We start from the raw sequence: 288,358 nt of genomic DNA on the forward strand, positions 1-288,358 counted from the left end.
TCTTGCCCCCTAGTGGAAAAAAGTTCAGTGAGCTTTAGAGGAAAGATCAAACTGAATCATTACAGCTTAATCTTTTTTTAAAAAAATATAACTTTAACAATGCATGCATGCAGTATAAAACTGACTTAAATCATCACAAGATAGTATAACATTTAACTCACTTGGATAAGAAAGCAAGCATTCTTTTAAAATAAAAATTGTTATCAGCTATGAGGTCACTATAATAATTCAAATATGAGGTAATTAGAAGTGGCGAAAAAAGAAGGAAAAGATAAACAAGAATGAATTGAGATTTGGTAGCAGATAAGATGGTAAGAATAGTACGTTCATTCCAGGTAACATTAATTGAACACTTACTACACAACTAGCTCTGATCTAAGTACTTCGTATCTACCACAACAAATTCACTTACTCTCCAAAGAAACCCTACGAGGAAGGTGCTACTATTTCTTTCCATGTTCACAGATGAAGAAACAGGCACAGAGAGGTTAAAGAACTTGTCCAAGGTCATTAAACTAGTAAGTCTCGGAGCCACGACTTAAAAAAAAAAAAAAAAAAAAAAAAAAAACTTTTAAAATTATTTAGAGAGGCACAGGAGAGAGAGATACAGACAGAGGGAGAGCTCGTTCACCTCCCAGATGCCTACAAGGGCTGGGGCTGTGTCAGGCTGGGACTCAGTCTAGGCCTCGCATATAGGTGGCAGGGACCCAAGCACTTGAGCCATCACCTGTTGCCTCCCAGGGTGCACTTTAGCAAGAAGCTACAATTGGCAATGGAGATGGACTCAAACCCACGCACTCCAACATCGGAGGCAAACATCTCAACCAGCACCTTAGTCACGAGGCCAAAACTTGCCCCTTGAGTTACAAGTTGAATCCTGTTAGTTTATTCCTAACCAATGTTCTTAATCACAATGTTTCTTAACGGGTAAGGAAAATGGAATAATGTTGATTTCCATGATTTTGATACTGACTGTAATAAGTAGATGCCAAAAAAATTAAGTAAAACAAGCAAACAAACAACACCAACAATTCATCATTTTAAAAGAAAAATTTAGATATGGGACTAAATATTTTAAATTTTTTAAAGATGTATTTATTTATTTGAAAGGCAGAGTTATATATAGAGAGAGACATCTTCCATCTGCTGGTTCACTCCCCAGATGGCAGTGATGGCCAGGGCTGGGCCAGACAGAAGCCAGGAGCCAGGAACTTCATCTTGGCTTCCCACATGGGTGGCAGGAGTCTAAACACTTGGGCCATCTTCTACTGTTTTTCCCAGGCCATCAGCAGGGAGTTGTATTGGAAGTGGAGCAGCCAGGATATGAATTGGTGCCCGTTCGGGATGCTGGCACTACAGGTGATGGCTTTACCAGCTATGCCAATACCCGCCCCAATCTTTTTTTCTTAATATTTTATTTATTTCTTTGAAAGACAAAGTTAGAGAGAAAAGGAGAGACAGAGATCTTCCATTTGCTGGTTCATTCCCCAGATAGCCACATGGCCAAGGCTGGGCCAGGTTAAAGCCAGGAGCAAGGAGATTTTTCTGGGTCTCCCACATGGGTGGCAGAGGCCCAAGCACTGGGGCCACCTTTTACTGCTTTCCCAGGCCATCAGCAGGGAGCCAGATTGGAAGTGCAAATGGGCACCCATATAGGATGCCAGCACTGCAGGCGGCAGCTTAATTGGCTACATCACAATGCTGGCCCCCAGGACTAAATCTTAACTGGGAAGTCAAGCGAGAAAACTTACAAAGAAGCAATATCCAAAAGCTGTGAACATAAACAGAGAAGAGAAAATGAGTTTTGGAAAAAGTCTCATGGTAAAAAGTAAAAATAAGGAAGGATAACAAAGTAAGGAGTTGGAAAGGAGCCCCCAAAATGGAGGTCAGAGGATAAGGACTGAGTAAAGGCTTTTGGAGTGACAGGGAAACTAGTAATTTTTCTAAAAGCAATTAAATGGAAAGAAAGAAGCAAAATAGGAGTTAAGGAAAGCAACCAGGATAGTGTTCAAAGCAGAGCACAAAGACAATTTGCCAACTGCATTGCAAGACCAGAGGAAGACGTTTTTAGCATGCACATTTCTGAAATGCAGAGAAAGGAAAAAGGGGTAGAGAGACACCAAGTACAGAGAAGGGTGAATCAAAGAAACAGGCTCATTCTTTTATTGATTTAATAAGAAATTAGTGGGCACTATTATTTGGAGACACTATGTTAGACATGGGGAATGCAATGATAAGTAAAATTAATACAATTTCTGTCCTCAGAGAACTTAACTATCTAGTAGAACAATGGGCAACAAACAAGATGATAAATAATGGACTACAGTACGGGGCTTAGAAAAAGCCTAAAGTTCCTACATACACACACACACACACACACACACACATATATCAATATAGGAGAATCAAATTTAATCCAAGGCATCTTTGAAACAATGTCACTCTTGCCTACAGCAGAAATAAGAGATAACAGCATTTGAAGACCAGAGAGTTCTTCTTGCATGGACAAAGAGTTTGGGAATGAGTGGCCTTAAAGAAAGTAAGCTCTTAAGATAAATTGGAGGAACTAAAGAAACCGGAGCACAGGGAAGAGTCGGGAAGACCGGCATGATAAAGGAATGACTTCTTTTCCCTTAAACTATATTAGGAAACCACAGAAAAATTTTAGGTGGCAGAACTCACATTGTCTAAATTATGTTACAGAATATAAAGCTCACTCTGACGACTGTATGAAGATAGGATAAGGGGGCACAAAAGACACAGGCAAGAGTAGTAGTCTAGCCTTGGATTAAGGTAGTGAGGCAGCAGGTGATGGGTCAAGTAGCTGGGTCCCTGTCATCCATCTGTGAGATCTATACTGAGTTCCAGGCTGCTGGCTTGGCCTGGCCCATCCATGGCTGTTACAGGCACTTGACGAGTGAACCAGTGAGTGGAAGATATTTCTCTGCCTTTCAAATAAATAGTATTTAGGAAAAAATATTTAGAAAAGTCAAAAAATAGTATTTAGTATTTATAAAATAGTATTTTCTTAAAAAAATTTTTGCTTTTTTGGCACATTAGGTTTGAGGTATTTATCAAGCATCCATTTGGAAATATCTGCAGTTAAAAGACCTTAGACTAGACACATCCTTTAGGAAATCATTACCATAAGTCATATGGAAATGCAGAATAGTATCTGAGGAAGAGTAAAAGAGAGCAAAGAAATAATGGAGCAACTGGACGAGAGAGGAAAGTTCAGAAGCCACTAGATATTAGATTGCGTCCATATGTTGATAGAAATGATTTATCAGAGAGGTAATTCTGTTATTCTCATCAAAATATGAGATGAGTCCATCCAAAGTTAGGTAGATGTGAAATACCAGATTACCACATTAAAAAAAATATAAACCATGGATACCAAAGTTTATGATTTGGCAGGAATATTAACTAAGTGGTGAAAGAACAGGAAGCCAAACTGAGCTCAAAGGAAATCCACTCTAAAAGAATATAAACTTAATTAATCTTTGCAAGGTTGAAAAAAGTGCTAGTAAATCACAAACACCTAACTAAAAAAATAAGCTTGATTCATGTACAATCTCATCAGCCCTATTCATCTACTTTAAAATATTGCAAGTCACATGGTCAGTACAATTAAAATGTCTTTAAATTGCCTACCCAGCCACTGTTAGACACTGAAGTTCAGCAGCGATTCTTATAGGATGACTTGTTGGAATTAAGTGTTTCAGAGCAATTTTTTCCTCAGGTCCCACTTGTAACTGTGCTGTGGCCAAATAAACAGAGCTGAAAGTGCCTATAAAAACAATTTATTAGGTTTTTCAGTATTTGGTTTTAAGATGTTAATGAAAAAATGCTAAAATATACCAAAGAAATTGTAATGGTATTAGATTAAAACAGGCGTGTTCATTTTACTGTAAATATCAGTTACATTTTCATTCTTCCCAGGAGGAAAAAAAGAAAATCTATTACCATAATTAGTAATATAATCATGGTCATAATATTTAAAAAGCAGTATATTTTTCAATTTAAAAATAATGAAAATCAAAATTGCTCAAGGAAAAGGGAAAAGAACTTACACAGATAAGAAAGTTTACCCCCAAATTACCTTCTCCAATTTTGTCCTTAATCTTAAACACATTGCCAAGTTGTGGAACAGCTTCATAAAGCTTCTCAATATCCTTTTTAACACCTATCAAGGAAACAAAAATTTATGGTTACAATCAAGGAGAGTTTTTTTATAACTTAAATTAAAAAAACTCAAAGAGATAAACTTTAAGATACGAGTATTACAAATGAAAAGTTTTAATAAATCTCAAAATTATAACTAAAACTCTATAAAGTTGTTATAATTTATACTTTTTTCTTAATTTATTTATTTGAAAAACAGAGTTACATAGAGAAAAGGAGAGACAGAGAGGGCGAGAGCAAGAGAGAGCGAGCGAGCAAGAGAGCGCTTCTATCTGCTGGTTCACTCCCCAGTTGGTTACATTAGCCAGGGCTAGACCAGGCTGACGCCAGAAACAAGGAGCTTCATCTGAGTCTCCCATGTGAGTGGCAGAAGTGTAAGGACTTGGGCCATCTTTCTACTGCTTTCTCAGACTCATTAGCAGGAAGCTATATCAGAAGTGGAGCAACCAGGACATGAACCGGGGCCTATATGGGATACTAGTGTCACAGGTGGAGGCTTAACCTGGTATACCACAATCCCAGCCCATACATATTTCTTGAAGTAACAAAAATGACAGTCCCAGAACTAAATACACCAAATTTCTACTACACTGAATTTATATGAATATACACTGTTATTACATAAAATACAGCACAATGAAGAACGTAAATTAAAATAACTGAACAATCTGTGCTGTGATCACCAGAAGGCATGGCAGGATGCAATACCATGTTCTTGAAAACTCTCCCCCAAGGATAAAAAAAAAATATTACAGGCTTGGAAATGTCTTATGTACTGAATTCAGAGGTCTACTGAAGTTCATGTAAACTGCTACTTTTAAATCAGTATCAGCTCTTTACAAAAATATACATAGTTAAAACAATGGGAGGTAATAATATATCTAAAGGCCCAAGATTTTTATTACCATATTTAGGCCAAGCTATTTTAAGTTATAATATGCCAGGGCCAGCACTGTGTCTCACTTGGTTAATCCTCCACCTGCAGTGCTGGCATCCCATATGGGTGCCGGGTTCTAGTCCCGGTTGCTCCTCTTCCAGTCCAGCTCTCTGCTGTGGCCTGGGAAGGTAGTGGAGGATGGCCCAAGTGCTTGGGCCCCTGCACCCACATGGAGACCAGGAGGAAGCACCTGGCTCCCGGCTTCAGATCGGCACAGTGCGCCAGTTGTAGTGGCCATGTGGGGGGTGAACCTGCGGAAGGAAGACCTTTCTCTCTGTCTCTCTCTAACTCTGCCTGTCAAATTAAAAAAAAAAAAAAAAGTTACAATATGCCACAAAGTATAACAGACAAGACATTTTCAAAGCACTCTTACATGCATTATCTTTTCAGTTGTTCAATTTCTGTGATTTAGCAGAACAGGAATTATTATCCTGATTTTTCAGATTAAGAAACCATTTCTCGGGGAGTTAAATCATTTACCCAATTTCACAGAAGTACTGCTGCTGCCTACAGACTCATTCATTTAATACACTTTTGAAAAACGCTCATCAATGGACATATTTAAAAAAATGAACAAAAGTGGTACGCCACTGTTCTCTAGGAGCTCAGTCTAGTAAAGACAGCCATTATCACCCTTAATGCAATGGTAATGGTAATAGAATGCAATGATAACTGTAATAGAAGAACCTATATTTGACTAAATAGAAGGGTGGGGGCAGAGAACAAACACTTCTGAAAGTACCAGAAGTTTTCAGGTCAGAGTTAAGCTGTGTTCTGCAGTATTCACCAAGTAGCAAAAGTGGAAGACAGTTTAGGAAGGAGCTACGTTATGTATGTAAAGACACAGAAATGGAAAAAGAAATACATGATTAGGGAATGGAGGAGGGCAAGGAGAGAATGAAATACAACACAGCTGGGGAAGGGAAGGGCAGAGAATACAAACAAAAGCCACTGGAAACTTTTAAATAGAGGTTGGGATTAAAGGGGAGGAGAAATTATTTTGAGCTAGAGACTAAATAATAGGCCAAAAAGACATGGTCCAATGTCATTTCTTCTGTATTTACCCATCTATGGAAATGGGAAGAAGTGAAATTACCCCAACCTTTCCATGTCATATTTCACAGGTATACTGGACAAAGACTTTCATGGATTTCAACACAAGAGGCAATGTAACACAGCAATTACGTGCATCAGTTAGGAGTGGGTAGAGTGGGGTTGGGGGGTGTTAGAATTCAGGCTCCAGTATTTATTAGCCAGCATGACCCTCCTTGTGCACACGGCTTCTCTGAACCTTAGTTTCTCCATCTACAAAAAGGAGTAATAATGGTGCCAATGCCACTGCAATACTTTAAGGATTAAATACCATAAGTACAGATGCCTCTTGATGTACACTGAGGTTATGTCCTGATGAGTCCACTGTGAACTGAAAGTATCTTACACTGAAAATGCATTTAATACATCTAACCTACCAAACATCACAGCTTATCAACAAAGTACATTGTAAAGTGAAGGTGGGGAACCTTTTTCTGCCATGGACCACTTGTATATTTACAACATCATTTGGGAGCCATACAAAATCATTAACTTACAAATTAGCCTGCTATAGATTTATAGAATTTCAAGTTCCGCCTGTAGCTGCCTTGGCAGGGCTAGACCAAATGATTTTGCAGGCAGCTTGTGGGCTGCACATTCCCCACACATCCTATACAGTATCAGCTGTTTATTTGTGTGGCCTCCTGGCAACTGGGAGCTGCAGCTTGATGCACTGCATAGCATCACAAGAGAGTATCATATTGCCTATCACTAGCCTGGAAAAAGATCAAAATTCAAACTACAGTTTCTACTGAACACATATCATTTTCACACTAACATAAAGCCAAAAATTATAAAGCTGGAAAATTTTAAGTTGAAGCTTCGTATGCCTGGGACTATCTATGTGTTAAAGCTTTTTACACAACTGGCACACAGTATATATTAAATAAATGACAGTGACAGTTCATACTGTTGGAGCTATGGGCTAGCTCAAGTGTCAGTCTCCTCTGATATCCTATTTAAATTAGCTTTCCTTCCATTCCTTCCATTACCCTGTTCACTGTTATTCCACTGTTATTTGTTTACTGTCTGTCTCCTCCTATTAGAACACAAGCTCCAGCCATACAGATTCCCTTTCTATATAGTTCACCATAGTATTCTCAGCTCCTAGTTGGAACAGTGCCTGACACGTTTGTTGAATAAATGAATCACTGATATCATTATGGGCATTGAGAGCTGTAAAAAGAAAGTTTAGAAATCACTACAGAATGAAGCCAAAGACAGTTATTAGTTACCTTACTTACCAACTACAATAGTACTTTACTCTGGAAGCCAAAACAACTTTCTAACAGTCACAGTTACCATAGTTAATTACAATCTTTCCTAATGAGTATCAATTCCAGTCAGCTTCAAATTCCATAGCGTCAAAGGAAAAGTACCATAAATAGGTATTAAAATAGTATGTTCTATTTGATATCCCATTTCTTTGGTTCTAAGACAATTATACAAGCCCTGGAATTGGGATGCATTTTATAACTGTCAGCATCAAAACTGTGAATAGGTGTCAGTGACTTGAAGAAAATCAGAGCATTCACTTAACCCTTAAGTTTATTTTGGTGCAAAAAAATTCTGAGCGATAAGAAAACATGGTGACATACTCTAACTGGAAGCATTTCTGATGTGAACATAAAATAATGGTGATTTTCGGGGGTTTAAAAATAACAACACTTCAAGAAGTTTTATTTATTCACTTGAAAGGCAGAGAGACAGGAGAGATCATTCATGTGCTGGTTCTATCCCCAAATGCCCCAACAGCTGAGGCTGTGCCACACTGAAGCCAGGAGTCTGGAACCCCATCTGGCTCACCCACATGGGTGGCAGGGGCTCAGGGACCTGAACCATCATCTGCTACCTCCCAGGGGCATGAGCAGGAAACTGGATTGGAAGTGAACAGCCAGGACTCAATCCCGGGTACGCTGATAGGGGATACTAGGGTCCCCAATACCACCATGCCTGCCCCATGAGGAAATGTTGTAGCACTGTTTGTAGTGTTTATTATTAAATGTATCCAAGTGTTTATATGCATATTTATGTGATTAATAATACTGAAAGCTTTCTATTGATAACAGTCTTGCTGTCCAAGAGTTTCATGTTGCTATTTGTTAGTTACAATTAAACAGAATTAAAAATTGTTTTCCTCAGTTGTATTAACTACATGAGACAGTACAGGAATATTTTCATTATCAGGGAAACTTCTATTGGACAGCATTGATATACAGAGGAAACTTGGAATCTAAAGATCTAGATTCAACTCCTGTCATAAACAGCACGAGACTTTGGTTTCTTCATTTATACAACAAAGGTACTGGATCAGATGAACTTTACCTTCCAAGTACAATATAGTCGATGTTCTTCTATGAGTTCAACACTTTGGAACTTCCTTTTGCATAAGCATGAGTTTGCAGTTATTAGTAGAGATATTGGTTAACTGGTAGAAATCATAAGAAGCAAATATACGTAATAAGAAAATTCTATAAACGGGGCTGGTGCACTGGCATAGTGGGGAAAGCCGCTGCCTGCGGTGCTGGCATCCCACATGGGCGCCGGTTTGGGACCTGGCTGCTCCTCTTCCGATCCAGTTCTCTACTATGGCCTGGGAAAGCAGAAGATGGCTCAAGACCTTGGGCCCCTGCACCTGCATGGGAGACCTGGAAGAAGTTCCTGGCTCCTGGCTTTGGATCGGCACAGCTCTGGCCGTTGCGGCCATCTGGGGAGTGAATCATCGGATGGAAGACCTCTCTTTCTCTCTCTCTCTCTGTAACTCTGCCTTTCAAATAAATAAATCTTTAAAAAAAAAAAAAAAGAAAGAAAGAAAAGAAAATGTTATAATGCACAAACCATACAAGTAAACATGTAAACTTAATGTGCTTGCACACTGCTACTCAGATACTATATACTTCTTTACAAACTCAAAAATTTTCATATTAAGGTTACCTGTCACCATGGAAAGCTGTGACATGATTAAACAATAAAATTTCCTGGCAACAAAGACAATGCAATATTCCTCAGATTCTGAAGTGCAAGGTCAGAGTAAAAAGAAAAGGGTTTTCATATCAAAAGGTGGAAAATCTTAAAGACAGAGACAAATGAATACAGACTTTGAGGATTGAGAGAAGACCCTGAAAAGTCTGATGTGCTAAAACAACAACAACAACAACAAAACTATATAAATGCCCATACCATAGTCACAAAAATCTAGGCTTCTGCTCTGAAATTTTAAGTAAATGCTGTTTTCTGCTATGTAATACATCCAAGTTGGGTTTATTATACCAACAACTTCCTTAGCTACACCCCCTGCTTACATTTGCAATAAAGCAGCCACAATTATTCTATTAAAGCTAAGTCACTATATATATAGTCATATATTTTGCTCAAGCCCTCTAATGGTTTCCCATCTGACTCCATATAAAAGTCACTTCACATCACTGACTTTACTCTCATCACTTTCTCTTTCTAGCCACGCATCAGATCTTCCATCTTTTGGTTTACTCCCCAAATGGCCACAACAGCTAGGGCTGGGCCACACCGAAGCCTAGTGCCACAAGTGCCAGCTGAACCCACTGCACCACAACTTTGGTCCCTCCTGCCTCCTGGCTATTCTTGAATGCTGAGCACACTCCTATCTCACAGCCTTTGTACTTTCTGCTTCCTTGTCATGACATCCCATACTCCCTATCAGAGCGCTGGTTGGAGTCCCGCTGCTCCATGTCTGATCCAACTTTAGGCTAAAGAATCTGGGAAAACAGTAGATGATGGCCTAAGCATCTGGGCCCAAATTTGGGCCACCCATAAGGGAGACTTGGATGTAATTCTAGACTCCTGGGTTTGGCCTGGCCCAGTCCAGCCTTTGCAGCCATTTGGGGAGTAAACCAGTGGATCAAAGATGTGTCACTCTACTTTTCAAAAAAAAAAAAAAAAATCTTAAAAAGTTAAATGATTCAATGATTAAAATAATTAAAAAATTCAAAAAATTTGTGTCAAAGTGGAATTAAAAGATAATGTGCATGTCTCATGAACTTTCTGAAGATTTCTCATATAATTTAACCCCAACTGCGATACTCTTGAAAGTGAAAGGGAGTGCTAATAATTACATTATAATAGTAAGTATAAACCAGATTTTTTCCAGAAAATCCAAGATGGTAGCTATAATACATTTTAGAAGCAAAAGTTAAGGGCATCCATACAATATACAGTACAAAGGATACACTCAGTATACAAGTATAAATATATAAATAATATATATGTAATATGCATTACTATTACATATATTTATAAATATACTCATATATAAGTAATATATATGTATATATTGTTTATAAGTAGTTTATGCTTATTTTTTCATTGAAAAGATTTTTCTCAGTATGCTTGGCATATTGCAGATACATATGGGGGGAAAAGCTCGCTGAAACAAGAATAAATATTTGACCTAATACTATGCCAGGTACTTTGTGCACTGCAGCATTTTTCTTAATAGAAAAAAATGCAAACTGATGTAGAGGGCCAACAAGACAAGTCAAATAAATTATAACATACTAGGTAATGGAACTTAAGTTGTAGAGTACTTACAAGAAATGTTTGAAGATATGTTTAGCAAAAAATGGATTAGAAACAAATTGATACCAATTTCAATTTAATTTTTTTATCTCCATATGGATACACAATACAAAACAAAATGTTAACACTGGCAATATTTAAACAGTTGGATAATATTTCCTTATTTTGGCTTGCTATACTTCCTAATTTTCTTCAATAAAAGTATATATAATTTGAAAAATTTGAAAAATGTGACAAGTATCCCAAATCAAAGGGCTAAGCTAATCATCTATTACACTAAGAATTTAACTTTATATCCTTGTATTAAATTAGTCATTCAAATATTTTCAAACATTTACTATATTCGACATTGCTAGCTACCAAGAATGCAAAGATATATATATAGATAGATAGATAGATAAAAATTCCACTATCCAATAAAAAACATGACTTCAGTAAGGAGTAAAGTTAATGAGGTCCAGGCACATCACTGTCTCTTGATCTAATTGAGAAAGCCAGTCAGAGTAGATCATGAGACAGTGATGTGCCTGGACCTCATCAACTTTACTCCTTACTGAAGTTACGCCTTTCATATAACCTTAGCTTTTACTAAGGGTCATTTTTAAAAAGAACCACATGAATGACATTTTGGCATGTTTTATAAATTATCATTGGTACTATTTATAATGTCCAATGTGTTATGTAAAAGCTACAAAACTTGGCCATCGCTCTCTAACGCCAGCGCCGCCTCTCGCTTGCCGAGCTCCAGCCGAAGGAGGAGGGGGGTAAGTAAGGAGGTCTTTATACCATGGCTCATACAAAGCAGACTACCGCAAATCGACTGGTGGTAAAGCACCCAGGAAGCAACTGGCTACAAAAGCCGCTCGCAAGAGTGCGCCCTCTACTGGAGGGGTGAAGAAACCTCATCGTTACAGGCCTGGTACCGTGGCACTTCGTGAAATCAGACGTTATCAGAAGTCCACTGAGCTTCTTATTCGCAAACTCCCCTTCCAGCGTCTGGTGCGAGAAATCGCTCAGGACTTCAAAACAGACCTGCGCTTCCAGAGCGCAGCTATTGGTGCTTTGCAGGAGGCAAGTGAGGCCTATCTGGTTGGCCTTTTTGAAGACACCAACCTGTGTGCTATCCATGCCAAACGTGTAACAATTATGCCAAAAGACATCCAGCTAGCACGCCGCATACGTGGAGAACGTGCTTAAGAATCCACTATGACGGGAAACATTTCATTCTCAAAAAAATTTTTTTTCTCTTCTTCCTGTTATTGGTAGTTCTGAACGTTAGATATTTTTTCCCATGGGGTCAAAAGGTACCTAAGTATATGACTGCGAGTGGAAAATAGGGGACAGAAATCAGGTATTGGCAGTTTTTCCATTTTCATTTGTGTGTGGATTTTTAATATAAGTGCGGGGACGTAAAGCATTAATGCAAGTCAAAATGTTTCAGTGAACAAGTTTCAGCAGTTCAACTTTATAACAATTATAAATAAACCTGTTAAATTTTTCTGGACAAAAAAAAAGCTACAAAACTTTTGATATTTGGAATAAAATTCACTCCATTCTTTATTTCCTAACAGATTTTCAGAATAGCCTGAGTTGGATTCTCCTGAACATAATGCTAAAACAAGTCAGATTTGTCCACACATTCTACTTAATTAAAGGGAACTTAAGAAAACACAGAATGTTAAACAACACATTATTGTATTACTAGATTGGATTTTGTATCCAATGACTGATAAGGAAGGAACAGGGACCACATTCATGAAAGCCATGTATTTTAAGATTATTTCAGTAGGAGTGTACAAGATGAACTGGAGGATGAACAGAAGTCAAAGCCAACAGTTTAAGCAGGGAACTTCATTATACTTTAGGAACAAAGTGTAAAAATGAATTAATGTGCTAGAAATGGGAGTGGTGAGATGCAATGCCATACATATTAAACAGAAGGAAGACAAAGCTGGGTGACTAGATAGGTGAGTAAATACAAGGCATAAAATGAAGACAACACTGAGTTTTAACTGTAGATATGGGGGTAACAGTGACTCTCATGACCAAATACAGGGAGACCTAGAAGGGTACCCATTTTGATACCAAAGAAGAGTTTAGTTTTTAGGCAGAAAGAAAAGTATCCAATATATTTTTCAAGGCTGGGGTTACAATCTATTTTGTAGTGTGTAAACTATGTATGTATCATGAATAAAAGGTAAAAGTTAACATCTTTTGGACAAGCACTAAATTCACTTAAGATCAAGATGGAAAAGGTTTTAGACACCTTTATGAGAAAAAGAATAGAACTAGACACTCCACTATTTAACAAATATTTGTTAAATGCCCACCATGTACCATATACAGTGCTGGAGCAGGAATGAAAGTATAGATTTTAGTGTACAAAACACAGTGCTGTTGGAGCCTCTCCTCAAGGTCTTTGGTATGGTCAAACAACACTTCATGAAGTTCAATGACATGTACTGCTTTGTTACTGTTATATATATATTTATATATTTTTTGTTATATTTATTTTTGCCACTGAATTCTGCTTTGGAATTCTTCCGTGACAATCCCTTCAGTGTTGATTTCCAACCAAGCTTAATGCAATATGACGAGAGACTGGCCAACAGGTGTAGAAGAGAAATTCTCATCCGGGCATCAACAGGCTTCTGACGTCTTACTCAAGTTAGCAGTATTTAGTATTAGTTAGACTGTATAATGGCATGGTTGGACCCCAAACCTGCTCAAATGCAATCTAATTCTAGATATCTTATGAAACTTTTGCTGATTGGTAAAATGCTCCTAAATCAACATACAACTCACTTTAAAGAGTCAATGTGATTTTTTCCAAAAGCAACAGAAAATACAGAATGGCTGCCCGCACATTTTGGGAACTGTATGTCATTGGAATTACACATACCTGGCAGTTTAAAATTCTGCTCACGTTTTTTTAACGAGCCATCAGCCTGAAGCCGGTCACAGGAGGAAGAAAAGGCCATTGGCTCCTCCATCTGAATCTCCAATGTCGCCTCCATCACCAAACAAGTGGGATGCCAAGGTGCCGGCTAGGGGGTCATGGCCGCAGGGAGAGCACTGGAGAGGGTGAAGAAATCACTCACTGAAGCAAGCACTCGAAGGGGCAGGCACTTCAAAACGCGCCCTAAGTCCAAATCCCCAAAAAACCAACCGTGACCATCCCTAGGGTCCCCGTCCAGAAACGCCAGCAGGGGTCGGGAGGCAGCGTTTCCAGTCGGGGGAGCCCGAGCAGCCGCGGGCCCGGGCAGCGGGCAGCGGGGCCGTGGGGGAGGGGGCGTGCGTGAGCCGCGGGACGGTTTGTCCCGAGCAAGACAACGGAGGGAGACATCGTTTGACCCCTGAAAGGGAGCGCCCGGACACTCGTTCAGGGAGCCACGCAAGCTGGTGGAGAACAGAGGAGATAGTAGCCGCGAGCGCCGGACGGAGGAAGGGAAGGGGCAATGAATGGCTTCCTTAGCGGGCGCCGGCGGAGGGCCGCGAGCGCCGGGCGAAGACCCCCCACCCCCACCCGACGCGAGACCGAACGGGATGCTTAGTGCGCAGGCGCGCGACTTTCCCGCCGCAGGTCGGAGGGCTCCGCCGGGGAGCAGCACTGCGACAAAACCGAAGGCACGGCCCGGAATTCGTTTCTAATCCCTCACAATCCCGCGCCATGGAACAAACAGTCGGAAACTCACGGTTTAAGGGAGTTCGACTTCTAGGGCTCCCAGGTGGCTGGGTCACCGCCTCCAAGAGCTCCCAACCTAGCGAGCTGGCCAAACGCGCCTGCGCGACACTTCCCGCCTCGCTGCTTCTGCCGGCGCACGCGCGCTCTACAACTCTCGGCGCCGTGGACCGGCTGCAGCGCGCTTGCGCACGAGTCAAGCGGCCGCCTCTGCATCGCGGCGCCTGAGAAAGCGGTTACGCCAGGATAACCCTTTACTAAACTACAGAGTGAACCGTAGGCCAAGGGCCCAGCGTTATTTTCAGGAAAGAATGTACTTCAGAAAAAGAAAAACCTCAAGATCCGGCATTCTGACATATCCGTGTATACTGTGGCCATTTATGACATTAGGCACTCCAGGGATAAAAAGTACATTCTTTTGACTCCTTTTTTTACTTCATTTTTTTTGAGTACCCTACTTTTCTTAAAAACAAACGGAAAATGTAATTAGATTCTTTACAACTGAATCAGTAGAAATAAGCACAGTGGCACTCAGCAGTTCAGAGTATATTGACTCTTTGGCCTTAAGGTGCGACAGATTTTGAGGGGCTGGAATTACAATGGGACCAAGACAGACCACCATCCCTTTATGAAGCTAAATTCCCATGTGGTGGCGACAACAAACGAAGGAGTAAATGAACACTGTTCTTGCATATTTGATTAGGTCTCCAATGGAAAAATGTGATAGTCGCCAGGAAAGTGGTACCTTGATGTGATGGTCAGGGAAGGTCCCCTCAGAAACAGACCCAGAAGAGGTAGGGCAGATGGAAGAGGAAGTCCAGAGATAGGGATGTGCTTGGTATTGCCTGAGGGGAGACAAAGGGCAGGGCAGAGGAAGAAGCAGAGAGAAAGTAAAGATAATCAAAGATGAAGACAGAGAGTTGTTAGTAAGAAACTAGACTACATGTGGCTTTGAAAAATGCCAAGAAATTTGGCCTTTATTCCCAATACACTGGGAATCCATTAGAAAGTTTTAAAGCAAGGGAGTGATACAAACTGATTTATGCCTATTATGAGGAGAGCAAATTGTAGAGGAGCAAGAGTGGAAGCAGAGAAAATTGGAGGCTACTTCAAGTTTAAATTATTTGTTTTGTTTGAAAGGCAGAGAGAGAGAGAGAGAGACACAGATCTTCATCTCCTGGTTCATCACCCAAATGCTCATGACAGCAGTTAATGGGCCAGGGCAAAGCTAGGAACCCTGAACTCAATTCAGGTCTTCTCTGTGGGAGGTACGTAGTAAATGTGCCAAGTACTTGAGCCATCACCTGCTGCCTCCCAGGGTGAGCATTGGCAGAAAGCTGGAATTAGATTTGTAGCTGGAACTTGAACCCAACTACTCCAATATGGAGTATAAGTGTTCCAAACTGCGTTTTAACCACTGTGCCAAGTGCCTGTCTTCTGCATAGTTAAGAAGACAGTAATGGTGGTTTGTACCAGAAAGATGGTAGAAGAAATAGAGGAAAGAAGACATTAGGATCTGGTGACTGGCTGTGGAGGATAAGGAAAAGAGCAGCATCAACAGAAGTGGATCAACAGTGGGTCTGGGGTTTTGGTGAGCACAGGTATGGATGATGGTGCCATATAGAAGGAAAAGCTGTAAAACAGGTGGGAGGTGGGAGGAGTAAACGGAGAATTCCAGTATGGATGCTGGGAAGTAGGAAAACAGACCTTGACATGTGGGAGATGGCCTGGAATACCAGCTTAGTTTAATATTGCCATGAGCTGGCCTGGCAGTCACAATAGGAATTGGTGTTGTTTAGTCAAACTAACAATTTTGCAGAATGTCAATGTCAGACAAGGCCACTCTGTGACAATGATAGATCAAGACAAAACTAAAATCATTGTAATCATGTATGAATACAGAAAAAAGTATAAACATTGTTCAAGCCACAAAAATGACCAAACATCCCCTTTTCTGAGCTAATACGAGTGACTGCTGCTTTTTTAAATCAGTGACAATCTTAGTTTTAGTCTAGTCTTCCTTTCTTCTAGATAAAACATTAAAATATCCAAGTATAGAATTACCCTTGCTTCCTTACAGTTTCTAATCCACAGCCAAGACCATCCTCTTTGATCCCTCTAAGACAAGCCCAAATCCTATCACAAGTCCTTCCTTTTTTTTTTTTTTTTAGATTTATTTATTTATTTGAGAGGTAGAGTTATAGACAGTGAGAGGAGAGACAGAGAGAGAGGTCTTCCATCCACTGGTTCACTCTCCAATTGGCTGCAATGGCTGGAGATGAGCCGATCTGAAGCCAGGAGCCTGGGGCTTCTTCTGGGTCTCCCATGAGGATGCAGGGACCAAGCGGTTGGGCCATCTTCCACTGCTTTTCCAGGCCACAGCAGAGAGTTGGATCAGAAGTGGAGCTGAGGCCAGCGCTGTGGCATAGCAGGTAAAGCCTCCGCCTGCAGTGCCAGGATCCCATGTGGGTACTGCTTCAAGTCCCGGCTGCTCTACTTCTGATCCAGCTCTCTGCTATAGCCTGGGAAAGCAGTAGGAGATTTCCCAAGCACTTAGGCCCTTGCATCCGCATGGGAGACCCAGAAGAAGTTCCTGGCTCCTGGCTTCAGATCGGCTCATCTCCAGCCGTTGCGGCCAATTGGAGAGTGAATCAGCGGATGGAAGACCTCTCTCTCTCTCTCTGCCTCTCCTTATCTCTCTGTGTAACTCTGACTTTCAAGCAAATAAATAAATCTTAAAAAAAAAAAAAAAAAAAAAAGGAAGTGGAGCTACCAGGACTAGAACCGGCACCCATATGAGATGCCAGCACCACAGGTGGAGGTGGAGGATTAACCTACTGCACTACAGTGCCAGCCCCACAAGTCCTTCCTAACACTTTATGATATATACCATGGTTCCCTATAGTGTGTGCTCTCTCTGAATCAAGTAATAAACCCAACTTGTTGGGGCCGGTGCTGTGGCGCAGTGGGTTAACGCCCTGGCCTGAAGCGCTGGCATCCCATATGGGTGCCGTTTCTAGTACTGGCTACTCCACCTCCTGTCCAGCTCTGCTATGGCCCGGGAAAGCAGTAGAAGATGGCCCAAGTCCTTGGGCCCCTGTACCCATGTGGGAGACCCAGAAGAAGCTCCTGGCTCCTGGCTTCGGATCAGTGCAGCTCCGGCCATTGTGTCCATTTGAGGATTGAACCATCGATGGAAGACCTCTCTCTCTCTCTCTCTCTCTCTCTGCCTCTCCTCTCTCTCTGTAACTGTCTTTCAAATAAATAAATATTTAAAAAAAATAAAAAAATTAAAAAAAAAAACAACTTGTTCAGCTACAAATACATTCCTGGTCATCTTTGGAGAGCATTACCCATTACATACACAAGTGATAATGTCAAATTACCAGATGAATATATTGGTCTGGAATATATTTGGCAATTATAGATGTTTATAGATGGAACTTAAAGTCTTGGCCTGCATTACATTATTTAAGCAAAGATTATATATAGATAGAGTACTGGGCTATGATAACTTCAAGTATCTCCAAATTCAGCAGAGGAGGAAGAAGAGATAGCAAGAGACTGAGAAGAAATAGCTCATGAGGTTAAAAGGTGACATCATAGATGTCAAGCAAAGAAGGTTTTACAGTTGGAAGGTCATGGACAACTATAGCAAAAGCTGCACAGAGAGTAGAGAGAACACAGAATTGACCAGAGGCAGTCATGAGAGCTTTTGCAGGAACAATTTTAGAGTAGTAAGGCAGAATGATTGTATTGAAGAACTCAGTTAAGAACACAGATATGAAGTGGAGACAACTCATGAGGTTTCTTTGTTTGGTTGATTTTTTTTCTTTGGGGTGGGGTGAGGGACAAAGAAACAGGATGGTGGCTAGAGGGCGTAGGTAGAGCAAGGGAAGTTTTTTGTGGTTCGTGTTGTTGTTTTGGCAGATAAATGCTTATATGAGTATGGGAATGATGTGCCTGAGAAATTATTGATATTGGAGACAAAGGAAATACTTCCAGGGATGAAATTATTGAAGAGTTGAAAGAACGGATCCAAAGCATGAGGAGGTGGATGGGCCTTTAAAAAAGAACCCCGATTCCCATCCTTTTAAGAAGTGAGAAAGACAAAAAATAAATTAAGAGGCAAGTGGTTTGTGTATGGGTCGGAAGACAAGGTAGTTTGCCTGATCACATCAATGTTCTTAGTAAAATGTGAGATGAGATCTTTGGCAGAGAGGGAGCCAGAAATCTAACGTAGGTATTCGGATATGGGATGTGGGAATCCCAACCAGCATTTTAATTTACATTAGGTCAAATGCCTGCCCCCAAAAATCTGTTTTGTTATGAAAAGGTCATATTTTCCTGACTCCATAACCTAGTCTCAGGCAGGGGTATACCAGTTATATTACCTAAAATACTTTCTTGTCAGTTGGTAAGGAATATCCCCTCCTTTGGATTCTATGGCTCTTTCTAGCACTTCATGCATGCCTGCATTTCAATACACAGGCATAAGGAAGAAATACAAAACCACCCCAGATCTACTGACTCCAATTCTACAGTACAGTGGGATTCCCAGTTGATTCATGCACACATTAAAATCTCAAAAGCCCTGTTTGAAAGCACAGGTTCTCAATCACTCCTGCACATTAGAATCACCTGAGAAGTTGTTAAACTTGTAATCCCAGGATGCCACTCCAGATCAATTACATCAGAATTTTAGGGTTTGGAACCCAAGCATCAGAATCTTTTAAAGGTCTTCCATCTGATTTTAATGTGTAACCAAGGGTGAGAACCATTGATTTAGAAATAGGTCACATCAATCTATAAGGCCTGTTGTTAGAAACCTTGCCAAAGTTATTTCCAGGGATGGTGTTATGCCACCTTTGATGCCAGCATTCCTTATGGGTGCCACTTCATGTCCTAGCTGCTCTACTCCTGATCCATCTCCCTGCTAGTGACCTGCAAAAAGCAGCAGAGGATGGCCCAAGTGTTTGGACCCTTTTCACCCACATGGGAGGCTCCTGGCTTAAGCCTAGCCCAGTGCTGGCCATTGCCATCATCTGGGGAGTGAACCAGTTAATGGATGATGTCGCTCGCTCTCTCTTTCTCTCTTTGTAACCTTTCAAAACAAATAAATAAATCTTTTTTAAAAAAGTTATTTCCACCTTTTAATCATATAATTTTTATAGTCTTTAACTTCTTTTTGGTATACTTCATATTAAGTGCACAGTTAATACTTCTTTGAATGACTGCATCTTGTGTCTTGAATTGTTTTTAAGCTTTATACTAACGATGTAACCTGGACAAGTCACTGAATATCTTTGATGTTCTCTATATTTCACAAATGTAAAATGGACAAAATGTTTGCTTTTTTTTTTTAATAGGGATTAACGTAGATAAGGTGACATAAAGCTTATAAAGTCCTTAGCTAAATAGGCCTGACACTGTTAGCTCATTTAATTTATAGCAGATATGTTCTCTCTTTCCCCATGATCCTATCACAGTACCTTGGGCACATTGCTGTGCACACAATAGGGACTTAACAAATGGCTATAGAATTAATGAAGAATGAGAATTTAATTTTTTTTTAAAATTTATTTACGTATCTGAAAGAGTGACAGAGAAGGAGACAGAGATTTCCCATATTCTGGTTCTCTCCCCAAATGCCCAAAACAGTCAGAGCTGGGCCAGAGTAAAGCCAGGAGCCTGGAACTCAGTCCAGGTCTCCTACATGGTGGCAGGAACCCAAGCATATGGGTCATTTCCCATGCTTCTCAGGCACATTATCAGGAAGCTAGACAGAAAGCAGAGGAGCCAGGACTCAAACCAGCCCTCCAATGTAGGATGCAGGCAGTCCGAGTGGCAGCTTAACCTGCTATGCCAAAATGCCTGCCCTGAATTTAGGTTTTAAGTGGTTGATTGCAGTTATATCTTCACTAAGATTGGAGGTGATTCACTGCTGAATTAATAATTGTTATTTAAGGATGTTGAAGGGGCCGGCGCTGTGGCGCAGCAGGTTAAAGCCTTATGAGGATTTGGTTCTGTCTATACCAGGGGCCCACCCAGGTAGAGAACAGCTAATCATTCCCCTAATTTTCTCTCCTCTTTAATGGACATGGCATTAAAACTAGAATTAAAAGTCTCTACTCATCTACTGTTGTGCGAACCAACCAGGCAAGTTCAATTTCCAACTCAGTTGTTCAAAAATTACAGTTTATCAATTCATCTGAATCAAATTTAATTCAACTCTGAGCTACCATTCTATTGAGATGTAAGGAAATTCACTCTCTGCAACTGCCTCCAGCATTTTCCAGGATCATGAAAAGGTCCAGGGAGGTGTCTTATGCAGCACTTGTTACTGATGAAATACCCATTCTCCAGCCCTGGTCCCTAATTCTGGAAAAACAGGGATGGGCACCTTCCTAGGCCTAAGGAGTCAGTTTTCCTCTAAGCAACTCCTGGTCATTTGCCACTAAAGTCTTCCAGATCCCCCCTCCAGTGGACAGAGCCTACTGACCTCTGTCCTTATACTGTTTCAAGGATCCCTATGTCCTCTCTCATTTCCTTTTTTCCTTTCCCAATACAACATTTAGAATAATCTAAGATTAAAAGAGCATAGGTGTTTTTTTTACTTGTTATTTCTCTTTTCTTCCACTTTTCCTTTTCTTACTCAATTTCTTTTTCATTCCCTATCTCTTACCTTGGAAGATGGATTCAAAACTATTATTTTACATAGTCATTGTTTTTTCTCTGCTATAGGAGAGTACTTCAAGAATTCATAGAAAATGGATTAAAAGCTAAGTTCAAGGGTAGGCATTTAGCCAAGTGGTTAAGATCCCTGTGCCCCACATCAGAATGTGTGGGTTCAATTCCCAGCTCCAGCTCTTAACTCCAGCTTCCAGCCAATGCAGACTCTAGGAGGCAGCAGATGATGGCTCAAGTAATTGAGTTCCTGATACCCACATGGGATCCCTGGATTGCATTCCTGGCTCCAGAATTTAGCCCAGCACAGTCCTGGCTATTATGGGCACTTGGGGAGGGAACCAGCAGGTGGTAGCACTCTTTCTAGACTAAACACGGACCCTTACCTCTACTATTGAGCTATAATGAATAGCTGAAGCATTTCTTAGAAACTTCCCAAAGATGGGCCACCCAGGGTAAAAATTCAGCAAACATATAGCTTTTGAATATGAACATAAAATTTCCATTCAGGCAATAGGTAACTGAAAAAAAATCCCCAGATTATAATATGAAGCATTAGCCATTCATCATACACATAGGACAGAAAACTTTGGTTCTGGGGCTGGTACTGTGGCTCAGCAGATTAAAATGCTGCCTGCAGTGCAGAAATCCCATAAGGGTGCTGGTTTGAGTCCCAGCTGCTCCACTTCCAATCCAGCTCCCTGCTAATGCACCTGGGAAGGCAGAAGAAGATGGCACAAGTCCTTGGGTCCCTGCCACCCTCATGGGAGGCCTGGCAGAAGCTGCTGGCTCCTATCTTAGGCCTGGCCCAACACCTCACCCTACCACAATTATGGCCATTTGTGGAGTGAACCAGCATATGGAAGATCTTCCTTTTTCTCTCTACCTCACTCCCCTCTCTCTGTAACTTTGCCTTTCAAATAAGTAAATAAATCTTTTTTTAAAAGATCACTTTGATTCTTAAATAATTTCTTAATTTTGAAATAAATTTTAATCATAAAATCCTAGATGCTGGGAGTCAATTTTGAAACTGCAGTGGAATACCAAGGAAATTTGAAATTCACAAAATTTCAATGCTTGATTTATCAATTAGTGATGAGAAAAGGAAAGATAACCGTCTGGCAGTATTGTTACACATAACAAATGATGCTTGAAGCTTCTGACAGAGTTCATAGATATCTACCACTTTTAATTTATATATTCATTCAGTAGATGCCTCTCACACTTGCTGCACCTAGAAATACAATAGGTACCAGTAATATGGAGATGGATAAAAGGCATTCTCCTCTCTCTAGTCACTTGATGTCTATCTGGGCTTTGAAGTGGATTTCATGTTTGTTCCTCCTTCCGAAGTCTGCACTGAACATCTCTGTTGGGCAGCCTCATCATCTGGATAGGCTGACTCCTAGGATGCACACTTCCATAGCAATCTACACTTTGCTTTTATTTGTAAGATGATCTACTTGTTAATGTCAGTCTTTCTCACTGGAAATATGATTGCTATTAGGGTAGGGAAGAGGGCCATCCCCTGTATGCTTTTTAAAATTGGTTGACTGTGGGCAAGTTACCTAACATCTCTGGGATTCACTTGCCTCATTTCAACAGTGGTAATTCGAAAAGTAGCTACCTCATAGAGTTGTTGCTTAGGTCAATTAATTAATAATGTCTACTGTTTAGATTGGAAGAGTGCCTGGCACGTTGTGAACTCTTTGTTAGTATTAACCACAATGACAAGGATGATAATGAAACTCCCTAGAGCAATACTTGATACATATTAACTAGTCAGGAAATATTTATGAAATGTTGAATTTGTTGGATGTATGAATAAAATGGAATAACTGCACAAAAGAGGGAGTGCTGAACTCTTAGAGAATTTTTTCTATGGAAATTGAAGTCCAAGGAGAGTTTTAAAAAATCAATAGTTCAACAGGGAAATAGGGGAAGGAAAAGACACTCTCTTAGGCATTGTGGCAGGAATGGAACAGACAGATGTGTCCAGGAAGCTATGATTTGTTTGGCATTACATCAGCACATATAGGAGAGAAAGATTAGTAGGAGTCAAGCTAGCGAATAAACAGGGGCTGCATCATGAAAGTTCTCGCGTGCTGTTCTCAAAGTGAGCACTATAAAGCTCTAAGCTCTTGAAGCAGGTAAGGAAACCAAATGGTGGGAAAGAAAAAATATAGGCTTGAGTTTTGTTGTGGTCACTTTGGGGAGATTGTAAGAAGCAAACTACTCTGTAAGAGGAAGAGGCGACAAACTGGGTGAGCTAGTTGATAGATAACTGCTTAGTGAGAGAGCAATATCAAGCAAGCCAGTGAGTAAGAAAGGACATGAAGTTATCTGAATTAGTCTGTTTCAGAAGAACTTCAGTTTTTTCGAGTCTTTTCCTCTGTGAGATCTTACACTGCCCACAGGCTGTTTCTATTTTCTGTTTATTTGAGAGATGGTGAAAGGGCAGGAAATAGCCAGTTTGTTGATGTATGACATCAAGGTTTATAAGACAGCAATAGTAGCGATCCTATGCTCATCATTGCTAATTTGATCACAAAGATGTTGTTTCTAGTGATAACCAAATGCCATTGCCTTTTCTAGAGAAAGCAGTTGAAGTAATAATAACCAGATGAGAGATTCTAATGAGTGGATCAAAGGAATAAATTTGTCCTTTCTGTGTTGTAGCTTTTTTTTTTTTTTTTTTAGATTTCTCTATTTATTTGAAAGTCAGAGCTGCAGACAGAGAGGGAGAAAGAGAGGGAGAGAGGGAGAGAGAGGGAGAGAGAGAGAGATCATCCATCCCACTGGTTCACTTCCCAGATGGCTGCAAACGGCAAGGTCTGAGCCAGGCCAAAGCCAGGAGCCACAAGCTTCATCCAGGTCTCCCACATGGGTGGCAGTTACCCAAGCACTTTGGCCAGCTTCCGCTGCTTTTTCCAGGCCATTAGCAGGGAGCTGGATCAGAAGTGGAGCAGCCCGGACACAAACCAGCACTCATATGGGATACTGGCGTTGCAGGCAGCAGCTATACCCACTATGCTACAACACTGGCTCCAACATTACTTTCTTTGTGGCCTACTGCGCCTCTAACAGGCCTGTTAGTTTTTAAGAATCTGGCAAATAGTTGAGAGTGAACTGAGATAAGCTGTTCTGCCTCCAACCCCTTCCTCAGGGTCCAGCTGGACTTGAAGCAGGTAACTAATATCTAAACCTAGTCTTACATTAGAATATTGAGGGAAATGGACACTTACATTTAAAAGAACACAGTACTGGCATTGAGGGACGTAAATTCTAGGGATCATACTGGAGGACTTATCTTTCACTCAGGGGTCCTGAACAAGAGTTAGGAAAGTTCGATGGTGGTGCTGTAAGGGAAGATCTCCACAGTTCCCTCTCCATCTCACTTGAGGTGTATTTGAATTCTTGGTACAATGAGAGGCATTGTCATAGGCACTGTGTTGCAGGCTGTAGTGAGATCTTTATGCATGTTGTCTTGTTAATTCTTTAATTTTTTGGACCTGTTTAATAGATCAGGAAAATGAGTGTAAGAAAAGACCAAGTAAATTGCTGATGACAACAAGCAAGGAAGTGGCATAGCTGGAATTTAAATATAGGGTCCTTTGATGACAATGGTCTTGATTTATTTTAGACCTCAGCTATATTTTTTCTATTTTTAAAAAATGTTTTCTATTTTTATCTACAAAAAAGTAGAGATTGAGGGAGAGAGAAAGAGGGAGAGAGACAGAGCCAGAGAGAGAGAGAGAGAGAGGAAAGAGAGAGAGAGAAAGAGAGAGAGAGAGATCTTCCATTAACAGGGTCACTCTGCAAACGCCCACAACAGACAGGGCTGGGTCAGACTGAAGCCAGGAGCTAGGAACTTGATCCCATGTGAGTGGCAGGGGCCCAAGCACCTGAGGCATCATTTGCTGCCTCCTAGGATGCATTAGCAGGAAGCTGGATCAGAAACGCAGTAGTTGGACTGGAACCAGGCGCCTTGGTATAGGATGTGGATATCCCAAGTGATGGCTTAACCCACTGTGTCGCAATGTCCAACATTATTTTTTTTTTTTATCAGAGAAAGATACACATATTATAAAAATGTCCCATAATAACTATTTTTAATTGCATGCTTCAGTGATAGCTACATTCCTATTTTGGGCACCCATCAACTCCTTCCAGAACTCTTTTCATCTTGTAAAACTGAAACACTGTACCCATTAAACAATAACTCCTCTATCTTCCTTTCCCTCAGTCTGAGGAAATCACCATTATATCTTCTGTTATTATGAATTTGACTACTCTAAATATCTCATATAGGTGGAATCATATAAATTTGTTCTTTTGTGACAAATTTGAGTCTTTAGCTTATTTCACTTAGTATAATGGCCTCCAGTTTCACCCATGTTGTAGCAAATACCAGAATTTCCATCTTTTCAAGCCTGTATAATAACCTATTATATGTATATGTCACACCTTTTTTATCCATTTGTCCATCAGTAGACACTTGGGTTGCTAACATTTTAGCTGTTGTGAATAGTGCTCCTATGAACATGATTGTATAAATATCTCTTCAAATTCTTTTAGGTTTTTTGGTTATATTCTCAGAAGTGAAATTGCTAGACCATGTGACAATTCTATTTTTGATTTGTTGAAGAATCATCATACTGTTTTCCGCAGCAGCTGTACCATTTTACATTCTAGCAACTGCACAAGAATTCCAATTTCTCCACATCCTTGATGCATTTATTATTTCCTGATTTTTAAATTTTATTTACTTAAGATACAGAGAAAGAGAAACACAGACAGACAAAGAAGAGCTCCTGTCTTCTGGCCCATTATCCTGCTGCCCACAATGGCTTGGGCTGTGCAGGAGCTGAAGCTGGGAGCTGGGACCTCCAGCAAGGCCTCCCATGTAGGTGGCAAGAACCCAATACCTTGAGTCATCAGTGCTGTCTCCAAAGATATACGTTGGCAGGAAGCCAGAATCAGGAGCCAGGACCAGGAATTGAACCCAAGTACTTAGATATGGGATGTGGGTGTCTTAACCTCTAGGCTATTTTGTGTTGCTTTTGATAGTAGTCATCCTATGGATGTGGGGTGGTATCTCATTGTGGTTTTGATCTGCATTTCCCTAATGATTAATTATGGTAAGCATCTTTTCAGTGCATATTGGCCATTTAAATATTTTCTTTAGAGAAATGTCTTTTTTTTTTAAGATTTATTTTATTTTATTTGAAAGAGTTACAGAGAGAGGTAGAGACAGAGAGAGTCTTCCATCCGCTGGTTCACTCCCCAACTGGCCACAATGGCTGGAGCTGCGCCGATCTGAAGCCAGGAGCCAGGAGTTTCTTCCGGGTCTCCCATGAGGGTGCAGGGATTCAAGGACTTGGGCCATCTTCTACTGCTATCCCCCATAGCAGAGAGCTGGATCGGAAGAGGAGCAGCCAGGACTAGATCCGGTGTCCATATGGGATGCCGGTGCTTCAGGCCAGGGCGTTAACCTGCTGTGCCACAGCGCTGGTCCCGAGAAATGTCCTTTCTTTTCTTTTTTTTTAAATTTTTTTTGACAGGCAGAGTTAGACAATGAAAGAGAGAGACAGAGAGAGAGTTATAGACAGTGAGAGAGAGAGACAGAGAGAAAGGTCTTCCTTCTGTTGGTTCACTCCCCTAATGGCCGCTACGGCTGGTGCTGTGCCAATCTGAAGCCAGGAGCCAGGTGCTTCTCCTGGTTTCCCATGCAGGTACAGGGGCTCAAGCACTTGGGCCATCCTCCACTGCCGTCCTGGGCCACAGCAGAGAGCTGGACTGGAAGAGGAGCAACAGGGACAGAATCCGGCGCCCCGACCGGGACTAGAACCCAGGGTGCCGGCGCTGCAGGTGGAGGATTAGCCAAGTGAGCCACTGCACCGGCTAAGAAATGTCTTTTCAAGTCTTTTGCAAATTCTTTCCATTGGTTTGTTTAATTTTTTATTACTGATTTTTAGTAATTTTTTATGTATTTGGGATACTAATTTCTTATCTGATACACAGTTTGTTAGTATTTTCTCCCATTGGGCAGAATATCTTTTTATTCTTTTGATAGTATCTTCTGATGTGCAGACAGTTTTAGTTTTGATGGTATCAAATTCAAGAAATTACTGCCAAATCCAACACCAAGAAAATTTTTCTCTTTGTTTTCTTCTAATAGATTTATAATTTTAAGTCTTCTATTTAGGACTTTGATCCATTTTGAGTTAACTTTTGTACATGGTGTTAGGTAAGGGATTAACTTCTTTCTTTTGTGTTTGGAGATCCAGTTTTCCTAGAAAACTTCAACTATACTTTTTTAGAATTTTTTTTAAGATTTATTTATTTATTTATTTGAAAGTCAGAGTTACACACAGAGAGAAGGAGAGGCAGAGAGAGGTCTTCCATCTGCTGGTTCACTCTCCAACTGGCCACAACGGACGGAGCTGTGCTGATCTGAAGCCAGGAGTCAGGAGCTTCCTCCAGGTCTCCCACATATGTGCAGGGGCCCAAGGACCTGGGCCATCTTCTACTGCTTTCCAAGGCCATAGCAGAGAGCTGGATCGGAAGTGGAGCATCCAGGACTTGAACCAGCGTTCATATGGGATGCTGGCACTGCAGCTTATACCGCATACCCACTATACCACAGTGCTGGCCCCAAAAGTTATTTTCAACATAGCTAGCAAATAAACTTGTCAGGTTCAGATAAGTTTGCATGCACAAATAATTGCATGCTCTGTTACTGGAAAATGGATACTGATTTTTGTTGTCATGTTTTCCAGCATTGTTGAAAGACATATAAATGTCTCAAGATTAGGTTAAAATAAAAACTTTTAAAAGGAACCCAAGTTCTTTAGTACAACAAATATCTATCTTTTGCCTTGTTTGTCTGCTAACTATCCTTTTTTATGGTACCTGTGGGTAGTTGTAAGCCAGGTTCAAAAATTAAAAACATGAAGAATGGGAAGTTGTGTAAGGAATTTCTGGGAATCTGCCAAAGGAGAAAAAATATTTATAGGATGAAATAAATATGCTGCACTTGAAAGTGACTGCAGCATACAAAGCAATAAACAACATATTTTTCCTTAAAACATACTGATTTCAAGCACCCTGGAAAAACTCATTATTATTACTAAAGTTTAGGGACACTTGCAGGGCCAAATTCATATTTTAAAAATGTAAAGGCAAGCTTTTGAAATCTGAGATTTCTCTGCATTCACAGGGCTCTAGTGTAAGTAAAGTACTATTAGGACAGGGAGGTTAAGGAGCAACTGCTGTGATATGTCAAGTTTCATCTCCAGGGACTGGAACTTGCTAGCATCTGGTACCACTCTGAAACAAGCTGACAATTTCACTTCACCCACTAATGGGAAATACTCACTGTACTGAAGCCATAGTGGTTTGACTGTCAGTTGTCTACTATCTTTAAAGGAGATGATTAAAGGTTTTGAAAAATCCCTAGAAATTCCAAGATCAAGGCCCTATTACTGGTAAAGAAACATACTCAAGAGAATACTTGAAAAATGATACCTCAGTGGTATATAAAAATTTTCATATCCCTGTGTTTTTAGGCTCCAGAATAAGACTGCAAGTAGTCAGCTTTCGAAAACTTAAAGATGTGGATGTCCATTATTTGAGATAATTTATTAATACCCAGTTTTACATAGCAATGTTAATTGGGGTTTAGTGCTAGTGGTTTTTTAGGTTTTAAATATTTAAATTTTATTCTGAAGAAGAATTTTACAGTTAAATTGCAAATCCTTGCCCCTCCTAAAAAACTAGAATAGAATTTAAAATGGGGAGAAGGCACAATTTACTCTGAAACTTTCAACATAGAGATAAACTTGATGGTGGAGCAACACAGGAGTCTGAGAAGTACAGACCAACAGCCCTGTCCATCCCACCACCTACTTGTGTACACTCTGCAAGCTAAGAATGGATTTTACACTTTTTAAATGTTGGGGAAAAATTGGAAGAATATTTTGTGATTCATGAAAATCAATTTTTGTTATCCATAAAATAACTTTATGGGACATAGCCATGCTCATTTGTTTACAAATTGCTTATTGCTGCTTTCATCCCACAGGAGCAGAATTAAGTAGTTGACATAAAAATGTGTAACTATCAAAATAAAAAATATTAGGACCAGTGTTAAATTGCTACAATGTTGGCATCCCATATGAGTGCTGGTTTGAGTCTCAGCTGTTCCACTTGCAATTTAGTTCCTTGCTAATGCACCTGGAAAGGCAGTGGAAGATGGCCCAAATACTTGGGCCCCTGCCACCTACCTGGGAGCCCCAAATGGAGTTCCAGGCTCCTGGCTTCGTCCTGGCCCAGTCCCGTTACAGCCATTTGGGGAATGAACTAGCAATAGTTCTCTCTCTCTGTCTCCCTCCCTCCCTCTCTCTGTGTCTCTCTCTCTCTCTCTCTGTCTCTCTCTCTCTCTCTCTGTGTGTGTGTGTGTGTGTGTCTTTCTCTAACTCTGCCTTCCAAATAAATAAATAAACCTTAACAAAAATTAATAAATAAAAATTACTGACTATGTAGTTCCTTTTGGAACAGGGTTGTCAGCTCCTGGACTATCAGAGTTGCAGCTTGCAGGTCGCAATTTTTCAGTTGCCTGGACATACAGATTAAAAAAACTGTCACTAAAGAGTGGAGAAGAACATTTAATTATACCTCATATCAATTACTCAATATGGAGAAAGAAGGCACAATATTTACTTTAGTTAGTTACAACAGTTAAAAATTGTGACTGTGCATCCTCATAGTATCTTCATTTTTTTTCTTTCTTTTTTTTTAAAGATTTATTTATTTATTCAAAAGTCAGAGCCACACAAAAAGAGAAGGAGAGGCAGAGAGAGAGAGAGGTCCTCTATCCGCTGGCCCACTCCCCAGCTGGTCGAAACAGCCAGAGCTGCACTGATCCGAAGCCAGGAGCCAGGAGCCTCCCCTGGGTCTCCCACATGGGTGCAGGAGCTCAAGGACCTGGGCCATCTTCCACTGCTTTCCCAGGAAACAGCAGAGAGCTGGATAGGAAGTGGAGCAGCCGGGACTCTAACTGGCGGCCACCCGGGACTCGGCACTGCAGGTGGCAGCCCCACCTGCTATGCCATGGCGCTGGCCCTGGTATCTTCATTTTCTTGACAAGATGACCTCCATTTATCCTCTCCATGTGACAAAATATCCTTTTCTCATGACCTTCAGCAAGGCAGAGAATGAGGAAATATGGTAGAAATCCATACGCTGAAGTCTGTTAGCAGCCTGACTGTGAATAGACAGTGACTTTAGAGTTTATTTTTAGTGCCTCTGTTTGAAATGAAAGTGAAGATCCACCAAATTTTCTTTGCTGCTGCTTGTAGCTGGAATTAGGTGGTGGTAAAACCAATAAAATGGCTTCCATAGCTTTTAATAGCAATGATTCTAATCCTTCTTTCAGTTCAAATCCTATGTTGTTACTCACATAATTGAATGCATTTTTCTCTCCCTAGTCACATTAAACGGATAGAGTAGCACCTCTATCTTAAAATTTGGAGCTCCAAATTATGTTACTTCTTTAGAAAACTGGAAGCTCCTATGAGGATTATAAAATGAGGGTTATGGGACTGGCATTTGGTCTAGCAGTTAAGACAGGCACATTCCATATCAGAGTATCTGGATTCAAGTCTTGGATCCACTCCCAATTCCAGATCCCTGGTAATATGCATCCTGGTAGGCAGTAGGTGATGGCTCAAGTAGTTGGGTCTGTGCAAGCCTTATGGGAGACCCAGACAGTATTCTTGTCTCCCAGATTTGGCCTGGCCCAGCCCTGGCTATGGTAGGTATTTGGGGTATTCCTCTCTGCCTATCAAAACAGAAGCAAAAAATTAAGGTTATATCTTCACAACCTAGAAACACTCCCTTGTGGTTATCCCTCAAAAAGCATAACCATAATCTCGGAGAATGTGTTACAGGGTGTCAAACCACGCTCCGTTGTTGCGGACATTGAGGCATGTGGGGACAGGAACTGAAAGAACACACGCACAGCTGTAGGCAGATGACTCATTCTTTATTCAGGTAGCAGCAGCAACAGCAGCATAGGTGACTGTAACACAGCAGCAGCAGCCCACAAGGGCTGGCTCCTTTTGTACAGGGTTACATGTAGTGGTCATTAGCCAAGAAGTTAGCCAGCAGAAAATCTATCAGCCTTACGGGGCCTGCTGACCAGAAGAAAATGCATCAGTGGGACCTGCCCAGTTGCCATGGAGGCATAGGTAAAAAGGCATAGCAGCATGCAATCTTAATACTAGTACTCAAGCCATTTGCCTCAGTTTTTTTAGAGTTCCAACATTCCACCCATTAAGCAAGTTGATTTCTTTGGGCCCATGTAGCAGCTCGTTGGACCTGCACACCACACAGCATTATAGGGAACAACAACAAACTACCAGTGTGCAGGATATCAAGGTGAGGGCAACCAAAATCGGTCGCCAAGTGGAGGACACGTGGTTCCTCCATCCCTTGAGGGGACATGGGATGAAGCTAGCACAGCTTTTATCTCAGTATCCACTTCTGTGAGGGCCTGTGTGATGTTACATTGATTGTCAGGTGTAAAGGCACTGCATTCTACATGCAGAGTAGCACAAGTCCCCTCTTGGGCTGTGGTTAGGGCCATGTGGTTTTGGAGAACTACCTTCCCCAGCTGTGTTGTCTCATTCATCAACAAGGCTAAAGCCTGGCATGTTTGATTCAAAGACTTGCCGGAAACAGTACCACCACCAGGTAAAACCACCAAGGCAGTACCAACTACGGAATATGGTATTCCAATTGTGGGGCATCTCAGGCAGAGATTTAGAATTGTACCAGAGATATAGGGCTACCCTCAAGGGCATCTACAGTACTGTTAGCTGGGAAGAGGTACAGCCAGTTGTACTGTCCACAAACCCAAAGGTGCCCAGGAGGGAGCATATCCATGGGTTTAGTGTTGGTGTTTCCCCCCATGCCACCAATAATTGGGCTTTGTAACTTTAGTAGTGTTTTCACATATTTCCTGTTAGGAAAAGAGTTGCAAAATAAAGAGGAGGCAGTGTATGAATTTATAGCCAGACCGAATTTATTCAGAGAAAATAAATTTGTAGAGGTGGGTGACCAACTGCCTGCATGTGCATTGATGGAACACGTGGCAGAAGGCCCCGATCCCAGGGGCTGGGCCTTTTTATATTTTAGGAGGGTTAGGGATGAGGGTGAGGTAGGTGGCAGCGGGTGGAGGGGAATTTCAGGAACTGGTCTTTCAAGTGTTCCAGCAACTGGACTTTCAGGTGGCCGTGGGGGATGGAGTATGAAGGCAATAGAGTATGAGACCCAAATGAGATTCAAGGGCAAGGAATACATTCCAATGTTTATCTTTTGGGCAATGAGCAAGAATGGCTGAGGCTTATGTCTTTGTTCCATCGTTTCCTATGGGGTCCATCCTGTGGTATGATTTTCAATGGACCATTGCTGTTTTATACACATGTAAATTCTCTGCCTAAGCTCTGTCTGTTCCCTGAACAACCATCCCCACCCATTTCATATGATATATCCAACGAAGCGGTTGTTGTCTTGATCCCGATGTAGAAGGTGTTTGATCACTTGCTGGGTAGCATCCCATCTTGGCCTCAAGGGGTTCTGGGAAGTCAACCAGGTCCAGTTCCCCTTAGCAGCTGGGTGTATGCACCCTCTGTCGCTCCTCTGGGGTACTTGGTACACACAGAACCGTGGGACACATTATGCACCATGGCATATGTATGAGCCCATGAAACTAGGCTCTTGGCTTGAATCAGTCTGGTCAGAAAGACAAAAGCTATACAGAGACAATTATAGTCAAGTCACACCCTTCAGGCAATATGCAAACAACCATTTCATCTCTTGAGATAATGGTAGCAGAGTAGAGCACGTCCTGGTTGGTGGTACCAGACCAGGACCCCTTTTGTGTTTCCCTTATGGGCAGTCAGGGAATGGGCCATATGGCTAACACATATGTTCCCCTCAATAGGGCTCCTTTATCATGTCTGGGGTCTCCCACTTTTTTGGGGGAAGCCATGAAAGTACCATGGGTGTTACCTGTAATTCATACAGTACCCCTGCTTCCCATAGAGTAAGCGGGACAATCCAGGGAGTAACATTAATCGTCATAAGCCATGGCCAGAATCATCTAGTCTGCTCTCCTTCCACCTAAAGAGAAGGGGCTGGTAATAACACAAGACCAATTGGGCTACTTGTGGCTGCGGAAGCTCATCTTCTGTATTAATCTGGATATGTACACACTGTGGCTGCATGTGCAATGGCTTATCTAGTGGGGACGTTCCTATATACCTCAGTTGTTCATTTAAAAAGCAAACCACTTGGTTCAATTGGCAGACCTACCTCTAGGGGCTAGGTGGGTCAGTTCCCAGCCTTAACATTTCTGTTAGTAGGTCATTTTCATGCTATATCATGCTGGCAGCCTGTGGTCTATAGGGAACATAGAACTGCCAAGATATATCCATATCCATATCCATATCCATATCCATATCCATATCCATATCCATATCCATATCCATATCCATATCTTAGGCCCAAACTTGAACCCTATGGCCCACAAAATGCTAACCCCAGTCACTAGCTGCATTGACCAGGAGGCTGTATACTGTACTCAGGTGTCCCAGTGCCCGTATGACTATATCCTGAGTGGTCACACAACTAGACAGGCAAATAAAAGTCTTGTTGCTGTGTCTATAGCAGTTCATGCATACTTAAATCCTTGTTCTGAAGGTAGAGATCCTCTAAAGTCCACCTGCAAGTGTTGTAGGAGCTCTTCTCCACACAACATGTGATCAGGTGAGATGCAGCTCAAATTTTTTGAGTGTGCTCATGTGCATCTTGGGTATCTCTTGACCATCTGGATTGTTTTGCTGGGACTGCTGTCTATACTACAATGTTGGGCCACATGTAACATGGTCCAGGGACATGTATGCCCCAGTTTCCAGCGCAACCGTACAGCCTTATCCATGCCATGCATCTGGAGCCTATGGGCCTCAGCTAGTGCATCTGCTTCGTTTTCTCCAGGGGCTAGCAGTGGATGATGCCCACTCAAATGATATACCATGACCTCCTTTATGGAATCCATGGCCCATAGGTCCCATCACATTGCTTGTTCCCATACTGGCCAATGACATGCATCCCAGGTTTATTGCTCCCACTGAAGCAGCCATGAAGATTTCCTTGGAACACTGCCCAGCAGTCTGTCCCAAGATCCCAAGACCCTGGTTCACTTATAACAAACATCCATACAGCCTGCAGTTGAGCCCATTGGCTACTTCGTCTAGTACCTGTTTCAAACCAAATGGTGTCAGCTACCACATGTCTCATCATTACCACCACTGTGATCCACGTAGCTGGACTGCCTCAGCTGGATCCATCAGTATACCAAGCTATAGATGGCAAGGGTGATATACCCTCAAGGTAAGGACTGAAACTCCAGGACAGCCAGAGAGCTCTCATTGGGCATAGTTCGGTGTGTTACCAGGCTCAATAGGGCCTGCAATTCTTGGGAAAGGGGGCTAGTCCTAATAGCCTCCCTCTGATTTAGGTATGCCCCTCATTTGGCCAGGGTGGGCATCAGAGGTACTCCTGTCTTTGTTGCTGTCACCCAGGACCTCAACCAGCCAGCTATTGGATACATGGTCCACACCTGGACATTCTCATGGGCAGTTATAGGCTCACAGACCTGTAAAGCAGCATACACGGCTGCCAGCTATTTTTCTTTTCTTTTCTTTTTTTAATTTGACAGGAAGAGTTAGACAATGAGAGAGAGAGAGAGAGAGACAGAGAGAAAGGTCTTCCTTCCATTGGTTCACCCCCAAAATGGCTGGTATGGCCGGAGTGCTGCACGGATCTGAAGCCAGGAGCCAGGTCCTTCCTCCTGGTTTCCCATGTGGGTGCAGGGGCCCAAGCACCTGGGCTATCCTCCACTGCCTTCCCGGGCCACAGCAGAGAGCTGGACTGGAAGAGGAGCAATTGGGACTAGAACCGGCGCCCATATGGGATGTCAGCGCCACAGGCGGAGGATTAACCAAGTGAGCCACAGCGCTGGCCGCTAGCTATTTTTCAATAAAGGAATAGCATAGCTCAGTCCTCGTCCATAATTCCCATAATTGGGAATTAATCTCCTTCCTGTCTGACAAAACCCCCATCCAAAAGCAGTGGTTGTAACAGTAGCATCCATCTGGAAGAGTTTTGTGGAATGTACCACTTGTAACACCTGTGCCTGTGTCACCGCATGCTTGGCAGCTGTAAAAGCCTGTTTAGCCTCAAGAGTCCAACCCCTTGTTGCTCCCTTCCAGAACAACTGATACAGCAGGTGGAGCATCTGTGCTAAATGAGGAATGAACACTCACCAATACTCCAATAATCCCACAAACGCCTGTAACTGTCTCACCTCAGTGGGATGTGGAAAAGCCTGTATCTTATCCATCACAGCCTCAGGTATGACTTTCATTTCACCCAACCAAGCAACTCTCAAGACCTCGACAGACAAGCCAGGTCCTTGTACCTTGCTGACATTGACCGCTCATCCCTAGGAGTCCAAGGTACATCTTAAACCATCAGCTGCAGTTTCTAAATCTGCAAAAGAATCAGAGATTAACATTATGTCATTAATATAATGAAACAACACAGCAGTGGGAGGCTTTTCCCAGGTAGCCAGGTCCTTGGTTACCAATCCATGACAGATGGTCAGGTTGTGCAGACAGACTTGGGGAAGAAAATAGAGGTCCATGGTCCCCCATCTCATGCAAAGGCAGTTGCTCTTGACTCTCAGGAGCTATGCCAATGGAGAAGACAGCATTAGCAAGGTCCACTACATAGTGGTACCATCCCAAAGTCAAAACCAAAGCTCAGAATAGAGGGAACAGCAGCATGCAAAGGCGGTATCACCTTGTTTAACTCTTGATGATCTACAGTCATTCACCAGGTGCCATTTGGCTTTCTTACCAGTCATATCAGTGAATTGTATGGGCTGTGCATAGAACTCACAATGCCAGCTTTCTCCAACTATGGTCTGTCCAATTTCTTTGTGTCCTCCAGGCAATTGATATTGTCACATTCAGAGTCACTGCTGCATAGTGTGAGTGTCCCCTGACCATGGGCATTACAGTTCACACTCACAGCTGGAATTCTCTGTGTGGTAAGCAGTCAATCCTTTGAGCACACCCATCTCCAAAATATTTTCTGGAGGGCTGGTGCTGTGGCATAGCAGGTAAAGCCGCTGCCTGCAACACCAGCATCCCATATGGGCGCTGGTTCAAGACCCGGCTGCTCCACTTTCGATCCAGCTCTCTGCTATGCCTGGGAAAGCAGTAGAAGATGGCCCAAGTGCTTGAGCCCCTGCACCCACTTGGGAGACCCAGAAGAAGCTCCTGGCTCCTGGCTTCAGATCAGTGCAGCTCCAGCCATTACAGCCATCTGGGGAGTGAACCAGTGGATGGAAGACCTCTTTCTCTCTCTGCCTCTCTGTAACTCTGCCTTTCAAATAAATAAATAAATGAATCTTTAGACCTATCAGTGTGATCAATTGTGAACTGAAATTGATCACTTGGACTAGTGAGATGGCATTGGTACATGCCACCTTGATGGGATTGTATTGGAATCCCCTGGCACGTTTCTAACTCCACCATTTGAGGCAAGTCCGATTGAGCATGTCCCAAATTGTACATCTCCTCCCTCTCTTATTCCCATTCTTATATTTAACAGGGATCACTTTTCAGTTAAAATTTAAACACCTAAGAATAATTGTGTGTTAATTACAGAGTTCAATTTCAGTTCACAATTGATCACACTGATAGGTCTAAGAGTCAAAGGGATCACACAAACAAGACTAGTGTCTGCTAATACTAACTGATAGAATCAAAAAGGGAGAGAACGATCCAACATGGGAAGTGGGATACACAGCAGACTTATAGAATGGCAGATGTCCTAAATAGCACTCTGGCCTCAGAATCAGCCCTTAAGGCATTTGGATCTGGCTGAAGAGCCCATGAGAGTATTTTAGGCATGGAAAGCCAAGACACTCTGGGGGAAAAAAAAAAAAAAGAAGAAGACCTAAATGAAAGATCTCTGTGAGTGAGATCCCAGTGGAAAGAACGGGGCCATCAAAGAAGGAGGTGCCTTTCTCTGAAGGGAGGAGAGAACTTCTTTGACTATGACCCTGTCTGAATAAGATCGAAGTCGGCGAACTCAAAAGGCTTCCATAGCCTTGGCAACTCATGACAAGAGCCTAGGGAGATTACTGATGCCATAAACAAGAGTGTCAAATTGTTATGTCAACAACAGGAGTCACTGTGTACTTACATCTCATGTGGGATCTGTCCTTAATGTGTTGTCCAATGTGAAGTAATGCTATAACTAGTATTGAAATGGTATTTTACACTTTGTGTTTCTGTGTGGGTGCAAACTGATGAAATATTTACTTAATATATACTAAATCGATCTTCTGTATATAAAGATAATTGAAAATGAATCTTGATGTGAATGGAATGGGAGAGGGAGCAGGAGATGGGAGGGGTGCAAGTGGGGAGGGAAGTTATGGAGGGGGGAGCCATTGTAATCCATAAACTGTACTTTGGAAATTTATATTTACTAAATAAAAGTTAAAAAAACCAAATAAATAAATAAATGAATCTTTTAAAAAAGGTATTCTGGGACTGAGGATACACAAGTCATGTATGCCCGGGGTAGGAGATGGCCTGTGCCTAAAGTCCCTGTTGCCTATTACATCCGGATGCTGTGGCCTCCATAGCCGTCAATGTATGCCACAGAACCACTGAGGTGATCAGGGTTTCTGTACAAAAAGCTGTAGTCAGTTCCATTGTCAACCAGTGCCAACACACGCTGAACTTTACAGAGGGACCAATAAATTGCTAATTCCCCATGTGGTCGCTGGTCCTCCGGGATTCCCTCCCACCACCCCTGCCTCCCTCAACCAGGTTTCCCAGCCTGAACCCTAATCCAATAGAGAAAATTCTTTTCCCCAAGCTGCATGGAATCTTGGAGACATACCAGATGAACTGAGTTCTTTAATCTCATGGGCACTTTCATGTAGTGCTGTTCCGTAGGCAGCTGTCTCCATAACGTTAACAGCACATCATTGGATTGGTCATCAATTTTTCTCCCTGCTTATCCATGCCACTAGAGAGTAGATCTACATTTGCACCCTGGACATTTTAATGGTCCATTTTTCTTTTTCACCCCCTGAGGCAAGATTTCCGTGGGTTTGCCTTTGCCCTTTCTTCTCAGTTGTCATGCCACCCCTCGATCCTACTGCTTTCTCTCTGTATCCCCCAGACTCGCCATAGCAGTCTCATGAATACAGCAGTCAACACACAGGGTCATTATGCTTGCCAAAGACCCAAAGGTGGGAGGAGGTGCAGAAGTCAATATTAAATCCTTCACTCAGGTGGTGAAATGCCAATTGTCTGGGCCCCTTGTATTCTGGTTAAACACAGTCTTCCGCATTCCCATTTGTCTAAGAACTTGAACCAAGTCTATGGTCCATAGATTCCCACTTTCTGGGAGTTCTCCGGCATCCTGCCAAACAGTCCATGCTGCAGCCAGTGACAACTGTATCAGGACACGGTTGCCTTGATTGGCTCCAGGCCGCCGCTGACTTGCCCATTGCCATAGTAATGGGTGGACTGTAATGGAAGCTCATTTGTCCATCTCTGACGGGGACAACTGGAGGCTATCAGCTCCCTCATCCCACAGGTGCAAAGGCCACGCTGGCATTGTGGCTCTCCCAAGCTCAGTTTGGCTGGGGTGAAAGCAGTATAAGCCACACATCCACTCACTGTGGGGGCACCTACTGCAGCTGCTTTACCACAAGGCGGGCATATAGAGTTGGCAAGCGGCCCACCTCCCCATTGGGCTCCTCGCTGCCCGTTTTTACTTTGTCCCTGGGCACAGCCAGCTCTTGCTCCGAAGCCTATGCTCCTTGCCATGGCATAGCTCCCATATCTGGACATCACTGGCATGGGTGTCTTCACATTGCCACCTTAAATATGGTGAGGAAGTCTCCCTGCTGCCGCCTTAACATGGTGAGGAACATCCACCCTGCCTGGCGAGCTCCGGCCCACTATTCCTCTAGCATTTTGTCTTCCAAGACATACAAAGCCCTTTCCAAGGCTCGGGGACTCTCTCCTTGACCTGCTGAGTGACTGAATGTGGCCACCAAAGAATAAGAGAAGAGGAGACAGAGGCCCGGAGATGAGAATGACCAGAGCCTTCTCACATGTTGAATATAAAGCATAACATTCCAAATAAACATCAGTCTTTCAAAAAAATGAAATAAAAGCCCAAAATATATTCTATTTTTAGACTCCAGAACAGACAATAATTGATTGTTTAAGCATTCATCTTCTGTAGAGCAAAGAATCACCTCTCTCTGATCTATGCCAGGCTCCAGCATCTCAGTACTTCTTGTCAGATGAGGCACATCTGGAACTTGTCAAAGCAAGTTAACTTTACAAGATAGCTCCTTGTAGCAAGACCCCTGGCCAATGCGTTCTTTCCATCACATTTCCACTGCACTTTATCCCTGAATAGTCACCACGAATATAAAAAATGAACGAGAGGTTTCCTTAAACTTTAAATTTTGCTTGAACAAAGTGAGGACTTCATCATAAAACTGGTCTTACAGTCAGCATTCTAATTTTTTTTTCCTTGTAGTCAACCTTGAATAGACAGTTATGGGAACAAATATATTCATGTGATATGCCCATTTCCCTTTTTCATGCCATTTTGTGGTCGTCATTTCATATTTGTTCTTGTTCAAAATGAAGTTGGGAATTTCTATGCAAGGAATTAATCTAGGGACTATAAACTCATCTTAAGGCACCTGAAAAGTGCTGGAATTCACTTAGAATGCAGGATCCCAGACCCTTTGGACTACAAAGCTTAATCTCAGCACTGATATAGCAATAATTCTTTGAACATGATGATAAGGAATGACAGCTTGTGGGAAAATAACAGTTTCTTTTAAAAAAAGGTTTTTTATTTGAAAAGCAGAGTTAGAAAGAGAGAGATGTTCCATCCTCTGATTCACTTCTCAGATAGCCATAACAGACAGAGCTGGCCTAGGCCGAAGCCAGGAGCCAGGAGCCAGGAGATTCTTTTGGGTCTCCCACATGGGTGCAGGGGACAAAGGACTTAGGCCATCTTCTTCTGCTTTCCCAGTCACATTAGCAGGGAGCTGGATTGGAAGTAGGGCAGCTGAGACTTGAACCTGTTCCCATATGGGATGCCAGCATTGTAGGTGGTGGTTTAACCAGCTGTGCCACAATGCCAGCCCCCAAAATAACAGCTTCTAAAGCCAAGATATATAAGACAGTGCCTTTGTCTGGACTCCCCTTAACGCCAGCAACATTTAATAAGCAATGAGACTTGAGAGAGAAGGCATGCTAGACAGGAAGGAGGCAAAGGCAAAATAAGGATGTGGTAAGGAGTTGGCCAGCTCCATAGGTGAGCACAATCCCACAGACTCTTCTGAGGAGGCTTTTTAAGTGTGTTGTAGAACTTTCCATCTGGGTTTAAAAAGGGAAGCAAGAAGTTATCCATTGACCCTTTTTCTCCATTGGACAACTCCCTCTCTGCTTCCAAGTCATACCTGCCAGAGTGTTGAGTGTGTTCCTGGGGGTCCACACCCACGAATGCCAGGGGCTCCCTGGGGCAGACAGCTAGAGGGACACTTCATGGGTGGAAACTAGAATACTACCAAATTGCTTCTGTGCCGCTCTCTATGGGACAAGTGGTAGCGGCTGTGGCTGAAATGATAGGTGTGGAGGGTAGGATTTGTAATGGTGCGCTGTCAAGAACTGTGAAGGTTGCAAACTTTACCCTAATTGCAAGCTAATAAGTTAGCCTGTCACAGCTTCGTGCCTACTGGCAGAACACGAGACTGCTAGTTCCGAGACAAAGGACTTTGTTACTCACAGCATGGCAGGCAACATGACCATCATGTTCAGGTTGGTTTCCCCTTTCCAGGTCCCCCTGGGACAATGTGGAGGTGGGTCCAAGTGGCTTGTGGCACACTCAGTGTGGGTGCCAGCTGAGGAACTCCAAGCTTAACAGTCCTTACTCTTTTGTAGGAGGGTGACAAGCAGGTCTGCGCATCTTTTCCCCAGTGGAGACATGACCCTTTTTTTACTATTATTATTAATCAGCAAACAAAACTGTGTTCCACCTCAGAGAGAAATATTTTCTTTTTCTTCCAAAGCTTTTTATTATACAGACGTCTTTGAAAAGGTAGAATGGGACAAAAGCCATCAATGACTACTCACAAGATGTACAGAAATATGAGTGGTCAATAATTTTTTTTTTTTGACAGGCAGAGTGGACAGTGAGAGAGAGAGAGAGAGAGAGAAAGGTCTTCCTTTGCCGTTGGTTCACCCTCCAATGGCCGCCGCGGCTGGCACGCTGCTGCCGGCACACCGCGCTGATCCGAAAGCAGGAGCCAGGAGCCAGGTGCTTTTCCTGGTCTCCCATGGGGTGCAGGGCCCAAGCACTTGGGCCATCCTCCACTGCCTTCCTGGGCCACAGCAGAGAGCTGGCCTGGAAGAGGGGCAACCGGGACAGAATCCGGTGCCCTGACCGGGACTAGAACCCTGTGTGCTGGCGCCGCAAGACAGAGGATTAGCCTAGTGAGCTGCGGCGCCAGCCTGATAATTATTTTCTAATGTGTCAGAGGGGCTCGATACAAATGGTATTTAACAGGTTTAATTTATAGAAATGTTTTGAGACTTTTAGACTGGTCATTGTGCTGAAGAGACAGCCTCTGAATAGCTTTCTGCTCCTGGATCTGGAATTCATGCAATTTGAGCTCTCCTAAGCTATGAAAACATTTGGAAGTTGTATAGTTCTACATTGACTTTTGTCCATTTTCCACATTATTGCCATGGTTAATAACTTATGTGCTTATGTTACATTGCCAATTTGCTCCATATATACTGCATAAAATTGAGCATATGAGTATTTGTCTTTCACATAAAGGTGGGAAATCGTCAGTGTTTGAGTAGCGGCAAAGAACATGTGAGTTTCAGCAATGTTGTTATTATTGGTGGTTAAAAGTGTTTGAATAACTTATCCTATACAATCTACAGACTATGTAATGTCACCCTAATGGCAACAAGGAAATAGGCTCTCAAAGAAAAAAAAGATTTTATTTGGGAAACAGAAGAATATTGCAATCTGGAATACTCATGCTGTGACAGACCATAGATCTATGGAAGCCAAGGAAGACAAGGATTATTCTAAACAAGACAGGGGCTGGCATTTTGGCATAGTGGGTAAAGCCACTTCCTGGGATGCTGGCATCCCATATGGGCACTGGTTTGTATTCTGGATATCCACTTTTTTTTAAAGATGTATTTATTTATTTGAAAGTCAGAGTTACACAGAGGGAGGAGAGGCACACAGAGAGAGGTCTTCCATCTGCTGGTTCACTTCCCAATTGGCCCCAATAGCTGGAGCTGTGCCGATCCAAAGCCAGGAGCCAGGAGCTTCCTCTGGGTCTTCCCACATGGGTGCAGGGGCTCAAGGACCTGGATTATCTTCTACTGCTTTCCCAGGTCACAGCAGAGAGTTGGCTAGGAAGTGGAGCAGCCGGGACTTGAACTGGCACCCATAGGGGATGCTAGCACTGCAGGCGGTAGCCTTAACTGCTACACCACAGCGCCAGCCCTGCTATCCACTTTTATTACAGTTCACTGTTAATAGTCAGGGAAAAGTAGTGAAGATGACTGTGTAGGCCCTTGTACCCACAGGGAGACCTGGATGAAGCTCCTGGCTCTTAGCTTTAGCTAGCCCATTGCAGCCATTTGGGGTGTGAACCAGGGGATGGAAGATCTTTCTCTGCGTGTGTGTCTCTCCCTCTCTCTCTGTAGCTCTGCCTTTCAAATAAATAAATAATTTTTTAAATAAAAAGGCAGTAAAACAAAGAAGGCTACATAAATTGTTTTGAAACAATTGTCCTTGGCTACAAAGAGCAATAACAAGGGTGGTGTTAGGCCAAGGTTGAACAGGCAGGTGCCAGTAGATGTTCTTGCAGAAGTATTCTTTGAGCAAGGTTACAGCAGACTTTGCAAAAGATAGGTTCTGATAGATTTTCTTGTGATAGTTCTTGATTTCAGGCAAATCATGCACAGGAGCTGTGTCTTCATGACCTCCCAGAATTATTTTGCTAGGGTTAACACAAATGACCCATTTTGATTCTGACAACTTTCACAATAAAGTGATTCACTTTTATATCACTGTCATCTAACTCAATCCCTGACACATAATAGATACATAAAAAGATTTTGTTGAGTAGATTATTAAGTGAATAAATGAAAGGCTAAGGTCACAAAAGAAGAGATAAAAAATTAAAAAGAAACCTAACACACAATAGACATTTGAAAAGACATTTGTTGAATGGGTTATTAATGAATAAATAAAAGACTAATATCACAAAAAGAAAGATTAAAAAACAAAAATAACCTAACAATGTTAAAGTACAGCACTCTTAGACCTATTTGATAGGGATATTGCCATTTTATTTCTACTTAAATTTGACCATGATTTCAAGCAAACAGAAAATATTTATGAAAACTTATATGGTAAGACGATATCATAAGTTTAATGGGTAAAAGAAGATCCCTTGATTTTTTTTCAATGTCATTTTCTCCATAAAGAGCCATGATTTATTTTGCAAGTAGCATGATGTAGCAGGTAGTAGATGAGCTTTATGATGAGATTAACTGGACTTAATCTCAGCTCTAACATCCATTACCATCACTTTGGATAAAGTCCCCATCTAAAAGTAGACACCATAACACTACCTTACCAGGTTCTTTGGAGGGTTAAATGAGACAACATGTTTGTAGTTCCTAGAAGCATGCCAGGATGCAATCAAGGTTAGTTCCTATATTCATTTCCTTTGGCTCCTATAACAAATTATGACAAACTGGATGGCTTACAACAACAGAAATATATTTTCTCACAGTTCTGGAGGTCAGAAACCCCAGCGTGTTGCCAGGGCTGTGTGCCCTCTGAAGACTCTAGTGGGAATCTTTTCTCACCTCTTCTAGGTTCTGGGAGCTCTGGCCACTCCTAGACTGTGCAGCAGAACTCCAGTCCCTGCCTCCGTCTTCACATGGCCTTCCCCCTCTCTCGCCTTAGCTCTCTCCTGCTGTGTCCCTTGAAAGGATACTCACTTGTCATTGGATTCAAGGATCCCCAGGAAGTCCAAAGTGATCTCATCTCAAGATCCAAATAAGGTCACAGTGGTAGGCCCCAGGGGTTAGGATTGGGATGCTCCCTTTTTGAAGCCCCATGCAACCCACTATGTACCATTCTCTTTCCGTTTCTCTCTTCCCCCACCCTCATTAAATGTTCACAACACAAAAATCTAAGTATATTTAAAAAAGTCAACAAATTACATCTTATGAGTGGAAGCTTAAGTAGAATCTCAACAAAAAGAGGAAAAAGGGAAGGATAAAGCAGCTAAGAGGTTCACAACAACGTCTTATGATTGATGGAAAGAGGTTTTAAGTAGACAATGGCATCAGTCTGGTAAGTACGATATGAAAAAGACAACTGTGCCTCTCATGAGCCAGGTACCTTGTTTCACAGATATTTTTAGTATAATATTCCAATATTCCCATTAGACTGATAATAAAGCAGGGGTTTAAAAAGATAATTTACAGAAATTCGATTCAGGGGCCGGCGTTGTGGAGTAATGGGTAAAGCCACTGCCTGCGATGTCGACATCCCAGATGGGCTCCAGTTCAAGTCGCGGCTGCTCCACTTCCGATCCAGCTCTCTGCTATGGCCTGGGAAAGCAGTAGAAGATGGCCCAAGTCCTTGGGCCCCTGCACCCACATGGGAGACCTGGAAGAAGCTCCTGGCTCCTGGCTTCTGATTGGCATAGCTCCGGCCATTGTGGCCAATTGGGGAATGAACCGGCAGATGGAAGACCTCTCTTTCTCTCTGCCTCTGCCTTTCTCTAACTCTTTTTTTTTTTTTTTTTTTTTTTTTTTTTTTTTTTTTTTTTTGACAGGCAGAGTGGACAGTGAGAGAGAGAGAGAGACAGAGAGAAAGGTCTTCCTTTTGCCGTTGGTTCACCCTCCAATGGCCGCCGCGGCCAGCACGCTGCGGCCAGCGCACCGCGCTGATCTGATGGCAGGAGCCAGGAGCCAGGTGCTTTTCCTGGTCTCCCATGGGTGCAGGGCCCAAGCACCTGGGCCATCCTCCACTGCACTCCCTGGCCACAGCAGAGAGCTGGCCTGGAAGAGGGGCAACCGGGACAGAATCCGGCGCCCCGACCGGGACTAGAACCCGGTGTGCTGGCGCCGCTAGGCGGAGGATTAGCCTAGTGAGCCGCGGCGCCGGCCCTCTAACTCTGTCTTTCAAATAAATAAATAAATCTTTTTTAAAAAATTCAATTCAGAGAGGTTATGTATTTGCTTAAGGTTATGGAGCAATTAAGTACAAGTACAGGATTTTAAAAATTTATATCTCAGCCACACTGAACTTAATTATAATCTTTATTTCATGTACATACTGTTATCACTATGCTGTATATGACTTTTATTTGTTTGTTTATTTTTAGTGGTGTAATGATCACCCACAAATCTATTACCTCACTCAAGACCTAGAACCTGAAGAATTTAGATCTGCCTATGTTCTCCTTGCCTATCCCATCCTCCCCACATTCTGGAAATTTACCCTTTTCATTATATCAAGTGTCTGGCACTTTGAAATACATGGGAAAAGCCTTGCCTTGAAATGAGAAAACATGGATTCACCTCAACCACACAGGAGGGATGACTTCATACCAGAGCTTGTCTGTGTCTGTCCCTTTTAACCTGCTTTAAGTATTACAGACAAACCATGCAGTCTTGGCAATAACATGGCACCATGCTAGGAATAGTCTACCTGATTCTAGATCATTCTAGAGGAACTATCGCGATTTAAATAAATTGTTTAATATGTTTTCCTTGTTTTATCTAAAAATAAATAATTATATTATTTTAGTGGTAGAAAGTATAATTTATATTCATATAGCATGTTCTGTGCAAAAGCTTTTGAGTACTAATATATGGGTAAGTTGAGAAATGTTCAATCCAGAGGAAAAAATAGTTGATATTTAAAAAAAATATTTATTTAGGAGTCGGCGCTGTGGCGCAGTGGGTTAAAGCCCTGGCCTGAAGTGTCAGCATCCAATATGGGCACTGGTTCTAGTCCCGGCTGCTCCTCTTCTGATCCAGCTCTCTGCTATGGCTTGGGAAAGCAGTACAAGATGGCCCAAGCCCTTGGGTCCCTGCACCCTCGTGGGAGACCTGGAAAAAGCTCCTGGCTCCTGGCTTCAGATTGGCACAGCTCCAGCCTTTGCGGCCATCTGGGGAGTGAACCAGCAGATGGAAGACCTTTCTCTTTGTCTCTACCTCTCTCTGTAACTCTGTTTTTCAAATAAATAAAATAAATCTTTAAAAAATATTTATTTATTTATTTGAAAGGCAGCAAGAGAGAGAGAGATAGAGAGAGAGATATATCAATTTTCCATCATTCATTCCCCAAATGCCTGCAACAACCAGAGCTGGGCCTCACTGAAGCCACCATCCAATATAGTAACTACTAGTCACATGTGAATACTTGGATACTTGGAATGTGGCTAGTCCAAATTGAAGGTGATCTGTAAGAATAAAACACACAGTGATTTCAAAGACTTAGTACAAGAAAGGTGTAAAAAAAAACCTCATGAATTTAAATATTAAATGCATATTGAGATAATATTGTTTATATATGGGATTAAATACATTATGAAAATCAATTTTACCTTTTTCTATTTATTCTTTTCAGTTTGACTACAGCATTTAAAATTTATGTGGCAGCAGGCATTTAGCCTACTGGTTAAGATGCCTACATCCAATACTGAATGCCTGGGTTTGATTATCTGCAGCAACTCCTGTCTCCAATTTCCTGCCAGTGCAGACCCTGGGAGGCAGCGGTGATGATTCAAGTAAACTGGGTCCTTGCCACCCTTATAGGAGACCTGGATTGAGTTCCCAGGGCTCCAACTGGCTCTCTGATCTGGGATGCTGGCATCGCAGTTAGAAGCTTAACCCACTGCATCATAACACTGGCCCCATTGACTGTTTCTTGTCTGAACTATCCATCAATATTGGTTCCTGGACTCCCGAAACTGGCTACTCACCTGCATGTGTTTCTGGGTATTCTCAGGAAGAAATCTTATTAGTCACTTGTGGTTTCTTTTTCCTCCTGTTCCAACCCCTTCCTGTAGGCATCGTCTTGCCTAGAACCATGGCTGCTGCTTCCACTGGGAACTGATACTTCTGAAATTGCACCTCACTGCAAATAGGGGTGAATGCTGTCTTGTGTTTGTTTTCATATTTTCTTATTAGAGAGAGAAAGCAGGACTATACTGCCTGTACCCAAATATCTGTTAGAAAGTTGTAAGTGAGGAGTCAGTGTTGAGATGTAGCAGTTTAAGTCACCACCTGCAATGCTAGCATCCCAGATGAGCTCCAGTTCAAGTACTGGCTGCTCTACTTTGGATGCAACTCCCTGCTAAGGTGCCTGGGAAAGAAGCAGAGGATGGGCCAGCGCCGCGGCTCACTAGGCTAATCCTCCACCTAGCGGCGCCGGCACACCGGGTTCTAGTCCCGGTCGAGGCGCCGGATTCTGTCCCGGTTGCCCCTCTTCCAGGCCAGCTCTCTGCTATGGCCAGGGAGCGCAGTGGAGGATGGCCCAAGTACTTGGGCCCTGCACCCGCATGGGAGACCAGGATAAGTACCTGGCTCCTGCCATCGGATCAGCGCGGTGTGCCGGCCGCAGCGCGCCAGCCATGGCGGCCATTGGAGGGTGAACCAATGGCAAAGGAAGACCTTTCTCTCTGTCTCTCTCACTGTCCACTCTGCCTGTCAAAAATTAAAAAAAAAAAAAAAAGAAGAAGCAGCAGCAGCAGAGGATGGCCCAAGTCCTTGAACCCCTGCCACCCACATAGGAGATCCAGATGGGGTTCCAAGCTTCTGGCTTCAACCTGGTCCATTTCTGCCATTTGGGAAGTGACAGATGGAAGATCTCTCCCTGTATCTCTGTCACTCTGCCTTTCAAACAAACAAAATCAATATTTAAAAAAGGAAGTTTTAAGTGCAATAGCTCACTGCAATGTTAAAGCTCCCTGTTCTCCATAATATTTGGATGTCAGACTATGGAGGGCTAAACTGAGAATTCTGAGCAAGTTGGGATTAGCTCTCCTTTTAGCTTTCAGGTTTTTCCTACCCGCCTGCCTTTTCCCCTGGGCAGCAGTTGAAATGGGGTAGGGAGGAGTTCAATAGCAGTCAGGTTTCTGTTGGACTAGACGGTGTTCTTCGAGTGCTTGAAGGCGGAGCATGGGTGCTCCAGTTCACTCTATTTCCTGCTAGTTCCCAGCATGATGTATCCTCCTACATCACACATCTGCTACTGCCTCAAACCCTGAATTTGCACCCTTGTTTTGCACCCTTGCTGCTCAAAGTATGCTCTGCGACCAGCGGCATGAGCATCATTTGGGAACTGGTTAAAAATGCAGGTTCTCAGGTCCCAACCCAGGCCTGTTTTTGAATTTGCATTTTTTTCCTATAAACATTTGAAGTTCGAGAAACCCTGCCTTATGGATTTGCTCCCTCCCTGAAGGCTTAGTAACCCTCACTTAATAGCATCTGACCCAAGTGATTTGCAGACATGCCCAGGAAGTATGGTGTGCAGAGGGGGTCACTGCTTTGACTATGTTCCCCACTACTCCAACAGAAAAGCAAGTGTAACTTTCTAACAGATACTGAGCCTTGGAAACCAAAGGCAAGAATCTCTGTCTGTTGTCTAGTGGGGAAGGAATTATTCTCTTTTCCAAGCTGCTTCTCTGTTTTCTTGTGCAACTCACTCTCGGGTGGACTGGCTCATCTTTCCACGCCTTTTCCAACCAGTGGCAGCCTTTGGGTTTGTCCCTTTCCTTGACAAGCCCAAGGGAGTGCTGTCTTATATTTCACATGCATTCAGAACTGTCTTGTGAATCGGGGGAGGGGAGAGAAAGAGACCATCTGGGTTTTCTTTTGCTGTCAGTAGCCCGAGTCTCCAGGAGCCATTCCCGTTTGGGCTGCCTGATGTCTCTCTGATTTGCTAGAAAAGGACACGTAGCATACCTGGAGAACAACCACTTGGGGGCAGGGTTGGACAGAAAACTGTTTGTTAGCAGGGTGCGAAGTCCCTCTGAATCACATCATCTCCCAGAAGTCTTTTAGTAAATAAAAATACAAAATTTTAAAGAAAAGTTTTCTGGAATGCCATTTGGCCTTAAGTCCTGAACTGGCTATTTTGCTCCCTCCGGCCTTTCCTGCTTTTCTCTGTGCCCTGGGAGCTGGATCCCACGGCTCAGACTTCCTTCTCCTGCACATTTCCGGCTAGGTGGGTTAAGTGGCAGAGATGACGTGAGCAGGAGGAGAAAGAGGCTGGGATTTTATTTCTTCAGTTTCCTCCCTACAGGGCCCCAAGCTGACTGGGCTGTGTTCCCTACAGAGGCCCTTAGCTCCCCCAGATGGCTCCTGCGCTCCAGCTTTCACACTTGCCAAACCCCAAGCACGGCTCCTGCATTTACCCTCTGGACTGGAAAGTGAAAGCTTCCTGGCCCTCTGCCCTCTTCTCCCATCCCTCACACTGCTGTCAGTCCCAGCGGTTTCATTGGTCCTAAGGTCCCTGCTCAGCTTGCTTGTTTGTTTTGTTTTCTCTCCCAGGACATTGAGCCTTAACCATTTTGATAATTTTTCTTTTCACAATGATTCTATGACTATGATTCTACTAAGAAGACAATCACAGGCCGGTGCTGCAGCTCAATAGGCTAATCCCCTGCCTGCGGCGCCGGCACACCGGGTTCTAGTCCTGGTCGGGGCGCAGATTCTGTCCCGGTTGCTCCTCTTCCAGGCCAGCTCTCTGCTGTGGCCCGGGAGTGCAGTGGAGGATGGCCCAAGTGCTTGGGCCCTGCACTCGCATGGGAGACTAAGAGAAGCACCTGGCTCCTGGCTTCGGATCAGCGCAGTGCGCCGGCTGCAACAGCCATTGGAAGGTGAACCAACAGAAAAGGAAGACCTTTCTCTCTGTCTCTCTCTCTCACTGTCCACTCTGCCTGTCAAAAAAAAAAAAAAAAAAAAAAAGAGAGAGAGAGAGACAATCACAGCAGGAAGTAGCTCTAAAGACAGATCATCATCTTCCCTCTACCCTTCCTGGACTTTTTGGGCTGATGTAATCCCATACAGCTCTTGCTTTATAAAACACAAAAGGGGGGAATGTTAGTAAAATGGTGCAGTCTTATCTGTGACACCATGTATGCCCCCGACACCATCCTAGGCTCTAGCCACCAATGCTAGAAGCCAGGTGACCAGATGGCCCAACCACCGGTGTCAGCTGCACCTCCACTGTGGGGAGCAACTTGGACTAGACTAAGTTACTGGAATTAAGACTTATTCTCTGCATCTGCTCTCCCACAATATGGCGCTGGGAGAGGAGTAAACAGCTTCTACACAGCTGCCTCTCACCAACTTGACAAGCTGCAGGAGCTGATCTTGCTCCTGATTGGAGGAGAGCAGCGTGCTCAGCGTGTGGGTAGCAGAGTTGGGATTGGTGGAAGAGGACTATAAAGGAGGAGAGAGACAACATGCACCAGGAACATCTGGATAACATCTGAGCAGCTCCCGAGAGAGCCGGCCGGCGGTGTGCCGCTCCCCCACGGAAGTGGGGAAAGTGGCAGGGGGAGCCACCCCTCCATGGAGGTGGAGGGGTCGGCAGCCAACCCGGGAAGGACCAGCAGCAAACCCGGGAAGGGCCGAGCAGACGAAAGAACAGCGCAGGGTTTAGTGTCGTTCCTCCACAAAGAGGGGGAGCGACACTCCATCTTAATGAGATTGGCTTCTCCTACTTCCCTGCAGGCTCTGGGGCAAAGGTTTAACAGGACCTGTTCCAGAACAAGTGCTCTCTCTCTCTCTCTTACCCTCTCTTACTCTCTCACCCTCCCCCACCCTCACCCTCAGCCTTCACCTACCTGACAATAAACCTTTCCTCTAAAAAAAAAAAAAAAAAAAAAAAAAAAAAAAAAAAAAAGACAATCAGAGGTGTGAAGGTTTATGGTCCCACCTTCAGTGGTGGGCGCTCCTCACAGTATGCTATTCCCCTGGCCATTGTAGCCAAGGGGCTGGTGCTGTGGCATAGTAGGCTAAGCCTCTGCCTGCAGAGCTGCCATCCAGTCTGGGCACTGATTCCTGTCCTGGCTGTTCCTCTTCTGATCCAGCTCTCTGCTATTGTGCCTGGGAAAGCAGGGGAGGATGGCCCAATTGCTTGGGCCCCTGCATCCACATGGGACACCTGAAGAAGCTCCTGGCTCCTGGCTTCAGATTAGCCCAGCTGCAGCTATTGTGGCCATTTGGGGACTGAACCAACAGATGGAAAACCTTTCTGTTTCTCTCTTTCTCTGTATCTCTACCTCTCAAATAAACGAAATCTTAAAAAAAAAAAAAAAAGTAGCTGAGTGACTGAGTATAGCCAATCAGGGTAAATTTCAGATTTCCAGTATCCTGCTTAGAAAGCTCTCTGTCTTCCAGATCAGGGGGCAGAGCAGGAAAAAGGAGAGAAAGTGGATCTTTGATGGCAGCTCCTGGCTCCATTGAAGCACACCCTCTCCCCCTCCCCCTTTTACAGCAGCTTTCCTGAGGAGCAGGGCTCCAGGTCGTGTTTAACTGGACACAACTGACCACAGAGCCAGGCAGTTCTTTATGTACTGATGTGGAGGGATTTCCAACATTTTTTTTAAGTAGTAAAAGTAACCAATAGGGGACTGTCTGTCATGGGTTTCATTTGTGTGAAAAATACACATTCATTTTCCTTTATGTAAAATTGTTTCTAGCAGAATGTAGAAGCAATTTGTAACAGGATTACCTTTGGAGAGAGAACTGGGTGGCAGAAAATAGAGTTGAGAGGAAAATATGCCTTTTGTTGTACCCACATTTGGATCTTGTACCAGAAGATCCAATATTTTATGTTTAATACTTTCTATTAAAATAAGTGAAAATCAAACTATTGAATAATGTTTCCCACTATGAAAAGCTCTCCCTGTGTATATACAAGCATATTAAATGCTAAAAGGAAAATCTTACCAGTAATTGTTATTTCTACAAAACGGGATTACAGATAATTAAAAAAAAAATTCTTGCCTTCACTTTCCAAAGTTTACAATGAATGGGAATTACTCTTATATTAAAACCACACAAACATAACTAGTCATTCTTATTTTTAAGTTTTATTTATTTGAAAGGTGATGAGAGAGGGGAGGGAGAAGCTAGCTTCCTTCTGCTGATTCCAGAGCTAGGACAGACTGGAGCCAGGAACTCAATTCAGGTCTCCCATGTGGGTGGTAGGGACACAAGTACTTGAGCCATCACTTGCTGCCTCCCTCCCAGACCGTGCATTACTGGGAGAACTGGAATTGGGAGAGGAGATACTCTGATATAGGATGCAGGCATCGCGAGTGGCATCATAACCAATGTGTTGAATGCTCATCCCATAGTTGTGTTTACAAGAAAACAGTATTAGTTAGATGTGCAAGGCTGTGGAGAGAAGCCAGTGGCTACTTGCAAAGCACAGCGGCCTGTGAGCAGAGCAGGGCTTGTGGGAACCACCCCACAAGGTGAGAGGCAAGCAATGGACCCACTGGTGTTTGGGGACCTGTCTGTTCGGACTCATGTTACTCAAAGTAACCACTTTTCGTATATCGGGAAATCCCTGAGATAAAGGGGTAGGGATTCAGGAAGGAATGCCCCTTTATGTCCCTAATTCTAGTGCCAGTAGTTCCTCAATGTTTGTTAAGGGAGTGAGAAAGCCAGGGAAGAAATATAAAGCGTTAGTCTTGTGGCATCAGAAGATGTGGACTTAATTCCTATCCCATGACTGAATACTTGCTCAGGTTTGCACCTGTGGGTCTTGGTTTCTTCAGACTTTAAATGAGAGGTTTGGACCTGATCATCGGTAAGCAACCCCAGGTTCAGAAATCAAGTGGCTTGTCAATTAGTATCTGCATATTCAGGAGTGTGGACACTCAACCAGGTGGTTAAGGCAAGTCTCACATCAGGATTGCCTAGGTTGGATTCCTGGCTCTCTCTCTCTCTTTTTTTTTTTTTTAATTGTAATCTTTTTAAAGATTTATTTATTTATTTGAAAGTCGGAGTTACGCGGAGAAAGAGAGGCACAGAGAAAGAGAGAGAGAGAGAGAGATCTTCCATATGCTAGTTCACTCCCCAATTGGCCACAATGGCCAGAGCTGAGCTGATGTGAAGCCAGGAGCCAGGAGTTTCTTCTGAGTTTCCCACGTGGGTGCAGGGGCCCAAGGACTTGGGCCATCTTCCACTGCTTTCCCAGGCCATAGTAGAGAGCAGAATGCCAGCACTGCAGGCGGCAGCCTTACCGGCTATGCCACAGCACCAGCCCCCTGGCTCTGACTCTTAACTCCAGCTTCCTGCTAATGCAGGTTCTGGGAGGCAGCAGGTTATGGTTCAATCCATAACCAGAGAATCATAATCCAGAGAATCCACTCTGCCTTTCCCAGCTTCTAGAGGTCAACTGCCTTCCGTGATTCATGATCCCTTGCTCTCTCTGCAGGGCCAGTAGCCCAGTGTCTTCAAATTCCATGCCTACTCTGCTTCCATCATCAGTCACCAAGTCATCTTACTCAGTCTGACTCTTCTTCCTTAGCAGGACTTGTGAGTTGGTTGGGCCTACCTCCTCAATCACGCTGCAGAGTTTCTTTTGCCACTCAAGGTAGGAGATTTCAGGCATTAGGATATGGATGTCTTTGGAAGGCCTTTGTTCTGTCTACCACACCGTCTAGCAGGTTTATTGTGAGGCTTACATAACAGAAGGCATGTATAACATGTGGTTTGATATGATATTATTAGTAAGCCTAGAACTTATCTTTTGAAATTCATTGGCCAAGAGTTATTGTCTGCTGCCCGTTGTGTGATCTCTTCCTTTGAGATGATGCGTGTCTCATGCTCTATCTGCCACCTGACTAGAAAGAAGGATTGTGTGCAATGAGCAAGTGTGGAGTAAACAATATCCGTTAAACTGCATATATACATTAAATTGTTCCTGCTGCATCTATAGGTCTTTTCATTTTTCCTGAATTGCCCATATGTAAGTTCACTACCAGTGAACTAGATATCCTCCCAAGTCCATCCCTACTCTAACATGTTTCTAACAGTAGGATCTTAAAAGTGAGATCTTCTGTTCTGAGTGAGCATGAACGTGTCTGGGACCCCTCCAGACTTTTCTTTCTGCTCTGTTCCTCTTCCTTCTCACCAAAATCCCTGAGGAGCCATGTAAACGCAAGGAGGAGGACTGTGTGCAGGCAGGGTTGGGGCACCCTAGAAGGGGCTGCTCACTGGGGAGAAGCAAAAGTTTATGGCACTCCTTAGCATTAAAGAGCGTAAGCATTTCCAGGTGACAGTGGAGAGAGAGAGAGAGAGAGGCTGGAACATGACACTGAGTCTGAGGGAGTCTTGCTTGGTCCATCTGAGTGGAACCATCTGGTCTTCGATACTCATTGACTATGTTAGTTTGATTGTGGAAGGCTGCAATTCATCAGCTCTAAAAGTGACAAGAAATGGGCAGCATTCAGTTCCTTAAGGCCAGGAAGGAAATTCTTTTATAATGCTGGGAAAAGTGAAAGAATGTGTTCCCCAAAGTGGGGTCAGGAAGTCCCCAGAGGGAAGCTGTGTCTCATTTTGTGAAATGATCTCCAGAAATTAGGAGTGTGGACCTTATGGGAACCAAGGGATTGAACTGAGGATTAGAATGATCACTGAAGAAAGGAAGTAATGGACTTGGGGGAAGAAGATAAGCCGCTTGTTTAAAACTATGAGCAGCTGTGGCTTATCTGGACCACTACTGACATATACTTAGGAGACACTAGTAAGCCCTGGCACTTGTCACTGGTCAAGAATTGTAAGGATCACCAGTTATTGAGTCATTGTTAAGTTCAGGATTCTGTAATTGGAACTTATTTATGATATCTCTAACTCCAAAAAATTTTTGCAAGATAATTTTTATCTTGTTTTATTTTGTATGTACTCTCTCAGTTTTAGTTTTCTTTATCTTTAAAACTGAACTCTTAGTGTATATCTTACAACCTTGCTAGGAGAACTAAATTTAAAGTATATTTCAAAGGACCTGACATTAAGAAGACCCAATTTAATTTGTAAAATTATTGTTAAATCAGGAAAAAAAGATGAAAATGTGGAAGATATTTTAATCAATGAGTTCATTTGGCAATTGTATAGGGTGGCTGCTACATTCCAGGCCCGATACATGCAGAAATAAAATATAGCCTTGACTGTATTATAAATATTCACAGTCTAGTGGGGGAAGATGAACAAAGAAATCACTGGTCAGACAAGAAAGTTATTAATTAGAATTGAATAATATATATTTTACAGTAGACTGCCATAAAAAAAGTACTACTAAAACCAGGATGCACAGTAAGTAGATTCTTAAAAGGAAAGAGTGAGAATTTGGTTAAATGTGTGTGTGTGTGTCCATTTAAAGTAGAGAAGAACTGTCACTAGTTTTATATTGCCAAGGAAATATGCCTATGGGATAGAACTGCCTGGGTAGACAGGAACTGAATCCTACTGACTCTCTAAGAAGTTAAAATTTTATGTTAAAAGAGAGGCAATCCATTGAAAGATTTTATGAAAAGTATGTACTGTTCAGAGTCATGACTTAGCAAGGGAATTTAGGTAACTGTATGAAGGAGCAGAACCCAGTACTGAGGGTGGGGAGAGGCAGGAAACTCAAAGGAGACAGAATAGTGCAGTACTTTAACTCTAGAGATCCAAGCCTAGGTCAGGATTTTCTGGCTTCACTATTTTTTGGTAGTATGGTTATGGACAATTTTTCTTAACCTCTTTGTGCCTGGGTTTTCTTATCTGTAAAATGAGGTTTAAAATAGTACAGTCTGGAGGGCACACATTTGGTGCAGTGGTTGTGTTCCTCTTGGGGCACTCCCATTCCATGTCTGAGTACCTGAGTTTGAGTCCGCCTCTGCTTCTGATTCTATTTTCCTGCTTATGTGCACCCTAGGAGGTGGCAGGTGATGGCTCAAGTACTTGGGTCCTTGCCTCCGATATGGGAGGCCCGGATTGAGTTCCAAACTCCCAGTTTCTTCCTGGCCCTGCTCCAGCTGTTGTAGGTATTTGGGGAGTTAACCAGTGGATGGAAGAGCTCTCTCCACCTATCTCTATTTCTCTAATTCAGTCTCTTTACCTTTCAAATAAAGTTGACAATTCATTGTTAATTTTTTTTAGTGATGACGAAATAAAATAGTACCACCTCATAGGACAGATGTGATAATTAAAAAGTTAATAGGGGGTCGGCGCTGTGGCACAGCGGGTTAATGCCCTGGCCTGAAGTGCCGGCATCCCATATGGGCACCAGTTCTAGTCCTGGCTGCTCCTCTTCAAATCCAGCTCTCTGCTATGGCCTGGGAAAGCAGTAGAAGATGGCCCTTGGGCCCCTGCATCCATGTGATAGACTGGGAAGAAGCTCCTGGCTCCTGGCTTTGGATCGGTGTAGCTCCGGCTGTTGTGGCCAATTGGGGAGTGAACTATCGGATGGAAGACCTCTCTCTCTCTCTGCCTCTCTTCTCTCTGTGTAACTGACTTTCGAATAAATAAATAAAATCTTAAAAAAAGGTTAATAGAATACAACAAACAGTGTTGCCACATAATGAGGCTAAAATAAATATTACCTTGTTGGTGGTGGTAGAGATGTGAATGTTAGTGCAAAAGAGAAATGAGGAGGGCCTGGGCTAAGGCAGTGGCAGTGGGGATTCCAAAAAAGGGGAGGGTTCAAGAAAGCGGATGTGAAATGCCTGCTAACAGAGTGCATTAAGGAGGCTGCACAAGGAGTGGGGTCTCAGGAGAGCTACTGGAATTCCCTAGTGAGTGGGGAGCCTGGATTCAAAACTGCGCCGGTTTGTAGTCTTCCCCATTGTTCTTTGCTCGCAGGTCTCACCTTGTTTCTCTCATCCTGCACATCCTTGTCCGTGTGTACTGCGTACAAACTTCATCCACAAAAACAGAAGCACAAGAAATACATATTTCTCCAGCTCAGTCTAAGCTCTGTTTTGAGCCTTCCCCGGGGATGCCAGAACCATCATTTCAGTTAAACTGGGGTTTAATTTCCCCTCTCCCCCATGTCTCTGTGTGCCTATGTTCTAGGAGTGCCGGGGGCAAATCTGAGGCAGCACATTTGATCTTTGGTGTCACCTGGCCAGGCTGGTACCCTCTGGGGTCCCCATCACCTTCCAGGTCCTCTGGCAAAGCTCATTCCTGAAACCTCTAAGACCAGGCCCATTCACTTGGGTGTGCAGCGACGGTCCTGCTGCGCATTCAAGTGCTCCCAGGACCTGCTGGGTGGTGAAAACTCGTTAGGGTATTAGGGTCTGTTTTAGTCCATTTTCTGATGCTATAAGTGAGTACTTTATGCAGAAAAGAAGTTTATTTCGCTCATAGTTCTGGAGGCTGAAAGCCGTCTTAGCTGCCTCATACCACGGTGGAGAAGAAAGAGAAATGGCTGCGTGCAGAAGAGACGTCTGGAGCACCTGCGCTCGCCTGATTTTTACAACAAGCCACTCTCCCAACCACAGGGTCCCAGCAGAACGAAAGCCAGAGCCACTTTGGTCTCTTCCGAGGGTGAAGCCCGCAATGACCTAATTACTTCCCTCTGGGCTTCACCTCTTAAAGATCCTAGCACCTCTCAGCGTTGCCACGCTGGCGACAAAGCTCCCAGCACACGAACGCCGGGAACCAACCACATCCGAGCTCTAGTTGAGTCATTCCACACCCGGTACCCTCTTTGGCACACTGAAGGCATTTCCTGGTTTCTGCACTGCAATGGGGCATGGGGATGAGTCCATCAAGTGCTGGTCCTTCCCTAGGCCGTTATCTCTACTCTTGGTTCTGCTAAACAGAGCCAGGGTTTCCACAGATTCTCCCATCTCTTCTCGACCTGGGGAAGGGGTGAGAAAGTACAGATGCCCTTTTCTCAGGGACCCAAGCACCTGAGCTCTCATTGCTTCCCTTGTCCTTTTCTCTCTCTTTACCCTCTAGGCCTGAAGACCGGGCTTGTCTTTCCTCCTCCCTCCCTCCCTCCCTCCCTCCCTCCCTGCCTCCCTCCCTCCCTCTCTTCCTCCCTTCCTCCCTTCTTCCTTTCTGCCTCCCTGCCTCCCTCCTTCCTTCCTTTCCTCCTTCCTCCTTCCCTTCCTTCCTTCCTTCCTTCCTTCCTTCCTTCCTTCCTTCCCTCCTTCCCTCCTTCCCTCCTTCCCTCCTTCCCTTCCTTCCTTCCTTCCCTCCTTCCTCCTTTCCTCCCTTCCCTCCTTCCTTCCCTCCTTCCTCCTTTCCTCCCTCCCTCCCTCCCTCCCTCCTTTCCCCCTTCCTTCCACCCTCCCTCCCTCCCTCCTCCCCTCCTTCCCTCCTCCCCTCCTCCTCTTCTTCTCTCCCTCCCTCCTTTCCTTCTTCCCTTTTCTGCCCTGAGTCTGCTCAGTTTCTCTCAGGCCCTAAGTTTTGAAACTCAAAAGCCAGGAAGATGCTCTTTTGAATCAGCTTTCTTGTGTAACTCTCCTTCCCTGAGGCAATGAAAGAGAAGATGTGTTAAAAAAAAAAAAGGGGGGGGGTTTCAAATGAAAAGAATCCATTAATACTTCATAGCCATTATCCCACCACATTATAAACAGAGTCACCTGGCAATGACCCACAATTTTTTTGTCTTTAATATTTGAAAGTCTTTTATCTTTTCCCTCATTGATAGATATGTTTTTTTACGTACTTTTTTTTTTTTAACCTGAAAGAGAGTAAGAGAAATAGACACAGAGAGATCTTGCATCCTTGGGTTCATTCTCCAAATGTGCACAAGGCTGGGGCTGGGCCAGGACAAAACCAAAAGGCCAATCCAAGTATCCCAAGTGGGTTGGCCGGCGCCGCGGCTCACTAGGCTAATCCTCCGCCTAGCGGCGCCAGCACACCGGGTTCTAGTCCCGGTCGGGGCGCCGGATTCTGTCCCGGTTGCCCCTCTTCCAGGCCAGCCCTCTGCTGTGGCCAGGGAGTGCAGTGGAGGATGGCCCAGGTGCTTGGGCCCTGCACCCCATGGGAGACCAGGAAAAGCACCTGGCTCCTGGCTCCTGCCATCGGATCAGCGCGGTGCGCCTGCCGCAGCGCGCTGGCTGCGGCGGCCATTGGAGGGTGAACCAGCGGCAAAGGAAGACCTTTCTCTCTGTCTCTCTCTCTCACTGTCCACTCTGCCTGTCAAAAAACAAACAAACAAACAAACAAACAAACCAAGTGGGTGGCAGGTGCTCAACGATCCGATCCATCATCCCGGGCGTGCATTACCAGGAATCTGGAATCGGAAGTGGAGCTGGGACTTGAACTTAAGCACTCAGACATGGGATGCGAGTGTCCCAAGCTGTGTGTTAGCCACTACACCAGATGAGCACCTGGTGTAAGTAATTTTGGTAGTCATCTGACTTACTGATGCTGGACGTGTGGGCTAGACTGAATGTTACAGATAAAAAAATCTCCTTTTGAAGACAAGATAATGCAAGCCTCCCTGAAGTAGGGGGAGAATTAGGGTAGACAGGAAAGATGGACTTCTCCCTTATTACTACCTTAGCGCCCAGAAGGGAGGAACAGGGCTGAACGTGAGAAATGGCTTTGGAAGTCTGAGGTGAGAGAAAGGATTTGTCTCCAGGCAGACTACAAGGAAAATACACACGGATTTGCCTGGGACAGCTCTGGTTTGTGCCTCTTTGCCTCATGTGCCCTCTTCTTCTCTCAAAACAGTCGTGGCTTGGAAAGTAAACTATGTGGTCATCCTATTTCTAGTTTATATAAGCTGGTTCAAGTGTTCTCATTTATAATTAAGCTGGAGACATCAAACACCTTAATTACCGAGCTTTTTCCTCATGTAATGAGGTCAACAAAATCACCCAGTGTTTAGATCAAGGAGGAGCTTTGTTTTTAAAGTCTAAGGCTATGTAAGTCAACGCTACTTAGACATAAAAATCATAGTTTCAGTATAAATAAATAAAGACTACTAGGGGACTTCAAAAAGTCCATGAAAAATGTGTACTATAAAAAACCTAAGCATGGACTTCATTTTTTTTTTTTGCTTCAAAATAAGCTTATCTTTTAAGAATTTTTTTCTTTCAAGAACTTTTTTAAAAAAGGATTTATTTACTTATTTGAAAGTCAGAGAGAGAGAGAGAGAGAGACTCTTCCATCTGTGGGCTGGGCCAGGCTGAAGCTAGGATCCAGGAGCTTCATCTGGGGGTCCCACATGGATGCCAGGGCCCAGCCACTTGGGCCATTTTCTACTGCTTTTCCCAGGCCATCAGCAGTGAGCTGGACCAGAAGTGGAATAGCTGGGACACAAACAAGTGCCCCTATGCGATGCTAGTGTCACGGTGGTGGTTTTACCTGCTGCACCACAACATTGGCCCATCAAAGAACTTTTTGAAATACCCTTTTATTTAACCAGTTCTTCTTTGTTTCATTATCCACACCTATCACTGTAACTTCATAAGCCTTTTTTGCCCATTCCATGAGGCATAGAGAATCTCAAATTATCTGCTGTTCTGTGTCACATTCCAACATTTTTAGAGTTCTTACTTAACCATGAGTAAACTAAAACACACGTTGCCTAGATAAAATTCTTTTCAGTAATTGATGTGGTCTTTCATTAACATAGTTTCTAGCAAAACAGGCAAATTTGTATGTTATCTGAAGATAGCTAGCATATCTGTCTGTCTGTCTATCTATCTATCTATCTACCTACCTACCTACCTACTTATCGTCTTATGGCCTGTGAGGCTAATTAGATTCTGGAGGCCAAAAGCAAGAGGCCTGGAGCCATAATGATTTTTCATGATTTCCGGTAAACACAAATTCCTTGCTATACCATTACTCTGATCCCTTTTCAGAGTTAGGAGATAAGGGTTGTCAAGAATGGTTAAAATCAGCCAGATAGACTGGGCACCCTAGAACCTGATGAAAAAACTAGAGTCCAGAACAACTCATGACTTCTTGCATCCCTTCCTGGTCCTGGAGTACCATAACCTACTTGCTTTGCTATAACAAAATGCCACAGATTTGGTCATTTATAAAGAACCTAAATTTAATTTCCACACTTTTGGAGGTTAGAAAGTTCAAGATCAAGGTGCCAGTAGGTTTGGTGCCTCTCTGTTTCCAAGATGGCACCTTGTTCTGCATCCTCTGGAGGGGATGGTTTCTGTGTCTTCACATGGCAGGAGGGGGAGAAAGGCTATGTGAAGCCTCTTTTACAAGGGCCTGACTCCCTGTCATGAGGGAAGAGCCCCATGGCCCAACCCCTCCTATGAGCCCTTATTTCTCCTTGCAATTGCATTAGAGACCAGGCTTCAGCATGAACTTTGGAGGGGATATATTCAAACCATAGACTAGAAGATTCCATTGGCTGGCCTCATTGGAAATGCCTAGTTCTGTTTAGGAAATTCTCTTTTTCACCCATAATATAAGAAAATGTACTGTTTGTTGTTGTTACTAATTTATATGATTTTGCGAGTCTGTGTATGTGGCATTAGTTTCTCTTTTAAATGTCTCCCGCTACCTAGATAGTATATTTAAACGTTAATTTTAATGGAAAAACAGATTGAGTTTGTTTCTGTCCAATTTATGCAGCCCTATTACTCAAACAACTTTAAGTGACCCCATAAGTATAAGCAATATGAAATAATTTCTTTTATAATTTATAACATTTCAAAATAGATTTTAATTACTTGCTGTTTTGAGAAATTGTACAACATGGAAAAATTGATAAATATTTTTAAATTGTGAATAATATATACAGGAAAATAGAATAATGTAACTTGTAATCAAAATGTTACCAAGAGAATATAAAAATCATATGAGAACAACTTTTTAAATAAAATAGTGTGTAATTCTGTAACTTGTTATCTTTTGACTACTGAATGAGTAAGTTACCATTAAGGAACATTACAAACATGCAGGAGCTCAATTATGCCTCCAGGATACATGTGGATTAGATAAAATACTTCAGTTCCTAATGAAGAGATAGGAAAACTGAAGATCCTACTGGGCCCTCATTAAATGTCTATTGCTAGTGCTTCAAACATTTTGGGGGAAATTCTCAGGAGATAGCAGATTCTGCCTGGGGGGAAAGGCGTGGGAAATGAGAACAGATGGTATATTTTCTATGGCAAATAAGACAAGAAGATATGTTTTATTGGCTAAGTCATGTGAAATATTTCTATTGGGCCTCTCTGACACTTTGCAATGCTGGAATCAAGTCAGTTCTTTCTCTCCAAAGATGGGGGGGAAATCAAATAACAAGCAGGCAGTGTAAGTAGATAGCCAGGTATGAGAAAGAAGCCTGGGGTGTCAGTTGAGTGTTTAGAATGAGTTAATCATATGCAAAGCAAGCAGACATCAACTTCTGAGATAAGGTCTTTGTGAGGATACTCCACTGACTCTTCTCATAATGAGAACAGCAATCCAAGCCATCTTTTCTTTCTGAGTTTCAGCGAAGTGTCAGGTGCTCTGCTGGGTACTTTTCCATGGAATCTAACTTGACTCTTGCTCTATCTACTAATATGCAATATATCAGATCTCCAACGTTCCCTCCCTCTCCCACAGTATTTCTGGGAGTCCTCAGAGGAGACCTCACGTATGTTCACAAGCAAGTTCAGTCATTGACCGTCTTCACCATGCACACACAGCTGCAGATTGCAGCCATTAGTGTGGCTTTGCGCAGGCTTTGGTGGGTGTTGCCATTGTCCTCACATGCTACTTCTAATAGATATAATCTGTTGGATAGCACTACCAATTCCATTGGCCATTACTGTTGATGGCCTGAGGTTTTTACAGTTCTAAGGCATTCTATGGAGAAGTGGGGGAGAATGCACCTGCCACACAGTGAAAGAGGGATACCAATGTGACCTAATTCTCTTAAATGACCTAATTCTTGAGTTCCTAACTCCAGCTACTCCCTGACACAGTAGGTTCCATTTGACAAATTAGGAAAGAATCCCAAAGAATTTAAGTAACTTGAGCTAAGTAATATATCAGAATCAGGTGGTTAGTAAGTGGTGGAACTGAAGACTTCAGTTTGCTCAAAGCCCAGGCTTTCTCAATACACCATGCTGCCCTTCTATCCTTGGTCCTTTCAGGGTAGTTGATAACTCTAAATATCATTTCATTAGATACATTACAAATCTCCTCCAAATTGGTCATTCTTTGTCTTCTTTCCCAGAACCTCTTCTCTCTCATCATTAACCTATTGTTCAAGCCTTGTCCTCGTTCCATTTTTCTATTACACTCTCCTTAATATTTTCTAGTTTTGCCTATCATGTCTCAATGAAGCTTTTTGCTTAACAAATCCTTATTCATCTCTTATTATATGCCAGAAACTGCACTAGGCAGTGGGAATGCAAATCTATCAAGGATTTTATGGTCTAGTCTAGAAAACATATTAATCATTCATTATAACACAGCATGATAGATACTGTAACAGGGCAAGCACAGAGTGTGATGTGACAATAAAAGTTGGATTATAAAAATTGAAAACTATAGGGAAGGGACTGAAAAATCATCCTGGGGACTAAGGCAGAGTTAGAGAAGGAACCCCTGAACTGAATTTTGATGGGAAAGTTGCTATTAAATAGGCAAAGAATGGATTGGAATAAAGGCAGAATGGTTAAATAAAGAAGCAACATTTGCAAAGCCACAAAGTCTTTAAACTACATTACCAGTGGCAGGAACTGTAAGTAGTTCAGTAAATTAAGGGTGTGTGGGAAGAAGTAATAGGAAATGATATGAGAGGATCTACAGATTACAAGCAAAAAGCACTTAAGAGGCTATGAAGAAGGGCTAATGAGCAAAGCAGGCCAGGTAAATTACAATGTACAGTGTGCAGACCAAGACAGATACCTTCTGAATGGGCAGCTGTCCCTTGCTCTAGCCTGATGTTGCCCCTGTGAATGCAGACCCAAATAATGCCAGATTTTTTTATTTTTCAATAGAAGCCTTAAATGCAGATTTTTATGTGAATTTTTCAATTATTAACATACCATGTGGCCAGACAAAAATAATTCTGCCTGCAACATCTGGGCCAAATCATGATGAGCCTTGTATGTTAAGATAAAGAGATTGAACTTCCTCACATTCAGCAGGATATCATTGGGTGCTTTAAAGTGGGAATTGATATAACTAGAGTTGCATTTCTCAAACATTACAGTTGATACCAACATGGAGGGTGAATGGGAGAAGAGCAAGTTTGGACAGAGAGTGAACTGCTGGATATCTATAGAAGGAACCCAGAGGTAGCAGAGGCAAAGGCGGGGGGTGGGGAGAAGAGGGCAAATACAAGGCAGGTTTGGGATCTGCAGGGCTTGGTGACTAACGGAACAGGAAAGATAAAAAGAGAGGAAAGATATAGGATAATTCTCTTTCCCTGTGCACCAACCTCTTTTTTTTAATTAATTTATTTAAAAGTCAGAGTTGGCCCACGCCGCGACTCACTGGGCTAATCCTCCGCCTGTGGGGCCAGCACTCTGAGTTCTAGTCCCGGTTGGGGCACCAGATTCTGTCCTGGTTGCTCCTCTTCCAGTCCAGCTCTCTGCTGTGGCCTGGGAAGGAAGTGGAGGATGGCCCAAGTGCTTGGGCCCTGCACCTGCATGAGAGACCAGGAGGAAGCACCTGGCTCCTAGCTTAGGATCGGTGCAGCGTGCCGGCCCCAGCACACTGGCCGTGGTGGCCATCTGGGAGGTGAACCAACAGAAAAGGAAGACCTTTCTCTCTGTCTCTCTCTCTCTCTCTCTCTCTCAGTCTAACTCTGCCTGTCAAAAAAAAAAAAAAAGAGAGAGTTACAGAGAGAGGGAGAGACACCGAGAGAGAGGCCTTCCATTCTATGGTTCACTCTCCAGATGGCCACAATGGCCCTGGCCAAAGCCAGAAGCCAGGAGCTTCATCTGTATCCCCTATGTGGGTGCAGGGACCCAAGCACTTGAATCGCCTTCTGATGTTTACCCAGGCCACTAGCAAGGAGCTGGAGCAGAAGTGGAGCAGCCAGGACTTGACTCGGTGTCCATATGCAATGCCGGCACCGCAGATGGTGGCTTTTCTTGCTACACCACAGCACCGGCCCTAAACAGTGGTTTTCTAGAAGCCCAGAAATGACTCTCCTTTTACAAAAAGTTCTTCAGCTCAGATAGGGAAGAGTAAAGTGCGCAGTGGAATGAAGAATTGTGAGATGACATGGAAGCCAATAAAGGGATTTGCAAGTGGGCTTCATGGGCCACACCCAGAGGTTCACTGTGCTGTGCCCCAATGTTTCTGCATGCTTGGGCTCCTTTCCACAACACCACTTCCCTTTGAGAGTGTCACTTTCTTCCAGCCACCTGTTTAGTTCCCATCCTGAGCCCTGCTTATTACAATAGCCACCTTGTTAGTCTTCCGGATTTTCAGTCCCCATGCCCCAACTTGTCCTCAAGATGTCTTCTTCTTCCAAACACATTAAGATGAAGTTCCTCTCCTGACTCTCAAGGCCCTCCACAATCTTGCACAGTCTTACTCTTGAACTCTATCTCTACCTGTGGTCTCACTGGACCTATGCTCTTTGCAGGCTGGTCTTCTGAAAACTCATATTGCCTTTAAGAACTGGCTGTGCCTCCAATGCTTACTATCTGCCCTTGCACTCAGGGTATGCTCCTTCTTCCTTGAAGCCCTCTATTTGGTTTGTTTGTTTGTTTGTTTTTGGCCTCATGGATCTTCTATCTAAATTGCTAAACAAGTTGGTAGCCTCCGTGGGATGGGCCGCAGAAGGATTCTGTGGAACCTTAAAATGCCCACTCTGTATAGGAAGTGGCTGGATCTTACTTGTGTAAACTGCAGTGGCTTCAGCTGGATGCTTCCTGTAAACTCAGCTCAGGGTCTGGCCATGAGACTGGACTGCGTAAGCACTGCACATCAGAGGCCACTGTCCTTGGGCTGAGTCATCTCAGAGATGACTTGTTACAGACCCAACCCCAAAGACACATTTCATATGGTGGTCAGTCCTCTTTTGAACATGATAAAATGTTGTATGGACAAAGTCCTTTGTATTTAGGTTGCTAGCTTGAGCAATTACTACTTTCTTTTTTTTTTTTTTTTTTTTTTTTTTTTTTTTTTTTGACAGGCAGAGTTAGACAGTGAGAGAGAGACAGAGAGAAAACTCTTCCTTCTGTTGGTTCACCCCCTAAATGGCCGCTACGGCAGGTGCGCTGCGCCAATCTGAAGCCAGGAGCCAGGTGCTTCCTCCTGGTCTCCCTTGCGGGTGCAGGGCCCAAGCACTTGGGCCATCCTCCACTGCACTCCCTGGCCACAGCAGAGAGCTGGACTGGAAGAGGGGCAACCAGGACAGAATCCGGTGCCCCGACCGGGACTAGGACCTGGGGTGCCAGCGCCGCAGGCGGAGGATTAGCCTAGTGAGCCACGGTGCTGGCCAACTACATTCTTAATCATCTGTGTAGCCATCATGTTTACCTGTACGGATCCAGGCACCCTGAGTGACTGGTACAGCAGCTCCCTATCCTAGCCCAGATTCCAGCATATTTTTGTTAATTATCCCCATCACTAAATGAAGTCTTTGCATATTTTATACTACATTAAACAGTTTCGTATTTTTTCAAACTGTCGTTTCATGGACTTTGGGCATCTTCCCAAAGAGATCTCAGAGATGTTTCGAATGGAAAGCATATGGGTGACTCCAGGCGAGATCAGTTGGCTGCCTTTCAAGAGGCTCCACAGGATGAATTATCGTGGTTAGTTTACCCCAGCCCATGATCTGGCTCTCAGCCCTGTAGATTTAGAAACTGCACTTTATCAAAACAACATGGATCTATTTGTCATTAGTGGTTCACATTAATCATTAGATGGAAAAAGCCAGAACATCTATATATTAGATCTGTCCCAAGGACTGGAATATTTGCTGACAACATGAAATCTCTTAGGGGTTAGAAAAAGGAGAGGTCCATGTGTCATAATATCCATGGGAGGAAGATGGGTGGAGTTAGTGTTAGTCCTATTAACTACACATAATCTGCAGCTGGAGAAACTGGCAGCAAACCACTGTCACTCATGGCTGTTTACTCAGATGTGATGATCTTTATTCAGTTCCCTGTTTTGGAAATAAATTATCTGTAAGGAAGATAGATCCACTCCAGGGACCAGGTGCTGGTATCCCTGACCAAGGACAGTCAATCCACTGAGTGATGACAATAACAAATCATATCTTAGAAGTGATTGATTGACTGATTGGATGGAGGAATGAGATAAAAGTAGGAGTCAAGGATGACCCAGCTCCTTATTTGCTCTATCACTTGCATAACTGGAGGTACAACGGAGCCATCTTATTGTTATCTATAGATAAGGAACGCAAGATCACAAGTTCAGTTTTGGACATACTGAATGACTTACAGAGGACTTTGAGACATCCAAATTGAAATGTTTTTTAGGCAGTTCCAAATTCAGATCTGTTATTCAGAAGCATGATCTGTGCCAGAGATATAACATTGGGATTTGTCCATGTATAGATAACTGAAGTCACATGAATTGATGATATTTGCTCAGAGTAGAATTCTGATTAGCATCAATATTTAATTATTGGATAGAGGATGAGAAGATCAGGAGTGTGCTAACATGGAAACCAAAGCCAGAGGGTATTTAATGAAAAGTGTGTAGGTGCTTCCTCCTGCATGATGATGTAAGCTCCGATTATAAATAGCTGTAGCACTGCAGTTAAGTGTATCAGAATTCTACTTGGAGCAGACGCTGGCAACAGGATTCCTTGTTAGGGGCGGGGCTTTAAGGGAAAATCCTCTGCATCATGCTGCTGCTTCTCTCTCATGGTGGTGGAGGACACTTCATTTGGGTTGAATTGTGTATCAGTCACAGTATAAATAAGGGGGCAAGGAACTTAATAGGGTTAACAAAGAAAAATCAAAAAGAGGAATTTGAGATTTAGCAATATAAATGTCCTTGGTAACCTTACAGAAACCATTTCAGCATAGCATTGGGGGTAGAATAATGAAGATGGATTAAGGAAGAAAGGTGTATGTGTGTGTGTGTGTGTACAGCAGATATACGCTATTACACATTAGAGGAAGAACCAGGTCACAGTATTGCAAAATATCCTCTTAAAATTATTTTATACTCAGCCTTAGAAATTTCACTTCAGTATGCTGTGGTCTTTCTTCCCAAAAGTTACCCATGATGATCTAAAAAAATTAAGTCTGGACATTCTGGATGATTTCTGGGAGTGTTTAATGCCCACAGCCCATGGAGTATAACTTGGAGCGTTGACACTAGAGAAATGCTGGTGTCACTCTTAAAAGTGAGTAGCTGCATATGGCCTGCCCAGATAAAACTAAGTTCAAAACAGAAATATTAAACACACACTTAGGATAACATCTGACCATCTCAGTCTGCAAGATGCAACCGCTAATAAAATCAAGGGCTCATGTGCTGCACTCAGCCACACACTCAACCCCCACGGTTATCCAGGGGTGTCATTCTTGGCTTAACCCAGAAAACAGGGATATATAAGCAGGCCATTCCTTTGGACTCCCTGAGGGAACAGATTAAACTTGGAAAATTCCTAGAGATGTCTGATTCATGAAGGAACCAGGTAAAGAGGAAAATCCAGATGCTTCCACCAGAGCACCAGAGGCTTCCATGAGCAGTAGAGTAGTAGATTTTTTTCTCCTCTTGGTGAGGAGAGGGTTGAAGAGAGACAAGACTCTCCTTAAACAGTCATCCTCACATCCAGACACTCATCACAATTTAAAATAGCTCTTCAGACTTCATGTCCTCTTTTTTCCCTTTTTTAAAGATTTATTTATTTGAAAGGCAGAGTTATACAGAGTCTGCATGCACACACACGATAGAGAGGGAGGGAGATTGATCTTCCCTCAGCTGGTTTACTTCTCAAATGGCAGCAATGACCAGGGATGGGCCAGGTCAAAGCCAGGAGCCAGAGAGTCATCCGGGTCTCACACGTAGGTGCAGGGGCCCAAGCACTTGGGTCATTCTCTGCTGCTTTCCCAAGTGCATTAGCAGGGAGCTGGATCTGGAGTGAGCAGCCTGGATTGGAAGAGGCACCAGTGGGATGCCGGTGTGCTGGTGGCAGCTTAAACTGCTGTACCACAACATCAGCCCCAGGGTTGAAAATTCTTAAGACAAAAATTTCTAAAATAAAATTTTCATTTTCAGAGAACAGTAAAGGGGAGAAAATAGTATGGAATGAAAAAAATAGAATAAATTTAGTTTACTATTATCTTCACTTACAAAATTAATTGACATATCTACATCCATTTACATTACTTGATCAAAATGCATCCATTTGATGTAGCTATATGACTAGAAATAGATAATTCTTACTTTTCTATTAAAGCTACCCTAAAGCCTATTTTTTTTGTGTGTGTGTGGTGAGCTTAGCTAGTCTTTTTAAAAGTAAAGCATCTTCTTGACAATAGAATATCATCTCCATACACTGGCAAAAAATGTTTACACCTAAATAATTTTTTCAGCATTTGTAATTCATTATGACCTGCCAACAGGAAGCTATCAGAAGGTCAAAGTATTCTGTATCTGTGACACAAAATAATGTGAGAGCAGACTCTAAAGAATTTAACTTGAAGTGGTTGCTCTTATTGCATGCAGGACATGCTTTGTCTCATTTTACTTGGCTAAGGGTGATAAAGAGATTAGCAACAGTATTGTACAGGAGCCAAGAGATCTCCAGGCAAAAGTTACAGATGGCTTCACAACACAGCCCAAGTTACTGGAATTAGTGAAGGAGGAATTTAGGAATACAGTAAACTTTTGTTTATCTTGGAATTCAAACAACATCATATGCAAATAACTAGAACGTTTTGCCTTTCTATTCTGCACTCTATTTTTAGGAAATGAGACAAATATAAAATATATTTTTGCCAAATTTTTACTTAGAAACAAAATCCAGGGTATGTCAAAGGGTCAGTACATACTTAGTGTAATGCCTTACATCTCCCATATGGCTACACAGTGAAAATTGTTCAGCATCACAAGAAGCGAGTTTCACCAGACCAATATTTATTGTGCCCTGAGACATACAAGCAATGAGTATATGTCCTGAGCTCCTGGGTGCCAGGTATACAATAGGCCTGCAATAAAATGTTGAGCAAAGCATTCAAGGAACGTGCACAGAGTACCATTTTCATGTTAGGAAACAGTGAGAGTGAAGATTGAAAAGATAGTTTGGGACTCTGAGATCATGGAAGAATTTTTGAGACAAGGAATGATATTTTCAAAGGAGTATTTTACTATACTCATTTGGAAGTGGTTCACATGCCACTAATCTCCTTCTCCCCATTCCTGGGACCACTGCTGAAATGGAGTGGGGTTGTAAGGGGTTAGTGTCTATAACAGGACCCTTTATCTGAGATGGTTGGTGGGATTTTTCTGGGCCAACAGAAGTAGGCTGGGTCAAACATCATAGAAGAGGACTGAAACCAGTGTGTGAGGTGAGTCAAATAACAACAGATCAAGGGCAGAATAGAAGTTGGGACAGGAAACAGGAATTCAAAATCAAGGAGGCAGCAGTAAATGAAATAAGTCAGAAGAGGAAGAGGGGGAAGGAGAAAGGAGCTGGAAAGCGAAAGGGCATACCCACTTTAATTTTTAAATTCTTTTCTATCTACTTCCTCTTTAATTCTTTTCTATCTACTTGCAGGACAGATCAGCAACACTGCCGCCTAGGAAGATGCCCACCCAAGGCAGAGACTGCAGTCTCACTGTCTGTGAGCACCCCAGTGTTCATACATTATTTTCTTGGTGTTCCATTCATGGCTTGGGGGGTAGGGTATGCCCTGAGAGAATTCCCAAGCCACAGTACAGAAACAGGGTACATAACTTTAAAAATATATTAAACTTAGGGTTTTTTTTTTGTTTGTTCTTTCTCTCCTTTTAAAATATATATATTTTTTTAATTTTGAAAGTCAGAGTTACAGAACGAAAGATACAGAAATCTTCCATCTGCTGCTTCACTCCCAAGGTGGCCTCAACAGCCAGGGTGGGGCCAGGCTGAAACCAGGAGCCAGGAGCTTCTTCCAGGTCTTTCACATGGATTCAGGGATCCAAGTACTTGGGACACCTTCCGCTGCTTTCCAAGGCCATTAGCAGGGAGCTATACCAGAAGAGGAGCAGCCAGGACTTGAACTAGCACCCACATGGGATGCTGGCTTTGCAGGCAGTGACATTACAGGCTGCACCACAATAATGGCTCCTGTTTTTCTCTTCTGATACTTCAGGTATTTGATAATAATGAAAATAATAAAAAAAATTTAATTGAGTCTCACAATGTAAGTTACTGTGCCAACTCTATGTGAATAATCTTATTTCTTCACTAACAACTTTTGAGATGGTTACTATTTCTTCCTCACCTTACAGGTGAGGAACCTGAGGTACAGAGATGTTCAGGGGCCCATGCAGGTGTGTTCAGCTCCAGCACAGGGAATCCAGCACAAGTCTAGGTAATGACGAAGCCCGTGCTTCCAGCCATATCCTATGCTTCTCCCCATAGACCTTCTCCCAATACTAAATGTAATAAAGACTTTGAATGTCCAATTGCAGAATACAGTAGGTTAAAAAAAGATCATAAAACATAATTATTCCAAATCTGTAAGAGTTTATATGTTCATCATGATAACTTAGGCATAAGAATAATGTTATAGGAAGAAGGGGCTGGCGCTGTGGCGTAGCTGGTAAAGCTGCCTCCTCCAGTGCCAGCATCTTTTATGGGTGCCAGTTCAAGTCCTGGCTGCTCCACTTCTGATCCAGCTCTCTGCTTTAGCATGAGAAAGCAGTAGATGATGGCCTAAGTCCTTAGGCCCCTGCACCCACGTGGGAGACCTAGAGGAAGCTCCTGTCTCCTGGCTTCATATTGGCACAGCTCCAGCCGTTGCAGCCAACTGGGGAGTGAACCAGCAGATGGAAGACCTCTCTTTCTCTCTCTCTCTCTACTGTTACAGCCAATTGGAGGGTAGAAGACCTCTCTCTTTCTCTGCCTCTCCTTCTCTCTGTGTGTAACTCTGACTTTCAAAAAAAAAATCTTAAAAAAAAAAGTTATAGGAAGAAGAAAGAACAACCTCCTGATGGTCTGAAAAGAAAGTAATTAGCATGAGTTTGTTAAGCATCTACTGTGTGCAAATCTTGGAAAACAGTATTTCAAGTTGTGATTTTTCCACAATATAAGTCAGTCTACTTAACTTTTCTTAAAAAAAAAAGATTTATTTTATTTATTTGAGAGGCAGAGTTACTGACTGATAGAGGGAGAGACAAAGAGAAAGGTCTTCCATCAGCTCGTTTACTCCCCAAATGGCCACAACTGCTGGAGCTGGGCCAATCCAAAACTAGGAGCCAGGAGCTTCCTCTGGGTCTCCCACTCTGGTACACAGATGCAAGTACTTTAGCCATCTTCCACTGCTTTCCCAGGACATAAGCAGAGAGCTGGATTGGAAGAAGAGCAGCAAGGACTCAAACTGGCACCCAAATGGGATGCCAGCACCATAGACAGAGGCTTAACCCACTATGCCACAGCCTTAACTTCCATCTCTAAGAAGATAAAATCAATGAATTTTTCAGCTACAAAGATTATGGATTTCAAAAGATCTTCTATTATGCAGATTAGGTAAAAAAATAAACCATAACAAGATTTCCACTTGTTTTTCATTCACTTCCAATAACAACAATAAAGTTGAGAATTTATAAGAAAATTATTTTAAATCAGAGATGGAACAAAGGAGCACTCTGAGAGAAAACCTTGCTTTCCCTCTAAATCCAACAGCTTGTCAAAAGTGTATAGAAATCTCAGCAGGCAAATATGAAATGCTTTTGCCATACCCAGCAGGCCATGCACTAAAACCCTGGGATGTAAAGTAACCCATCAAAGCAGGAGTCATCTAGAGAGTGGAAAATAACCAGTGGATCACTTAGGGAGTTGGGCTTAAATATTAAAGATGAGGCAATATTTTAGAAAGGACTCTATGGCTATTGTTAAAACAGAATGGGCTTGGGGACTGTTATTTTGTGTGCCAAGTATTCCCTGAAGCTGTTTTGGTCTACCTCACTGTTCTTCTGTTCTAGGAACCCTGTGATTAAAGGGCTACAGAATTATAGAAAACTTGGACCCTCTTTATTCCTTTTTACCCTTGAAGTTTTATTTCTGGTCAACATCACACTATGGCTAAGCCAAATTCGTTTCAAAAGGAAGAAAATAAACTTTTCCAGTGTTAAAGGTGCCAATTTTTGTGGCTTTTAATTTTGAATTGAATCAAGTAGGCGTAGTATCATGTAACTCTTTTTTTAAAAGATTCACTTATATTTTTATTTATTTGAGAGAGTTATAAGACAGAGAGTAGGAGAGACAGAAAGAAAGGTCTTCCACCTGCTGGTTCACTCCCCAAATGGCTGCAACGGCTGGATCTGCGCTGATCGGAAGCCAGGAGCCAAGAGCTTCTTCTGGATCTCCCATGTGGGTGCAGGGGCCAAGTACTTGGGCCATCTTCTACTGCTTTCCTAGGCCATGAGCACAGAGCTGGATCAGAAGTGGATCAGCCAGGTCTTGAACTGACGCTCATATGGGATGCTGGAGAAGCAGATAGAGACTTAACCTACCATGCCACAGGGCTGACCCCAGTCATAAAATTTTTAATGTTACTAAGTAATGATGGTAATTTTATAATACATTGTTATGAAACATTTTATTGATTTTGACCATCTAACATGGTTTTCTTATTTTGTTACATATCAATAAAATGGCACTTTACACTTTTTTTCCTAACAGTGATAAGATTTCAAATTAATATTGAGTTATAAAATTTATAAGGAGGGGATGCAGGGTTGAGCAATTAGCCTAGTGGTTAAGATGCAGTTAAGATGCCTGCTTTCCATATTGGTGTACCTTGGTTTGATACCTGCCTCTGGCTTCTGACTCCCAAGTTCCTGCTCATGCAGACCCTGGGAGGTAAATGTGATCTTTGAGGTGATTGAGTTCCTGCCATCTTTCAGATGACCTGGATTGAACTTCTGGTTCTTGACTTTGTCCCATCCTATTACCGAACCAATAGACCAGTGGATGAGCTCTCTCTCTCTCTCTCTCTCTCTCTCTGTGTGTGCGCATGTGTATGTGTGTGTGTGTGTGTGTGTGTTTGTGTGTGACTACCTCTCAAGTAAATAGACATTTATTTGGGTGGTAGGGATCCAAGTACTTGGAGCATCATCATCTGCTGCCACTCTGGATGCATTAGCAGGAAGTTAGATCAGAAGCAGAGTTAGCCAAAACTCAAACTAGGCATTCCTGTATGTGTGTGGGTGTCCCAAGGAGTGACTTAACTGCTGCACCAAATGCCACCCTAGGTTGGTTTGTTTTATAAAGCTTAGTATCACTGGAAATTTTTCTAACCATGGGATACCTTGTTATTTTTCTAACTTATTGGCATACCAGCCTGTGTTAGTTAGATTATAGGTTCAGGATCCAGATAAAGACCAAATAACCAACACATTAAACAAGATAGATGTCTATTTCTTCATTTCTCCTGTATAGCAATCTGGTGGTTGGTAGTCCAGGGCTGGAAGGGCAGATCTACTTCATGAGGTTGTCTAGGAATGTAGGTTTCTTCTATCTTATTGGTGTAAGTTATTTTCCGGTACATGTTGCTTCAAATTATTCAAGATCATTTCTTCATTCCAATTAGCATGAAAAGGGATAAGATCAGTGTGGGCAGACATATCCTTTCTCTTCAAGTGTAAAGTGCCTAATTCACTTCTGCTCAAATTCCTTAGGACAGATGTTAGCCATGACTGTACTGAGCCGTAAGGGAGAATGGAAAATACAGATTTGATTATGAGCAGCTAAAATTCAGAGACTTAATTGTTAAAGAAAGAATGGGAGAATGGGCAGTAAACAAAAAACTAGCAGGTTAAACTGCCACTGGAATCTCTATTTCCCATACAGGCGTGCCTAGGATTGAGTCCCACCTCCATTTCCAATCCAGCTTCCTGCTAATGCTCCTGGGAGGCAGCAGATGCTTATTCAAGTGCTTGGATTCCTATCACCCATGTGGGAGACCAGGATGCAGTTCCTGGGTCCTAGCTTAAACCTGGCCCCAACCTGGCTGTTGTAGCAATTGGGAGAGTGAATCAGCAGATGGAAGATAGATGGAAGATTCTCTCTCTCTCCCTATTTCCTTTCCTCCCCCTCTCTCTCTTTCTCTGTTCTTCTGCCTATCAAATAAATCAATAAATCTTTAAGTAAATTTTTTTTTTTGACAGGCAGAGTGGACAGTGAGAGAGAGAGACAGAGAGAGAAAGGTCTTCCTTTGCCGCTGGTTCACCCTCCAATGGCCGCCGCACCGCGCTGATCCTGGCAGGAGCCAGGAGCCAGGTGCTTTTCCTGGTCTCCCATGGGGTGCAGGGCCCAAGCACCTGGGCCATCCTCCACTGCACTCCCTGGCCATAGCAGAGAGCTGGCCTGGAAGAGGGGCAACCGGGACAGAATCCGGCGCCCCAACCGGGACTAGAACCCGGTGTGCCGGCGCTGCAAGGTGGAGGATTAGCCTATTGAGCCACGGCGCCGGCTAAATCTTTAAGTAAATTTTTAAAAACTTGCAGTCTCAACCACACAGCCTTAATTTTATTTCTGGAAATTAGTGCGAAGATATTGTAATTTCATCCTGATGAAGTCACTCTGGATACTTTTCTACAGCAATTTTATAGTTATGGTGAATGTACATCAGATTTGAATCACTTGCTTGTGTTTCAGAAAAACTGGAAAAGGATTTGGCTATTGTCTATGTTTTAATGAGTGCTACATTTCTAAGGGGCATGACATGTGGGCATGATGGTAGCACTAAGAAAATTCAAGTTGGAGCATACTCAGCTATTCAGCTCTCCCCAGCTGCTCAGATCTTGATAAGACTGGGAAAATGTCTTCATAAGAAAAGCTTTGTTTTTAAGGTTCCCTTAAAAATGTTCTCCTTCCCGCCTCCCTCTCTTCCCCTTTCACTTTTTCCTTCTCCTTTTTATACTTTTTGTCATTTTTTTCCTCTTTGTCACTGCTGCCTCCTCTACCTCCTTCCTCCCAAATTAATAATTATCACTAGAGATTTTGCAAATTATCCTGTCCTCAAAAATCTTTAAACAGAAGCTCAAAAGCATTTGATTGAATTTAGGTATGGCTTAAATATGGTTGGTTTAGTCTAAATATGAGCAGGGCCAGTATGGAAAATGAATAAAAGATTTCCCATCTAAGCTCTGGAGATGGTGGTAGCAGGTGTAACCTTACCCAAAGAAGAGTCAATTTACAGCTAACTATTCAATTAATGAGAACAAGATAATCTTCTTTAGAAAGGTAACTCTCACTCATAAATAAAGGTCAAAATTTCTCTTCAAGCATAAAGCATGGTCAAAAATCGGAATTCAACAATGATAGACTATTCAGAGGAGGGCTTTCAATAGAATATAGCCAACCTAATAGCTTATCTATGTTTGATGGTATTAGGGGAAGAAAAAGGAACTCTTAAAAAGGTACTATAATATTACTTGAAAAATATTCATATATATTTATTAATATACAAAATGTAAAGTAGAGTATACTCAACAAAACTAGATATTACCTTCAATTTAAATGTCAAAACTGGTATTATTGTTTCAAGCTAACAAGTAAGCATAAACAAGAATATAATACACAAAATAGAGATAAATAACAAAATTTTAATAGTTTGCCTAAGTTCAGTGATGAACTTGGAGTTTTTGTGGTCTAGAAATAAGCTATTATTTTGTCACTCCTGCTCTAGAGTTAGGACTTCTAGATCCCCCCCCCCCACACACACAATTAGTAGAAGTTAATAAATTGAATTGTCCTAAAAACTTCTAAAAATAACTATATTTGTACAACCCTAGGTACAGGCTTTCCAAGTATTTCCCATTAGACAAGAAAATAATCAAGTAAAACATCTTTTTTTTCTTGAGATAACCTTGAAAGAAACCTATAAAAGTTAAATAAGACATTTTGTTGGAAATTGCCTCTGATTTTTTGGAAATAGGTGTCAATTATTAATAAAAATATGATAAACTTGTGAATATCTGTCTAATATAAAAATACAAGGCAAGTATTTCTATTTTTTAAAAAAGAAAGCACCCTTATAATTGCATTGATTAAATGTATAAAACTTCTTTTCATCAAGTTGTATAAGCTACATAATGATAGTCTAATTTTGTTGAAACGAAACAGGAGTATTGTATAAGAAATTAGAAGACACACATGCATAGATACATACAAACAAATACGTTTACTAATAACCATATAAACTTCCAGGTCTCAACATTTAAAGCTTTAGTTCTTTGAGTTACATGAGTCATTCTTGGTTTTAGAAGTGGGGACTATGGTTCTAACTAGAAAATAAAAGAGGAATATAATTAAAAAATGAAGGCTGAAACTTTAGCAAATTATGTGACTCTACTTCTTGTGTCTCTCAGTAGAGAGCTGTATGAAATGTATTTTAGAATAAAAGAGATTATTTAAATCATAAGTTTTAAAAATATTATGCTCGCAAAATTAGAAGTTACAAGTACACTGAGGATGACAATTATATTTCAGATTTACTAGTGATGGTTTTGATGATGGCTTTTTTACATACAAATTGTAAGTAATATTATTTTTCTGTTCCTGTGAATTATAGTAAAGAGTAGATCAATTAAATATTCATTCACTTTTCTTTGCACCAGAGACAATACCAGGTACAGGAACATGCTTTCAAGGAATAGACACATAAACAAATGATAACAGTACAATAGTATGGATGCAAAGGCTAGCATTGGAATTATTTACAGGAATACCAAGGAGAAAAGTCTCCCAATTCCAGGAGGTAAAGTGGAGGTAGGAATATGGAGACTTTGCCAAGGAAGTTTTCTTATTGGTGGTGAGGAATTTTGAAGAAAACAGACTAGAGAAGAGAAATTATTTGCAAGTCATGTAATAAGGGAGAAAGGAACATTTAGCCACAGAGCTCAATAAATAAAAATATTTAATATGCCTGGAGCATAGAAGATCTATAATGAGAAAGTGATAATTGATTCCACTTTGTACCTCATCCTCCTCGTCTACATTCATCAAATCCCCTTCTATCTCAAACATCTCTCTAGAATATGGTTACTGTCTCTAATTCCATCTCCGCTGCACCAGCTCAGTCCAAGCCATTATCATGTCTAACTGGACTGTTGCTATAGCCTCCTTAACAAGTGTTTTGGCTGCCATTTTTACTTCCACTAAAAATAATATTTAAAATTAGATTTAGTATATTTATTAAGTTTTTCATTTACAGTTTTACTGACTAGACTATGAACTTTATTAAGGAAAAGGCATGCTTGTTTATATATTCATTGTTTAGCACAGAACAGAAATAAACAAATAAGGAAGGAAGGTAACACAGAAAAGAGCTAAAAGATATGATGGCTAAATGAAATATGATATCCTGAATGAGATCCTGGGACAGAAAATAGGCAAAAACGAAGGGAATCCAGGTAAGTATAGGAATTAGTTAATAATAATGTATCAATATTTGTTTGTTAACTGTGGAAAATGTACCATACTAATGCAAAAATATCCATAGTAAGGGAAAACTATGTACAAAGTATATGAGTATCTTCTATGCTGTGTTGGGAATTTTTCTATAAATCTAGAACTATTTTAAAATTACAAATATAAAAACAGAGAGGCAAAGTGTCAACATACAGCTGAGGAAGTGAGGAAGCATAAGTTAAATTCCTCATATGTCAATGTAATGAGTTTGGCTTTTTGCTAAAATAGAGGAATAAAATGATTAGGTTGGAATTTTAGAAAATATAGCTCCAATGAAAATATTGGTGTAGAAATAAGTAAAAACTTTGTTTTAAAGAGATAATCAATATTTTAGAAATGTGTGCTAGTATATTTTATTAGTTTCTTAACCTTGCTGTAAAAGATGACCATAACTTTGTTGACTGAAAAGGATCCAAGTTTATTCTTTCATAGTTCTGGAAATTGAAAGTCTGAAATCAAGGTGTTGGCAGGGCTGCGCTCCTTCCTGAAGCTCTGTCCCTGTGTGTTTCAGGCACCCTTAGCTTTCTTGTCTTGTGGACCCATTATTCAAATATCTGTCTCCATCTTTCCATTGCTTCTGCTCTCTGTGTGTCTTTGTGTGTTTCTTATATAGATACTTGTCCTTGAATTTAGGACTTGTCTGGGTAATCTAGAATGATCTCACCTTAGATCCTTAATTCAGTTACATATGCAAAGATCTTTTTTTCCAAATGAGGTGGCTTTCTGAGGTCCCAGAGGCTTGGAGGTAGATGCATCTTTTGGAGACCCTCATTCAACACAGGCAATGTGGTCTCGGTTGAAACTACTCAGTTCTTCAGTCGTAGCACCAAAGCAGCCAGGGACAATACATAAATGGATTACCGTGGCTGTGTTCCTGTAAAACTTGATGGGTTTGCTTTACTCCATGAGCCACAGTGTGCTGACTCCTGATGACAATTAGGAGGAAAAATTGGAAGGCAGTGACGGAAGGCAGTTAAGCACTTAGGAGGGAATTATAATAGTCACCATTAAGGATGAGAGAGGCTTGAATAAGACAATAGTGATTGAGGGGAGAGGGAGGGTTGAGAGCTAGTGAAGAGCTTCAACAGGATTGGGTGATAGACTACATGGGAGGGGTAATACAGTTTATTAGAGAACTGGGAATTATGTCACATGCTAGGTCAAGACTTCAGGCTTTTCAAAAGAATAACTTGAAACTTTCCTACTTTAATTACTTCTAAATATCACTTTTATCAAGGCAAGTTTGTGTGATCCATGCAGACATTTCAGAAAGAAATAGAAAGATACAAAAAGTGTTGATACTATACTTAAGTGTGCCACCACAGATGCAGTGTTTAGGACGTTTTGAAGTCAGAGAAGACGATACTTAGCCTATTGGTTTATTTCCCAGAAGGAACATGATAGTGACAGGATAAATGTTCTTACACTGTGTATAAACAGTGTGTAAACAGCCCCACCCAATGTGCAAAGATATGGATGATTGAGGTCTTTAATTATAATTAATATTATTTACTCACTGGTCACCTACAAAGTTCTGGCATGATTTATCAAGTCAGTTGATCCTTTCAACATCTCTGAGGGTAGGGGGAGGCCAGATATTACTGTTATATCTGATGTGACAGACGTTAAATGACATTTTTAAAGTCCACACACAGCTAACTGTGTATGGAAGCACATTCTGGTCTCCAGATTTCCAACCTTGGACTGTTTCCTTTTCATTGTCTCTGAAGTTGGATCAAAGAGTTGGGACAATGTGTGGCTCCTGTAGCTGGGGTGGTCAGTGTGACCAAGATAAAGATGAGAGTAATGAGGTCTTTAGGGCCGGCGCCGTGGCTCAATAGGCTAATCCTCCACCTTGCGGCGCCGGCACACCGGGTTCTAGTCCCGGTTGGGGCGCCGGATTCTGTCCCGGTCGCCCCTCTTCCAGGCCAGCTCTCTGCTATGGCCAGGGAGTGCAGTGGAGGATGGCCCAGGTGCTTGGGCCCTGCACCCCATGGGAGACCAGGAAAAGCACCTGGCTCCTGGCTCCTGCCAGGATCAGCGCGGTGCGCCGGCTGCAGCGGCGGCCATTGGAGGGTGAACCAACGGCAAAAGGAAGACCTTTCTCTCTGTCTCTCTCTCTCACTGTCCACTCTGCCTGTCAAAAAAAAAAAAAAAAAAAAAAAAAAAAAAAAAAATGAGGTCTTTAGCTGGGCAGCCAGGGTAGCCTTCCAGCTGTCTTTGGAAGGCAAGTGGCCAAAGAAAAAATGCAGCCTTGACAGCAAAAGCAGAACACTACTTGGGCAGGGCTGCTGAGAGAAACTGGGCACAGAGCAGTGCTACAAGAATTACGGAGTGCAGAGATAAAGCAGCGATGTCATGAATGTAAATCCAAAGGAGTGGGTTCCAAGTTTGCTTGGGCAACACACTTCGAGCTTATCAGCAACCCAGTTTTTCAAAACCTAGTCTCAATGTAGGAACTTAAAGTTAGAACTGAGTCTTCTGATTCAACCAACTACGTTTGGGACCATTAAGGACCTCAGGAAATCTGATAGCAAATGTCCATCAAATAATCTAGAGAATAAAAGCAGCAGAAAACATCCAGAGAGATTTTCGAGGCTAGGGCAGCAAAAAACTAGCAATAAACTGCTATGTGATCCAGCAATCCCACTACTGGATGTACATCCAAAAGACATGACATCATTGAATCAAAGATAGTTGCCCAATTGTGTTTATCACAACACTGTTCACAATAGCCAAAACATGGGATCAACCAAGGTGTCCATCATCAGATGAATGCACAAAGAAAATCTGGTTTGTACATACAATAGAATATTATTCAGCCATAAAAAGGAGTGAAATCCTGTCAACTGTGGCAAAATGGATGGAACCGGAGGGCATACACTGAATGAAATAAGCCAAACACATAAGATAAATACCACATGTTCTCCTTCATATGTGGGAACTAAAATTAAAAACAACAAAACAATTTTCTATTTTTAAGAAATGGCAGAGGGAGTCCAGGCTTCTTTTAGAAATTTGATAGTGTTTATGACACCTGTCCTATATATGGTACCAGGCCAGACACCAAGGGGATAGAGAAGTAGGTAATAAATTTGACCTGGTGCTTAAGATGCTGGTTAGGATGCCTGAAGCCCGTTTCTGAGTGCCAGGGTTTGATTCCCAGCTGTGCTTCTGACTCCAGGTTCCTGTTAACACAGACCCTGGAGGCAGCAGGGAGCTGGACTGGAAGCAGGGAAGCAGGAACTTGAACTGGTGCTTCATGTGGGATGGTGGCATGGCAGGCCAGGGCTTAACCTGCTGAGTCACAACACTGGCTTCCACATTTCTCTTTTTTAGCACTTAAATTCATCTGGAGTTTATATTCCAGTTTAGAAGACCAACAAAATTAAAAATAAATAAATAAGAAATCATATAATCATAACTATAGTGTAAGATTTCTCTTCTCCCCAAATCAATCTATTGAGTCCATGCTATATTAATGAAAATCCAAGCATTATTTATTACAGAATTTGAAAAAACAATTCTAAAATTTGTGTGAAAACACATAGAAAGAAAATCTTACAGAAAAAGAAGAAAGTCAGAAAACTTTCAAATTGCCCAATTATCAATATTTATTCTACAGTGTTAATTTAAACAGTGTGGTATTGGCATAAGGATAGACAAGCAGACCTATGAAATGAGCAGGGTTCAGAAATAAACTCACTTTTGATATATGACAAAGGGGCCACGCAATTCAGTGGGTAAAAGGACTGTCTTTTCAATAAACAGTGCCAGATCAGTTGAATATTGATAAGGATAATCAGTACACCAAAATCAGTTCTGGAGCCCATACTTAGCCTAACAATCAAGGCGCTTACATTGGAGTGCCTGAGATGTTTTTTTTTGTTTTTTGTTTTGTTTTGTTTTGTTTTGTTTTTTTTGGAAAGGCAGAGTGGACAGTGAGAGAGAGAAAGGTCTTCCTTTTCCGTTGCTTCACCCTCCAATGGCCACCGCGGCTGGTGTGCTGTACTGATCCAAAGCCAGGAGCCAGGTGCTTCTCCCATGTGGGTGCAGGGCCCAAGGACTTGGGCCACCCTCCACTGCACTCCCAGCCACAGCCGGAGTGCCTGAGTTTGATTCCTGAGTCTGGCTGTCTCTCGCTGCTGACTCCTGTCAATGCACACCTGGGATCCAGTGTGATGATTCAAGTGATTGGGTTCCTGCCATCCATATGGAAGACACGGACTGTCCTGGCTCCTGCCGCAGCTCAGCCCTGTCATTGTGGGCATTAGAGGAGTGAGCCAGAGATGGGAATTCTCTCCCTGTTTCCTCCCCAACCCCCATAAATAAATTTAAACAATTTAAAAAGACTTGTCTGGAATATGTCAACAGATCAGTAAGAGAAGAAAGGGGATAAAACTGAGATAGGCATTCCATGCATGCCAAGAAAAAGTAACATAAATATCCAAAAATATGAATAGGTGCTGAAACGCCTGTAGAAGGCAGTGGGGCTGGGAAATCTAGTGAGCGCTGTGATGAGGAAGAGTAAACACACCTAGTCTGAAGACATCTTGGGACACATCAGGAATCCAAGACAGACCAGAGGTCTCTACAGGAGTGCTTAACAAGCTGCCACAGAAAGGGAATCCTAACGGAAAGAGACACTGGGAGTCCTACTGCATTCAAAGCCACAAAGAGAAATTGGAAAAGGAAATGTCCTTTCGTGATTTCAGGCAAAGAAGCTTTTGTGAGGGAGATATTAATTAGAAGAAAAATTGCAATGGAGACTCTGTTGTATTGAAGGAAGGAATGTATTAAGGTTAAATATTTGAAATAGAGTATGGGAGGTTAGTGAATTCTTGAGATATTATATAGATCAGTGAGACTTTAAGGAGATATGAACAAAACAAGCAGGCTCATGGAATGCTTTGCATTCTTTTGTCCTCAAGACTAACGTAAACCAAGAACTTATTACATATTTCCAACAAGAGTTGAATTCTCATAGAAAAAGCCGAATTTATAGTCATCCCCCAATGTCCCTGGCAGTGGGACCCAGACTGAATGGCAGTAATATTATAATATAGGGAACTGTGTGTAAGAGAAGATAATTCGACTCTGATGTGAATGGCACCTTCTGGACTGGTTCAGAATGGTGTTCCTGAGCCTCTTAGTTGCACTTTGAGACAAAGAATGAGGCCAGGAGGTGAAGAACGTGAGTTACTTTAAAATGGTTAATTCTAGTCCTCTGGTTTAACAGAGCTCATGGAAATGAAGTGTATCTGTTATTTGTTATGTCAACCTTCATCAAAGTTACTGTAGACAATAACATATATCCACGTTGTCCCGCTTCCTAATCAACTGACATAACTGCCTGGAAGGAATCTTGTACTGGGAATAACAAGTGCTCATCCTCTGGTGTCCCGTGTGAGAGGGCGGGAATTCAGAGCAACTGCAGCATTTCAGACAGTTCTCCCTTCCTTTATCACCTGGATGAGCTGAGCGCAAACCCAGCAAGCTTTAATTAGGGTAAAGCAAACCTGTTGAAGCAAAGACACCTAACATTAACTTTCTTTTCTACAGAAGGTAAATGCTTAATCATCTCTCATGTAATAGTCTGCTGTGAGTGTTTCAAGCTGGCTGACAGCCCTTCTGATGGTGATCATGTAGGGATCTATAGTCTGTACATGTTGCATCCCTGGGACATTGCTTCTATCTGCATGGACAAGACAGATCACTGTGGGTCCTAGCTGGTAGCAAATAGTGTTTCTTAAAGTCTGAGTCTAGAGTGACACACTTCACTATGTCACATTTGATTGGCAGGAACTCAGTCATGTGGATACACTTAATTGCAAGTGGGAGTCACACAAATGCTGTTCCTATTGAGATAAGCTTAGTTATAACTTAGTTTACAAGAAAGATGGTTAGGCCGGCGCCGCGGCTCACTAGGCTAATCCTCCGCCTAGCGGCGCCGGCACACCGGGTTCTAGTCCCGGTCGGGGCGCCGGATTCTGTCCCGGTTGCTCCTCTTCCAGGCCAGCCCTCTGCTGTGGCCAGGGAGTGCAGTGGAGGATGGCCCAAGTGCTTGGGCCCTGCACCCCATGGGAGACCAGGAAAAGCACCTGGCTCCTGGCTCCTGCCATCGGATCAGCGCGGTGCGCCGGCCGCAGCGCGCTGGCCGCGGCGGCCATTGGAGGGTGAACCAACGGCAAAGGAAGACCTTTCTCTCTGTCTCTCTCTCTCTCACTGTCCACTCTGCCTGTCAAAAAAAAAAAAAAAAAAAAAAAAAAGAAAGATGGTAAAAATCAATTTTGGTAGGTAACTGACAGTATCTATCCATGGAAAGTACAGGGAGTAAAACAGAATCATTAGGGAGCCGGTGCTGTGGTGTAGCAGCAGAAGATGGCCCAGGTCCTTGGGCCCCTGCACAAACGTGGGAGACCCGGAAGAAGCTCCAGGCTCCTGGCTTCAGATTAGCCCAGCTCTGGCCATTGTGCCATTTGGGGAGTGGACCAGAGGATGGAAAATCTCTCTTTTTTTCTGCCTCTGCCTCTTTGTAACTCTTTCAAATAAATTTAAAAAACCCAAAAATTATTAGAATTATTTTGCATACATTATTGAAGCAACACATTGGTGAACTTCATTCATGCCAGAATTGCACACAGCTTTTGTTGTAAAACATTCTGAAAATTATAATTTTTGAAATTATCAATGTACACTACAGTTTCAGAGTTTGCAGAGAATGCTTATTCCCAATTCTGACTTATTTAAAGTCATAGTTTATTTAATAATTCTCTTTATTAAAAATACTCAAGATTTCTAAATCCATATCTTAAGATTTTCTATCCCCTCCTTTCCTGTCAAGTTGCTAAAGATAAATAATTAAACACTTTGAATGTTGGAAGAGATGAAGTAGTTGCTATAAAGAAAATGAAGTTCCTTTTTATAGTAAATCTATAAGGCAGTCATTCTAGTTTTTTTTTTTTTTTTTTTTTTTTTTGACAGGCAGAGTGGACAATGAGAGAGAGAGACAGAGAGAAAGGTCTTCCTTTTTGCCGTTGGTTCACCCTCCAATGGCCGGCGCGCCCGGCGCGCCCGGCACACCGCGCTAATCCAAAGGCAGGAGCCAGGTGCTTCTCCTGGTCTCCCATGGGGTGCAGGGCCCAAGCACTTGGACCATCCTCCACTGCACTCCCGGGCCACAGCAGAGAGCTGGACTGGAAGAGGGGCAACCGGGACAGAATCCAGCGCCCCGACCGGCACTAGAACCTGGTGTACCGGCACCGCTAGGCGGAGGATTAGCCTATTGAGCCACGGCGCCAGCCAGTCATTCTGTTTTGAAAGTTCATAATAACACATTGAAAGTATAGTTGTGTTAGTACAGAATGCAAGAGAACTTCAAAAGTATCCTGGAACATAAAATTTAAAAATGTTTATTTGGGGGGGTCTAGAAATTTTCTTTAAAAATGATTTTGTTTATTTATATGAGAGGCAGAGTTACAGATAGAGAAAAAGGGGAGACAGAGAGAAGGATCTTCCATCTGCTGGTTCACTCCCCAAATGGCCACAACTGCAGGAGCTGGGCTGATCCAAAGCCAGGAGCCAGGAGCTTCCTCTGGGTCTCCCACGTAGGTACAGGAGCCCAAGCACTTGAGACATCTTGTGCTGCATTCCAAGGCTGTAAGAAAAGAGCTGGAGTGGAGGATGGCCCAAGTGCTTGGGTCCTGCACCCACATTGGAGACCAGGAGGAGGCACCTGACTCCTGGCTTCGGATCGGCACAGCACGCCGGCTGCAGTGCGCCGGCCGTGGCAGCCATTTGGGTGGTGAACCAACGGCAAAGGAAGACCTTTCTCTCTGTCTCTGTCTCTCTCTCTCTCTCACTGTCCACTCTGCCTGTCAAAAAAAAAAAAAAAAAAAGAAAAGAAAAAGAAAGAAAGAAAAGAAAAGAGCTGGATCAGAAGAGGAGAAGCCAGGACATGAACTGGCACTCATGTGGGATGCCAGCACTCCCCATGGAGACTCAGCGTACTATGCCACAGCACCAGCCCTCAGGACCAGAAATTTTTGAAATCCATACATAGTTTTTAATAAGACACATTTCCCATCAAGTGTTTGAGAATCCTCTCTTATGATATTTGTGTGTAGAGCAACTATTATATTCTTACATGCTGGTTTTAGGTTGCCACTGACTATATATAGTCTGATAAATTTTTAGACAAATCTTGGTACATGCAAGAAAATCACCCATCTGGGCTCAATATCTTAGCAAAATACAAGATTTAAAATGATAAGTCTTGAGGCCTGTGCTGTTGTACAGTAGGTTAATCCTCCATCTGCAGTGCTGGCATCCCATATGGGCACTGGTTCTAGTCCACTATGGCTTGGGAAAGCAGTAGAAGACGGCCCAGGTCTTTGGGCCCTTACACCCTCATGGGAGACCCAGAAGAAGCTCCTGGCTCCTGGCTTTGGATCAGCTCAGCTCCAGCCGTTGTGGTCATTTGGAGAGTGAACCAGTGGAAGGAAACCTTTCTCTGTCTCTGTCTCGCAAACAAATAAAATAAAAAAATGATAAGTCTTGATTTGCTTATGGTACAGAGAAGCAAGTGTTAACAAACCTATCTTCCCACAAACAACAACTATAAAACCCTGAAAAGAATACAGGGAAAAAAAAATTATGAGGGTTCTTTAAGGAGTTCACAACAGATGGAGTTAGAAATAGGCTTATTTTGGTGCAGATAATATTTGAAACCCATGTGTACATGGACTTTTTTCATTTTATGAAAAATACATGTGATAAAAAGATACACATAGATTTCAAAAATTTTTGCACTAAAATAAATTTATTTCATTTCCCCATGAACTTATTGAAGTGTTTTCACACCTGAGCATTCTGGAGACTGACCAGAGGCAGATTTTAGAGGCAAACTTGCAACACGCATCCAGAATCAATTTCCCATTTTGGGGGGAGGTCTTCTCCCCTGGAAGCCTGCTGCAGTAACAGTGGAGGCAAGTGGCATGGAGGCAGCTAAAACTTCTCTGGAAAGCATGCCACATTGCTAGCTAGAGGACTCAGGGAAAGATTCTCAGGCAACCGGGGCTGCAGTAGAATAAGTGGCGTCAGGGCCATGAGAATTCGCCTTTCAGACACTTGCTACATCTTGCACCCCCTACCATACTTCCTGTTAATTTAAGGATATTCTCACTGGATGCAGAATTATTGCTTTATAGTTCTTTTATTCAGTACTTTAAAAATGTTATGCCCCTTATTTCTTCCATTGGTTCACCCCCAAAATGGCCGCTATTGCCGGTGTGCTGCGGCCGGCACGCTGTGCCAATCCAAAGCCAGGAGCCAGGCGCTTCCTCCTGGTCTCCCATGTGGGTGCAGGGCCCAAGCACTTGGGCCATCCTCCACTGCACTCCCGGGCCACAGCAGAGAGCTGGACTGGCAGAGGAGCAACCGGGACAGAACCGGCACCCCAACAGGGACTAGAACCCAGGGGTACCGGCGCCGCAAGGCGGAGGATTAGCCTAGTGAGCCGTGGCGCCGGCCAATTATGTGTTATTTCTTGCTGGCTGCTTTCAAGATTTATTTTTTCTCTATTGTTCTGATTGAATACTTTCTGTTGTAGTATCTTACTGTTGAATGATTCCTTCCTATGTTCTCTTCACCTGCTGTCTAGACCAGCCATTTGGTTTATTTTAGTTATTATATGTTTTAGTCCTAAGATTTCCATTTATACCTTCCATTTCTTTGCTGAGACTTTCCATTTTCTTGCTGACACATTTTTTATGGTTTCTTTAAAATCTTTGTCAGGTAATTCTTTTTTAAAATATTTATTTATTTATTTGAAAGGTGGAGTTACAGAGAGAGAGAGGGACGGAGGGAGGGAGGGAGGGAGAGCGAGAGAGAGAGAGAGAGTCTTCCATCTGCTGGTTCACTCCCCAAATGGCCACAATGGCCAGAGCTGAGCTGATCCAAAGCCAAGATCCAGGAACTCCTTCCTGGTCTCCCATGTGGGTGCAGGGGCCCAAGGACTTTGACTATCTTCTGCGCTTTTCCAGGTGCATTAGCAGGGAGCTGGATCAGAAGTAGAACAGCTGGGACTCAAACAAGCACCCATAAGAGATGCCAACACTGCAGGTGGCAGCTTTACCCACTATGCCACAGCACCAGACCCTGTCAGATAATTCTAAAAACTCTGTCATTTCAGTTATTGGTATTGATTGACTGTAATTTTTCCATTCATGTGACATCTTTCTGGTTCTTGATACAGAGTGATTTTCTATCTAAACCTGGACATTAGGGTATCATGGGATTCTGGATCTTACATTAACCTATTTTAGCCGGCTTTCTCTGACACTGTTCTGCTGGAAGAAGGCAGAAGTCTAGGTTCCCAGTTAGTCTCTGCTGACACCTGAAGTGGGAGCACCTTACTGCTGGATAAAGATGGGAATTCCAGCTGCCTAATGGGCTGCCCTCACACTTTCCTTACTGGGAGGGCTAAGAGAGCCTTGTTACTGCTCCCCGTGTGGCTTCCCTGGTCAACATGGGGAGGAGGGAGTCTCATGATAAGGCGATAGTGGAAGTTCTGGCTGCCTGTAAGGTGTCCTCTATCCTCAAACACCATTACAAGAGGAAGAGGCTGAACACGTCTTTACTGCCAGTTGGGGGTGAATATCCAAGGGGTGAACTTGGTCTTCATTGACACATCAAGGAGGGGGGAATTGGAGGACTGATTACCACCTGGAGAATATGAAAGTCCTGGGCCCCTGCTTGGACATCTCTGAACCACTGTGGGGACAGGGGAGCATTGAGTTATCACCTGGCAAAAGTGAAAATGCAGGCTGCCCACTCAACGTTTCCTGGTATGCATGGCAGTAAGGCCAAAATTATTCCTATGGTATTTGGCTAGGGGGGAGGTGGTTATTGTCTAAACATTTTCTGTCTTGCTAATCTGACCTTTTCCTGGTCTTTGGCTTGAGAAAGCAGGCTTTCATTGGCCTATTTTTCTGGAGGTTATGTGCCTATTGGTGCTTCTGGGTTGCTGGTTTCTTCAGCAATGTGTCTGGGATAGATGAGTGAAAAAGAAACCCAGAAATTCACCACTGGGCTTTTCCCTGGCTCCTAAGGTTCTAAACTGGTCAGCCTTCTCTCCACCTTTCAGAACCCCTTATGCTTATTTTATTCATAGCATCAAATATTTTAGTTGTCCTTAGTGAGAGAAATAATGAACAGTATGAGTATTGCATCTTCCTGGAAGTGGAAATCTGCCCCAAAGTGGAAATTTTATAAATAAAATCTCTGAAACAAATTTTAATTGACCATAAAAAGAATATAGAGATGACAGAGTCTGTAAGATCCATATAAATTATTAAATCTGAAAAGGGAAAACTGAAAAATAATTAACAGAATATCTGGGACCCATGGGACGAAACAGATCTAACTTCCATTAATTGGGGTCCAGAAATAAAGGAGGGAAAAAATGAGGCAGAGAAATATGTTTGAAAAAATAAGGATTGAAAGCTCAAATTGAAGAAACAAACTTACAGATTAAAGAAGCTTGATGAATCCTAAACATAATAAATTTGAAGAAATCTAAGTTGAGCCTGTGTTGTGACATAGTGAGTTAAGTTGCCACTTGAGACACTGGCTGGCATCCCATACCAAAGTGACAATTGGAACCCCGGCTGCTCTGCTTCCAACCCAGCTTCCTGCTAATGGGCCTTGGAAGGCAATGGATGATGGCAAGTGTTTGGGCCCTTACTACCCTTGTTGGAGACCTGGGTGATGGCAGTGGATGATGGCAAGTGTTTGGGCCCTTACCACCCTTGTTGGAGACCCGGATGATGGCAGTGGATGATGGCAAGTGTTTGGGCCCTTACCACCTTTGTGGGAGACCTGGATGAGTTCCTGGTTTCTGGCTTCAGTCTGGTCCAGCCCAGCTGTTGTAGCCATTTCGGGAGTCAAACAGCCAATGGAAGATCTCTTTCTTTCCTCTATCTTTGACACTGTCTTTCAAATAAGTTAACTAATTTTCAAAACCCAAATGTTGAAAACACAAAATAAGAGAAAGTCTTAAGATAGAGAAAAATGACACATTAAATCACAGGCAACAATCATTCAGATGATCACAAATTTCTTACCAGAAACCATAATGGCCATAATACAATGGAATCCCATCTTCCCACTGCTAAAAGAAAAACTTGTCATCCCAGAAATTCTATATCCAATGGAAATTTTATTCAAGAATAGGTTAGACCAAAGTTTTTTTACATAAAGAAACCATAACACAAAAAATCCTAAAGGAAGTGCTTCATACTAGGAGGAAATGATTCCAGAGAGAAATTTGACCTTTTAGGAAGAAATGAGGAGCATAGGAAATGTTAACTATATAGATACATGTGGAAAACCCATTTTTATGTAAATCCCTGTATATACATTGATTTTCAGAAGAAAAAATACAACATTGTCCTGAAGGGTTTAAAACATATCTAAAAGTAGTATATGGAACATCTACACCACAAAGACTGGTAGGAAGGGTGTAAAAGGACCTGGAGAGCTGTACTTATCATACTAACTCCAAGTGGGCTAGGAAATATTTAAGCATGCATATTGTAATACCTAAAGCAACCACTAAAAAATGTGAAGAAGTATAATTACAGGCTGTGAGACAAATAAAACTAAAATCTAAGAAAAGCTTAAATAACCTAAAAGAAGGCAAGAACAGGAGAAAAGAGAAACAAAAAATCAGGCAACAAATAAAAATTTACTAAAATAGACCTGAATCCAACCATTTAATAGTTACATTAAGTGTAAAGAGACAAAACAGTCCAATAAATTAACAAACATTATTAGAATAAGTGAAAAAGACCTAATCCTCTGCTAACTATGAGAGACAAACTTTAAAGACAAACATGCACTTTAAATATAAATATATCGATAAGATAAACATATAGGACCAGCGACGCGGCTCACTAGGCTAATCCTCCACCTGCGGCACTGGTACCCTGGGGTTCTAGTCCTGGGTGGGGCGCCGGATTCTGTCCCAGTTGCTCTTCTTCCAGTCCAGCTCTCTGCTGTGGCCTGGGAGTGCAGTGGAGGATAGCCCAAGTGCTTGGGCCCTGCACCCCATGGGAGACCAGGAGGAAGCACCTGGCTCCTGCCTTCAGATCAGCGTGGTGCTCCGGCCGCAGCGGCCATTGGGGGGTGGGGGGTGAATCAACGGAAAAGGAAGACCTTTCTCTCTGTCTCTCTCTCTCACTGTCCACTCTGCCTGTCAAAAAAAAAAAAAAAAAAAAAAAAAAAAAAGATAAACATATAGATATGAACACTGATGGTTTTCAAGTCCAGAAATTGAAACATAATGTGGGCAACTGATTTTCAACAAAGTTACAAAGTTGTCAAGATAATTCAGTGGGGAAAGGAAATTCAACAAACACTGCTGGAAAAATTGTATATTCATAGGGGAAAAACAAAGAAAAGAATTTAACAGAACTAAAGATAAAAGTTAAAGCTATAAACTTACTAGAAAGTAAAGTTGCATAAAATCTTTGCCAATTTAAGGGAGACAAAGACTTCTTAGGACACAAAACGCATGAATCATAAAAGAAAAAATTTATAAATCAGACTTTATCAATATGAAATATTTTCTCTTTGAAAGGCATTATTAAAAGAATGAAAAGACAAGCCACAGAATGGGAGAAGATATTCTCTATCATATATCTGATGTAGGACTGACTGGTATTCAGAATAGATAAAGATCTCAATTTGGGGCTGGCGCCGTGGCTCACTTGGTTAATCCTCTGCCTGCGGCACCAGCATCCCATATGGGAGCCAGGTTCTAGTCCCAGTTGCTCCTCTTCCAGTCCAGCTCTCTGCTGTGGCCTGGGAGGGCAGTGGAGGATGGCCCAGGTGCTTGGGCCCCTGCACCCGCATGGGAGACTGGGAGGAAGCACCTGGCTCCTGGCTTCAGATCGGCGCAACGCCAAACGTAGCGGCCATTTGGGGAGTGAACCAATGGAAGGAACACCTTTTTCTCTCTCTCTCTCTCAGTGTCTATAACTCTACCTGTCAAATAAAAAAATAAAAAAATACCCTCAACTCAACACTAAAACAACTCAGTAACATCTCATAAAATTAACTTGAGTACATACATGAAAAGACATTCAACTTATTAGTCATCAGGGAAATGCAAATAAAAACCATAACAAGAAATCATTAAAATCACAGAAAGGATAAAATGAAAAGACTGACAATAACAAGTGTTGACAATGGCGGAAGACTAACTGTAACTCTTACACTGCTGGCAGAAATTTAAAATGGTACAACCACTTTGGGAAACAATAATGAACTTTCTTAAGAAGTCAAAAATACACTACCAAAAAATCTATTCAGCCTACTCCTACATATATCCCCAAGAGAAATGAAATATTTGACTATATAAAAGCATTATTTATAGCAGCTTTATTCACAACAATCCCAAAATGGAAATAACCCAAGTGTCCACCAACTAGCAAATGGATAAACAAAAATGTATATCCATAAGAGTTCTCTTCAGCAATAGTACTGAACTCTTTTGCACAATTTTCAGCAAATGGAATAACAGCTGATATACAAACCAATAGGAATGAATCTGAAAATCATTAGTCTGAATGAAAGAAACCAGACTCAAAGAAGACATGATATACGATTCCATTTATGGAAAACGCAAACTGCACTGTGATAAAAAGCAGATTGGCAATTGCCTGGGACCAAGGGCAGACTATAAAGGAAAGGAGAAATCTTGGGTGTCCTGGAAATTTTATGTAATTTTTTTTATCAAGGTGGTGATTTCACAGTTATATACAACTCCCATAACTCATTGAATTGTTTATTTTAAATGGATGCAGTTCATTGGTCATAAATTATTTATCAATAAAGCTTATAAGAAAAAATACGAAGGCCTTTTTCATATATGTTATTGCTTATACCTGAAATCTATTTCTCACACAGTAAGGACCCTGATTTAGTAGTCCTGGTTCTGCTTTCTGAAATCATGCCTACAAAATCATGAACAAAGAATATTTACTCCCCTACAATTGTTTACTAAATATTTGATAAGAGCCAGTTATTTCCTTTTAATCTTTTCTTCATATTATATACTACCCTTCCCCAACCCCCTGATTTTTTTTAAGTCCTAGGCTCTTTAACCTTTGTTTTCCTACCTCTTTGAACACTCTGTCAACATGCCATATAAAGCACATCATCCTAAACGGAATGCAGACCCTAGTTGTTAACTGCTTAGTCTTGTTCATGAGAGGTAGTAGTATGGTTTGCAGAAAGAGCAGGGGACCAGGATAGGGAATGGAGTTTTCTGGTTCTGCAAGTGACTAGTTTTTTGCATCAAGCACATCACATCACTCACTCTAGGTTTCTCAGTAGAAGGTGGAAGTGGGATTTTTTTTCCTAAGATTTTATTCATTTTTAGCATGTAGATATGAAGGTTCAGGTAAGGAACTTCTAAGAGGCTCTCTCAATTAGGAAATATAAATCAATTGAGACTTGTTGTTTATAAGTGACTAAGTGGCTGGCACCATGGCTCAATAGGTTAATCCTCCGCCTGTGGCGCCAGCACACCGGGTTCTAGTCCCAGTCGGGGCACCGGATTCTGTCCCGGTTGCCCCTCTTCCAGTCCAGCTCTCTGCTGTGGCCAGGGAGTGCAGTGGAGGATGGCCCAAGTGCTTGGGCCCTGCACCCCATAGGAGACCAGGAGAAGTACCTGGCTCCTGCCTTCAGATCAGCGCGGTGCGCCGGCCGCAGCGCGCCGGCCGTGGCGGCCATTGGAGGGTGAAGCAACGGTAAAGGAAGACCTTTCTCTCTGTCTCTCTCTCTCACTGTCCACTCTGCCTGTCAAAATAATAATAATAATAAAAAAATAAGTGACCAAGCCTTAATTTTTTTTTCTTGTGACTTGAAAAGAATTGTTTGGCTTTGCATTTGAAAGATTTGCATTTGGAAGGTAGACAGGTAGACATTTTTCCATTTGCATGTGTATCAATAACCCTGAGCTTCTGATGTTAGAGATTTTTCAGTCATGTGCTGTAGACCATGCAGATTTGTGACTTGCTGTGCAATCTCCACGAGTTGGAAAAATTCAAAACATATGGCAGCTCAGATGTTAGGTTGAGGGAAATAAAATATTAAAAAATTTCAGAGCTGTTTAGAAGATGCTTTGCTATATGTATTTTTTATGTGGTTTGTGTATATGAATATGTTGGGAAAGATGCCACTTGGGAGTGAAGTCAAAAGAAAAAACAAACCTTCTCTGTACTTTAAGTCCACGCCAGATAACAGCAGATGTTACAAATAAAATGGGAATTTGTTCAAAGCTAGAGATGTTAAAAACATATTTTTTCTAATTGCAATAGTTAAACAATAAAAATCACCGTCAATCGCTGTTCAGGGGAAATAGTTTGTTGCAGAAAAAGCTGGGGACCAGGTATAGGGAAATTCAGACAAAGTTACTATATCAGCTAGCAAATATTTTCCTCATTTGGGGTTAAAATTCAGCTATATCCTATGACTATTTTTTTTATCAAGTTGAATAGTGTTTAGAGCTCCATTGTTATAACTAGTAGCTACAAAATAACTTATCAAAATTTCCCGACCTACTCAGGATACAGTGTTCTACTGGGAAAAGAAGTTTCCTACTGGCAACTTACTCCTCTCTAGGCATTGCAGGGAATAGGAGCATGAAGCAGGTGGAGGCAGGTATGATGGGACGTCTTTTCAGGGTTAATGCTGTGATATTGTTTTAGGATACCATGTTTTAAGTGTTCTGTTCATTAAGAAACACATACAGTAGGTGAATCAAGTTCCTGAGGTTCAATGACATCTTATGCTTGATAGATCTTTCACTCTACAGGTACTTGGAATTTTTCTAAAATACATATTAAATTATTTCAGCTTTATGGTAATCATTCTCTTAATTGTTGCTTCCTGGGCTTACAGGGTTTCTATTTCCTACCCAGTCTCCATGTATTTTCTTAAATCCCTAGCCTTCACCTTTTAGTGTGTGTTCCTGGCCAGAGTATTTTCACCTGGATTTGCAACAATGCAGGTAACTGTTTCCCCACCAAAGGCAGAGAAACAAATTAATACTCTGAGACCACACCCCGCTAAATTTTGGAAATCTAGTTTCTCTGACACTCCCTACCCAACAAGTGCTCCTGTTTTCCAGCTGACAATGAAGGCAAGAGGCCTGGCTTCCGCAATCAGTCCTATGACCCACCATAAAGAGCATGTGTGCTTCATAAGCAGGACTTACTTTCCTGGCGGATTTCACAGCTTTTACTTCTCGAGCTGCCCCCGCAGCCACCATGACACTTCTACTGCCTGTGTCACAACCTGTGACTCGGCGACGTGTTGTTCGCAACTAGCAGATCTCTGGCACAGCAGGACCCTCGACTGTAGAAGGCTCAGCAGGACCAGACCCAGGGAATAGTCCTGGGCATTGCTTCACTGCCTCTCCTCCAGTAGCCCTGGCGTCTCTGCTGTTGTGTGCTCCCTCCGTCTGCTGCTGCCTGGACCTGAATGCATTTTCCTTGCAGGGCCTAGTACTGTGGCAAAGGGGGCACTGCACTGCACCTCAGCACTGAACTGCTTTTATTCCTCCTGCACTCAGTATGCCCACTCTCCCTCCAGAAAGCTATCTGGTGTTCTCAGAACTGGCAGGGGACCCGAAAGACCAGAATTTCTAGAGCACATCTTCAGATACAGCTCCCTGCTCCTTCCTTTGTCTGATGATTACTGGTGGTGGCAGCTGTTGTGGGAAAACTGATGTATCTGTTTCCCTTTGTGGCTGTTGGACACTCTGAGAAGAAATGGAGACAGCACTCCCAACTGTGTTCCAAGGATGGCCCCAAATGCTAAAATATTCTTGTGTACTGCTGTGTGCACTGTGCTTTTGCAATGCTTTGACATATTTAAACATGAGGTCACCCATGCTTAAATGCACCATAGCTCAACATACAGCACAAATGAATAATCAGTTGCCGGTTGCAACAGCATCTCGCACCATCCTCTCCCTCTTCCGGGAAAGGAGTCTAAGCAAATGCATTATTGCTGCTTCTTCATGATGTTTCTTGTTCCCATTATTCTTTCCCTTTTCCAGTCTGTGCAGTACCTTAGCTGGTTGTTTATAATATTGCAAGGTCTTTTAGTTAACTACAAAATTATATCACTTCTAGAAACTTAAACAACATATATACAATATTAATCAATCTTTGATTATATGACTACAAGATTCTGTCAATTTTTTTCTGTCTTGTCCTGAGATTTTTTTTTTAAATGCCTGTTTTAAAGTCTATTTCAGGGCCAGCGCTGTGGCGCAGTGGGTTAACGCCCTGGCCTGAAGTGCTGGCATCCCATATGGGTGTCGGTTCTAGTCCCAGCTGCTGCACTTCCGATCTAGCTCTCTGCTGTGGCCTGGGAAAGCAGTAGAAGATGGCCCAAGTCCTTGGGCCCCTGCACCCACATGGGAGACCCGGAAGAAGCTCCTGGCTTAGGATCAGTGCAGCTCTGGCTGTTGCGGCCAATTGGGGAGATCAGTGCAGCTCTGGCTGTTGCGGCCAATTGGGGAGTGAACCAGTAGATGGAAGATCTCTCTCTCTCTGCCTCTCCTCTCTCTCTATGTAACTCTGACTTTCAAATAAATAAACAAATCTTAAAAAAATAAAGTCTGTTTCATACTCAGATTCCTGACATTTACTTATCTTTAGCCATGTCTGTGAGTAGCTTTTAGAAGTTCCTCAGATAATCTTTTTTCAGCTATAATGTATTTATGTTTCATTAAGATAATTTTATTTAAGATTATATAAGATTTTGGATGCCAGACTCTTGACTATAATATGTAGGAATGGTCTGTCTCAGTCAGACACTAACCATCTAAAGGAAGTATTAATACCTACTTATCTGTGGAACTTATAATGGCAAAAGAATTTACTAAGAATGACTCAAACTAGTATAATCTGCAGTGAAAAGTGTGTACAGATTATTACATGAACCTAAATACGAGTTACTGTACTGGTTACATTTCCACTTACTCCTCTTGAAGTAAATAGTATTCATTTTTAACAGAAATAATTATATTCCAGTATGGAATATTGCTCGTTGTCCCCAAGTTTCTTTGTGGAGATGTTTACTTCTTCAGGATTTGTGTTACCACATTTTGGACTCTAGTTACATAATTAAATACAAAGAATAGCCATAGAATGCTGGATTTTTATCAACTGATTTCTATGGAATATATGGATTCCTTGTAACACACTTTGGCTGACTTAGCTGTGGGATGCTTTGGTTCTGTGTCTAATTGGAACACAATGTTTGGCAGTCTCATTTGGAGAACAGAGGATAATTCAAGTTCATTTGGTGAGAGGATTAAACTGTTTGAAGAAAAAAATAAAAACCAGATCACCTGAAAATATGGGTACTAGCATATACTGCATCTTGTGCAGCACCATTTAATGTCCTTGTTAGCAACTGGGACTCAAAGGATTCATTTCTAGTCAATTTAAGCCTATTATTTCCCTGACTACATAAATATTTATTAAATTTTTCTCTAAAGAACAATTATTTGATTTGTGTTTAATTCAACTAGCATTTTGCCACTGAATGCTTAGAAAGCACTGGACTCTTCCACAAAGAGCTGTATACAACTTCCTGAATATGTCTTTGTTCTTAAGAATCCCTTCATACCAAACAAGATTTATTTTTTTTTCTCAGACATTAATTCAGGCATCTATAATTCTCAGATTCTTCCCAAATCTAACAATAAATACATGTCTTTGGCTGTCATCAACAGAAAAATAGCCCTGAAATCTCAACATTTCTTGCTTCCTGCCCTTTTAGAGCCATTAACACTGATTTTTCAACATTTTCTCCTGAATAATCAGAGTTTAAAAGGAGTGGAAGGTTCAAGGTAGAGAAAAGTTTAAGTTGAATAGATAAGCTAGAACTTATGGTGTCAAATGTATTGAGAGAACCCTGTGTTGCCCATAGGTTGAACACCCATTATTTGTCTTTTAAGCTCTCCCAAAATTCTTGGAAACTACATCCTCCTCTGTTTTTCATTTCAAATGGGACTTGCCTTTAACCCTATTCTACACTGAATAACTTGTTGGTCCAGGATGAGTTCCAAATAGATGAAAGACCTAAACATAAGAACAAAAACTCTAAAACTCTTAGAAGTAAGCAACAGATTAAATCTTCATGATATTGTATTTGGCAATGACTTCATTTATATCACACACACACACACACACACACGGAATAAAAGAGAAATAGATAAATTGGACTTCATCAAAATTAAGAATTTATGTGCATCAAAATATAATAGCAAGAAAGCAAAAGACAATCTGTTGAAGAGCAGAAAATATTTGCAAATCATATACCTGGTAAGAGATTAATGCCCAAAGATAACAAAGAACTCCTAAAACTCAAAAACAAAAGGATGAATAACTCCCTCAAACTGGCAAAGGAGTTGTAAAGCATTTCTCTGAAGAAGATATTCAAATCACCATTAAACACAGGAAAAGATGCTCAATGTCATTAGTCATTAGGGATATGCAAACTGAAACCACTATGAGATACCATTTCATACCTACTAGGATGACTGTAATGTTAAAAATGGAAAATAAGTATTGGTCAGGATGTGGAGAAATTAGATACTTTGTCAGTAGGAATGAAAATAGTGCAACTGCTATGGAAATCAGTTCAGTGATTTTTCAAAATATTAAACATGGAAATTCTATGTGATCAGCAATACCATTCCTAAATATATTTCCAAAAGAAAACCTCAAAACAGTGTGTCAGATATTTATAGATCAGTGCTCATAATAGCATTATTTAAATTAGCCAAAGAATAGAAATAACCCAATTGCCCATGGATCAGAATAGCAAATGCATAAACAAAATATAGTACATACATACAATGGAAAATTATTCTGCCTTAAAAAGAATGAATTTCTGATAATTGCTACAATATAGCTGATTTGGGGTTCCAGTTCCTGACTCCAGCTTCCTGAAATTCAGACTAAGGGAGGCAGTGGCAATGGTTCAACAACTTGGTTCCTGTCTCCCTTGTGTGAGACCTAGATTGCTTTCCTGCTCCTTTCTTCTACTCCAGCCCAAGGCATTGCAGGCATTTGAGTGAACCAGTGGGTGGGAGCGCTTCTCTCTCTCTCTGTGTTGGTTTCTCTGCTTGTCAAATAAATAAATTTAAGTGTTTATTTTCATGTCCTTGAAAGGCAGAAACACACACACACACACACACACACAGTGAGAGATCTTCATCCCCTGGTTCATTCCCCAAAAGCCTTCAACAGCCAGGGGTAGACCAGGCCCAAACCAGTAGCCAGATCCATCAGCTCTCCCATGAGGTGGAAGGGGCCGGAGCACCTGAGCCATCACCTGCAGCATCCCAGTGCACTAGCAGAAGATGGATCAGAAGCAGGGTATCCAGAACTTAAACTGACACTTCAATATAGGATACAGGCATTCCAAGTTGCATCCCGACCCATTGTGCCACAATATCAGCCTCTAAGTGAAAGTTAAAAAAAAAAAAAAGAAATAATTGGTTTATCATATTATTGGAATAATATAATAATAATAGCGAATGAGAAAGAAATTAATATTAACGAGCATTTTCTGTGTGCTAGGACTATCACAAATATTATTTAATCTTCGTAACAGAATCTGTGAGTTAAGGATTATTAGTTTCACTGAGGATGAAAAATGAAGAATTTTTTTTTTCTTTTTTTAAAAAAGAACAAGGTCATACAGCTAATCAACAATAGAGCTACAAAGGAAAGAACTAATAGGAATTGGGCAGACAACAGGGGGCCCTAGATGTCAGAGGTGGGGAATTCCAAACGACAGGGTAAGTATTTTTTCCAGGAAGGCATCATTCTTTGCTATCTACCATCTACAAAAGTTTTCCTGTGAGAAACATTCCTTGCCAACCTTCTGTAAACAATTTTGTTAAAGACACTTAAAAGCAGACCTTACTTTCATAGTTGTTCACATATACAGGATAAGAACATATTATTTGGGGCCAGTGCTCTGGTGTAGCAGGTAAAAGTTGCAGCTGCTAGTGCTGACAACCCATATGGGCGCCAGTTCGAGACTCGGCTGTTCCCCTTCGATCCAGCTCTCTGCTATGGCTTGGGAAAGCAGTGGAAGATGGCCCAAGTCCTGGCCCCTGCACCCACATGGGAGACCCGGAAGAAGCTCCTGGCTCCCCGTTGTGGCCAACTGGGGAGTGAACCACCGGATGGAAGACCTCTCTCTCTGTGTCTCTCTCTGCCTCTCCTCTGAGTAACTGGCTTTCAAACAAACAAATAAATCTTTAAAAGAAAAAAAGAACATATCACTGTTTTAGTACATGCATGCTTTTGTTAAAAGTATTGAACATTTGTCATTGTGTTTTTTAAACGTTTGTATAGTCATTGTGTTTTTTAAACCATTTTGAAATTTAATGCCCGAAATAAGTTTATAAAGGGAAATATCGAGCTCATGGATGACTGAGGTATTTTAAGATAGGTGAAACACATTTTAGGTAACAAAACGGAAGTCGTAGAACTTGGGCCTGGCTAGGTCGCATTAAAAGGGCAGACTGGGTAGGTAGTTCTGAAGGTTAGAAAGACAGACTAGGACAGGGAAGAAGTAAACTTGGCAGGTCCTTAACACCCAGGATTGAGAGGCTTATTTTACTAGAAAAGAGTACCCTGTGAGAGAGGGTTCAAAGTTCATTACAGATTGGGAGAAGAGGTGAGAGGCACGGCGGGAGGGGTTGGGGGCCCCGGAGATCCATTGCTTGGAGTTCGGCTTAGCCAGGCTGGGTCCTCGGTGGGGCTGCTGAATCGGCGCTCGGCCTCCCAGCGGCCCGCGAGCAGTTGAGGACCGGCGGCCGGCTCGGCCCCCGGGGAAGGTGGGGCCGCGGGCTGGACGCCTGGGGGTAGATAAGGAAGGGGTCCACCGGCCCTGGCAGAGGTCAGCCTCCGGTGCCGCCAGCCACTGTGGGCGAGGAATTTGTGGCCCGAGGGTCCCAGGGCCATGCCGGCCTCGCGGCTCCTCAGCCGGGGTCCAGTCAGAGGCGGCGAGGCCTGAGGCGCGCTCCCGCGTGAGGCGGGCCCATCTCCCGCTCGGGGCGGGCCGACGGGGCGGCCTAGCTGTTCGCTGTGGGGCTGACGGAGCCCTTGGGGTTTGGGTTTGGGTGTAGTACCCCGAGTGAGAGCTGGCGGGGCCGGAGCGCCGGTTTCAGCCGCCTTGTTTTACTGTGGTGGGAAGGGAAGGCCCCGGGGCAGAGTGGCCCGGCGCTGGTGGGAGCGCGGCTCCTCGGGGCCGAGGCTTCTTTCTGCCTTGAGTTGGGAGCCTGGGGTGGGCTGGTTGGGATTTAGGGTGGTCCTCAGGAAACCCACCGGCCCTTGTTTGCTTTCGGCGCTGGCTTGGCTTGGGCCGGAGCTTTCCCGCTCCGTCCGTGCCCGGGGAGGGCGGCGGTCTGGGGCTCCCACCCGAGCTTGGAGGCGGGGTCACGGGGTCCCCCTGTGTGTTCCGTTCCCTTGTCAGATTCCCCGCAGTCGCTTGTGTGGCTTATTCCAGTGAATGTTGGCTTCTTCGCTGACAATATCTAGCAAATCAATTGTTTATATCTGACTTTCTGCACTTAGGAAGGGAGGAATATGTTTCCAAGAGGAAAGATTGTACGTTTTACGCAGTTAAGGAAGGATACAGAAGATAAGAAAATGCTGAGTTCTCACGATAACAGAAAGCTGCAGGTCACCGGCCACAGGCAACCATTTATGTAGTTAGTTTAAATATTTTAACCGTGATTAGTTACGGCAGAGCAGACGTTACAAAATAATATTTGGGATGATACTGCGTTTTGCAGTATAATTTTGTATCACATGCTAAAATGAAAACTTTGTAATAATGTAGCACAAAAATTTAAGAAGATCTGAATCTAAACGTAGAACTTTAATTAAAAATTCAGCATCTGCTTACATGACAAACTCATGAAATGTAACAAGGTCTTTTTTAAGGCTTTTAAGTTTACGTTGTGAAAATACCAAATCCATCACCTTTTCGAACCTTCGTGATAGGATTACATGAATCCTGAGCTAGAAAAAATTCACATCTTGAAAACTGAACATTAAATATTTGGGGGGAAGTTAAATTTTTGAGTTTCAGAGTTAATGGAAAAAAAAGTTTAAATTATTTTTATAAACTGATCATCGCTAATACATTTATTCCATAGTGAGTTTTCACGGTCCATCTTTTAGGTGACAGGCTCTGGGCTGGGTTATTAGAACACGTTAGTGGCCGGCGCCGTGGCTCACTAGGCTAATCCTCCGCCTTGCGGCGCCAGCACACCGGGTTCTAGTCTCGGTCGGGGCACCGGATTCTGTCCCGGTTGCCCCTCTTCCAGGCCAGCTCTCTGCTGTGGCCAGGGAGTGCAGTGGAGGATGGCCCAGGTGCTTGGGCCCCGCACCCCATGGGAGACCAGGAAAAGCACCTGGCTCCTGGCTTCGGATCAGCGCAGCGCGCCGGCCGCAGCGGCCATTGGAGGGTGAACCAATGGCAAAAGGAAGACCTCTCTCTCTCTCTCTCTCTCTCTCTCTCTCTCTCTCACTATCCACTCTGCCTGTCAAAAAAAAAAAAAAAAGAAAAAGAAAAAGAAAAAAAGAATAGAACACGTTAATGAGCTAAACGTCCCTGCTCCTAGGGGGAGAAAGAGAATAAACAACATATACAATGGCAATTAGTGTTGTAAGGACAAGTAATACAGCATAAAGATACGGAAATTTTTGATAAAAGGATTTTTTTATTCCATATGGGTATATCAGAACTAAAATGTCTATGTAAAGTTTTTGTTTTGACCCAAAACACATTATATTCTCTTTTATACCAGAGCTAGAAATCAAAAGTTTTTTTCATAGTATTTGTTGTTTATCTGGGAAATTTTGGAATAATTTATGAAACTTTTTCCAAAACAAGTGTTTCTGATTTATAGTTTTATTGTCTTTATTTTTCAGGTGTTTTTCTTTTTTTTTAGAATAAGCAATTCAAATGTATACAATTTTTTAAAAGATTTATTTATTTATTTGAAAGTCAGAGTTACACAGAAAGAAGGAGAGGCAGATATATATATATATATATAGAGAGAGAGAGAGAGAGAGGTCTTCCATCCGCTGGTTCACTTCCCAATTGGCTTTAACAGCTGGAGTTGCACCGATCTGAAGCCAGGAGCCAGGAGCTTCTTTCAGGTCTCCCATGTGGGTGCAGGGGCCCAAGGACTTGGGCCATCCTCCACTGCTTTCCCAGGCCATAATAGAGAGGCCATTGGAAGTGGGCAGCCAGGTCTCTAACTGACGTCCATTTGGGATGCTGATGCTTCAGACCAGGGCGTTAACCCACTGCGTGCACCACAGTGCCAGCTCCAAGTGTATAGATGTTAACCTTAAGACTTTCTGCTTAGATTTTGAGGTTAACAAAGCATATGACAGTGCCTGGTGAGTTTTAATTTGGAATTTTTTTGTTGTTGTTGCTGTTTAAAAGTAAATAGTTCTTCTGGCCGGCGCCATGGCTCACTAGGCTAATCCTCCGCCTTGCGGCGCCAGCACACTGGGTTCTAGTCCCGGTCGGGGTGCCGGATTCTGTCCCGGTTGCCCCTCTTCCAGGCCAGCTCTCTGCTGTGGCCAGGGCGTGCAGTGGAGGATGGCCCAAGTGCTTGGGCCCTGCACATGCATGGGAGACCAGGGTAAGTACCTGGCCCCTGCCATTGGATCAGCGCGGTGTGCCGGCCGCAGCACGCCGGCCGCGGCGGCCATTGGAAGGTGAGCCAACGGCAAAAGGAAGACCTTTCTCTCTGTCTCTCTCTCACTGTCCACTCTGCCTGTCAAAATAAATAAATAAATAAATAAATAAAAAGTAAATAGTTCTTCTAAAACTAGAAAGGAAACAGTTTGTTACTTTTTGGACAATATAAAACATGATTAGCATTTTCATTTATTTTCAGATTATTGCTTTCTGAATTTTTTTTTACTTAAATGAAAATGTGAAAGATTCTGTTAGCATGTTCCTGAATGACTCCCTTCTGCCTCATGCCTTGTTATTCGTGGTTTCAGACATTTATAGAATCATACTAACTAATTTCATTTTTCTACTATATCTTTTTTTGATGACTGAATGGTTTAAAAATTGGGGAAAATGAAGACAGTAATTAAACAGGTAGGAGGGGAAAAATCCAATTACAAAAATAATGAAAAATCTCTGAATCAGTAAGAATAGTTCTAAAGTATATATATATAACTTTAGCCCAGTTACCAGTATCATTGTGTCAAGGAGTTTAAGTAGAAACACATAGAAACATTTTTTCCTCCCCCACATCTCACTTATAGCTTATGCCTACCTCAGGGAGGACTCAAAAAGTGGAGACAAAATCTGACTTGGTAAAGATGATTTCTCCACAAGATGTCGCTCGTATAGTTCCTTTGATTTTCATTTCTATCCTGAAGACAAATTTGCAGTGTATTACCCATTCACAGTAGTAGAAATGTGATTTATGTTTTATGATTTGTGCATCTGATTTCATGTTTTGTCATGCAGAATGTTCTATCATGTTTCAGGATTTAGAAAAAAAAAATTGAGACGTAGTGTTGATGTGTAGAGAAAAGTAATTGAAATGTGAAGGGAGCAATGTGTACCTGCAGAAATGGTGCCACTATCTCCCTATTACATTTAAATCATTGTTCAGTCCTGGATTTTGTGTATTTCCAGGTGGCCAATGCTGAACATTTGTGTCCTTTATATTTAGAAAATACTTCTTTTTTGGGGCCAGCGCTGTGGCTCAGCGGGTTAACACCCTGGCCTGAAGCACCGGCATCACATATGGGCACTGGTTCTAGTCCTGGCTGCTCCTCTTCCAAGCCAGCTCTCTGCTATGGCCTGGGATAATAGTGGAGGATGGCCCAGGTCCTTGGGCCCCTGCACCTGTGTGGGAAACCTGGAGGAAGCTCCTGGCTCCTGCCTTCGGATCCGTGCCGCTCCGGCCGTTGTGGCCATCTGGGGAGTGAACCATCGGATGGAAGACTTCTCTCTCTGTCTCTACCTCTCTCTGTAACTCTGCCTGTCAAATAAATAAAATAAATCTTTTTTTTTTAAAGAAAATACTTCTTTTTTAAAACAGTGATTTTCTCTAACTTATTTATTACATTTTATTTGAAAGGCAGCTGGGATTGGGGGCGGGTGTCTTCCCTTTGCTGGTTCATTCCCCAAATTTCTGCAACAGCTGGAACTGGGCCATTCTGAAGCCAGGAGCTGGGGACACAATCTGGTTTTCTCATGTGGGTAGCAGGGACCTACGTACTTGAGCCATCAGCTGCTGCTTCCTAGAGTGTGCTTTAGCAGGAAGCTGGAATGAGAAGCAGAATTTGGACTTGAACCCAGGGCTTCTGATACGGGATGTGGGCATCCCAAGCAGTGTCTTAACCACTGCACCAAGCACCTACCCCTAGATAATATATCTGAAGATAAAAAATATTTTTATAAAGGAATGTAGAATTTATATGTATATACTCATGTTACATGTTATTACTCTATATATGTATATTTATTTTGAAAAAGTTCAAACATACAAAAATAAGCAGTTATAATGACTCTCCACATACCTTTTACGTTGCATTAGTAATTATCAACTCATTACCAATGTGGTTTCAACGATAATTCCTCTTACTCTATCTCTTTATTTTGAAGCAGATCTCTGTATATATACATACTTTTATTGTTAAAGGTATACATATCCACAATAAAATGTTCTAGCCTAACTCAAAACTAATAGTGTGAACAAAGTATTAAGAGTCCAAAAGTAACAATTACTTCTGCCTTGGGGAAAGAGAGAAATTCAAAAAAGTCTTTGAAGAAATGACTCTTGACCTATACCTTGAAGTATGGGTAGGAATTTACCACATGGAAAACAAAAGGAAATACATTCTAAGCTTTTAGGCAGTATGAGAGAGGGATTGAAATGTAAAAATGCATGAATGAGTGGAGAACATAGAATAATGTATTTGGATGTTAAGGTACTTTGGAGAAGTTGTGGAAGATGAAGCTGGAAAGTTAGTCTGTAGTTATAATTTATAAGCCATTCTGGAAAATTAGTTAATATACTGTATATTCAGAAATATTTTTCAACACCTTTGTAAATAAAGTATGAACTATTTTTTTCTAAATTTTGTAGATTTATGACAAAGTCCATTTTTCAACAATGCTGAAATCAAATGATTGCTTGTTTCCTGTGGAAAATTTGTTTTTCAAAAAACAAGATGAAGTTGAAAAGTAAGTCTGCCTTAAAGAATGATAATATAATGTATGATCTTAGGGTTTTTAGAATTTTAGAGAGTTTTAATTTTCTCTCTGGTAAACATAAATATAAAAATGAGGAATCAGCAGAATGATGTTTCAGTGGTATATTTTGTGAACAGGGAATTTAGATATAAGATAGTAATTGAAGTTTAACATCTCAAATATTACAATTTGGAAAACTGAATAGGTTTTTGTCTATTTGGCTTTCATTTATTTGCATTCTTGATTTATTTCAATTATTTTTGGCCAAGATAAAGACTAGAAGTAATGACCAAAAAATAATTCAGGACAAGAAATGATGAGACCCTCTGGAAACAGAAGGGACAACGTACCAAAGGCCAAATGTGATAGTCAAATTCAGTATAGGCAGGCAGTAACAGGTGGAAATAAAGATGTGAGACAAAGGGCAACAAGAACAGAGAATAGGTAGTATGTTAATTACTAGATTTATGAGTTTTCACATGTGAATTAGTCTTAATTCTAAATTTTCTATGTATTCTAATATATTAACTATTTTGATGACATGTATTGCTTCATTTATTATTTCATTCATTCATTCACACAAGTATTGATTGAATGATGAGAGGATATTAAGAAAGACCAGACTTTTGCTTTAAAACATTCCTAAGATCTAGTTAAATTAGATATACATATGGAAAGATCATTAGTAAATAGTGACTTAATTCATCATTCAGATGGGGATGCTTTTGAGAGTGAAAGAGTGAGTAACAGAACTGGCCTAGGCAAATTTTGGAACCTATGGGTCATCTTAACAATACAAAATAAAAAATATTTGCAAACCAAATGGTAAGTATATATGAGTAGTCATTCAATGCAATTTCACATTTGAAAGCAAGGTTATCCTGATCCAGATGATCAAGTCAAGCTTTATGGTAGTGGGGAAAGGCTTTAGGGGTTTTTAAAGGATTTAGTAATTCTTGTAGCCAGAAAGGTTGTAGAAATTTGAAGGCAGAGTGTTACAGCAGGAGAGAAAAATGAAGGTAGGACAATTCATGGTACTCTTAGGGGATAATATATGAAGTTTCTTGAGAAGACAATTCATAAAGGAGAAACAGAGGAACGTAAAATTAGGAAAATAAGTTTACGGTACTTGTGGTGATTGTCAAATGCTGGAATAAGGATCTTGGACACAATTCTCTATGTGTTAAAAGCCATGGAATTAAATCAACAAACATTTATCGCATGGTATACTTAATTTTATAAATCATTGTGTTAAATATTGCTGATATAAATGGATGGGTATCAGATCTATCTGTCTATATATTTATTTTTTTAAAGATTTTTTTTATTTATTTGATAGAGTTACAGAGAGAGGTAGAGCCAGAGAGAGAGAGGTCTTCCATCTGCTGGTTCACTCCCCAAAAGGCTGCAGTGGCCAGACCTGAGCTGATCTGAAGCCAGGAGCTTCCTCAGGGTCTCCCACATGGGTGCTGGGGTCCAAGAACTTGGGCCATCTTCTGCTTTCCTAGGCCATGGCAGAGAGCTGGATTGGAAGTGGAGTAGCCGGGACTCAAACCAGCGCCCATATGGGATACTGGTGCTGCAGGCCAGGGCTCTAACCCGCTGCACCACAGTGCTGGCCCCTGTCTATCTATTTCCGTTTATCCATTTATTATCTCTCTCTGTACACACACACACACACACACACACACACAATTAATGATACTGACACAAGGTTGTATGAATCACTTGCAATAGAAATTCACAAGAGGCTGACAGTTCAACTCAGACAAGGTTTACTAGAGAGTTATTTGTGAGCACAAGGGAGACAGCACAGTGGAAAGAGATTCCACCAGACTGTCCCTCAAAGGGAGCTAATCTGGAGTTTTTACAATACTGGGGAGGCATGAAAACATCTTCTTGCTCTCTGGCTCATCTTGCTCAGCATGCCACACTTTTCTTTGTACCCAGCTTGGTATTCTGAACAGATCCTGCATTCCTTTTACACACAACCCACTCTAAATGGTGGTAATTGTTCACTGCTGCCTCTAGGAAAATCATGTATTGGTTGTACTGGGGTATTCTGGGCATACATGTGAGTTGGGAAAGTCCTAACAGGGCACTAGGGATTTTTTGTGGCTAGAGTCTAGATTTTGCTTGTTTCTGATTGGTTTGGAGCTGTGTGAGGCCACCTGTATTGGAGATGGATACATGGGCAGGTGGGGAGAGACTTGATTTTGTGAATCCTATTTCTGTCCTGTCTTAGTATAAGAAACTTATAGGTTCAGTCTATAAGAAGTGGGAAGGGAGGAAATTGTTGGGAATAGGTAATGATTTCTTGGAGGGACTGGTGCCATGGCTCACTTGGTTAATCCGCCTGCAGTGCCGGCATCCCATATGGGCGCTGGGTTCTAGTCCTGGCTGCTCCTCTTCCAGTCCAGCATTCTGCTATGGCCCGGGAATGCAGTGGAGGATGGCCCCAGCATGGGAGACCGGAAAGAAGCACCTGGCTCCTGGCTTTGGATCGGCGCAGTGCCAGCCATGGCGGCCATTTGGGGAGTGAACCAATGGAAGGAAGACTTTTCTCTCTGTCTCTCTCTCTCTCTCATTGTCTATAACTCTACCTGTCAAGTAATAATAATAATAATAAAAGGTTTCTTGGAAAAGGTAAGTTTTGAACTGGACTTTGAATGAATACGAGTTCTTTTTTATTTTTTTTTATTTTATTTTACTTTTTTATAGTCTATAGTAGAATTTAGGTATGTTCCAGACAAGGGATGTTTACGTGATTAGCTTCCAATAAAAATCCTGAACATTGAGTCCCTAATGAACTTCCCTTGTTGGCAACATTTCTCATATGTTACTATAACTCATTAGTGAGAGAATTGTATGTGTCCCCTGCGACTGTACTGGGAGAGGACTCTTGGAAGCTTTTGCCTGGTTTCTCTCAGACTTTGCTTCTCACTTGTGACTAGGACACTGTATGATGAGTCCTACACGTTATCCTAGGGAACCATTGAACTGGGTATGATCATGGGGATCTTCTGATATAGACCTAAATTTTAAATGATCTGGCCAGTTTTCATTCTGTTAGACCATTGTCAAATAACATGTTGTAGATTTTTGATTTGGAAAATATGGCTGCAGTAGCTTTGTTTTAGGTGCTGTGAGAGGTAGAAAAGTAAGTCTGTCTTTCAGAGGGTGTAATATCTTACGTGAAGAGATTAGAAAAATCATGAAATCCCTGGGATTTGGTATAACAGTATAATGATACTCTTCTCAACTTTATTTCCTCTAACCTACCATTTACCTCTTTATTTCAACTTTAATTGAAAACGAAACATTAAAGCAGTATCAGTTACCTGTATCCAAGCTGAAAGATGAGGAGGGATAAAGATGCCAATAGGGTGGCAAAATCAGTTATGTAGATTTATAAAAAGATTGTTAATTTCAACTGGCATCTTGATTTTCTGTGGTTTTACAAATGGTTCTGGAGCTTAAGTGTTTGAATTAGTGCATTAATTTGTAATAATGCAGCCCGTGCCATGGCTCACTAGGCTAATCCTCCGCCTGCTGCACTGGTACCCCGGATTCTAGTCCTGGTTGGGATGCTGGTTCTGTCCCAGTTGCTCCTCTTCCAGTCCAGCTCTCTGCTGTGGCCCGGGAAGGCAATGGAGGATGGCCTTGGTCCTGCACCTGCATGGGAGACCAGGAGGAAGCACCTGGCTTCGAATCGGCATAGCTCCGGCCTTAGTGGCCATTTTGGGGGGTGAACCAACGGAAGGAAGACCTTTCTCTCTCTCTCTCTCTCTCACTGTCTATCTCTGCTTGTCAAAAAAAAAAAAAAAAAAAAAGAAAGAATTTGTAATAATGCTTTAGAAATATTTTAGACTATCAGTAATGGTGTTATTTTTTGATTATCCATAATAAGTTGTGAGGTAAATAATAATGAATTTGTTACTTTTAATAGTTAAAATACCAAAGTTTGAGAATGTTTTACCACTTTTTTTTAATTTGACAGGTAGAGTTATAGACAGTGAGAGAGAGAGAGACAGAGAGAAAAGTCTTCCTTCCATTGGTTCACTCCCCAAATGGCCGCCATGGCTGGCGCTGCTCCGATCCAAAGCCAGGAGCCAGGTGCTTCCTCCTGGTCTCCTATGCGGATGCAGGGGCCCAAGCACTTGGACCATCTTCCACTGCCCTCCTGGGCCACAGCAGAGAGCTGGACTGGAAGAGGAGCAACCGGGACTAGAACCCAGCGCCCTACAACTTTTTTTTTTTTTTATATTGGAGTACATTTAAGCTTCCTGACACTAGTATTTAAATTGGAGAAAACAGGATGGAGTTATGGCTATTATTTAGGTAAAATATCTCACATAAGCAGTACCATTAATCCTATGACACACAAGGAAGAAAATGTTTGCCCATATACTGCTGTTTAGGAATAAATCAAAGTTGTTAGAGAAAGTTAGTTTATAGAATGTTTATATAAGATGGTAAGTAACTGAGTAACATTTAATAAATGGATAGTTTCTGTGGTTATATCTTTAACATATATACACAATTTTATATTTTATGTAGCTATTCAGACAATGAAAAGTCATTGGATTGGTTTCTCCCATCCGTTCCATTGATTTCAGAAATTCCAGATACTGAAGAACTAGAAGAAGAAATAGAAAGTCATAATCTTATAGGTAAATTATCACATTTGTCATGAAATCAAACCTATGCATATCAATATAAAATCTAGTTATCACATTAGAATATTACATTTAAATACTTTATTGAACTACTTACTTTAATGGGATAAAATGAAACTCATAAACTTCTCATTCAAAACGGTTCTCCTCAAATCTTAAAATCTAAAATATTTTCTTCTTCATAACATCCATACACATATGTATGCATGTGTATGTATAATATACTATTGCATACGTTTGTTGTGATTGTTGTTCTGTGAAGATTTTTTCTTAAAATTTTTGTCACTGTTCAATTTTTATACCATCCCTTTTTTTTGAAGTATGTTTATTTTTTAAAGGTTTATTTATTTATTTGAAAGGCGAGAGAGAGAGGGAGAGAGGGAGGTCTTCCATCCGCTGGTTCACTCCCCAGATGCTGCAATGGCCTGAGCTGGGCCGATCCAAAGCCAGGAGCCAGGAGCCAGGAGCTTCTTCTGGGTCTCCCATGTGGGTGCAGGGGCCCAAGGAGAGCTAGAGCGGAAGTGGAGCAGCCAGGACTTGAAATGGCACCCATAAAAGATGCTGGCACTGCAGGCAGTGGCTTTACCTGCTACGCCACAGTGCCGGCCCCATGCCATCCTTTATTAAATGTAAGATCCTCTGGTAACTGGAACCGTGAAATAGATTGAGCGAAAAAAGCAGGAGGTAGAAGATTTTATGTAGTTTGATTCCATTTATATAAAGGCCAAAAGCAAGCACACTCAAATTGTATGTGAGCCAATTTAATATTATTGGTAGAATTTCAATTTTCAAATTGTGTAGTAGGTTCATACATATACACCTTATTAAACAGTCAGGGCTGGGCCATGCCAAATCCAGGAGCCAGCAGCCTCATCCAGGGTTCCCACATGAATGCATGGGCCCAAGTACTCACCATCCTCCACTGCTTTCCCAGTTGCATTAGCAGGAAGCTAGATTGGAAGTGGAGCAGCCAGGACTCGAACCAGCACCCATATGGGATGTTGGCACTGTAGACAGTGGCTTAACCCCCTATACCATAGCACCAGCCCCAATTCTGTCACTTTTATGAAAACGTTTCTTTATCCTGATTTTAGAATCCAGCTTAAAAAGTTAAAAGCATTGAGTCATATATTTTAATACTGGGTCATATTCAGTAATGGTTTTTATTATTGATTATTGTATTTCTTTGTGTATATTATTCATATATATTTTAAAATCTTCATTATTGTATACTTATATAATGTATAGTAACTAAAATAATTAAATATCATAACTATAGTTATTTTTATGGGTCAGGATGAAACCAATTTTATAATAGAGATTTTATATAAATTTCAAATTTAATTTCAGTTATTTAGAATTAATTTCAGAGCTCCCTTCATTGATGTAATATACCATAAGGGTAACAACTACCTGTATTTAAAACTATATATGTAACTATATATATATATATAACTACATATATTTAAAACTATATATGGTATAGATTATTTTGCTATTCTTCTAATAGTTTTCTTTCAGCTTTCATATTTAGCTAGTCAATTCTTTTGAAAATTTATCCATCATCATCTTGAAAATTTGTTTTCATGGAGAACATGTAATGATAAATATATCTTTTTTTGTAGGTCAGGAAAAGAGGCCAAAAATGTTAACATCAAATTTAAAGATTACTAATGAAGATTATGTTACCCCAACACAAAATTTCCAGTTTGCCTTCCACCCTTATAGATATGAGCAAGAAGATCAAAATTTAGGAGTGACAGATAACAATGATTTGCCACATGTTGCTGGGAAGCTGACATATTGTTCTCAGAAATATAAAAATCACATTGGCTCTGCAGTAGCACCTGAGAAAAGTGTTCCTGCTGATACAAAATTAGTTAATTTTACAGAAGATAAAGGAGTGAGCACGTCAGCATTCCGGAAAAGGTAATTATGTAATTGAAATAATATTTCATCAACAAAGTTTAATGCATCCACATCCAAAGTACTAAATATGGAGGAATCTGAATAAAAAAACAGTCACAACAAATATAGTCTATTATGTACTAATCATTTCTGTTAGTTCTGGGATTCCAATCATAGATTCTTGCCTTTGAAGGTCTTACAATTTAGTGGGGGAACGTAGAAGTAAGTAACTAAAAATAATTGATAAAATGCTTTGCAATATGATAATTATTTTGATAAAGTATATGGTTAGAGAAGAGGTTCCCAAACTTTGGGTTGTCAGCATCCTTTACACTTAAAAATTATGGAGGCTTTCCAAAGACCTTTTGTTTATGTGATTTTTATTTATTGATATGGGCCATCCTCCCATATTAGAAGTGAACACAAAAAATTTAATAATTCATCTTCAACTTATAATAAACCAACCAACATAAGTGTATATACTTTATTTAAAGAACTATTTTCCATCCATCAACAGATAATGGATTAAAGTATGGTATATACAGGCAGCCTTTAGGGTGGTTTCCTTAAATTAGGATTTTTTGACTTTACAATGGTGTGAAAGTGATACACTTTCACTGGAAATCAAACAATGAATATAGAATTTTATCTTTTCCCAGGTTAGCATTATGTCATACCACACTATCACAATGCTGGATGGTGGTGGCAAGCCACAGCTTCCAGATAGCCATGTGAAAACAAGTTTGAACAATGATACTGTGCAGTATACTGTGTTACTAAGCTATGATGTTTGGTAGATGAGTTATATTACATGTATTTTGACTTAATAAATTTTCAATTTATGATGGTTTTTAATCAGGACATAATCCCATCATGAGTTGAGGAGCATCTGTGTACACAATAGAGAACTATTCAGCCACTGAAAATCAGGGATAGTCATTTGATGTAACAGTTAAGACACCAGGTGGGACACTTACATCTCATATAAGAGTGCCTGGGTTCAAGTCCTGATTCCAGGGTCCTGCTAATATGAATTCTGGGAGGCAACAAGTAGTTGAGTCCCTGCCATCCACTTGGGAGACCTGGATTGAGTTCATGGCTCCAGGCTTTGGCCTGGCCCAGCTCTGGCTGTTTCCAGCATTTGGAGAGTGAACCAGCCTTTCAAATAAATAAACAAATTTATTTTAAAAAATTAGGAAATTCTGTCAATTGCAACAACATGGATGAATTATTAAGTGAAATAAACTAGGCACAAAGAGACAGTTGATTTATGATATCACTTATTCATGGAAACTTAAAAAGTTGAACTCATGAAGTAGAGAAGTGTAATAGGCATTAACAGAGGCTTAGGGGGAAGAGTAGTAGAGGTAAGGAGAGATATTGGTCAATGGAAGCAAAGTTACAATTTGAAGGAATAAGTTCTGGTGTGTTACTGCACAGTAGAATGACTACAGTTAAAAGTAGTGCATATTTTAAAAAGCTAGAAAGGTGGATTTGAATTACTTCACCATAAAGAAAAGGTGATACTTGAGGGGTAGAGGTACTAATTATCCTGATTTAGTCATTGCAAACTGCATACCTTGTATGAAAACATCATATTGATGCTGGGCATTTGGTGTATCAATTAAGCTGCCAATTGGCATGGCCATATCCCATATTGGAGTTCCTGGTTCAAGTTCTGGTTTTGCTGCTTGTGATTCAGCTGCCTGATAATGTGTGCCCTAAGAGGCAAGCAATGATGGCTCTAGTACTTGGGTTCCTGCTATGCATGCAGGAGATCTGGATTTAGTTCTGGGCTCCTGGCTTCATCTGGGCCCAACCCTGGCTGTTTCAGGCATTTGAGGAGCGAACCAGTAGATGGAAGAGCTCCCTCTGTCTCTCTGCCTTTCAAATAAAAGAAAATAAATGAAAACATCACATTGTAAGCCATAAATAATCTCATTTAAAAATAAAATAAAACTTAGAAGAACTCATTTTCTTTTTAAAACAAATTTTAAGATTTATTTATTTATTAATTTGAAAGGCAGAGTTACAGAGAGGCAGAGGCAGAGAGAAGTCTTCCATCTGTTGGTTCACTCTCCAAATGGCTGCAACAACCAGAGTTGAGCCGATCTGAAGCCAGGAGCCAGGAGCTTCTTCCGGGTCTCCCATGTGGGTGCAGGGACCCAAGCACTTGGGCCATCTTGTACTGCTTTCCCAGGCCAAAGCAGAGAGCTGGATCAAAAGTGGAACAGCTGGGACTCAAAACTGGTGCCCATTTGAGATGCTGGTGCTACAGGTGGAGGCTTAGCCTGCTATCCCACAGTGTTGGCCTCCAAAAACTCATTTTCTAAAACAAAATTATTCAATGAGAAGAGTGGCATTGTTTTATGTTTTTGCCAATATCTTTAACATCCAGCTTAATAGAAAACCATTGGATTTGGTCAGTGTTCTCATGTGACCTGGAATCTCTAGAAAACTCCATATACCTAGTGAGAGAATGAAAGAAAATGGTAGTATGAAGTAGTATGAAAATAGTTTTGATCTCATGGACTCCCTATTAGAGTCCCCAAACCATACAATAAGGACTGCTGTGCTTAGGCTGACGTTGTGGTGCTGGTAGAAGCCACCGCCTGCAATGCTAGCATCCCATGTGAGCACCAGTTCCAGACCTAGTTGCTCCACTTCTGATCCAGCTCCCTGCAAAAGCACCTGGGAAAAGAGCAGAGAATTGCCCAAGTACGAGGGCCCCTGCACCCATGTGGGTGACCCAAGTAAAGCTCCTGGCTCCTAGCTTTGGCCTGGCCATGGCAACCATTTGGGGAGTGAACCACTGGATGGAAGATCTCTCTCTCTCTCTCTCTCTGTCTCTCCTTCTCTCTCTGTAACTCTGCCTTTCAGATAAATTAATTAATTTTTAAAAATTGTTGTGCTGGAGCACATTACATGGAAGACCTAATGGCTCTGGAGTCAGGATAGATTTTCTCAAGGAAGTCATTTAACCTCAGAGATGAAGAGAAGTAAGTGAATATAAAACAGGGAGAGTGTTCCGGGCAGAGGCATAGTATGTACAGAAATCCTCAAGTAGCACAGAGCTTAGCATATTCTTAGAAATGTTTCTTTAGGCCGGCGCCGATGCTCAATAGGCTAATCCTCCGCCTGCAGCGCCGGCACACCGGGTTCTAGTCCTGGTCGGGGCGCCGGATTCTGTCCCGGTTGCTCCTCTTCCAGTCCAGCTCTCTGCTGTGGCCCGGGAAGGCAGTGGAGGATGGCCCAAGTGCTTGGGCCCTGCACCCCATGGGAGACCAGGAGAAGCACCTGGCTGCTGGCTTTGGATCAGCATGGTGCGCTGGCCGCAATGTGCTGGCTGCAGCGGCCATTGGAGGATGAACCAATGGTAAAGGAAGACCTTTCTCTCTCTCTCTCTCTCTCTCTCTCTCTCACTGTCCACTCTGCCTGTCAAAAAAAAATAATAATAATAATAAAAAAGAAATGTTTCTTTAGTTTAAAGTAAGAGAAAATGCTGAGAGGTAAGGTATGGAAGGAGTCATTCAGAGTCTTATAGGACACAATAAACATTTTGTACTTTGTTTTAAGGCCTCTAGACCCACTGTATCAGAATCACCTAGAGCAGTTTGTTAAAATTTTAGATTTCTGGGTTTTACAGAATCCCAGTGTAAGAAAAGGTAGGAGTGGGACCCAGGAATTATATTTTAAACAAATTTTCCAGATGAATGTTATGCACACTAAGGCTTGAGAAACATGTTTGTGAAGGCCTACATTTTAGGCAAAGGAGTGAAATTAGATTTTCAAAAGGTCATTTTGAGCCCAGTATAGAAGATGGATTAGAAAGAAGTTAGAGTATATAGTGAAGAGTCACCTAAAAGATTAGTTTAGTAGTCTAGATGGGTGTGAATGGTAATCCAACCTAAGACTGTGGTAGTAGAAATGGAAAGAGTCCAGAGTAATTTAGGAAATAGAATCCCATGGGAGTGAAATGATTATTGGATATGAGAGGTCACTCCTAGATTTCTGGTTCAGCCAGAATGATAAAGAATGGTAATACCCTTTCATGATGCTAATAATTATAAAGGAAGATCACATTTAGGGGAAGGTGAATGCATACAGACATATTGATTTTAGGTACATATAAATTGTTCAAATATATTTGTTTGTAATTTGTAAGAAGTCTGGCAGATATCTTTGTTTCTCTGTGACAAAGGAAATAACTTAGCTGTGGATTTTGAAGGGAGAAATGCTATGAGAAGAGTAGAAATTACAATGAATGGGAAAACAGTTTAATTAGAAAAATGGTAGCATTGCTGGATACCATAAAGCACCCAGTTGAGGTTGACATCTATAATTGAAGAAAAAAAATTATTTATTTGAAAGGTAGAATGATGGAGAGAAAGGGATGTTCCATCTGCTGGTTTATTCCCCAAATTGTCACAACAGCTGGGGCTGGGGCCAGACTGAAGTCAGAAACCAGAAACTCTATCTGGATCTCCTGTATGGGTGGCAGGGACTGAAATCTTGAGTCATCATCTGCTGCTTCACAGGTGCATTAGTAGGGAGATAAATCAGAAGCAGAGCAACAGGGATTCAAACTGGCACTCCCCGAAAGGGATGCAGGTGTCCAAAGTGGTGGCTTAATCCAATGCATCACAATGGCTGCCCATAGAATTTTTATGATAGCTTTATTAAGATATATTTCACATATCATAAAATTCACCCCAGGAAAAATCTATAATTCATTAGCTTTTAGAAATTTTCATAGTTATGCAACCAGTACTATTGTCTAATTTTAAAACACTTCATCATCCCCCAAAACTCCATATCAACAGTCACTCTCCATTGTTTCTTGCTTCCAGCACTTGGCAACCGCTAATCTATTTTCTGTCTCTATGGATTTGCCTATTCTAAACATTTCATATAAATGGATGCATATAATATCTGGCTTTTTATATTTGGTTTCTTTAACATTTTCAAGGTTTTTCCATGTTATGTATCAATACTTCTTTTTAATTTGAGAGGGAGGGAGGGAAGGAGAGAGACAGAGACAGAGACAGAGAGAGGGAGAGAGAGAGAAAACTCATCTACTGTTTTACTTCCTAAATTCAACCAATGGCTGGGACTGGGCTGAGGCAGAGCCCAAAACTGGGAATGCAACCCAAGTCTCCCACATGGTTGGCAGGAACCCAATTACTTGAGCCATCATCACTGCCTCCCAGCATCTGCATTGGTAGAAAGCTGGACTTAGAAGCTGAACTGGGAATTGAACCCATGTACTCCAATGTGAGAGCCGGGCATCTTAACTGCTATGTTAAATGCTCCTCTCACTTCTTTCCTTTGTGACCAAATAATATTTCACTGAATAGATATACCATATTTTGTTTAGTCATTTATCAGTTGATCATCATTTGAGTTGTTTTTTTGGCTATTGTTAATAACACTTCTCTGAACATTTGTGTACAAACTTTTGTGGGAATATATGCTTTCAGTTCCTTTTGATATATATATACCTAGAAGTGGAATTAGTGAGTCATAATGGTAGCTCTTTATATAATTTTTTAAAGAAACACCAAATTACTTTCCAAAGCATCTATATCATTTTACAATTCCACTAGCATCCTTTTAGCATAAATTCTAGTCTGGTTTAAAAAGGGAGTTATTATGAATTGAAAGATGCTTCTCTCACTCCTATCATTCAGGTAATGCAAAGTTTTAGGAATTCTGTGCCAGGAACTGGAAATAAAGTGTGTGTGTATATATATTATGTGGATATATATTTATCTCCACATAAGGGTTTATTTTTGGGCTCTTTATTCTCTACTCCATTGTTCAATATGTCATTCTGCACTGGAGCTTTGTAGTAGGTTTTCAAATTGGGAAATTTGTCTTCCAATTTTGTTCTTATTTAAAAAAATTATTTATTTATTTATTTGAAAAACAATTATAGAGAGAAAGAAACAGGGAGAGACAGAGACAGGGGGAGAGAGAGAGAGAGAGAGAGAGAATGAATGAATGAATATCTTTCATCTACTAGTTCACTCCCCAAATGGCCACAATGACCAGGGCTGGGTGAGGCTGAAGCCAAGAGCCAGGAACTCCATCCAGGTCTCCTGTGTGGGTTATAGGGACCAAGCACTTGGGGCATCTCCTGTTGCTTTCCCAGGTGCATTAGCAGGGAGTTGGATGGGAAGTGAAGCAGTTGAATTGGTGCTCATATGGGAAGCTGATGTCATAGGCAGTGGCTTAACTTGCTGCGCTCCTGTTCACCCCCCCCCCCAATGTTGTTCTAGCTATTCTGGATCCTTTGCATTTCTGTATGAATTTTAGCATAAACATCAATTTCTGCAAAGAAGCCAAGTTGGATGTTAATAGGAATTGTGTTGAATTTGTAGATCAAATTAAGTAGTATTGCCATCCTAACAATATTAAACATCTCAATCTGTGAACATGGGATATATTTCCATTTATTTCTTTAATTTCTTTTAATGATGTTTTATTGTTTTCAGTAGACAAGTCTAATACTCATTTTGCTAAATTTATTCCTAAGTGGTTTACTCTTTTTTGATGCTATTATAAATAGATTTTTTTTCTTGATTTCTTTTTTAGATTTTTTTTAAGAATTATTTTAAAGATTTACTTATTTATTTGAAAGACAGAGTCACAGAGAGGGAGAGGCAGAGGCAGAAGCAGAGAGAGAAACCTTCCATCTGCTGGTTAACTCCCTAAATGATCACAATGGCCAGGTCTGGGCCAGATGGAAACCAGGAGCCTGGACCTCCATTGGGGTCCCCCACATGTGTGGCAAGGGTATAAGTATTTGGGCCATCATCTGCTGCTTTCCTGGGAATGTTACCAGGGAGCTGGATTGGAAGTGGAGCAGCCAGGACTTGAACTGGTGCCCAAATGGTATGCTGGCACTGCAGATGGTGTCTTAACTCCCTGTGGCATAATGCCAGCCCAGACTGTGTTTCAGTATTACTCATTTACCAAAAATCTGTGCCGTTTTTCCAGTAGCATTTCACTGTTTGTGCTTATCTTTTAAAAAATGGATTGATTTATTTAGATTAAGGAAATCTTAAGTATAATAGAAGTTTATATAAAGGGGTTGAAAGTTACCAGTCTAAAAATGGATCACTTTCCCAAATTCTAATAAAATGGAGTCAGAAGGCCAAAAATGATGGCTCTCATGTATACATGACTATGATAAAAATTATTGAAAGAATTCCCTGAAAACCACAACCTTGCACAAAAGCTACCACAACCGTATACAATGAACACTTCTGTGAAGATGTCTGCTGGCAATTACCTCCTGTTTGACATTGGACTGACTGACCACTCTTATTAACCCTAGCCACAGATAACTGTTTCAAAACAATTTATGTAACTTTCTTCAGAGTTTGTTTAGGTTCATTCTTCACAGAATTCTGTAAGATTGATACCTCCTGTCATCTCCATTACTCAGTCTATGTAAGTGTTATGCTGGGGATCTTTATGGTTACTTTCCCTTATGAATATTGTGACCACATTAGATTGACTGATTGTCTTTTGATCAGTAGAATATAATGCAATCATGTAGAGCATCTTGTTTTCAAGAACTTTATCAACAAGTATTTTTATACTGAAATGGTTATTTTATAGTATATAGTATGATTTATGATTTGATCTGCTAGTATACTTAATTTATTTCTTTTTTACAGAGTGTGTTGGTGGGGTGGGATGGGTGGAGGACATACAACCCAGATTTGATTGGCAAAGAATGCTGTTGTATTATCTAGTAGCTTCTGTAGAGCCAAATAGAATTGCTGACAACTTTTAATTTGTAACAAGTGTGCTGATTCATTCCTATAAATTTTTTAAAAGATTTATTTATTTATTTGAAAGTCAGAGTAACACAGAGAGAGGAGAGGCAGAGAGAGAGAGAGAGAGAGAGAGAGAGGTCTTCCATCCGATGGTTCACTCCCAATTGGCCGCAATGGCTGGAGCTGCGCCAATCCAAAGCCAGGAGTCCGGAGTTTCTTCCTGGTCTCCCACGTGGGTGCAGGGGCCCAAGGACTTGGGCCATCTTCTGGTGCTTTCCCGGGCCATAGCAGAGAGCTGGACAGGAAGTGGAGCAGCCGGTGCCCACATGGGATGCCGGAGCTTCAGGCCAGGGCGTTAACCCACTGTGCCACAGCGCCGGGCCCTCATACCTATAAATTTAATATAAGCATTTTAATGTATTTCTAAAACTTGAATCATTTCCATTCACTTTACTGTTAGATGACTGTATTTAGTGGCTTTTTGTTTTTTCTCCTTAGCATTTTACTGACTTTAAAATGCACATTAGTTATGTACTGTTGTGTAACAAATTACCCCAAAACTTGATGGTTTAAAAGAACAGTAGCGGCCGGCGCTGTGGCGTTGTGGGTAAAGCCACTGGCTGCAGTGCCAGCAACCCATATGGGCACTGGTTTGAGACACCAGTTTGAGACGCCGCTGCTCCATTTCCGATCCAGCTCTCTGCTCTAGCCTGGGAAAGCAGTAGAAGATGGCCCACGTGGGAGACTGGGAAGAAGCTCCAGGCTCCTGGCTTCAGATTGGTGCAGCTCTGACTGTTGCAGCACATTGGGGAGTGAACTAGTGGATGGAAGACCTCTCTCTCTCTCTCTGCCTCTCATTCTCTCTCTGTGTAACTCTTACTTTCAAATAAAATAAATAAATCTTTTAAAAAAAACAATAAACATTTTTATCTCTCACAGTTTCTGTGAGAAAGGAATTTAGTAACTTAATTGGTAGTTTTATCTGAAGGTCTCTCTTAAGAGTGGGTAAAGATGCTTGGGGGCTGTAACAGGGCTACAATAAAAATATTAGACAGGCTTACATCATCTGAAAGCTTGACAGTGGCTAAGGATCTGTTTTCAAGGTGGCTCACTCACCTTGGCTTACACGTTGGTGCTGGTTGTTGACAAGTGGTCTCACTACCTCTCCAAAGGATTACTTGAGCATCTTCATCATATAAGAGGCTTCAGTAACTGTTCTCTTGAGCCTCTCTGGAGCATTGTGTAAGAGTTTCTGTGATTTTGACAGACCATGTAGAAAGGACAATATCTCTACTTTGGAAGTCACATGTTTGTACTTATGCAGTGTGAAACAAGATAAGCAAAAGGCCTCCAAGGCTTTTGGAGAGCCCTTGGCACCAAGTTCCCTTCCCCTGCCAAGGCAAGTTCCCTCAGCAACCAGTTAGAAGCCCAATCCCACTCGTGTCCTGTACAGTCTCTTTGAAGACTGTTACCACCTGTTTGCTTCAACAAGGCAACCTGTCTCTGTTGAGGTCAGTCTCCATCTCCTTCTTCCAGGGGCTATGAAGGCAAGAACTACGAGTTTTTTAAACCTAGCAATTACCACAAATGGATTGATCAGAGTTTTAGGAAAGTGAAAAGACCTAATTCAATAGTAAACTTAGGTAGTCATATTTATAAGAATGACTATATTTTCTCTTTGAATAAACCATAAAGTATGGACATTTTTAAAAGGAACAAGTCTGCTAATTTTTCACATTCTAAGCAACTATTACAAGTTAAAAACATGTTTTTTCCCCCTCCAGATTATTTAAATTATCTGACAGTGTGCAAGGGAGTGTTTATTGTAATGACAATGCAAGCTTGAACTCTCACGTTACCTCAGTGAAACTTGTCCAAACAGATATGAACAAAGGAAAGTCATGGTCAAGCAATAGTAATCAAAAACTTCAATATTCTGCAGATATGTTCATTGCAAATAATGCTTTTTTGGCTTCTGAAATTGGAAAAGGTATGTTCAAAGTATCAACTCTTTCACTTTCATCCCAGCCTCATGACATTCAAAGTAATTCTTTGCTTTTTTTAGTTGGTTTTATGAAAGCACAAACTAATTTGCATTTCTTAGAACAGGGAAGGATACAGCAATGAGGTAAATTTGAATGTTTTAGCTCTCTCTATGATTTCTGCATTTCTTTATGTTATTTGTTAAGCTGTACTCTAATATTTTTTAATTGTGCTTTCAAAAAGTTATGTTTTATTGGAGCGGTTTTTATGAAAAGCTTAAAAAATATCTATATGATTATTTAGTTTTTTTTTTAAAGGGGGAACAGAAGATGGTTTAGGTTCCTTGAAGGCTGTCACAGAAATCCGTATCCTTTAAATTATAACAGCTGCTTTATGTTTGAGAAATCATAATTTTTAAACATTTTGTTTCAGTTTGTTCCTGTTTATTTAGTTGACAAAGAAAACAAGTGGTAAGTGAATCTTTGAGTCATAGAAGAGACACATGTGTATGATAATAAGTGCTACTCCAAGTGTGGTCTGTAAACTGGTGCCAATAGGTGAACTCTTTGTTGTTACCAATATATAACAAAATAAAAGCAGAAATCAGATTTGTATTATTGGCAGAACCCTGAGCATGTTTACTTACAAATCACTTACATAGTAATTTCTTCTATTTTGAGTAAGGACAGCAATAAATTAGGTAGAGGAAATGGATGAGAATGAGTCATTTTATGGATTGGGGACATTTTAACAAATTAATATTTTAAAAGAACCTAATTTAGAGTTTGTACATATAATTCAACTTATTTGGGCATTTGTATTATAAATATTTTGAGTATATATATGTATTCTGGAAGTAACCTCCTTTCTGCCTTTTTAAAAACAAAGATTTATTTATTTATTTGAAAGAGTTACACACAGAGAGAGAAGGAGAGGCAGAGAGAGAGAGAGAGAGAGAGAGAGGTCCTCCATGCACTGGCTCACTCTCCAATTAGCCACAATGGCCGGAGCTATGCCAGTCTGAAGCCAGGAACCAGGAGCGTCTTCCGGGTCTTCCCATGCAAGTGCACGGCCCAAGGACTTGGGCCATCCTCCACTGCTTTCCCAGGCTATAACAGAGAGCTGGATTGGAAGTGGAGCAGTTGGGACATGATCCGGCACCCATATAGGATACTGGCACTGCAGGCAGTGGCTTTACCCGCTACGCCACAGTGCTGATCCCTCCTTTCTGCTTCTTTAAAAACTCTATGCAAGCCTAGACTTACTATGATCATCAGCTATTTTCGTGACTATTTTCCCATAACCTCAGAACTTTTTGAAAGTAAAGACTATGCCTTATTTGACTTTCTGCCTGCAAATACATTGAAAGGCAGATGAAGTAAGGTACGTAAAGTAAGGAGGTTGTTCTAGCAGAAAAATAGCCATGATCAAGGGTGAGGGTAAAAAAGTGTGATGGGGCCAGCATTGTGGTGTAGCAGGTAAACCCGCCTCCTGCAACCCTGGCATTCCATACAGGGACCAGTACGAGTCCCAGCTGCTCCAATTCTGATCTAGCTTCCTGCTAATGGCCTGGGAAAGCAGTGGAGGATAGCCAAATGCTTGGGACCTGCTACCCATGTGGGAGACCCAGATGAAGCTCCTGGCTTCTGGCTTCTGCCTGGCTCAGCCCAGCCCCAGCTGTTGCAGCCATCTGGGGGAGTAAACCAACAGATGGAAGATCTCTCTCTCTCTCTGTCTCTCCCTCTCTCTTGTAACTCTGATTTTCAAATCTGTTTTAGAAAGTGTGATGTATATTTGGAAAGAACAAACATTCCAAGTTGACTAAAATGAAGGATATGGTTAAATGAATAATAGGAAATGATAGGATAAATATTTTAAGGATCACATAATTTAATGCCGTGAATAACAAGGTCAAAGGATTTTATTTTTATTTCATTTATACCTCAACTTTAATGAGGTATAATGGACAGGTAAAAATTGTGTATATTCAAAGTACATGATGTAATATTTTATTTGTATTCAGTGTAAAATTACTGCAATCAACTTAAATATCCGTCACCTTACGTAGTTACCTTTTTTATCATAAGACACTACTTAAGATCTCTCAGTGTCTTGTTTTTATTTTTAATGTATTTATTAAGCAACAAGGAAAAACCATGTAAGTTTTTGAGCAAGTCACCTTGTCAAAACTTTGCTTTATGAATATGGAATTAGTAAGTCAAAGCCAGAGAATGCTCTAGAATCCACAAAACTATGGTGTACTTAGCAAAGCAGAAAGTGATTTCTAAATATTGAGCAGGAAAACTAGAGAGACCTAAGTAACAGTGGCTCTAATTCTGGGTACTCTGGGAATTATTTGAGATAATTCCTAAGTATGGTTATAAAATATTTGCTTGACAGTGTAGGAAAACTTGTCTCCAGTGCAGGTAACTGAATTGAGTTAAAACATGTTGATGTATTACCTTTAGACATTGCCAGTCTTTCACATTTTTGTTTAGCATGGTGTCTTAATTCTACTATACTCCCTTCTTAAGTAGTGTGAAATGTAAGAAATAGATCAGCAGCAAACAGTTTAAGCAGATTGTTTAATTATCTGTATGACAGGATGTTCTTTTCCTTTGCTGAAAGCTTTTCCATATGACACTACCTTTTGAAGAGACTTAAAGATTTTTCCTGTCATATTAACACAATTGAAGTGGTTCTGTTGTTTAAGTGTCTCTGTAAGTTAAGATTATTATAGCCTGTACTGTATATTGAATTATTGTCAAAAATTTAATTTTCTGTCAAACTCACTTGAGCTTGAATACTTTGCTTCTAAGTGTGTATTTAAAGTGCAATACTGCATGTTAGTTATGCTACTTGAGAGTTTGTGGATTACTTGGGCACAATTTATTTTCAGATTCTTTTCCAATATTTTAGTGTATTTGAATCCTCAGGACAATAGAAGTTTTGTCAGGTAGATTTTGCCACAGAACTCTTGTCATTTTCAGTTCTGCAGTCATTTTTCCCCATTATAAAAAATAATTTGCTGTGACACTGCTGAGAATTTTTTGAACAAAAGGAAAATTTCTATTTCAAGTGTTGATGGTGATGATAAATGATATTGGTAGTTGAGTTTTCTCAGGTGCTGGAAACTGATTCTACATCTACTCTGAATCAAAGATTCATCTTTGTGAATATAAATTGATATAGAACTATCTAATGAGAGAAAAACCAGCATGATAACCCACTTGTGGGCTTGTTACAAATAAATATTTTATAAGAAGAGACATATCTTGAAGGAAAAATGAGATTCCTTCAAAAGCTGATGGAATGACAAACTCAAAATTACATTTTTGTTTTGGCACAAATATTCTGACAAACTGCACAAAATAAAATGATTTATAAATCAACTGTTGATTTAATAAATACAAACATATTAACTGGGTGTTTACTATGTATCAGGAACTGTACTAAATGTTTGTAATATGTCAGCTAAGAAATAGTGAATCTTTGCCCTTAGAGTTAATATTCTTGTGATGAGAGTGGGGAAGACGATACATCTGAACAATTGTTAACAGTTTATAAATAAGTCAGTATTTTAGAAGGTGATGAGTACTATGGGAAAAAAATGTAGAGCAGGGTAAAACAAAATTAAATTGGGGCTGCTGGGATTGAGGGACCAGGATATGGAATTAAATAGAATAGTTAGGATAGGCCTTCTGGAGATAGTGAGATTGAAATCATTAAAGGAGGCGAAAGAGCCAAGGAAACATGGAGGGAAGAACAACCTAGGCAGTGAGAAGGCTTCACAGCAGAAACATAGCTGATGTTTTTGAAGAATAGCAGAGTCCAGTATAATTAGAGGAAATGAGTCAGGAGGAAGAGTACTAGTTCTTGAGGTCAGTAAGATAAATGCCGGGGTTGCAGTGGGTGAATGGATAGTAGTTGTGTGGAGATAAGATCATGTAGGTCCTTGTAACTGTATACTTCGAGAAAAATAGAGTTTGAGCTGAGAATGGCAGTTCATCAATAGTTGTATGCCTTTTTAATATTCATTTATTTGAAAGCTGCAGAGAGAGAAGGAGAGAGAGAGAGAGAGAGATATGGAGGGAGGGAGGGAGGGAGGGAGCAAGGGAGGGAGATCTTCCATCTGCTGGTTCACTCCCCAGACGGCCAGGGCTGAGCCACAAGAAAGCCAGGAGCCAGGAGCCTCTCCTGGTCTCCCATGTGGGTAGCAGGGGCCCAAACCTTTGGGTCACACTCTGCTTTCCTTCCCAGGTGCATCAGCAGGGAGCTGGATCATAAGTGGAGCAGTTGGGAGACAAACCAGGCCCACTTGGGATGCTGGCATTGCAGGCAGCAGCTTTACCAGCTATACCACAGTGCTGGCTCCATAAATGTCTTAATAAAAATACAATTTCTGGGCTGGTGCTCTCACGTAGTAGGCTAAGGTTACATCTGTGGCGTCAACATCCCATATGGATGCCAGTTCATGTCCCAGCTGCTCCTTTTCCAATCCTTCAATGACCTGGGAAAGCAGTGGAAGATGGCCCAAGTGTTTGGGCCCCTGCACCTACATGGGAGACCTGGAAGAAGCTCCTGACTCCTGACTTCGGATCAGCTCAGCTTCAGCCGTGTGGCCACTTGGGGAGTGAATCAGCTAATAGAAGGCCTTTCTCTCTGTCTCTCCCTCTCTCTGTAACTCTACTTCTCAAATAAATAAATAAAATATAAAAAAAACCCCACAATTTCTTAAATAATTGTCTTTGATTTTCAGATATATAAATTATGTGCCATATCTTCTTCTAGATTAAAAAAGCCTCAATTGTAGGAATTCATTTTCTTATTTTCAGCTTTCTGTAGTTTTCTAAATCTGGTAATGTATTCTGAATATAGGGTTTAACATATGTAGTTTACAGATTGTGACTCAGAGTAAGAATACTGTGTAAGTAAAAATTTTCCCGGGCTGGCAATAGACCCTCACCTTAGGAAGGGTGCAGTTTATTCTCCTATCTATTAGCATTTTTGGACTTTCTTACAGGGGAAAGGTGATTTAAGTTCTTTCTGTTGAAACAGTATGCTCATAATTACAATTAAGCCTACTACTTAACACAGCTAAATTATCAAAAAACAAAGGAATTCAGGGTTTGGTGACCAGAAACGCACATCAACTACTGAAGCACAGTCACTAATCAACAGTACATAAATAAAATCTGAAAGATTGAAGAAGAGATGAAAGCCTAGTCAAGGTGAATAACATAAAAAGCATTTGTCTGGAATATAAACTAGAAGCTAGTTATGATATGCTTATCTATACATACTTGCATCTGTTCCGCTGTATTTTTAAAATTTATTTGAAAAGCACAGAGAGGGAGGAAGAGACACCTGTCATCCTGTGTTTTGTTCCACCCAATGCCTGCAACACCTGGACTCAACCAAGGGGTCAGTACTTGAGGCATCATTGCTACCTCTGAGGCACATTAGCAGTAAGCTGGATTGGAAAGCATAGGTGGGGGTAAGACTCAACCCAAGGTACTCTGATATAGGATGTAGGTATCCTGAGTGATAGATCAACTTTCTATGCCACTACTATCCCCTCCCTTCTCCCATCATATTTAACACTCAAGTAATAACACTTGCATAGCCATAGAAATTTTACAAATTATTTCAGTATATGAAATGTGACTAGACTGGAATAATTTCTATTAATTCCTTTCTAAGATGCCAAAATAGGAAATGTTAAAGCTTCATCATTAATGTTAGCAGATTCAATGTTAATTTAACTGAATTTTAAAAGTAACAAATTTATAAACTTTTCATTTATTTTATTCCTTAATATTATCTTAAGCGACAAAATATAGAAGTATTTTTAAGGAATTTCCATATTTTAACTATATACAGTCAAAAGCCTTTGATGATGTAAGTATTTTATCAAAATTATTTTTTTAGTATTCTCTTCTTACTAGATTGTGTGCTCTCTGAGGGACTAGATCATATCTTTTTTTTTTTTTCTTTTTTTGACAGGCAGAGTTAGACAGTGAGAGAGAGAGAGACAGAAACGTCTTCCTTTTCTGTTGGTTCACCCCCAATGGCCGCTGCGGCTGGCGCATTGCGCTGATCCAAAGCCAGGAGCCAGGTGTTTCTCCTGGTCTCCCATGCAGGGCCCAAGCACTTGGGCCATCCTCCACTGCCTTCCCGGGCCACAGCAGAGAGCTAGACTGGAAGAGGAGCAACCGGGACAGAATCTGGCGCCTCGACCGGTACTAGAACCCGGTGTGCCGGCGCTGCAGGCGGAGGATTAGCCTATTGAGCATCGGCGCCGGCCCTAGATCACATCTTTATATTACCAGTGCTATACTCAGTGACTAGACATTATAGAAACTCAGAAAAATGTTAAATGAATATGTATGGTTTTCATAGGTGGACTGGGTTGTATTTAATGGATTCATAAGAATTTGGAAGCTAAAGGAATTATTTTCTTCTAAATCTTGTGTACTACCTTAACAAATAAAACAGCATGATAAAATATTAATAGTTATTAATAGAGGGTCTGGAAGAAGGTTAGAATTTGAATTATTTATAGGTAAAAAAGCTTAAACTATTATTCTTTGAGAGTCTTCCTAAGACATATTTTCTAGCAAATTTAAGAAGAATGTGTGTCAAAAATTCTGTAAATTATATGATTGATTAAATTGTTCTTTTAGCTTCTTTATACAGATAGGAACTTTGTGATTTGTGCTCCAACTGGTTCTGGGAAAACGGTAATATTTGAACTAGCTATCACAAGATTGTTAATGGAAGTACCATTACCATGGTTGAACATTAAAATTGTTTACAGTAAGTATATGTTGTAAGAGTAATGATTAATTAAGATAATGAAAAACCTTTGAAACAAAAATGAAAGTGTAAACTTGGTCAGACCTAGAAACTATTATTTGGATTCCCATTTTTTTAAGATTTATTATTTTTATTTTTTTAAGATTTATTTTATTTATTTGAAAGAGTTACAGAGAGAGGTAGAGACAGAGAGAGAGAAAGGTGTTCCATCTGCTGGTTCACTCCCCAGCTGACTGCAATGACTGGAACTGCGCAGATCCAAAGCCAGGAGCTAGGAGCTTCTTCCGGGTCTTCCACATGTGTGCAGGGGCCATCTTCTACTGCTTTCCCAGACCATAGCAGAGAGCTGGATCGAAAGTGGAGCAGCTGGGACTAGAACCAGCGCCCATATGGGATGCCAGCACTGCAGGCCAGGGCTTTAACCCGCTGTGCCACAGCAGTGGCCCCTGTTTTTTAAGATTTATTTATTTTATTTGAAAGGCAGAGAGAGAGAGAGAGAGAGTAGGTTTTCCATCTGCTGGTTCACTTCCCAATTGACCACAATGACTGGAGCTACGCTGATCTGAAGCCAGGAGCCAGGAGCCTCCTCTGGGTCTCCCATGCGGGTGCAGGGGCCCAAGGACCTGGGCCATCTTACACTACTTTCCCAGACCATAGCAGAGAGCTGGATTGGAAGAGGAGCAGCCGGGTCTCGAACCTGTGCCCATATGGGATGCCGGCGCTTCATTCCAGGGCATTAACCCACTGCGCCACAGTGCCAGCCCCATCGCATATGTTTTTAATGAAGACAAATCACAGACATTTTCCCAGAGTTATAAATAAAAAGTAATATATAAATTAAAACAGGCCAGCATCGGGCTCAATAGCCTAATCCTCCGCCTGCAGCGCCGGCACACTGGGTTCTAGTCCCGGTCAGGGTGCCGGATTCTGTCCCTGTTGCTCCTCTTCCAGTCTAGCTCTCTGCTGTGGCCAGGGAGTGCAGTGGAGGATGGCCCAAGTGCTTGGGCCCTGCACCCGCATGGGAGATCAGGAGAAGCACCTGGCTCCTGGCTTCGGATAAGTGCAGCGCGCCGGCCGCAGCAGCCATTGGAGGGTGAACCAACGGTAAAGGAAGACCTTTCTCTCTGTCTCTGTCTCTCTCTCACTGTCCACTCTGACTGTAAAAAAAAAAAAAAAGTAATATATAAATTAAAACAATTGAAATTTTGTGCTTGTTTTTGAAAAGGCAATATGAACAAATTAAGTATTTTGTAATTACAGAAATTTGCATAAGAATTTCTCTCCTTTCTTAGATGTGTATTTTTTCTTTAAAATTTCCATCCAAGAATATACACATAGTTAAAATATATAAAAGAAGTGCTTATAATGAAAAAGCAGTGATCTCTTGCCCTACCTCTGTCCACCCTTAGTTATACTTCCCTGAGTAGCCCTTTTTTTTTCTGGCTGTTTTTGGTGATAAACTTTATAATTGTAAATAATATGCTTATTTTGCTAACTTTTAAATTATCAGTATTAGACAGTATATAAATATGTATTTTTAAGGCTAACCTTACCAACCAAAATTTGTAAAAATCATTTTAAAATTGCACTAACATTCAAAATAATATGTTGTTTTAGTGGCACCAATAAAAGCCCTGTGTAGTCAGCGTTTTGATGATTGGAAGGAAAAATTCGGACCATTAGGTTTGAATTGTAAAGAACTCACTGGAGATACAGCAATGGATGACCTATTTGAGATTCAGCATGCCCATATTATTATGACAACTCCAGTAGGTGTTATTTATACTTCATTATTTCCTTGGTTTATAGTTCTCTCTATCAAGAAAAGAAGTTAAAATGAAACACAAATTAGAAGCAGCATATGTTTGCAATGTAAACAACGTAAAATATACTTGTATTCAGAATACAAAAAGAATAGTTACAAATCAATAAGTAAAAGATAAATGACTAAATAGGATAGACAAAGAATAGGCAATTTGTTATTGTGGATAATTTCTAATTATATTTGTTTATATTCCTTAACTCAATTATTATGTATTATAGAGGAAAGACTGGCTTAAAAATATTAATCAAACTGTGACTTTAGATATTTGGCTGTTAACTAAAAAACAGTTGAGAGCCCAGTTTTTTAAACACCTGTAAAACTTTAAACCCTTTAAATAATTTTCAATCTTTAAATATTTTTCAGGATACTTTAAAGGCATCAACCAAAACATTGCCTCCATTTGTAATATGTTATGAAAATTTTTACTTATGTCTTAAATATTTGCTACAATTTCTTACAACATTAAACTATTTTTTTTTCTAGGAAAAATGGGATAGCATGACTAGAAAATGGAGAGACAGCTCTTTGGTCCAGTTGGTTCGACTGTTTCTCATTGATGAGGTAGAGAACACATAATTCAGTTTCAGAGATAAGCATAAAAAGATGAGTAGTATGGGTGGAAAAAAGTAAGACAGTTTCAACCAAGATATATGTTTGTTTTATCTCTTCAAATGGAAAATGTTCATTTTCTTAAGGAAGAATGTTAATATTATTGTACAATTTAGTTGATTAAATAGATTTTTATTTTGTAGGTAATGATTCTTTCATGATTGTTTGCTTAGGTACATATTATAAAAGATGAAAATCGTGGTCCAACTCTTGAAGTTGTAGTCAGTAGAATGAAAACTGTTCAGTCTTCATCCCAGATTTCAGAAAATACCAGCGCTATTATTCCAATGAGATTTGTAGCTGTATCTGCAACAATTCCAAATGCCGAGGATGTAAGTTAAAATTTTAGTCTGTCAGATTTTTTTATGATTTATGAAATGATTAATCATTTTGATCTTAGAGAAAAATAAAGTGTTTTTTTTTGTTTGTTTGTTTGTTTGTTTGTTTTTTGTCAATCACCTAGTAAATAGGAAAGAAAGTTGTGGAAAGTTTAGTAAGGTCTCATCAGTATGACAGTTTTTGAGATGATAAAATTTGGTTGATCAAAGGTTTAATAAAACATTTTTGCTAGAATTTTGTTTTTTGCTACTATCTAAAAGTTTTTGTTCCATGGATTTCGTATGCTTCATAATAACTTGTCTAATAGTATGTTATGGTAGTTGTAACTATATGCCTCTAGTTATATAGCAAAGTATGGTGGAGAATGAAAGTAATTGCTGAGATAATTGCCAATTCTATGTGCCTGGCATTGTTAATAAGCACTAATGGTTGATGGAAAAATTAAAAGTATGGGGGCTGGTGCTGTGGCATAGCGGGTAAAGTTGCTGCCTACAGCGCCGGCATCTCATATGGGCACTGGTTTGAGTCTCAGCTGCTCTGCTTCATATTGGCTCTCTGCTATGGCCTGGGAAAGTAGTGGAAGATGGTCCAAGTCCTTGGGCCCCTGCACCCATATGGGAGACCCAGAAGAAACTCCTGGCTCCTGGTCCTGATCGGTGCAACTCTGGCTATTGCGGCCATCTGGGGAGTGAACCAGTGGATGGAAGACCTCTCTCTCTGTCTGCCTCTGCCTCTGCCTGTCTGTAACTCTGCCTTTCAAATAAATAAATAAATTTTTTAAAAAATTAAAATTATGAACCTTGTCTTCGAGGAGGATATGATTAATGGGTGCATGAACATGTAAAGAAATAATTGTATACATTTTTACACTTTCCATAATTAATATATGTTAGTTTTTCTTCAGCTTTTAGGCAAATTTCTTGAAAAATAGTACAGTCTTACTCTACTTTCTCTCTCCTGTTTATGTCTCAGCCCACTGTAATGTGGCTTTTCCCCCAGCTACTTCTATTTTTTTAAAAGATTTATTTATTTATTTGAAAGACCAAGTTACAGAGAGAGAAAGGAGAGAGAGATTTTCCATCTGCTGGTGATGACTATAATAGCCAGGGCTGTACCAAGTCAGAGCCAAGGGGCTAGAACTCCCTTTTGGCCTCCCATATGGGTGGCAGGGACCCAAGCATTTGAACCATTTTCTGCTGCTTTCCCAGATGCATAAGCATGGAGGTGGATTGGAAGTGGAGCAGCTGGGACTTCTGGCATTATGGGATGCTGTCATTGCAAGCATTGGCTTAATCTACTGCACCACAACACCAGCTCCTTGAACTGTAATTTCTTGTGTGATCTTATCCTTAACGATGATAATCTAGAGAATATCTTAGTATTTCCTTCCAGGGCAACAAAAACTCATTAATCTGTCTTCTTCCTGTAAATCAGTGGTCAATTTCATAACAGGGCATCAAGCCTGATTACTAACCAGACTTGTTGAAGATAAGGATTGCTTACCACAGCTTAAGAAGCTAGCTAGTGATTCTTAACACTGAGTCTGGAATGTGCTTTTGACACTGTCATCTCTTAGGTTTTATTTGCTCTTCTGTTAAAAATAGTCAACTTTTGTCAAACTAAGGTATCTATTTCTTTTGCTACTTATTAATCTAGTACTTAAGACAACACACAAGTGTAGTCATTTATAGGTATAATACTGAAAAGTAGCAAAGAAGCTAAATAGTGCTAGTGAGAAATTACATTTCTGTGACAAAATCAATTTTAATTTTTTAAAAGGTTTATTTCTGTATTTAAAGTCAGAGTTACACAGAGAGAGAAGAGGCAGAGAGAGAGAGGTCTTCCATCCTCTGGTTCACTCCCCAATTGGCCACAATGGCCAGAGCTATGCCAATCTGAAGCCAGGAGCCAGAGCTTTTTCTGAGTCTCCCACGTGGGTACAGGGAGCTAAGCAATTGGGACATTTTCTACTGCTTTCCCAGGCCATAGCAGAGAGCTGGACTGGAAGTGGAGCAGCTGGGACTCGAGCTGGTGCCCACATGGGATGCTGGCAATGGAGGCGGCGGCTTTACCCGCTACACCACAGCGCCAGCCCTCAATTTTAATTTTACTTTGGATTTTTATGAAAGGAACTAAGACAAAATAATACTAGTTAATTAGAAGTTTACCATGGTGAAAAGTAGATAGAATTTTTGAAATCTGCTATCAGTAATATTAATAATGTATCAGTAGAGGAGTATCAATGGAATATATAATGTTGACAAAGACTATTTAAGTACTTTTATTCCTTGATTTCAAAGTGCTCTATAGTTGTATTATTTTCAGCCATAGAACCTTACTAGAAAAAAATTGATGATTTGATTCTTTTTTTTTTTTTTAAAGATTGCAGAATGGCTTTCGAATGATGAAAGACCTGCTGTATGTCTGAAAATGGATGAGAGCCATAGACCTGTGAAACTTAAGAAAGTGGTCCTTGGATTTCCTTGCACTAGTAACCAAACTGAATTTAAGTTTGACTTATCCCTCAACTACAAAATTGCCAGTGTTATACAAACATATTCTGATCAGAAACCCTCACTTGTGGTATGAATTATGGTTTCTTATTTTTAAATGTAATGTTCATTATGTTTTTAGTATGATTAATACAGAAATTGCTAATTCATTTTCAGTTTTGTGCAACAAGGAAAGGTGTGCAACAGGCTGCTTCTGTTTTTGTGAAAGATGCCAAATTTGTTTTGACTATGGAACAGAAACAGAGGTATATTATTTCCTTTTTTCTTAGAAATAGAAAGATTTTCAGAGATCATCTGAGATAAGAATACTAGGTTTGTTCCTTAACTTTAAGCAAACTATTTGATATCTCCAAGCCTTAGTTTTCTCATCTGTAAAATAAGGGTAATAGTAATTAAATGAAATATTGAGTCTTGGTGCAGCTGTGATCTTTATTTCATAATCAGATTTAATGAAAGCTAAAGATTATCCATAATGCTATCTTCATTTTTTTTTACCAACTTTCAATGTAGCATCTGTTGTAATCTTTCACTAAAATTTATCTTATGCTTCCATTATCTTCTAACAGTTTTCCTCCAACTTTGCAGATGATTCATTCTCAATCTTCCTTTCATTTTTTTATTCAACGCTATGAATTTCTACCTTTATACCTCCAGCTCAGACTTCCCTTCTGAGCTGTAGGCTTATAGTCCATCTGTCTAACTGACATCCAGTTGCTTATCTTACAAGTGTCTCAAGCTCATTATGTCCAAAATAGACATATTATCTCAAACTGCCTCTTCTTCCATTGTTCCACATCTTACCTATACATCATCTCCCTGTTTGTTCATGGTAGAAACCCATCTTTGATATCTTCCCTCATCTTCCTTCCTGTAGGTAGGTAATTGATTGCCAAGTTCTGTTTATTTTTACTTCTAATTTATCTCAAATATGTCATTTTGTCTCCATCAGCACTCCTACATCCCTAATTCAAGTCACTATTAATCTCTTGCCTGTGTCATATCCTTTTACCTGTTGACCACACACACACGGTATTCCCACTTTGTTTTCCACACAGCAAAATGGTTGGTTAAAACTGCAAATTGAAAAGTCAGTTTCCTGCCTAGCTTAAAACTTTATTTACTGTTACTAGGCTAACATCCTAAATCATTAGTGTGGCCTGCAATATCCAGTGTACTGTGTTACCCAGCTAATTTTCCATTCTTGACCATGCTCCTCTTTTACCCACCACTGTCAAACCATATTGGCCTCTCTGTTCTGTGAATGTGCTGAACTGCTACCTTGTTCATAGTTGTTCTACATCATGTTTCCTTTTCCTGGAATGATTTTCACCTAACTCCTTTTCATCTTTCAAGTCTTACTTTTAATATCAGTTTCCCATGATTCTCAGTTTCCCTTTATTTACTGGTATAGAACTTACTATAATTGTAGTAAACATCCTTTTGTTTGTTATTTTTTAAAATGAAAAGATGTTCAACTTCACTCAAAAAAGTAGATTTTAAAATAATCACAAAAATCATCAAAACTGAAGTAGTATATAATTCTTAAAAATTTGTTTGACAGAGATTAAAAAAACATCATATTTACAGCAAAACTGATACACTCAGGCATTTCTCTTTTTTTTTTTTGTTTTCTAATTTTACCTTCCATCTATAAAGGAGGACATGCAGTGCTTGTCTTTCAGTGTCTGGCTTGTTTCATTCAATGTGATGTCCTGCAGGTCCAACCATTTTGATGCAAATGATGGAATTTCATTCTGTGTTATAGTTGAATAATATTCAATTTTAATATCCTATTCATTAGATTACAGACTTCTGGAGGAAAGGGAGACTTATGTTCATCTCATTTTCTGCTCAATCTTAGCAATCTCAACAGAGTGCTAGCTGTGGTTACCACTTAATGGACATTAACTTGTTATTTATAACAACTTTGGGGAATTGGTAAATATGTTTAGTGGTAGATCTCAAATTAAACTTCGTTTGATTAACAGCATGTGAAGATGAGTAGATACTGATTTTTCTGACTAATCTTATATGGGAGGATACACTTTTGTCTACTTTGCTTAAGTGCATCCTTCAAATTGACACTGATTTGAGGTTTTTTGACTTCCTTGTAATAGAAATTGATAAGGGTCCAGTGTGCAACCAGGACAAGATTTATTGGAGGCTTATGCTGAGCACAAGGGAAACAACATGGGGGGAAGACATTCTGCCAACAGGCTCAGTGAGGGAACTGGTGGGGAGGTGTGGCAGTTCTCTCTCAGCACATACCTGTTCAATATACATTCAGCTCAGAGTTCTGACTTGTCTCCCTGGGCACTCAGCATTTCAGTTTTCCCTCAGTTTGCTGTTTTGTATAGGCACAGTTGCTTTTATTGCATACAACACACTCAAAATGGTGGTGTTGCTCACTACTACCACTCTGGCAAGATCATATATCAGTTGTGCTGGGCTACTCTGAGCATGTGTAACAGGACCAGGAGGGGACTGGGGATATTTTGCAGTTAGGGTATGGGTATGTTTTTCTTCTGATTGATATGGAGCTGGAAATGGATACATAGTTAGGTCAGCAGGTAGATACACATCAAATTGGAGAACTTGATTTAGTGAGTTCTGTAGATCTGTTTCTATTTTGTCTCAAAATTACCAATCTGTTCTTTTGCCACCACCTGTGATCAGTTGTTAACCAAAGGCATGTACCAAGCCTAGAAGATACCACTATAGTTTTCTGGAAATTCTTTGATACTTTCTTGTCACTAAAAAGGATCCATACCCCAGATACTATTTTCATACTTCTATGTCCATTTTAATTTTATAACCCAATTCACTTGGTTACTACCACATGAAAAAACTTCTAGAATATGAAGCATATGGAGTAATGTTTTTATTATGTACATTAACAAAGCAAGATTGAGGAATAAGATATAGAAGAGAAAGAGTCAGAGAAACCAACAAAGATCTTACAGTCAAAAAGTAGATGAGGTCTGAGAGGTAGACAGAAAGGAAGAAAGTGAAAATAATCCTAACACGGTAACAGTAGCATAGGTTTCTTTCTTCCTACCTGGTTTGTTTTGGATATGGTTTTTCCCCCAAAGGTCCATGTGCTGGAAGCTTGATCTGCAATGTATTGTTACAGAGAAGTGCTGGGACCTTTAAAAGGCTGGGTCTAGTGGGAGGTGAGTTGGTCACAGGAACACCACCCTAATGAATTTATTCCCTTGAGACTGAATTAGAGCTCTCAGGAGTAAGTTTTGTGGGACTGGATTTGTTACTACAAAAGTAGGTTGTTTCAAGTAGTTCAGCCTTCCTTGCCTCACACAAACATATACTGCTTCCCTTCCACTTTCCCATCGTACATATCACCAGAAGGTAAACCGTGGCTAGCACCATGTTTTTGGACTTCCAGAACTGTGAACCAAAATAAACCTCCTTTCTTTTTAATTTTGGCATTTAGTTATTTTTTTTTGACCTAGGAACCTTTTATTTAAGATATACAAGCTTCGTGCATTTCATATGTACAAACTTAGTAACACAGTGATTCTTCCCACCCTACCCTCCCTCCCACCTGTACCATCACCTTTCTTCCTCCTCCCTCTCCTATTGCCATTCTTATTTTTTACTAAGATCTATTTTCAATTAATTTATACACATAAGATCACAGATCAAAGGTTTTTATTAGGAACAGTTACCAATTGAATGGAATCTCATTCATCTATCTTGTAAGTTCTGCTTTTGTTTCATTCCAAGAAAAAGCATATGTGAAAAGGAATGGTTTGCCATTTTGGGTGGGTATAGACTAGGAAGGGAGACTGACTGTTACTCATGATACTTCCCCTTTATCCACTCCCACAAGACTTCTTTTTGGCTGTCAAACCCTAGATAATGTTACTAAGGTTTCTAAACCACCTAACATGACAACTTTTCTGTACTCTAGTTCTTTTTAACTTTTTATTAAATGTTTTTCTTCTGTATTATACATTTAAATAACAAAATATATCTGTATTTTGAAATTTCTCAATTAACTTAAGGAAGTTAATTGGTAGTATTCTTACATTGAGAATATCTGCTATGTCTGGCTTTAATCAAAAGGACTTCTTGGTTATTTATGGCCAATGATCAAAGAATATTGGAAGAATGAATGCATCCACTAGGTTATTTTGCTGGCAAAAACCTTTTCTGTATCAAGTCATGATTAATAGTTTTCATATTAGCTGCACTTGGTTTTATAAGATTTTTATTAATTTTCTAAAATTTTTAACAAAGGTGAGGTTTCAAAAATATTGATGATTATAATAAAGATACAATTGGAATTAAAGAAAGTATAATTATAGGGTAGAGACAATAAAAAGGTATACGTAATGTGGAACTTTCTGTTGAGAATAAACTGGGTGGTCAAGTTGTGCTGTGTCACTTTTATTCAGAAACTTTACTGTTACTTGAGACTTACTTTCTTGCTCACAAACTAACTCTAAAAGAAATTTTGAGACTTACAGAATTCTCTGTGCAATGGTAGATCATTCACATAGAATAACTATGTGGCCTCCTATGTTGAGTATGTAATAATTAACATTTTTAAGCTCAACTTACCATATGAGTAGGAAACTGAAATTCATAGGCTATAAATTCCCTTAACATTAATTTACATTTCATCCTGTCACTTTTCTCCTGTTCTCTGTTGCACACAAATTAGGTAATTTTGTTTTAGATAATTATTTTCTTGCACAGAAGCATACGTAAGATCTAAATTCCTTTTCTCATTTCCCACTTGTAGCTAGTAACTCAAGGAAAATTTCTCTTTCCTTTAACTCACTTCTTCCTTAACTGTGCTCCTCTTTTTTTTTTTCTATCTTTATCTCCTTTTTTATTCCTGCTTGTTCAGGGATAAAATGCTAGTTTTAGAAACAGCATGAAATTAGAGACTCAGATTTGAATTATAGTGCTTCTGTTCTTACTAGTGGTGTGCCACTGAGCTCATTGTCTCTCAGCTTCAATTTCTTAGAGATGGAAATATGAATGTTATTTATTGTGATAATTAAATAAGGAAGTATTTCTTAGATACCTTATGATGCATAGCTGTTTATGCTTAATTGTAATGTGTCCTTTCCTTTTGCCTTCTCTTGATTCCATTCTGAATCCTTAAAATCATGAGCTTTTTAAAATAATGCTCCAAGTGTCTTATTTGCAACAAAGAAATGGAAATGCACAAATTTGGATTTCTTTGACATACTTAAGAACCTGCCAACTAACAAAATCTTTGAAAGTACCAAGAATATCTTTTTCAAATTATTAAGAAACTTTTTTAACCTTCCCTTCGTTTTAAACTTAACCATTTTCTTTATGTGCCATGTCTCAGAGCACAATCAACAGCTATTTTTTATTTCAATCTTTTGGGGTTAATTAATTATATAGTAGAATTTTAAAAATTATTCCTTACAAATATTTTCATGCAAATTATAGGAGTAAGTTTTTTTATTCTGACCCATGAACATAATCACCATTTATAATCTTTTTTTTTTTTTGTCCTGTGGGAGAATGACTTTTCTAAATTCTTAGTTTAAAAGAATTTCAGGGACTGGTGCTGTGGCGTAGTGGGTTAAGCTGCCATCTGCAATGATGGAATCCCACATGGCTGGTTGTATTCCTGGCTGCACCACTTCCAATCTAGCTCCCTGCTAATGTGCTTGGGAATGCAGCAAGTATGGCTCAAGTGCTTGGGTCCCTGTACCCAAGTGGGAGAACTGGATGAAGCTCCTGGCTCCTAGCTTTAGCCTGGCTCAGCCCTGGCTGTTGTGGCCATTTGGGGAGGCAACCAGTAGATGGAAGATCTTTTTCTCTCCCTTTGACTCTCCTCTTTCTGTGACTCTTTTAAATAATCAATCAATCTTAAAAAAAAGAATTTTTCTCAAAAGTTAGTTTTAATGTTATAACTGATAGAGACTTTTTAATATTGAAGTTAGTTTTCAAGTAATGATGTTGTAAAAAAATCTTTTGATACCTGTAAGTTTCAAAATAATAAATTACTTCAGAGTTTTTTGATGTTACTAAAGAACTCTCAATAATTTTATGGTTTTTTTATATAGGTTACAGAAGTATGCATATTCCGTAAGAGATTTGAAACTGAAAGGTAGGTTTAGTGACTGTTAAGCAGCTTTTTCAGATATAGATAAAATGAATCTGTTACTGGTATATATTGGTATGAATTAACAAGTGATATGTTTTACTACAGATATCTTAATACATGGTGTTGCTTATCATCATGCTGGTATGGAGCTGTCAGATAGAAAAGTAGTTGAAGAAATTTTTACTATTGGAGATCTACCAGTTCTTTGTAAGCAAATCATATTTCTTATGGGTATTATAAAATATTTTGAAAAATAATTTAACAGAAAACAGAAAATCTCAAGGATTTACTTGTTTTTGCTTTTTTCCAGAAATCTAAAATTATGTAATTTCCCATGCATGTATGGGCCATAGTAAATTCATTGGCATGGTTTAGCTCTCTTATGCTAGTTTAAGATAATGTGATTTGAAAAGTAATAAATTGGCCCGCAGCCACTCGGGTCTGTTTCTCGGCGCCTGCTCCTGCCTGGCACCCGCGATGTCCAAGTCGCGGCAAAGCTGCAGCAGGAGTCGCCGGTGAGCCTGGGCCGGGGGCTCGCGTGCCACCTCCCCATCTGAAGAAATGAGTGGTGGATTGGCCCCAAGTAAAAGCACAGTGTATGTGTCCAACCTGCCCTTTTCCCTGATAAAAATATCAGGAAGAGTAAAGGGGTTACATTCATTTTGTTTTTGGATAAAGACTCAGCGCAAAACTGCACCAGGGCGATAAACAACAATTATTTGGTAGAGTGATGAAAGCAAGCATTGCTAACAACGGAAGAGCAGCTAAATTCATCCGAAGACGAAACTACTTTGATAAATCCCAGTGCTAGGAATGTGGGGAAAGTGGACACTTAAGTTATGCCTGTCCTAAAAATATGCTTGGAGAACGTGAACCTCCAAAGAAGAAGGAAAAGAAGAAAAAAAGAGAAAGTTCCTGAACCAGAAGAAGAAATTGAGGAAGTAGAACAAAGTGAAGATGAAAGGGAAGAGCCTGCTCTGGGCAGCCTCAGCCAGGCCATTGCCTTCCAGCAAGCCAAACCTGAAGAACAAAGCAAATGGACACCCGGTCCAGGGGGTCCCTCCACATCCGAGGATAAAGAAAAGCACATACTTCAGTGATGAGGAAGAGCTCAGTGACTGAAATGACGTTTACTGTGTGAATGTCCCTAAGATATAAATGCCTGGGAGCACAAAGTTCAGCTGAGAGCTAAGGTTACTTTTAGAATTTGAGCATAAAAACACTTAATACCAAACAGTTTTTTTTACTAGAAAATAGTTCATAGGAAATTTAAAAATAAATAGAAATTATTATGTTTCTCTCTTGCATTACCACAGTACAGTTTGAGCATCCCTAATCTGAAATCCTAAACACTGCAAAATATGAAGCCTTGTCAGTGCCAACAGTGTCTCAAGTAGGACATCGTGACACTGTTGTTACACATCCTGTAAAGTTTGATAAAACCTAAATGAAGTTCATATTTAGGCTTGGTTCCCATCCCTGTGATATCTCATTATGCTTGTGCAACTACTAGAAAATTCAGAAAAACCTGGAACCCAAAATACTTCTGGTCCCAAGTATTTCAAATAAGAGATGCACAATCTGTACTAAAAATCAGAACTTGCTACTACTAATCTGAAAAGAGCCAATTTTAATAAAAATAAGAAAGTATTATAATGCTGTTGTCATCCCATGAGAAAAAGGTATTAAAATGATTTATTTGAGATTTTCATTACAAAACTTTACTCGTGTTTGATTGGTTTGGCTTTCAAAACTTAGTCTTCAAAACAAATGCTTCATAAAATGTTAATAAACTTTTTCAAAAGAAAAAAAAGTAATAAATTAACAGTTTTTTTGGTTCTAAGATATTTTATTATTTTAGATAATAGTGTTCTCTTTTTTTTTTCTTAATTTCTCATATATGAGATTTTATTGCATTTAGGAATATGTCTTTTATAAGAAAATATCTTTCTGAAATAATAAAGTTATATGGGTTTGTATTAATATTTCTCAATGCAGTTACTACCAGTACTTTAGCCATGGGAGTAAATTTGCCTGCTCACCTAGTTGTTATAAAATCTACAATGCATTATGCTGGAGGAATGTTTGAAGAGTATAGTGAAACAGATATTCTGCAGATGATTGGTAGAGCAGGTCGACCTCAAGTAAGTGACAGTAACTTTACTTTTTGTAACTTATTTTATAATATTTGGTAAAAATAAAAAAGTGTATGCTTAAAATTTGTATTTTATACTTAGATTAGTGGAGCAGCAGGGACTCGAACCGGAGCCCATATGTGATGCTGGCACTGCAGGTGGTGGTTTTACCCCCTATGCCACAACCGGTCCCTTGGCTTTTATTCTTTTTTTAAAAAAAAGATTTATTTATTTTACTTGAAAGAGTTACACAGAGAGAGGAGAGGCAGAGAGAGAGACAGAGAGAGGTCTTCCATCCAATGGTTCACTCCCCAATTGGCCTCAACGGCCAGAGCAGCACTGATCCAAAGCCAGGAGCCTCCTCCAGGTCTCCCATGCGGGTGCAGGGGCCCAAGGACTTGAGTCATCTTCTTGTGCCTTCCCAGGCCACAGTAGAGAGCTGGACAGGAAGTAGAGCAGCTGGGTCTTGAACAGGCACCCATATGGGATGCCAGCACTTCAGGCCAGGGCGTTAACCTGCTGCGCCACAGCATCGGCCCTGTCTTTTATTCTTAAAAGGATTTCTCTTGGCATTTTGGATGGACAGTCTTTCATTGTGTAGGAGTGTCTTGTGCATCATATAACATGTAACTTCTTTGAATCCTAGCACTAAATTTCAATAATCCCTGGGCATTGTGACAGTTAGAAGTCAGCCTATATACTTGTAAATTACAAAACCATACTCTGACAAATTCTTGAATGAGGAAGTCATTTATAAAGATGCTAAGGGAACATTCAGGAAGAACATCTTTTCAAAGAATGCGAAAATATTATTTTATACAAATTTATAGTTTTAAGAATAAATCTAACATGTCAATTACACCAAATCTTACAACTTTATCCAATTACAAGGTTTATTTAAGTTTTGACATTGCCAAAATTATGTACATTGAAACCATGGTGATTTTATAAGCATATTCAGTTTTTTAAATTAAATTTTTAGTTAAATTCAAAGGCAGAAGCATTTTCTGGGCCTTTTGACCTATTATTTAAGGCAAAGGGACTATTTGTTGTAATGAAAGTCTTGCATTATTAAGACTAGTGCCAAAATGTGCTCTTCTTTAATAATTTTCTGTGTGTTTCTTTTCAGTTTGACACTACAGCTACGGCAGTTATTATGACTCGATTAAGTACAAGAGACAAGTACATTGAAATGTTAGCTTGCAATGACACTGTAGAAAGCAGGTAATACAGAAAAATTTCTAAAAGATAATGCTAATATAATCTACTTTTTCCACTTTTATTTTGGAAGGAAATTTGGGGATTTTCTGAGGTTATTTTCTTGATATTTTTTAACGATTTAAGAAGTTTGTGTCCTTTTAAGGAATATAATTGTTCTTTTTAAAAAAAAATCAGAGTAGTTTTATTTACTAGTGTTTCTTAGAGTGTAGTAGCATGTATCTTTGTTCAAAAAGGCCTAATTTCTAATAAGTCCTTACTAATTATATTATAACTTAGGTATGAAATCATGTAAATTTGAAGTCACTAGTTTGTTATAGGAAGAAATACAACTTTCATATCTTTTCACATCTTTAAAATTTGTTTACTAATAAGAGAGAAAGGCAATCTGTGACCTTTTACTGAAAAATTTGATGTATTTTCTCTTGAAGAAAATAGGATATAATTTACTCTCCAGCCTTTCTTAAGCAATAATCTGTCTTCTGGACCAATGAAATAGATAAATCTCAAATTGAAAAAGCAAAGTTGAGTTGAGTTATTAAAGTTTTTTGTTGTATTTTTGAAAATTATTATCTTTCATGAATTTTTAAAATAGCAATGAATATATTATATATTGTTAAAGTTAATAAATAAGAATTATGGCATTGAAGTGCATATTAGTAATACAAATTTTTTTCCCCATTAGTTTGCACAGACATCTCATTGAACATTTAAATGCCGAGATAGTATTACACACCATCACAGATGTGAATATTGCTTTGGAATGGATACGATCAACCTTGCTTTATATCAGAGCCTTGAAAAATCCATCTCATTATGGTTTGTTACTTTGACTTGGGAAAGGAGAACTTTTTCAAGTCAGCTGGGTCCAAATTTATATTAGTAGGTTACAGAGTAGAAAATAGGAACTAATAGGTAACAGAAAAAATGGTAAGAATAGTCACAAATAGATTTAGAGGCAAGAGTAGATATAAGTGAAAAATCTTTATCCTTTTTGTGTCTTGTCTTGCACCATTAAAAATAGACCTGGTAGAAAAAAATTCAAGTGTACTAAAAATAACAAAAAAAATCACTTAAAATATGTTAAAGTCTTTAAAAGTCTGGAATTCTGTCTGTACTGGTGTTTAGCTATTTTCTTATTCTGATTTTGTGACTGTTCATTTTTTAGTTTATAAGAAATCAAAATATATAGTACTACATTTGCTTCTGGTTCTAAAGTAAACATACATCTGTTACTTCTAGAGGGTTTTTCCATGTGGTATAGGTTATAAAATCAAAATACTTGGGATTGCTGAACATTAAAACTGACTCCTTACAATATTATTCTAATACATATAAGTTTACAACTTTCAGATCTCCAAGGATTATATTAGCCTTTATTAAAAAAAATATCTAGGGGCCGGCGCTATGGCTCAGCAGGTTAACGCCCTGGCCTGAAGTGCTGGCATCCCATATGGGTGCCTGTTCAAGACCCAGCTGCTCTACTTCCTGTCCAGCTCTCTACTGTGGCCTGGGAAGGCACAAGAAGATGACTCAAGTCCTTGGGCCCCTGCACCCGCATGGGAGACCTGGAGGAGGCTCCTGGCTTTGGATCAGTGCTGCTCTGGCCGTTGAGGCCAATTGGGGAGTGAACCATTGGATGGAAGACCTCTCTCTGTCTCTCTCTCTGCCTCTCCTCTCCCTGTGTAACTCTGACTTTCAAGTAAAATAAATAAATCTTTTTTTTTTAAAAAAAGAATATCTATATAAATGTCCGTATCATTTAACAATTATCTTTTGACTAGGCAATATGCCCTTTTTGGTATAATCTTCCACTGTTTTTGCAAATAAGAAAATTTAATGTTATTTTTCTATTTTTTAAACATAAATTATGTCATACTATGTTTATTTTTAAAATATTTATTTGAAAGAGAGAGAAAAAAAGATGGAGAGAGACAGAGAGTCCATCTGCTGGTTCATTCTCCAAATAACCACAATAGTCAGGGCTGGGCCAGGAACCAGGAACTCCGTCCTTGTCTGCCACCCTGTCTGCCACATGAGTGGCAGAGACCGAAGTACTTGAACCATTTCCCTGCCACATTAGCAGGGAGCTGGATCAGAAGCAAGGTATATGGGACTTGAACCAGCACCCATATGGGATGCTGGCACTGCAGGAGGTGGCTTTACCCACTATACCACAACACTGGCCCCAGTTGCTATATATTTTTGCCAGTGGCTGATTTGTCAGTCTTTATTTTCAGCCATTGTTTTGTGTATGTGTGTGTGTGTGTGTATGTGTGTGTGTATAGTGATTTCTTTGTTATTTCATTTGGTATTACTCTGATGAGCATTAACATTAAGGATCATTTCATATGTTTTCTGGCCATTTGGAAGTTTTGTTAAGTGTTCTTTGATGTCTTTTATACATTTTTAAATTATGTTATTTCTATTTTAGGCAATAGTATATAGAAATTTTTTATATATTCTGGATAAGAGTCTTTTGTCAAGTATATAGATGTATCCAAATCTCTTCTCAGTCAGTGGCTTGAGTTTTTACTTTCTTAAGGAATTTTTTATGAAAGGAAGTTTTTAATTTTAAATAATGCTTGTGTAAATTTTTTTATATATGTCCTTCTATACACACGTACGTATGTATCTGTGAATATATGCCAAGAGCTGAAAAATAATTGTTATAGGGTATGTATAGTTTCAACTTTAGAAAACAGCACGGTTTTTCAAAATGGTTATATTACTAAATGCCTTTTAGTATTCATAAGAGTATCTATCTTATAATGAAAGTACATTAGAAAATGTTAATAACTTGACAAAAATTTATGATGCAAAAATATTAGGAATTTACTTCAGACAATTCTTGTTAAACTATAGTATTCCTGGTCACTGTTACACAATAAAACAAGCAAAAGGTAGCCAGATGCTGTTAAAGGATTTTAAAACAGTGATTGTTTTCTATAGCTACTTAAGCCTTGCTTTAACTCAACAAGCTATTTTTTTCCTAAATGAGATTTAATTAGTTATTCTTCTCTTTATAACTGTTGTGTGAACTTAGCCCATAAAAATAAATTAAATCCATTCTATTTATTTTTTATACATTTTCATGACTTATACAGGTTTTACATCTGGATTGAATAAAGATGGAATTGAAGAAAAATTACAAGGTTAGATGCATTTCCTTCTAAAAAAATCAATGAAAAAGGCCAGTTATGAAAATAAAAATAAGTCTCTTTTAAGCTATTTTTTAAAAAGTAAACTTGTCTACAGAAAAAAAGTATGAATTTTCTTTTTCACACATAAAGCTTGTCATGAATTTTTCTGATGTAATCTATCAGAATATTTTCCTTTGTATAACATCTTAACTATTTATTTGCTTTTTGTTTTTATCTACTTATTCAAGAGACAGAGACAGAGAGTTCCCATTCACTATTTTACTCCTTAAATACCCACAATACCCATGGTTGGGCTGGGCAGAAGCTAGGAGCATGTGTGTGGCAGAGACCCAACTATTCGAGCTATTACCTGTTGCTTCCCCTGGGTGCTCATTGGCAAGAAGCTGAAATCTGGGGCCAGAGTCAGGACTTGAACCTAATCACTCCTATTTGGGTGTGGGCATCTTAATAAGTATCAACTGCTAGGGCAAGTGCCTACCTCTACTTTTTCTTTTTAAAATGATCTTGGTCTTTGGGGCCAGCACTGTGGCACAGTGGGTTAAAGCCCTGGCCTGAAGCGCTGGCATCCCATATGGGCGCCAGTTCTGGTCCCGGCTGGTTCACTTTTAATCCAGTTCTCTTCTATGGCCTGGGAGAGCAGTAGAAGATGGCCCAAGACCTTGGGCCCCTGCACCCACGTGGGAGACCTGGAAGAAGCTTCTGGCTCCTGGCTTCAGATCAGTGCAGCTCTGGCTGTTGTGGCCATCTGGGGAGTGAACCAGCAGATGGAAGACCTCTCTGTCTCTACCTCTCTCTGTAACTCTGTCTTTCAAATAAATAAAATAAATCTTTTTTAAAAAAATGATTTTGGTCTTTGAAACTGTTGCCTATTGGTGCAAATTCTTTATTTTTCTTTTCTAGTTTAATTTTAATTAAAAATATAAGCCTAGCTTATAGACTTCTTATTCAGTTAATCACTTAGATTTACCTGTCTTAAAGTAGCAACATATTGTTAAACATTTATTAAGATTAGAAATTGCTACCTCTTTCTTGTGTTGAGATTATCTTCCAGTAAAAAAAAATGTTGGATGAACTAAAAATATGCAGGCACTTTTAATATATTCTCTACATATTTATGGAAAAATTTTTAAAAAAAGAGATAAGGATGCAACAGTGAAATTCTCTTGTCACTTTCCCCCTCTTCTACTTGGCTCTCACCAGATTTGCTATCTTGATCCTCTTTAAATGTACCAAGCTTTTTCCCACTTCTCTGTTCCTTATTGTTGGAAGGCTTCTTAAATCTCTTGCATGGCTAGCACCTTCATTTCATTCAGGTCTCTGTTCAGAGTTCATATACTATCTTATTTAAATTCTCTTTTACCAAGAGGAAGACAAATTTGTTTCTATTGTACTGTTTCTGTTTTCCTTGTTTAGAAAAAGTCATGTCTTTACTTTAAAAATTGGAAAAAGTTGGGGCCAGCACTGTGACACAGTAGGTTAATCCTCCATCTGCAGCATCAGCATCCCATATGGACGCTGGTTCTAGTCCCGATGTTCCTCTTCCAGCCCAGCTCTCTGCTGTGGCCTGGGATAGCAGTAAAAGATGGCCCAATTGCTTGGGCCTCTGCACCAACATGGGTGACCAGGAAGAAGCACCTGGCTCCTGGCTTTGAATCAGCGCAGCTCTGGCCGTTAAAGTCATTTGGGGAGTGAACCAACGGAAGGAAGACCTTTCTTTCTGTCTCTCTCACTGTCTATAACTCTACCTGTCAAATAAATAAATAAAATCTTAAAAATTGGAAAAAACATATCATACTTTATATTAGAAATGTAGCATAGATCAAAAATAATTATTGTATTTAGTTAAAAGCTTAAAAAACTACCCCATCATTCTCTAGGGGTTTTTCTCAGGTTTATTTTTTTCTTAGTACCATTGAATAAAAATGTTATATTTGTGAGCTGATTGCTTTTTTAGTAAAATATAGGTTCCATAGAATAAGAATCTTTTATGATTCACTGCTATAAAACTAGAGTTTAGTGTTCAGCATGAAATATAGTAAGTATTCCTCATTGATGGATCAGCTGACAGAATAGTAGCTGATGAACTGACTTAACAGTGGGTAACTAAAAAAATCAGAGCAAAACTAATTCATTAAGCTAAAGTATTTCTGAAAGGACCCTGCCTTCTATGGGTTTAAATTTTTTTAAAATTTATTTTTGTTTTATTTGAAAGCACGGGGAGAGAGAGCGTGCGCGAGAGCGAGAGCGAGAGCGAGCGAGTGCAAGAGAGAGTCCATCCACTGGTCCACTCCCAAAATTTACAAAACAACCAGGGCAAGATCAGGCTGAAGCCAGGAGGCCAGAACTCAGTCTGGGTCTTCCACATGGGTGGCAGGGATCTAAGTACTTGGGCCTGCACTTACTGTCTGCCAGGGTATGTGTTATCAAGAAGCTGGATCAGAAGCAGAGTAGTCAGGACTCAGAACCAGGCACTCTGATGTGGGAGTGAACCTTCCCAAGTGGTGATACAAACACTGCAACAAACACCCACCTATCTTAGGATCTTTTTTTTTTTTTTTTTTTTTTTTTTTTGACAGGCAGAGTGGACAGTGAGAGAGAGACAGAGAGAAAGGTCTTCCTTTTGCTGTTGGTTCACCCTCCAATGGCCACCGCGGCCAGCGCACCTCGCTGATCTGATGGCAGGAGCCAGGTGCTTCTCCTGGTCTCCCATGTGGGTGCAGGGCCCAAGCACTTGGGCCATCCTCCACTGCACTCCCTGGCCACAGCAGAGAGCTGGCCTGGAAGAGGGGCAACCGGGACAGAATCCGGCGCCCCGACCGACTAGAACCGGTGTGCTGGCGCCGCAAGGTGGAGGATTAGCCTAGTGAGCCGCGGTGCCGGCCCTAGGATCTTTTTGTAAGCAACTGTTTAGTATTGAACAAGTTGTAGTATTCCCACTGGCTGCTGTGAAGTACCTCACATCTCCTAGACTGTAACATGGGATAGAGGGAGAACTATAAGCATCCGACTACAATTTCTGTGATCTTCATCAATTAGTGATTCTATTCAGAAGTTCCTTACAGGTACCAATGGTGGTATACTCAGAGAGATGAAAGTAAATATTAAAAAACATCAGCTGAAACAGTTATAAGTGATTGCCTCCAGAAAGTGGCAAATGAGGAAAAGGGAAGAAACTAATGTTTTTTGGAACACTCTTATAAGTCTATTTGGCTTGTCATACTTTATGCATTTATCTCTCAGATAGGAATTTAAAGAAAAAGCAAACTGTTATCATAATGAAGGACAGTCAGCAAAGCAGTTACTTAGACCTGGAGCAAGTTACTTAGTTTACTGACCTATATATGAAAATATTAATGTTGACCTTATTGTGTTACTTTGAGGATTAAATAAGATATTACATGAAATATCATTTAAAATGTTCCAAGTTACTTTCATTACTTATTGAATATAATTTTTAATACTGATGTTGTTGTTAGTATTAGAAAATCTTTTTAGCATATTAGTTGGCCTTTTAATGAATTTTTTTCTTATCACTTAAGTAGGGATGGTGGTTCTTTCTAGAACAATTATACAGAAACACATTAGCATATTTAATAATAAATTTATTCTGCCTTGCTTTCTTATCTTACTAGAATTAAAATGTATTTTCTATAATTGAACAGAATTATGTTTGAAGAATCTGAATGATTTATCATCCCTGGACTTGATAAAGATGGATGAAGATGTTACTTTCAAACCAACTGGTAATTTTTCTATAATTATTAACAAATTTAATGATTGCTTACTGAAGAATAAATTAAAAATATGTTCTACAATTTTGATGATGGTAAAACTAAATTATAATTACACTCTAAAGAAGGTGTCATGTTTAGCTGCAAGGCATAATACATTTACTTGAGTTCTGTATATGAAAGTATGGAGCTTATTTTTGACAGTCACAAAATTTGTCTTCATTGATTCTGGTAATTTTTAGTAGAGGATTGAAACGCTTGAATCTTGGGTTGCTTTATACCTGTTGTAATTAATAGGTATCTTTTTGTTAATTCTTAAATATTCAAACATTGGATATCTGGATGGTTACTTAGGCTCCTGTAGGGGAAGAAATATAAATTTCCCTTCTACTCATTTTAGGTCCATTAGCTGGGTCTCTTTAACAAAAAACTAACAAGATTAAGCACAACAATTTATCTAATGACATGAGATCCTTCAAAATAAAGACCCAAAGAAGTGGTTAATTATGATTGTTTTATCGTTAAGTTTGATGGAGGGTGGCAAGTCAGAGGAATATGGGACAAAGAGATGTGAGCTAAATGTAATAAACTGAGGGAAACCTAGCAAGCTAAATCTCATTCAGATTTCTGTCTATGTCCTTTGTCTTTGGAGATAATGATACAGTTTTCTTCCAGATTTAGGGGAGATTTTATGACCTACTCCCAGGGGAAGATCAGATAGTCCTTCTTAAATATGACAGTTCTCAAATTCCTTCAGCTCAAAATATTTATGTCAAAATGCAGTATTTTGGAGTAAAGTTTCCTGAACCTTGCCACTCCTTTTCTCTTTTCTCTCTCTTTCTCCCTCCACCCCTGCTGTTTTAATTGAGTATACTAAATGAAGGGAATAATGTTTTGTAGTTTTTAGCACTAATAATTAGAAGTGTTTTTCAGGAAAATGCTGACTTAATTCTTTCAATTAATCCTTTTAAAAAGGTACTTTATCAAGTAAAAGTTGGGAAATACAGAAAAGTGTTTTTGAAATTCAGAATCTATTAAACTTTTAGCATGTATCCTTCAATATTTAATGTATTTTTTGTATACTTGCAACCATACTATAGATATGTATGATTTGGGGTTGTGATTTTTATTTCTACTTGATATAAGGTTTTTGAAAATTTTGAAAGCAATTTACTGCCCAGACTCTCAGCCCATATATCAATAACATTTCCCCCTACTTTTCTAGTTATTACTCTGATAACTCTAATGTTGTTTGTGAGAATTGCCTCCTGTGTATTCTAGGATGTCTCACTAGAGAAGGCATGAGAATCACTAATATACCTTCTTCCTCTGTTCTTGGGTACTTTCACTTCCATCAAGAATCTTGTATCCACTATCATTTTTTTCCCCTGTGATACTTTTTGAATCCACTGATACCATTCTTTCTGCTTTTTAAAGAAGTTTATTTTTGTATACTTGAAAGGTAGGGGGATTAGGGGGAGAGGGGAAGGAGAGGAGAGAGAGAGGGAGGGAGAGAGAGAGGGAGGGAGAAAAGAAAAGAAAGGGAGAGAGAGAGAGAGTCTTCTGTTTGCTAGGGGAGGGGGAGGGGAGAGAGAGTAAGAAGAAGGAAGGAAGGAAGGAAGGAAGGAAGGAAGGAAGGAAGGAAGGAAGGAAGGAAGGAAGGAAGGAAGGAAGGGGAAAGGGAAGGGATGGGAAGGGAGGAAGGGAGGAAGGAAGGGTGGAAAAGAAACCTGTTTGCTGGTTCACTCCCCAGATGCCCACAACAGCTAAGGTTGTGCTAGGCTGAAGCCAGGAGCCAGGAACTCTGTCCAGGTCTCTTATGCGGGTGTCAGAGATTCAAGCACTTTAGCCATCACCTGCTGCCCTCCCAGGGTGTGTATTATTGGAAAGCTAGATCAGAAATGGAGGCAGGACTTGATCCCAGAGACTCCAGTATGGGATGCCGGCATCCCAACCAGCAGCTTAATCCACTGTGCCACATTACTCATCCCTCCTCTGTCTTCAAACATACCTAACAAATGATCTGTATGTGTGTTTTCTTCTTTGTCAGTCATCAGTGAATGCTACCTGATTGATTTTTCTCTTTAGCACTCTACTATTTTGGTTCTTCAGTTTTTTGAATCAATCCTCCAATTGACCTGTTTCACTTACTATGGGCTTCTTGAAGTTTCACATCTAGGAAACTTTATCCCAAATTTATGCTCCTTTCTTTGGAAAAACAATTTACCTTCACAGGTGTAGCTATATGTACATGAATTCAAAATTGTAGTTTTGACACTGGTCTCCTACATTTCCTGCAAAATTTTCTATTACAGATCTTTATTTAGATATATGATATGAAACTTGTTACCCAGAATCATGTTAATTTGGCCTGGGATACTGTAAAGTGGAGTGCCAATAGAATCTGGATCCCAAATACTGGATTTCAGTCCCAGTTCTACTAGTTGCTACATGTGACCTTTATGCTAAGTGAACATTAGTTTTTTCATCTGAAAAACAAGAACATACTAGGTGTCCTATTTACCTCCTTGTAGTGTTATGATCAAATGGAATAATGAATTTAAAGAATTTTACTGTAACAGTTATTGTTGCTATTTTTATCCAAGGCTATGAAAATTTCCTTTATTTGCCTGTTTTTCTCATTAGCATTTTTGCTAAGCCTAAGATGATCATAAAATACTTGATATTCTTGGTTTCTCCTTCATTTTTAGTCATTCCATATCTAGGCAATCATCAAATACCAAAAGGACAGTCTGATATTAAGCTAAAAATATTTCTTGTCACATACTAGGATGATGATTCTTAGAGGTGACTACTTGCTATAAAAATCAATTGAGAGTACTGTTATGTTGTCCTTGATTTCTCAACAATGTTGCAGTGGATTCGTTTCTGAGAGGAACAGCGTGGTGGGGGCAAGAGGTGTGGAGTCACCACGCAGACCCCGGGAGTCGGGTGAAAGCAGGCTTGAGGCGAGCAGCCGGCAGACTCATTTATTTCAGTTGAAACTACATCTTACATAGCCAAGACCAGCCAATCTGGTCAAGGGGCGGTCTATGCCCCATCCAATCACAGCCTGCCAGGCAGTTTCCAAAGCCATTCCTGAGTAACTAATGCTCGCTTGCCAGTGGCCACCTTGGCATGGCCCTCTCATTCCACCACACTGTTATGTTAAAAATACAGTTAAATGATGGGGCTGGCATTGTGATGCAGCAGGTTAAATCACCGTTTGTGACACCTGCACCCCATACCTGATGCTGTTCAAGTTCTAGCTGCTTCCTTTCCTCTCCAGCCCCCTAGTAATGTGTCTGGGAAAGCAGAGAATTATCACCCAAGTACTTGGGCCCCTGCCACACATGTGGAGACTAGGATGGAATTTCAGGCTCATGGCTTTGACTTGAACCAGCCGAGGTCATCGTGGCCATTTGGGGAGTGAACCAGTGGATAGAAGATTCTCTCTCTATCTCTCTTTTCCTCTCTTTCTCTCTTTTTCTTTCCTTCTCTCTGTCCCTCTGCCTTTCAAATAAATAAATCTTAAAATACAATTAATCCCATCTAGATCTGCAAACCTCAATTTTTAGAAGTAAAACCTGAAAATTTTTATTTTAATCCCTTTGTATTGAAGCCCTCTCTTATAATATTGCATCAGTTCTTTGATGCTTTAAAGAAGATATTTGTATTTCATTTAGTTTTTTTTGTTGCCTTCAGCAGAAGGATTGTTTCATAATTACTTCGCTTACCATTAATGTAGGTGGAAGTTTCTTACATAGTATTTCCAATGAATTCTTTTTTATGACTTACTGTTTCTTTATGTTACTAACATTTATCTCTTTGATTTTAGTTTTTACATAGAAATTCTTTGTATATTCCCATAATTCTGCTTAATACAATTTTTGCTTTTTGGTTTGTGGTCCATAATACTTGTATATCTAGTTTTTTTCATCGGTTCATATCAAGGTTTTTAATTGTTTCTGGTAATGTGTGTTGGGAGAAGGGCTCAAAAGACCAAAGCTTGTTGTAAATCTAAGAAAGGTTACCCTCCTTAAAATAGGTAATAACTGCAAGACTCTGGGAGAGTGGTTAAATTGGGATATAGATCTTTGAATGAGAGGGAGAGAAGGAAGGTGGGGAGGGAAAAAAATAGAAGGAAAGAAGGAAAATCTTAGTGAACAGTGCAATTGTAAGAACATTTGGCAAAGCTGATTGAAAATCTTCAAACCAAAATTACCTGCCAGGGGACTACTTTATCTAATAGGTCAAGCTTAGTATCCCTGCCATGCTCAGTCATTGATTGGGAGCATCTCATGAAATTGTGATCTTGTTGGGAATTCCATAGTGATGGATTCAGAGCACAACAGCTGGGGCAGTAAATCACCAAATGAAAAATATATTTTCATGGTCTCCATGTACTCCCTCCGCAACTCAACTTTATAGCCTTTACTTTGAAATATCCTGAATTTGTTACTATGAGAATATGTATCATTCAATGTATTGATAGTAAGTTAACTCTTTATTTCTTCTCTTTACTTGCAAATCTTTTTTTTTATTTCTTTCCATTCTCCTGCTTTGATTAATTTTATTCATGGTTTCCTTCCTAGCTTATTTTTTTAAACTTACCTAAGAAAACTTCATCCTTGCTAGTAAGCCAGCAAGTGTCAGATATTATCTTAAAACCTTTCATTTTCATTATCTTCATTTATAAATATGTAGAGTTTGAAGGCCATCCTTAAAAATACTCTAAAGGTATGGGGTGGCACTGTGACACAGCAGGTAAAGCCACTGCCTGCATATGGGCTCTGATTCAAGTCCTGGCTGCTCCTCTTCCGATCCAGCTCTCTACTGTGGCCTGGGAAAGCAGTAGAAGATGGCTCAAGTGCTTGGGCCCCTGCACCTGCATGGGAGACCTGGAAGAAGCTTGTGGCTCCTGGCTTCGGATCAGCACAGCTCCGGCCATTGTGGCAATCTGAGGAGTGAACCAGCAGATGGAAGACCTCTCTCTCTCTCTCTGCCTCTGCCTTTCTAATAAATAAATAAATAAATCTTTCAAAAAAAATACCCTAAAGGCATGCTAGTTCCCTAACATCTCACATACTTTTCTCAGAAACTTCTTTTTATGACTCACCATTTTACTCATAATTAGGCTAAATATATTCAACAGGCTCCTGATTAAGAAAGTAGCCTTACAGCTGGCATATCTCCTTTTTACTTTCTGATGGCTAGGTCTATCTGTTGTACCATGTACTTGATTTCTAGTACTCAGTTGGAATGCCATAGATGTTGACACATATATAAATGTTAGCCCTTTCCTTGAGGAATGATATGCCACTTTCCTCTCACAGCTGTTTTCTGTGTATGCTCACAGGGCTTAAAATTCTTTGGAATGTTTCTAGATAACTTATAGTTGAATCCAGTAATGTCTTGAATGAATTCCATTCCATCAATTACTCACCTCCACTCTCCCATCTCCCATCCCCAACCAATCTCCTACTGATTTAAGAAACAGTTTATTTTCAAACAAGTTTAATTAAAATATTGCTCAAGAATCTTAAGTGGTCCTCTGTCATTTTACAAATCAGTTCCAAAGTCTAAACTTCTTTTAAAAAAAAAGATTTATTTTATTTATTTGAAAGGCAGAGTTACAGAGAAAAGAGAGAGAGAGAAAGAGAAAGAGAAAGAAAAAGAGAAAGGGAGATAGATCTTCCATCTATTGGTTCACTCCCCAAATGACCACAAAGCCAGGGCTGGCCCAGGCTGAACCAGGAGCAGCTTCTTCTGGGTCTGGACTTGGGCCATCCTCAGTTGCTTTCTCAGGTGTATTAGCAGGGAGCTGGATTGGAAGTGGAGCAGCTGGGACTCCAACCAGTGCCCATATTAGATGCTGGCATTGCAGGTAAAGGCTTAATCTGTTAAGTCACAACACCGGCCCCTAAACTTTTTTAAATAGCATTTCAAAACCCTGTCATGTCTCTGTCAGGTTTTAGAAATAAAAGTAGACAACATTTATTAAACATTAGGCACTATGCCAAGTACTATATATGTATTTTTGAATTGCATTTAATCTTCTTCAAAAAAACTTCACATTGCCTTGAGAAATTGGTAAAATAATTTGTATGTGATCATCTGCTAACATGATAAATGAAGGAACAAGAATTCTAACCAAGTCTGACCAGTTTCCTCCCTACTTAAGTTTATATGTAAATGTTACCATTCACTGAATTTTGTTAATGATTTCCCATGTGGTTATCTCTCTAACCAATTTATAAATTCTGAAGATTGTGTCTTCTACATTTTTTTGGGTGTGTCATTTGTGCCTGGTATCATTAAAGACACAAAGTAGATACTAAGGAAGTGTTTGTTAAACTGATTAAAAAACAACTTCTTTCAGCTAATGGAAGGAATGTTTTTATTCTCACAGAGGCAGGAAGATTGATGGCTTGGTATTATATTACATTTGACACAGTGAAGAAATTTCATAAAATCAATGGAAGAGAAACTTTATCAGATCTGGTAAATTAATTTTCACTAGAAAATAAATAAAGATATAGTATAAAATAATATTGGTGAAACAACAATATTATATCTCATATAATTTAAGAATGAGCAGAAAGGAAAGCATTATTATAATACTTATATCTTCCCTAGTGTACCTCTGAAAATATTATATTTTCAGTTCTATTTCATCATAGCTAAGAAAATTTATATACATACCCAAAGTAGCTATGACAACTACCTTACAATATACACAATAATGCTGATTACCTTGGCAGTGTAATATGTGCAAAAGATCCCAGACAATGTGGCTTGATAGATTAGGATATCTGCCATCAATGAAGGACAAGGAGTTGCAGCATGTGTGCCATATATTGGCAGTAATTCTAAGTCTTTCGCATCCAAATATCAATAGCAGTGGAAATAGAATAGTATTGATAGTAACCCAGAAGAAAGAGCTGATAATAGAGAAATGGAGAATAGTAGGAACAACTTTGTGACTGCAGTAATGGACAGATCAGATGCATATTGTTGATGCCTGGTAACTGCATTGATCCTTTCTCCTTTTCCTGGAGACATGAATATGAAACAATATATTTATAAAAGAAAATATTTGTTCTGAAATTTTAACCATTCATTTTTGTGTAAAATATTGAGATAAGATTATTATACTTAAAACTGCACAATGGGATTCCAGTTGTTAAGGAGTCATGTGAGCAAAAATTGATGAAAAGCTGAAGGTTTCTATTTTCATATAAATATTATGCTTAAGAATGAATTAAGAGTTAGATATAAGTAATACAAACTTTAATACATCACATCTTTACTTCAGCAAGTATGTGACAATTAGAGCAACTGTTAATTCCATTTTACAGATGTGGGAAACCAAAGTACAAAGTGCCATATCCAGCTACCAGCAGAACAAGGCTCTAGAATGCAAGTTTATTAATGTCTAAAGCATTCTTTCCATTAATAAATAAGCCTCAATTGGGATAATCATTTGGAAACTATAGCAGGATGAATAACAGAATCAACAAAAACAATTATTTATTGAGTGCTTATTACTGTGCAGTAGGCACTGGACTATTTTAAATTTTGTCTTGTTAATCTTTACAGTCTTATTGGTATAGCCCTAGTATCTAACCACATTATATGTCATGGTTTTCTGACATTTGTCAGTGAATAAATGAATCTTTAAATATACAAAATGTGTAAGATTTTAACTCTGTTAGGTTAATTAATAAATCTATGATGGCCCAAGGCAGCACAAAAATATTTTCAAAGAAAGAGAATGACAAGAAAGAAGTAAAAAATGTACTTTTCATTAAATGAACAAATGCTGAAATTTTATAGGTCACAATGATAGCCAGCTGCAAGGAATTTCTAGATATACAGTTAAGAATAAGTGAAAAGAAAACACTGAATACTTTGAACAAAGATCCAAATCGGATAACTATCAGGTACAGAAATTATGTATGTTTTAAATAATTTTAAGATGTTTTATTTAGTTAAATAATGCTAAAGGTTTTGTCCTATGTTTCTGTTTACAGATTTCCAATGGAAGGAAGGATTAAAACAAGAGAAATGAAAGTAAACTGGTAAATAAAATTTTTAAGTGTTTTAAAATACTAAATATTGGATCATGATTCGTATTTATGTTTTTTTTAGTTTTAAAACATTTTAAATTTTTAAAATTTTTTTTACTTTATTTATTTGAAAGCTGAGTTACAGAGAGAGTTAGAAAGAGAGAGAAAGAGAGAGAGATCTTCCATCTGCTGGTTCACTCCCCAAATGGCTGCAATGGCCTGAGCAGGACTGATCTGAAGCCAAGAGCCAGGAGCTTTCTCCAGGTCTCCCATGTGGGTGCAGGGACCCAAGGACTTGGGCCATCTCATGCTGCTTTCCCAGGCATATTAGCAGGGATTGGAAATGGAGCATCTGGGACTCGAACCAGTGCCCATAAGGGATCCTGGTGCTACAGGCTGGAGCTTTTACCCGCTGCACTGCAGCATCAGCCCAGAATTTCTTTTATTTAATACAAAAATAACATATTTATGTAAATGAAGTCAGAAGTAGGTGTGAAATTAATTTTTTAAAACATTTATTTATTTATTTATTTGAAAGAGTTACAGAGACACAGAGGTAGAACAAGAGAGAGATTTCCTCCAACTGCTGGTTCACTCCCCAAATGGCCTCAATGGCCAAAGCTGGGCCCATCCGAAGCCAGGAGCCAGGAGCTTCTTCCCAGTCTCCCAGAGTGCAAGGGCCCAAGAACTTGGGCCATCTTCCACTGCTTTCCCAAGCCATCAGTAGGGAGCTGTCTTGGAATTGGAGCAGCCGGGACACAAACCAGTGCCCTTATGGGATGGATGCTCGCAGCACAGGCAGGATCTTAACCTACTATGCCACAACACTGGCCCCTGTGAAATTAATTTCTAAGAAATCTCAGATTTTAAATTAAAATTGGTAAATTGTGAGTAATTTTTTTTTTATCAATAAATATTTGTTGAAAGTGTATTCTGTTGAGGCAGGATGATCTGCTTCTTATGCTTCTCATCATCAGAATAGTTCAAGTTACCCTGAATAAGAACTGTGCATATAAAAATAATGAAAACACATGTAGTGAATGTCTACTGTATGGTGATAGCATTCTGGAAAAGACAAATAGTGTAAGCAAAAATATGAGTGAAGGAATGTGTATATTGTGAATGACTCTTCTGCCAAGACTGGCAAGTGTATACAGAGGAATAGTAATTGGATGAGTAAACTAAAATTATTCTGAAATCTGTGACTTTTACCCAGTTTGCAATTACAAACACAATGATATTCTTTTCTATTCTACTAAGTGCTTGATTTTCTGAGTACTTAGGTTCTTTTTTTATTTATTTTTTATTTTTTGACAGGCAGAGTAGACAGTGAGAGAGAGACAGAGAGAAAGGTCTTCCTTTTGCTGTTGGTTCACCCTCCAATGGCAGAACCTTTTGATTTAAGTGTTCCAAGTTATGATGAAATAATAGTTTTATATTGCTCAGTAAAACCAGTTAGCCAAATAATTTTTTCCTCCTTAGCTAGAGGAAGTCATTCTTTCTTTGGGATCCTTCCTAACATCTCACTGAATTTTATATCCCTAATACCTTCACACTGTTGTATGTAATTTGTCTGGTGAATCTATAGCCTGTATCACAGAAGTTAATATTCTGTTCCTTAACTGTATTTCTCAGAAACTTGAATATCCCCAGGGAGCATAGGAAACTTCTTATAGCCCAGTGTTTTCATTTCACAAATTAAGTGAGTAATGACCAGATATTACCATATGGGCAACTGAGCTAAAACTAGAACCTGGAGTTCTTGATTCTCTCAATGTTTTTTTGCAGTTTCTTCAATTATTGAGTCAATTTAAATCAAGATAATCTTTGGGAACACTTTCTTTGCAATTTCAATGCTTCTGTTACTTTGCCTTAAATTGGAAAATACATTCTTCTGATTGAGGCTGTCACATTTAAAAATTAATGGCTTTATACATATCATAATTTAGATCGCCATTATCATTTCCCAGCTTTGTGCATGTTATTTAAGCTTAGCCAAAAACAGAGAGAATGTATGTAATTGGGGGGGGAGGGGATTTTTATTAATACAAATATATTTTCAGTTGTTCAGTAGGTGATGATGGCTCATAGTTGCCACTTTCATGGCTTTGTCATATCCCTGTTGCTTTGCAAAATTTTAGGTCTGTTATTCAAGTAGATGTTAATCATATTAATTTTTAAATTGTCCAAGTTTCTGCCCTTTCAATTTAAGACTTAAAAAAATTTTGTATGATTTTTTTAAGATTTATTTATTTACTTGAAAGTCAGAGTTACATAGAGAGAAGGAGAGGCAGTGAGAGAGAAAGGTCTTCCATCCACTGGTTCACTCCCCAGATGGCCTCAATGGCCAGAGCTGTGTTTATCTGAAGCCAGGAGCCAGGAGCTTCTTCTGGGTCTCCCACACGGGTGCAGGTACCCAAGGACTTGGGCCATCTTCTACTGCTTTCCCAGGCCATAGCAGAGAGTTGGATCGGAAGTGAAGCAGCTGGGACTCGAACTGGTGCCCATGTGGGATGCTGGCATTGCAGGCGGCAGCTTTACCCACTATACCACAGTGCCGGCCCCTTTTTATGCTTTTAACCCTTATGCCTTCCCTTTTCAGCACTAGTTCTGATTTCTTTAACTGGTGTTTTTCATAGAGCTCATAGAATGTGAAATACAGTCATGATACCAAGCCTTTGCCTGCTTAACTCAAAAATCTAACCTTTATGTTTAAACCAAGATAATCTGATCATTGTTGAAACTAATCCCCACTGAATCAATACCTATCTCATTAATCCTTACAATAATGACTTAGTTATTACTTAACTACCAAATAATTCTGCCCCATTAGTTGAGATGACAGGAGTGCTCAAACTCACGTGAGGCTGTGAAGCTTCTATTTCTGCTGAGGACAGGCTCAAGAAGGTAAGATCACAGGACATCAATGCTCACCTTATCTTGGTGGTGGAAAGAAACAGAAAGCCCTGCTCTGGTTCTGTACCTACTGAAATACATTCCCATTTTCCTTCTCATCCCTTTTTATTTTTGCTTTTTATAATAAGGCTTCTGACAGGAAATATGATGTTGAAAAGAGTCCTATTTATTAAAAGAAATATTACTGAGGGGCCGGTGCTGTGGAGCAGCGAGTTAAAGCCCTGGCCTAAAGCACCAGCATCCCATATGGGCTCCAGTTCTAGTCCAGGCTGCTCCACTTCCGATCCAGCTCTCTGCTGTGGCCTGGGAAAGCAGTAGAAGATGGCCCAAGTCCTTGAGCCCCTGCACCCACGTGGGAGACCTAGAGGAAGCTCCTGGCTCCTGGCTTTGGATCAGCTCAGCTCCAGCCATTGCAGCCATCTGGGGAGTAAACCAGTGGATGGAAGACCTCTCTCTCTGTTTCTACCTGTCTCTGTAACTCTGACTTTCAAATAAATGAAATAAATCTTTAAAAAAAAGAAATATTACTGTTAGATATAAATATTAGTTCAAAAGTCTTACTCCAGAAACTTTGTGTATAACCCACATTTGTGCTTCACAAGTTTTATTTATCCATTATCTAAAAGTATCTCTTCAACATTTTCCCATCAGTTTTATCTTTTTTAATAAACCATGTAGCTTTAAACACATTTTGATTGCTTTTTTCTATTTTTATATATCCTCTTCTAAAACTAAACCATTAGGTGTAACTATTCTATTATATCTGTTTGAACACCTGACTAGTTTTTGTCTTATCAAGAGATGTCTCTTTCCCCAAGAGAGTAACACATATCCAGTAATTTTAGTTAGAAATGGGCAATTTTCATATCAATATCTGGTTAGATTAAGTAAATAGTAGAGACAGATAGCAAAGAACCTAGGCTATAGTAGGCATAATAAACAATAGCATCTTTGAACCCCTCTTACAACCATCCCCCAAATTTTATGGTCAAGCAAGTGCTAGTTTCAGATAACAAACTAATACCATCCTTCATATGTTGAACAAATTCTTCAGCACTGAACTCTATGACTGGCCTACTTTAAGTAGATAACCAGCAGGTAGCTTAATACATATTTAGTAGGCACTTAATAAATATTAATAATGCAAAGTTTATTATTTTCCTATATTAACTTGGAAAGAAACAGTAGAGCTGAAAGGCAGATGTGTATTAGAGGAGAATATGGTAATTTTAGATGTATTGAGATTAAAGTAACAGTATAAGTAAGTTCTGAGGGAAAAAATGAGATTTGGGGGAAGAAAATTGAGTGAATAAAGAAAAATAGGAAAAGGACTGAATTTTTAAGGCTGGGGGAAAATATCAATGATAGTGCAATATATGAATCATGGAGTATCTCAGAAATCAAGACTGAGAGGAATTTTAAGAAAGAATACTTCAAACAGTGATGTCAAATATTGTGAGACAGTAACTTTTAACAGAAAATAATGAAATTTGTCTTTTCTCTAGTCTTATTCAGGCTCAACTAGGATGCATTCCCTTTCAAGATTTTGCTTTGACACAAGATACAGCAAAAATTTTCAGAACTGGCTCACGAATTACAAGATGTATGTTAACGGAATAATATATTTTCAATACTTTTCTAGTAAACTGTTATGTTGAATTTAATTTTGGAAACTTTTTCTTTTTAGGGTTATCAGATTTTGTGGCTGCTCAGGAAAACAAGTTTACCATCCTACTGAATAGTTTAATTTTAGCTAAATGTTTTAGGTGTAAACTTTGGGAAAACTCTCTGCATGTTTCCAAACAGTTGGAAAAAATTGGTAAGTACTGATACGGGCAGGAAGCTTGGCAATGTCTTGAAATATATTTCATATTTCACTGTTAGGAACATTATTCTATGGTGATTATAGACCTCTAAGAAAAACATTTCTAGGCCTAAATGATATTTGTACTTCTGAAAATCTTTCATTTGCTCCTATTTAAAGAATTCCATTTGAAATCAGCTGAATTAGTGCATGAGAATATTAATAATAATTAATGCCCTCATTTTAAAATTTGTTCTCAATACCAAGGGTAAAATTAAAAAAAAATTATTTATTTTGAAAGTCAGAGTTACAGAGAGAGAGAGAAAGGGAGAGACAGAGAGAGATCTTCCATCAGCTGGTTGACTCCCCAGGTGGCCATAATGGCCAGGACTGGGTCAGCCTGAAGCCAGGAGCCAGGAGCCTCATCCTGGTCTCTCATGTGGGTGAGATGGCCCAAATACTTGGGCCATCTTCCACTGCTTTTCCCAGGCCATTAGCAGGGAGCTACATCAGAAGTGGTGCAGCTGGATGAACGGGCACTCATATGGGATGCCAGTATCACAGGTAGTGTCTTTACTCATTATGCTACCACAGCACCAGCTCCAAGGGTGAAATTTTATTATAGTAATTAGTTAACTGTGATAGTATGTTTCACTTTTATCTTATTTGAGAGGGAAAGAGAGAGTACACTTTCAGCTGCTAGTTCAATCCTCCAATGCCTGCAATAACAGACTAGGATGGGACTGAAGCTGGGAGTCAGAAACACGATCCAGGTCTCCCATGTGGGTGACAAGGACCCAGCTGTTTGAACAATAATCTGCTGCATTAACAGAAAGTGGAATCAGGAGCTAGAATGAACTAGAATAAACACAGGCCCTTCAGTATGGGATATAAACATCTTAACCAACAGGTCAAATTTCAGCCCCTCTCTTCCACTTTTATGACTGATCTCAATGACACAGTCCAGAGCTAGCAGTCTGACCAATCTTAATTAATTTCAGAAAATTATATCACTTATTTGTATCTTTAACCTTACTCTATTTTCAATAACAGTAGGATATGAAAACTGATCTTCATAAATATTCTGTAGATAAAAGATTGCTTGATGACTTCTTGCCTGTTGGGTATGCACTGAAAAACTATTGGGTATCATTTGCAAAGACTGGGATCTGACTAAAGAACACCGACAGTTTGCAGTTTGGTACTTCTGACTTTGTGACTCTCCTCCATCTTAGATAGTTAGAGTTATAAAACAGGCCTATTATTCTATGATTGACAGCCTTGTTAGTGTTGTGTTCCCCCCCCCCCCCCCCACAGGCAGAGTGGACAGTGAGAGAGAGAGACAGAGAAAAAGGTCTTCCTTTTTGCCGTTGGTTCACCCTCCAATGGCTGCCGCGGCCCGCACGCTGCGGCCAGCGCACCGCGCTGATCCAAAGCCAGGAGCCTGGTGCTTATTCTGGTCTCCCATGGGGTGCAGGGCCCAAGCACTTGGGCCACCCTCCACTGCACTCCCTGGCCACAGCAGAGAGCTGGCCTGGAAGAGGGGCAACCGGGACAGAATCTGGCGCCCCAACCGGGACTAGAACCCGGTGTGCCGGCGCCGCTAAGCGGAGGATTAGCCTATTGAGCCACGGTGCCGGCCGTAGTTTTACTATTTATATGCATGTTTGGGACATTAAAAATTATATAATGAATCTTTAGAAATTGTCTGGTTATTCTTTTGCACATGTACCTCTTAATGGTTTTTAGAGGAAGTTGTACTTTTTATTTCCATGAAATTTGAAATCAGTGAGGTGTTAGACCCCACCAAATAGCTGGTAAGAGGCAAGACTTTTGATTTGGCAAGGTGGTTTCATGCAATAGTTAAGAAAATAGCAACTTACAGAAAATTTTGAAATTAGGTTAATGATTACAAATCCATTTCATTATAATTGTAAAGGCTAGTCGGGGCCGGCGCCGTGGCTCACTTGGCTAATCCTCTGCCTGTGGCGCCGGCATCTCATATGGGTGCCAGGTTCTAGTTCTGGTTGCTCCTCTTCCAGTCCAGCTCTCTGTTGTGGCCCATGAGGGCAGTAGAGGATGGCCCAAGTGCTTGGGCCCCTGTACCTGCATGGGAGACCAGGAGGAAGCACCTGGCTCCTGGCTTCGGATGGGTGCAGCACCAGCTGGAGTGGCCATTTGGGAAGTGAACCAATGGAAGGAAGACCTTTCTCCGTGTCTCTCTCTCGTTGTCTATAAGTCTACATGTCAAAAAAAAAAAAAAAAGGATAGTCTTTCTGACTTCCTAAACTATGTCAGTTTAGGCATCCATTGCATTTTGTCTCTTCCAGATTAGCAAACACTAACCTGTTTTTATACATACTCAGTACAGTACAGATAAACAGAAAAAAGCAAATATTGTCCAGAAAACATTACATAATATAAAAGTAAGAAAGTCCAAACAAAAAAAGCAAGTTTTTATTGACCTTCATTAAAAAATAATGAATACAAATTGATTTTGAACAGTGACTATAAATTAAAAGATTTGAAAGAGCAAAATTTTGAGAGAAACTTGAAATGTGCAACCAGAAGCTATGTCAAGAATGAGTAAAAGAAATTCTCAAGAATAGTTATAGATATGAATATGGAAACAAAGATATCATGTCTTCACCATTAATACATGTGCCTTAGACAGATGGAATTTTGTATTCTTGACACTATCTTCTATTGCAGGAATTTGATAATTTTTTTCGTAAGAGTATACAAATTTTAAATTCTACCTTGTGAAAGCATAAGGAAAACAAAAAAGATCCAAATATGAAAATTAACTTTATATATTTAAAGAACAATTTAAAATCCAGTGTGGCTAGAGCAGTCAGCAGGAGGAAGTAGTAGGAAATTAGATGGGAGAGATAGGCTAAGGACAAGTCATTATAGGCAAGGAAATTTATCCCTTATAATGGAATTAACACATTCCTCTAAATGCAATGGAAAAACATTGAAAGTTTTAGACAATAAAAATAAAATTATATGATTCAGTTCAGAAACAGAACTATATTTTTTAAATATAAATATTTGTTTATTTCAAAGGCAGAATTACAGAGAGTTAGAGGCAGAGAGAGAGAAAGAGGTCTCCCATCCACTAGTTTACTCCCCAGATGGCTGCAATGGCTGGAGCTGTGCTGATCCAAAGCCAGGAGCCAAGGACTTCTGGGTCTCCCGTGCGGGTGCAGGGGCCCAAGGACTTGGGGCATCTTCTACTGCTTTCCCAGGCCATAGCAGACAGCTGGATTGGAAGTGAAGCAGCGTGGACTCAAACCAGCATCCATAAGGGATGTGAGCACTGCAGGCAGTGGCTTTACCCACTGTGCCACAGCACTGGCCCCCAGAACTATATTTCTAAAACAAATGCACAGAGTCATAACTTCATGAATAATATTCCCATCTGTGAATCATGTGGTCTTTCAAATGTTAAGTATAAAAGTACACATCTCTTGGTGCTCACCCTATGGAAAACATACGAGAGTACTTTAGAATGTTTATGAAAAAATGGAACTAAAAGATAAATTTATTTTGAGGTGTGTTTTTGGCTAGTGGTAAAAATCCCAGTTAGGACACACATCCCACATCAAAGTACCTGGGTTTATATCCTAGCTTCAGCTCCTGATTCCAGCTTCCTGCTAATGCAGACCCTGGGAAGTAGCAGTGATGGCTTCAGTAGTTGAGTTCCTACCATCAATATAAGGAGACCTGGATTGGGTTGCCAACTCCTGGTTTTGGCTCTGGCCCAGCTCTGGCAATTTTAGGCGGCAGTAGTGACCCAGTAGGTGGGAATGTTTGCTCTCTGTCTCTCTAATAACAATTTAAAAAAGTTTATTTTGATGTAAAAATTTTGGAACTCAAGCATACAAAGTCTTCAGAGAGTTTATGGAAATGTATATTATGAAAAAATAATCATGCATTTCAAATTTTTTTGCACCAAAATATATTTTTAATCTCATTTTCTGTAAAGTTTTTGAAGTTTCCTCCTAGAGTAAAACCATAAGGATTCAGTCATCAAGTGGACCATAGAATTCCTCTTTTTTTTATAAAATATGTATCTTATTTCAATTTAAAAAAATAAGTACAAATAGGTGAATGATGTCACAACTCAAAATAAATCTGTTTGTGTTGCTAAACCAACACACCTGAAGCTTGGCACATAATAAAGAAAAGCTGACCTAGCTCACAGTTATGGAGATTTAAGAGCTTAGCATCAGCATTCTCTGTGGTGTGTGCATTATAACAATGGCATGACAACGGTGGGATCACTTGTGGTAGAGTTGACATGGTAAGAAAGAAATGCCTTTTTAACAGCCCATTCTCTTAAGGAACTATTGTCAGACCAGCCTATTTCTCAAGACCAGTGTTAATCTATTTATGAGTGTGGAGCCTTCAATGACACAATTACCTTCCACTAGGTCCTACCTCTTAAAATGTTCCACCACATAAACACCAGCACCCAGCCTCTGGCACACATTCAGACCACATCCAAGCCAAAGTAGTTATTTGATTGAATCTTTATCTTTTTTATTAAAGTTATTAAATAAGTATAGATTTTATTTAAAGTAGATTATTTTAAAAATTATTGGTTGATTACTTTTCCATAGGTATAACACTGTCAAATGTCATGGTAAATGCAGGTTTGACTTCCTTTAAAAAAATAGAAGAAACAGATGCAAGAGAACTTGAACTGGTATTTAATATTCACTTATTCATGATGTTACTTGAATTCTATCTAAATTCCTAACTTTTTTATTTTTATTTCTACTAAAATTATTTCCCTTTTAATAGTCATAAGTATTTTATTGTACCAAAGTTTTAGGTGATAAATATTATATTAAAGCTATTTATTTAAAAACTTGTTACTAAAATAATCCTAAATGTTGTACAAATCTAATGATAAAATTGTGTTTAGGTTTTAAATAGACATCCTCCATTTGGAACTCAGATAAAAGAAACTGTAATGTATCTACCAAAATATGAACTTGAAGTAAAGCAGGTAAATATTTTTGTTTCCTAAATATTTTGAGTGTCTTTTCATAATTAGGGTTAGAGCTGAGTATGAGTAATATGGTTAATTTTTAACACTTGTTATTCCTCTTTTTTTTTTTTTTTTGAAGATTGCAAGGTATGATGATACCATCGCAGAAATATTAGTGACCATTATATTAAGAAACTTTGAACAACTGCAAACTAAAAGAACAGCACCAGATTCTCACTCTGCTACCTTGATCATAGGTGATGCAGATAATCAAGTAGTTTTTAAGTACAAAATTATGTAAGTATGGAAGTTCTGATATTTTATTTTATTTATAAGCATATGCTGTAAAAGAAAATTTCTACTGAAAAAAAAGAGTAATAAGACCACTTTGGTATCAATGAAATTATATTTTCCTGGGACTAAATTGGGACAGTTTCTGTGTTTATTAATAAAGGTATTAACATTGGGTCTGTTGTTTAGATTGTTATGTTAATGTTCAAATTAATAAAATATGAAGTCTGTTATTAAAGTCTGAAACAAGTGAATAAATAACTATTAGGAGGCTTTTTTGCTGATGTTCTGATGATGTCATTCATGGTTTTACTACCCTTTGCACAGTCTTCCTCCTACTCATCTCAATGTGTATCTTTATTTCCAAATTAAAATCCAACAGACCACCATAGCTCCATTTTAGGATCCATGCAACCAGATCATATATATAAAGGAAATATCCTCTGTTACACCTAGTTCTCTAGCATGCTGTTCTCTCATTTTTACTTAGACTTTTTTTCCCAAATATGATTTTCTTCTAGGATGCCATAAGCAAATTCTATAATTATCAGCTATAGCTTTTGAACACTTAGTAGGAATCAAATATTAAATCTTTTAATATTTATATGAGACAGGGGCTATCATCATCCACATTTTGTAGAGGAGGTAATTGAGAAAGAGAAAACATTATCACTTTGGCCAAGGTCATGTAGCTAGTTAGATTTCAATCCAAGCACTTCAACTTCAGAGGCCTGTGCTTCTAACCAAATTACTGTACTTAAAGTTGAGAAATGACAGTGACTCTGAAATGGGAATCTTTTATTGTTGTCAATATACTGAAGGATACCTTCATGCGTGGCTCCTAATGTTACTACAGTGATTAATGGCATACCAGTTTCACTGGTAACTGCACTCCAATAACTACAGAATATGCATTGTATGTATCTATGACTGCCAAATCCCAAATCTCATGATAACCCTGAATATAGGAGGTGATTTAAAATAAGTTCAGTCATAAAATTGGTTGCTAGTTTGTGTGATGTTATTGGGTACAAATGATTTCAAATCAATTTAAAAGATACTATTGAAATAGTTCTCTCCAGTTATTGTAACTTATGTATAGTGAGTTTACAGTAGTAGTGAATTTATGAACAAGCTCATGTGTTTTCTTTATACCAACTATATATACCAGGTGAACTTTAAATGAGTTAATGTAACTTGTAATCTGCTATATGAGTGATCTTCAAAACGTTTATGGAAAATGAACATTATGAAAAGATTATGCATGGATTAAAATACTTCACTAAAATAAACTTATCTTCTGATTCTATTTTTCCATGAACTTTTAAAAAAAAGTTTATTTTCATCCACTTGAAAGGCAGAACAACAGAGAGAAAAGGGGATGGCGGAGGGAGAAAGAAATCTTACATCTGCTGGTTTACTCCTTAAGTGCCCAAAACAGCAAGGTCTGAGCCAGGCTGAAGCCAAAAGCCTGGAACTCCATCTGGGTCTCCCACAAGGATGGCAGGGACCCAAACACTTGAGTTATCATCTCCTGCCTCCCAAGGTATGTTAGCAGGAAGCTGAATTGGAAGCAGAGTAGCTAGGACTTGAATCAGCACTCTGATATGGGATGTGGGCATGCCAAGCAATGGCCTAACCCACTGTACCACAATGTTCACCTCACCACAAATCTTTTCAAGTTCCCTTATAGTTATGAAAATTGTAGTTGGAATAGTTTACTATGAGAGAGAACCTATCTTAGGAGCAATTAGACCTTGAAGATTAATATGTTACTTCAATGAATTTTACATTACTATTTTTCAGGGATTCTGTTTTGCTAAAAACTGGAAATTGGACTAAAAAGATTGATGTGAAGAGAGCTCTTAAATCTGAAGATCTTAGCATAAATCTAATTAGTTCTGATTTTGGTAAGTTAATTGAAGTAATGAGGACATCAATGCATATGATATCACTTAAAATTATTTTGTTTATGCTCAAACATAAAAATAACAAAGCTGATAGTATATAAAAATAATATATTTAGATTAACATTAATGAACTTTAAAAGAAGTTTAAGTATTTAGATATATAATAAATAGCATGAACCAGGACAGTATAATTGCAATTTATCTGCTTATAAGTATTTTAATCTTCCTAAATAGTTACATTTCAGTTATTGTAGGAACATTAATTTTTATTTTTTATTTTTTAAAAATATTTATTTATTTGAAGGCCAGAGTTACAGAGAGAAAGGAAGAGACAGAGAGAAACAGAGATAAAACTTCCATGTTCTGATTGACTCCCCAAATGGCCACAATGGCCAGGACTGGGCCAGGCTGAAGCCAGGAGCCAGAAGCTTCATTTGGCTTTCTTATATGGATGTCAAGGGCCAACATTTGGGCCATTTTATGCTGATTTCCCAAGCCCATTAACAAGGAACTGGATCAGAAGTGGAACAACCAGGACTCAAACAGGTGGTGGCTTAACCTGCTGTACCACAACACAGGCTCTTGATTTTTATTTTTATGATGATGATTTATAAATTTTCATTTGTCACATTTTTAAATTTAATTTTTTTTAAAGATTTATTTATTTGAGAGGTAGGGTTACAGACAGAGAGAGGGATAGATGGAGAGAAAGATCTTTCATCCACTGGTTCACTCCCCAAATGGCCACAAGGGCTGGAGCTGATCTGATCGGAAGCCAGGAGGCAGGAGCTTCTTCCAGGTTTTCCACACAGGTGCAGGGACCCAAACACTTGGGCCATCTTATACTGCTTTCTCGGGCCATAAACAGAGAGCTGGATTGGAAAAGGAGCACCCATGACATGAATTGGTGCCCATGTGGGATGCTGGTGCCAAAGGCAGAAGCTTAGCCTACTACACCACAGCGTTGACCCAATTCACCACATGTTTTAGCCTTTTTAAAATCCTTTTAATATTTTGAACTATTTAATCCTAGAAGTTTTAATAATTAAGGAGATATGAAAGTAATTGTGTGGTCTCATATAAGCATTTGTATACTTTTCTTATTTTTCCAGTTGGACTTGATATTCAGCAGAAATTTTCGGTCTTTTACTTAAAACCCAAGAGATCTGAAAATCAAGTAATTATGGGAAGAAAATCAGAAACAGAGGTTTCCCATTCTAAGCAGTCAGATAGATCTACTATAGCAGGACCCAATAAAGGTAAATAGCTCTATTTACTATTTAATTTTATATTAAAGTACCAATATGGCTGGGGAGGAGAATCAGTGTTATAGTGCTTCACTCAGATTATAGATACTGTGGAATTAGATGTTTAGGCTTTATAATAATTGCCGTAATAATGTATAGTAGAAATTCTGTCTCATAGTCAGTATTTGTCAAACTGGGGTGATACTTGGGGCATAAGTTATTTGGTTACTCTTTCGATACACATTTTCCATTTAAAAAATATTTATTTGAAAGTCATAGTTACATAGAGAGAGGAAGAGACAGAGACAGAAAAGAATGGAGGAATCCTCTATCCACTGGTATATTACCCAGATGGCTGCAATGGCCAGGGCTGTGGCAGGCTGAAGCCAGGAGCCAGGAGCTTCTTCCGGGTCTCCCACATGCATGGCAGGGACCCAAGTACTTGGACCATTTTCTGCTGCTTTTCCTAGGCCATTAGCACAGAGCTGCTTTGGAAATGCAGCAGCTGGCACCCATATGGGATGCTGGCATCACTGTTGACAGGAAACTAGACCCAGTATGCCTCAACACAAGCCCCCATTTTCCCTTCTCCATACCCACTCCACTCTCACAGCCATTGTCAGTGGGGGAGAGCAAGTGATGTACAAGAATCTGCAGATTTGACGAAACAAACTAGGATGAAAATAAATTTTTTTGTTATGGGAATTTTCAAAAATATACAAAAGTAGACAAACATGTATTATGAATCCTCAAATATTCATTACTCACCTTAAGCAATGATCAATTAATGGCTAATATTGTTTTATCTATACTTCTCTTTAATTTCCCCTTCCACATTTTGAAACCTCACATAATGTACATTTCATATGTAAATGTTTCAGTGTGTATTTGTAAATGGTAAGGATTTTTAAAAGTAACTATATTGTTTTTATATATAAAACAACCTATTTACTGTCACCCAGTACTGAGTCAGTGTTTAACTTCCTGTCCCATAAATGTAGATATATCATCTTTTTTTTTTTTTTAAAGATTTTTTTGTTTATTTATTTGTAAGGTGGAGTTACAGACAATGAGAGGGAGAGATAGAGAGAAAGGTCTTCCGTCTGTTAGTTCACTTCCCAGTGGCCACACGGCCAGAGCTGTGCTGATCTGAAGCCAGGAGCCAGGTGCTTCTTGCCGGTCTCCCATGTGGGTGCAGGGGCCCAAGGACTTAGGGCAACTTCTGCCGCTTTCCCAGGCCACAGCAGAGAGCTGGATTGGAAAAGGTGAAGCTGGGACTAGAATTGGCACACATATGGGATGCCGGCACTGCAGGCAGAGGATTAACCTACTGCACCACGGCACTAGCCACGAAATATATAATCTTCTTTTTAATTTAATTTAATTTTTTAAAATTTTTTTCCAGGCAGAGTTAGACAGTAAGAGAGAGACAGAGAGAAAGGTCTTCCTTCCGTTGGTTCACTCCCCTAATGGTTGCTCTTGCCGGTGCTGCACCAGTCCGAAGCCAGGAGCCAGGTACTTCCTCCTGGTCTCCCATGTGGGTGCAGGGACCCAAGCACTTGGGTCATCCTCCATTGCCCTCCCAGGCCACAGCAGAGAGCTGGACTGGAAGAGGAGCAACTGGGACTAGTACCTGGCGCCCCAACCAGTACTAGAATATATAATCTTGATACTATTTAGTTACACCACATTGGTTCCTGAATCCTTTTGACATGTCTCTGGTAGTTTTTTCGGCTTCCTTGCTATACAGTGTTATGTTTTTCCAGGCTCATCTTGTATAGGCTTAGCTTCTGACCCCAAACAAGCTTTTCCTCTAAGGAGCCTTGATATATTTTAATGATAATAGTTTCCTGAAACCACATTCTGTGTCTTAAAGGAGCTCATTATCATTGAGTGATCATTATCTCTTAGATTTTTTTCCCTGCAAGAGTTAGGAAATATGTGATTGTTTTTTAAAGATAAAATACACTGTACTAGGGCCAGCCCTGTGGCATAGTAGGCTAAGCCTCCACCTGCAGTGCCAGCATCCCATTTGGGTGCCAGTTCGAGTCCCGGCTGCTCCTCCTCCAATCCAGTTCTCTGCTTATGGCCTAAGAAAGCAGAAGATGGCCCAAGTCCTTGAGCCCCTGTACCCATGTGTGAGACCTGGAGGAAGCCCCTGGCTCCTGGCTTCTGATCAGCCTAGTTCACCCTTGTGACCATCTGGGGAAATGAACCAGCAGATGGAACACCTTTCTGTCTCACTCTGTCCCTCTGTAACTCTACCTCTCAAATAAATAAATAAAATCTTTAAGGGCTGCGGCTCACTTGGCTAATCCTCTGCCTGCGGCACTGGCACCCCGGGTTCTAGTCCTTATTGGGGCGCTGGATTCTGTCCCAGTTGCTCCTCTTCCAGTCCAGCTCTCTACTGTGGCCTGGGAAGGCAGTGGAGGATGACCCAAGTGCTTGGGCCCTGCACCTGCATGGGAGACCAGGAGGAAGCATCTGGCTCCTGGCTTCGGATCGGCGCAGCGCACCAGCCACAGCGCCCATCTGGGGGCTGAAGACCTTTCTCTCTGTCTAACTCTGCCCGTCAAAAAAAAAATCTTTTAAAAAATTACTATATTTATGCTTACAAGAGTACTTCAAAAAGTTCATGAAAAGTGCAATTGGAAAATAATGTGCACTTTCTATTAATTTTTTAAAACCTCTCATGTAATTCATACTTATATGTACAGATCAAATTCAAGTGTGTAAGATTTATCCTTAAAGTCAATTATCTATATCTCCTTTCTATCATTATGCACATTATACATACAGTAAACAGTGTGGGAATAGCAATCAATACCAAACCATCACTCTTATTATAATTATTAAGATTGAAGATTTTTTGCAGATATTTTTCTTCTGAGAATATATCTTACTAGGTATGTATAGCTAATGTGTATTAAATCACTTGGAATAGATCCTTTGTATATGGCTATGCTATATATTTTATATTTTTTATAAGTATATTATATTGTTTATTTTATTTTGTTATATTGTTTATAGTATTTATAATGTTATAAGTAGCTTTTTTAAAATTCTTTTTTTTATAATAATGTGAAATATTTACATGGTTCCATAGACAAATCTAAAAAGAAAAAAGAACAATAAACATTGTTAACATTTGAGGCATAGGAATTCTACCATACAATTCTTCCTCATTCACTTGGTTCTGTTTTCACCACTTTGGCCCAGTATATGAAGCAATTAACAATACTAGGGAATGTGAGAGTATCAGCTCTCAAGGTATCCTCAATAGTTATGCTGTCTGAATAGTGTTGGTAGTTATCATGATAGACAGTAACTGCAGAGAATGGTGGGAGAAAGCACCTTTAGAATTATGCTGTGAGCCCATGAGTACTCATCTCTTTCCTCTTTAAAGAACACAGAAGAGCTTCTTTTACTGGACAAGATGTAGTAATTTGTGATAAACTAATACTCCTACAGCAGCAACTATAAAAATCCATTTAAGTTTTAAAAAATGGTAATTTTTAGGACATTAGAGATCTGTGGAAACAATAAGTAAAGGAATTGAAATTCCACAGAGGGGAAAGCCATTCCAGTGAGGGCTAAAGAGTAAAAGACCCATGAGTTCTTTTTTTTTTTTTATTAAAAGGAGGGGGGCAAGATTTATTTATTTATTTATTTATTTATTTTTATTTGAAGGTCAGAGTTATAGAAAGGGTGAAACACACACACACACACACACACACAGATCTTCCGTCTGCTGGTTCACTCACCCAAATGGCTGCAATGACCAGGGCTGAGCCATGCCAAGAACTTTATCTCCCATGTGGGTGCAATGGAACTTCATCCAGGTCTCCCGTGTGGGTGCAATGGCCCAGGGACTTGGGCCATACTCTACTGCTTTTCCAAGCACATTAGCAGGGATCTGAATTGGAAGTGGAGCAGCTGGGACTTGAAATGGCAGCCGCATGGGATGCTAGCACTACTGATGGCAGCTTAACCCACTATGCCACAGCACTGGCCCTGAGCCATAAGTTTAAAAAAGAAATATATATATATATATATATATATATATATACACACACATATATACACATACATACATACATACATAAAAGGCAGAGTGACACACAGAGAAAGGGATAAAGAGAGAAAGAGAGGTCTTCCATTATGCTTGTTCACTTCCCAGATACCCACAATAGCCAGGGCTGGGCTGTACAAAAGCCAGGAGCCTGGAATTCCATCTGGGTCAGCCATGTGGTAGCAGAGACCCAAACACTTGGACCATCATCTGCTGTCTTCCAAGATGTATTGACAGGGAGCTGGATCTGGAGCAAAGGAGCCGAGACTCAGATAGGCACTCCAGTATGGGATACAGGCATCCTAAGCAGAGACTAAATCTGCTGCACCACAATGCCTGCCCATAACCCATAGATTCTTTTTTTTTAATATTTATTTATTTGAAAGACAGGGCATCAGAGAAAGAGGGAGACACACACACACTGTGTGTGTGTGTGTGTGTGGGAGAGAGAGAGAGAGAGAGAGAGACAGACAGACAGACAGACCCCAAATGGCCACAACAGCTGGGATTGGGCCAGGCTGAAGCTAGGAGCTTGGAATGTCATTCAGGTCTCCCACATGGGTGGCAAAGGCCCAAGGACTTGGGTCATCTTCTGCTGCCTTCCCAAGCAGAGCAGCTGGGACTCCAATAGGTGTTGTAACATGGGATGCTGGCATCACCAGCAGCAGCTTAACCCACTCCAGTACAACACTGGCCTTGACCCACAAGTTCTTAATTAAAAGTCTAGATAAGCCATGCCTTGTAACAGAGATTGGGAACATCTGGTGCATAGGCCTTATAAGGCCCAAGAAATCATTTGGTCTGGCCCTGCCAAAGTAACCACAGATGAGACTTGAAATTTAGTAAATCTATAGCAGGCTAATTTTAAGTTGGTAATTTTGTATGGCCCACAAATGATATTCTAAATATCCAAATGGCCTTTGGCAGAAAAAAAGGTTCCACAATCCTGCCTTTATGTGATCATCTGTAAACCATGTTGCTTGACAGAAGAAAAGGGAAATCCCATCTGGAACCTACAGAAAGAATGTCTACCTTATGTTTACCTTATGCTAAAAAATCATGAGGCCTGCAAAGAGGCAACATTATATCACTGATAATCAACTATTTTTTAAAACGGGCTTAATTCACTTTATTTTTCTTGTGTAAAAACCCGTGCTGTAGCCACAGCTGAAGCCTGGGTCCTCTGCACATACCCTCTGGTGTGAGTCTTTACAAGATAGTGAATTCCTGATAGGCAGACTTGGTGAACACAATGTCTTTCCAGAGGCTGAGGATCAGATAGCTGTGTGTCTTGGAGATAGCAAAGGTGGCCTTGGTGAAGTTGCCCAGGGTGGCAGTGCAGTCCCTGGCTGGGGTGTGACAGTCCTTAATGCCAGCCATCAGCAGCAGCTTCTTGGGCACAGGGCTGAGATGGTGTCAGTGCCTCTGGGAGCAGCAATGAGGCACCAGCACAGAGCCACAGCATCTGATTACCTTGCAAGGCCCAGTGTGGGGTTTTCTGCTCTTGTTCCCCCAGTAGCCTCTCCTCATGGGCACAATGGAGAGCTTAACAAGGACGATGGCCCTTGGGATGGTATTGGCCACCTCTTTGGAGTACTTGACACCCAAGCCAATATGACTATTGTAGTCCCTGATGGCAAGAAATTCCTTGAACTTGGTCCACTGTCCAGTTTTCGTCTACTTCTACACTGGCATAATCTTGAAAACCTATCCTTGAGGGATGCTCCCAGGAAAATATCGATGATCTCAGACTCCTTGATGGATAGGGAAAAGAGGTAGATCTGCTCCAGGGACTTAATCTTCTTGTCCTTAACCAGGCAGCCCAGTTTGGTGACATGAAGCCACTTCTTTTTTTTTTTTAACTTTTATTTAATAAATATAAATTTCCAAAATACAGTTTATGGATTACAATGGCTTCCCCACCCCATAACTTCCCTCCCACCCGCAACCCTCCCATCTCCCACTCCCTCTCCCATTCCATTCGCATCAAGATTCATTTTCAATTCTCTTTATATACAGAAGATCAATTTAGTATAAATTAAGTAAAGATTTCAACAGTTTGCACCCACACCGAAACACAAAGTGTAAAATACTGTTTGAGTACTAGTTATAGCATTAATTCACATTGTAGAACACATTAAGGACAGAGATCCTACATGAGGAGTAAGTGCACAGTGACTCCTGTTGTTATGAAACCACTTCTTGTCCTTAGTAAGGCTTGCCAATGCAAGCTCCTTGACCTCAGCTCCAGCCCCAACCACAGCTGTAACTGTGGCCTGTGATGCTACTGCCAAAGCCTCCATAGAAGCCACTAAGACCTTCCATTCCAGGGCCTTCAGGCCTTTGTGCTGCACTGGCATCATCCACCATTTGGTGTTCTCTTGGAGAAAAAATGATAAGCAACTATTTAAAGACAGTGAGTCAGATTTGTAGATGATTCAATAGTTGAGATAGCATTTAAAGAATGTAAAATTATGATTGATTTTTTTCTGGAAAATAAATATATGAAAGGATTGAAAATTTCACCAGAAAATTAAAATCTATACAGACATTTAAATGATTTTCCTATTGTATACACAGACAATGCCATGGCTGAGAAAGAACTTCTAAGATCAATCCTATTCATAATAGCTACAAAAAAAAAAAAAAAAAAAAAAACCACCAAATACCTTGGAATAAACTTAACCAAGGTTGTCAAAGATTCTATGATGAGAATTACCAAGCATTAAAGAAAGAAATAGAAGAAGATACAAAAAAATGGAAAAATCTTCCATGTTCATGGATTGGAAGAATCAGTATCATCAAAATGTCCATTCTTCTAAAAGCAGTTTGTAAATTCAATGCGATACCAATCAAAATTCCTAAGAGATTCTTCTCAGATCTAGAAAAAATGATGCTGGAATTCGTATGGAGGCACAGGAGACCTCAAATAGCTAAAGTAATCTTATACAACAAAAACAAAGCTGTAAGCATCACAATACCAGATTTCAAGACATACTACAGGCCGGCGCCATGGCTCAATAGGCTAATCCTCTGCCTTGTGGCGCCGGCACACCGGGTTCTAGTCCCCGTTGGGGCGCCAGATTCTGTCCCGGTTGCCCCTCTTCCAGGCCAGCTCTCTGCTGTGGCCAGGGAGTGCAGTGGAGGATGGCCCAAGTGCTTGGGCCCTGCACCCCATGGGAGACCAGGAGAAGCACCTGGCTCCTGGCTTCGGATCAGCGTGGTGCACCGGCCGCAGCGTGCCGGCCACGGCGGCCATTGGAGGGTGAACCAACGGCAAAAGGAAGACCTTTCTCTCTGTCTCTCTCTCTCACTGTCCACTCTACCTGTCAAAAAAAAAAAAAAAAAAAAAAAAAAGACATACTACAGGGCAGTTATAATCAAAACAGCCTGGTACTGGTACAAAAACAGGTGGACAGACCAATGAAACAGAATAGAAACACCAGAAATCAATCCAAACATCTACAACCAACTTATATTTGATCAAGGAGCTAAGTCTATTCCACATGCAGAAGTGTAAAGCGAGACCCCTACCTTACACCTTACACAAAAATCCATTCAAAGTGGATTAAATACCTAAATCTACAACCTGATACCATCAAATTTTTAGAGAACATCGGAGAAACCCTGCAAGATATTGGCACAGGCAAAGATTTCTTAGAAAAGACCCTAGAGGCACAAGCAGCCAAAGCCAAAATTAACAACTGGGATTACATCAAATTGAGAAGTTTCTGTACAGCAAAAGAAACAGGAAAGTGAAGAGGCAACCAACAGAATGGGAGAAATTATTTATAAACTATGCAATTGATAAAGGATTAATATCCAGAATCTACAAAGAGATCAATAACCTCCACAACAACAAAACAAACAACCCACTTAAAAGATGGGCCAAGGACTTAAAAAGACATTTTTTTTTTTTTTGACATGCAGATTTAGACAGAGAGAGAGAGAGAGAGAGAGAGAGAGGTCTTCCTTCCTTTGGTTTACCCCCCAAATAGCTGGTACGACCCGCACGGCGCGCCGATCCGAAGCCAGGAGCCAGGTGCTTCCTCCTGGTCTCCCATGCGGGTGCAGGGCCCAAGCACTTGGGCCCTCCTCCACTGCCTTCCCGGGCCACAGCAGAGAGCTGGACTGGAAGAGGAGCAACCGGGACAGAATCTGATGCTCCAACCGGGACTAGAACCTGGAGTACCAGTGCCACAGGGGGAGGATTAACCAAGTGAGCCGCGGCGCCGGCCAAAACAGACATTTTTCAAAAGAGAAAATCCAAGTGGCCAACAAACACATGAAAAAGTGTTCAGGATCACTAGCTATCAGGGAAATGCAAATCAAAACCACATGAGATTTCACCAGTTAGAATAGTTTTCATATAGAAATAAATAACAAATTCTGGTGAGGATGTAGGGAAAAAGGTACTCTAATCCACTGTTGGTGGGGATGCAAACTGGTAAAGCCACTATGGAACATAGTTTGGAGATACTCAGAAACATGAATATAGTTCTACCATACAACCCAGCCGTTCCACTCCTGGGAATTTAACCAAGGGAATTTAAATTGGCAAATAAAAGAGCTATCTATACCTCCATGTTTATTGCAGCTCAATTCACAATAGCTAAGACATGGAATCAACCTAAATGTTAGTCAAAGGAAGAAATTATGGGATTTGTACTCCATGGGATACTACACAGTGGTAAAAAGCAACAACAACAAAAAAAGAAATCCAGTCATTTGCAACACAATGGATGAATCTGGAAAACATCATGCTGCCAGCTTAGATTTCCATGCCCATCGGAAGTATCCTTTAAAATGAAAGTCAAGTAGATACATAGAAAAGAAAATAAATAAATTCATCACTATTACTAAGTTTATCATCTTGCATTGAAATAAACACTAAAGGGAATTTCTTAGAGGAAAATGGTTACAGATGAAAACATAGATGTGCAAAAGGAAGTGAAAAACATTAGAAAGAATAAATACATGTCTGAGTATAAATTGATTATATAAAATAATAATCAAGAGGCCAGCATTGTGGCATAGTAGATAAAGCCACCGCTTGACACCAGCATCCCATATGAGTGCCAGTTTGTTTTCTGGCTTTTCCACTTCTGATCCAGCTCCTGCTAATGGCCTGGAAAAAGAAGCAGCAGATGGCCCAAGTGCTTGGGCTCCTGAACCCTCATGGGAGACCTGGTTGAAACTCCTGGCTTCTGGCTTCTGGCTCCTGGCTCCTGGCTCCTGGCTTTGGCCTGGCCCAGCCCTAGCTGTTGCAGCCATTTAGGGAGTGAACCAGTGGTGCTGTGGTGTAGCGGTTAAAGCTGCTGCCTGCAGTGCTGGCATCCCATATGGGTGCCAGTTTGAGTCCTGGCTGCTCCACTTCCAATCCAGCTCACTGCTAATATGCCTGGGAAAGCAGCAGAAGATGGTCCAAGTCCTTAGATGCCTGCACTATGTAGGAGACCCAGAAGAAGCTCCTGGCTCCTGGCTTTGGATCAGCTCAGCGCCAGCCATTGCAGCCATTTGGGGAGTGAACCAGTGGATGGAAGACCACTCTCTCTCTGTCTCTACCTCTCTCTCTGTAATTTTTTCAAATAAATAAAATAAGTCTTTAAAAAAAAAAAGAAGGGGGGGCACTGTGGTATAGCAGATAAGGCTATCACCTATAGTGCCAGCATCCCATATGGTGCCAGTTCGAGTCCCAGCTGCTCCACTTCTGATCTAACTCTCTACCATGGCCTGCGAAAGCAGTAGAAGATGGGCCAAGTACTTAGGCCTCTGCACCCATTTGGAAGACCCAGAAGAAGCTCTTGGCTTCGGACTGGCACAGCTCCGGCCATTGTGGCCATCTGGGGAGTGAATCAGCAGATGGAAGACCTCTCTGTCTCTCTCTCTGCCTCTGCCACTCTGGAACTATGCCTTTCAAATAAATAAATAAATCTTTAGGAAAAAGAAGAAGAAAAATTACTGATGCTTGTTAGAGCATTGATGAATCTTATAAACATATATTAAATGATAGAAACAGGTTATAAAGGGCCAGAAATTATTCAGTTTATATGAAATGCTTAGACTAGGCAAATCCATAGGGACAGAAAGTACTTTCATGGTTACCAGGGGTTGGGGGTTGGAAAAAATAGGGAGTAACTACCAAGAAATACCTGGAGATTTATATATATGATGATTATAATGTTCTGGAATTAGATAATGTTGACCATTGCCCAGCCTTGGGCAATGAAAATCCACTAAATTACTAAATCCACTAAATACTGAAAATCCACTAAATTGTATGTTTTTAAAGGACAAATGGTTTGGTAGGAATTATAATTCAATTAAAAATTTTATTAATCAATTGTATTACTACATACCAGTAAAAAAAAAAAAAAGAGAGAAGCCATGATTTTTAAAATATTATTTACAATAACATAAAGAATATCAGGGGTGAGTATTTGTGGCAGCAGTTAGAACTCTTCTTGAGAAGCCCACATCCCATATCAGAGTGCCTGAGTTTGAATCCTGGCTCTGCTTCTGATCATAGTTTCCTACTAATGTGCACTAAGAGAGGCAGTAGGTGATGGTACAAGTAATTAGGTTTCTGCCACCCACAATTGAGCTGGGTCCTGGCTTAAGTCTGACCCAGCCTTAGCTGTTGTGCACATTTAGGAGTGAAACAGCAGATAGGAGCTCCTATGTCTGCCTTTTTCTGTTTTTATGTCCCTCAAGTAATAACTTTTTTAAAACAAGAACAAATTGGGAAACAGAGGCATGTGGAGGGAAAGCTATTTGAAGACTCAAAGAGAAAGAGAGAAAGAGCTATTCATAAGCCAAGGGGAGATGCCTCAGAAGAAGCCAACTGCTATGGCTTCAATATTTATCCCTTGGACTCGGGCATTTCATCCATAAAATCTTATGTTAATGGTACTAAAAAGATAGAAACTTAATTCGATTATGGTGTTTGAGAGTGGGGCTTTTTAGAGGTGATTAGATTGGATTAGGTTGTCAGGTTAGAGCCCATATGATTGAATACTGATGGCTTTGTAATAGATCACGTAGACACAGATATGTGTGCCCCTTCTTTCTTGCTGTGTGATGCTCTATGCCACCTCAGGGCTCTGCCAGCAGGAAAGTCATTGCCAAATGGAGCTCTTAAACCTTGTACACCATAATCTTGAGCCAAAAATAAACCTCTTTTCCTTATCAAGTTATCCTTCCCCTGGTTTTTGTCATAGAAATGAAAAGTTTTAACAAAAAGTTGACTAATACACCAACCTTGTCAATAACTTTATCTTGGATCTGTAGCCCCCAGAATTGTGAGAAAATAAAATTCCTGTTGTTAAAGTCAATCAATCTATGGCACTTTTATGGCAGTCTCAGCAAATGAATATACTGGTGAAGAACTATTGTACATAATAATACACAAAGAATTCATACAAGAAAAAAATTATTAGGAAAAGGGGCACAAAATTGGATACTTGAAAGTAAAGAATATCCAGAAAGTCAAGAACATATGAAAGGATATTTAACTTCATTAGACATTGGGGGAGTAAAAATTAATCTATAATGAGATACCACTATGCAATCATCAAAAGGGCATAAATGAAAAACACCAAGTATTGATACGAATGTGTAATAGCAATTATTCTCATCACTAATGTGAGTATTGATGGAACCACTTTGGAAAATTATCAATATTCATTAAGCTTAACATGCATATTCTATGATAAAGCAGTTTCCTGGGGCAGTTGTTGTAGCATAGCAGGTAGAGCTGCTGCCTGTGACACTTATGATGCCAGCATCCCATATGGGTGCCAGTTTGTGTCCTAGCTTCTCCACTTCTGATCCAGCTCATTGCTAGTGGCCTGGGAAAAGCATCAGAAGGTGGCCCAAATAGTTGGACCCCTGCCACCTACATGGGGGACCTGGAGGAAGGTCCTGGCAGCTGGCTTTGGGCTCGCTTAGCCCTGGCCATTACAGTCATTTTGAGAGTGAATCAGCAGATAGAAAAATCAATCTCTCTCTATCCATTTATCTCTATCTCCATCTCTAACTCTAACTCTATCTCTATCTCTATCTCTACCCCTCTCCCCACCTCCCCGTGTGTGTGTGTGTGTGTGTGTGTGTGTCCTCTCTCTCTAACTATTTCAAATAAATGAATAAATCTTAAAAAAAAAAAAGCAGTTCCCTTTTTGGGTACATACCAGACAAAAGGGTGCATATATGTTCACCAAAGTACATACTCTGTGGCACTACTATCATATTAGCCCTAAACTAGAAACCAACCAAAACTCATCAGTGGTTTAGTGGGTGAATAAATTGTATTATAATGACCCAATAGAATTCTACAGGGTCTTTTTCTTTTATTTAAAAATTTATTTTTATTTATCTGAAAAACAGAATTACAGCAAGAGAGAGGGGAGAGGGAGAGGGAGAGGGAGAGGGAGAGGGAGAGGGAGAGGGAGAGGGAGAGGGAGAGGGAAAGGGAGAGGGAGGGAGAGAGAGAGAGAGAGTGCTCTTCCATCTGCTGGTTTCTTCCCCAAATGGCTGAAATGGTCAGAGCTGGGCCAGGCCAAAACCAGGAGCTTGAAACTCCATTTGGTCTCCCAGATGGAGATGAAGGGTCCAATTACTTGGACCATCTTCTGTTTTCCCACATTAATTAGCAGGAAGCTGGATTGGAATCAGAGCAATCAGAACTTGAATCCACATTGCCCAGCGCCAGATCAGCCACAGTACCACAATGCCAGCCGCAGCAAACTTTTTCTTTTCTTTTTTTCTTTCTCTCTTCCTTTCCTTTCCTTTCCTTCCTCCCTCCATCCCTCCCTCCCTTCCTCTCTTCCTTCCTTTCTTCCTTTCTTCCTTCACTCCCTCCCTCCCTCCTTTCTTTTTATTTATTTATTTATTCAAAAGTCACAGTTACAGCAAGGGAGTATTAAGTTACAAATTTGTGTTCAGTATGTGAGAATTCATTGTGCCATGCATTTATAAGTAATCTGTCTCTCTCTTTACTCCCTCTCTCTAGAGATAGAGATAGAGATAGAGATAAACTACTGGTTATCTATACAACAAGTTGCTCATGCCCTGAACTAGGATTCTTGATTACTCTCTTTCCCTTAACCCCACATCTGATATATCAGCATATCCTATCATTTTGTCTCCAAAATATATCTTGAAAGTATTACATTGGAAGCCTTCCATAGGTCTCTGTTGAATTAATTTGGAGGAATGTCTACTTAAATGATTGTGTTAATAAGCAAATGAAAAAAAGCATATGAAAATATATTGTAAATCAATAAAGTGCTTTTTAATGTCCCCATTATTGATGCTACACTATTTTTTATTTTGACAGAAGTACTTCTCTTTTTTCTTAAAAAAAATCTCATGGTATATGTATTTGTATATGAAAAAAGAAGAGTTTCTACCTAGATTTTGGTGACCCTCTTCCTCTTAGAACTGACTCCCATATCAAAGAAGTAGACTGTGCTTATCTTTTTATTATTATTTATTTATTTGAAAGAGTTACACAGAGAGAAAAGGAGAGGCAGAGAGAGAAAGAGATCCTCCATGAGCTGGTTCACTCCCCAATTGGCTACAACAGTTGGAGCTGGGCCAATCCGAAGCCAGGAGCCAGGAGCTTCTTCCAGGTCTCCTACGTGGATACAGAGGCCCAAGGAGTTGGGCCATCTTCCACTACTTTCCCAGGCCATAGCAGAGAGCTGCATCAGAAGTGGAGCAACGCCCATATGAGATGCTGACACTGCAGGAAGCAGCTTTACCTGCTATGCTACAATGCTGGCCCCAATTATCTTATTTATACCACATTCTCCTCAAATCTCCATTCTTGTCACTATTTTCCTGACTGCAAAATTATCTGGAACCAGGGTGACCTTATTTCATTTAGTCCCAAATTCAGATTTCCAGAAGGAAGGAAATACTTCAGCTCAAGAAAGACCATTTTGGATTAGGACTGCACTAAAATAATGTGAACTCAGAGCCATCACATGGCTGGATTATGTGCAGGATTATGGATGAGAGTTAAAAAGAGAAGTGAGACTGTGAGAATTGGGATTCCTATGACTTTTCCATTTCCTAGTTCTAGTCTCTCCTAAAGCCTAGCTGCATGGTTACTTTTGGATTCTGTGAGATACCTGTTCATATATTTCGCCTATCCACCACCATTTTTTGTTTACGATAGTTTGAATTGTTTCTGTAACTTGTAGTTGCTGTGAAAGTTAGAATGTCTGCTATACTTTCTACTAGCATGAACCTTCTTATAGGGGCAACAATTCCCCTCATATGCTGCACAACCCTGTGGAAAGCAGACAAATAACTTTTACCAAACACACATATTTTTTGTACCTCTATATAAACACCCATCCCACGTCTTATGAATTTATGTGCGCTTGGATTGAGTAATTTGATTTTTATATGCAAATTCACATATCCCTAAATAACGATACCTTAATCATAACTTAAAGAGATACTTCAAAAATTTATAGAAGTAGAATTCTAAGATAAGTGTATTTTGGTGCAAATATTTCAAAATCCATGCATATGGGAGGTCTTCAAAAAGTTCATGGAAAATGCATATTATGAAAAAGTGCATATACTACTTTTATTTTCTTTCTCAGTAACTGAAACAAAGGACTGTATGTAAAAACAAAAATGTGCACCTTAGTGAACATAAGATAATTGGAAATTCTTTTTTTTTAACTTTTATTTAATGAATATAAATTTCCAGAGTACAGAATATGGATTACAATGGCTTCCCCCCCATAACGTCCCTCCCACCCGCAACCCTCCCCTTTCCCACTCCCTCTCCCCTTCCATTCACATCAAGATTCATTTTCGATTCTCTTTATATACAGAAGATCAGTTTAGCATACATTAAGTAAAGATTTCAACAGTTTGCTCCCACACAGAAACATAAAGTGAAAAATACTGTTTGAGTACTAGTTATAGCATTATATCTCAATGTACAACACACTAAGGACAGAGATCCTACATGAGGAGTAAGTGCACAGTGACTCCTGTTGTTGACTTAACAAATTGACACTCTTGTTTGTGGCCTCAGTAATCACCCTAGGCTCTTGTCATGAGCTGCCAAGGCTATGGAAGCCCCCTGAGTTCACTGACTCTGATCATATTTAGACAAGGCCATGGTCAAAGTGGAAGTTCTCTCCTCCCTTCAGAGAAAGGTACCTCCTTCTTTGATGACCCATTCTTTCCACTGGGATCTCACTCGTGGAGATCTTTCATTTAGGTTCCCCCCCCCCCCAGAGTGTCTTAGCTTTCCATGCCTGAAATACTCTCATGGGCATTTCAGCCAGATCCGCATGCCTTAAGGGCTGATTATGAGGCCAGAGTGCTGTTAGGACATTTGCCATTCTATGGGTCTGCTGTGTATCTCACTTCCCATGTTGGATCATTCTCTCCCTTTTTTATTCTATCAGCTAGTATTTGCAGACACTATTCTTGTTTATGTGATCCCTTTGGTTCTTAGTCCTATCATTATGATCAATTGTGAACAGAAATTGATCACTTGGACTAGTGAGATGGCATTGGTACATGCCACCTCGATGGGATTGAATTCGAATCCCCTGGTATGTTTCTAACTCTACCGTTTGAGGTAAGTCAGCTTGAGCATGTCCCGAATTGCACATCTCTTCCCTCTCTTATTCCCACTCTTATATTTTATAGCGATCACTTTTCAGTTAAGTTTCAGCACTTAAGAAGAATTGTGTATTGATTACAGTATTCAACCAAAAGTATTAAGTAGAACAAACAAACAAAAAAATACTAAGAGGGATAACATATTAAGCTGCTCATCAACAGTCAGGGTGAGGGCTGATCAAGTCACCGTTTCTTATAGTGTTCATTTCACTTTAACAGGTTTCCTTTTTGGTGCTCAGTTAGTTGTCACCTATCAAGGAGAACAAGTGGTATTTGTCTCTTTGGGATTGGCTTATTTCACTCAACATAATGTTTTCCAAATTCCTAACAGGGATCACTTTTCAGTTAAAATTTAAGCACCTAAGAATAATTGTGTGTTAATTACAGAGTTCAACCAATGGTACTAGAACAAAAAAAATACTAAAATGGATAAAGTATTACATTGTACATCAACCGTGAGGACAAGAGCTGATCAAGTCACTGTTTCTCATAGTGTCCATTTCACTTCAACAAGTTTCCCCTTTGGTGCTCAGTTAGTTGTCGCCAATCAGGGAGAACATATGATATTTGTCCCTTTGGGACTGGCTTAATTCACTCAGCATGATGTTTTCCAAATTCCTCCATCTTGTTGCAAATGACTGGGTTTCGTTCTTTTTGACTGCTGTATAGTATTCTATAGAGTACATGTCTCATAATTTCTTTATCCAGTCTACTGTTGATGGGCATTTGGGTTGGTTCCAGGTCTTAGCTATTGTGAATTGAGCTGCAATAAACATTAATGTGCAGACTGCTTTTTTGTTTGCCAATTTCATTTCCTTTGGGTAAATTCCAAGGAGTGGGATGGCTGGGTTGTATGGTAGGGTTATATTCAGGTTTCTGAGGAATCTCCAGACTGACTTCCATAGTGGCTTGACCAGTTTGCACTCCCACCAACAGTGGGTTAGTGTCCCTTTTTCCCCACATCCTCTCCAGCATCTATTGTTGGTAGATTTCTGAATGTGAGCCATTCTAACTGGGGTGAGGTGAAACCTCATTGTGGTTTTGATTTGCATTTCCCTGATTGCTAGTGATCTTGAACATTTTTTCATGTGTCTGTTGGCCATTTGGATTTCCTCTTTTGAAAAATATCTATTGAGGTCCTTGGCCCATCTCTTAAGTGGGTTGTTTGTTTTGATGTTGTGGAGTTTCTTGATTTCTTTGTAGATTCTGGTTATCAACCCTTTATCAGTTGCATAGTTTGCAAATATATTTTCCCATTCTGTCGGTTGTCTCTTCACTCTCCTGACTGTATCTTTTGCAGTACAGAAACTTCTCAATTTGATGCAATCCCAAATGTTAATTTTGGCTTTGACTGCCTGTGCTTCTGGGGTGTTTTCCAAGAAGTCATTGCCGGTACCTATATCTTGCAGGGTTTTTCCAATGCTCTCTAATAATTTGATGGTGTCAGTTCGTAGATTTGTCTTTAATCCATGTTGAGTGTATTTTTGTGTAAGGTGAAAGGTAGGGCTCTTGCTTCATGATTCTGCATGTGAAGCTGAATTGAAAACAGAGCAGTTGGTACTTATCTGGCACTCTGATACAAGATATATGGGATGTGGACATCCCAAGCAGTGACCTAACCCACTGCACTATAATGCCTATCCCTTCCTTCAGTGTGTTTTTTATTTTTTTGGACAGGCAGAGTTAGAGACAGACAGAGAGAAAGGTCTACCTTCCGTTGGTTCACCCCCCAAATGGCTGCTACGGCTGGCGCACTGCGCCGATCCGAAGCCAGGAGCCAGGTGCTTCCTCCTGGTCTCCCATGTGTCCAAGCACTGCACTTCCCGGGCCACAGCAGAGAGCTGGACTGGAAAAGGAGCAACTGGGACAGAACCGGTGCCCCAACAGGGACTAGAACCCGGATTACCGGCTCCACAGGCAGAGGATTAGCCTAGTGAGCCATGGCGCTGGCCATCCCTACAGTGTTTTAAAAACACTCTTTAGTGGTAGTTTCTCGCATATTCACATAGGGTTAAAGTTTCAAGAGAAAAATTTTTGAGAATTTAAATGCATTATTAGAAGTATAGGTTTTCGGGACCGGCACGGTGGTGCAAGTTACTCCTCTGCCTGTGTCCCATATGGGCACGGGTTCTAGTCCCAGCTGTTCCACTTCAGATCCAGCTCTCTGTTATGGCCTGGGAAAGCAGTAGAATATGGCCCAAGTCCTTGGGCCCCTGCACCCACATGGGAGACCTGGAAGAAGCTCCTGGCTTCAAATCAGCCCATCTCCAGCCATTGCAGCCTTTTGAAGAATGAACCAGCGGGTAGAAGACCTTTCTCTCTGTCTCTCCCTCTCACTGTTGGTAACTCTACCTCTAAAATAAATAAAGTCTTAAAAAAAAAGTATAGATTTTGCTTAATTTGAATAAAATTGATTTCTCACTAATAAATTCATTTGTATTTGTTACGACATTCTGAATATGAAAAATTTAATGCACTTGAATGAATACAAAGATAAAACCAGTGCCTGGGCACATTGGAAATGTGTTTCTTTAAGACTAGTCAAAATTTAGTCTTTATACTCTTTGTTGTACATGTACATTAAATTATAAAATCAAGGACTCTATTTCACCAATGTGATCCTGTTTTTGATTAATAAAATAAAAAGGAAATTATCTTAATCATTTAAAAAAGTAAAACCATGAAGCACATAAATCTGTGATTAGCATAAATCAATAACTACAGAAGTCAGAGTAACGTTCTTTTAGAAATACTCATTCCTAGCTTCACAAAGACCAAATTATTTGAATTTACAATTGGAATGTGAGTTTAAGTGTGACAGAGATGCTTGATATTCTCAGGATCTTCTGAGTAATGACCCTTGTTTCAACAGCCTTTATTGACATTATTAAAGTCATTTAAAAGCATTTTTTCAATACATTTTTATCTGATATCATTAATAATAAATTTCTTTAAGTATTTGGAACTAGGGGCTTTAAGAAATGTAATATAATAAGTGACAAAACTATGAAATTATATTGATCTTAGATTCTGATAGTGATAAAGTATTAGAATTGCGAACTTTAGAATATACCTAAAAATACAACTTAGGTTAATTTTTCTCTGAAAATCTTACTTTTCTAAGTATCAATCTCTGTAGGCTTGTGTTTGTTAATAAGACAAATTCAAACAATTTTCAGGATGTATAGGGAGGGATTAGGGAAGCACTTCTAATTACAAAAATATAGGAAGAAGTTTTTGTAACATTTAAGTAATATCCATATGCTAGTATTCTAAACAAACTTGTTTACAGGTCTCATTCCTCACAAGAGCTGCCAACTATACCGTAAAATTGGGGAAGCTCTCAGAAGCTTGTTAAGACTTCCAGATCTTGGTTAGTTTCCAATATTGGGAACAAATGTATGTATGTAGTCATTATACACCATCTTGTGGTAATGTTTAGAAATGCATCCTTTCAGAAATCATTGGATTAAGAATAAAGACAAATAAATGGAAACATCTCACTCATTCATTCCCTTCATAGATACCTCCTTCCTTGAGCTCTTCACCCTCCTCCTGATGTTATTGAGGAATGTCCTACAGCTGTCATCCTAGAGCTCCATACCAGTTATTGCAAAAACAATTTGAAATGCATTTCCTGCTAGTAATCTCATTCCACTAAATAATAGTTCCTTTTTTAAATAAATTAAATGAAGCCTTTGGGGAAAACTGAAGCAGCTGGTATAACAAGGGAATCAGAATGGTTGAGAGATCAGACTCTGGAATTAGACTACCTGAACTAGAATCAAATTTGCTAGTTATTAACAGTACAGCCTTGACCACGTCATTAACCTCTGTGTGAATTCATTTTCTCACATGTGAAATGGAGATACAATAGTCATACTTCATAGGCAGATAACTAAGGATGATCAGACATTTGAGGACAATGTGGAACATGTGAAAGTCCAAAATAAGTGCATGAAAGAGCAATAGGATACTTTAGAAATGTAATGAAACAATGTAAAACTTTAATTAGTAATCTCATAGAAATTAAAAATTAAATTGCAACCATAAAATGGAATAGAATACCATAAAAAAGTCAGAGCAAGCACAGGGAAGTAAAAATTGATTAAGAGGAACCAGGATTGTGGCCTAGCAGGTAAAGTTGGCTGCCTGCTACAACTGCATCCCATATGAGTACCAGTTTGTGTCCTGGCTTCTCCACTTCTAACCCCACTCCCTGATATTGGCCTGGGAAAAGAAGTGGAAGATGGCCCAAGATGAAGCTTCTGGTTCCAGACTTGGGCCTGGCCCAGAGCAGACTGTTGTGGCCACCTAGGGAGTGAACTAGTGTCTCTCTGTCTCTCCTCTCTGTAACTCTTTCCAAATTAAAAAACAAACAAACAAACAAAACAACAACAAAAACTAGAGGGGCTGGCGCTGTGGCATGTTGGTGAAGCCACTGCCTGTGGTGCTGACATCCCATAATTGTTGTCAGTTCTAGACCTGGCTGCTCCACTTCTAATCCAGCCCTCTGTTGTAGCCTGGGAAAGCAGTGGAGGATGGCCCAAGTCCTTGGGCCCCTATATCCACGGAGGAGACACAAGAAAGGCTCCTGGCTTTGGATGGGCCCAGCTCCGGCCATTGTGGCCAATTGGGGAGTGAACCATTGGATGGAAGACCTCTCTCTCTCTCTCTCTCTCTCTCTCTCTCTCTCTCTCTCTCTGCCTCTCCTCAGTCTGTAACTCTGACTTTCAAATAAATAAATAAATCTTTAACAAAAAAAAAAAACTAAAGGATTAGAATATAAAGTTAGTATAATTTAAATGAAAGCAAAAAAGAAAACAGAATATAAGAGACAAAGGGAGAAGTCTAGGAGTCTAATATTTAATAGAGACAACAAACAAAAAAGAAATAAGAAAATTTTCTAGACCTGATGTGCGATATAAATTAACAGCTTAGTGCTAGTTAGGCTGAATGAGAGAAGGTCCATAAACTGCATAATTGTAACATTCCATCAGAGATGGAATATCATGTTTCTGGGGAACAAAAATCAAAGTTGCAGTAGTCCTTTTATCAGCAACATTGGTTACTAGAGGACAATGGATTTAAAATTCCAGGGAAAAATTATTTTTAACCTCTATTCTATACCCAGTGAAATTCTGGATTAAATGTGAAAGTATAATATACCTTAATACATTCAAAGATTCAGAAAATTTAATTCTCATAGTCAATACTTAGGCAGTTGCTTGAGGATGGGCAACAGAAAAAGAGGGAATTAATCAAGAAAGAAAAAAAATCAATCCGATATAGTAGCTTAATCTCAGGAGTTTAATGAAAGACAGCTCTAGGATGACAGCTGTAGGACATTCCTCAATAACAGCAGGAGGAAAGTGAAGATCTTAAGGAAGGAGGTATCTATGAAGGGAATGAATAAGTGAGGTGTTTATATTTTTTTTTGTCTTTATTCTTGAAACAGTGGAGTTGGGTCAGTCATTTGGCCAGCAGGTAAGACACTATGTGGAACCCCCACATCCCTATCAGAGTGCCTGATTTGAATCCTCACTCCTCACTTCCAATCCAGCCTCCTACTGATGCATACCCTGGGAGGTACCAGAATATGGTTCAAATAATTGGGTCCTTGCCACATTCATGGGAAACCTGGATTGAGTTCCAGGCTATTGTGGGCATTTGGGAAGTAAACCAGCAGATTGAATATCTCTGCCTCTTTCTGTCTCTCTCTCTCTCTCTCTCTCTCTCTGTGTGTGTGTGTGTGTGTGTGTGTCTTTGTCTTTCAAATAAAATGAAAAAATTAAAATTAAAAAATACTAGACTTAAAGATAAAAATTAGGTAGATATTGCTAGATGACAAGGAAGACAAAACTTTAAGGAAAGCAATATGCTGTTCAAAAAACAAAAGCACTCTGCTTGATTCTGTATTTAAAATATTTTTGCTTTTTTCACATCTCTCAAATAATTCCATCTTATCCAGCTCTACTATCACCACCCCCTCAAGACAGTTACTGTTGTTCTCTTATCTAGATTTCCATCCTAGCCTCTTAACTTGTTTTCTTGCATCCATTCTTGCCTATCTCAAATCTCTTTTCTATATTACACTCCATAGGGTGATTTTTTTTTCAGAATGCAAATCTGATTATGCCTTCTCTTTGTTTAAGTACTGAAGTTACTTCCTATAGCATTTAGAATCTAAATCATTAACATGCCCTACAAAGTTCCATATGGTCACATAGTCAAGTCCCCGTACACAGCAGTGCAATGGCAGCTGCTAAGAAACCCAAATGGATTTAGACAGTTTAATACTTACATAGACAGCAAAGCAAGATCAGGTTGGCATCAACTTTTCACACCCCACAGAGTTACGCTGAATTAAAGGGGCCAGATGACAGTATGAGCAGTGAGTTGCTTTGTTTTTGAGGAATGAACTCTAGGCTTCCGCTAGACAGTTTTATAGCCTTCAGCTATATTTGAAAGGGACAAAATTCCATGTCTTTGGGATAATGAAGGCAATGAGCAACTGCCCCATGGCAACCTTATCCAAGATAGGGAGCCTCTTGCAAGCTAAGGAGTCAGATGAGAAATGGCCTTTGATAGTTCCTCACAAGACTGTCCATTTTTCCATGTTATGAGGAGGCTCATAGGACATTGTGCCAACAGTTGAGTCTTACCAAGGCCTATATGGAGACATGCAATTGTCAGGGTGCCATGATGGAGCTGTTCTATAAACAGAGGCTGCCTTTTCTGTAATTGCAATCTCATCTTAGGCATTCTCTCTTACTTGCTGAGTATCAGTCACACTGAGCTTCTTTCAATTTCTCCAGTGTGCTGTGCTTCCCTTTGTCATAAAGCTTCAGCATATATATACACGTTATCCCGTCTGCCTAAAACACTTTCTCCTACCTCTTTGCTTTTTTTTTTTTTTTTTTAAGATTTTTAAGATTTATTTACTGAAGAGGTAGAGTTTCACAGAGAGAGAGAGAGAGAGAGACAGAGGGGTCTTCCATCTGCTGGTTCACTCCCCAAATGGCCACAACGGCTGGAGCCAAGCCAAACCAAAGCCAGGAGCCAGGAGCTTTTTCCAGGTCTCCCTCTCAGGGGCCTAAATACTTGGGCCATCTTCTACTGCTTTCCCAGGCCATAACAGAGACCTGGATCAGAAGAGGGGCAGCCAGGACACAAACTGGGGCATATGTGAGATGCTGGCATCGCAGGCAGAGGCTTAGCCTACTATGCCACAGCACTGGCCCCCTCTTTGCCTTTCTAACTTGCATTCTTTTTCAGTCTTCTGCCCAACCCTCCTGACCAGGACAATCCCACTGTTACCGCAAGGTACAGTGTACCTCTCCTTCATAGCATTTAGAACAATTCTAACTTTATATTAGTTGTATCATCTTGAGGTAATGTGATAGTAAATATGATACATTAATATGTTAGTTTATCACTTGATTTACAAATGCTTTTATATACTTAATTTCATTTTATCTGTGAGGTAAACAGAACAAATATTATTTTTAATTCTGTTTTTTTTTGTTGATTAGTTTTCAGATGAAAGCCCATATAAAAATCTTTTTTTTAACTTTTATTTAGTAAATATAAATTTCCAAAGTACAGTTTATGGATTACAATAACTTCCCTCCCACTCGCACCCCTCCCATCTCCTGCTCCCTCTCCCATTCCATTCACATCAAGATTAATTTTCAATTATCTTTATATACAGAAGATCGATTTAGTCTATATTAAGTAAAGATTTCATCAGTTTGCACCCACAAAAATCTTTATTATGCCTTGTACTTTACTACTGTGTTTTTCCTGTGAATATATTAAATAAAAAACAGCACAAAGTAAGTGAGAGCCACAAAGCAAATGGCATATGGACCCAAAGGAAAGAGAAATCACTTCATATAAGTGATCACAATCAATCTCTTTAAAAAAAAAAAGTGCTGTTTGAGTTGCTTTGAAAATTAATAGACTTCTCATAGACAAGTAGGTGAAAGTCTCCCAAGGTAGTAGCAAAGACACAGTCACAGAAAGGCATGGGATTATTTGAAGAATGACAGCTGAATATGTTTTTGATGGATTTGTGCTTATTATGGGTGCTAGAAAAGAGAGTCTAGAATTAGATTATGCAGGACCTCGAATATGGAATTAATTTTGCTGGCGGTAGGAAATAGCTAACATTTCTAAGTTGGGAAATAATCTAAGTATATTCAAAGCCTTTCAGCCAGAGACACTAGGAAAGCACCTTTATTTCAAGAAAGTTGGATTTATTTATTATAGCAAATGAGAGTGCATCAACAGAACAAGGGATCATCGTAGAGAGTTGAGAGGAGCTTATTATAGAATTTCAGCTTTTTCTGACTGATTCTCTCTGTAGAGTTTAGGGAAAGCAGAGTTCAATTTTAGAAAGTGTGCTCTCATAAAGTGAAGTGGGATATTTTTATACATTTTATTTGGGAGTGGGAAGATTTAAAAACTAGCACTCATCTGTGTTAGCCAGAAGAGGGGGATATTTCTTTATTTTTGTGGCTCTTGAGTATTGTCCCTAGTTTCAGAAATAACTGCATGGTAGTCTTGTCTCTGCTACTGTTATCACAGAGCGGCCTTGTCTGAGCATTATTTATATCCTCAAAAAAATATTTGTTTATATTCAACTGGGAACACTGGTTTAGCTAACTTCCAACTGCCAGGGACTTTTTTGTTACTTTTATCAGCACCCAATACTTTGATCTGCTCAGCCCTCAAAGTAACCAGACTATTGCCTTGTAAGCTCAGCAGTCTCATGCATTTACTCCAGGCTACCACACAAATATTATCCATTGTCTAGAAGTGCTGTGACTTGAGAAGGCTGATTGAAGAATGGCACTGCAAACTGAGCAAAAAAAGGCTTGGTCATTTACTCCAACATTTCTTGTTCACAGAAAATCTATGCTCCAGCAAAAATAAGCTGATTTTGGTTCCTATAATCTTTGGTTTGCTGCCTTTTTTTTTTTTGGACAGGCAGAGTGGACAGTGTGAGAGAGAGAGAGACAGAGAGAGAAAGGTCTTCCTTTACTGTTGGTTCACCCTCCAATGGCCGCTGCGGCCGGCGCACCGTGCTGATCCGAAGCCAGGAGCCAGTTGCTTCTCCTAGTCTCCCATTCGGGTGCATGGCCCAAGGACCTGGGCCATCCTCCACTGCCTTCCCGGGCCACAGCAGAGAGCTGGACTGGAAGAGGGGCAACCGGGACAGAATCCGGCGCCCCAACCAGGACTAGAACCTGGTGTGCCGGTGCCGCAGGCGGAGGATTAGCCTATTGAGCTGCGGCGCCCGCCTGGTTTGCTGCCTTTGAGTATTAATGTCCTCTACCTGAAATATCTTCTTCTGATTCCTCCTTAAATCCAGAGCCTACCTGTCCTTCTGGACCAATTCAAATCTCTCCTTTCTTTACTGTTTCTACCAAGAGCTAAAACAAATATATAAAAACAAAACAAAAAAAAACTATTTAAAATATAATAAAAGAAATATATATTTGAGTGTATTAATTTTAGCTGAGGATAGTCAAGCTGGGAGAAATCTTTCTGTGATTTCATGAGCAAATTTCTTATTTCCCTAAAGCATTTATTTCTAATATCTATTAAATATGTTTGATGTCCTATTTACTAACTGTTGTCAGTTGTGTCATCAAAGTATCATGAAATTTGCTTCTTTCAGGGTTCTCAGGCTTAAGTATAAAACAAAGAAAGGTTTTAAAACTCCACTCTTGTCCTTACCCCATTCAGGGCAGAAGTTATTAATATTCTTTGTATTTAGCTCTATTTAAACCAGAGAGGTTGAGAGAAGTTTATAGGAGGCTAGATTTTTCTTACAAAAAGCTGGGGATGGGGCTAATAGTGAGACAGGGGCTGTTACCAGAAATATCTTTCAAAAATTACATGGGCTGAGGCCGGCACTGTGGCATAGCAGGTAAAGTCCACAGCCTGCAGTGCCGGCATCCCATATGGGTGCCGGTTCAAGTCCCGGCTGCACCACTTCTGATTCAGCTCTCTGCTATGGCCTAGGAAAACAGTAGAAGATGGCCCAAGTCTTTGGGCCCCTGCATCCATGTGATAGACTAGGAAGAAGCTTCAAGTTCCTGGCTTCAGATTAGCCCAGCTCTGGCCATGGCAGCCATTTAGGGAATGAACCAGCAGATAGAAGACCCCTCTGTCTGTCTGTCTGTCTCTCTCTGCCTCAGTAACTCCGCCTCTAAATAAATACATCTTTTAAAAAAAATTACATGGGCTAACAGTTGAGGAAGTATGAACATCATAATCTTTTTGTACTAAAAGAAAAGAGACTGGAAAAAATTATATTAAATTTATAATAATAAAGTAATAAATGAGTTTGTTTTTCTTAATTTAGGAATGACTACTTGCAAAAAACCTGGGAACCGAGAATGTAATCATCCTTGTAAAAATAAACAAACATGTGGACATGACTGCTGTGAGTTTCATTAAACAAGTTTATTTCAGGCATTAGAAACTGAAGGATCTTTCATGAATAGTAATGACATCCTAATTATCTATGCATGATACTTATATCGTACAACTTATAGCTGTCAAAGAATTTTTCTTTTTTGGACAGCATTTTAAAAAATAAATATTAGATTTGAAAATTTGAAGAAATTTGGCTTTATATGAACAGTACCTGAATTTCAACCTGAAGAATCTAAAATTTCTTTTCATAGGTAAAACTGGAGTTGCACAGAAATCAGAAATTAGAGACTCACCAATTTCTTCATATTTATCTGATTTAAGAAACAGGAATGCCTGTTCATCTCTTCCTCCAGTTAAACGACTCAAGGTTAATTTTGATAACATTTATTCCTGTGTTCTGTATTTAGTTATATATCAATATTATTTGTTCTGGATACCAATTAGGTAGATACCTAATGTATACTTTGGAACTAATTACTTGTGGGATTGACTACGAAAATTACCATTATTTTATTTAATTTTTTTTTGACAGGCTGAGTGAACAGTGAGAGAGACAGAGAGAAAGGTCTTCCTTTGCAGTTGGTTCACCCTCCAATGGCTGCCATGGCTGCTGCGGCCAGTGCATCGCGCTGATGCGAAGCCAGGAGCCAGGTGCTTCTCCTGGTCTCCCATGCAGGTGCAGGGCTCAAGGATTTGGGCCAACCTCCACTGCACTCCCGGGCCACAGCAGAGAGCTGGCCTGGAAGAGGGGCAACCGGGACAGAATCTGGCTCCCCAACCGGGACTAGAACCTGGTGTGCTGGCGCCGCAAGGCGGAGGATTAGCCTATTGAGCCACGGCGCCAGCTTTGGAAAATTACCATTATTGAAAATCAGTACTTAAATCTGCTTTTGATACATATTTATTCTGCCCATTCCTCATCAGCCCTTTTTTCTCCCCTTATTCCAAGAAGGGAGAAAAGGGGGAAATATTCAGGAACTGAATCTGGGCATTCTTGTCCTTTCCTGACTCCATCTGGCTTGGACTGGGCTGGAAAGTCTGAAGCTGATTTTGATTCCTTTTTTTTTTTTTTTTTTTTTTTTTTTTTTGACAGGTAGAGTTAGAGAGAGAGAGATATAGAGAGAGAGGTCTTCCTTCCATTGGTTCACTCCCCAAATGGCCAGGAGCCAGGTGCTTCTTCCTGGTCTCCCGTGCGGGTGCAGGAGCCCAAACACTTGGTCCATCCTCCACTGCCCTCCCAGGCACAGCAGAGAGCTGGACTGGAAGAGGAGCAACCGGAACTAGAACCTGGCGCCTATATGGGATGCCAGCACCGCAGGCGGAGGATTAACCAAGTGAGCCACGGCGCCGGCCCCTGATTTTGATTCTTGCACCTATTTTTATACTGAACAAGTGATGAAGGAATGAGGGTTTTACTGCTTGGTAGGCTAAGTCAAAGGCAGACTTATCTTAAACCTGTCATCATAACCCAGAAAATCCCTTTTCTAAGAATTTTTAAAATTAATTTATTTATTTGAAAGTCAGAGTTACACAGAGAGAGGAGAGGCAGAGTGTGTGTGTGGGGGGGTCTTCCATCCAATGGTTCACTCCCCAATTGGCCGCAATGGCTGGAGCTGTGCCAATCCAAAGCCAGGAGTCAGGAGCTTTTTCCGGGCCTCCCACACGGGTGCAGGACCCCAAGGATTTGGGCCATCCTCTACTGCTTTCCCAGGCCACAGCAGGGAGCTGAATCGGAAGTGGAGCAGCCGGGCCTCGAACCGGAGCTCATTTGGGATGCTGATGCTTCAGGCCAGGGCGTTAACCTGCTGTGCCAGAGCACCAGCCCTCTAAGACTTTTTTAAGAGTGAAAATTCTGAGTCATAAAGCTAAAACAAGGGAATGTTGGGAAACAGAGAGAGGCATGAGGTTTGAAATGGTCACCACCTTCTGAATGTTTTAGTAGCATAAGTTTCTTTTTCTACTTTCTTTCCTTCTTTTCTTCCTTCCCTGCCTCTTTACTTCTTCCTTTCCTTTCTGCTTCTCTTCCCCCTCTCCTTCCCTCTTTCCTTTTTTCCCCCTATTATTCCTTCTTTCCATATTCAGTGAGCACCAAGAATATGTCAGGGTGCTAAAATATAGTGATGAGTAAGAGTTTTATTTCTAATCCTCGTAGAATAAATTATTTTTTTATTTTTTTATTTTTATTTTTTTTGACAGGCAGAGTGGACAGTGAGAGAGAGAGACAGAGAGAAAGGTCTTCCTTTGCCGTTGGTTCACCCCCCAATGGCCACTGCGGCCGGCGCGTTGCGGCTGGCGCGCTGCGGCCGGCGAACCGTGCTGATCCGAAGCCAGGAGCCAGGTGCTTCTCCTGGTCTCCCATGCGGGTGCAGGGCCCAAGGACTTGGGCCATCCTCCACTGCACTCCCAGGCCACAGCAGAGAGCTGGCCTGGAAGAGGGGCAACCAGGACAGAATCCGGTGCCCCGACCGGGACTAGAACCTGGTGTGCCGGCGCTGCAAGGCAGAGGATTAGCCTATTGAGCCACGGCGCCGGCCCAGAATAAATAATTGAATTAAGAATACAAAAAAGTAAACAGGCCTTTTCAATATAGTGTGATATATGAGTCTGTGACAGAAATATAAGATACTTGAGTTCAGATAGAAAGTGTACTCAATTCAAATTTAGTGGGCTAAGGAAGGATTCCTAATTGAGAATTGAGAACTGCACGATAAGTCAAATATGGAAGGGTAGAGTATCAAAATGGTGATGGGAAAAGGTAGAAAAATATTCCAGACATAAACAATATACAGAGTTTCTGGGACAGGAGACAGATAAAGATCTTTAAAGGAACTGAAATAATACATTATGTTTTGAGTTCAATTATAAGTAGAAAAGTATAGACAGACGAAGCTGAAGAGGTAAGTAGGAGCTAGATCATGCAGACCCTTTTGCTATTTCAGGGATTTATACTTTATCCTGAAAGTATTGGGAAGCCACTGAAGGGCTTTAATCAGTGAATGATCAGAATTGTGTTTCATAAAGTTCACTCTGGCTGCGGTGTAGAGAAGGGATTAGGGGATGATAGAATAGAAACACAGGGACTCATTAGGTGATTTTTTTGCAATAATCTGAGCAAAATGATGGCCTAGAGTAGGAGAGCCAGTAGCAAGGGAAAGAAGTGGCTGGGTTTAAAATATTTTTCAGGGTAGACTCAACTACCTTGGTCCCTCATTGATTGTGAGGAGTGACATTAAAGGTGTAGTCAAATTGATGCCCAGCTTTCTGGCTTGAGGAATGGGAAGAAAAGTTGGACTTTACTAGGTTAGTAACTCTAGAGAAAAAGCAAATTTGGGGAAGCAGACTTAGGATAAATTCAGTTCCATAAATTCTGAATTTAGAGACTTGCAAATGTCTACGTAAAGATATCCTGTAGACAGTTGGATATAACTGTGAAAATCAGTAGAGCAGCTGAGCTAGAAATACAGTTTTGAGAGTCATTCACATGAAGAGAAGTCCTGGGAGTACACAGATTTTTCATTGAGAGTATATAGAATGTAAAAAGAAGAAGGCCTAGTAAAGAAGCATGAAGAATGCCTACATTTAAGAAAGAGATTGATTGGAGAACTCCCCTCAGTTTCTCCTAATTCATTGATTTCTGAACTTTATAAACTAGCAAGGATTTTGTTCTTGGTATGTTTGGTCTTCATATGAAATTGATAGTTGAACTTGTATTTTTTTCATTAATAGATTCAGATGAATAAACCTCAAAGCGTGAGCCTTACAGAGTTTGGTTTTACTCCAAAACCTTCCCTACCCAGTATATCAAGGTACAAATATAATGTTAATGTCTAAGATAAAATATTCATCTTGAAGTCTTTGTTCTATCAGATACCTGCTTTTCAGGGTAACGTGGTCACTATTTATACGCAGAAAATCACAGTAATCATTTATTTCTGTAATGAAGCAATGATACTAGAATTTCATGATCTTTCATACCTAAGATTTATTTAGAACTGTATGGTTATAGAATACATTAACATTCATTGAATCATCTACAGGTAGCTCTCATCAAATCATCTCTTTCCTAGGAAATCTATCTTGTACACAACTCCCTCAGGTTCTCTCTTCTTTCTAAGCTAAGTGACAGTAGTATATTTACTATACTTTAAAAAGGGAAATCTTGTTAGCGTACAAAGTCTAACCTTTCTATTAAGATGCTCATTCTATATTAAAAACACCTCAGATTTATAAAATATGGTATAATTTAAAAATCACACCTTTGTTGACAACTAGCTCATAAAATAAAGTATTTTCATCTCATTTTACAGATGAGAAAGCTGAAGCTCATATTCCATATTAGTAAGCAGAAGGTCCTAGACGGTAACTGAGCATTCCTTTCCTGTGTCATGATGCCTAGAAGACTACAGTATATGAATAATTTCCCATCCTGACAAGGGCATTCTATAGGCAGAGAGGACATCTAATATTTTGTAACAACCATTACAGAGTGGGAACTAAGCACTCAGAATACCTGATACCGCATGACTTCTAGAGATCTCAGCTTTTGTTATCTAATTAAAAACATTAGCATTAGATTTTTAAAGACTATACACAGATAGCAGATATCTACTGGGAGCATGTAAGGAGACTGAGTATTGGTCACTTCCCAAGCTTGGTACAGTTTATCATGGAAGTATTGAGTGGAGAAGCCACATTTTAAAAAATTTATATGAATAAGCTAGATTTGTTTTCTTATTTCCTTTTAACATGTTTATTATTTTATTTATCTTTATAAAGGTTGGAATATTCAAATATACCTGAATTGCCTCTAATGGAACAATGGGATCAGCATAAAATCTGTGGAAAAATCCAGCAGGAGCCATCAGAATATCAAGACAAAGGTAAGGTAAATTATCATTGCTATTGACTTGAGAGGGAATATGACTTATCATTACTTCAGGTTGACAGGTAAGGTTTTTGAAAAACCAACATCTGAAATTATTATGATTATTAACAACATTTTTCTCTAGGATTAGTGAACCAGTTTCAAACTCTTGATTTTGTTATTTCAGATGGTATTGTCTTATAGATTTTACAGTGGGGTAAGGAGAAGTTTCACTATGTTCCTAAATATATATATATATATATATATATATATATATATATATATGAAATACATGAAACTTGTATAATTTAAATAAAATTTAAAAATAAAAAACTTCTATATAGTGTTAGCTATTTTAATGAAAGATAATATGAGAAAAAACTAAGAAAAATAAGGAATCCTTGGTCCAACAGAGTGTAAAAATGCTGAATTATTACTTACATATGTCCTTAGAATTATTTTAAATTATTTACAGAATTAGTATAATTGTACAAAATAGCTGTGTGACCTTCAGCAAATTATTCAGCTTCTTTGGACCTTAGTCTTACCTTCAAAGTGAATAGATTGAAATTGGTGACCTTTAGTATCTCTCCAATGCTTAAACCTATGATTGTTAAGATTTCTATAATGAGACTGTAACGTAGGTTTGGGGATATAGCTGATGTGCAATCTTGATTTGCTTTTTGTTTGTACCTGTCACATGAGACTATTAATTCTTTAACACTGTGCCTGGTCATTCATTACTCTAGATCCTGTCATTAGTAGCATAATTCCCTGAATCATGCTATTAATAGCCAGTCTTTTTTAGTGTGTGAGAAATAATCCTGGCCAGTGAGCTGTCTGCTCAAATGGCTCTACATAAATGCAAATGAAATAGTAAGCTTAGGGTTTTCTGAAAGTAATTTTCTGTGTTTGCCATTGGCTTCTTCTATTGCCACTCTTTTCTTCATGCTGTCATTTATCTTCATTTAGTCATAATTTACAATCTAAAGAGGGCAAGGGCTGGAGTAGCTATCACCTCTTGTGACACCATGGCAGCCATTGGGCCCCATATGAGATTAATGAAAACCTCCTAATCTCACCTGAAGAATTTGAGAATTTATCCAATTTGTTCAAAGCCTGAATGTCATTAAAATATGGATATTGTTATAAAATTGTAAAACCTTTTATTTTTATCTGCCTTCCACTTCTTATTCCCTCCTTATACTACTGCTCTATTCCCTGCCTTTCTTTATGACAGTTTATCTTTCCATTTGCTTACTTTTTATAGTGTATGAGTATTTACATAATTTTCCTTTTATTTCTTTCTCTTTTTTAAAATATTTATTTATTCGAAAGGCACAGTTACATAGAGAGAGGAGAGGTGGGGGGGGTGTGTCTTCCATCCAATGGTTCACTCCCCAATTGGCTGCAACGGCCGGAGCTGCACTGATTGGAAGCCAAGAGCCTGGAGCTTCTTCTGGGTTTCCCATGTGGGTATAGGGGCCCAAGGACTTGGGCCATCTTCTACTGCTTTCTCAGGTCCTAGCAGAGAGCTGGATCGGAAGTGGGACAGCCAGGTCTCGAACCGGTATGGGATGTTGGCGCTTCAGGCCAAGGCGTTAACCCACTGAACCACAGTGCCAGCCCCATCCTTTTATTTCTTTCTAATCCACTATCCCAAATACAACTTATATTTTGATACAGAAAGGTACCATATTGGTATTTTAACTCTCCAATTAATAATAGTATTCTGTTTTACTGGGTGGGCCACATTTTTTTTTTTAAATGGAACCATATAAAATGGTAGTTAAGCTCACAGGATCTGAAAATTATCTGTCTGTGTCTAAGTCCTTGCTCTGCCATTTAGTAGAACATTTCATAGTATATTTAACTACTTTTCTTAGTTCCCTTATATGGCTATATTTTGGAGATTTTAGGATTAAATAAATTGTAAAGGTCTTAAAATTTTATCTAGTATTATTAATAGAAGTAATTGAGTATATTATATTTTCCATGCATTAGTCATTGTTGGTAAAACATACTTTATTTTTTTTTTTGATGTTCATTTTTTTTAATCTTTTATTTAATGAATATAAATTTCCAAAGTACGACTCATGTGTTACAATGGCTTCCCCCCCCATACCGTCCCTCCCACCCACAACCCTCCCCTTTCCCACTCCCTCTCCCCTTCCATTCACATCAAGATTCATTTTCGATTATCTTAATATACAGAAGATCAGCTTAGTATACCTTAAGTAAGTATTTCAACAGTTTGCTCCCACACAGAAACATAAAGTGAAAAATAATAGATGATTTTTTTTAAATGATGATGAAATCAGATCAGACCTATTGTCATGTTTAATCCCAGTGAGAGTCAAGTTGGGAATTGATAATTTCTTTTTTTTTTTTTTTTTTTTTTTTTTTACAGAAGATCAGTTTAGTGTACATTAAGTAAAGATTTCAGTCGTTTGCACCCCCATAGAAACACAAAGTGAAATATACTGTTTGAGTACTCGTTATAGCATTAAGCCTCAGTGTACAGCACGTTAAGGACAGAGATCCTACATGAGGAGTAAGTGCACAGTGACTCCTGTTGTTGACTTTACAAATTGACACTCCTGTTTATGGCATCAGTAATCTCCCTATGCACCAGTTATGAGTTTCCAAGGCAATGGAAGCCCCTTGAGTTCTCCGACTCTTATCTTGTTTAGACACGGTCATAGTCAAAGTGGAGGTTCTCTCCTCCCTTCAGAGAAAGGCACCTCCCTCTTTGAAGACCTGTTCTTTCCACTGGGATCTCACTCACAGAGATCTTTTTGCCAGAGTGTCTTGGCTTTCCATGCCTGAAATACTCTCATGGGCTTTTCAGCCAGATCCGAGTGCCTTTAGGGCTGATTCTGAGGCCAGAGTGCTATTTAGGACATCTGCCCTTCTATGAGTCTGCTGAGTATCTCACTTCCCATGTTGGATCACTCTCCCCTTTATTTATTCTATCGGTTGGTGTTAGCAGATACTAGACTTGTTTATGTGCTCCCTTTGACTCTTAGTCCTTTCATTATGATCAATTGTGAACTGAAATTGATCACTTGGAGTAGTGAGATGGCATTGGCACATGCCACCTTGATGGGATTGAATTGGAATCCCCTGGTATGTTTCCAACTCTACCAATTGGGGCAAGTCAGCCCAAAACATACTTTAAATTCATTCAAAAGCTGCTTTTGTAAGTGTCTTGAGAAAACATGGCATTTTTTATCATCTGTATTCTAATTTTGAAAAAAGAAGAAGAAAAATGTCAGAATTATATGTGGAAGCATACTGAATCATAAAATTTAAATTGAAAGGGACTTTTGTGCAATTTCTCATTTTATAGTGAAAGAAGTCAAGACTGATAGATTAAATGACTTGCCCAGAATCACATATTAATTAATAGCAGGACCAGAAATAGTTTCCATATCTCTTGATTCCTAGTCCAGTGCCATTTTTATAAAACAGAATTGACTTTTAGTTATCAGAGGAGAACTGAAAATCAAGCCAATAATATATGAACTCTTTCAATTTTTCACCTTTTCTCACATACCAACCATATACTTCTCTGTCTCTGAACCCATCCATAGCCCTCTATTTGTTTTGAAAGAAGAAATTGCCTTTTCTTCTATTTGAAGTTTGTTTCTCCCACTATATTCTTAATCCTATCCAATTCTGCCTTCTCTTGAACTTTAGGAGACGAGTTAGTCTTATCCTGTTTCCTGTATTTCATTCTGTCCTGTCAGTTGTTTCTTTCTTGTTAGCATATGAATAAGCTCAGGTCTTCCTTCTTTAGCTCTATGTCCCCATCTAGCTAGCTGGGGCCTTTTTGATTATACACTTATAATCAAATAGTGTAGAAGTAGTAGAAATTCTACTCAAAGTGACTTAAGCATGAAAATGGTAACTGTTCATGCAAACTAAAAGTCAAGACATGCATTTGGGTAGATCCAGGCACTCTACTGAGCTCAATATGCCTTTGGCTTTCTCTGAATCTAGCAGTGCCTGTTGCTGACTGACTTAGTTAAACAGGCTTTCTTCATGTCAAGTCCCTTCTAACTTATCTTCCCGGTTTAGCAGCCTCCGTAGGAAAAACTCATCTTCCCTGTTAGTTTTGGCAGGCTGGAGTTCATTCTAACTGGCTTCATTTAAGTCATGTGATCATCTTTCATCAAGCCTAGTAGCCTGAGAACTGGGTGATGTAACTCCAGAATGTCATGAATTATGGCCTCACTAGGATCAAATGGCATGGTGGAGGCAGTTTCCCCAAAGGAAAAGAGGGCTGTTCTCACTAACAGAAAAGAAAGAATGTCAGGCAAATGAAAAAAACAAAAAAAAAAAAAAACAAAAAAAAACACCAGAATCCTCAAGTCTTCACCCTCTCACTTTTGCTATTTCAACAAACAAAAATTCTTGAAAGCAATTTGTATTTGGTACATCACTTTTTTACATCTTAATCAGTCTTCCTTAATTAAAGTTTGGATTCTTTCTCCATCACCCCTTAAAAATTACTTTTGCTCATTTAGTTAACTTCTAAATATTGAACTCAGTGAACTATTTCAACTTTTTTTTAAAAGATTTATTTATTCATTTGAAAGTCAGAGTTACACAGAGAGAAGAGAGGCAGAGAGAGAGAGAGAGAGAGAGAGAGGTCTTCCATCCAATGGTTCACTCCCCAATTGGCTGCAACGACTGGAGCTGTGCCAGGAGCCAGGAGCTTCCTCCAGATCTCTCACGTGGGTGCAGGGACCCAAGGACTTGAGCCATCTTCTACTGCTTTCCCAGGCCATAACAGAGAGCTGGACTGGAAGAGGAACAGTTGGGACTAGAACCGGTGGCCATATGGGATGCCAGCACTTCAGGCCTGGGCGTTGACCCACTGTGCCACAGCGCTGGCCTCTCAACTTTTATTTATTTATTTTACCTTTTGAGGTATTTGATACTTCTGGTATTTCTTCCTTTTGGAAATCTCTCCTTTGGCTTCAGTTAAACCGTTCTGTTGATTCTTGTGCTTCTTCTTAGGCTTCTTGGGATTTTCTTCCTGTTGATATTGGCAAAAGGATTCTTCCTTTTCTTCCTCTTCTTTCTTCCCACTTTTGCTTCCACTTCTTGCTTCTATTTGCTTCTTGATTGTTCTCACTTCAAAAGCATTTCCTAGAAAATATAAGTCAAGCCTATGCTTTAAGTCGTTAACTATATTTTTATGATTTCTAGGTTTGTATTTCTTGTCTAGGTCTTTCTAACTTCAAGTCATATAATCACTTTCCTGGACCTATCCACCCAAAAATCAACAGGTTAGCAACTGAACTGTTTCTTCCCATCTTCCTAAAGTCACTCTGCTCCTTCTTTTTTTCCTTAGCTAGGTGAATATATCCTCTTCTAAGCTACTAAAGCTGATTATTCTAAATATCTCACTCCACAAATAATTCCCAAATCTTATTTTGTCCAGTACATCTCTCACAGACGTTCTTTCCTCTGTACCTTTCTATTGATATTCTAGCTTAGACATTTATTTAGTCACTCATTTATTGTAATAACTTTGTTATTTTCTCTCTGCTTCCAGTCTCATTATCTTGCAATCCGTACCTATTCCAAGGGATCTAACAGGTGTACCTGATCATTTAAACCTGTTGATAAAATGTCTTCTAGTTGCCTCTTGACCATAAGAAGAAAAAAATCCTGTTAACATGGCAAAAAAGTATCAATGTGATTTATCACTTAGGTGTCTGAGTAGTCTCAGTGTGTCTTGTCTTTTTCCTCTACTTTGTGCTCCAGAAATCCTAAAAATTTGCAGTTCCCAGTCTCTCATTCTGCTGTGTTTTTTACATGCTATTCTCCCTTCATGGAATGTCTCCTTCTTATTCTGCTCTACAACCACAGATCTACCATCCTCTAATTTCTCCTACTGTTCCTACATGTATTATCACCTTACAAGAGTCTATCTGACTCTATATGCAGATTTAGGTCCTCTTTCCTCTGTGTTCCCTTTGCACTTTGTACTACTTCCATTTTTAGTACATATCATATTGTGTGTGTATGTGTGTGTGTGTGTGCCTATCAATGTACAAGAGTAGAATTGTGTGAACTATAGTTGTAGGTATGGTTGAAAGATAAGGTAGGAGTTGGACAGATAAAGAAGAGGATAGTGTTTGCAGTGAAGGAAACTGTGGAGTACTAAAGCAAGCCTGCACTGGCTTATGAGAGCTTATTGCTAAATTTTCAGGAAACTCAGCTATTATTAAAATTTCAATTATACAAATTTTCAGTTAAATAAATTATGTTAAAAACAAATCAAAAGAAATACTCAAATCCCATAACTTTCTAATTATTCTATTACATCTAACTTGTTTTCTGTGTTCCTGAGGTTATTTATACATTTGGTGGAAATACTGCTAATTAAAATTTAAAGAATTAAAGGGATGGTTCTGTGCATTTATTCCCAAGTTCTTATTCACTGATGTCACATTAGTAGCTTGAAATTAGTTATGAGTGTATTTTTACCATGGAAATCAGTAAATACTACTAATCAGGAATTGATTTACTGTTTAGATTTAAAACCATGATGAATAACATGTTAATAGTAGAGATTAAATTGAACAGTGTGCTGTGTCTTTAGCCATGACATTATGAATAACAAGAAAATTGAGGGAAGATTCTTCTAGTGTTTGAAAACTGCTAATTCTAAGGAACTTAAGAATGTCCCTTAAAGTGAATTTCATCTTACTTGTTAAAGTCAATAAAAATGTCAACCAATATTTATATAAAAACTAAACTCATTTATTAATTGCAACCAGAGGTTGACTATAGATAAAAGAGTGGTAAACTCAATGAAAATCAGTTAGTTAAATGTAATTTACAATTAAGCATGCTATGTATATTATTTGTAAAATATGTGCTACTGGCATTCTTTATGTCAGTAAATTTCAGTAAAAAATACTTGCATGTAGAGAGATAGTTATTAAACATTTGTTAGTATACTACTATGCAAAACTGTACAAGTCAAGTAATTTTGTCCCCATAACAATGTTTTGAAGTAGGTACTATTATTATCCCCATTTTGCAGAGAAGAATTTTAGAATCAGGCAGTTTGAATTACTTAAGAATATACAACTAATAAATGACAGAGGTAGAATTTTCACCCAGATAGTCTGCTCTAAATTCTGGCTATAAACAATAAGAAGGGGCCAGAGCTGTGGCATAGTAGGTTAAGCCTCTGCCTGCAGCACTGGCATCCCATATGGGCTGATCCAACTCCCTGCTTGCTAATGGCCTGGGAAAGCAGTAGAAGGTGGCCCAAGTGCTTGGGCCCCTGCACTCATGCGGGAGACCCAGAAGAGGCTCTTGGCTCCTGGCTTTGGATAGGCCCAGCATTGGCTGTTGCAACTATCTGGGGAGTGAACCAGTGGATGGAAGACCTCTCTGTCTAACCATCTCTCTGTAAGTCTGTCTCTCAAATAAATAAATAAATATTAAAAAAATAAGTAACACCGAGGATCTTCTGGCAAGAGAAAGATACAGATAAGCTTTAGACAGTATGTTCAAACATTCTTCAAAATTAACTTTCCAGAAGATGAACTGGAGAAGGAAGACCATTTTAGAAGCTGTCACAATCCAATCTTGGAATGGAGTTATTCTAAAATAGGAATCAAGAGGAACATTTAATTGTGTCTGAAAGAATCTATTGAAAATTAAATTTAGTGTGACTATCTGTATATGAGGTACAAAATAGAATTGGCTGAACACAATACTCAACAATGCTTGACCCAATGCTTTTGAAAATTACTATGGAAGAGCACTGTTTAGTAGTTGAAAGATTTGTTTGATATGTCAATATAAAATGATGCTTGTAGTTTAAAAAGTACCTATACTCTTTTATACATATACATAACAGATTTTTCTAGATGGAATGAGAGAGCTGTTCAAACAGTGCTGGTCAACAGAAATCTTAGCATGTCTGGAAACCAAAATTTGACAGATGCAGATAAAAGCAACTCTACATTTTCAGAAGTTTTGAATGTGAACTTTGAATTGGAAAATGAAGTTTGGGATGATTTTGATGATGAAAATTTAATAGAAGTTACTAACTTTTCAGATGATGAGAAGACAAAAACATCAGGTAAAATTATATTTTAGCATGAAATAACTTCATTAGAAATTCTTTAAATATTTTTCATTTTGGATTCTGGCACTAATTTTCCTTGCCTTTGTGTGTGTGCTTGCTTAATTAAATTTAGTTTCTTGAGATTATAATTTTAAGGGGCCAGCATTGTAACATAGCAGGTAAAGCCACTGCCTTCAACACCGGCATCCCATATGGATGATATACCAGGTGTTCCACTTCCAGTCCTGACCCCTGCTAATGGTCTAGGAAAAGCCCCACTCACGTGAGAAACCTGATTGAAGCTCCTGGCTCCTGATTTCAGCCTGGCTCAGTCCTGGCCATTTCAGCCACTTGAGGAGTGAAACTGTGGATGGAAGATTCTCTCTCTCTCTCTCTCTCTCTCTCTCTGTGTGTGTGTGTGTGTGTCCCGCACTCTCTGTAACTCTGATTTTCAATTAAATAAATAAATATTTATAATTTTTTAGCAAAACTGAAATGATGACCCTTCCACAAAGAGTGTTTCTTCCCTTCAGAACAGAGGTCAAGATTCCATGATGATGATATAGCAAAGGAAGTTTTGTAGTCTGTTGCTTTTCTTTCTTATCAAAAATCCTACTCAAATTTTGATTGATGATTGAATTTTCCCCCATAAAAGAGACTATCCTTCTTGTAATTCTTTTTGTTTTTTAAAGGATTTATCTATTTGTTTATTTATTTATTTGAAACTCAGAATAACAGGGAGAAAGAGAGAGAAGGAGAGAGAGAGAGAATGAATATTCCATCTGCTGAGTCACTCCAAATGCCAAAACAGCCAAGGCTGGGACAGGTCAAAGCCAAGAGGCAGGAGGCAGGAACTCCATTCTAGTCTCCACCACAACATTGGCCCCTCTTACTCTTCATTTTTAAGATGATACAAAAGTATTCCATTTTTTAAAAATATTCATCTGCGGGCCAGCGCCGCGGCTCAATAGGCTAATCCTCCGCCTGTGGTGGCTCTAGTCCCCGTCGGGACACCAGATTCTGTCCCGGTTGCTGCTCTTCCAATCCAGCTCTCTGCTGTGGCCCAAGAATGCAGTGGAGGATGGCCCAGGTGCTTGGGCCCTGCACCCGCATGGGAGACCAGGAGAAGCACCTGGCTCCTGGGTTCGGATCAGCGCAGTGCACCGGCTGCAGCACGCCAGCCGCAGCGGCCATTGCGGGGTGAACCAATGGAAAAAGGAAGACCTTTCTCTCTGTCTCTTTCTCTCACTGTCCACTCTGCCTGTCAAAAAACAAAATTCATCTGCTTGCAAAGAAGTAACATTTTTGGTCAAAATGCCTTTTCAGGTATACATATTAAAAAGGGTACATTGCTCCTATATTAGAAATTGTATTTAAGTCCTAAAAAACTAAAAATAATGAGAATTGGGTTTTTGAGTTAAAGGCAAATTTACTGTATTTCACTTAAGCAGAGAAATGGAAATCTTGGATAGTATATGACAAGATAGCAAATAAAGAAACTCTCCCCCATAAGAGCTAATAAAAGGAAATCAGTCCCTAAGCCTTCTCAATATAGGCTCTTATTCCCATAAACATAGTTGTCTCTTAACATACCCCACCATGTGCTATTAAAAAAAAAAAATCTCACTGGGGCTGGCATCACAGCATAGCAAGTAAAACTGCCAGTATCTCAAACAGGCAACAGTTCATATCTCAGCTGTTCCACTTCAGATCCAGCTCCCAGCTAGTAGCCTGGGGAAAGCAGCAGAGGATGGGCAAGTGTTTGGGCTTCTGCTACCCATGTGGGAGAACCAGATGAAGCTTCCGGCTCCTGGCTTTGGCCTGTTCCAGCTCTGGCCATTGCAACCATTTGGGGAGTGAACCAGTGGGTAGAAAATTTCTCTCTGTGTCTCCCTCTCTTTCTAACTCTGTCTTTCAAATAAATAAATCATCTTTTTAAAAAATAATCTTTCTAGGGGAAGCAGTTAGAAGTTAAAATGTTATTGTTTTAGGGGTCCAATAATTACCTAAACAGTGATTTAAAAAAAAAACAACTTTATATATTATATAGAAAGGCAAAGCGACAGAGATAAAGTGAGATCACCCATCAACTGGTTCACTCCTCAAAAGTCAGCAACAGCCAGGGCTGGGCTGGGCTAAAATGAAGGCAGGAGCCTGGAACTCAATCTGGGCCTCCCACATGGGTGATAGGGATCCAAGTGATTGAGCTATCACTTACTACCTCCCAGGGTTCACATTATCAGGAGGCAAGGATTGGGAATGGAGCTGGGACTCAGACCCAGGTACCTTGATGTGGGATATGGGCATTCCAAGAGGCATGTTAGCCACTGTGCCAGATGCCTGCCACAAGAGCCAATACTTCTCTCTAAAAGATCAGGATTTGACCACCTTAGAAAATAGGCCAGGAAAATCTCCATGATTTGGAGTCAGTAGGCACAGTTTCCTATATCACTAGACAACTACTGATCCCTATCTCAAGTGTTGGGGCCAGCGCTATGGTGTAGTAGGTTAATCCTCCACCTGCAGAGCCAGCATCCCATACGGGCACCGGTTCTAGTCTAAGATGTTCCTCTTCTGACCCAGCTCTCTGCTGTGGCCTGAGAAAGCAATACAAGGTGGCCCAAGCACTTGGGCCCCTGCACCCACACGGGAGACCCAGGAGAGGCTCCTGGCTCCTGGCTTTGAAACAGTCCAGCTCTGGCCGTTGCAGCCAACTGGGGAGTGAGCCAGCAAATGGAAGACCTCTCTGTCTCTGCCTCTCTCTGTCTATAACTCTACCTCTCAAATAAATAAATAAAATCTTAAAAAAAATTATTGTCATTATGTATTGTACTGTGTTCCGATCTTTTAAGGTGGCCTAAACTTATAAGGGAATAGCTTTGTCATTGGGAAAATTAGTCTCAATAAATATCATTTTGCACCAGGTATATAGCATTTTAAATAATTACATGAAGACCACTGAAAATATTGAACCAATTTTGACTTAATCCTTTACATGAATTAAAATAAATATATAAGTGATAGTTTGATAGCAATCAGCATAGTGATTAATAGGCTTACTTATATGTTTTATAGTTTTTCTCCTATAACTTTTTGCCTTTGTTTCTTTATACAAATTAAATTTGATTATTGAGAAGAATTATTCCTTCCTGCCTTGTAGAACTTGTGAAAGCTTCATTCAGCTGTTTCCTGGTATTTTATTTCAAAATGTTGTCTCTTTACATAGGATTTGGAAGCACTTTGAGTTCAAGTATCAGAGCAAGTGAGCTACCTTTCCAGGAGTCAAAGAGCAAATTCCAAAGAGAAATATCAAACAGGCAAGTTTTGGAACTTTGGTTTGTAATATTTGGAACTTTATATCCTCTAGACACATAATTAGAGATGGGCACTATGCTACAAATCCAGCCCTAGAGGGATGTTTCTTAGAGGCTGTTGTCAAACTCCTGCACCAAAACCATGCTTGGGTGCATATTAAAACTGTACATTCTGTAAATTTAAAACATGTTATCTCAAAAACTAAAAATCAGAAAGGAATATGAAAGAAGGGTGGAAGGGAGAAGGGGGGAGGGAGGAAGGCAAAATCATTATGTTCTTAGAACTGAATCTACAAACCATTTGCTTCTGTTAAAAACTAATTAAAATTTAAAAATAGAAAATGGCAAAATAAATAAAATGCTTTTTTTAAAAAATGTACATTCTGAATTCTACATTAAAGAATTATGGTCTCGTAGCCAGCACTGTGGCATAGCGGGTAAAGCCACCATCTGCAGTGCCAGCATCCCATATGGGCACCATTTCAAGTCCTGGCTGCTCCACTTCCAATTCAGCTCTCTGCTAATGCTCCTGGGAAAGCAGTGGAGGATGGCCCAAGTACTTGGGCCCCATACCCACATGTGAGACCCGGAAGAAGCTCCAGACACCTGGCACAGCCTTGGTTGTTGCAGCCATTGGGGAGTGAACCAACTGATGGGAAGATCTCTTGCTCTCGCTCTCTGCTACTCTGCCTTTCGAATAAATAAATAAATCTTAAAAAAAAAAATTCATGGTCTCTAGAGCCCAGGAATCTTTATTTTTCACAAGCCTTGAAGATTGCAGAGTTTTTAAACTTTTTTTTTTTTTTTTTACTATTCATTTTTTATTCATTTGAAAAGCAGTGAGAGAAATCTTCCATCTGCAAGGACTTGTCCAGGCCAAAACCAAAGCCAGGAATTCAATCTGGGTCTTGCTCATTGGTGGAAGATACTCAAATACTTCAGCCATCATCTGCTGCCTCCTGGGATACACATTAGCAGGAAGTTGGATTGAAAATAGAATCACCAGGACTCGAATCAGGCACTCTTATATTGAATGTGGGTAACCCAAGCAGCTTTTCAAGCCACTTTAGCACAGTGCCCACTGCCTGAATAGGAGTTTGACAAGTAGAAAAGCAATATATAGGCATTCCAGGTATAAAAAATTATGTGTAAAAGAATAAGTCTTGGAAAGATTTCCAGTGGTCAAGGATCAGCAGTGTGATGTGTAGTCATGGCATTAAGGTTGAATGTCATACATAGATACCTTACTCTATTCAGTATGCCAGGGGTCACAAACTCAAATGCCTTCAGAATTTGATGGGTCAAGACCAATTGTAAAGTGTCCCTTCTAAAGGGAGCAACCACTGCTTGGCTCCAGCCAATTTTTTTATGCAAAAAATGTGAGTACATTGTTGTCAGGTATTCTGATTTTTTTCCAAGAAAAGCTAAGATTCTGAAATTTTATGTGACATCTCATATTTTTAAATTTTAACAATTTTAAAAAGCGATATACTCTCAGCACTCCTGTGAAAATAATAACAAAAATAATTCTGTACCCTTAGGAGGTCTCTCATTTTTTTACGTCTATGGTAGATAGTGAGGAACTATCCATGATATTTCAGGATAGGAAAAACAATTTAGCTGAAAAAAAAAATCATTCTAGCAGCAGCACATGGAGTTAATTGTAGAGGGTGGGACTAACAGAGGTTGTGGAAACAAAGAGGTTGGGTTTAAAACAGATTCAGTCTTTCAGTTGATGTGATGTGATAATTAAGATAGAGGGAAGAAAAAGTGGAAACTGGGTAGACATAGATGTTATCTGAGAATATAAGAAACATAGGTGATTTGGAAAGGGAAAGACCATTTTAGAAATGTTCAATGTGAAGTATCTTTGGGGAAATGGAAAATGCATTTGGAAATTCTGGACTTGATAAGAAATAAAGTGAAAACTTTATTTTCGAAGTCAAAACTTTCCCAGTCAGGCTCCAATTTTCTTTTTAAAAAAAAATAAAAAGATTATTTATTTGAAAGTCAGAATTACAGAGAAATAGGGAGAGACAGAGAGATCTTCTATCTGCTGGTTCTCTCTCCAGATGGCCACAACAGCCAGGGCTGGGCCAGGCCAAAGCCAGGAGCTTCTTCTGGGTCTCCCATGTGAATGAAGGGCCCCAAACACTTGAACTATCTTCCACTGCTTTTCTAGGTGCATCAGCAGGGATCTGGATCAGAAGTAGAGCAGCTGGGACTCAAGCTGGCCCCCATATGGGTTCCAGTGTCACAGGCTGCAGCTTTACCTGTTGTGCCACAACACTTGCCCCCAGGGTCCAGTTTTCTAGTTAAGGATTATTTGATTCTCTGCTTTTGAAAAATACTGTTTGTGCTATCTTTTGGAATTTTTTGCTATTATTTAGTCATTTTATTGATCATTAGCATCAGCTTCACAGAATAATAGATTTCAGAGAATTTCAGAGCTAAGGGGATTTAATTTAAGTGTCATTTCATCTCCCAACCACTGAATCCTTGAAGGCTTTTTCAACATCACTGGCAATAGTCATGCCATGTCAACTAAGACAGCTCCAATAACAGGAGCTCATTCACTTCAAAAACACTTGTTCCCTGGTTGGATCTCTCAGATCATTTAATTAAAAAAAAATTGGCCTTAAAATTGTCTTTTTATCATTTTCATGCATTGGTTCTAATTCTGAGTTACACAGAATAAACAGATAAGCATCAAAGTGGAATAAAGCTGTGGGTGTACAGAAACAACAGATAATCACAAAAAGAAAGATAAAAAAGCACATAGATGGTTTTTGTGCACCACATATTTTAAAAACTACAAATAATTTTGGAAGAGTTTGGAAGTTACCAACAAAAGATAAATGTGTTTTTTTTAAAAAAAGATTCTAACAGAAGCCACTGAAAGAAGGCTTGAGGGATGCAAGGGTCTGGGGAGGAAAGGAACCTTGCTTTTCCTTTTATACTCCTTTATTATTTTAATTCCTTCCATGTATGTATTTTAATCAGAGACAAAAAGTTCCAATTCCATCAGTTTCGGTGATTCTCCCCTTACTCATCCTGCTGCTCATTGCTCATTACATGGCCGTGATACTTTAACCTTCAAGAGTCTTCTTATATTGTCACCCCCTCAGAAATGCATTGATGACCATCTTTTTAAAATGCCTACATGCCTCCACACTGTTATTACCGTGATACTACTTAGTTCATTCCTTTCATATAACTTCAGAATCTATAATTGAGGCTGGTGCTGTGGTGTAGTGGGTAAAGCCGCCTCCTGCAGTGCCAGCATCCCATATGGGTGCCAGTTTGAGTCCCAGCTGCTCCGCTTCCAACCCAGCTCTCTGCTATGACCTGGAAAAGCAGTAGAAGATGGCCCAAGTCCTTGGGCCCCTGTACCCGCATGGAATACTCAGAAGAAGCTCCTGGCTCCTGGCTTCGGATAAACACAGCTCTGGGCATTGCAGCCAATTGAGGAGTGAACCAGCGGATAGAAGACCTCTCTCTCTCTCTCTCTCTCTCTCTCTCTCTCTGCCTCTCCTTCTCTCTGTAACTCTGACTTTCACATAAATGAATAAATCTTTTTAAAAAAGTATCTATAATTATGTATATATTATTATTTGTTGTCTGTTCCTGTAGTAGATGGTAATTCCTTGAGGATTTGTCACTTTATACCCAGTTCCTAGCATAATATCTGGTATACAGTGTTGAGATTATACTTATGTTTTCTTGAATGAATTTAATACAAAAGGTTAAAGGTGAATTCTAGTATACAGTTAGAAGATAATTAGAGATGTCTATGGTAAGAACAGAATAGGGAAAGGAGATTAAAAATTAAGCAAGATGAATTAAAAAAAGATTTAGAGACTTCTAGGTAACAAGCATGACTCAATTTTAAAATTGTTAAATGATTCTTTATGTAGTCTCTTAAAATAGTTCTATTATCTAATTTAGAATATTTAAACTTTGGTTTGGTCTAAAGAAAAGGAAATATACCAAGTTTTACATGTGTACAAGAAACTGCATCATTTTTTTAGATAAATTTATTTCACTTTGATCATATTCCCCAAAGAATCACCACTGATGCAAATTAGAATGGCATGCTTTTCTTGTTTGCTGCTTATAACAAATAATTAATTTTCATTTTCAGTTTTGTTTCATCACATGAGAAGGCAAATATTTATTTATCAAATTCTGCTTTGTCCAAGTTTGGTGCATCCTCGATGGCACAATTACCTCAACAAGCTGGAAATGGAAGTTTTGTAAGCAGAAGTACTTCATTGTTTTTCTTCCAAATTTTTCCTGAATACTTAAGCTTTCAATAATTGCTATTTTTACATCAAAACATAGGTTCATTTACAAGAAAGAAAACAACAAAGACTGTCACCAGAGATTCAGAAGCTATGCTTTATTAATTCCTCTCCAAAATCAAATTCTTCAAATTTTAAGAATGTGGAGTTCTTTTTTAGAAATGATGAATGTAAAAAGGAAATTGATGTCAGGTAAGAACTCTTTAAAGACATCTCAAGGTTATACCAATAAAACTTTTTACAAATAGATTTTGCATTCCTTTTCCCTTGGTTCATTTTAAAAAACAAAGCCCAATAATTTTATTTACTAAAGGTATGGGAATTTTAGACCCCTGGTGAGCTGAGCTCCTTAAGATCTTTCACAACATCAACTATTTCAATTTTTTGAAAAAAAAAAAACTGATGCTATTAATTCATTATAAAATTTTATATTTTGATAGACTTATTTTTACTGATTTTAATATAGTATATTGAATATATAAAGTATAAAGTCATTTGAAAAATATAAATGGCATCAGCAATTTTGCAAAAGTTCAAGTTGTATTTCAGTCAATGGACTATTTCACAATTCAGCAGGTTAAATGAAAAACTCATTAAATCTAATTGATGTCCCCACTACTGGCCGTTTTAGAAAGGGAAACTGCAGCAGTTTCTCTCTCCTTGAAGAGTCAAAGATTAGAGACCTGGTCACAATTTTTTTAAATGACATTACTTTCCAGTATGCTTAAAGAAATATGTGAAAGAGACTTGATCACTTGATCCCTACCTTTTACAGTTTACAAAGTCTAATTCCACCCCCCCAGACTTCCTATAAGGTTATAAATATTGACATTTATTTGATACAGTAACTTCCTAGAAATCTTCAAGGTGTATTTGGTATTATACTATGTAGTGTGTGTTTTAATCATATGGAACAGGCCTTTTTAAAAATATAATTTATTTTATTTGAAAGGGATAGAGATTTCACATCTGCAAGTTCACTCCCCAAATGCCCTCAATAGCCAGGGCTGGGTCTGGCTGAAACCAGGAGCCTGAAACTCAATCTGGGTCTCCCATGTGGGTGACAAGGACCCAAGTACTTGAGCAATCACTTGCTGCCTCCTAGGGTACACATGAGCAGGAAGCTGGATCAAAAGCAGAGCCAGGACTCTAATCCAGGCACTCTGATATATGATGTGGATGTCCAAACAATAACCTAACTATAGAACCAAATGCCTATTATTATTATTATTATTATTGAAAGACAGACAGAAAAAAGTACATATTTTAAAATAAATTATGGTACAAAAATAATGATTTTTGCATTTGCTTTTTCTTTTTACTAGTAATCATCCTGATGATGAAGCTGATGAAATTAAGACTCTTCTGGGAATATTTGATGGTATTTTTTAGAACAAACCAAAAAACAAAATACTACTTATATTAAGATGAAGTATAAAGACAACTAATCACAAAACATACTTTTTATTTTTGAAAAGTAGCTTATAATTTTTCAGATGGTTTTCTCTTGAATTTGATCAGTTGTGTTGATTTTAGCAATAAAATATACAAACTGATTTATTTTCCCATTATGTTACAACACCTTGAAAAGTACTTTTACAGTGGCTTTGTTTCAATAACCTGATAACTAAGTTGCCCTTAGAAATAATTGCTTGGTAATTAATTTGATATTGATTGGATTTTGATGAATTAATTTAAAATTTCATGTTTTATATTTTCCTAACAAAAAGAAAGGATTCTCTGAAGGCAAGATAATGCTGTCGGTGAATCCATTATGTGGATTATTCACTAATATTGTTATTGTTTTTGGTTATATTATTTACTGTCTTTGATCTTTAAGAATCCAATGGTTGTTTGACCCTACTGTTATTTAAATTTGAGCAACAATAAATGGAACATTCATCAGTATGGATTATTATCATTTAGCTTGTCATTCAATGTTGTGAATCCTAAAATTTTGTTAACCTTTACTGTAGCTTTTTTATTATTTCCAGTGATTTATATTTCAGATTTAGTTATTGATAGGAAATAATTAGGCATTCCAAGCAATGCTTATTTCTAATTTATTTACCATATAAATCCTATATGAAGTTGAAGCCGACTTGAGAAATTTTAGAAAACATTTTTTATTTAAGTGTCAAACACTTAGAATGAGAGAAGAGAAATTTCAAAATGAGATGATTGTTATTATAAGTAAAAGTTTATGAGATATCATATATATATATATATATATTTTTTTTTTAACTGGCAGAGTGGACAGTGAGAGAGAGAGACGGAGAGAAAGGTCTTCCTTTGCCGTTGGTTCACCCTCCAATGGCCGCCGCGGCCAGCGCGCTGCGGCCGGCGCACCGCGCTGATCCGATGGCAGGAGCCAGGAGCCAGGTGCTTTTCCTGGTCTCCCATGGGGTGCAGGGCCCAAGCACCTGGGCCATCCTCCACTGCACTCCCTGGCCACAGCAGAGGGCTGGCCTGGAAGAGGGGCAACCGGGACAGAATCCGGCGCCCCGACCAGGACTAGAACCCGGTGTGCCGGTGCCGCTAGGCGGAGGATTAGCCTAGTGAGCCGCGGCGCCGGCCCTATTTTTAGAAAATATTTTTTATTTAAGTGTCAAACACTTAGAATGAGAGAAGAGAAATTTCAAAATGAGATGATTGTTATTTTAAGTAAAAATTTATGAGATATCATATATATATATTTTTTAAAGATTTATTTTTATTTATTTGACAGAGTTACAGAGAGGTAGAGCCAGAGAGAGAGAGGTCTTGCATCTGCTGGTTCCCTCCCCAAATGACTGCAATGGCCAGTGCTGAGCTGATCCGAAGCCAGGGGCCAGGAGCTTCTTCCAGGTCTCCCACATGGGTGTTGGGGCCCAAGGACTTAGGCCATCTTGTACTGCTTTCCCAGACCATAGCAGAGAGCTGGATTGGAAGTAGAGCAGCCAGGACTCAAACTGGCACCCATATGGGATGGCCGGTGCTACAGGCCAGGGCTTTAACCCACTACACCACAGCGCAGGCCCTGAGGTATCATATATATTAAACTTACATAAAAAGCTTAGAACATAACTAAGAGGCATTGTCTCTGTGCTGAAAAGTAAAGACAACAAGTTACATAATTTTAGTCCTTTTTAAATTAGTATGCTTCTGCATCTGAATCAATCACACTACAACTTTTAATGTTCTTAAACATCATTAAAGTGAAGAATTGATGCATTATAATCTGCTCATCTTGCATACATAGACTTGGACACTAAAGAAATAGAAATTTGATTCAAGGTGAATTATTGAGATCTGCTAAGTAAAAAGTACTGTATTTGGTACTGCAAAGGATGTAAATACTGTTCCTAGTCTCATGGAACTTACTTAAGATATAATAAAGTACAACCATACCTCAGAGATATTGCAGGTTTAGTTTCAGACTATTGTAATGAAGCAAATATTGCAATAAATCAAGAATATTTTTTGTTTACCAGTGTGTATAAAAGTTACATTTACACTAAATCATTGTCTATTAGATATGCAACAGCATTATATCTTTAAAGTATGTACTGGGACTGGCACTGTGGTAGTGGGTAAAGCCGCCATCTGAAGTGCCGGCATCCCATATGGGTGCCAGTTCAAGACCCAGCGGCTCCACTTCTGATCCAGCTCTCTGCTATGGCCTGGGAAAGCAATAGAAGAAGGCCCAAGTCCCTGAGCACCTGCACCCACAATGGGAGACCCAGAAGAAGCTCCTGGCTCCTGGCTTCAGACTGGGAAAGCTCCAGCCATGCAAACATTTGGGGAGTGAACCAGTGAATGGAAGATCGATCTCTCTCTCTCTCTCTCTCTCTCTCTCCTTCTCTCTCTCTCTCTGCCTCTGCCTCTCTATAACTCCACCTTTCAAATAATAAATAAATCTTTTTTTAAAAAAAAAGTATATACCTTAATTAAAACTACTTCTGAGATTGGATTAAGATGGTGGAGTAGGGAGGGAGCTTGCTGCTCAAGTCTAGGAGAAAAAAAAAAATGGAAAGAGTTCAGTCTCAGAGAAGAGTAATGGAGAAAACAGCAGAGGAAACTATGTACATTGGAGAAACGCAGTGGACCTGTGTGGAGGGTGAAGATGCGCACAAAAAACTTAGGACCCCACCAGCCAAGAGCCTCCACACTAGCGCTGGAGAGCAAAGTGAGAGCAGACTGCAGAAGCCCAAGCCACTGGCGAAAAAGGTGCAGGAAGAGCTTAGAGGGAATGTCGCTCCCCCTCTTCACGGAGGAACGACACAGGACCCTGCGCTGTTATTTCGTCTGCTCGGCCCTTCCCGGGTTTGCTGCTGGTCCTTCCCGGGTTGGCTGCCGATCCCTTCTACCTCCGTGGAAGGGCGGCTCCCCCTGCCACTTTCCCCACTTCCGCGGGGGAGCGGCACACCGCCAGCCGGCTCTCTCCGGGGCTGCTCAGATGTTATCTGGATGTTCCCTTTAGATGTTCCTGGTGCATGTTGTCTCTCTCCTCCTTTATAGTCCTCTTCCACCAATCCCAACTCTGCTACCCACACGCCGAGTATGCTGCTCTCCTCCAATCAGGAGCAGGATCAGCTCCTGCAGGTTATAGGTCGAACTGGAGGCAGCTGTGTAAAAGTTGTTTACTCCTCTTCCAGCGCCATATTGTGGGAGAGCAGATGCATAGAATAAGTCTTAATTCCAGTAACTTAGTCTAGTCCGAGTTGCTCCCCACAAGGGAATCCACTTGGAGCCTCATGGGGGAGAGTGTACCTGCCAAACTAGAGGAGAAAAGAACAAAGGGGAGGGGCATGTTTCTTCTCTTCCCAATCATCCTGCAATGTCCTGTAATAAGCTGACAGAGAACACGTGCCATTTTGGACATAGATAATAGCTGCACCAGCTCATGTCCTCACCCAGCAACCAGCCAAGCGCAGACTCCTGAGTATGGTGGGGAGAATAGACAGGGAGCTGGGTGCTCATGACTGTTGGAGCCTTGTGTGCTGGGACTGTGAAGACACTGAGGCTGCATGGGAGGATTCAGGGTGTGGCTGGGACATTGGGCAGTCAATGTGGGAGGCTCCATATGCTCAGGGCTACCTGGCAAGAGGCATTGCTGGGGAATCTGAGCTCATACTGAGGACTGCACAGATCCTTTGTGTGGTCCTTGTGGCAGAGCAGATGAATAATACACTCACTGGGGCTAGTGCCCAGGCACTGGTCTCTTTCAAAGAGAGAAGCTCAGCTGAGTCTATGCCAACAGACAAGAAGAAACCTATCCTCTGATTAAAAAAAGAGAGATTGACTACAACAACCTGGGTGTGTCACCTCAGACATGCCTTCACCCTGGAGCACTGAACAGAGCTCCCTGACCACTCCCACCACATCCTCTAGGTATTCCCTGAAAGCAGACACTTCACTAATCCAAATATGGCCCAAAGATAAAGGCAGCCACAGCAAAAAATCAAAGAAACCAATGAGTATCCCCACAGTTGGCAAATAACAAATACACCAATCCAAGAAACAAGAACAAGGAAGACAACATGACACCCCCAAAAGAACACAACACCTCAACACTAGATTGTGACGATGAGATTGAAGAAATGCCAGAAATGGAATTCAAAAAATCGAACATAGGATTACTTAGAAGAAATCAGAAGCAAATGCACAAACTAATGAAATCTATACATGACATGAAAGAAAATTTTTTCCCACAAAATTGAGATCTTCAAGAGAAATCAAAATGGAAATATTCAATAGAACAAATAAAAAATACAGTGGAGACTCAACAACAGAATTGGTGAAGCAGAAGAAAGAATATCTGACTTAGAAGTCAAAGCACAGAAACTTATACAGTCAGACTAAACACAAGAGGAAATTAGAAAACTAAGTAACACTTTTGGGAATCTAGAGAATACTAGCAAATGACCCAATATACAGGTTCTAGGAGTTCCTGAAGGTGTGGAAAAAGAGAAGGGATTAGAAGGTCTTTTTAATGAAATAATAAAAGATGATATTCCCAGTTTGGAGAAAGAAAGGGTTAACCAAGTACAGAAAGCACATAGAACTCCTAATAGACATGACCAGAAAATATCTTCACCATGACACATTGTAATCAAACTCTCCACAGTCAAATATAAAGGTTCTGAAATGTGCAGGAGAGAAACGCCAGTTTACTTTCGGAGGATCTCCAATTAGATTCACAGAAGTCTTCTCATCAGAAACCCTACAAGTCTAGGAGAGAATGGTGAGATACAGTTCAAGTCTTAAGACAGTTAAGTCTTAACTGTCAACCCAGAATACTATACCCTGCAAAGCCCTTATTTATGAATGAAGGTGAAATAAAGAACTTCCATGACAAACAGAAACTGAAGAAATTTGTCACCACACGTCCAGCCCTGCAGAAGATGCTTAAGAAAGTGCTGCACACAGAAACACAGAAACATGGTCATCACTATGGTTGAAGGTAAAGGAAGGAAATCTCCCAGTAAAAGTGCAAAGGAAATCCAAAGTAAAAAATAGGAATATTTATGGGAAAATGGCAGGGCAAAGTCATTATTTATCAATAGTCACATTGAATGTAAATGGCTCTTAGCTCTCCAGTTAAAAGTCACAGACTGGCTGAATGGATTAAAAAACAAAACCCATCTATTTGCTGCCTACAAGAAACACATCTCACCAACAATGATGCACAAAAACTGAAAGTGGAAGGAGAGAAAAAGATATTCCATGATAACAGAAACTAAAAAAGAGCTGATGTAGCCATCCTAATATTAGACAAAATAGACTTTAGCACAAAAACTGTTAGACAAAACAGGATATTATGTAATGATTAAGGGATCAATTCAATAGGAAGATGTAACTATTATAAACGTATATGTACCTAATTACATGGCATCTGGCTATTTAAAAGAAATGTTAAGGGACCTAAAGGGAGACATAGACTCCAATACAATAGTAATGGGGATTTCAATACCCCACTTTTAGCAATGGACAGATAAACCAGACAGAAAATCGACAAGGAAACAGCAGAGTTAATTGACACTATAGACCAAATGGACCTAACAGATATCTACAGAGCTTTCCATCCTAAGGTTGCAGATACACATTCTTCTCATCAGTACATGGAACCTTCTGTAGGATTGACCACATGATAGGCCCTAAAAAAAAAAAACTCAACAAATTCAAAAAAATAGAAATCACACCAAGCATGCTCTCAGACCAGAATGCAATGAAATTGGAAATCTGCAACTTGGGAATCTCTAGAGCATATGCAAACACATGGAGACTGAACAGCATGCTCCTGAATGAACAGTGGGTCATAGAAGATCAAAAGAGAAATAAAAAAAATTTCTGGGAACAAATGAAGGCAACAATGCAACACATAACAACTTATTGGATACAGCAAAAGCAGTGTTAAGAGGGAAGTTTATAGCAATAGGTGCCTACATCAAGAAATTGGAAAGGCACCAAATAAATGAGCTATCAATACACCTCAAGATCTAGAAAAACAACAGCAAACCAAACCCAAAACTAGCAGGAGAAAAAATAATTAAAATTAGAGAATAAAACAAGAAAATTGAAACAAAAAATACCAAAAAAATCAGCAAAACAAGGAGCTGGGTTTTTGAAAAAATAAACAAAGTTGACACACCATTGGCCTGATTAACCAAGAAAAAGAGAGAAGACTCAAATCAATAAAATTAGATATGAAAAAGAAATTGTAACAATAGACACCACAGAAATAAAAAGAATCATCAGAAATTACTACAAAAAGCTGTATGCCAACAAACTGGAAAATCTAGAAGAAACTGGTAGATTCCTGGACACATAAAATCTACCTAGATTGAGCCATGATGATATAGAAAACCTAAACAGACCAATTACCAAGATGGGAAATTGAATCAGTAATAAATACCCTCCCAACAGAGAAAAGCCCAGGACCAGATGGCTTCACTGCTGTATTCTACCAGACATTTAAAGAAGTTCTAACTCCACTATTCTCAAGTTATTTTAAAACGATCGAAAGGGAGGGAATCCTCCCAAATTCTTTCTATAAAGAAAGCATCAGCTTAATTCCTAAACCTGAAAAAGATACAACAGAGAAACAGAACTACAGACCAGTTTCCCTATGAACATAGATGCAAAAATCCTCTACAAAATTCTGGCCAATCAAATCCAACAACACAACAGAAATATTCACCAGGACCAAGTGGGATTTATTACTGGTATGCAAGGATGGCTCAACATTTGCAAATCAATCAATGTGATACATCACATTAACAAACTAAAGAACAAAGACCATATGATTCTCTCAATAGATGCAGAGAAAGCATTTGACATAATACAACACCCTTTCATGATGAAAACTCTAAGCTAATTGGGTTTGGAAAGAGCATTCCTCAACACAATCAAGGCAATCTATGACAAGCCCACAGCCATCATCCTATTGAATGGGGAAAAATTGGAAGCATTCCCACTGAGATCTGGAACCAGACAAGGATGCCCACTGTCACCATTGTTATTCAATAGAGTCCTGGAAGTTTTAGCCAGAGCCATTATACAAGAAAAAGAAATCAAAAGGATTAAAATTGGGAATAAGGAAGTCAAACTATCCCTATTTTCAGATGACATGATTATATATATAGGGGATCCAAAAGACTTCACAAGAGATTATTGGAACTCATAGAAGAAGTAGCAGGATATAAAATCATTACACAAAAATTAACAGTCTTTGTATAAACAGACAATGCCATGGCTGAAAAAGAACTTCTAAGATTGATCCCATTCACAATAGCTACAAAAAAAAAAAAAAAAAAAAAAAAAAAAAAAAACCTTAGAATTAATTTAATCAAGGATATCAGAGATCTCTATGATGAGAATTACCAAGCATTAAAGAAAGAAATAGAAGATACCAAAAATGGAAAAATCTTCCATCTTCATAGATTGGAAGAATCAGTATCATCAAAATGTCCATTCTTCTGAAAGCAATCTACAGATTCAATGTGATACCAATCAAAATACCAAAGACATTCTTCTCAGATATAGAAAACATGATGCTGGAATTTATATGGAGGCACAGGAGACCTCAGATAGCTAAAGTAATCTTATACAACAAAAACAAAGCTGTAGGCATCACAATACCAGATTTCAAGACATACTACAGGGCAGTTATAATCAAAGCAGCCTGGTACTGGTATAAAAACAAATGGATAGACCAGTGGAACAGAATAGAAATGCCAGAAATCAATCCAAGCATCCACAACTAACTTATATTTGACCAAGTAGCTAAAACCAATCCTTGGAGCAAGGATAGTCTGTTCAACAGATGGTGCTGGGGAACCTGGATTTCCACATGCAGGAATATGAAGTAGGACCTGTACCTTACACCTTAGGTGAAAATCCATTCAAAATGGATTAAATACCCAAATCTATGACCTGATGCCATCAAATTACTAGAAAACATTGGGGAAACCCTGAAAGACATTGGCACAGGCAAAGAGTTCTTGGAAAAGACCCCAGAGGCATAGGCAGTCAAAGCCAAAATCAACAAATGGAATTACATCAAGTTGAGAAGCTTCTGTACTGCAAAAGAAACACTCAGGAAACTGAAGAGGCAACTGACAGAATGGGAAAAATTATTTGCACATTATGCAACTGATAAAGGATTAATAACCAGAATACATAAAATGATCAAGAAACTCCACAACAATAAAACAAATAACCCAGTTAAGAAATGGGCCAAGGACTTAGACATTTTTCAAAAGAGGAAATCCAAATGGCCTATAGGTTCATGAAAAAATGCTCAGGGTCACTACCCATCAGGGAAATGCAAATCAAAACCACAATGAGGTTTCAACACACCCAAGTTAGAATGGTTTTCATACAGAAATCAACGAACAACAAGTGCTGGTGAGGATGTAGGGAAAAAGGTACCCTAATCCACTGTTGGTGGGAATGTAAACTGGTAAAATCACTATGGAAATCAGTTTGGAGATAACTCAGAAATCTGAATATAGACCTACCATATGACCCAGCCATCCCACTCCTGGGAATTTACCTGAAGAACCTTAAAAATCAAACCAAGATGGAGTGACTTAAGCTAACACTATTAAAAACAAGAAGTCACCTTTGCTCCAAATAAAAAATTAAAGTTTAAAATTACAGCCCTAAACTTTTTTCCCCAAAGCTAAAATTAGGTGCAGCTATAAAAATAAGGGACCCTATGCTTAGCTAGCTGCGACACTGGTGCCTGGCTGTGCTAAGACCTAACCCAGTTTGTATGCCTCCTAATACTCAAATAAAGGTGTGGGAAGTGGGACGCTGCTCTCCCACAAGGGGAACAAAGGGAACGAGACGTCGCCCCCCACCAGGGTAAACAAGATGGCGCTGGCAGGGAAAGGAACTACTAAAGAAGTAAACAACAAAATGGTGACGAGGTACATGCCTCCCGTGTGATCCCGTAGCTGATTGGATAGAAGACGCATGCCCTTCACATGAACAACTCACGGATTGGACTGCTGTGTGCATGGACTCTATAGTGCTTTTGATTGGTTGCTGCGGGTATATAAACCGTGTGGCTTGTACTGGGGGTGCTCTCCGGACTCCCGAGTTCAGGAGGCCCGTCTGCGCAGACGCCAAATAAATCCTCTTGCTTTTGCATCAGCTGGTCTGGAGTCTGAGTCTCTGGGGTGTGCCTCTCGATGTGTTAGCATCCTCACTCCGAGGGTCTAACATTACCCAAGGGAAATGAAATCAACAAATTAAAGAGTTATCTGCACCCCCTATGTTTATTGCAGCTCAATTCACAATAGCTAAGACATGGAATCAACATAAATGCCCATCAACTGAAGACTGGATAAAGAAATTATGGATATGTACTCTCTGGAATACTACACAGCAGTAAAAATAAATGAAATCCAGTCATTTGCAACAAAATGGATGCATCTGGAAAACATCATATTTAGTGAAATAAGCCAATCCCAAAGGGACAAATATCATATATTCTCCCTGATCTGTGATGACTAATTGAGCACCAAAAAGGAAATCTGTAGTAGTGAAATTGACACTTTGAGAAGCAATGACTGGAACAGCCCTTGTCTTAACTGTCAAGGAGCAGTTTTGCTTTGTTTTTTCTTAATGGAGAATGAGACTGGGAATAGGAGAGGGAGGAGGAGGTGGTGTGGGAGTGGAGACGGGAGGGTGAGTATGATGAGGAGAATCACTATATTCCTGAAGTTGTACTTATGAAATTTGTACTCCTTAAATAAATAGTTTCTTGGGGGGAAAGAAAACCACTGCTAAGAAGCATTACAATTATCTTAGCTGTTGGAAAAATGGAGCCAATACATTTGCTCCATGCAGCATTGCCACAAACCTTCAGTTTGTGAATAATGCAATATGTGGGTACTTCAAAAAGCTGTGGGGAAAATGGAATTAAAAGATTTACTTTGGTGCAAAAAATCCTTGAAATTCAGGCACAGTCTTTCATAATAGGCATTTTCTGTAAAATTTGTAAAGTAACATTATATCTGTTAAGCATAGAAACCACGATATCCCTGTAATTAAAAAATGCAGGATACATTGGCACAGTGTTTCTCAAATTTCAGGGTGCATTGGAATCAACTGAAGGATTGTTTAAAAACAGGTTTTTGGGCACTGTACCCAGAGATTCTGACTCAGTAGGTCTGGGGTGGTCCTGGAATTTGTATGTCTAACCAGTTCTCAGATGAGGCTTGCCTAGAGACCACACTTTCTATATCACTGCAATAAATGTTTAAAGAGCTAATGGAAATACAAAAGAAGGAAAATGTAATCCTAGCCATGGGTATCAGTGATGCGTTTATAGAGAAGTTAAAATCTGAGTTGAAACTTGAAAGATGAAGAAGATTCTGGGGACGAAAATATCAAAAATGGCGGAGGGAATAGCCTGAACAAAGGTCTAAAGGAGGAAAGTATCTACTTTGGAATAATTAATAGATAATTTTATTTTTATTTATTTAAATATGCTTTATTTATTTATTATTTATTTTAAAGATTTATCTATTTATTTGAAAGGCAGAGTTACAGAGAGGCAGAGATGGAGAGAGAGGTCATCCATCCAATGGCTCACTCCCCAAATGGCCACAACGGCGGAACTGCACTGATCCGAAGCCAGGAGCTAGAAGCTTCCTCCAGGTCTCCCACACAGGTTCAGGGGCCCAAGGACTTGGGCCATCTTCTGCTGCTTTCCCAGGCCATAGCAGAGAGCTGGGTCAGAAGTGGAGCACTTGGGATGCCAGCACTGCAGGCAGAAGCTTTAGCTGCCACATGACAGGGCTGGCCCCCATAGATAATTTTAAACATAGGTTGATATTAATAATATAGATGTTTAAAATGTTCCTTAAGGCCAAACCTTGGAGGGCTTCAGATGCTAAGCTTAGAAACGCAAGGTATATTCATTAGATTAGTGTTCTCAAATTTGCTTGATTATAAGAAACACATGGGAAGTATATTAAATATACAAATACCTGGACTTCATCTCAGATCTATTGATTCAGTATCTCCAATGGAGGAGTTTGGAAATTTAGTGGTTACCAAGAGTACTCTGGGTGGTTCTTTTGATCAGGTCAATTTGAGAAACACTTGAGTAGATAATAGATTCACTTCCTAAGTAATCAAAATAAATGGCAATTCACAAGTTGTCATAACCATGTCTCACTTTGCGCAAATGTTTACCTGGAAAATTATGTGTACATTCAATATATGTGACTCAAAAACCCTGCTGTAATATGTACTAACCACTTAGAAGAGCCTAATTGCTGGCTGTTCTTTTCATGGTATGAATAATAATCTGAAGTAATCCTGTTTTTAGGTTTTAAATATATTGGATTTATTGATTCATGTAGGCCAAACCATACAACAAAGCTTTTCACAAAAATCTGTGTTGGGTTAATTTATTTCAAAACTGTTCTAAGAAAGTTCCTCAATAGGCTTCACTTTTCTTGTTTGATTGGCATAATGACATCTACCTTGAAGATATGTGGTGAGAATTTAATAAGCTGATGCACAGAAAGATCTTAGTTTAGGGGTGAACACATAATATATGTTCAGTAAGTGGTGGCCATTTGTAACCAAAAAAATGCCTACAAGCACTTTCTTTTAAAAAAAAATTTATTTATTTATTTATTTATTTGGAAGTCAGAGTTAGAGAGAGAGAAGGAGAGACAGAGAGAGAGAAATCATCCATCCACTGTTTCACTCCCCAAATGGTCACAACGACCTGGGATGGGTCAGGCTGACGCCAGGAACCAGGAGCTTCTTCTGGATCTCACATGGGTGCTGGGACCCAAAAGGACTTGGACCATCTTCCACTGCTTCCCTAGGTACGTTAGCTGGGAGCTGGATCAGAAGTGGAGCAGCCAGGACTCAAACTGCTACCCATTTGGGATGCTGGTGCTGCAGGTTATGGCTTAACCTGCTGTGCCACAGTGCTGGCCCCCTAAGAGCACTTTAAATGACCCATTGAGGAGAGAAATAGAAATATGTTAATTTGTGTTATTTGAATTGTAAAAGGACTTGACAAATGAACTCCTGACTTTCTACAGATTTATCATCCACAAAAAAAGTTTTATGGTAGATTGCCCTCTTACCTATGCTTTCTCATGTTTTCAGGCAGATCTTTCCACTCCATCACCTCCTCACTAACACTATTAGCTGAGTGTATGGCCAGAGAATATAAATCTGTATTATTATTACCTTAGGTGGCATAGTGGGTTAAGCTGCAGCCTCCAAAGCTAGCATCCCTTATAGGCACCAGTTCAAGTCCTGGCTGCTCCAATTCTAATCCAGCTCATTGCTAATACACCTGGGAAAGCAGCAGAAGATGGCCCAAGTGTTTGAGTGCCTGCACCCATGTGGGAGACCTGGAAGAAACTCCTGACTCCTGGCTTCTGCCTGACCCATCCCTGGCTGTTGAGCCATTTGAGGAGTGAACCATCAGATGGAAGATCTGTCTCTCTGTCTCTCCCTCTCTCTCTCTGTAACTCTGACTTTCAAATTAATAAATAAAATTTTTCAAAAAAATCTTCTGCAAGTTGTATAATACAGTCTGAATCCAAGTAGAAATGATTGTGAAATTATTGACTGTTTTAGGTTGTTGTTTTTTTTGTTTTGTTTTGTTTTTTTTTTTTTGACAGGCAGAGTGGACAGTGAGAGAGAGAGACAGAGAGAGAAAGGTCTTCCTTTGCCGTTGGATCACCCTCCAATGGCCGCCGCTGCAGCCGGCGCACCGCGCTGATCCGATGGCAGGAGCCAGGATCCAGGTGCTTTTCCTGGTCTCCCATGGGGTGCAGGGCCCAAGCACCTGGGCCATCCTCCACTGCACTCCCTGGCCATAGCAGAGAGCTGGCCTGGAAGAGGGGCAACCGGGACAGAATCCGGCGCCCCAACCGGGACTAGAACCCGGTGTGCCGGCGCCGCAAGGTGGAGGATTAGCCTATTGAGCCACGGCGCCGGCTCTGTTTTAGGTTTTGACACAATTTATTCCTTAGAAGAATCATGCACAGTCTCTTTACTGTAATCCAATTTCTAGAAAACATCTGCATTAACCACAGTAGAGAGCCACTCTTTGAAGACCTCTAGCCTCAGAGTCACATGGATAATGTTTATCTGTGGAATCCTAGATAATAAAAGATGTCTGCATTTTTTTTTTTTATTTTTTGACAGGCAGAGTGGACAGTGAGAGAGAGAGAGACAGAGAGAAAGGTCTTCCTTTGCCGTTGGTTCACCCTCCAATGGCCGCCGCGGCTGGCGCACTGCGGCGGGCACACAGTGCTGATCCGATGGCAGGAGCCAGGTGCTTCTCCTGGTCTCCCATGGGGTGCAGGGCCCAAGCACTTGGGCCATCCTCCACTGCACTCCCTGGCCACAGCAGAGAGCTGGCCTGGAAGAGGGGCAACCGGGACAGAATCCAGTTCCCCGACCGGGACTAGAACCCGGTGTGCCGGCGCCGCAAGGAGGAGGATTAGCCTAGTGAGCCACGGCGCCGGCCGAAAGATGTCTGCATTTAAGAACTCCTACTTTTATAGGAATCGAGAGGAAAAGGAAGTTGAGGCAAAGAAAAGTAAGCTAAGCTGCACTTAGAATTAAGTCAAATAATAAGCTAAGAATTTCAGTCTGGGTTTTGTTTCATTAGTGGGTCAAAACCAAAAGGGAAGCCCTGACATTTCTTATTGTTTGTCATTTCAATTCCTGGCTACCCTAAGTTTGATTGTAAGACTTGTAATATGGGAAACTCCTGGCAGCCGGTTAGAAAGAAGCTCAGTGTCTCAGGCCTCACCCCAGGCCTTCTGAATCAGAAGCTGCATTTTAACAAGATCTCCAGATGCTTACACACATATTAAAATGAGAAAAACACTTGTTTAAGATGGGAAGGAAAGGAGGTTATATCAGAACTTTAAGAGAATCCATTCCAGAAGAGAAGTGTAAGAGTAATGATGATTACTTGGTTTTCTGCACATATATTTCCTATTTAAGATACAGTATGCTGATATAGCTCTTGTTTAATTGCCTTTCAGTATAGGTTGTTTTCTTCACCAACTGTGTAAATTATCTTTATAATTCTCATGTATCACCTGGATATTGTTTATGTAGCTTGAGAGGCACTTAGACTCTGTAGAGTTTTGTTTTAATTAACATAATAAAAGCAGATAATTCAACAAGAGCAACCTTTTTTTCAATTTGGAAATCTTTCCGTAAACAATTTCCCTTAACAATTCCTACATAAATAAACAAAACAAAATAAACAATAACAAAAAGCCTTCATAGTATTCTATTCTGAAAGATTTAAAAAAATGTTTTTCAACCTACACTTGCGTATTATATGCTGTAGCTATAATTTTTTTTTATTTAAAAATGTAATTAAAGTTAAGCTGACATTAGCGTTTTGCCTGAAGTACCTCTTTATGACAGTAGATGGCTTCAATGCTTTGGGAACTTCACACATAATACACAAAGTAAAGTCATTTTTTTAGAGTCTACATTGATCAGTTTGGAAACTTAGAACTTTTTTTAGGTTTTTAACTTTTATTTGAAAGAGTTAGAGAGAGGTAGAGACAGAGACAGAGATATTCCATCTGCTGGTTTGCCCCCCAAATTGTCGCTCGCCCTCTTCATGGAGGAACGACACTGGACCCTGCCTAGGCTTCATATCCGAGTCACGGCACCATTATGTCGCTCCCCCTCTTCATGGAGGAACGACACTGGACCCTGCCTAGGCTTCATATCTGAGTCACGGCACCATTATATCGCTCCCCCTCTTCATGGAGGAACGACACTGGGCCCTGCCTAGGCTTCATATCCGAGTCACGGCACCATTATGTTGCTCCCCCTCTTCGCGGAGGAGCAACACTAAACCCTGCGCTGTTCTTTTGTCTGCTCGGCCCTCCCCGGGTTTGCTGCTGGTTCTTCCCGGGTTGGCTACCGTCCCTTCCACCTCCGTGGAAGGGCGGTTCCCCCTGGCCACTTTCCCCACTTCCGAGGGGGAGCGGCACACCGCCAGCCGGCTCTCTCGGGGGCTGCACAGGTGTTCCTTCAGATAGATGTTCCTCTTAGATGTTCCTGGTGCATGTTGTCTCTCTCCTCCTTTATAGTCCTCTTCCACCAATCCCAACTCTGCTACCCACACGCCGAGTACGCTGCTCTCCTCCAATCAGGAGTAGGTCCTACAATTTATTGGTTGAACTGGAGGCAGCTGTGTAGAAGCTGTTTCTCCCTTCTCAGCGCCATATTGTGGGAGAGCAGATGCATAGAATAAGTCTTAATTCCAATAACTTAGTCTAGTCCGAGTTGCTCCCAGTTGCTCCCCACACAAATGATTGCAACAGCCAGACCAAAGCCAGGAGCCTAGAACTCCATCTGGGTCTCCCACATGGGTGACAAGGACCCAAGCATTTGGGCCATCTTCCACTGCTTTCCCAGGCCATTAGCAGGGAGCTGGATTGGAAGTGGAGCAGCTGAGATTTGAACTGGTGCTCATATGGAATGCTGATATTGGCAGGCAGTGGCTTAATCCTCTCTGCACCACAACTCTGGCCCTGAAACTTAAAACTTTTACCATTGGAAATCACATTTATTATTTACTTTTTTTAATTTGAGAGTCAGAGTTACAGACAGAGAGAGGGACAGAGAGATCTTCCATCCATTGATTCACTCCCCAAATGCCTACAATGGCTAGAGCTGGACCCATCCAAAGCCAGGAGCCAGGAGCATCTTCCAGGTCCCTGGTGTGGGTTCAGGCACCCAAGCACTTGGCCCATCTTCCACTGCTTTCCTGGGCTACTAGCAAGGAAATTGGAAGGAGCAGCCAGGACTCAAGCCAGTGCCCATATGGAATGCCAGCACCGCAGGCAGAGGCTTAACCTACTGTGCCACGGTGCTGGCCCTAACACTATTTAAAGTTTCTTTCTTTGTTTTTATTTATTTAAAAGGCAGAGTGATAAAGAGATTGATTTTCTGTCTCCTGGTTCACTCCCCAAATACCTGCAACAACTGGGACTGGGCCAGGTAGAAGCCAGGAGCCAGTGATTTCATCCCGATCTCCCATGTGGGTGGCAGGGATGCAAGTACAGAGCCATCATCTGCTGCCTCCCATGCTATACATTAGCAAGAAGGTAGATTGGAATTAGAGGTAGGATTTGAACCCAGGCACTTCAATAAAGGATATAAGTCTTCCAAGTGCAGCTTACACCACTATACCACAATACCTATCCCATAGAAACTTTTTTTTTTTTTTTTTTTTTTTGGACAGGCAGAGTTAGTGAGAGAGAGAGACACAAAGAAAGGTCTTCATTCCGTTGGTTCACCCCCCCAAATGGCCGCTAAGGCTGGTGCACTGTGCTGATCCGAAGCCAGGAGCTAGGTGCTTCCTCCTGGTCTCTGACCCAGGTGCAGGCGCCCAAGCACTTGGGCCATCCTCCACTGCCTTCCCGGGACACAGCAGAGAGCTGGACTGGAAGAGGAGCAACTAGGACAGAACCCAGCGCCCCAACCAGGAATAGAACCCGGGGTACCAGCAGGATTAGCCTAGTGAGCCACGGCGCCGGCCAGAAACATCTTTTTAAAGCTAAAATGATTTTACCAGAGTTTTAACAGTTTTATTTTTTAATCATTTTCCATTGTTATCAGACATATTTTTAAGCAAGGGAAAAAATCTAATGGTATAAGTGAAAAAACCTTAGAGATTCTAGTCTAGAACTTCAACTTAAGGGAAAACTGAGACTCTGTCCACCCCAAAATATATTACTTCCCATAGTTTCCCAGCAAATAATTGGTAGAACTAGAACTGGAATCCAAGTCGGTTCTCTGCTTTTTCTACTTTAGTTCTCTAGTGTTATATCTCAATGCTCACTTTCATAAATTTTTATCTTTTGATAAGAAATGCAAAATATATTTCATTCTACTTTCTTCTTCCTTCAATGTATTAGGAAATGCTTTGCTGGGGCCGGCGCTGTAGCGCAGTGGGTTAAAGCCCCAGCCTGCAGAACCAACATCCCATATGGGCGCTGGCTCAAGTCCCAGCTGCTCCTCTTCCAATCCAGCTCTCTGCTGTGGCCTGGGAAAGCAGTAGAAGATGGCCCTACTCCTTGAGCCCCTGCACCCATATGGGAAACCCGAAAGAAGCTCCTGGCTCCTGGCTTTGGATCAGCACAGATCCAACCATTGCAGCCATTTGGAGAGTTAACCAACGGAAGGAAGAGCTTTCTCTCTGTCTCTCCTTCTCACTGTCTGTAACTCTACCTCTCAAATAAAATAAATAAAATCTTTAAAAAAAAGTATTTTACTTACATGTATTTAGAATGTAGTTTTATATGGAAAGCAAAAATATAACCTCTTTTTACTTGAATATACTTTGATGATTAACCAACATTGTTGGTGTTTGTCTTTTGTTTTCATTTTCCTGACAGCTAGACTATGAAATAGATATTGCTCAAGGAAGGATTGTTATATTCTTGTTTTTTTTTTTTTTTTTAATTTCAGAAGCCAAGATCCAGACTTGAGACAAAAGAATTGGAAAAACACCTGATGGTCAAATCCAGTTTTTAGTCTATGGACTAAAGAGTCTCTAGATTTGTAGAAAAACAGAGAAGTGAGAGGAAAAGAAAAGAGCTCAAGTGTGGATACCTGAAAAAGTGTCTATGTCCAAGTTGCTTCTGGACTGATTCTGAATTTGAGGTAGGAAACAGGTTTAATGAACAATACAACACTCTTTTCTTGATGATCCAAGAGCAAAAGGAGTATCACTTTCTGTATTTAATGTGGGAATGTGGAAAAACCCAGAGTTCACCCTGTGCTAATAATGCAGGAACAATTTGGTAGAGATGGCAGTGTGGTATGTTAGACTTAACAGGGAGTGCTGAAATAGCCTCATAGGGAAACTTTGTGCCCAACATAACATGGGGGAAGAGCAGAATGATTTTTGCCATGAGCCAGAGGTTAGTAGAGACATGGTGTAGGGCCTTTAGTGCCCCATTCATTTTTCTTACTTTTTCAAAAGTCATAGAAGGTCGTGTCTAACACAAGGAGGACACAGATGTGAACCATTTAGGCTGGCAACCAAGACCAGAACATATGCCTCAACTAGATGTGATGATGACAACAGTGAGGTGGAGGCAGAGGGGTAGGGGGAGAATGAGGGTAAGAGTAAGGTATCAGAGTTGGGCCATAATCCCAAAAGACACAATCCTGGGTGCTGAAATTCAAGTGTTGGTATCCCAAAAGATCAAAATCCCTGAAATCTAAATCCTGAAAAATCATATAATGTAGCAAAAAATAATTTAAAAAATTATTTTAAAGACAATGACATTTTAAAAAGGCCTTTATTTGAGAAATATATAAAAAAACAACAGAATACTTTATAGTTCACTTTACACATGAAAAGGGCAATAATAGCATACTATTTTTGCTGGCATAAATGCTCAGGTATAGTAACAGCCATATGGGTATAACAATTATGAGCAGACAAACTGTGTTGGCAGAGAGATAAGTCAAAAAGTGAACTGTACAAATGCACTTCACTATGGTTGATAAGTGTGTGCACACAGCTCTACAACTGTGGTCATCTGAAATACCCTAACAAACAAACTGACTCTTCTGATGAGATCTGTCAGAAACTGGTGGGTTGCCACTGCATATGTAGTCACCTGAAGAGCAGAGATCTTGAGAAATTTTGTCTTTTACAAATTCAGATATCCAAAAAAGACACCACTTCACTTATTGACCTTTCAATGTTTTGATGTGCATGTATAATGCTAACATACAAAAGCAATGTCATGGCAATGCAATTTCACAAGGTAAAATTAAAAAAAAAAAAAAAAGACGTATAATGAATTAGAACTCCCTAAAAGTCTTTATGCATTCTAGTTTTGGAAATGATATGATTAAATACATAGCATAGTGAATTGAAAAAAAAAATAATGCTGGCAATTTAAAATTTGGAGAGGGAACTTAAGAAACAAAAGAAAACAAAAAAAAAGTAAATGTGACTGTGAAAAAAGTATACTACAGGGATAGATTATAGACAATTGCACAAAGGTGCTCTGTTAAGAGCTAGACAGCTTTCACAGTCTTTAACTATATTTTATTTTATTTAAAGATTTATTTATTTATTTGAAAGAGTTACAGAAAGGAAGAAGCAGAGAGAGAGAGGGTGAGGTTTTCCATCTGCTGGTTCACTCCCCCAGATAGCTGCAATGGTTGGAGCTGGCTGATCCTAAGCCAGGAACTAGGAGCTTCTTCTGGCTCTCCCACGCCGGGGCAGGGGCCCAAGAACTTGGGCCATCTTCTACTGCTTTCCCAGGTCGTAGCAGAGAGCTGGATCAGAAGTGGAGCATCCAGGACTTGAACCGACACCCATATGGGTTGCTGGCACTGCTGGTGATAGCTTTACCCACTACATCACAGTGCTGGCCCCCATTTTAGTATTGCTAACTTATGACTTTGGGATTTAATGTGTGTGAGTTTGGAAATCAAATCATATTCAAACCATAGCACTTGGTTTATGAATTGATATTTATACCTACTGTAATGTTAATAATGATATATATTATGCAAAAATTTTGTTTCTTATTGTTATTAGTAGCAAATAATATCTTCCTCAAATTCAGCTTTATCTCTCAAAAACATTACACATACTAATCTCAATTGGTATAAAAATTCAGGTTGATAGATACCTGAACATATCTCCCCCTATTAGGAAAATACTTACTTACTACTGTAACTACTACCAGCACTAGGTAACATTTACTGAAAGGTACTCTGTGCTAGAATTTGTACCAAACCCTTTAGAAGACTTGTTTAGTTTAATCTTTCAATAATCATTTGAGGTAAATTTCTTTATTATGTAAACTCATATATTCTATAGATAAGAAAGCTTAATACATTGCCAAGGATTGCAAAACTTTGAGCCTTTGAGATTCAGGAGTCCTTAGAGTAGCCATTATGCTATTCTGCTTAGAAATGGATGAATTATTGACTACATCTTTAAAGTTAATCAAATCACCAATATCCATGTTTTTCCTAATCTTTCTTTGGACATTTTCTGTTGGAAAACAGATGGCAAATTCAAGAGGACAACACACACTCTTGGCCAACACACATCCCCCAGTCTTGGCTTCAAGCTTAGCTATAGTTTCCAGAGAAACAAGACTGCCATGACCGTCTCCTGAAGTTGTCTTAGTGGGCTGAATGATTCCCCTTTGCAGGTCATTGTGAGCGTACATCGCTGCTTCCCATTTGGCCCACAACCCTCAGGTCCCTAATTTGCTCTTTTGTTTTCACACTTAGATTTCTATACTTAAGTTTGCTTTGATGACCTGCTTCTGGGTCCCTGAAGACTGTTTATCTTTTCTGGGTCAGTGACTTCATTCCGAAACTCAACATTCTGGAGGGAGGTGGGGAAGAACGCCCTATTTTCAACAATACTCCTAGTAGGAGGAATTTAGTTTTGCCTGCCAGTGCTGTGTTCTACAGCTTCTCTGCATTTGGCAGTAAAAACTAAATAAGAAAGGGAAGAAATGCAGTCTTTTGTGACTTTCTGGGATCATGGGACTTCACTAAGTCCTACTTTGAAATTTATCATTACCCCTAACCCCATGATATTCAGTCCTTTCTGATTTATTTTACGCCTCTCCTCTGGGAGAATGATACTGTTTTGAAGAAAAGGTTGAATGTTGAACACAAATCTTTACTGAAACAATTTGATAACCATCTTATAAAAATATGACTGAATGAAGATACTCTTGAAGTTCTATTTTTATCCTTAAATTAAAGTTTAAAGAAATGAAAGGGATTAGCAGTTATTATTAGATTTTTATGTTAAAAATTATGAACTTTCAATATATACATTTCAAGTTTTCCTCAATAGGCTTTATTGCTTCCTCTATCTTCATTTTCCTGTGCTGTCCATCATCCAACTGTTTCCTATCCTTTTGGGATTTTCCTTAATTTCTGTTTGCATTACAGTGTCATATTTCTTTTAAGTGATTTTAATTTCATTTTTAATATATAGTGAGAACACACTGTAATAAATTCATTTCACTACCTTCCACTTTCAAAATAACTTTATCTTTTGAAATTTTTATCTCCTAAAATAAGTCAAGCACTTTAGAGTCTACATACATACAAGAAATATTCTCTTTCCTCTTTGAATTGTCTATGTGTATAGAAAAAAGCTCCATATTACAAACATCTTTTGAATGTAGTTGTGCTTATTAAAACAGAATATCTAGTATAATAAATATTTCCCCACTTGAGTAGTTCCATTGACAAAATTATGTATAGTGATTTATGACTTTATGCACGCTTTTTAGTGAGAAGAAAGATTGTTTTCTTTTTCATAACAAAAATGGCTCTATTGAATTTTTTCTGATTATAAAAGTAGCACATGGTTATTTACAATACCTATGTTATTTTTTAAAAATTTAGTTCTCTCCAATAGACTAGATATACACATAGCAAAATAGATATAAAAAAACATACTATGGGTGAAAAATTTAAGAAACCAGATATGATACTATTTAAGTAAATTTAAAATACCTGTATAAGCAACAAAAGTACATTTTGCAGTTGTCTTAGGATTTTCCACAAGGACAGAGTAAATTAAAATGACAGCTAGGAATACATACACACAGTAGGAATACATCACAGTAGGAATACATACAAGCTAAAAGATTTACATAGAATGCATTAGAATAGTGATCAATGTATGCGAGTTTGGGGTAGGTGATTGGGAGATATTGCTGAGAAATGGATATAAAACAGAATAAAATAGTTGCAGATAACACAGAAATGTACAAATAACTTAATATCTTTAATCCCACTACTTGGTGATAATGACAGTATATTATGGCATATTTTAATCTTTATTTTTAATAAAAAGATCTAATTGTTATTTAATCAGTTTTAATCTTTATTTTTATTTAACACTGCAATATAAATATATCACTGTTCAAAATAATTTTTGCATGTCACACATGGCTTTCTTCCAGTTTTTTATTATAACCAATGTTGTAATGAGCATCCTTATTCTCATACAGTTTTATCTATTTGCCTTTTGCTAGAATGTACATATAAGTTATGAAACAAATGGTCAAATTATTCTTCAGAAATATACCCTTTTTACATTCCCACTATGAAATTTTCTGATTCCTAGAAGATTCTGAAAGTTAAAATGTTCATAAAAACAAACAAATGATGGGGCTGGTGCTGTGGCTCACTTTAATCCTCCGCCTGCGGCATCCCATATGGGCACCGGGTTCTAGTCCCGGTTGTTCCACTTCCAGTCCAGCTCTCTGCTGTGGCCCGGGAAGGCAGTGGAGGATGGCCCAAGTGCTTGAGCCCTGCACCCACATGGGAGACCAGGAGGAAGCACCTGGCTCCTGGATTCGGATCAGCCCAGTGCCGGACGTAGTGGCCAATTGGGGAGTGAACCAACGGAAGGAAGACCTCTCTCTCTCTCTGCCTTTCTTCTCTCTGTGTAACTCTGACTCTCATAAAAAAGAAAAAAAAAAAAAAAGACCTCAACAAACAAAACTCCAGGCCATCCAAATGTGTACTCTTAGCAATCAAGTAAAATTAATCAGAGTCCACTGTTGTGTGGAATGGAAGACTATGAAACATACTGATATCAGTGTACAATGGACAATTTGGCACTGGCTTTTCCTGACCTAAACATAACAGAGAAAGCAAAAGGGTACACTTGGAACTACCTCCCATTCCATTCATATGCATTCTCTTTAGTAGTATATCAACTTTTAGCACTAAGCTTTGTATGTACCTTAGAATCCTTGGGCCCGGCATCGTGGCACAGCAGTTGAAGCCACCAACTGTGATGCCAGCATCCCATTTGGGCACTTCAAGTCCTGGCTGCTCCACTTCTGAGTCAGCTCCCTGCTAATGTGTCTGGGAAGGCAGTGCATGATGGCACAAGTGCTCAGTCTCCTGCAACCCCCATGGGAGACCCAAATGGAGTTCCAGGCTCCTGGCTTCAGCCTGGCCCACCCCTGGCTCAAATTGTAGCCATTTGGGAAGTGAACCAGTGGATGGGAGATCTCTCTCTCTCTCTCTCTCTCTCTCTCTCTCTCTCCCCTCCCCCGTAACCCTGCTTTTCAAATAAGCCAATAAATCTTTTTTTAAAACTTTAAACAATCTTTAAATCTGAAAAAACATTTTTTTAAGTCTGTAGTTAACTAATAATGGAACCTGAGTAATTGTGAGTTTTCTATTTTTCAACCTCGTTCCTAAAGTGCCTTTTAATTTTTCTTGGAAGTTCTGAATTCATTGGCAACTTTTTGCCCCAAACACAGTGACCAGAGCAGACAACAGCTCCAATGCTACAACTGGAGCAGCCTGGTAGGGTGGCATGAGCCAAGCTGTTGAGCCATGACACTGTGGCTTTGCCCATACTCATGTCCTGTAGGACCTTGGGCTAGTCCCTTAACTCCCATAAGTGTCACTTGCCTCAACTACCTCATGAGGACGAGGATATCCAGTTGGTTGTATCTCCAATACCTAGAGCAAATATTTCAGCAAATACTTAGTGAGTTAGCTCATGGAAACAATTAGGAATGATGACTATGAAGCCTAGAACCTAGAACCTCACTAAGTGGTAGCTGTTGTCATTATTAAGATAAAATATGGGGACATTGTTGAAGTAGAGGACAAATAGCAAAAATATAAAATTGTCCTTATGATTGTTTGGAGTCTGAGGTTAGGTGCTAGGATCAATGTGAATCCAAAATGGGGGAATTACTATAAACAGGTGCAGGGGTAGGGAACATTTGCTCTACCTGTGGGGAGCAACTCGGACTGGAGTAAGTTGCTGGAATTAAGACTTATTCTATGCATCTGCTCTCCCACAATATGGCGCTGGGAGAGGAGAAAACAGCTTCTACACAGCTGCCTCCAGTTCAGCCAATAAACTGTAGGACTTGCTCCTGATTGGAGGAGAGCAGCGTACTCGGCGTGTGGGCAGCCGAGTTGGGATTGGCAGAGGAGGAGTATAAAGGAGGAGAGAGACGGCATGCACAAGGAACATCTATCTGAAGGAACACCTGTGCAGCCCCCGAGAGAGCCGGCCGGTGGAGTGCCGCTCCCCTGTGGAAGTGGGGAAAGTGGCCAGGGGGAACCGCCCTTCCACGGAGGTGGAAGGGACGGCAGCCAACCCGGGAAGAACCAGCAGCAAACCCGGGGAGGGCCGAGCAGACAAAAGAACAGCGCAGGGTTTAGTGTTGCTCCTCCACGAAGAGGGGGAGCGACACTACCAAGGGCCATTTGGATCTTTATAATATCATTCATAGGCCTCACAAAATTATCAACTTAAAAATTAGCCTTCCATAGTTTTATTGAGTGTCGAGTCCCAGCTGTGATTGCCTGCACCCACCCGTGATCTGCAAGACCAGATCAAATGATTTGTGAGGCCTTATCTGGCCCAGGAGCTGCACGTTCCCCACTCCTGACAGAGAAAGAGAGGAAGTTACTCCAAATTAGTCTCAGCATTTAGGGTTACTAACAGCCTCTCTGAATGGAAAATACCCAATGTGGCTTTTAACAATGTATGAGTGGGGGCGGTGCTGTGGCGCAGCAGGTTAACGCCCTGGCCTGAAGTGCCAGCATCCCATATGGGCGCAGGTTCTAGTCCTAGCTGCTCCTTTTCCGATCCAGCTCTCTGCTATGGCCTGGGAAAGCAGTGGAAGATGGCCCAAGTCCATGGGCCCCTGCACCCACATGGGAGACTCAGAAGAAGCTCCTGGCTCCTGGCTTTGGATCAGTGCAGCTCTGGCCATTGCAGCCAGTTGGGGAGTGAACCATCAGATGGAAGACCTCTCTCTCTCTCTCTCTCTCTGCCTCTCCTCTCTCTGTGTAACTCTGACTTTCAAGTAAATAAAATAAATCTTAAAAAAAAATGCATGAGTGTGATTAATCAACTTATCAAGGCAAAATCCTTAAGCTTTATCTACCAAATATCATTGCTATACCCAAAGTCACACTGCAGAAAGAATTGCTAAATGCATGTTTTTTTTTAATGCTACTATGTGACAGAAATTTACACCGATAATCTCTTTTTAAAGCACATCTTTATTAAAAGGGTAATATTCAAGGCCATCCTGAGTGGTAATTACTATATAAATGCTAATTAACTAAACTAATCTAATGCAGGTCAATGGCACTATAGTGCCCAAAGAAGATCATTTTCAAATTGGGGGAAAGGGAGACAGTAACTCCAAAAGGAATTTCTTTAAGTAAACATCCTTAAATTTAGTAACTCTGATTTATTTCTTGCACACAGATATTATATTGCTGGAGTAGTTGAGCTGGGATAAAAAGAGATAGAGAGACTAATTCTCTGAGGATACTAAGGAATATTCTGTTCATCACTCAGGGGAAGGCACTCTATAAATTACATTATAACAATCTGCCTCTTTCTGAAACCCTAGCACTGAAAGAAGTATTCAGCACGACAAGAAGTCAAATTTACTATCATACTGTTTTGATTCTCTTGGTGATGTGATAAAGTGCATGCTGATACCTGCTTTTTATTTGATTAACTTCTACTTCTCTGAATGCCAACTTGCTCCATTAGAAGTCTTGACTACAAAATATAAACTGGGACTGAACATACCGGGCCTCTGACTCAGGGAAGAACATACAATGCACACCTGTAGTAGGCAAAATAATGGCTGCCAAAGATGTCCACATTTTAAAATCCTTAAAATTTCACGAATATGTTACCTTATGTGGAAAAAAAGAACTTTGTACATGTGAAGTTAAGGACCTTTTCATAAGGAGATTATCTGGGTGGGCCCAGCATAATAAGGTCTTTAGAATCAGGAAAGGAGATGTGACAGAAATAAAGGTATGTGAGGAGAGAGAAAGAGAGTTGAAAAGCCTTGCAAATGGGGGAAAGGGGCTACAAGCCAAGGGAGGAATAGCCCTGGATTTTAAAATCAGGCAACTTTAGGGCATGCATTTAGCCTAACAAAGTGCTGATTTGGGACATCTGCATCCCATACTGGGGTTCCTAAGTTCAATTTCTGGCTCTGCCTCTGGCTCCGGCTCCCAATTCTGGTCCTCCAGTGCAGACCCTAGGAAGCAGTAGGTTATAGCTCAAGCGGTTGGATCTCTGCCACTCACATGAGAGATCTGGGTTGAGTTCCTGGTTTTTGGGCTTCAGCCCAACCCAGTTCTGGCCTTTGTGGACATTTGGAGAGTGAGTCAGCAGATGGGAGCTGTGTGTGTGTATGTGTGTGTGTGTGTATGTGTCTATCTCAGGAATGAATTAAGAATAAGTAAAAATAGCTGTGGTGCAGCGGGTTAACGCCCTGGCCTGAAGCACCAGTATCCTATATGGGTGCTGGTTCTAGTCCTGGCTGCTCCTCTTCCGATCCAGCTCTCTGCTATGGCCTAGGAAAGCAGTACAAGATGGCCCAAGTCCTTGGGTTCCTGCACCCACGTGGGAGATCTGGAACAAGCTCCTGGCTCCTGGCTTCGGATTGGTGTATCTCGGCTATTGTGGCCATCTGGGGAGTAAACCATTGGGTGGAAGATCTCTCTCTCTCTCTCTCTCTCTCTACCTCTCTCTGTAACTCTTTCAAATAAATAAAATAAATCTTAAAAAAAAGAATAAGTAAAAATAAAATCAAACAACCTTGATTTTAGCTCAATGACACTGACTTTTGAACTTCTGACCTCCAGAAGTGTAAACAATAAATTTATGTTGTAATAAATTTCTATTGTTTTAACTTACTAAATCTGTGATAATTAGTATCAACAGCAATAGAAACTTGTACAACATCTTTGGGCTCATGGCACAGAGCTACATTCATAACATTTTAGTTCGATTGAACTGACTTTCCCAAACTGAATTTTGTAATCCAAGACAAAGCTATGACCACAATCCAGGAAGGCCCTACAGCAAATCTAGCTTTGCCTTTTATTCACCAGAAGCTCACTGCTTTGCTTCTGTGTGTTGTCAGACTTTTAAAGAAATGGAGTATTGGGGCTCCTAAATGTAGGAAGAAATCAGCCTTCTTGGGAGCTGACTTCTCTCGCCAAAATTTTAAGGCCCATAAACATTATCTGAAAAGATATTTATAACCATAAACAATGTCTTGTCATTAGTTTGGCCTCTGTTCTTTATTCAAAATTAAGCAAGAGTGAATTACTTGGAGGATGAGGAGAATGTTCACCAAGCCTTTGGAAAGTGGCTTAAGTGTCTTCTCTGGGAGCCACAAGCTTTGGATGTGATATTGGGCTAATAGAGTATGTTAGGAAGGAGCTTTGCAAAATTGCACATGGGGTCAAGGAGTTCAATAATAGTAACAGCTACTGTGCTAATGAGCACTTACATCACATTAAAGAATATATGCCTTATCTCATTAGCTCAGGCTTATTATCCCCATTTTCAAATTAAAACTTGAGACATGGCACCATCTCCACTGCACCTACAGCAGACTCGGTGTAGGTCTGAATCACTTTAAGCCTGGATTGTTTACCACTACTTTATGTCCCTTCCCTTCTCAACATCACGGGCCAACAACTTGGAAAGTTTTGCAGGTGACACAGTCCTGGCAGATTCATTTTCTTGATATTCTTCCCTAGAAAAGTCCTGAGAATGCAGGAAGAGTTTTCCAGAGGAAACATATATCACATACAACACAAAGCAAAGTCCTGCCAAATAGTTAGCAAAGAATGAGCGGACTGTGCAACGCAAGCGCAATAGCCATTACGTGCGTAGTGGAAAAGCTTGCCAAGTGATGTCATGGTATTGTCTCCAATAGATGTAAGGCCAACAACTAAAATGAGTATTCTGCACACTTTTGAATCTGACCATTCCAGTGTTCCCACTGAGAAAGAAAAGCTGGAGGAATCCAATGAACCTGTTAGGTTGTCTAGTAAGCTTTCCGAAGAGCATGGATTAAACAGGATGACACACACTCAAGGTCTTGGAATAACACAGCCAAGAACATTGGGCAGGAAGACTAGTCTTCAGAACAAGATAAAAGTGCTGAAGAAAACAATAAAGAGCAGAAAGTTGTGGGAAGGTAAGGCCCTGGAAAATAATGATGCTAGGTTAGCACATAACAGTAATGAGGAAGCAGAACTTCTCTGCTCTTATGTTACTAATTCCGTACCCCTGCCCCAACTTTGGGCATGGAGGACAGCTCATCAGAGTTGACTGGAAAAGATGGAATTAATGTTGATAAGAAGGAACTAGAGACCTAACTTGTTTAAGATTCCACATCTGAGCCATTGTGTCCTAAGATAGTATAATACACCAATTGAGAACATAGGCTTGGGACTCAGATAGGCTTAATGTCTACTGTGTTCTGAAAAGATACTTAATAGCTCTAAATTATAGGTTCTTCAATTGTAAAGTTGGTATAACATCTATCTCATAAGGTTAGGATGACAATTCAGTGTAAAACGCAGTGCCATATGGGAGCCTGTTCAAGTCCCAGCTGCTCCACTTCTGATCCAGCTCTGCTATGGCAGGGGAAGCAGTGGAGGATGGCCCAAGTCCTTGGGCCCCTGCACCCGTGTGGGAGACCTGGAAGAAGCTCCTGGCTCCTGGCTTCGGGTGGGCACAGCTCCAGCTGTTGCAGCCATTTGGGGAGTGAACCAGCAGATGGATGACCTCTCTCTCTCTCTCTCTCTCCCTCTCCCTCACTCTGTAACTGTCTTTCACATAAATAAAATAAATCTTAAAAAAAAAAAGGAAGGCCAGTATGGCTCAATTTTGTTTATTTGCTTCCAGCCCTGGAGATTTTCAAGCACAGAGAAGACAACCATTTGAAGACATTATTGAGTGGATTCTACTATAATGAGGGTCTGGCTCGACCACCAGGATTCTAGGATCAAGCATTTATTAGAGCCTAGTGTGTTCTTGGCCCTACAGCTGAAACAGTTCATCAGAGCCCCACTGGGATGAAGGTAAGGAAAACATGCTGCTCAGAGAGAGGCCAAATGGTCAGAGCCGGCGCTTCTGTGTTGCAGACCTCAGCTGGCGAGCAGACAGGACTGAGTTTTCTAAGTACCCCAGCCATAACTCCAGCCACATAATCACTGTTCAGCTTCATGGGTTCCAGCTGGACCAAACTTTGCCCAAATTTGGGGCAGAAATGGGGTGTGGCCTGAGCATGGATGAACTGTGGCACGGGCAGTAGTGATGACCACAGGGAAAGTGTATCATGGCCATCCTCTGTGCAGTAGAATTGGCTTGAGCTGCCATCCACTTAAAACAGAAGCAAGATTAGCTTTCTTTTTCCTCGACTGCTTCCAAGGAGGGCTCGCTCATATTAGCGTGCAGATTTCTGAAAAGGAATTCTGTGTGGTTGATAGAGAATGACTGTTCTCTATGTCCACTGGTGTGTCTTTCTCAAACTTTAATGCACATATGTACTACCTGGGGATCCAATTAAAATGCAGATTCTGGAACCTGAGATTCTGTTCCAAACTCTCAGGAAAAGATGATTATCATGACCAGAAACCACAGTTTAAAAAGCAAAAGACTAACATAAAATTACAGTGGAATGGATATAAGTTAGTGGGGGTTCAGCACACTACATCACTGGAACCACCTGAGGAACTTCAAAAATGCACCTGTGCCTGATCATGATCGATTGAATTAGAATCTCTGGAACTGACGCTTGAGCACCTGCATGTTGTTATGCCTTCCAATGATTCTTATTCTCTAAGACTGAGAAATCTAAGAAGTTTTGTAAATGTGTATACATATGAGGAGGTCTTCAAAAAGTTAATGGAGGGGATGGCACTGTGGTGCAGTGGGTAAAGCCGCCACCTGCAGTGCTGGCATCCCATATGGGCACAGGTTGAAGTCCCAGCTGCTCCACTTCTGGCCCAGCTCTCTGCTAATGTGCCTGGGAAAGTAGCAGAAGATGGCCCAAGTGCTTGAGCCCCTGCACCCACGTGGAAGACCTGGAAGAAGCACCTGGCTCCTGGCTTCAGCCTGACCCAGGGCACTGTGGCCATTTGGGGAGTGAACCAGCAGATGGAAGACCTCTCTCTGTCTCTCTCTCTCTCTCTCTCTCTAGATATATCTCTATCTCTATCATCTCTTATCTCTAACTCCATTTCCATCTCTATTTCTCTCTATCTTTTTCTATGTCTCTATCTCTCTCTGTCACTCTGCCCTTCAAATAAATAAATCTTTAAAAAAAATTTTTTAAAGTTAATTGAAAAACTATGTATGTTTCAAAAATTTTTTGCACTGAAGAAATTTATTTTTAAATTCCATTTTCCATGAAATTTTTGAAGTACCCTCACATATAACTCAGCAGATTTGTAATTTATGTACATATGTTAAGTTATAAAATTTCTTAGGGGGGCCGGCACTGTGGCATTGTAGGTTAAACCTTGGCCTACAGTGCCAATATCCCATATGAGTGCTGATTCACGTCCTGGTTGCTCCACTTCCGGTCAAGCTTCCTGCTAATGGCCTGGGAGAGCAATGGAAGATGGCCCAAGTGCTTGAACCCCTGCACTGCTTGGGAGACCTGGAAGGAATCCCTGGCTCCTGGCTTTGGATTGGCTCAGCTCTGGCTGTTGCAGGCATTTGGGAAGTGAGTGAGGGAGACCTTTTTCTGTCTCTCCCTCTCTGTGTCTGTAACTCTCTCTCTCTCAAATAAATAAATTTAAAAATCTTAAATAAAAAAACTCCTTAGGGATCACTGTGTATATATGAATATAATATATAATATAATATATGTGTAAGTATAATTAGACATTTAATTTGGGGGGAGTTGCACCATTAAAAATACATATAATGTAGGTGTCAGAGAAGCTCCTAAGTCACTCCTTACTGTAGTGTCAATGAGCTTGGCAGAGTGGGAGCTAAGCTACGGTTAGAAAAACAAAGCCATTTCAAATGAGAAAATTCATGGGGGGCAGTGCTGTGGTGCAGTGGGTTAAAGACCCAGCCTGCAGTGCTGGCATCCCATATGGGCACCAGTTCTAATCCTGGCTGCTCCACTTCCGATCCAGCTCTCTGCTATGGCCAGGGAAAGCAGTAGAAGTTGGCCTAAGTCCCTGGGCCCTTGCACCCACAATGGGAGACCCAGAGGAAGCTCCTGGCTCTTGGCTTCTGACTGGCACAGCTCCAGCCATGCAAAAATTTGGGGAATGAATCAGTGCATGGAAGACTCTCTCTCTCTCTCTCTCTCTCTTTCTCCCTCTCTCTGTAACTGTCTTTCAAATAAATAAAATAAATATTATAAAAAGAAAACTCATGATAATATTAGACAGAGGTTCTTGTACATCAGTGCATTTAAAAGAAAACCAATACATGCCACCTCACAGCCATGAGGAAAATCACTATATATATATATATATATATATAAAGGTAAGGTAAGAAGGTGGAGAAATTAGATGTGGAAGGCAACAGCACTGCAGAACACGGTATGGTGGCTCTCCAAATGCTACACACAGAATCACCACATGATCCAGCAATTTTCCTTTTGGATACTTACCCCAGAGAACGCAAAGCAGAGTCCTGAGGAGATCTTAGTACAGCTGCGTTCACAGCAGCATTGTTCACAGTGCTAGCTAGAAAGAGGGAGCACCACTAGTGCCTGTCAACAGAGGAGTGGCTATACACAATGTGCATGTACATATAGTGGGATACTATCTAGCTTTTAAAAAGAAAGGAAATGTTAACACATTACAACATGGGAGAGCCTTGAGGACATTACACTAATTGAAATGTGCCAATCACAAAGTACAAACCCTACTACAGTACTTCAGAAATTTGGTGGAAAATGGGATTAAAAGATAATGCAAATTTTGCATGAATCTTTCCAAATACCATCAAGTATATGGTTCTACTTATATGAGGTTCTTGGAGAAGTCAAATTCATAGAGGCAGGAAGTATAACAGTAATTGGGCAGGAAGGGAGAAGGAGGAGTTATTAGTTGATGGACACAAAATTTAGCTTTACAAAACATGAGAAAGAGTTCTGGAGATGGAAGTGATAAGGCACAACGACATGAGTACTTAATGCCGTTGGTCTGCAGAGTGAAAAATGGTGAAGACGGTGAATGCTATGTACATCTCACAATTGTTTGAAAAAGAAACCAATATGAAACATTAAATATAACAAGAGTAACTTTATATAAGATTGAATCTATTATTCTTAGATACTTTGGATCTTGTATAAAAATGTTTGGTACTCAAAATAGTGTGAAATGGACAGAACAGATATGATCTCCTTTTGTCAAATTAAAGAAACTGAGGCTCGGGAAGCTGAGTCTAGATCGCAGGACTCCTGCTCGGCAGGGCCAGCTGCCTGCCACTCCTTTCTAAATCTCCCCTGGCGCCCCCTGCTCCTAGTGACTGCATGTAGATGTGTGTGTGTGCGCGCATGTGTGTGTTTTCAGTTTTCTAGATTAATATTGTGCCAGGATGCTGTGCGATTATAAATATTTCTGATAGGTTGTCACGGTAAGGATGTTTGTCTCTTTGCCAAGCTGATGACAATTTAATGATAGTATTGTCAACCAGTGTCCTTGTTGATTACACACATTTATCAGACAGCATAATCACCTCTGCTGGTTGCTCACACACCAGAACCGGAGCTCCAGAAGCAGGCTATTACTCTGACAAGGATAATAGGTCATTATTACCAAATCAGCAGCCAGTGCTTCAGAAATGAACGACCCTGCTCCCCGGCATTATTTATTTTTCATAAGTGCCTCCAGTTTGTCTCGCATCTAACAGCAGGAGACAATTACCCTGTAATACTTTCCTACATTTTAAAAACATGTCTTAAGTGATTTTAAACGGTCAATGGGATGATTTTGTTGACACCAAAGGAGAAGCATGGGTGGTGTGAGAGGATTATGGCTAGAGATTGGGTAGAATGCAGATTGGATGCGTGCCAAGGGCATAGACTGTATTCGTTTTCCATTCATTGTTGTTGAAAAAGAACTAGCAGCTAGGAACATGGAGACGGGAAGTCCTATGTGATTATCACATGCATTAGGGTGAGTTTTTAATGATGTCTTACTGCTGATTGGGCAATCAGAGTGAACAAGCAGTCCCCATACACTGTCCTTCCCTGTGTAGAGTGTTTCAAAAGGGAAATTCAGAAGTCATGATATAGAAAAAGCCTGCTGCACTGGCCCACGCGTGTCCCGCTCCTCGCTCCCCTTCAGACGGGACAGCCTGAGGGGAGCTGGGGGTCTCTCTCAGCTGGACAGTTGCCCTGACCACCTAGCAGGGGACTATGCTCAAAGGGCAACTGAAGTCTGGATTAAATCACAACCCACACTGGAGATTGTGCCGGACCAGCAGCTGTGGTGGGGAAGAAGGCTCCCGTGGAGAAGAGTGGTTTTTTTCCAGGAAGGAAGGGGGAGAGTGGCTGAACGAGGACCCGCGTTTGTTTAGCAACTGAGAACCATCCCGTTAGAGGTGGCCACTCTCGCTTTCAAAACAAAAAAGCGGCTTGTAACTGTAAAAGGCTACGATGGGTGTTCTGCTCCCCCCCCCCCCACCTATTTAGAGGCAGAACCTATTTATGAGGCTTTATTAAGTGCAAATAAGTCCCTGGGCTTCCACGGAGAAGCAGCAGCTGCTGAAGATGTGGTCATTTGCATATAAATGACATGATTTCAGCTCAGAGTAGAATATTGAAAAATATACATGTCGACAATGGAATCCTGATAGATTCACACATATTAAGGTCAGATATTGTAATTTCTAAGGCCATGGCATGCTGATGACTGCGTCATATCACACATCCAATTCTGTTAGGGTTCTATGAGTTTTAGCTTCTATGCAATGGAGGATTTTTTTATTATGAATTAATTAAACTCCTTGTTCCCCCCACCCCCCGAAGATGAGAACATTTAGGTCACTAAGCTAAATGCTCTACAAATGCATGGGCTCTGTGACAGCCAACATCATCAGCTACAAACTTGGTTTTCACCACCGCTAACACGGAGGGCTGTGTGCCCTGGGGGCTCCTGGGAAGAGCCCACCTGTCTCCCTCTGATGGCCATCTCTCCACAGCAGGGCCAACCTTTTCTTGAAGGGCAAAGGAAGCTCCACTTTCCATATTCTAAGACGTTTTCAACAGCCTGGTTCAAAGATGAGAGGGGAAATTTGGTAGCCCAGCAATTTGCACGAATTTGCTGAAATGCCCACCAGTGGTTCCTTGCTTCTTGGCCGCTAGCAGCCGGCCAAGAGACAGTTTCTGGATCTTCTCACACTTTTTGTTTTTGAAAGATCTATTTTTATTTATTTGAAAGGCAGAGTTACAGAGAGGAAGAGGCAGAGGCAGAGATGAGAAAGAGGTCTTCCATTCACTCGTTCATTCCCCAAATGGCTGCAATGGTCAGGGCTGGGCCAGGCTGAAGCCAGGGGCCAGGGGCTTCTTCTGGGTCTCCCATGTCAGTACAGGGACCCAAGGACTGAGGCCATCCTCCACTGCTTTCCCAAGCACATTAGCAGGGAGCTGGATTGGAAGTGGAGCAGCCAGGACTGGAATCAGCATCTACATGGGATGCTGGCTTTGTCAGAGGCGGCTTAACCTGCTACCCCACATTGCTCACCGCCCCTCACATGAGTGCCACACGCTGTTGAAGGAGGTAGGCAGGCCTCTCTGAAGTAAACCCCAAATTTTGCTCCTGCCTCCAACTCTGGCCCTGTCTCCTACCCCAGCTGCAAAACAGAGGTGATTTACAAATCGTGTGCTGTGTGTTAGCTGCAGGCCAGGCAAAACCCTAACCCTCCCTTGTGGAGTAGATTTTTCCACAAATAGTGACTACTAAGGTATATAACTTCAGGTTTTCTCTAGGAAAACTGGCATCCTATATTCCTTTAAGCAACAGACTCCATTCAGATTGATTTCACTTTTGATCATTGAATTATTATTTATTAAATAAGTCAAGAAACTAATCCTCAACATATTTCTAAAACCTATGCATTAAGATTTATTGGATGAATAAATTCCTTGATATACATATGCTTTTTAAAAGAGAGAATTAAAGATGGCTCATAAATAATTAAATAGCTAGCAGGGGAAAAGGAAAACTTGGAAATTCACCATCAATATATGTGCTTCACAGAGAACTTTAGACAACTCTATTATTCTAACTTGGAAAAAGAGTGAATTTCAATTTGCAAATATAGTCAATACTGTATATTATCTTACAGTGATTTGTGGAGATGCATATAGTGGTTTTAGTTTAAACAGATGTAAAACTATAAATTCTAAAAAAGCTTGTTATTGATCAAATTGCATGCAAAGATGATCATATTCCCCAGTGTTTGTTCCCTTAGGACTAGAGAAAGATGAGCTGGCCCACCAAGAGGTGCGTCTAACCATTGTGAGGCCTGAAGCTTACACCGTTTGGAGGGATTTTTTTAAGATTTATTTTATTTATTTGAAAGACAGAGTTACAGAGAGAGGTAGAGACAGAGAGAGAGGTCCTCCATCCGCTGGTTCACTTCCCAAATGGCCGCAACAGCCAGAGCTGCACTGATCCGAAGCCAGGAGCCAGGAGCTTCTTCTGGGTCTCCCATGTGGGTGCAGGGGCCCAAGGACTTGGGCCATCTTCCACTGCTTTCCCAGGCCACAGGAGAGAGCTGGATCGGAAGAGGAGCAGCTGAGACTAGAACTAGCGCCCATATGGGATGCCAGTGCTTCAGGTCAGGGCTTTAACCTGCTGTGCCACAGCGCTGGCCCCTGGAGGGCTCTCTTTAAGAAAAGGAATACAGAATTACAAATAGGAAATTGACTATAAAAGTGAATATTTAGGATGAGAAAAGCATAACAAATACACATTAAAAAAAAAAAGCACCTCAAGTTGTAACCCTTAACAAAAGCCACCTAAACTAACTGGCTTTTATTGATCAGCTGGCTGACACACTTCTTCAGTGTGTAGATTCTACACAGTTGACAGCCTCTTCAATCTGTTTTTCATATGAGTAATAAAAATGCATCTTTTAGTATGGGTAGTTTAGAAAAATTTATTTCCTTTCCACAATTTGCAATAGGTGATTTTAGGAAAAGGTGAGGATTGTTGTCAAATATGGAACTTTTCTTTCTTTCATATATGAGTTGAAAATTTCAAATTTCCTTGTGTTTCTGGCCTCAAAATCAGCCCTTAAGGCATTCAGATCTGGCTAAAAAGCCCATGAGAGTTTCTCAGGCATGGAAAGCCAAGACACTCTGGCAACAAGTGACCTAAATGAAAGATCTCTGAGTGAGATCCCAGTGGAAAGAACGGGCCATCAAAGAAGGAGGTTTCTTTTCTCTGAAGGGAGGAGAGAACTTTCACTTTGATTATGGCCTTGTCTAAATAAGGTTGGAGTTGGTGAACTCAAGAGGTTTCCATAGCCTTGGCAGCTCATGACAAGAGCCTCGGGAGATCACTGACGTCATAAATAAGAGCGTCAATTGTTACAACAGGAGTCACTGTGCACTTGCTCCCCATGTAGGATCTCTGTCCTTACTGTGTTGTACTATGCGAATTAACAGTAAAACTAGTCTTTAAACAGTACTTCATACTTTGTGTGTCTGTGTGGGTGCAGTCTGTTGAAATCTTTACTTAGTATATATTAAGTTGATCTTCTGTATATAAAGATAATTATAAATGAATGGGATGGGAGAGGGAGTAGGAGATGGCATGGTTTGTGGGTGGGAGGGTGGTTATGGGGGGAAAACTGCTATAATCCAAAAGTTGTACTTTCAAAATTTATATTTATTAAATAAAAGTTTTCTTAAAAAAATTTCCTTGTGTTAAGGTTAAGCCTCCTCCATCAGTGCTGTTCAAGTGTGGTTCAAGTCCCGGCTGCTCCACTCCTGATCCAGCTCCCTGCTAATGCTCCTGGGAAGGCAGCAGAAGATGGCTCAAATGCTTGCGCCCCTGCACCCATGTGGGTGACAGGAAGAAGCTCCTAGCTCCTGAGTTCAGCCTGGCCCAGCTCTGGCTGTTAGGGCCATTTGGTAGTGAACTAACAGATAGAAGCTATTTCTCTCTCTCTCTGCAAATCCAGGAAAACAGTGCCCTCCAACTCCCTCCCACCAGCATTCTCAGCATTCTCTGCCCAACAGTCCAGGTCAGCCAGGGAACAAGTAAAACCAGAAAATGCCATGAGATAGAAAGGGAAGAGCCCCGTGGAGGCCAGGCTGGCTGAGGTACTGCAGCGTGGGGACCCCCCGTGCTCCGGGGGACCCATCGTCCCTTGGAAGAGCTCTGCTAAAAGCAGCACATCCCGGAGCTGCCGGCGATGTAGTGGTCGCTCCCTTCCGGCCCAGAGAGAAGATGAAGCTGGCAGTTTAGATGCTGAAAACAGTTTGAGAGAAGCTTGCTGTTCCGTAGAATTAATCCGTGTCTCTGGACGGCGCGCAGGCCTATTGGAAAGCTTCTTCAATTCGAGCAGTTAATAATATATCAAGTCGGGTAGCTTAAGGGATACAATTTTCAAAATTATTGTACTGAGGGAATCATAAATTCCACCAAGAGGAAGGCTGTAGTCCAGATATTTTATTTTCGATCTCCATCTAGGGTACATTATGACACTCCACATGAAAGTCAAATCGTCCATGTAAAATGGTTTCCAGGTGATAAGTTTACCCCAAGGGGTCCCCTAAAGTAATACATTCAGAGTTATATCTGACTTTCACAATCTATAAAGACTAGTTATCAATTTTTTGAAAGATTTGATAAGCAGGAACAAAAAAATAGCTTACGGATGCTGACATTTGTCTCGTTAATGGGAGCAGCGTAAGAAGCGCCGGCCCCTTCTGGATTTGGCTGTAAATACTGCACTGACATACATTTTGGAAGGTTGCTGCTTTGTGCTGGTGGGAAGGGATTTGTCTAACCTTGCACTGATGAGAGCAGACATAAGGAAACAGGGACGCTACTGTCAACCACAGTCAGCTTTGTAAAGCAGGGGCACCCACTCTGCCAATATTCGTCAGATTCCAGGCCACGGCATACGATAAATTATGTTCCATCAACACCGTCTGGCCCAGCAGAAGTTGTATTAGGAAATAATTCTCCTGTTGTGTTTGAGGAAGAGAAGGGGGGAAAAACCACTTTACATAGCAGAATTCAAAGGAATAACGAGTGGTTCGGCATCCTCAGGTCAGGCATGTTGGGGCTCTCTCCAGTGTCTCCTATGGCAAAAGCACAGCCCCACTTGGCAGGGCAGGGCTGATCCACACGTCAGAAAGAGGCAGGAGGCCCAGAGACTAATCAATCGCTAGCTGCATGTTACTTGTCTTTGTGTCACTCTACGTAGATAGGGCAATATTTTCCCTAAGTCGTCCCCTTGTGAGCAGGAAAAAGGATCAGATTCTTATTCGTAGGATGATTGCAAGTTGGCTGCAGGTGTTTATCAAAGCAATAAAAGTAACAACAAGGTGCATGGGTTTGGCTTTTGTTCAAGATTCTCGGTTCAGGTGCTAGAAGGATACTCCCCGCCCAAATTGTGAAAGAAGTGCTTCGGACTGCCTTTCTGCTGTTAGGTTCCTGGGGTGAAATGCAAGAAATGGCTACACTATGTAGCTGTGCAGAATTTAACACTAACCTCACTCTCTTCACTGAACAAAGAGCACATTGCTGTGATACTGCCTTTGTCTAAGGCCATCTGCAATGGATTGTTTGCTATAAAAGTGAATCTTCTGAGGTACTTTTCTCGGAAGGGAGGAGCGAACTTCCACTTTGCATATGGCCCTGTCTAAATATCAACAGAGTCTGTGGACTCAAACAGCTTCCATAGACAGCCTTGGCAGCTCATGACAAGAGCCTCGGGTGATCACTGGCGTCATAAATAAGAGTGTCAATTGTTAACTCAGCAACAGGAGTCACTGTGCACTTACTCCCCATGTAGGACCTCTGTCCTTAAAGAGGTGTACTATGAGGATTAACAGCAAAACTTGTCTTCAAACAGTACTTTATACTTGGTGTGTCTGTGTGGGTGCAACAGTTGAAATCTCTACTTGGCATAGAGTTGGTTTTCTGTATATAAAGTCAATTAAAATGAATCTTACTGAAAAATGGAATGGGAGAGGGAGTAGGAGGTGGGATGAGAGTGGGGGTGGGAGGGTGGGAATGGGGGAAGAAACACTAAAAGCTGTACATATGAAATTTGTATTCATTAAATAAAAGCCTTAAAATGAATCTTCTAAAATAACTGATTTACATTTTTATTTTAGACCACTCCATGTAACTATACTGTATTTTAGCCCTTCCAAAATAACAGTGTACTTGCCTACTTTTTCAGCGAACATTACTTTGCGCGTATGAAGAAGAATCAGCGGCACCAGTTACCAGCCAGCCATGGCTCCCAGGGTGCTTTGCGGCTTTCTTTCAGGGCTTCTCCTCAGCCTTCGTGGTTCCGGCTCCTGCTCAGTGTACACGTGCCATAAACCCGCTTACCACTTCTAACCAGAGGGAGGCAGAGTAAACAGGTGAGAGCAGGGCCTTTGGAGTCCAGCACATCTGGGTTTCATTCCAGCTCCGTCTGTGTGAACTTCAACAATGCCCTTAGTTCCCTTGTTCCTAAAATGGAGCGGAAATATCTACCGGTAAGGTTGATGCGGGATGAGACGATGCTTGCCTGGAATCGGCCCAGGGACTTGGCCAGTTCCTCAGTGTCTATGGAGGACACCTAAGGGCGAATGGGTTCTAAGAGAGGACCTCAGGCCTTTTATGCGGCTGTCCAGGGCCTGATTTACCAGATTTGGCTCCCTTCCCATCCTTGCATGGGGGAGGAGGGGTTGAAACGGCCAGCACCTCACCCCTGAAGATATAGACAGATCAAGATTTAAAGTAGTGCTGGCCGCTGTGGCGTAGCAGGTGAAGTCACCTTCTGCAGTGCCGGCATCCCATGTGGGCACTAGTTCGAGTCCTGGCTGCTCCTCTTCTGATCCAGCACTTGCTATGGTCTGGGAAAGCAGTGGAAAACGGCCCAAGTCCTTGGGCCCCTGTGCCTGCATGGGAGACCCAGAAGAAGCTCTTGGTTCCTGGCTTCGCACCTGCGCAGCTCCGGCTGTTGCAGCCATTTGGGGAGTAAACCAGTGGATGGAAGACCTCTCTCTCTCTCTCTCTCTGTCTCTGCTTCTCTATAAGTCTGCCTTTCAAATAAATAAATAAATCTTAAACAAACAAACAAAAATATATACTCCATGGCTGGTTAAAAAAAAAAAAAAGTAGTGCCAGCACCATCTCTGTGCGTTTTGTTGTTGTTGTTCATCCATCTATAAAAACATGTTTCAGGGGCCAGCACTATGGTGTAAGGGGTAAAGCCACCACAGTGCTGGCATCTGGTTCAAGTCCCAGCTGCTCCACTTCTTTTTTTTTTTTTTTTTTTTTTTTTTTTTTTGACAGGCAGAGTGGACAGTGAGAGAGAGAGACAGAGAGAAAGGTCTTCCTTTTGCCGTTGGTTCACCCTCCAATGGCCGCCGCGGCCGGCGCGCTGCGGCCGGCGCACCGCGCTGATCCGATGGCAGGAGCCAGGAGCCAGGTGCTTTTCCTGGTCTCCCATGGGGTGCAGGGCCCAAGCACCTGGGCCATCCTCCACTGCACTCCCTGGCCACAGCAGAGAGCTGGCCTGGAAGAGGGGCAACCGGGACAGAATCCGGCGCCCCGACCGGGACTAGAACCCGGTGTGCCGGCGCCGCTAGGCGGAGGATTAGCCTAGTGAGCCGCGGCGCCGGCCTGCTCCACTTCTGATCCAGCTCTCTGCTATGGCCTGGGAAGGCAAAAGATGGCCCAAGTCCTTGGACTCCTGCACCCGCGTGGGAGACCAGGAGGAGGCTCCTGGCTCCTGGCCTTAGATTGACACAGTTCTGGCTGGCGTGGCTAATTGAGGGGTAAATCAGCGGATTGAAGACCTCTCTCTCTCTCTCTCTTTCTGCCTGACCTTCTCTCTTTGTGTAACTCTGACTTTCAAATGAATAAATAAATATTAAAAAACAAACAAAAAAAACAGTTTCAGTTTCTTTTTCTAGCAAGTTTCCAGGTAATGATAATATTGACATTGCTGGTGTGGGGACCACACTCTGAGAACCACCGCTTTAGCTAATCTGAAGCAGAATGTGCATCACTGATGGGCAGGGGGCCAGTCTCACCTGTGCACTCCTCCAGGAGCTGGGGATTCCCTGGAGGCAGGCTGGGGGCCAGCTGGGTCTGTTCTTTGGGGCAAGTGGTTGTTTGCAACCTGATTCCTAAGAAGAGAATGGAAGGTGCAGTGTGGGGCAGAGTTTCCCATAGCCTTTTCTCCCCACGGCATAGTGCCTTGTAAGTGCCAATAGCTGGGGCACCCCTGCTCCTCCTCCTCTTGTTTCCTCCCCTACATCCACAATGGCAGGTTGGCTTGGGGTTTTGGGTGAGCCTTGTGGTCTGGATAATTAGTCTTTGGGTAGGGTGAGACCCACTTAAATTGTTCTTAATTCTCCACCACTAAGGTTGAAAAGGAAGTCATTTTGTAACTATTTGCAAGCAGGAAATTGTGCTCATAAAACATTTAATTAAGGTAACCCCAAACTGTGTTTTCCAAACTCCAACTCACAATTAGATCATTTATATTCCCCGGGGCTTGGGGCTCAGGACTAGATAGATCCAGATTCCAACAGGTCAGAGAACAACCTGGAGCTGTGTGTGGGTTTCAATCTCCTCTACTCACAGTGGCAGTGAGGAAACCACAATAGCCACGAGCCCCTGACAGTGGTGGGGCCACAGGAGACAGTCGCCTTTGTGTCCGTGGTGGCAGTCAGATGCATACATGGGGACGACTCCATACATCCACACATAGCCACGTACAGCCACGCATCCACACGTGTTCACGCCCATCCACAGGCAGCCACGCCAACCAAAAGTCATGCGCCCCTGTGCCCACAGGGGCTTATATGGGTTTACAGACAATAGTGACCTAGAGCCAAGCCATTACATAACAGGGCTGTGGGCAACTAGCCTGGGAGGCAGCCCTGTCGGTTACCATGGCACTGCCAACCATAGGGCCACAGAGGTAAGGGGCAAGGGCATCAAGGCGTGGGAACTTGATAAATATCGTCTTCCCAAGTTCACCTCGCAACATAATTAAAACTGAAAACAGCTTTCTGAATCACAGCCTCCATGTCTCTGGTTGTTTGCCAGACCCTAGAGGAGAGCTACAGTGACAGGTTGGGTATCCCCTGCTTCTGTGTGGGGCCCAAGGAGCAAAGCCAGGCAATAAGTCCCGGGAGGAGAGGGGAAATGGTGGACGCACGTTTAGGAACAGGGAAAACTAATTTTCAGTGTTACTTTTTGGAAGGGTTGTGTTGTGTTGCCTTCAACTTGAGGATGCACCTGCTATATGCACTACTGGGCACTGGTGGGGTGTAAAGGGGTTCAGTCTCCATAGCAAAACAGAGATAGCAAAAGACCACTCTGACACATGTCCAGTGGCGGGTGGCAGGCTTGGGGATATCAACCCAGAGATCTTGGGAAGGTCCCTGGACTCCCCACAGCATTCAGTCCTCAGCACTTGAGCATTCTCATTTAGATAGTACAGAAAAAGCAGAGCCGGCAGGGAGACACCCAGGGAACAGACTTCTTGGTAATCTCAGGTTACAGGAGGCTTATGAAGCCAACAACTGCCTTCGTCAGGCTTCTCCAATCGGAAGAAAGTGTGTTTTTTATTTAGTAAACAGTTCTGAGCGCCTGCTGTGTGCCAGACGCAGGGGATGTAACGATGGCACAGGCTGGCCAGATCTCCGGGAGCTGGCTTCTCCCATCATCCTCCATGTCCCCTCTCCCTCCGAAGCCCAGGTCTGTCCTGTCTGCGTCACCACCCCATCTCCCCGCACTGTGCTGCCACCAGTGAGCCAATCCCAAAGCCTGATGTACTCATTCACTTTCTCAACAGTTGTGGGCCAGGCGTGATATGGAGCAACAGGGACTCAGCAGTAAACAGAATAGGTAAAAACGACTGCCTGGTGCTGGTGCTGTCGAGTATCAGGTAAAGCCACCGCCTGCAGCACTGGCATCTCATATGGATGTTCGTTCGAGTCCTGGCTGCTCCACTTCCAATCCAGCTCCATGCTAATGGCCTAGGAAAGCAGTGGAAGATGGCCCAAGTGCTTGGGATCCTGCACCCACATGGGAGAACAGAAGTAGCTCCTGGCTCCTGGCTTCAGCCTGGCCCAGCCATTACAGCATTTGGGAAGTGAATCATTGCGCTCTCGCTCTCTCTCTCTCTCTCTGTAACTCTGTCTTTCAAATAAATAAATCTTAAAAAAAAAAAAAGGCTGCCTTCTTAAAGTAGGAGGGCAGTACCTAGACTAGAACACAACAAAGATACAGTGTAGTACGTGAGGCAGTGACAAGGATTAAAAATAAAGCAAAGAAGACTAGACGGTGTTTGGAGGAGGTGTAAACAGGCTAGCTGCGCAAGGCCTCTTTGCAAAGGTATAAAGACAGGCTGGAATAGAGGGGGAGCGCAGGCAACAGGCATGACAAGTGTGAAAGCCAGAGGGAGAAGCTCTCTCCTGGCAAGAGTGAGGGCGGGAGGCCACTGTGGTGGGGCAGAGTGGCGGAGGGAGCAGCAGGAGGTGAGGCCGGGTGGGACGAGCCTGGGCACAGACCAGGTGTGTCCTGGTGGGGCTTTTCCTCTGAGGGGCGTGGGAAGTCCCAGGTGGGGTGCAGCTGAAGGCTGATATGACACGTAGCCGCTCTGTGGGAACAGATGAAGGAGAGCAAGGGCACCATTAATGGGCTACTGTTGAATCCAGGAAAGAGGTGTTGGTGCCCTAGACTAGTGTGTGTTGGTGGAGATGGTGAGAAGTGGTCAAATCCAGGATGTAGTTGTAAGGTAGGGCCAACAGAGCAGGCACTGTGGCACAGGGGCTTTAGCTGCCTCTCGGGACACCTGCATCTCATATCAAATTACATTCTGAGTCCTTGCTACTCTGCTTCGGATCCAACTCCCTGCTAATGTACTCGGGCAGGCAGCAAATGATGGCCCAACTACTTGGTCCTCTGCCACCCATGTAGGAGACCCAAATGGAGTTCCAGGCTCCTGGCTTCAGCCTGGCCCAGCCCTGGCTGTTGCAGGCATTTGGGGAGTGAACCAGTGAATATAAGATTTCTCCTTGTCCCTCCACATTAATAAATAAATAAATAAATAAATAAATAAATACATCTTTAAAAAATAAAGTAAGGCTGACAGGCCTTATTGGCAGGTTGGGAGCTATGAGAAGTGTGAGCCCAAAATGATGCCAAAGATCGCGACTTGAGCACTCAGAAGAAGGCGCCGCTGCTCACTAAGATGGAGGAGACTGCAAAAGGGCAGACTAGAAAGACCTTCAGCTTGACTCAGTCTGCTGGAGCCGCAGAGTCCATCAGATGCCCACACAGACAAGCAGGTGATTAGGTATCTGCTTCTCCCTCAGGGAGAAACTGGAGCTCCAGGTGTGAATTTGGAAGTAATGATGACCAACTCTGGACTTTAAACTGGGAAAAGAGGAGATGAGGAGGTTGAGGGACAATGAAAGGGAAGAAAAGTCAATAGTTCTGGGGTTGGGGCTGGCGCTGTGGCATAGACGGTAAAGCCACTGCCTGCAGTGCTGGCATCCCATATGGGTGCCGGTTCAAGTCCCAGATACTCCACTTTTGATCCAGCTCTCTGCTAAGGCCTGGAAAAGCAATAGAAGATGGCCCAAGTGTCTGGGCCCCTGCACCCACATGGAAGATCTGGAAGAAGCTCCTGTTTCCTGGCTTCAGATCGGCGCAGCTCCAGCTGTGCGGCCATTTGTATAGTGAACCAGCAGATGGAAGACCTCTCTCTCTGTCTCTACCTGTCTCCCTCTGTAACTGTGCCTTTCAAATAAATAAAATAAATGTTAAAAAGGGGGGAGGGGCAAAGTTAACATTCTTCTTGGTGGGCTTATTAATTCCTCCCGCCTCTTTCATCTGTGGGATCTGTAGCCTTCTGTGATAAAGGGCTTTGCTGGTCACCCTCCAGCCCTTTGTATTTTTCTGAGCACCTTCCTGTCAGGCCACAGGGGGTCTCCCACAGCCTTTCTCCAGCCTGGGTGCTGCCCCTGTGTGCCCCCCACCCCCGGCTTCCTGAGTGCTGACTCAGCACCGGCTCTCCCGGCACCTCCTCTGGCTTTGAGCAACACCGACTGGCACAGAAACATCAGGGCCGAAGAGACCTGGGAAGACCATGCTTGATTTCCTCTCCACCCAAGAATGAGTCAGAGCAGGAGAGGCTCATTGAACACAGCCCTGTCAGCCAGAAAATCCCAGAACAAATGGAAAGTCAGAGAAAAGAAACCGCCCGGTGGCCTGCCTGCTCTCTCCAGGGATGAGGTCTTTTTCAGCGATTGCAGCTCCGCCCACAGACTCCCTGCCAGAGACTCCAGGGCAGGAGGAAGAGCCGGCGTTCCGCGTTTGCGGGTTACTGCAGAGTTGCGTGAGAGCAAGCAGTGGCTGGGGTCCAGCGGTTTGGATTCTAACGCAGACACATAGGCTTTGGCCGTCCTGATCTGCAAGCCCCCGGGCCTGCACCCCACTTCTGCTGCACTCCTCAGGCTCGATTTTCTTTCATAGGTGAGGGGAGGGGGAGGGGGCGAGGAGCCAGCTCCCAGCTTGACTTACTCTGGACACACCCCTTCCTGCCGCTGATGGCAATCTGAAGCTTGTATATGTAGGAACTCGTGTAAGTTCTTCAATGGTCCCAATTTTGTAGACACCGTTAGTCCCATTTTATCTATGAGACAAAATAACATCAAGACTGTGCGACAATAAGAGAGCAGATTTGAACCCACGTCTTTCTTACCCTAAAGTCCGCGCTTATTCCTCAATGTTATGATGACCTTTCAAGACACCAGAGGGTCCATCTGTAAGGTGAAAATGTCCTTCGTCTCATCGCTAGGATTTGAAAGTTGGTGCCCCCTCCACAATCCACGTTAAAACTTAGTCCCTGATCTATCAGTGATAAGAGGTGTGGCCTTCGGGAGGTGATTAAGTCATGAGGGTCGAGCATTTTTTTTTTTTTATTTGACAGATAGAGTTAGACAGTGAGAGAGAGAGACAGAAAGGTCTTCCTTCCATTGGTTCACCCCCCCAAATGGCCACCAGCACTGCACCAATCTGAAGCCAGGAGCCAGTTGCTTCCTCCTGGTCTCCCATGTGGGTGCAGGGCCCAAGCACTTGGGCCATCCTCCACTGCACTCCGGGGCCACAGCAGAGAGCTGGACTGGAAGAGGAACAACCAGGACTAGAACCCGGCACCCATATGGGATGCCGGCGCCGCAGGTGGAGGATTAACCAAGTGAGCCACGGCACCGGCCCCAGGGCTGAGCATTTTATAGTGAGGTTAGCAGTCTTACTTAGGGGCTCAAGGTTGAAGGAAATGCTATCTTATCCTCCTGTCCCTTGCACCTTTACAGACACAGTGCTCCTCCCACAATGTCCCAAGACCCCATCCTGGAAGAAGACAACAGCCCTCACCAGATACCAATCCTGCCAGTGTCTGGGTCTTGGACTTCTCATTGTAGGTAAATCACCCCGCCTGTTGACACTTTGTTATAGCAGCACAAACTCTCACCAATAACCGACAAGTGTCAATTAGGTACAGACTGGGAGGGCAGCGCTGGGGCTGGGACTAAGCAGCCTTCCCGGATTCCGATGGGACAGATGTTCACTCTCCCCAGTTACAGTTGGGCAACAGCCAGAGGCTGGCAATCTTTGACTGTATCAAGCACTGCTTCTCGGGTTGCAAAAGGCAAAACTGCTGGTGTGGCTGCTTGTCTGAAGGAGCCAGAGAAGAGCTAGGAATATCCTGCACAAACTTGGGGTGTGCTGTCGCTCCCCGTCTTCGTGGAGGAACGACACAGGACCCTGCGCTGTTCTTTTGTCTGCTCGGCCCTCCCCGGGTTTGCTGCTGGTTCTTCCCGGGTTGGCTACCGTCCCTCCACCTCCGTGGAGGGGCGGGCCCCCTGCCACTTTCCCCACTTCCGCAGGGGAGCGGCATACCGCTGGCCGGCTCTCTCGGGGGCTGCACAGGTGTTCCTCTTAGATGTTCCCCTTAGATGTTCCTGGTGCATGTTGTCTCTCTCCTCCTTTATAGTCCTCTTCCACCAATCCCAACTCTGCTACCCACACGCCGAGTACGCTGCTCTCCTCCAATCAGGAGCAGCTCCTGCAGCTTGTCAAGTTGGTGAAAGGCAGCTGGGTAGAAGCTGTTTGCTCCTCTCCCAGCGCCATATTGTGGGAGAGCAGATGCATAGAATAAGTCTTAATTCCAGTAACTTAGTCTAGTCCGAGTTGCTCCCCACAGTGTGCCTTAGCTCTGATATGAGCTGTGATATTCCTTGAAACTGTGTCTCCTCTGGAACACACAGAAGTGTGTGTACCACACACACACACACACACACGTTTCTTACACTTTACCTGCCCCTAGGAGGAAACTGGAGCAGTCAGCAAAGGTTTCCAAGGATTCCCATTCAGGGGACAGGGCCTGGGGATAGTGTTGTAAATTGCAAGTTGTTGGTTTCCTCTTTGCCAATTAGAAAGAGCACTGCCACACCTGGTCAAAGTAACTCTTCCGTGGACTTTCTTGCACAGTCTCCTAGACTAGCAGTCTCCAAACTTAGTCTCTCAGAGGCATTGGCCCCCTGCTGGGCCTCGCTGCCGCTCTGCTTTCATGCAGTAGGCACACGGAGGCTAGTACCTGGTCCCCTCTGTTTTCCTGGGCTCAGACAAGACTGTGGGAAACCCAGGCTATTTGTTCAAGGTAGATTGCCAAGGCCACTGCCACTGGACAGCTTTGGGCAGCGACTCCAAGTCTTGCCCCGGTCTTGCCTGCAGTAGCTCAGAGCCAGGGACAATGTATGCCAGGATCCAGGGATTTGTCTTGCTATTGGTTATCTTGTCCCCAAAGGAGCTTCCAGAGCAATGAAAAATCAGACAAAAGAGAGGTCATGCACACACACACACCCCTTTTCTCAAGGAACAGGGACCCCAAGGGGGAAATAAAATTTAGGAGGTTTATGGAACTCACTGTAGAGCTGATCCAGAATTTAAATTGATTCCATAATTTATTGCATTTTAATTAGCAATCACAAGAGACCAAGTATTGTTTACTCTCTTGTTAGGAGCTGTGGTTGGAAACAAATACCAGAGAGTCTTAATAAGGATGAGTTATATTTACTGTTTTCCATTTTACAGTCTTGTTATAATCATCACAAGAAGAGATTCATTTAGTGCTCATCTGTTCTTGGCATGACATTTGTTGACCCCTAGGGTGACATAAACTCACAACATACCCCAGAAGGCAAGGAAAAGCCCCTCCAGCCCCAGCCCACCCCAAGCTTGCTCCAGCACTGTTTTCAATAACAGAAATTAATGTGGAACTAATTCTGGCTTAGGTTATATGACATGAGTTCCCAAGTGCCATTGTCACCCAAAATGCATCTAAATGACTGCTGTTGGTTATTTATTTAGAGCAGGAAAATGCTGCCAGTGGACAGACAGCGGTGCTTATATTCACTGCTCTGACTTGGAAACACCAGCCCCGACGGAGAGCCGTGAGCTGTCTGCTGAGCGCTCGACCTCCGCTCAGGCGCCATCCATCTGACGGGTTAGCCCACGTGTTTCCTTTCACTCTATGTTTTCCTATGGGGTGGGGAGGGGGTCATAGGACTGCAATTTTTAAAAATATCATTTCTCCAGAGGCAGAGATGTTGAAGCTCCTAAGCAGCTTTTGTTATTATTACTTGGGCAGGGAACACCCTGAATTCCGACCTGTGGGATGGGACTCTGGGATCCTGTGATTTTCTGGGAATGCTCTGGGTCCCTGTTTCTGGCTGGGAACATTACAAAGTACTTTAAACACACCAGGGTTATTATTACAGTGACTCTCATTGGTCATCCCAATTCTCCCTCTTGGACTGGGCACCCAGCAGGCAACAGAGTTCATTATCTCAAGTCTAAAGAGCATTTCAGTAAATGAGGTAGGAAGGCTTGATTCTGAAAGGCCTTCCTGGAAAAGGAGATGTTTGCTGTACCCTGAACACACACATCCTTTCGAGACTTTTCATTCACAGTGGACTTCTTCTTCCAAAAGTAGGGACCATTGTTTATTTACTCTTCTTTTTCTTTTTTTAAATCCAGTTTTTCCACCCAGCCACAGAGGTACCAATCCTATGCATGCGTTTTAATTAAACCTTGCTTCCTGTTAAAAAGCTCCTATTGTTCTTTTCATTTAAATCGGATTCTTCTTAGATCTTTAACAAGACCACAGAGGAGTAATAAATCTAAGTAATTGTCCTTATTAAGAGGAGATTATTCTCGCAAGACTATAACAGTCACCAAAGTAACCAAAGTCTTTTCCAGGTAGCACTTAGAGTACCTCCCTCTTACCCAAAACCAGAAATGTCTCGTTACTCACTTTCCTTACTGCTCAAATTAAATTAGATGGCGCTGTGTTTATTTTTCAATCCTTTACTAACATACGGGGATTTTCCCTGCAATGCTCCGCATCAGGAGACCTCAAGTCCAGCTGCACTAGGGCCATGGGATGGAGCTGACCTCCACCTGCCTGCCTCCAACCCTTGCTTCCTTTCCCCCACCATCCAGGCACTCTGCCAGCCATTAGTGCCTCAAAGGTGAAAGACAGAGTCCCCTGGATGGTGTATTCTTCGTTTATCTAATACGTTTTTCCTACGTGTTAGTAAGGCACTGTACTAGGTGCTGAGCTTCCAGAGGGAAGAGAGTTTGCTTTCTTGGGCCATGAAATGTAGCAGGAATTTGGGCATTAACTGAATAATCACACAATGGCAAACAGTTATGACACAGAGGACAGGGCACCATGTGACCGCACTCCAGGAAGTGAGAAGTGGTCCACTCAGTCTCCCCTCTGTCTGTTCGATTTGCAGATGACCGGACCTCTGCTTTCATTGTTTTTTTTTTTTTTTTTTTGGAAAAGGTTTATTATTTTGAAAATCAGAGTTACAGACAGGGTGACATACACATACACACACACACACACAGAGAGAGAGAGAGAGAGAGAGAGAGAGAGTGGGAAAGACAGAGATCTTCCATTCACTGGTTCACTCCCCAGAGGGCTATAACAGCCAGCATTGGGCCAGGCTGAAGCCAGGAGCCAGGAGCTTCACCCAGGTCTGCCACGTAGGTGAGGGAACCAAGCACTTGGGAAGTCTTCTGCTGCTTTTCCCAGGCCATTCGCAGGGAGCTGGACCAGAAGTGGAGCAACTAAGACTTGAAAAGGTGCCCCTATGGGATGCCAGTGTCCCAGGCAGTGGCTTTATGATATACTACAACATTAGCTCCAGACTTCTGCTTTCTTGTGCTAAAGAACTTCCATGGAAGCCTTGTTCCAAAGTTCTTAAGCAGTAAGTGGCTCCTGTGTTCTAAATTAGCCTCCCTCAGGTAGAGAAGGCTAACTCAACATTTCCAGATAAAGTTGTTCAAGAATAAAGGGATAGCAGACCTGCCATGGCTTTATTTCAGAAGGACACACATGTGCATGAGTGTGCATGGCAGCCTGCTAAGAAATGGACGCCCAAGGACCTTGGCGAGCTCACTTCAAACCAACTAAGTTCTGGTTGTCAACCTTAGCCACTCCACCCTTTGCCTTCAGCTCTTGAGGACACAGCTTACATCAGCCCAGCTCTTATACACACCTCATGTTGGATATTCTGTGATTTCTTGTTTGGAAATAAGAACTTCAAGGGTCTCTTGCCTCCAAAATTGCCAGTAACATACATATTGTGGGTGCCACTTGGAAAGTTCTTTCTTAGGCCATGAGAAGAGAAGCAACCCGGTGCTGTGCAGAGATGAAGTTTGCAAGCTTGTCATTGGGGTGGGAAATACCCAATCATATGGCAATTAAATAAGCGGCTCTTCAGAGAGCTTGAAGAACAAGATCAGCAGTCCATGCGCTGGAAGACTTGATTGGTGGACTTCACGGCCTTTGTGGCTTGTTCATGGACTGGTCTGGATCGCAGTCTTGCAGATGGAGAACTTCACCGACCCACCAAGAGCAGATCCATTTGTCTAGGTAGAGATCCAATAGCCATGGTGGGGTGCTAAGTGTCATAGCACTCAGAAGTCTACGTGTCCAGTACATTCTTTGCCTGAGAGGCCCCAAGTCATGACCAGATGATTGCATGATCAGATGATTGAAGGGGCAGTCAGAAAAAGGAGTTGGAGCCCTTAAATATTTAATAAAACCCAATGAATGGAGCCTGAGGCTTCCATTTGGCAACTGGAACTAGAAATAATCAGGGCTAGAAGACCAGAACTCAAGCGGCCTCAACCCTCTGCACTCATCCTCACACCAAGGATGCCTGTGCCGACAAGACAGGGAGGCTCCGTTTATGCAGTTCGACTCCATGTAACCTGGAAGAACTTCCGCACGCACGTGAATAGCACTTTGCTATTCACGATAATGGAATTGAAACAGAGGCTTCAGGAGGGCCTTTTTAAGTCTTAAAAATAAGGCTACTTCCTCTTTACAAAGTCCCCCTTTTTTTTTTTTTAAATCATGTAGGTCAGGCATTGGCCTCCTAGTTAAGAAGCTAATTGGGACACGCATATCCCACATCAGAGTGCCTGAGTTTTCAGCCCTGGCACTGCTCCTAATTCCAGTTTCCTACTTACATACACCCAGGGAGGCCTTAGGTTGATGGCTCAAGAGATTGGGTCCTTGCTACCCAGATGGGAGACCTGGATTGGAATTCTCAGTTCCTGGCTCTGGCCTGGCCCAGCATTTGAAGAATAAACCCACAGGTAACATCTCTCTTTCTCTCTCTGTCTCCCTCTCCCTTTCTCTATCTGACTTCCAAACAAGTAAACTAAATGAAAATTTCCTAAATCACCCTCTTCTGCTTGAGCATCTAAGTAAACATTTATAACGAAGAAGGAATAAGTGTGCACCAGAACCCTGACCTCTGTCTGATGTGGTTCCTCTTCAAGGCCCTCCATTGCCTCCAGCATTCAGTCCTAATTCCTGTGCCCTGGCATTTGAGGGCCTTTGCGGAGCCGTCAGCACACGGCCTGGATTCTCTCCTTTCTCCAGGCTCCCAGGACTGTGCGCCTGCTCCTCTGATGGGCTGCTTCTTCCTTGTGTGTGCGCCCCCTCCCTGCGTGGCTAATGGTCTTTTGAGACCCTGGAGGCGTTTTTGCCCCCTTCAGGCAACTTCGCTTCTCTCTAATGTCCATCAGCTGTCTGTCTCTCAAAGCGAAGTCTCCGTTTCTGGTTCTTAGGGAAGCAGGTCCCAAAGGCACAAATCAAGGCACCGTCATCACGGCATACTTCAAACTATTGACAAGATGGGAGGATCTGGGCAGGTTCCAGACCACAGCACACGCATCCACGAGAAAACACAGCCTCTCACCCTTCTTCTTCTTCTCTCGTTTCTGCTGTGAGATCTCCAGTGAGAGTGCTCTTTTGAGTGAAGCTCTAATGACCCAAAGCAATAACAATGGAAAACTGAATTTTTCCTTAAACTTAATAGACTTCATTATTATCACTTTTTCTAGGATGACTTAGTTCAAAATAAAACGTTTTCAGATACTAATTAGAAAATTACGGTGTGCTTTGGGTTCTAACTGTAATTTCCAGTTAGGAAGAGAATGATGCTTTCCAAATTTAGGATTAATTTACACTTCAGGACATGCCATGTCCTCCGGGCTTACGGACTGTTTTCCTTACTGGTTCCTTGTACAGAATTTATGCTACAGATGTCCCGGTGTTTCTTGCAGGAGTAGCATCCACGCGCCCCGTGTCCTACCACCCAGAGTGTTCTCATGGCTCCGGCAGGAAGTGGGCGGCTCAGGACACCTGTGTCAAAGGAGTGTGTGCAGCTGAAACCGGGTGCTCCTCGAGAGACATGGCTTCTGTCTCCCGCCCTCTCTGGCAGTTTAGGAGGGCAGGAGTGACTGGGCTGTGCCGCATCGGGAAGAAGCGTGTGTGCCCCCATGAGCTCTTCCGTGGTCCTCTCTCTGCTCTCTGTGCGCTTGGAGTAAAGGGCTCTGGGAAGTCAGAGACACACAGGATGTCAGCTGCTGCGCCCCTGAACTCATGACTCAGCATGGCCAAGCAGTGGCATTGGCGCTGAACTCTGTGCGTGAAGAATCGCTTCTTCATGGCGCTTAGCCCCCAGATACTGCCGCTATCTGCTGTGGCACCCGGCCGAGCCGAGCCTGACCCCCCGAGGCTGGCAGCCCAGTGGACAAGCACGAGGCCCCTCCACGCGGACGTCTCGCACAGGTGCGTCGCGCCTCTGTTTGCTGCATGAACACAAGACCACCTGTCAGACAACACGCTCTCACTCTGGGAATCCAGCCAGCCCCTTGCTTGCTAGCACATTTGTAAATGCTTTTCTTATTAAATAAATATTCCAGATGCAAAAGCCCATCGGACCTCATGTTGCGCCCAAACATTCCTGGGGGCTACTCAAAGTACTCTCTGCTCTGAGGCTGGGTCTGAGCCAAAGTCCTGGAGGAGTAACCAGAGCAAAGCTGCAATCCTAGGAAGAGCCGGCGCCTGGCATGAATCAGGATCTGCACACACACTGCAGAAAGGAAGGAAGAACCACATCCTGAGCCCGGGGGACAAGCAGGAAGTGGAGTCAAGGACTGGAAGCCGGCAGAGTCTGCAGTGAGGCAGGAAGGAGCCGTCTCAGATAGGAACGCTGGTAGAGCAGTGGCTGCCAGCATTGGCAGGGAAGCGTTGAGTGGTGTATTGATCTGCTGGGAGGTGTGTGTGTGTGTGTGTGTGTGTGTGTGTGTGTGTCCATGGGGTGCATGTGTGCATGTGTATGTAGTCAAGATCAGTTTTAGATTCACAACCAAATTGAGCAGGAAGAACAGGGAGTTTCCATATGCCTGCTGCCTCCTGACATGCATAGCCTCCCCCACTATCAATGGCCTGCCCTGGGGCAGTATAGGTGGCACCATCCACGGACCTACACTGGTGCATCGTTATCACCCAAAGTTCCGAGTTCACAGGAGGAGTCACTTCTCTTGTACCTGCTGTAGGTTTGGACAAATGTATGAGGACATGGATCCACCATGATGGTGGTGTACAGAATAGTCCCACCGCCTTAAATGTCAGAGATCCGGTTTTTACAGTGGACACACATGAGTGACCTCTCTCCGAGGAGGTATTTTTCCATTTCGAAGTCAAAAGACCATAAGAATGCTTTAGATATCCATGTGGGAAAGGAAGGCCTATCTAGGATCCTGGCTGACGTGAATGGAGACTGTGGCTGCCTTCCCAGCATTCTCTGGGGTTTAGCTTGAGAAAATAATAAGAATCTTACAGGATCAGTGATCTCAGTCATTTGGACTACAGTAAATCTCTTCTATATTACTGCTTGGCCTCTGAGAATATTATATTGGGTCTCATTTTATTAAAGAGTGCCATGCATACCCAGAAGTCACTATTTAATTTTTAGCTGCAAGATATAATTTTGAAAAACCATTATCTAGAAAGTGCAATAATCAAACAATGTAATCATGAATATTAAACCTCCTTGGAATATTGTTTTAAATGCTTGCCAGCTGGAAGCAAGGGTTGACAAGGAAGTATATGACTTGGTTGGCTTTCTAATTTGTCAAAGCATCTACACTTTCCAACAAGATATACTTTGAAGATACATTTTTTCTCAGCATGATTGTTTTTCAAACTATCAAAGAATGCAAAATCCTTAAACCAGGAAGACAGATTTGCATTTTCTATTTGTTCCAGCCAAAGATTTAGGACTAAATGACTTTAAGAGGCACAATTGAATCCTCTCTCCGAGGAGCCAGGCAGTTCCTATACATCACCGATTGCCTCTGAGCTCTCTGGCTGCTCCGTGAGCTCAGACTCGTAAATTTTGTGACATATGGAAAATATCAGAAAACCACAGCGTGCATTTTCAAAGAGCCCAGAAAGCAGGATTTACACTGTCCTGAAAGATCCCTGGTGATTCAGCCGTTCTTACCATTACCCACCGCTGACTCTGTAGAAAATGTCAGTTGGCCAATGGCTGAGAATCTTGGGAATGCTTCAGTTATCTGGGGTGGGGGGGTGGGAGGGTGGAGAGGAGGCACTGCCCTCCCTTCTGGCCAGGCTGCGGATCACAGGATAGTCTCCCAGGAAGAAAGGCCTTTTCTGGTTCTCCACGTTGGTACCTGCAGCTCCTCCCGAGTGGAATCCCCTTCTTTCTCAATGGACTCCCCATCCTGTGCCCCCCCCCACCTCCTACTGCCTGTCTCCCAGCACCTGCTGCACTGCACTGAAACATAAACGTCTGTCCTCACTTACTGCATGCACATTGAACTTAAGGAGGCCTGGGCCCAGGCCTCATTTGCTTTGTGCAACCTGAGTTCAGCACCTACAGCAGACTCATCACAGGCACTCGGACAGATAAGTGGCCAATGTGTCCACCTGCTTGTGGAGCCTGGGAACGGGGCAGAAATTGATCCCGGGTCCTCACTGCTCTTATTCACCCAAGCTTCACGGCCTTAGACACGATACTTACTTTCCTGCTGTAGTTTCCTTCTCTATAAAGTGGGAATGATGACGTTGCCTGTCCCATAGAACGTGGTGAATACTGAATTATTTACACATTTGGGTTAAGATGATAGTTTGCACTAGTGAGAGCTTGATAAATCTTAACGAAGTGAACTTTCAAAACGCGTTGGCTGCCTTTACTAGTCATAGTGACGTCATTCCAAATGGCTCAACTCCATTGAGCTCCCTGCCACATCCTTCGCCTCCATGTAAGTAAGTGAGGGTTAGTGGAGTTACTCAGACGAGGGATTTGCTGTGGAGCCTGGGGACCCTGATGGGGGGAATAGAGATTGTGTCTCAGGAGCCGGCGTTCCTTGGCAGTCTGAACCATGGGGCGGTAGACATCCATCAGCATCTCCTCCTTAAACAGAAGACTGGAAGCATGACCTTCTCACTTCTCTCTTCCCTGAGACCTGCTCCAGCGAGACCTGATGGACCTTGGGAACAGAGGCAAAGTCTGGGCCTGGCCTTGGACAGCACTTGAGGAGCCAAGGTCACCAGAAGTCCACAGCCCCAAGGACTCCGAAGGACATTGGTGAGTGGTAGCCCAAGGAAGCAGTCAGCTCTGCCTTATGGGAAAATGACTCCATTTTAAAACAATAAAAAAAGCAGCTTCCGTTTCCCATAGCAGACCCGGGTCCTTGTAAAAGCAGGCATTCAGGCATTCCGGAGATATCAAGCTTACCAGGGACAGCTAGCTCGGTGGACCAGGACAGCACAGTAGAGATTGCTAAACAAAGTAACTCCCTGTGCCCAACGCTCCCATGCCGTAAGCCCCCGCTGTAACTCCCTGTGCCCAGAGCTTCCTTGCTGTAAGCCCCCACAGATGTAACTCTTTTTTCCTGCTGATGTAGCCCTTTTTTCCTTTAAAAACTCTTTCCAAACAAAAACAGGGGCCTCACTTCTTCCTCCGCTGTGCCGGTTGGTTGGATGGGGTCCCTGTTGCAGCTTGTACTCCCGAATAAACCCTGCTTTTGCAGTTCGGTGTGATCAAGTCGCTGGTAGCTTCTTGGGGATCTACTTATCTGGGCACAACAGCCTTGGACAGCACTTGAGGCGCCAAGGTCACTGGAAGTCCACATCCCCAAGAACTCTGAAGGACATGGCGAGCGGTGGCCCAGGGAAGCAGTCAGCTCTGCCTTATGTGAATCCTGGGGGAAGTCTTGACCTTCAGCAGAAGTGAGTGCCTCTGAGGCACACCCCCTGCACATCTGGGATGAAGGGAGAGGGGCTGTAGGAGGGAAGCGTGGGCATGGGTGAGGGGTGGTGAGGGGCGGAAGTTGTCCCTGACTCAGGCCGGGATGGCTATTCTCAGCCCTACCTTGCCCACCACGGACCCCAGGGTTGTCCCCTGGGGGGGAAGGGACCAGGAGAATGAGATGGAGCCACCCTGGATCTGGAGACCCTCCCTCACAGGGGAGGAGATCCCCTGGGGCCACAGACAGTGACCCAGCACAATTTCCACTTTCCGTCTACCTGTGTGGGGGTTGTGGGTGGTCCCATGGCCCTGCTGAGCCTTGGCCACTCTACAGTGGAGTCCATACAAGTGCGTCACAGAGCCACTGCCAGTCACTAAGGAAACAGGGCTTGTGATGCGTTCTGAGAACTCCAAGGGCATGAATCACAGCAAGAATTCTACCTGGAATGACTTCAAGACTCCTGTGTGGGGGGAGGTGAACCACATTTGGCCTTGGAAGCCAGCAGCCACGGTAGCCATGGGGAAGGAGGCTGACCAGACGGGATCCGCTTTCCAGACTGGTCTCTCTCCTGCTCCCTCCACCACCACCTGCGACAGACCAGCAGCACGCGATGGTGCGTGAGGGCACAGAGAACCAGACCGCCTGCGTTTGAATCCTTCTCTATCATTGCCTAGCTTCACGGCCTTCAGCAAGACGCTTAACCTTTCTGCGCCTCAGTTTCTTTGTCTGTACAATGGGGATATACTGATGCCTACCTCACAGGGCTTTGTAAACACTGGATGGTTTAGTACTTCTATTCTACTTAAAAAGGACAGTTAACGGTGTGAGTACGGGCAGCGTGAGCTGTCCTGGGCGGCTGTAGTAATGTCAGTCCCAGCAGCTCGGCTCCATCGTTCTCTCCCTGTGCATTCAAAGACCACTGGGGAGGCCTTTATACCCTGGCAGAAAACGACTAGAAATCCTTGAAGAAATGAACCTGCTGCCTTCTGGCGGTGGTGGGAGTGGGGAAGATGGGGGGGGGGGGTGGATGGGGACTGAAGTGGCTGTGGACACGAGTGTATGTGATTTGCTAGGAACCCAGCACATCCAGAGGGGTGCACTTAGACTTTCTCTGTGGGGAAGTTCTCAGGGAGGCGCCATCTTTAACCAGTGGGACCCGCCCACTTCTCCAGCTCCTCCAGTGCTATTGCCAGTAAGGAACCATATACTCTCAGACTGGCAGCCTGTATGACCACTCAGCGTGAAGGGATGCTGAGGTCTCTCAGGACAAGGACCTCAGGGCAGAGTGAGGGGGAGATCTGCCTCCCAGTGCAGGGCATGGGCCCCTGGGAGGGGGAGGACTGCTGGTGACGCCCAGCATTTGCATAAACAAGCCCCTGCCGGTCCTGTGCCACCCAGAACCTTCCAGTCCACCAGAGACGGGCACGAGACAAACACACCTTCCACACCATGTGGTTACAGCCATCTGTGGGAGTCCCTAGGCTTCAAGAGGAGCCCAGGGCAGTCACCACGCAGCCTAGGGCATGTGTGCAAGGCGGATTCAAGCCGTCAGTGACACTCAAGCAGAGCCTGGGGCAGGCGCTGGGGCATGGACAGAATGAAGAGAAGGAACAAGTAGACCCGCGTGGCTGAGCTTGCAGGGTCAGAGGGCGGAGGCAGACAAGGCTGGGGGGGGGGGGGCGGAGGCTCCGGGAGCCACGTTAACGAATGGGAAGGACTTGAGCTCAGATAATGGCGGCCAGCAGCAGGGTTTTCAGAGCGGCAGTGCTGTGTGCAATGCGGGGGAGTCTCAGGAGGCTGGCGGCGGCCAGGTCTGCAGGAGGCTGATAACCGGGCTGCGCCCAGAGTTACACCCACTTTCTTCCCAGGGCATGAGACAGCGCTCCCCCCTCCAGGCTAACTACTCTTCTTGATCCCCCAACACAGCCTCTGCACTTGGGAAGCACTGACTGCACCCCGGGCCATGAGGCTTAGGCTGTAGCTGGTGAACACCGCGCTATCTCCCAGTCACAAGCTGGACAAGAGATTCGGGTCAGACCGCATTGCCTGGGGCTCTGCAGGGTGAACCCGGCGGCTGTGAGGCCTGGACTGGCGGCCCCAGGCCCAAACTGGCAGAAAGTGTCAGGCCCGGGGGACAGGGCCTGATCACATCTCCCCTTCGCCCCCAGTGACCTGAGCCAAGGCACCCCCTTTGTTCTACCAGCTCCTTTTTCTGACTCCCTAGCCCCCAGAGCTCAGGGGCAACAACTTCTTTATGTGGAGCACGGTGACCAAAGCTGAACTGCTCTAAGCCAGGAAGTCGTCTTGATGGCATTTTAGAAAACTGAAAAACTGGACTTCAAGTCATTGTGCAAGTTCTCTGATTGATGGGCCGCCGCCTTAAAGCTGTGGTGCGCTGCCACCTGCTGGTTGCAAAGCAGAACGCGCCCCAGGAAAAACCTGGAGAAGCGCTCAGCATCGCGGGGTAGAAGCCTGGGGCAGATTCTTCTGCCAATGTATATTTTTGAATGCCGACTGGCAGGCGTCATTCTGATACTAGGAAAACAGAGAGACATTGCCTTGGGGAAATACAGAACCTCTCGTCTCTCGACGTTTGTTATTCTAATTAGCTGTTTGCATAAACACCCGCCATGTCCTTCAAAAGAGGCAAGTCCTCCTCTGACCGCCACCACCGCGCGCGAACACAAGCCCTGCCCCAACCAACTCTGCCGGAAGCGGCGGCCCCGGCTTCCAGCCGGCCGTCTCTGCTGTCGGCATCTTCCGGGCAGGAGGGAGAGCCCAGCTGCGCCTCTCCCCGCAGGTGACCCCTCTCTCTCCGAGCCCTCACGGCCTCCCAGGCTCAATGCCACTCCCCAAGGGCCTGGCCTGGCCGCGGCGCTTTCCGCAACTCCGAGTGGTTGCGGGATGTAAGACTCGTTCGCCCCGCCTTTGATCCCGCTCCGGAGTTCCTGCCGCACAGAGGCCCCTCTGGCATTTCGCATCTGCAATGGTGACAACGCGCTCCTGGCCTCCGGTGGCGGGCCGGGAGAGGAGCCGCAGCGCCGGGCCACCAGCAGGTGGCGCCGAAACCAGCCTTCCTGCCTCGCTCGAGCTGGGCAGAGCGCCCCCACCATCGCCTTCCCCACCAAGGCCCCCTCCGCACACTCTAGCCGCCCCTCTTCTCCGTCCCTCCTTCCCTTCTTGGTTTCCACCGTGCACGACGGTGCAACACCTGGTCTCTTAAAAGCCTACCTACCTTGCCCATGTGCCGAGACTCCTCCGGGTTAGCCTTGGCAGCGACCACGTGGCAGAGAGCGGGATGTCTGTCCCTATGTCTCTCAGCGTCTAGAAATCCGTATCAATGACCTTCTCTGTGACTCTGCCCCTGCAGGACAGGAGCAGGACACACAAGGTGGTTAGGACGAGAAGACATCTGAACGGAGGTGCGGCACCTTCACCTTGGGGTCCCCGCCCAAGCTGCGCATTGGGCTCGGCTGCGCTGGCCACACGTGGGCGCTTGGCACGCTGCTGCCCGTGGGGTCTGGAGCAGAGCGTGCCTGGGTTCCACACCTGGCTGCCCCGCTTCCTAGAGCCGCGTGGCCTCGGACGAGGTCCTGAGTCTCTGTCGGTGCCGCCTCCTCTGGAGAAAGGACTTAGCAGCAGGGTCTGCTCCGTGGGGGTGCTGTGAGGCTCAGGGGAGTGGACAGCAGCGAACACGGAGCCCGTGACGGACGGCCTGCCGGCGAGTTCTCCTTCTGTCACTCACCGCCAAGCACCGACTTCTCCGCCGACTGTGCACGGGGTCAGGCCTGGTCAACGACGGATGATCAGATCAGTGGAAACATTTGCTAGCACAAGGTTCTCGCACCTCATTTAGATTGGATCTTCCTTGAAGATAAAAAAATTTTTTTATCCTCTGTGGCCTAGTGGGCTAAGCCTTGCTGGCAGTGCCAGCATCCATATGGGCACTGGTTCTAGTCCCGGCTGCTCCACTTCTGATCCAGCTCTGCTATAGCCTGGGAAAGCAGTAGAAGATGGCCCAAGGGCTTTGGGCCCTGCACCTGCATAGGAGACCCAGAAGAAGCTCCTAGGTCCTGGCTTCGGATCGGCTCAGCTCCAGCCTTTGTGGCCATTTGGGAGTGAACCAGCAGATGGAAAACCTCTCTCTCTGTCTCTCCTTCTCTGTCTGTAAATCTACAAATAAAATCTTTTTTTAAAAAAAAGTATGGTTTTGTGGCCGATGCTGTGGCGCAACAGGTTATCACCCTGGCCTGAAGCACCAGCATCCCATATGGGCGCCAGTTCTAGTTCCAGCTGTTCCTCTTCTGATCCAGCTCCCTGCTATGGCCTGGGAAAGCAGTAGAAGATGCCCCAAGTCCTTGGGCCCCTGCACCCACGTGGGAGACCCAGAAGAAACTCCTGGCTCCTGGCTTCGGATCAGCACAGTTCTAGCTGTTGCGGCCAATTGGGGAGTGAACCAGCAGATGGAAGACCTCTCTCTCTCTCTCTCTCTCTCTCTCTCTCTGTGTGTGTGTGTGTGTGTGTGTAACTCCTCTGACTCTCAAGTAAAAAATAAATAAATCTTTTAAAAAATGTATTTTTTATTGGGTAAAATATACAGAATATGAAACCTAGCATCTTAACTACACGGGTGGTGGTGCTGAGTACCTTGTTGGGCAGCCGTGTGGGCTTTATGTCTTTAAGAAGTCCTGGCCCAGCACTTGCCCAGGAGTAGCAGTGGATCTCGATGGACCCAGGTATGCGAGTAAAGAAGCCTCCACCCGCAGGCAGAGGTCGCTCCCCAAAGGACTGTGCCTTCTCCAGCACTCTGCTGGGCTCCTTGGCTTGGCAGGTGCCCGACACATGGGCAAGGACCACAAGCACCAGCTGCAGACTGGCGGGGCATCAGGACAGGGCTGAAAGACTTGATGTTCGGGGCCTCGAGAAGTCTTCTTTTAGATAGACCGCCTACTCACAAAACTCCACATTGTGGTTCTCTTCAAAACCAGAAAGTTCTGGGGCCAGCATTGTGGTGCAGCAGGTCAAAGCACCGGTTCAAATCCCGGCTGCTCCACTTCGGATCCAGTTCCCCGCTATTGCACCTAGGAAGGCAGCAGAAGATGGCCCAAGTGCTTGGCCCCCTGCCACCACATGGGAGACCCACATAGAGTTCCAGACTCCTGGCTTTGGCCAGACCCAGCTCAACTGTTGTGGCCATTTGGAGGAATGAACCAATGGATGAAAGAGTTCTCTCTGTCTGTCTCTCCTTCTCTCTCCATCACTCTGCCTTTCAAATAAATAAATAAATAATAGTAAAAGCAGATGATTCCGGCAACTTAGGACGTGCTCTCGTGGCTGGTGGCTGGCAGTGGTGGCTGAGCAATGGCCGCCCTTTGGACGGGGCGTGTCTCTCCAGCCAGCACTCCCCATAGGCTACTGCTCTGGCTTCTTAGGTATCCGAACTTCAGAGTCCTGCACGAGAATCCTTCCAACACAGCTGGAGAGCACGCCCCCTCAACTGACCAGCTGGGAATGGCTCTGAGATGCCGCCTCCTCAGAGGTAGATGGGGAAGACGGCAGCTTGCCCAAGCTGCTGTGGAGGGTACCACAGGAAAACGTGTATAAACGTGTGTGAGGCGTATCGGGAGCTAGTCTATATTGACAGCCCTGCCTCCCCAGCCTGCCGCCCCGTCTCCGTGCCTGCATTGAGGAAGAGTGGGTTAGCTGGCTGGATGGCAGCGCCAACCGGGCTTTTGCACACTGAGTGCCCACCTGGGAAGACACTTCCTTCTGGGAAAGCCAGGACGCCAGGCACTGCCGGGTCACCGTGGGCGGCTGCCCCGATCTCGGATGTCTTGGTCCCTTCTCTGTTGTTGTGACTGAATACCTGCGACTGAGTCATTTGCCTCCCATTCTGGAGGCTGGAACACTCATAAGTCCGGCGCTGGCACCTGCTTGGCTTCTGGGGAGGGACCTCCTGCTGCATTGTCACACGGTGAGATGAAGAGAGCGTCCCTAGACAGCTGATTTTGTAGCAAAAGGCAGAGTCCTCATGACCCAATCGCCTCACAAAGATTCCACTTGTTAACAAATGAACTGGGGGTTCAATTTGGAACACATGGCACGTAGGGCGCAGTCACCCACCCACTGGTATCTCCAGGTTTTTGCACATTGAAAACTCACCTGGAAACACACTGGCATCTGGGAGAGCCAGGCCACCAGGCACTCTCTGGTCACACACCATGGACAGCTGCCAGGTACCACATCCTCTGTCAGTCAGCCCAGGGCTTTTGCAAAGTATGTGGCTGTGTCGCCCTGCTCTCCAGCCCACGGCACAGGTGTCCCAGGCAAGTGGCTCTGGCGCACATCAGCACGAAAATGCACTGTGCAATCAGCATGGCTTAAAGCCGGGCCCTGGGGCTGGGGGTTTGGGCATCAAAACACCAGTGATTGCCCTGTCCTGCCCTGCCATTTTGTTTTCAGCCTCTGTGGTTAATGCCATTCTTTCAAAAGCTAAAGGAAATGAGGGCCTTTTCTCTTTCAGTCCTTCTTACCAACCCTCCCTTACTTAGAATTCACCTTAAAGCTCAGGTCAACTGGGTTTCATTAGCAGCATCTTGCTCTGGAGAAAGAATTCAAGTCGGGCAATAAATAGAAAAGTAAGTCAGGTGATTTGGTTTGGGAATAAAACAACTTTGTATGGTAACCAGTTCCAGATTGCCTTTTGGTCTTGCTTGGCAGGTAGAGATTTATTCCTGATAGCATAGCAGATGTCACACTTGCTCCTCTAAGACAGTTGCTTTTATCTCCAGCAGTTCCTGGTGGAATAGATACAAAGAGAAGACCAGAGCTGTTCAAGCAGGCACTAGCCCATTTGCCTCCTGACCCCCGGGATGATCTGATCATCTGAGATCTTCCGATCTCGGGCTTAACTGCTTTAGAGAAATCAAACACCTTAAAACAAAACAACGCAGCGCAAAAGCAGAGAAAGGCGCTCGCACATTCTGAAATCATTTGTGTAAAGAGAGAGACAGTGGGCACCAATAACCACCTGCTAGAAGGTCATTCTTCTAGGAGGAAGTTGGCGACTGGGCCCATAGAAGAGCGCGGTCATTTGACAGCGTCTCGTTGTGGTCAATATTCCAGAAGCACCCGTGCCTATGTGGGGGCCATCAGCAAGCATCCTGCCCGGGGCTTTCCTGCCCCATCTTTGATTTTTTTCCCCTGTTCTTAACTCCGACTCACAGTGAAATCAGTAACTCTCAAGGGAATTATATATATATATATATATATATATATATTAAAGATTTTATTTATTTATTTATTTATGGCAGAGTCACAGACAGAGAGGGAGACAGAGAGAGAGGTCTTCAATCTGCTGGTTCACTGCCCAGATGGCTGCAAAGGCCAGAGCTTCTTCCAGGTCTCCCACAAGGGTACAGGGGCCCAAGCATTTGGCCCATCTTCCACTGCTTTCTTAGGCCATTAGCAGGGAGCTGGATTGGAAGAGGGGCATCTGGGACTTGAATCAGCACTGATATGGATGCCAGTGCTGTAGGTGGAGGCCTAACCCACTATGCCACAATGCCGGCCCCTCCTACCCCATATTTTCTCCCTCTGTGTCGCTCCCCCTCTTCGTGGAGGAACGACACAGGACCCTGCACTGTTCTTTCGTCTGCTCGGCCCTCCCCGGGTTTGCTGCTGGTTCTTCCCGGGTTGGCTACTATCCCTTCCACCTCCGTGGAAGGGCAGTTCCCCCTGGCCGCATTCCCCACTTCCGCAGGGGAGCGGCACACCGCCAGCCGGCTTTCTCGGGGGCTGCACGGGTGTTCCTTCAGCTAGATGTTCCCCTTAGATGTTCCTGGTGCATGCCGTCTCTCTCCTCCTTTATAGTCCTCCTCCGCCAATCCCAACTCGGCTGCCCACACGCCGAGTACGCTGCTCTCCTCCAATCAGTAGCAAGTCCTACAGTTTATTGGTTGAACTGGAGGCAGCTGTGCGGAAGCTGTTTACTTCTCTCCCAGCGCCATATTGTGGGAGAGCAGATGCATAGAATAAGTCTTAATTCCAGTAACTCAGTCCAGTCCGGGCTCCTCCCCACACCTCTGTCCACTGCGCACTCCAGGCCAGAATCTCAGGCATGGTCAGCCTGTGCTCTAAGGCTCTTTGGCGGCTCACACAAGCCCACTGCTGTGTAGCTGCACCACCCTCAGCAGCTCACCCAGACCAGTGTCATGAATGAGAGTCAGCTCCCGTCTCCTGGTGTCAGTGTCTCCAAGTCCAAAATCTCGAGAGAGAATTTCCTTGGTCCAGCATGGGTCCCATGTCCCTCCTGCTGCAGTCTGCCGTGTCCACACACGAGGGTCTCCTGTAACTATGGTTACCAAGGTTCACCTGTGTGCACAGGAGCGGGTCATGGGCTAGCCAGACACCCAAGAGGAAGCTGCCACTTAACACAACCCGGTTTTGCTGAGAGGCTGTGGCCAGGTGGGGACTATTCTACACCTAATTACTTCCACCAGAGAAGTGCTACCCACGCAGGGGTGGGGAATGCCCAGCCCGCAACACCACTTACTTGGTCTGGCCCTACCAACTAACAACAGGAGGGCCTCAAAAGTCAATACATCTACAGCAGGCTCTTTCTAGGTTGAGAATTTTGTATGGCCTGCAAACCATGTTATACATATCCAAATGGACCTTTGCAGAAAAAGACCCATCTCCCCCCACTAGAGGGTTTAGCACAAGAAACACAGGAGATTTAGGGGGTTGTATTAGTTTTCTGTTGCTGCCATAATAAATGGCTTCAAACAACACAAACGTATTGCTGGACACTTGTCCCACAGGCCTCCCTGAGCACGCTCTAGGGGGATCTGTATCCCCGACTTTTCCACCTTCTGGGACCTCAGCATTTGTCAGCTCCTGACACTTTCCTCTTCCTTCAAAGCCAGCAGCACCGCATTTCTCTGAAACGTCTGTCATCACAGCTCTTTCTCATCCTTCCCAGATGTGGACGATTCTCCATGTGAAGGACACATATGATGAGATTGGACCTACGCGGATGACTCACAATAACCACCCATCTCACAGTCCTTAGCTTTATTATTATTATTCATATCTACAACGTTCCTTGGTATAGATCTGTATCTCCAAAAACCCTCATGCTGAAGTCCTGACCCCCAGAAAGTGACTTCAATTGAAATACGGCTGTTGCAGATGTGTTTAGCTACTATGAGACTGTGATTGTGGGATAGGCCCTGTCCCGAGATGACTGGTATCCTTATAAAGAGGGGAAAGAAAATCAGACATAGACACAGACCTGGACAGGCCTGGAGGGAAGATGGTGCCAACAGGCAGAGAAGACAGTCACCTAATAGGAGAGAAGCCTGGAGCAGATCCCTGCCTCACAGCCTCACAGCCCCACAAGGAACCCACCTGCCAGCACCCTGAGTGTGGGCTTAAGCCTCTGGAACAGAGAGACATCAGCTTCTGTTCACAGAGGCACTTAGCGTGTGGTTCTGCGTGACAGCATCACTGGGAACCGAAGACACCGCTCTCGCCGTGGAAGGTCTCGTGTTCGCAGGCTCGAGGGGTCAGGACGTGGACACCACGGCGGGAGGGAGGCCATTATTCTGCCTGTCACAGGGTTAGACGGCGGGGATCCTGTCCTGAGGCTCTCCCCTGGACTATGGGGGCTGTGCTCAGTAGCCCCTGGTGTTAAGTGATCTAATGCCAACCTTGCCAGTGTGAGGAGGCCCAGCACAATTGTCCTCGTGTGGGGGCACCATCCAGCTTCAGGCACTGGTTTGTCTGTCTTTCTTTTTTTAAAAAAAGATTTATTTATTTATATATTTGAAAGGCAGAGTCAGACAGAGATCTCTCTCTCTCACACACACACACACACACACACACAAACATGAGGGTTTGGGGGAGAGATCTTCCATCTGC

The 288,358-nt window shown here is 41.4% G+C and overlaps 2 protein-coding genes and 3 pseudogenes across 13 annotated transcripts in view; 3 read left to right on the plus strand and 2 right to left on the minus strand.

The window, feature by feature from the left end:
• CDC7 (cell division cycle 7) overlaps positions 1-14,598 on the minus strand; it is a 29,530-nt gene extending 14,932 nt beyond the window's left edge. For 2 of the 4 annotated variants that reach the window (XM_070078052.1, XM_051857522.2), the window contains exons 1-5: positions 14,464-14,598; positions 13,671-13,843; positions 4,103-4,186; positions 3,655-3,790; positions 1-9 (exon numbers count right to left, since the gene is read on the minus strand). The exon at positions 1-9 is cut by the window's left edge and continues 85 nt beyond it. In XM_070078052.1, the coding sequence (XP_069934153.1) occupies positions 1-9; positions 3,655-3,790; positions 4,103-4,186; positions 13,671-13,785 (344 nt within the window). In that variant the 5' untranslated portion in view covers positions 13,786-13,843; positions 14,464-14,598. The other 2 variants (XM_070078050.1, XM_070078051.1) reach the window with 2 other exon arrangements.
• LOC100356206 (histone H3.3A-like) lies at positions 11,541-12,079 on the plus strand (annotated as a pseudogene).
• An 87,207-nt stretch (positions 14,599-101,805) lies between the features above and the next one.
• HFM1 (helicase for meiosis 1) lies at positions 101,806-239,315 on the plus strand. 9 transcript variants are annotated; one of them, XM_051857507.2, is made up of 40 exons: positions 101,806-101,910; positions 107,218-107,315; positions 111,885-111,997; positions 113,629-113,932; positions 123,486-123,691; positions 124,002-124,049; positions 129,515-129,585; positions 130,371-130,503; positions 132,121-132,272; positions 132,812-132,889; positions 133,111-133,269; positions 135,659-135,859; positions 135,946-136,034; positions 141,867-141,910; positions 142,013-142,114; positions 143,906-144,051; positions 145,172-145,266; positions 145,946-146,079; positions 148,368-148,415; positions 152,087-152,167; positions 158,568-158,659; positions 159,995-160,101; positions 160,192-160,239; positions 164,649-164,746; positions 164,831-164,962; positions 169,576-169,661; positions 169,884-169,967; positions 170,089-170,246; positions 172,047-172,150; positions 173,263-173,409; positions 199,509-199,589; positions 199,834-199,949; positions 203,309-203,388; positions 204,359-204,462; positions 212,344-212,568; positions 215,780-215,870; positions 220,012-220,123; positions 220,212-220,363; positions 221,497-221,552; positions 239,168-239,315. In XM_051857507.2, exons 2-40 carry the CDS (start codon positions 107,245-107,247, stop codon positions 239,185-239,187), a joined length of 4,368 nt encoding a protein of 1,455 aa, XP_051713467.2. In that variant the 5' UTR covers positions 101,806-101,910; positions 107,218-107,244; the 3' UTR covers positions 239,188-239,315. The 9 variants fall into 9 exon arrangements, with proteins under 9 accessions (XP_051713467.2, XP_069934157.1, XP_069934155.1 ...); XM_070078053.1 differs by having other exon boundaries at positions 101,886-101,972; XM_070078056.1 differs by lacking the exon at positions 212,344-212,568.
• LOC103350224 (zinc finger CCHC-type and RNA-binding motif-containing protein 1 pseudogene) lies at positions 142,339-143,145 on the plus strand (annotated as a pseudogene).
• On the minus strand, positions 178,503-179,829 carry LOC138850305 (small ribosomal subunit protein uS5 pseudogene; annotated as a pseudogene).
• Positions 239,316-288,358: the final 49,043 nt, after the last annotated feature.

Source organism: Oryctolagus cuniculus, chromosome 7 (genome assembly GCF_964237555.1).
Source record: "Oryctolagus cuniculus chromosome 7, mOryCun1.1, whole genome shotgun sequence".
Classification (NCBI taxonomy): Eukaryota; Metazoa; Chordata; class Mammalia; order Lagomorpha; family Leporidae; genus Oryctolagus; species Oryctolagus cuniculus.

What these genes read in the sequence shown, in the direction of transcription:
- HFM1 (XM_051857507.2), top strand. Translation starts at nt 107,245, where the DNA reads ATGCTGAAATCAAATGATTGCTTGTTTCCTGTGGAAAATTTGTTTTTC. An exon ending in TGGCTCACGAATTACAAGAT is followed by an intron (nt 164,747 to 164,830) that starts GTATGTTAACGG and finishes TTTTCTTTTTAG; the next exon opens with GGTTATCAGATTTTGTGGCT. An exon ending in ATGAACTTGAAGTAAAGCAG is followed by an intron (nt 169,968 to 170,088) that starts GTAAATATTTTT and finishes TTTTTTTTGAAG; the next exon opens with ATTGCAAGGTATGATGATAC.